Source organism: Rissa tridactyla, chromosome 7, assembly GCF_028500815.1.
Source record: "Rissa tridactyla isolate bRisTri1 chromosome 7, bRisTri1.patW.cur.20221130, whole genome shotgun sequence".
NCBI classification, from domain to species: Eukaryota; Metazoa; Chordata; class Aves; order Charadriiformes; family Laridae; genus Rissa; species Rissa tridactyla.
Window position 1 is genome coordinate 1,424,955 of NC_071472.1, and position 288,358 is coordinate 1,713,312.

Genomic DNA, 288,358 nt, shown 5'->3' on the forward strand with positions numbered 1-288,358 from the left:
TTTTGCCCACCCTGAGCGGTGACACCCAGCCACTAACGGGGCAATTCACAGTAAAAACCAAGGAGGAAGGTCTGCTCTAACGGGGAGGGATCCGATAGCCTGGATCGATTCCTTTCATTCCTGGGGCTGGATGGGGGAGACAATGACAAAAATTCCTCCTTCTCTGTGCGGAGAGAAAGAGAGCTCCCCCGGCTCGCGGCCGCACACCAAACGGCACTTCATGAATGAAGTTCAAAAATTCAGCAGGACGTGGGCACATCGGGGCCGCACACACTCAGTGGGAGATCAGAAGCCCTTAAACAGCTTGAATACGTAGCCATTTATTCAAGTAATAAAAAGCAGACTGGATAAAAGACAAACACATTTAAACCGAACAATTTTTGAAAGTTTAATATAGCTTTAGATAAAACTGAGCTTGCAGTATTAATGAATACAAGAGTTTGTTATTTTTGTATAATTCAAATAAACTTGTACATTTATACAGTTATAGACTGCATGCCAGAAAATGCATTTAGTTTAATCTAATTTGAATATGTACAATTTACAATAGAATTCAAGCATAAATTCAGCAGTAGAGAACACAGACCGGCTGTGCAATCAAACACTTACTTTTTCTTAGCATAAGCGTTAGGGCTGGGCTAAAATGTTAATTAGGAAAAAAAAAAAAAAAAAGTGGCCACAGCAATAAAAATGAAAAAGTAACCAGAAATAACTTCCTAAAATCAATAACTAAAGAAAGTTACCATCCGTGTTTGCACCTTCGCTCAGACTAATGAAGGACGCGCACATTGTCACCTCAGCACACGTAACGCGTTGCAATACAAGCCACAAGCCTCAGAAACCTGGCGTCCGGCAAGGACAGCTGCATATTCTGATTTAAAAAAAAAAAAAAATCAAACTTTTCAGTTAATCATAACTTAATATTTCCTATGGCATAAATTTAAAAAAAGTGAGGGCACTCTCCCAGCGTTTCACATGCTTGCGGCTGTTTTTATGCAGGGTAGGCTGCAGCCACTCACATTGCCAGTGTGTTTCACAGCTACGGCACTTCTCCCTGTCACCTATTTTAAGTTCAATTTGCAGAAGACATCCGCACTGCTCCTTAACTCAATCTCGTACACGGATTCCACCCAAAGTTTCCCAAAGGAAACCGCCCCTTGGCTCTCCCAGAGGCAGGACCCGCAGCATTGTCCCCGCGGATGGGAGGATGCTGGCGGCCCCGGCACACGGCTGGTGAAACACCATTGCTCCTACTCTGGGGACACGCCACATCTCCTTTTCCACAAAGAAACACCAACCGGACCATGAGCCACCCCCCAGGCTGAGCGCTCCAGCTGGTGGGAGACCTGGGGGAAGGCGGGCACCCACCAGGTGGGACCCCCACGTCCCAGGGAGGGGACCCCACCTTGGCGGCTGCGCTTTGGTACCCAAGCCACAGCACTGGGGGCACCAGCACCACAGCAGTGCCACCGAGCGGGACATTGGGTCACGCTCCGGCAGCGTCTCAGCGGTCCTCCACCCCCCTGAATAAGCCAAAGGGGGTTTTGAGGAGAGGTCACGCCGCTGGAGACCCTGCTTTCTAAACCAGCCGGACCTGCTGGGTGCTCACCATGACAATGAATGCTCTTGGTTGGGCTCGGTGGTGGTTTTACTCTCGACACCTGGCAACTGCACGTGGCTATTTTTGCTGTCAGTCAAGGACTGGTAAGAAGAGTTAGGTGTGGTACAAAAATCAGCGGTATTTTACAAGGCAACCTGAGGAAGTGTTAGCAAACGGGGGGAAAAGAAGTCCGGGTTTTACCTTGCCGCACCATCAATGCGCTCACCGCGCGCGCAGAGGACAGCATCGGCACACGGGGAGCCACGCACGCCCTGCCCCACAACAGCAACGAGCAGAGACTTCAAGTACAGCCACCGGTGTAAAAGGCATGCAGTGCCACTCAAAGTCACGATAAACGACGAAGAGAAACCTCGGAAGTCAGTATAAAAGTCCTCGGGTGTACCACCGGCGGGTGTACGCTGCAATTCCAGGGAAAGCCCTGAGCCACAGCGGTGTCCGAGCCAACCCTCCAGCCCTGCGGAGTTCCTGAGCTCTTATTCCATGCCAACATTTGGAACAAAACCAGGTTTTTTTTCCCTCAAAGACCATGAGCTCTGTTGTTATTAGTCATTTAGCAAGCATCGGCATCGGTGCAGGGTGGTCCAGAGCCCGTGAGTCAGAAGCGCCCATCCACCCCTGGAGCTATGGGGCAGGTCCTGCCCCACGCCTGGCCGTGCCTGGGACCCCCCGGCTGTGGCCTCGAGGGTCGGACCTACAGACAGTAGGTTTTCGTGGTGGTTTTCGTAGCTGACAGCGCTACCCATCGCTCCACCTTGCCCAGACCTCCTCCTGCTCCAAGAAGGAGCCCACGGAGGCCATTGCGACCTGCATCCCCCCAACCCAGACCTCGCACCACAGGTGTCCCTGCCGAGCTCCTGCATTTTGGGGTGCTCCAGCACCGCGAGCCACGGTGACACCCAACACCCCAACCCTCCCGGCTCGACCCCGCCGGAGCGAAACAAGGTGGAAAAGGAAACCCAAACACAAGGAGGGAAGGGTATCCAACCAAACATTTATACAAAGTATTACTCATTTTGAAACCCACAGGGTCAACTTCGGTTCAGAACGTGTTTAAACATCATTTTCACCATAGAGAAAGCAGTAAGGCGGGACGCCGCTGCCAGACCCACCATCCCCGGCATCGCCGCCGGCCCCCAAAGCCAAGGGAGCCAAATCCGGGCACTGCGGAATTGGGGGGAATTGGCTCTGCCTTTGGGGCGCAGTTCATCCGGAGTAAACGCCTGCTTGGCTTCATGGAGACAGTCAGCTCTTTTCACGTTTAGCTATTCTATCAACAGGAGAAATCGAGCACGTCCTGCTTATTTAAAATGGGTTTCTTGCACGTATATTATAAATCACAAAGATTTTTAAAAAAATCTTTACTAACTGTATCTAAAGTGTGAATTTGACTCGTGTATTTATTGTTTTGCCTAGGCTTATTAATACAAGTTCCTTCTCTAAACAATACCTTATGAAATACATTTTTAACTTTTTTTCCGGTAGCCTAGATGCAGGAAAAGAAACCCCAAGAAAACGTTAAAGCAAAATAGAAACCAGCAGTTAATTTAAGGCTAGCAGATTTGGTGTGAGGAATTAACTAATATACCTTCTTTTAAGAAAAACCACATGCACCATAGCTACTTTGTTGAACAAAACATCACGATCCACATCAGGAAAAAAAAAACAAAAACAAAAAACCAAACCCAGAACATTTTCAAATCAAACTATAACTTACCCTGAAAAGTTACCCACTCGCATGTTTTACCGACCACTTACTCTTAAGAAATACAAGGGGAAAGGAACGCCCCCTTCCGTATTTTTTTCAGGATATACAGTATAAATATAGTAGGAGTCATGCCATAAAACTATATGCAAAAATTGCACACTATTATTGCATGCGTGTTGTGATACTACATGCCAACGAAGGTCCGCTCACCCCCGTCGTCCCCTGGGTCCTACTTACAGCGCGGCCGCCGCTGCCCGGGGATGCTCCTGCCTCCCGGCGCCCCCGGGGACCACAGAGCCCGGCACGCCAAGGGCTGGGGGGGACGCGCTCTCCGGCCCCCCCTGCCAGCAGCAGTTCCAGCTCTGCTCGGCAGCTCCAAGTCCCGCCGGGTTATGTAAACCGATCCGAATTCATTTTTCGCAGTTTGGGCGGCAGGTTGCCCTCCATCCTGCCGCCGCCGCCCGACAGCTTCTGCAGCTTGGGCGGGAGGTCGGCCACTGACTGGCTCATGGGATCCGACATCATCTTGGTGGTTTTAGACACCAGTTTCTCCTCCGAGTTCCCGGGGACCGAGCTGATCCGCTGGAGTTTCATGGGTAAATCCCCCATGCTGTAGGCCTTCTCAGAGGTGGTGGAACTCATCCTGAGGAGTTTTTTGGGGAAGTCTTCCCTCCCGGTTATTTTCTGCAGTTTTGAAGGCAGTTTTGTGCCAACTTCGTCGAGACCATCCAGGCACTCCACCGAGTTGTTCCTTTCCTTGCTGTTGCTGACAGCGGGCGCTATCAAGGGAGAGGACATGAGCAGCATCTCCTCCTGCTCCTTCACGCTGTAGGGTGGGGTGGGCACCTCAAACGTCGCGTGGAACTGGGAGTAATCGACTTTAAAGAACCCCTCTTCCAGGGAGATAACGGGGAAGAAGCGATGACCCCAGAGCACCTCGTCCTCGGTATAGGATGTCCTGGCTTGGCACGTCATCCCTGCAACGAGCAAGGCAGAAAAACTCCCACCAGTTATGGACAATTGTGGATGCACATAAATCTTGGGGGGGGTTGAACATTTCAGGGAGACATATTTTTTGGTTTTAAATGCATAAAAGAAAAGGCATTGGCATGCCTGCCATTGACACACAGTAGCTCTTAAACTGTCCTCCTGAAGGGGAAAGGCGCCAGCAATAGAGGAAGGAGGGCAAGAATAATTCACACCTACCACCGTGGCCGCTTCTGCAGGTGCTGCTGACAAAGGGAACTGATAACCCCGGTATTACATTAGTGAAGTAAAGTTGGACTTGTCAGGATCTTAAAGTATGACTAAGTTATTCCATGTTTCCATCACACTGAGGAATGCACGCGGAACCAGACCCCACGCTTTCTGCATCCCATGCGCAAACCAAGCCCGTGTCGGCGCATTGCGACCCACCAGCGAGCGGCAGGGATGTCCTACGAAATACACGAATTCCTCTTTAAGGGCTTCACCAGCAACCTGCTCACAGAGCCCTCGCTGCCAGGCTGAGATCCAAGCTTCAAATAATTAGAAGGGGAGAAAAAAATATGACAAAGCAGCACAACGCTGCCCTTGCCCTTCCTCCGCCGCCTCCCTCCTCCCGAGCGCCCAGAATTGCGCATCCCGGTGACCCATCCAGACGCAGGAATCAGAGGGAAATGATGACGGTGGATCGCTGGAGGCTTCTAGAAGAAATCCTGCTGCTCCTTGTTTTTTTATTATTTTTTTTTAAATGGCATCTGTAGCAATCTGCAAATAGAATTACCCTGCCATTTTATCCTAGTATAGCAAACTGGAAATGTGATGTTTGGTTTTCAGGAAGCTGAAGCTACCTCTGCAAACACCCCCCTCTGCTTAGCTGGCAAGAATGCCTCTAAGTCAGGAGAAAATGGAAGGAAACTTGGGAAGGCACGAGAAAAACGACAGCGGGGCTTGTAGCGAGGGGGAGCGGGGGATGGATATGTGCCTGGTGACATACAGCCAGAAAAATGACATTTTATTACACTTTATGTTACCGCTAATGGAACCAAAGTTTTAGTTTCGCGCAGTGATTTCCACTCCTAATACGTCTGAGTATATCACAACACATAAAACTCTGTCTTCTGTTTTATCTCTTCGGAGCAAAACATGAACCCAGGGGTTTTTTTGCACTGACCGTCGCCCCCATGGCCCGGGCAGGCGCCGTGCCTGCGCTCCCACACCCGCAGGAGCACCCCCCGGCGCCCAGCCCCGCACGGGACAGCATTTCATACTTACGGGGTACCTTCACCCAGTCACCATGTGTTTCAGTTCTGTTTACTAAGTGAAGTGGAAGCAATCACGCACCTAATGGGTGTAGGAAAAAAAAACCAAAACCCTGCAATTTTTAGAAAAATGGTAATTAGAGTGAGCACTTCTTCCATCTGTGTCCTTCACTCTGCAGCCGCTCGTTAGCCGCGCCTTCCCCGCCACAGCCCAGACCTTTCCCCCTCTGCTCCTCCAGACCTGACTTCGGAGGGAGACCTCATGAGCCAGCGCCCGCGTCTCCTCCCGCACGCGAATGGCGGGAGCCAGGGATGGAAGCGGCTCTGCCGCGCCTGGGACGCAGGTGGCTGGTTAACTCCGCTGACCTACGCTTCAGATAACAAATCGCTTGAAATGCAAGTCTCCCTGTACAGGGAAGTTGATAATCATGGCCATCACTGTGTCTCAAGCTCTGCTGAGGGCGGGGGGGCTGCCCCTCCGGCATGATCCCGTGGGGACGCCGCCGGGGCCACGCAGCGGCCACAGCAACGCGGCTCTGCAGAGCTGCCTGCTGGGCGGAAACCCCCTGCACGGCTGTTTCTTTGAGTTGGCAACACACACAAAAATAATTAAGCTTTATTGTAAAAGGTGTGCTATCAAAATGCCATGGGGGGGGTGTAAAACGGGGAGTGGGGAGAACCCACGGATCAGAAACACTGCCAGGGCTCAGGGAAAGGGACCAGCGCACAGGACAGGCCAGCACCTGCATCCCCATTGCATCCACATCTCCATCCCCATCCCCATCTTCATCCACATCTCCATCCCCATCTGCATCCCCATCTCCATCCCCATCTGCATCCCCATCCCCATCTGCATCTTCATCCCATCCCATCCACATCTCCATCCCCATCCCCATCCCTATCCCATCCCCATCTCTCCATCCCATCCCCATCTGCATCCCCATCCCTATCCCATCCCCATCTCTCCATCCCATCCCCATCTGCGTCTCCCATCCCACCCCACCCCCAAGAGATGCCCCAGCCGATGCTGCTGGCCCCAGGCAATGCTGTGCTGGGCTCTCCCATCCCTGCCAGCCACTGTGCTGCAGGGCTATTTCTGCCTCCTGATCCATCATCCTGCCTCTCCCAAACCTGCTGCTGCCAGCAGGCTTTCAAAGGACGAATTTTATCCCTGCTTCCTATGGAAAAAATGTATTAGCTGAAGGAATTAGGAAGATCAGCTTCACATTTTGTTGCATTGATGTAACCCCTTGGAATCTCCCTGGAGAGATAAATATTTGCAGGTATATAATTTTTCTTCAAAATCAATTTATCTTATTCACTAACAAACGCGAGGGTGCAAATTATTTAATAGCCTCTCAAGATAACAGCAGCAACTAATAAGCTCGTCGTTACAGGGAATACCTGTCATGCTAAGCAGCCGATGCAAAGAGGTGCTAGCGTGCTCTGAGCAGCCCTGGGACAAGAAATCAATTCTCCCATTTTCCTCCAGCTCCGCCGTGTTTCCCGGCCCTTCCTTCCCCTTCCGTTTCCTCAGCAAAGCCTCAGACTCCAGCTATCGGCTCTGCAGGCCCTCGCTGCTGTGAGACACTGGGGCAGGCAGCTCGCAGCAGCCCGGCTGTAACCATCGCCTTTGTCTTCTTACAGCGCTAACAACGGAGCTGCAGAAGGCACTCGGTGACCGGGGCCACGATCCACATCCTTGCGCAGAACACGCAGCAGGTGTCTGCATCCCGCACCGTGTCCGCATCTGCATCCCGCATGGTGTCCCTGCCTGCATCCCGCACCGTGTCCCTGCCTGCATCCCGCACAGTGCCCGTGTCTGCATCCCGCACCGTGCCCGTGTCTGCATCCCGCACTGTGTCCACGTCTGCATCCCGCATGGTGTCCCTGCCTGCATCCCGCACCGTGTCCCTGCCTGCATCCCGCATGGTGTCCCTGTCTGCATCCCACACCGTGTCCATGTTTGCATCCCGCACCACGTCCCTGTCTGCATCCCGCACCGGGAGCACCTCATCCCACTTGGAGCGCCCGAAGCCATTCCGTGCTTCCCCCAGGAAGGGCAGGATGAAGCCCAGCCCCAGCAGGTCCACACACCGCCTGCAGCATCACCGCGGTGGGGACAGACACGGCTCTGCCCCGACCCGCACCCACAGCCGCCGGGGCAGCAAAGCACCCACCGACAATCAGCCGGCATCACCTCCTTTTCCTATAGAAAAAGCAGGAGCAGCTGGGCACAACCCGCCACCGACAGCCCTTCTCGGTAACTACTTCGGGATTATTTTCCGGTACTTAATGCTCGGATAAATACGGGCCCTTTATTTTAAGGCAGAAGTAGTTTCTTTCTGGCCTTTCAAACCTCAGAGGCGTAAAGCGGGAGGTGGCGGGCAGCGGGGCGGGCGGCTGATGGACACCCAGCAGGGGACCGGGGGCTGCGGTGGCCATGGGCTCGCGCTCAACAGCCTCTAACAGCCCAGGCTAATAAGTTTTCCTCTCCTTCTGCTGGTATCAAAGGCTTTTTTGGTTGGTTTTTTTTTTGTGCTGTTTCTCTTTTCCCGAAGAAGTCATTCATCAGCAGGGTAGGCAGCCAGCAGATCCTTCGATGCCTCCATCATGTTAATGGGCCTGTTAAAATTTTACCAAGTTGTCTATATTATTAATATTCATTTGCCGTATAAATTTTAAACTCCCATTTGGAGGCAAACACGCTGTATGCAGTGCATATAATTAAAAAGCCATCCATTTGTCAAAGGAAAAGGTTTCGATAGGTTTTGTTCATCGCTCCTTCCAGCGGGAAGTGCTCTCCGGAGCCGTGGACGGCCGGCGATTGTAAGGCACGTTAGCAAAGCTCTGCCCGCGTGAAAACCACAACCACCCACCTGAAAAGGAGGTGAGCTTAGGCATATATCCCAGCATAAAACCCAAACCAAGTGTCCGATTACAACACCTCTCGATTATTTCAAAACTAGAGGCTGTAAAAGCATTGTTCGTTATGTCCGAGGCAGAGATCCTCACCCGGCAGCAGGGCTCCCCAGGGGACAAGCAATGCCATTTTGCCTGAATTCCCCGTATTTTTGCCAACCTCACTGCTGGGTATTTGGGGCCACCCCTACCCAGCTCACCTCCCGCTGCTTCCAGGAATTGTATTCCTGCTGCACAAACCAGGAGCTGACTCCGTGCTCAAAGCATTACGAATAATGAGCTTAAAGGAAGGCAAGGGCAAAGTTTTGGGACTCATCTCCCCTCGGGCAGAGGCTGGAACGGCATTAAAGAAAGCTTTAGTATGAGATATTATTAGAAATGTTGCTACTGATTAAATTCAGCCATTTACACCCACCCGTAGTGCCCTGGCATCCCCCTGCAGACTCCGGCACGTAACGCCACAGGCCGTAACACAGGAAAATCCCAGCCATGCCCATTTAGGAAAAATTTCCAATTTTTCCTTAGATAATGCACAGCAGAGCAGCTCTGGAGGACGAGCACGGGTTAAACCGATGGATTTCTCTCCCCGTGTTTGATATGAAAGTATCTTTTTTTTTTTTTTTCTTAATAACCATGCCTTCTCCTTTCAGCATTCACTCCGTCAGAAGCAAGTGCTATCACTGCAGAAAAATGCATCTATCTGTCGTATCATAAGTTATTAATTACAAATTGTTATTTCTAATGAGGTGGAACTCTTGGTTTTAGAGCCCTAGCCGAGCTGAAAAAGTGGATGCAATTATCCCACCCCCAGCCAAGCCGCAAACTAAGTTTTTATTTTTCCCTGTCTCTGGCTACGGCAGGTTTAGGCTGAATATTCCACTCCCAGGGAACACCAGCCAGAAACGGGTTGCGCAAATGCTCGGACACAGCTGACAGCTCAATAAACACGCAACGCAGAGGAGGTCTGCTGGCACTGGAGTGACGCTGGGGTCAGAATTCCCCGGCATCTGAAATCCTAATAATTCAGTTAATGAGCCTGATACCTGCTAGATTCCCCACAGGGTAAGGCCAGCTCCCCGGAAAGGCGAAGGCATCCCAAAGGACAACGGCTATGGCCCCCAAACCCACCACCAAAAATCCAGCGTCACCTTGCACCGCCCAAAGTCCCGTCCCGTGAACGTTGGCCACGACGTCCCCATCGCTGGCTTTGGGTGGCGATGGGCACCACGTTCCCGCTGAAGCTGGATGTGGGCAACCCGTCCTTCATCCCCACGCCAGGCTCAATTACAGCCATTACCGTGATTAGCGCTGGCTGTAGACACTCAGCATGGCCTGAGGTGCCCACGCACACGGTCCCTCCTCAGGCGGCCAGAGAATGGCCAAAATCCAAAGCATCCCATGGCTGCCACTCGCTGCCAGCACCGCTGGGAGCTGCCTCCCCCCGTTCATAAAGGGGGCAGATGGAGGACAAAAAAAAAATCTGTAAATAAGCGTTTTGACTAATTCCATCCTTTAATAACCCTCGAATTATGTCTAAATTTCTAAAGCACCCAGATGGAGCTGGCTGTATTCAGGCAATTTCTAGAACTAGGAATATACTGCCTTGAAAAAAAAAAATCACAGGCGTGCAGTTGTTGATACGGGCCTCTTGCATTTCACTGAGAAGTGGGCTGAGGGTTGACAAATCACAGATCACTAATAAGCTTTTAACAGCCCCCCCCAAAAGTTTTCAGAAGCCATTTAGGGATACAAAGGTTATACGGCCCTCTTCTCTCTCTCCAAGGTAATGCCAGGAATTTCCCCTTAAATCTTTTTGCATTTCTGGGCTGCAATTTTCTGGCCAGGGCCTGGGCGCGGGGACAGCAGGAGGTGTCCTTCTTAACGTGGAAACACGGGAAAGTGAATCTTAACCAGCCGGGGAAAAAAAGAGAAGCATTTTGGTATTACGACGAGTCAACAGTGCATTGTCCCAATGGCCACCAAAAAGGGGGATCTTGGCATCCCACCCGCCAGGACGGCAGCAGAGAGAAGCCCGCCAGCAAAAGCCACCCGCAAAAACGCACAAACATAAGAAACGTGTGCTGATATTTTGTCAGATGTTTTTCTTTTTTCTTATTACGAGCCAGAGCCCTGCATGCTAAACCACCTGCATCCATGCCGGCTCCGGGGCCCTGCCCGCGCCGCCGGGCGGCTCTTCCCTTCACACGCTTTGCTGGGCATTTCGGGGGGGGGTTTGCCTCCCTTAAACCTGCAGTTTACCTCTAAAGCCTCAAAAATAACGTGTTAAAAATGAATCAGCCAGCAATGTTAAATTAATTACTAAGAATTAAGGTAATTCACAACTGCAATCTGAGGCCCATGAAGGCAAGAGCCCAACTTGATGTGAGACCTGATATAAAAACCCACCGGACCCACCCTGCCCTCTTGCAGAACTAGGGGAAGATTTACAGCTGTAGGGAAAAAAGGAGCTGTGTGATTTCCCCAGCAATCTCTCCTCTTCCAGGACTGTAGAGGAAATAGGGGAAAGAAGAGCTGGTTTTATCGCATTTAGCTAAGCAAGAGCGTGACGCCCAGATGTTAACACCTGGCCCCCGCGCCACCCCGGACCTGAAACGCTGACAGCTGTCCCGGTTCTGCGACCACCAGAAAATGGGAGCCCGAAAATGGGAGGTCAGAAGCAGAGCTGGGAGCGAAGGATGCTCTCAAGCTTTTCCTCTCCGTGTTCGTTGCCGCATTATTTTTTAATGTGAGTTAAAACGACGAGCTGCACTCTGCACGGCTGGGAACGCACAGCCTGACGGAAGGGGTTGTGAGCAGACAGCAAGCGCCGTCTCTAAACTCCACCACTTCCCAGCTATTTGGAAAGAACAGCTATTTTTAGCTTCAACATTTTCCCATCGTAATTTCAGGGGGTATTTTTTTATTAAACTTGATGATAGTTTGAAGCTCCATAAAACTTCCTGTCCATTTGTGGTTGCCAGCCTCTGCCGCTGGCTGCCGTCAGCCTCTGCCTTAGTGCCCCGGTACTTTCACAGCCTGGTTTTCTTTACGAGAAGGGAGATGGGCAGCCCCCCTGCCATCTCTGCATTTAATGCTTCTGATTACTTTTGAGGTAATATTTCAATAAAAAAAAATGCCTTTTTGTTAAAGAGAAAAAAACCATGGCATTTCCTGAAATGCAAGAGACAAAGAGCCCTAAAGGGAACAACTGCAAAAAGGTGCTCCATGAACGCATGAAAATGCACGGAGCCAGAGGGGAGAAAGAGGGGGATGAGGGCACTGCTAAGAAGAAGAAAATAGGGCAGATTTTGATAATCGTGGGTAACCTGAGGTTTTTCTTTCTGTAACAAATGAACAGATACACTGCCCTGTTTGTTCTTGCGCCCAAGGAGGCCAGTGGTGTCCCGGGGGGCATTAACAGGAGCCTGGCCAGCAGGTGGAGGGAGGCCATCCTCCCCCTCTGCTCTGCCCTGCCCCGGGGAGGCCACAGCTGCAGCACTGGGCCCCGTGCTGGGCTCCCCGCTTCCAGAAGGACGGGGAACTGCTGGAGAGAGTCCGGCGGAGGCTGCGGAGATGCTGAGGGAGCGGAGCATCTCTGTGCTGAGGACAGGCGGAGAGCCCTGGGGCTGTTCCGCTGGAGAGGAGCAGCCTGAGAGGGATCTCAGCAATGCCCAGCCACAGCTACAGGGCGGGGGGCAAGAGCGTGGGGCCAGACTCTTCTCAGTGGTGCCCGCGCACAGGACAAGGGGCAACGGGCACAAACCGGGACACGGGAACTTCCAGCCCCACAGGAGGGAAAACTCCTTTCCTGGGAGGGTGCCCGAGCCCTGGCCCAGGCTGCCCAGAGAGGTGTGGAGTCTCCTGCTCTGCAGAGATCCCAAACCCGCCTGGACGCGTTCCTGCCCGACGGCTCTGGGGGACCCTGCTCTGGCAGGGGCTGGGACCGGGTGACCTCCAGGGGTCCCTGCCGACCCCGGACGCTCTGGGATTCTGTAAGCTTACCTCTGGTTTTGTAGGTCGTTACACCAGTAGGTCCTGGGATGAGACAGAAAGCAAAGCAGCACCCCTATGGATCAGCTCCACAAGAGCCGCATCCCTTTTCCATAGCAGAAAGAAAAAGGGGGAAAAAAAACACGGAGAGCCTGCCGTTGCCCAGAGCCTGCGGTACCAGCAGAGAAGACGCCAGAGCAGAGGTCCGGGCACATCCTCATGCACCCACTCAATACACAAACCGCTGGGACAGACGGATGGACGGCGGGTGACGGGTCCTTCGGGTGTCTGACACACAACGGGGCAGGGAGAGCATCCAGCTCCTCAGGCGAGAGCATCGTTTCTCTTGAGATTTAAGTCTGCAGCAGGCCCTTCTAGAACACTTAATGCTTAATCACCACTTACCACTGAAATATAGAAACTGCCCCAAGAAAAGGAGGTCAGAGATTAAACAAATTCAGCCTGTTGGCAGGAAGGGAACCAAGGGAGCAGAGCAAGGCGAGGAACGCAACGCGCACGGTCGTGCAAGAGTCAGACATCAGTCTTATGCTAAACACTTTAATTTCTCATCGCAGAGAATAGCAAACCCAGGGTTCTGCTCTGCTACTCAATTTAGACACGTTGTTTATGCTCCGGCGCTATAAATACCTCCCTGGTTTACTCAAACTGTGCTGTTCTCCCAGGCGCTATCTTGACACTTAAAAAATAGCAGTGACAGCCAAGGTATTTTTCTTATCATCCGGTCCTCTTCTCAGGGTAATTTTTAATCACTCACACACACATAGTTTTCTGACGTCTTGCAGACAGCTCATCTTGATGCTTACCAGGACCGCGGCTGCCCGTCATTAGCACAAATTACAGCAGGTTTCGACAATGTCATCAAACCTGCGCCCCCAGAGCAAGGCAGCACCGCGCACGCTACTGCTGCTCCCGGGTAAAGGAACGCAACAGGCTGCTGCCAGGCGAGCTCGCCTCCCTCCCTTCTATTAGCCACTTAGCCCAAAAAAGGGGGAAAAATAAAAGCACGGCAGCCTTCAGCGCTCAGCCCGCAGACGGCTGCAGCAGAACCTGCCATTCTTTCGGAAAAACAGAGCCAGAAGCGCCGTTACCGGAACAAAACTGTCTAACGCACGTTTAATGCAGCGACAGAAATTTATGCTATCTGAGAATCTGGCCGGGTATTTTTACTATCTCTTTTTCTTTTTTTTGAACAAAAACCCCCATATTATTCCGAGAGACTCCGATCCGTTCCCTTCTCCCTGCGTGCAGGCGTGCGTCAGGGCTGATTTCAGCCCCTTGGAGCAGAAGGGGTTTTTTTGCAGAGCCATCTGCCACATTCCCGTTTTTGCATCATTTCCCTCCTACCGGGATGTTATTGAACGAGCAGCCGCAGCACCAAAATGGACGTATTTAATTCCCTGCTCCATGCAGCTCTCTGCTGGGATGCACCGGGAATGGCGTCGGGCACAGGCAGGAGGAAAGGGACAGAGGGAGGAACAGGGGACGGTCCCAGGGAGATGCAACGCACCCATTCTCCCGGGATGGGGATATTTACAGGATGCTCACACTCGGAGCTGGCGACACTTATGAAGTGGTACTCTGACATACAGTAGAGCTGCCCACCCACGCCCTAACAAAGCACAGCGGATGCTCTCCAGACCCCCCTGCAGCCTCCAGTATTCTCTCAGTTTTATTGATAAGACAGTCCTGTGATAACTGTCCTCACGATAAAGTTTTCAAAACAGAGCTTGGAGCAGACACAGAAGGCACACTGCCGGCAGCAAAGGGCACCGGAGCCCTCCCGCCTCGGTGGCCCTGCCGGGAAGGTGGGGGTGGCCCCGGCCACGTCCCCAGCCCCAGCCCGCGCACCGCAGCCCACGTACGCCCTGGACTTCTGCAGAAATTCCCATGGCTGCGGGCACACTGCAGCTGGCAAGGGGACATCTTGGATAACCCAGTAACTCTTTGCAGCTCCCCAAGTTATTGTGAAATAAAAGTGCTTTGTTTAACATTAGTCTGGTGAGGAGCGGCTGAGGGAGCTGGGGGTGCTCAGCCTGGAGAAGAGGAGGCTGAGGGGAGACCTTCTCGCTCTCTACAGCCCCCTGAAAGGAGGGGGCAGCCAGGGGGGGTCGGGCTCTGCTCCCAAGGAACAGGCCATGGGACAAGGGGAAACGGCCTCAAGTTGCTCCAGGGGAGGGTTAGGATGGATATTAGGAAAAAAATTTTACACTGAAAGGGTTGTGAAGCATTGGAAGAGGCTGCCCAGGGAAGAGCTGCCTGAATCACCTCCTCGCCCTGACTGCTCACAGAAAAGCCCGGGGTAGCTGCCTCTGGGCTGGATTTCTCTTCAAATCGCAAGTAAGCAATTCAAATCTTGCAGTAAGCATAAAAAAGCTGGGTTCTGCAATTACCAGAGTTCTGGCTCCAAAGCGCAGCCAAAAATGCAGTGTTTTGATTTGCAGCACAACATCACTGCGCATCGGGGATGCTGGGGACGAGGCACGGGAAGAAGGGATTGTTTTGTTAAACACAGTTTGTGGTCAGAGGAAGCCTCAGGAAAGTACAGCCAGAGGGAAAGGTGAGGGAATTCTGCCAATCGGACAGGTAGAAAAGGAAAAAAAAAGGCATTTAAAATAAATAATTATCTTCAAATGAGAACATTTTAACTATGAGGCAAGAAACACAAACGCAAGCCCCAGCCCTTCCCTTTGAATACGCGGTTTCTTCAGCGGCCCCGTGCTCCTCCAAACACCCACCCAGCCATATGCCGCCGAGCACCAAAATAGAGCTCTTCAATCTTCAGGGGTTTGGCAGACCTTAAAAAAAAAAAAAAATAATCTGAAGAAGCATTTCCCGTTAGAGACTGCCTTCCTGGGATGGAAAAACTATTTCTCTTCATATCGAAAAGCAGCATTTGCTGGTGCTGTACCATACGGCTGTATCCTACGTGGATTTTCGGGCTCCGGGTTACACGAGCATCTCTGCCTGCAGCGAGGAGGGAGCAGGGCAGTGGCGTTGGGGGGGACCTGCTGCAGCACAGGCGCCTCCTTCCCAGCATCCCAGCATCCCTGCCTGCATCTGCCCTGCAGGAAAAGGCTCTCAGGGGATGCCTGGGAGAGTTATATTTAAATATACCATAAACCTGGCAGCCAGCTTCTAAGTTGAAAATAATGTGCCGTTTGGTATGAACTGTATCAATAGAAGGATGAAATGCAACTGGGAAATAAACATCCCTTATTTAGCGTTGTTGGTCTAACACACCTATTAATTTCCTGAGTATCTTCGCAACACTGAACGCTTAAAGGCAACCAATTCATCCCCAGACCTGCTTCAAACCAACCTGCCCCCTTACAGGTGTGAGTCCTGCCCCTGACCTGCAGCCCCGGCTGGCCCGTGGCCGCTTCAGACAGAAAGCCCAACGTGGGACGCCCCCGTTCAGACCCCGAGCCTCCCGCGAGAGAGGGAAAACCTCATTCCCTGTCCTCTCCCGGTGTACTAGTATTTAAAAACTGCGGTGAGGACGGACTGCCCTAGTGCTCCTGTGTGCCCCAGAGGTACCTCGGGGCTAGAGCCGGGGGTGACAGCGGTACTCAGCTGCTGGAAACCAGGGGACAGTCCCCAAAGAGAGGGGAGATGGGCACAAATGACCTTTGGGACAGGGGCTGCCCACAGCAAACCCACAGCAACCGCCTGGGGAAGGGGGCTGCCTAACGCTGGCAACCCGAACAACCCCAAACCACCCCCTTCTGTGCTGAGGGACTCTTCGGCTCCTTTCTGCTGCGCAGATAAATCCCCACGTTATCTTTAAACCCGCTTTCCTCGCTACAGCTCTTTCACCCGCATCTATCTGGGCGCGCCTGTCTTGCACTTGAAGCATTCAGAGCTCCCAGCTCCATCGCCAGCATCTCCCAGCCTGGTACAGCTTCTGTCATGTATTTAAAATTAATGCACAGCGCTTAACACAAGATCCCTTGAACTAAACATAGCATTTGCCGCACCGTCTCCGGTTTTAGCTGACAAACATTCTTGCAAACATGTCAGGCACGCAGAATTTCCCAGGGAAGGGATGCATCAATTCTGTCAGCGCCAGGAAAATGAGCATCGGGCTGGACTTGACAATCTCTGGGCTGCAAAAGTCTCTTCAGCAAACCAGACACGCCTTGTTGCACCATGCATATATATATGTATACACACACCATATATATATATTTAGGAAACAAGTTGTGCCCTTCAACATAGCACTGCGTGCCCCTTGGCAGGAGAGTGGCCTCAGAGGTTGCTACAGGGACCCGAGCGCCAGCATCAATTATCTCTACTGGGTTTTAATGCTACGAGTTACACTTAAATTACAGCAAAGCCACAAAAGCAGCAGTATTTGTACAGCTCTTTCAGAAGCAATCCGCAAGAAGAGCATCCGTGCAAAGGCCGGGAGAAACGGGATGCTTCTCCAGGAGAAGCCAAGGCCCAGCCAGGTGCCCACCCAAAATACGCAGTTTTAAATAGTGCTCTGAGTCCCGGCAGCTCCCACGGAAAATAAACACAGCTGCAGGAAGACGAGTGGAAAACCAGGCGGTATATCCTTGCAAATACAGTCATTCATTAGGCTTCATTTCCTGAGAACAGTTTCAGGTTTTCATGAAAATTGTACATGTATATATGTCCAGAAGTGCCTCTGAGGTTTCAAACTAATCACGAACTTTAGCAAGAAGAATACCTTAAACCCCCGGATTTTCTCACCTCTGTGCAGTAATTTGCTAACGGTGTCGCAGGTAGCTCCTGGAATACGTACGAGCGTATCCGTCTAAGCCAAGAGCTATTTCCATTTTGGGAGGTAATGACCATTCCCTCCAGGTTTCTCCCCTTCCCTGGCACGTTGTACGCCCTTCACCGCCGGCTGGGGACCAGCTTCAGCGAGTCTGCTCTGCGCCCCTTGGTGAGGACACCGCGCTGCTTGGCTGGAGTCAGATGCTGCATCTCTCAGCCCTGAGCGAGGAGGCAAAACCATGCCGTACCCAGGTGTGATCCCACACGCCAGCGCACACCACGGCTTGCCTTTGATACCAGCTGGGCAGACTCCGCTCCGCCCGACCGGCTGGGAATGCTCTAAAGGCTAAGGTTGAAATGGCAGTATTTTTTAAGGATGTTTTTTAGCATTATTTAAGAGGAATGCAATTGCTGTAATTTTCCTAAGGGCCATGACTGAGCCCCGGGCAGCCGGTGGGGCATAACTGGGTTTTATTCCTCCCATCTGAGCAGTCGTGGCTACTAAGAGCGGTGAAGTACGTTGCCCATTACCTTGGGCTGTCAGCCTTCAAAGACGGGGCTCGCTCAGCAGAACCTCACCACGCCGGTCCCCGGCCAAGGCCAGTCTCTAACCCTGGCCTGGTGACGGACCGTTATCTTTAAGGCAGAGACGATGGAAGACAAAAGATGCTTTTCTTGGAAAAGCCACAGGACCTTCACTTCCTCCTTATTCCTTAGAAGAGAGCGTGCGTGGCTACTATCGCATGGCTGCTGGCTACATGAAGCCACGCACCATGCTTTCTTAGTAACAAAGACAATCGTAAAATGGGCCAAGCACAGAAGGAGTCACGCTCTCTTGTCCCCGATGCCTACGGCACAGCTTCGGCAGCCTCAGGTGAAAGCTCGGGAGAAGAGCTCGGGTGGCCAACGGTGGGCTGAGCCCTCCGGACGGTGAGTGGGGGCACCACTCACCCTTCTCCCACACAGAGGTGCTCTGCAACCTCAGCCCTCAACCAACAAGGGACCCCGTGGCCCCTTCTACCTCAGGATGGAGCGGTGGGAGTGGTAACGCAACGAGTGAGCAGGAGGCCACCGCAGGGTACGGTCCTGGCCCAGGTCCCCGCAGGAGCCAGTGAAGAGCATCCCTTTTCCATGTGCAACTGGTCCTAGGGGTGAGCGTTATTTCTTGTTAGAAGGATTTTATCCGGGTGGTTTGGAGGCAGGCTTAGACCGGAGCTCTCAACACGTGAGCAGCTTTAAGACAAAAAAGAAGCTAAATGAGACAGCTCACCCTCAGCGTTCCTGCCCAGAGGTGCCCTGATCCATCCTTCACCGTCCCCTCCTGTACCGGCCGTCACACCCCCTGCATGGAGGTCCCTGGAGGACCCACCCATAACCCCTTCTCGTGGGATCATGGGAGTCTGCAGACCTTGTGCCACCCTCTGGAAAGGTCACCTTTCCCTTGGCAGAGAGGTGTCAACTTCTCCGTCCTCCTGGAGAAGCCATGGTGGAAGGTGGCTGGTTTCGGGGTGAAGGACCTGAAGAGGTACAGGGACCACCCGGCAGCTGCCGCCTTCTCTTTGAGTTAACGTACTGGGTCAAGGTCTCAATGGTAAATGTAAGGAAGATTTAAAGAAGCCTTACCACTTGTAACCAACGAAAACCAGGTTTTTCCACAGATTTGAGATGTGCCAATCAGCCTCCCGAAATCTAAGGTCTCCCCTTCCTCCAGTGTGCGGAGCATCTTCCCGTTACCTCCCCAACCAACTGAGCTCTCATCCCTCTAATCTCAGGCCTCCAGGCAAGCTTTCACAAAAGCCTCTTCATGCATTCAGTAATTTTGCGTTGGTTTTTTGCCCTTGGCAATCTATTTGACTGATCTCTACAGATGATACAGGTGCACTCGTATCACCTGGTGCACAACATTTCAGAGCTGTGCCTTCATTTGCAGCATCATCAAACCTCTCCCGTATTAAAATAAAAAATCCCAAAATAAAACAGGACCAACATTTCCTGATGCAAAGGCAGGAACGGCAGATAAGGCTCAGAGTTATTGAATGCTGTTTTCTTCATATGGCCCCATCTTCCATTACGGTTTATATACAAAGCATCAAGAAGATAATATAGCAGAAAATAATTTCCTGCGGCGTGCACAGGAGTGAGACTGTTACAGCAGTCAGCGAAGGTTAATTAGTGACTATATATATATTGCAATGTGATGTACTTGTTATTTCCATGTGCACCCCAGGAGAATAAATAAGCCACAACTCAAAGCTGTACTGTACAAATAACCATATGCCTACGAGGAGTTTCTAATTTTATCTACAACCCCTTTTCCTTACATTCGAATTGTACCCATATTAACTCTCACCGGGCTAGTTTCAAATCCTGTAAGTCTGGGCCCTTTTTGACCTTTTGGGGAAAATCGTGCCTTTTCTTTCAGAAAATTCCAAAAGCCAGTCAGCATTTTTGACATTTCCTTGTGAATTTTGTATGTTATTCTTTGTGACTTCCAACCCTAAATTGCAGTCTCCTGCTTTTCTTCTAGGAAAAGCCCCGTCGGGCTGCAGAGCCGCCTCCGCACCTTCCTACAGGATGAGGCCGAAGGAGTTAACACGAAGTGCTCAGCTGTTCAGATGGCAACTGCCATGAAAGAATTGTTCAAGTTCACCAGCTCCCATCGCTTGTTCAGCTTTAGGAAATGTGAACAATAAATCCAAGAAGGTACTGAGAAAGCCTTTGATGAACACAGAAAACCTAGCAAGTTTTTCTGGGCTAAGTAGTTTTCCTAATTCAAAGATTTGCTAATTAATTCCCAAAACATGCTGGTGGAACTGGTCAAACCCTCAGGGCTGGGGACCTGCCATGTTGCCAAGGGAGGCCGGAGCGTTGGCTTTGCCCATGGCTGCTGGAGAGACCTGTATGAGCATGGGAGAGATGGAGAGGTGGACGAGGAGGGCAAGAGCTGGAGATGGATGGGCAAGAGAGGAGGAGGAGGAGGGCAAGTGAGGAGGAGGAGGAGGGCGAGAGCTGGAGATGGATGGGCAAGAGAGGAGGAGGAGGAGGGCAAGAGCTGGAGATGGATGGGCAAGAGCTGGAGATGGGATGGGCAAGAGAGGACAAGGAGGAGAGCAAGAGAGGAAGAGGAGGAGGGCAAGAGCTGGAGATGGACAGGCAAGAGAGGAGGAGGAAGGCAAGAGAGGAGGAGGGCAAGAGTTGGAGATGGACAGGCAAGAGAGATGGAGGAGCAGGGCAAGAGATGGATGGGCAAGAGAGGTGGGGGAGAAGGAAGAGGAGGAGGAGGAGGAGGAGAAGGAAGATGAGAGGCTGCCAGAAAGTACTCACTTCACCAACAAGTACTCTGAAAAAACACCAGCACCTTGAAGCACTCTATGGAAAAACACTCCCCCTTCGCCCCCCACCCCAATTCCTGTCTCTCTTGTGATACCGTTATACTCAGGAATTCTACACGGCAGGCACAACCGCTGCCAGGACTGTGTGAATTCTCATTCTTTGCTACGGAAGAGTCATTTAAAGGCGTTGCAGGTTTTTCTTTTGAGAAATACAGCTTTTTAACCAACTGATGGACGCAACTCTTTGTGCCACATGACAGATGTGCTACGTCCCTGCCCAAGCAGGGCCCGACACCTCGCGCCCGCACTGTGGCTCCTGCTCACCTTTTCCCCCTTCCCACAGCACTGCTGTGTATTTGGAGCCGCCGCAATCTCTCACCAGAGCCCGTCTGCTACCGGCAGTTTTGCAGGGCATTGATTACCCCCCCAGCCATCGCTTTTCAATACAGCAGCGGAAACGCGGCGCTGAAATGAATTAGATTTCCAATAGAGACGTTATGGTAAAGGATGACGTAAATGTTCTGAATTCTAGGGGGAAACAAGGGTGGGCTACAACAGAACCGAAGCCTCTCTTCTCCGACTTTAAACCCCACATGCTGGAGCCAGTGAAGATGGGCACCTCGATGATGACGATGATGATGATGATTATTTTAAAAGCAAGGGCAATTTCATCACCTGAAAGCCAGGCAATGCCAGGAGAGGCCGGAGGCACAAGCACAGCCCACACCGCTCCTGTCTGCCGCTCGGGGAGGGAAAACCCCGCTGTGCAAGCGCGGCATCAGAGAAAATGAGGAGCAGAGCCCAGGCAAAGCAGTGCTCTGGAGGCAAAGCAGAGGCCGAGGCTGCTGGGCTGAGGAGTCGGGGTCGTTTCCCAGCCAAGCAAGAGTAGGCTGGGGGGCCAGGGCAGCCCCCGGGGAAAAAACCTCCCTTTTTCCACTCAAAGTCAGCAAAGGTGACTCCTTGGAAGGGAGTCAAGGATGCCCTTTCCCGGCTGCCAGCGCCCATCACTGCAGCTCTTTGTCTCTCTCTCCCTCTGAAGCACTTTCATCTACAATGTCACGCTTCCTATGTACATTAAAAAAAAAAAAAAAATCAGTGAAATTTGCACAAATGCGAAGCAAAGTTGTGAACTTCAGTCCCTTTCTAAGAGACGCCCAGCTACATCTCAAAAATCCTGGCTCTGGCAGCAGCCGTGCACCAGATGCTCTCCAGAGCATATTTCTCCTCTTCTCCATTTGCAAAAAAATTAGTATTCCTTTCTTTTTCTTTTGTCTATTTCTTTTTTTTTTTTTTTTGGTCTATTACTCACTTGTCTGTGCAGCGAGGTATGAAAAATCATTTTGTGCATTTCAAGCTATTATCCTTCTCTCTCTGAAAGATGCAACGCTCCCGAGCCCAAATAGCGAGACGGGCTCCTCTGCTGCCGGGCTGCTGCTGCTTTGCTGTTGCAGCCCCTCATATGAAACGTGCTGCATACCTGCTTCACGGGCAGCAAACAGCGCGAAGCACGAGCCTGAGCATCATTTCACCGAGACCTGGAAAAGCCCAAAGCGCTGCCTCATCCCACTGTGCTGGGTTCCCCAGCTCCCTCTCCTACCCCTCCTTTCTTTACCACCAGCAAAATATCCCACATTTATATTTTTTTATAACTTTCTGCATAGCAGCCACTGCTGCTCATTTTATTATTTTTTTTAATTTTAAAATTTTAAATTTTAAAAAATTCTAATTTTTTTTTTTTCCCTAAAAACCACATATCTATTGTTTTCGTTTACCTGGTCTAGGAGACAGCCTAGGAGCCCAAATGCCCATTATCAAAAGCAAATCCTGGTCCATTGCACTTAAATTACTCTTGACAGTGCGGGCTGGTTTGTTAACGTTATCCTATGTGAATTCATAAACAAGTAAATTACATGCAAGCAAAATCCGTATTTATGAGAAGGAATAAATTGCCTAGACTTCCTAACAGTCCTATAGCACACTTACCCACTCCCTTTCCACCTCCATCAGGACAGCAATGATTCAGAGCAAGGCAGAATCACAACACATTTCACAAAAGTGTCTTATTTATATTAACTTTTCTAAGAGCAGCCCATCTAAGCACCTACTACAGAGCAGGAGATAAATCCCACAGGAACCAGTCATCAGGGTTAATTATCGTCAAAAGTAAGTTAAATTAAGAAAAGTGAGAGCAGTTACTCTACTTTTGTAGAGTAAGTGAAAATAAAGTCCAAAAGTAACATACAGCAAGACTCAGATTACCTCAAAGTCTCCATTTAAATGTGGGAAGCGCTCCTTAAAATCATATATTTTTGTCAAAAAACTTTATTTCCCTGCAAGTCTACCTAATAGTCATCACTCTTCCTCAAGAGGAAAAAAAAAATCAGTTTACTTCTATGCCTAGGCTCCAATCTGTTTCCCAAGACAGCAAGCCAACACCGCATTTTCCAACATGGAAAACTGGGAAGGGGGCTGCCGGGGAGGACGCTGCCCATGCGGCCCTGCAGGCGCCTCAGCGCAAGGCGACGGCCACCGCACCCCCCGCTGCAGCCCCAGTGTCCAACAGCACCTTCCACAGACCCCAGGCAAACGGGGGGGTTGGTAGCACACCGAAAATCCCCCAAATCCGGCTGTTCCAACCCACGCCCTGGGCCAGACCCACCCGGGTGTTCACCAGGAGCGGCCGGAATAGCGTAGCTACCGCGCGACCTGAAAGCCATTAATCGCTGTGTTTGTGTTTACTGATGTTCCCAGGTTGATCTGTTCAACGCTAATGAGCCGTTTACTCTCAATTAGAAGCCTCTCGCAGAACAGGGCTCTAATTCCAGCGAGTTTCGCTGATGAATTAATTACCACGCGAGCTCAGCCTGCTGCAGGAGCCTCTCCTCCCCTCGGAGCCAGGTCCCCCCGAGCCACTGCACCCAGAGAATATTATTTACCTTAACGCTACTGTCAGCGACACATTCCATGGGTAACGTATACCCCCAAACACGCTACAGAGTGGAAAGACGGGATGTTTTCAGGGGCATCGTGGATCAAGCAACACCTTGAGGCATGTTTGCTGGGCAGGTTTTAAAGCCTTAAGCTCTTCCAGGTTCAAAGAAACCCCCAAATCTTTTTTTTTATTATGTATTATATATGCATTACATGAATTTCCCACAGCTCTAAAATCCCGCCCAGGTCTGGCTGCCGCGCGGTACTGCGAGAAACAGCCACAAGCAGAGAAGATCTTGCTCTGCGGCGCCTGCTTGAAAAGAAATATTAAATATAAATCTGTGCTATTTCATCACGCAACATTAAGTCAGCAATGTTCCACTGTGGGAAATTTCATCCCCATTACTGCGTACCGCCTGAATTTAAAGCATCTGCAGCATAATGAGGAAGACGAGAGGAGCTCCAGTGGAACGCTGCGAATACGCTTAGCACCACGGTTTGCGTCCCGTTAGATGATTGCAGCTAATATATGTGGAGTGTCACGCTACAAAATAAAAAGGCAAAAAAGAATGAATAATTAATAGGGCTCCGCGGGGTAGTTTGGAAGAGAGCTACATTTAGAGAGAGGCTCTGGGGTCTGCTTTCTCCGGTGCTCGGACCCTGGACCCTCTGGACGGAGCGAGCAAACAAGGATGCTGCACCGCACTGCCCCACCACTGCCACCAGCACCCGAGGTTCTGTAAGTTAAGTGCAACCAACTTTTCATGAGATAATGCCAAAGATATTCTCCAGGAACTGAGGCATGAAGCGATACCCCCTTTCTCTGTGCCAAAGCATTGGCATTCTGGGATTCCATGATTCAGAGAATGATTTAAATTCCTCCCCGGAGGTAGAATCCTAAAATCACAGAATGGTTTGGGTTGGAAGGGACCTTCAAGACCATCTAGTTCCAACCTCCCACTAGACCAGGTTGCTCAAAGAGTAGACGTGGTGCTGAGGGACATGGTTTAGTGGTAACCTGGCAGTGCTGGGTTAACGGTTGGACTTGATCATCTTAAAGGTCTCTTCCAACCAAAACAACTCTACGATTGCCCCTCAACACAAAGCGCCAGGTCTCTTCCCTTTCCAGTGAGGTTTCCATACTGTAGACATCAGCATGTCCAAGAGCTGAAATTGCCATTCTGAGATGCAAAACACTTGGGAGCAAATTCTGTGTTACACGGAAGGTGACAAACTGGAGAAAAGGAACCGAGAAGAAAAAAAGCCTAATTATTGCGCTGCAGAAGCCGGCTGAGAAGCAAAAAACTGAGAGATACTGGTCATGTCATGACAGCAGGCAAAGTAGGTGTACATGGAAAACACTGGGAAGGATTTAAGAATTTAAACAAGACAGAAGGTTCAGCTACTTTGAGACTAAGGGAAAGGCAGATGAGACCTGTTACAGAAAACTGCCGGGCCAGCCGAGGGGTCCCCAGCAGCACAGCACCCGCTCCCACCCCTTGGGTGTCCCACGGACATGGGGCAGCATCACCCCATGGCCCCCTGCCGCGCCACAGCTGCTGTACCACTGCCAGCAGGGAAGCTGAGGGCAGGAGAACCAAAACCTCCATGGATGCCCACACTGGCCGTTCTGGTTTTGTGCTGTCGTAGCTCAGTGTGCCCAAACTGCCTCCAGAAACTCTTAGCGGACTCTTGAGAAGACACGTCCCTGCCTCAGGCCCTGGCTGGCTCTTTGCCCGTTACATAAAATAAGGGAGGCAAACCATTCTGCCCGGCTTTCCACAAGGGTTTTTTCACGACTGGAACCCATGTAAATACAAACAGTTCTTTAAAGGCAGAAAAGCATAAACATTTCAAAGAGCAACTTGTTGGTGAACACGGACTGCCCAAGAATAATTCCTATGCAACGCGTTACACAATTTGTTGGCAAAGATACGGCAATAACGCATGCCGTGGGATGGAGGTGCAAGCTTCCAGCTGCAGTTAGATATTAAAGGCTTATTTGAAGTATCTACCCCCCTGGGCAACAGCTATTTAAATAGGAAATCCTGGGGGCAATGACTGCAACTTGCACACCACCGCAAAGCAAAATCCACCAGGGACTCTCCTTCCTACCCCTGCCCCACGTCTTTTGGGACATCCTAATAAATCGCACATGCCCACACTTGTCAGCTTCCAAAATATTAAAAAATCCTCCTGGAATATTTCGGCTCTAAATTTTAAGACACAGATAATCATTCCTAGAAAGCGTCACTGCCTCAGGTGCCAAAAGGCCGTTTCTGTATCGCCCCGAGAAGGTGCTCGGAGGAAGCAGCAGAGCGGCTCCAGCTTTGCTTGAGCAAAGTCTTTCCACGTTGTTCTCCTGAAAAGACAGGAGGTGAGGGGAGAAGTTGTTTTCGCAGATGAACTAGAGAGAACAGAAAATGCACGTCCAAATGCCCACATCAACGGCAGCACTCTGAGACATAACTTCCCATTAGCAGTAATGGCAATAATACCATTTGACCAATAAATCTTAACGCCAGAGCAAGCCACCTCAGAAACGCGGCAATCTGCGTGCTCTTCACGCACCAAAACTGGGCTCATTCATCTTGAGAAAAATATTTTTGCAATTCAGTTTGTTGTGTAAAACCACTCCAGTTGGTTTTAAATATTCTCCTAACTCTTTTCTCTCTTTTTCTTATGCCATTTCCTTCCTTCACCAACAAAATACTTATTGGCACCTTCAAGCTCCAATCTGGCAGCAAAACTCTGAGAGAGGGATTCAGAGGATGACACCAGCTATCAGTTAACTCACCATTAACTATTGCACGGCCCCAGGGCACCCTCAAACCCACCGCTTCTGTGGATATTCTTTGCCTAAAGCCACAGCAGGAACCGGAGCATTCAGTGGGACGCCCGCCCCGCTGCTTCTGGTCACTCACGGCTAAAAAATGTGAGTATTTGAAATTAAAGCCTCCTCTGTCATATCCTTAGCCATAGGGATAACAAAACACAGCACAAAAAGTAGTTTACTTTTCACAACCCTTACCGAATCTCGTTATTTTTCAGTAATTACTGAAATTTCTATCGAATTTTGTCCGCTTTCATATTTCATAAATTCACGGAATGTGTTGGGTTGGAAGGGAGCTTTAAAGGTCATCTAGTCCAACCCCCCATTTCTTTGGTAACTCACCAATACTTATTTTCAAGTCATTTTTTATAAGTAATTTACAAACTCACCACTACTTACTTGCAAGTCATTTTTTTATAAGGAATTTACTAATTTGCAAGTGATTTGCCCATGAGCGTGACGAGGGGGTACAGAGCCAGGGCCCCTCGGGCTGGCTGCGGCTCATGCCCTCGACAGCTGGATCACCTCGGCACCAATTCTGGCCTCTTCTCCAGGGAAATATTCCGACATTAGAGATCTCGCGCTCCCAACGCTGTTACAGCACTTATCACCGCAGCCGTGCACTTGGTGGAAATGTCGTTTTTAATGTGGGAATTAAAATTAGAGCTCCGGGTGGGATGGTGACAGGGGGGTGACCTGCAGAGAGCACCCCAGTGGGCGATGGGCTGGCAGCACTGGTCTCCCCATGGAAAGGAGACCAAATTCAGCGCCCAAAGCAGCACATTATTGATTCACCGCTTCGTCCAGGCTCTGTCTTTATTACCCCAGCACCCACCTATGCTCTGAGGTCACAATTTTAACTTTAAAGTTGTTCCAACTCCTCGTTCCTCCGGTCCCAAAAGCAAAAAGGCAAAACCCGGCAGAAGGCCACCTCCACCCCAGGTTAAAACCCGGCCGGAGGGAGGGAGAGCACCGAGGCTTTGCTGGAGAAGGCACTTGGCAGCGCGACCGTGGAACGGCTCACAGCGATCGACAGAGGGAAGATTGAAAGACCTTAACACAACACCGCCTCGTTGGACATGGCGGCGTACACATGTCCTTAATCACAAACAATTAGTCACGCCATGTCCTCGGTTATTTATGCAGGAGATGGGCGCGCTCAGCTTTGTCCCGAATTATCCGGCTGCAGACACAGATCAATATCTTAACGAGGAGCAGAGGAAATCTCATTAGAAAAAGGGTTGCGCCAAGAGGCCGCCTCATCTTTACGACATTTATCTCTGCATTTCTGGGTTATCTTTCCTTCCCCCTGCTCAAACCAAACACCTGCCGATGCCCGATGGGACCGGGGTGCCCGACTCGCACCGGAGCAGCTGTGGGACCCTACAGCATCTCAAAGCCACCACTCCCACAAATATTCCGTAAAAACCCATTCTCCGCCTGCAGAAGGGACGCTGACACCACCTCCCCCAGCCAGGAGGACCATTGCGGCCGCAGCATCCCTCCCCCCGAGGTTCACCCCAAAAGCGAGTCCCCGGCAAGGCAGGGCAGGGCAGGGCAGCACTCACCCTCCCGGCACATTCTCACCCTTTTCCAGGTCTCCCTGCTCCCAGCATCGCCTCCTCGCCAAAACCAGCTGCTTCAGTGCCCGGGCTGGGAACCCGTTAGGGTGAAATGACTTAAGGAGGCGATTACTTTTTTAAACCTTTGCCTTTTCAATAGGTAAGTAGGCTTTTTACGTCGTTTGCTTAGCTCAAGCACAGGTCATTAATTTTTTAAATTTTTTTTTTTTTTTTTAAAGCCAGCAGGGGCATAGCCGACTGCAGACGCTATACATTAATAAAAAAAAGAAAAGCGTTGCTAACCAGCATCCCCTCTTACCCCCAGTACAGCCAGGTGTATTGCCCGTCCCTTACTGAGCAGGACCGATGTCACCGTGTCCCCAGGAGTGGGCAGGGACCCCGGGGGTGCTGCCAGAGGGGCAGCGGTGGCCGGCAGATCCGCACCCCTGGGGACACTCCCCGTGCTCACAGTGGGCTGCACAAACCCCAGTACACACATCGCACCCCCGGATTAACGTCCTGTCACCACCACAGGCCTTCTTGTAATTGCTAGTGCTGTTCAATGCATATCATGATCGATTCTCTCTTTTTTTGTGTCTCGGCTCTGCCAGGGAGTTGACTTTCCGTCAATACACAAATTTTGCAAGCACATTGGTGCTGGCAGAACAAAAAAAAACAACAGAAACAAGTGATTCACACAGTAAAATGGTCCATGAAGCCTATTCACCCAGAGACGTATCGACTGCGGGATTAGTGCTGGTTCAGCGCGTTACCCGCGCGAGACTGGGGCAGGCACGACGCAGTCCCAGGCTGGAAATCACCCGCTGCTTATTCACCTTCTGGATCTGCTTTAGGCGTCTCCCCTACCTGTTGTGCTAGAACTCTTTCTGCGGTTAGAGATTTATTTCAGGTTTGTTTTTTTTTCCCTAGAAGTGTTCTTCATGCTCAGGTTTTGTCGCAAATGATGAAGATCCAAGGAATCGCTGTATGGGGAAGATGGTAAGACCTCGGCAATGAGCTGCGTGTGCCTTGGTGCCTCCCCGACCCGGCAGACGCCAGCACCGTGTCGGGTCACCCTGCCTCCAGGCACAGCCCGCCGTCATTTCAGCGTTAAGCCCAGCCACTCCTGGCCAAGGGAAGCTCAGCAGCGTCAGTCCCAAGGCTTCACAGTCCAGGCCTGCCCAGGAGGTCTGGGCAACGACTTTTGTGAGGGCTGATAAAAAGAAATAAAGGCAAATAGTATGTACTCGAAAGGACTGGTTGGGGGATACCCAGTCACAGCCTGCCCAGGGAGGGGGTTGAGTCACCATCCCTAGAGGTGTTTCAGAAATGTGTAGATGTGGCACTTCAGGGCATGCTCTAGTGGCAGAGATTGTAGGGGTTTTTTTTGTGTCTGTATGGTTGGACTCGATGATCTCAAAGGTCCCTTCCAACCATGAAGATTCTATGATTCTATGATACAACGTGACGACTTTTTCTCTGGTTTGCAGTGTTTTAGTGCCAAATCACCATGTCTGTTCCAGCGGGGAGATGGGGTGGGTAACAGAACTGCTTCCCTGCTGCTATGGGGTAGAAAACAACACCCATGGCCCTTCCCACCATTGACTTTTTGGGGCTCAAGGAAGACCATGGCCTCAAGGGGACCATGCCACTGGCTCCCATGGCACAAAGGGAGCATCGCTGGAGAAGTGTGCAGGAGCCACCGATTAAATAAGTCATAGGTGCAAGGAAGTATTTTAGCCGTTATGTCCATAGAATCATAGAATTATCTAGGTTGGAAGGGACCCTTAAGCTCCTCAAGTCCAACCACCAACCCAGCACTGCCCAAACCCCCACTACCCCACGTCCCTCAGCACCACGTCTGCCCGGCTTTTAAACGCCTCCAGGGATGGCGACTCCACCACTGCCCTGGGCAGCCTCTTCCAATGCTTGACAACCCTTTCCGTGAAGACGTTTCCTGATATCCATCCTAAACCTGCACTGGTGCAACTTGAGGCTGTTTCCTCTTGTCCCATGGCCTGTTCCTTGGGAGCAGAGCCTGACCCCCCCTGGCTACCCCCTCCTTTCAGGGGGCTGTAGAGAGCGAGAAGGTCTCCCCTCAGCCCCCTCTTCTCCGGGCTGAGCACCCCCAGCTCCCTCAGCCGCTCCTCATTAGACTTTTTCCAAATTCCCAAAGTCCCTGACGCAGCATGAATGTTGACTTTTGCTAATAAACTACAAGAGCAATTTAATACCTTTGTGATAAAGCGTCCCTGCGTTGCGTCGTGGGCAGAAGGGATGCTCCCTCCTGCGACACCACAGCACGGTGGCACAGCCATGCCACCAGGGACCACAAACCTCGCTCCTCCCAGGAACTGCCCTGGGATCTCCCCCGGGGAACAGAAAATGGGGTTGAGCTCTGTATATTTGTCACGAAGTATATCCCCACCGCAGCTCCGGGGACCCGTGCCATGGCCACCGACGCCTCGCTGGGTGCTGAGGGAGCTGAGGTCCAGCTGGGCGTGGGGGAGGCCAGGACGGGGACATTTGGGTGTGCAGAAGGTGGCTCTCTACACTCAGGGGACATCTCTGATACTTCACTTCCACACCCTAAGCAGATAGAAAATAGTAAAGGGTTGTCATAACCCTTTCAAAGCCTGCATTTAGCTGGAAAAATCAGACCAGGCACCTAACAGCCCATCAGTTACCCAACTGCTGCGTTTATCGATGGTTTTGAACGCAGCGGCAGTTACGGAATGACGATCAAAGACCCCTCTGAAGCCCCTACAATCACACATCACCTTGGCAATGGCTTGGCACATTGCATATGTCTCTCTCAAAAATCAATATATTGAATAAAACCCCTTAATAACTAACTGGCCAGCAGCAACGGGCGCCGTCACCGGAGCAGAGCACACAAAGGTGCCACATTGTATTTTCTTTACATAAATAATCCAAAACAACGATTTCTACCAAAAGGCATCTACACTGTGGACACTGAATATCAACCAACAAGCAAGGCTCTTCCAAACTTTCACTAAGAAATGAATTCTTAGATATCAAACAATTTTTTTTTAAGAAATTGAAACTTTCCGGAACTTCTTCCGTGAGCTCCTAACCGTCTTTCCACAGGAATACATCAGAAATTGTGCTTCATGCTGTGAAACGCCACTCAGTATTTAGGGATCCTCAGGCAATTAAGAAACTCTTTAGCAAGTGATATGTGACAGGAGATTGAAATCAGGTCAGATTAAGAAAAAAAATTCTTTCAGCACCATTAATTCTACCTCTTTTGCTGCATTTCTGCTCCCTGCCTACCGAGAGAGCTGGCTGTAACGGCCGGGGAGGCGCACCCGCGTACCATGAATGCATAACCCACAAAATGCAAGTATTTTTTTTTTTGCCTACCAACTTGCCAAAATATATTTTCCTCCAAGCATGAAAAATTCCAGCCTTAGAAGTTAATTGGCTGGAAAGTTATAAATAACTGGAAGCAAAGAATCACACTTAAAGCACAGTTTTGACCCCGCCAGGGAGGAAGGCCGTCAAGCCAGCACCCAGATCTCCCAGCAACAATAAACGTTCCTAACCCCGAAAAGGAGAATTTAGTGAAAAAATGGGGGGGAAATGGACTTTTTGGTGTCGGACTTGATGGTCCTCTGGAAGCCCGGGCTGGCAGCCCGGTGTGCAGCATATCCCTCACCCGGACACCCGTGGGTCCCTGGTGGGTGGGTGGGATGGTCCAACACTTCCTCCTGGGGTGCCTGCAGTCCCACCACCGCCCCCCCCGGACACCCTGACCCTGCCTTGCTACTGGTGACCCCAATATAATATGTTGAAGACCTACAGAGAGTTTATAAGTAAGAACAAAACGACAATGAACCTACACTGAATGATGGAATTGGAGGAGGAAGCTGCTCCCAGGATGCCCAGCATCTTCTACCAATGCTGCGATGACACACACAGATAAAACAACTCTCTGCACCTCCATGAACCCATCCCCCCGAGCTCTTTTCCCCCCTGGAAGTGATATGCCAGAGCAGGTCAGAGCAGACGTGCTGGGTTCTGCAGCCAGCGCAGATCACCATACAGGCAAGTTTCCCCAGTTCCTCCTTTATTTCTGCTGCAGCTGGATGTTGTGTACAAGCAGAACAGAGAAGGATGGAGAATCACGGATGCAATATCACATGCCTGTTTTTCACCTTCCTTTCTCTTCAACTTTTTTTTTTTAATAAACTTTTTCTGCAGACATAGTGTTGCCATTTATCAGTAACACATTAATGTTTGAACCCCGTCACATTTGCTAATGGGTTTATTTTTGACTTCAAGAATAATTCAGTATAACACGCCAAGATAATAACCTTGTTTACTGGATGCCTCCAATACCAGAACAGCATTAAGTAACTCAGCCAAACTGTGTCTCTGCAAGGCAGGATGGCGCCTGCGTGTGAATGCAAGGATGCGGGGATGTGGCGATGCGAGGACGCAGGGATGCGGAGCTGCAAGGATGGGATGCGGTGATGCAGTGATGAAAGGATGCAGGAATGCAGGGATGCGGGGCTGCAAGGATGCAGGGATGCGGTGATGCGGGGCTGCAAGGATGCAGGGATGCGGGGCTGCAAGGATGCAGGGATGCGCTGATGTGGTGATGAAAGGATGCAGGGATGTGGTGATGCAGGGATGTGGTGATGTGGTGACAAAAGGATGCAGAGATGAGGGGCTGCAAGGATGCAGGGATGCGGTGACGCAGTGATGCAGTGATGAAAGGATGCAGGGATGCGGGGCTGCAGGGATGCAGGGATGCGGTGATGCAGTGATGAAAGGATGCAGGGATGCAGGGATGAAAGGATGCAGGGATGAGGTGATGCAGTGATGAAAGGATGCAGGGATGCGGGGCTGCAAGGATGCAGGGATGTGGTGATGCAGTGATGAAAGGATGCAGGGATGAGGGGATGCAGAGACGCAGCTGCCCCCCAGCCTCCCCCCGCAAGGACAGAGCCTTCAGGCTGCTCCTCTCCCCCCCAAGCCCAGCCCTGCGCAGTAAGAGCCTCCGGGCTCTTCCCAGCCCAAGCACATTTTTCCCCTCCATAAAATTCAGGAGCTCCTAATTACATTTCGGATGACTCTGCCCAGCACTCTCCTGAAACACCACGGCGTTTTACCCACAACAGGCTTTTTCCCCTTCTTCCTGCCAAAGAATTCTACTATAATTCAGTTAGTTAAAAGCAGCACGTAGTGAAGGTTTGATTGTGTTAACGCACACAGCTAAAACAGCTGTCCTCTTTAGCTTAAATCTCACCTTGGCTTGACAAAAAACAGAACAAAACAAAACAAAAACAGACACGTAACAAGGCTTTAAACAAAACCTACAACTATTTTATGTCACCCATAAAACCGCGCGAGCCCTGCAGCCAGTACAGGGCGGCTGCAAATTATCCCTCCGTCCGTGGGTGAAAGAATGAACCTTTGCGGAGGTTCTTCCTTCGCAGACGAGCCCCAAGGCGTTGTAACCCAGTTAGGGATGGCTGGGAAGGGTCGGAGGCTGGCGGGTTTTGCTGGGGCAGGGTTACTTTGTTTTGGGATGTAACCGATGCAATGGCAATGCGTGTTTGGAAATGCAATACTGGAATTTTACCAGTTTTCCACCTCGGGGAAGGGCTGCGGTCCCTGTCTGCAGGCGGCTGCGGCACAAGCCTGCGCAGAGAGGGTTTGGGGGAAGAAGCTGTAAACCAGGGTCACACAAAACAACCACGTTTGGTGGACCAGCGGAGGATGCTAAGGGCACCGCATCCCTCCACGGCCACGCGCTCGCGTTCCCGGCACAACCGTGGCTCCGCTGCTTCTTTAGCGCGACCGTAGGATTTCACTCAACACGCCGTTCGCTCGACGGTTACCAGCCTGCCATAAACTGCCTCTGTAGCCGCGAGCAGAAAAGCCCTCGCACAGCCCTGTGCCAGCCCCGCCGTCCCCGGGCAGCTCGCCCCACAGCCGCACCTCAGCCCATCCAAACAGCCCGGACATCCCGTTACTACTCCAAGCAAACCCCACATAAGCTCTTCACAACAAAAGAAGTGTCCTCCAGCACTCTAAACATATAAACGGTACTAGAAGGAGCCTCTTCTCGGGCTTGCAGAACCCTAATGGCAGAGGTTTCAGCTTTGTTCTTTTTTTCTCGGATCGCAATTCGTGATCCCTTAGGTGAGCAAGCACATTGGGAACCAGCCGGCGGGGAGCTGCCGGGAGCTGGAATATTTAGTAAACCACCCCCCCCCGCATTGTGTAGTGCTCTAAATAAAGAACAGTGAGCATAAAGGTATCCAGGACAAGGAACAGGTATCCATGGAGAAGACAGCTGGGCATTGCTTCCAGGTTCTAAACAGACAGAACATCTGCCGGAGGCAGGTACCCTGATGAATATTCTCTTTAAAAAATTAAATAATACTCTAACAGGTATCAATTGGCTGCTGACAAAAAAACCCCTGACAATATCATTAATAATTTATTGAGGATAGCCATCCAGGGAAAGTCTGCCCTGCCGGTTGATCTGCTATGTTAACTAAGGAGAGGAAATAAGTTGCTACATAAAAATAACGCCTAAGACTTCAATACAGTACATGAAATACTCCCTCTAAAGCAGAGCATCCCTGCCCTTCCCGCGGCTCCACAGCACCCTGGGGACCAGAGACCCTCTCAGCCCAGGAGACACCGCTCCCTGCCACGAAGGCGTTTTCCCAGCAGAGCTCCCTGCTCCTCACAGAAGTGCGACGGATTCCAGAAAAAAAACATTTCTGCCCCCCACCCAGCCATTCCGATATCACGAACAACACATATTAAACTGTAAAAGGAAAGGCCGTGTCCGTATTTATAAATGTAAAAAACATTTGTAAGCTTTCAGTGCGCCCCAGGGGCTGTACTTTCAGCCGAGCCCCATTCTCCGCCTCGGGAGGACGGCAAATGCATTCACCATGGCTTGCATCGCCTCCTCCCATCCATCACTGCTTCCCAGTCCGGCGGTGAAAATATATTTAATGATACTTCGAGCTCTGACCCCAACCCTGAGCATCCCTGAGTCCGAGACAAGCCCTGGCTGCCACGAGCCGCCCCACAGCTCGAGGATTTCCCTTTCAAAATACCCAGGCAGCTGCACGCCCCAAAACCAGAGAGATTTACTTTTTTTCCCCACCAAGGCTTGGCGAGAAACAGAGAAAAACGTGCATCACTTGCTGCGATGAGGACACTGACAGCTCCTGTCCGGCTGCCAAAGCCGATGGATTTAAAAAAAAAAAAAGAAAGCGGATACGGCATCTTCTGCATGCTCAGACTGCCAAAGCCAGGAGGACAGGGAATATTCAGGCTCATTTCCACAAGACTTTGCTTTAGGAAAGAAATCTTTTAGGAAAGAAATCTTGGTGCAGAGCCACGGGCTGGACACGGTGACCAGCACCCAACACCCTCTGCCCACCACCAGCAGCTCCACGGCATCCAGTAGCCCCATCCCCACCTGCTCCAGCCACCCCACACCATGGATACCCACGGGCACGGCAGACCGAGCCCCATCCTCGTGCTGCAGCAGTATTGCCAACGGCCGCAACCGAGCCGGCCTCACAGGAGAGGTGGGAAAAACCTTGAAAAACCTCCAAAACCGGGCTTGGGCTTTCAGAGAGTTGTCCTCCAAACAGAAAACACACCAGGAGATCTAGTTCTGGAGTCGTCTTTCACACCAAGCAAGCAAACAAATAAAAAATGTCACAACAGACCATAGCTCGAGGTGAAGTGCATCACCCCAGGCAGGGCAGCGGGATTCGGGGTGACCCAAACTCCCCCATCCCAGGGAAAGGCCAGGCTGCACAGGCTGAGCTCTCCGGGGCGATGGAGACAAGCAAGTCTGTGATTAATAAAACGCAGCCCAACAAGAAACAGAGTCAGCAGGCAATTCTTTCTCTTAACCAAGTTTATCGGGCTTAATTTCATTGTTTCTGCCTTCTCAAACGGTCCTGCCTGCCCTTCCTCCCCTCCGCCCTCATCCCAGAGCACTCCTCCCTCCATCCTTCCCACTGGGAAGGCCGCAGCCTTATTTATACACTTATACATCATTTCATATTTGAAAAGATGAAAAACACTCATTATGCGGGGAAAAAAAAAAAAGGAACACAGCAAAGTACAAACTGCCCCAACCCCTTGTTTTGCATCAATGCGCTACCAATTACCCCTGGAATACAAACCGACGTCGAGCTAGAAGGGCTTCACGGAGACGGCTACCAGGTGCCAGCCTTTCCCAGGACACGTCAGTATTTCCAGCTTTGTTTTCCACCCCTGGATATCACAAAATCTTTCTTGCTGCTTTGCTGCCCCATTGCTGCTCCGCTGCCTCAGACGCCCCGTCCCAGCCCCATCCCGCGAACGTGAAATCACGGAAAGCCACCGCCGCACAAAGTCACCAAACAATTTTCGTCAGCTGGAAGAGAGCAAGGTTGCAAGGAAGGGCAAAAATGGATTTGTCAGAGCAAATCAGGTCAAATCGACTTAAATTTCCCTCCAAAGCAGAGGAACGGGGCTGCTGAGTAGGAGAGAACGCGACTGCCTGCAAGAATACAGTTTTTAAAATTTACTTTGCAACAATATTAACGAACTAGAGGAAAAAAATGAGAAAGATGCACTATATGAGGAAACGGATAAAAAGTGCAGCTCTTGGAAGCAGGAATATATTCCTGCGCCAATACAAAAATGGAAGGTTTCCCATTTAATTCCCATTTTATTACCATTAAATTCCATGGGATTTAATGGGAATTTAAGGTGACAGCCTTGCTGGAAGCCCAGCCTAGTCTGCGGGGTGGTCGCTGCTGGAGCACCGGGGAATGAACGTCTCCGTCCTTTATATTGACCCTGCCTGGGATTTTTTTTGGGGGCGGGAGATGTTGGGGACCAAAGCAGCCAGGTGTCCCCAGCACCACGGAGCCCCGGGCACTGGGCCTTCCCGCTGCCCAGCTGTGCTTGTTCTGCACAAATACAGCACCAGGAGCAGGCACCGCGGCCCCAGTGATTGACATAAAATGTCCCTCAGATCCATGGTGGCCCAAACTCCGGTCCCAGCCCCAACCCTAACGCGCCCCGGAGCTGAACAGGTCTTTATGCTGCTCTTCCCGCAGGTCCCCAGCAGCATCCTTGTGACTCCAGTACCGGGGCTATTGTAGCCAAAGCTTTTTTCTGTCCAGAAATACAAAAAAAAAAAAAATACCCCAAACCCACTAAATCATTTATACAACTCGGGCAGTGACGGTAAGAGGACGGGAATAAAATTAACGTCTCCATTTTATGAGGGAAAAAAAAAAAAAGTGAGAAACAGCACAATTTGAGCACTGTAGAGTTTTCTTATTTCTCCGTGAATTTCCCAGAGAGGAGCAATTCAGGTGTACGTTTAGCACAAGCAGCATCTCCGCGTCCCTGCCCGCCGGGGGCTTCACGGGAGCGAAGAATTCCCCGCCCGGCCCCGTTGTATTCCGTCAGGGAGAAACACAAGCCCTTCGCCTTCCACACCTTTCCAACCACCCGCCAGGGCTTTGAGGGTCCTGTCACCGTCCCCCAGCCCCAACGGGGACACCCTGCGCCCCCCGGCACCCCCAGACCCGAACGCCTCCATCCGCAGAAGGGACGCGGCTCGCACGCTGGCGGGGAGGCACGCATTCCTATGTCTCGTGTTAGAGACCTTCGATTTCCTGGAGGCACGGCGCGGATTTATATCAGAGATCAAGTTTTAGCGCTCCCGAGTTTTCTGGCAGATTGCACGTGTCGCTCCCCCAGAGGTTACCAGCTCGCGCTGAGCCCGCCCGTACTTATCCATGGCAGAAATTGCACTCGATGTGGATGTGCCGACGGTACGAGGTCGGCCCGCGCCAGCACACGCAGCAGCGGATCAGCACGAAAGCTCGCTCAAGGAGAATGTAAGCTGTTTGATTAAGCGTGAACAAGTATTTTTCGCAAAGACATGACTTCTGATGAATCACCAGTTGTTCAGATTATATATGGTGAAAGGAAAGCTCCTGCAGAGCTCCGGATTAAAACCACCAGCGTTTCTCTCTCCTGTATCTCCAAAGAGATCTGAGGGGGAAAAAAAAAAATAAAGAGCCACAGAGCCACGAAGGCTTTCCGCAGTGAATGTCTGTGCTCTGGGGAATCGCCGCCTTACGCAGGAGGAGGCATGTGTGATCCAAAATACGACGTGATCCAAAATACAACTTTATCCAAAATACAAGGGATTCTGCAAGTTACATAAGGGATGCAGTTACCAAAACCATTCTCTCCCAGCTGTGCCTCCTCAGCACTCGCAGGCAAACCCATACGCTTCTGCTACATTTTCCCAGCACCTTACATTTTTTCATTAGCATTAAAAAAAGAAAAAAAAAATTACCTTTTTTTCCACTTTTTTTTTTTTTTTTTGAGCAGCTGAGCCCTTTGGCTGTGCTGCACCGGAGCGGCGGCGGCGGGGGCAGGGGGAGGCTGGGCGGCGAAAGCCCCCAGTTCAGCACGTCCTGGCTTTGGCAGTGACAAACCTCGTCTGCCGGCGCGACCAACGCATACTGCTCTTAAAAAGCTAACGGGTTTTATATAAGGGTAGCACTGGAAAAAGATCTGCTGAGCTGCTATGACCACAACATTTTAAACAGCTGTTTTATCATGTTTAGGCTATGCTTGGGGGGTGGGGGGGGGAAGAAAGAAAAAAAGCCCCTTCCATTTTGCAGAACGGCTGAATTGTTCTTTCCCTGGCACCTTCCCACCTAACACACCTTACCGCTGGCTCAGGACCAAACCAGTGGTGGAGTCTCCCTCCTTGGAGATACTGAAAAGCCATCTGGACACGGTCCTGGGCAAACGGGTCTGGGTGGCCCTGCTTGCGCAGTGGGGTTGGACCAGATGACCTCCAGAGGTCCCTTCCATCCGCAACCACTTGTGATTCTGTGATATTTTGCAGAGAGGTAGCTCAGAGAGATGATTTCTAAGCGAATTTAGCCATCCAGTTATCCCTGGTGAAAGCTGGCTTGGGCTCCCCAAGACCCTGGTCCCCTCCCACCAACGCAGAAGGTGAGGCCTCCCTTCATCCCTTGACAAAGACCATGACAAATAGGTCCATGACACACGTGCCAGGTCCATAATCCACCAAACGCGAGCTACCAACAGCTTGATGGGCAACCCCAGAGCAAGCAGGGAGCCATCGATGGTGGAGCAAGGCCGGCAGGCGCGGTGCCTGCTCTGGACCTTGAGCTCCTCACTCTACCGCTCAATCCCAGTTTCTGTCGTGCCAATACCACGAGGTCGACAATACCTCATGAACACCAAGATCTGGTCACAAAAACTGCTGTAAGATGGTGGAGAAGGAGAGCGAGAGGATGAACGAGGTACCATTTATGAAGCCTATCAACTACCAAGAGCCGCAACGTTATGACTCTGCTTAGCTCCTCCGTTACCTCCAGGGTATTTTCCCCTCTCTTCTGCCCTCTGCCCACAACACTTTGCCCACGTCTGCACAAAACCCCCAAAATCCAAATGGTAAGATAAAAACAGAATACATTTTATGTTCACCTCTAAGGCTGCTAAATTTGCATTGGGGATTCTTTGAAGCTAAGCAACCTTCAAAATAATGCACAGGAAAACCATTTTTAAATAGCCCTAGAAATTATCTACATCACATTAGCTTTCAGATCTGTACTACAGTTCTTTGTTCACTCACGTTGTTTCAGTTTTGAAATCATTCCCACGTATCTGTTTCTGAGAGAAACCTGCCTACGGAGACCCAACAGTTTCATAATTCAAGCTATTCATGTTTTTAAAAGTAAAACCAGTGGAATATGCCTTTGATTCCATCTCTATTTATTTAATTAAAAAGCCTGGCAGGCTGTTTGATTTCTTTAATCAGAAAATGATGTGAAAAGGTTTCCAAAATAAGATTTAATGAGTTTTGAAGATGGATGTACATACCATTTCTGCCAGCTTCCTGTACATTTCAGGTTCTTATTAACTCTTCATATTTTTTTTTAGCAATTTCAGCAGCTTATCAGTAAGTCGCAGGATAACACAGCAATTATAAAAAGGCTGCGTACTCCCAAATGCACGCGGAGGCAAAGCCCCAGAAGGGGAATCCAGCGTAAGAGTCAAAACTTGTTCTCCCCATGAACACCACCGGGAAGGTTTGCTGACAACAGAGCTTCAAATTCTTCATCACAATAATGTGAAATCGGGACAATAGGTTTTGAAAATAAACGCTTTGAGTGTTCTTCAAAATTATATGTTATCATAATAATGGAGGGGTTGAATATATATCAAAAATAATCCTAAATGATTAGCAATTACCCTTATGAATCATAACCATCTTCGGATTCTGCAAAGCCATTCGAACATCTCAGCTGTGAAACTCTCCCATCTCTGACTGACACTCCAAAAAATGGCAACAACCCAAGCCCCCGAGCCAGCACTGAGCATCCCTCCCGGGGCAAGGTGCTGGGCGCTTGGGGGTGACCTCAGAGCACCCCTCGCCCAGGAGTTTGTCTGCGGGTGATGGAGGAGGTAGAAGAGAGGCAGAAGCCACTCATGGTTGCCTAAAGCATCCATGGCCATGACCCCTCCTGTGACCTCCTAAAAAATATCTGTCTGCTGAGATATTTTTTCATAGAATCATTGAATCATGGAATGGTTTGGGTTGGAAGGGACCTTAAAGCCCACCCAGGGCCACCCCTTCCCCCTCGTCCCATGGCTCCCCTCCCTGCTCCAGAGTCCCTCCCCAGCTTTCCTGGAGCCCCTTGAGGGCCTGGAAGGGGCTGGAAGGTCTCCGCAGAGCCTCCTCTTCTCCAGGCTGAACCCCCCCAGCTCTCTCAGCCTGTCCCACAGCAGAGGGGCTCCAGCCCTCCCAGCATCTCCGGGGCCTCCTCTGGCCCCGCTCCAACAGCTCCGTGTCCTTCTGCTGTTGGTGCCCCAGAGCTGGAGGCAGCGCTGCAGGGGGGTCTCACAGAGCGGGGCAGAGGGGCAGAATCCCCCCCTGGCCCTGCTGCCCACGCTGCTGGGGACGAGCCCAGGCTGCGGGGGGTTCTGGGCTGCCAGCGCGCGTTGCCAGTGAATGTTGAGCTTCTCATTCCTTCTGTTCCCCAAAAGAAAGGGCTGGCTGGAAAGGGGAAGGGCAGGGGAGACGGGCTCTGTGGAGCTCAGCCCCGCTGCTCCCCTGGGAGGTCCAGGAGGGGTCGAAAGACCCCGGGCTCCTTCCCCCCGGGGATGTGCTGCGTCTGCTTCCCACTTCCCACCTCTTATCATCCATACAGCCCAAAAGCTGTAATTAAGGAGGGTACGCAAAGCATAAAGAAACGTTGGTATTACCCGAAATTAAAATTTCAGTGACGAGGCAGTAAATTAACTTAATCAAGTTGGGAGGCATCTATGAGAAATCATTTTTATATGATTTAATGAGAGAAGGCATCGGAAATGGTGATTTTAATCAGCCAAGTGGGATTTATAAGCAAGAAGATCCTGCTTAAACAACTCATTAGACTTCTCCAAAAAATCTTTACTGCCTCTGCAGACAGTCAAAACAAAATTTATTGTATATATTTACTAATTCTCTAAACCCCTTGGCAACATCGCATATCAAAAGTCAACTGATTAAAGCAGAAAACAAAGTTAAAGAAAAAAAAAATATTTTCATAAGCACCTGCTAGAGAAAACCAAGAGGCTCTAAGTCCCTATCAAAAGGCAGAGCTGACTCAAACCAAATGCTATTAGGACTCCTAAATCCCGATTTATTATAAATACAAAGGCTATACTAGAATGAGAAATACTCGATACCTTCTAATGCTTTTTGGAATTTGTGAGGCGCTTGCACCTGGCCCGCAGCACAGGGCGACGGCGGGGGGCTGGGACGGGGGCGACACGGGCAATGGCAAAAAACCAGGATCCTTCAAAGGTCTCACCCCCAGGTTGCGCCATCCCGGCGCGATGTGCCTCCCAAACGCCATGTAGAAACGCGACGGTATTGCTAACTATATTTCGAAATCAGGATTTATAGCATAGCGAAAGGTTGGAGCATTTCAATGCACGCCAAGAGCCCTGCATCCACCCCACGGATCCTTCCCGCGACTTTAATTCTCTCTTCATTTTTCTTTATTGAACCAGAAGCCTGCAATGATTTTTTTACAGGTATTTCTGCCTCCCTCAGAGCCACAGTAACGGCCGCTTCCGTCACACCAGTACAGGAAGAAGAAAAGAAGTGCCAAGAGTATACTGTGAAATAAATATTTTTGTTATTTATTATTATTATTCGCTTGCTGTGTAATTCTTGACGTTGGGGCCAGCAGATGTCTACAGGACACGGGAGACGCGCGTGAGCGACGCGGTTCTTTGCAGGGGACGTTGTGGATCGGTGCGCAACGTCACAGCGCTTTTCAGGCAGACGCAGGAAATCAGTTACTTGAAAAAACCAAACCAGGAGTTGCGGGCTGGAAGCACTCGGCGACCCCTTGAGACTCGGCAAGTTGAAGACCTTTGATGAATACCAAAGCCTTTTCCGTTAAATATGCTACAAATGAGGGCGGGCGGAGGCGCGGGGCGGGAGCCCCCTGCCCCGCTGCGAGGACGCGGCGGTGGGGAGCAAACAGTGGCTCCTCCGCGCTGCCTTTCTGGGGCGGGTGAGAAAACAGTTTATCTCCATGGTATCGATGCTCTGCGGGTCAATTTTCACAACAAAAGAAAATAAGACGGCAGCTTTAGAAAATTGGCTGTGCCATAAGGCTGCTTAATGACTACGCGCAGAAGCCGTGTCATTTTATCGCACCCTCTGTCAAGCCCGAAGCCCGGCAGCACGTCTAGCGCCGGGGGAAAGAGCTCCTAAAACCGCTGCTCTGCTCGCCACACAGTTCCCCACTTGGGAATGGAGCCATCCCAGCCAAATTAACTGTTTTCAGAGGGAAACATAAGAGCTGGAGTTAAAATTAACTCCACAAAGCGCTCTTGGGCAGGGCTTCCCAGCAGATGCTGCCCTGGCCCGCGGCAGCGCAGGGACAAACGCCATCAGTGCGGGAAAGGGCTCGCGTCGACACCCGGCTTCAGGTCGGCTTCTGGACCTCTCGCCTTTGGCAAGAAACCAGGCGCCGGGGCTGCATCACTGTACAAATTCTCCCGTTTTCATAGCGTTCAAGCATTGAATTACAGTCTTCGGCGTTTCAAAATGCAAATCGATTTCAATTCAATTTAATGATGCAAAATGATGACTTTTTTTTTTTTCCACGCAGTAATTGGTAGGAGGGTAATGGACAACCACTACAAAGGCAGCTTTATAGGCGGAAAGGTAGAAAGTTCTTCACCTGCAGTAAACATCTATTTCACTCCTGGGATGCAAGAGAAACCCGTCGTAAGAACAGGGCTGCAGAAGAGACATGCTCTCTGGAGGCTGCTGTCCTGTCTGCACAGGTTTCACTCATAATTAAATTAATTACCACTCCCAGTAGGATTAACAGAACATTGTGATTGTACTTCCAAACTCAAAACAGGAGGCACCACAGCCGAGGTCTAAGAGAGGAGCCACCAGCAAGGTCCCACGTACCACCGGGAGGCGGAGCGGCCGGCGGAGTATCGCGGGGCTGGTGCTGGCAGCACAAGTCACCCATCCATAACTCAACCTCCCGCCCCGCTCAGCCTCGGCTCTGGCCTGCCTGGTCCTGCTGGGCTCCACCGGACCGGGCACAAAAAGAAACCCTGAACTCCTCTCCTCCTCCATTCAGATGGGTCCCCGCTCCACAGAATCCCAGAGTTGTAGGGGCCAGAAGGTACCTTCAGAAATCATCTGGTCCCAGCCCCTGCCAGAGCAGGGTCCCCCAGAGCCGTCGGGCAGGAACGCGTCCAGGCGGGTTTGGGATCTCTGCAGAGCAGGAGACTCCACAACTTTCAAACACTCGCGGCTCTCATTTCGGCTCATTTGCAAATCAACCAGAGTTCATTTAATCTTCCTCCAACCTACTTCCCACAGGCTCTGTGTTCACCATCCGCAGGACTCTCCCCAACTCCACGTGGGTCAGTCCAGCTCGCTCAGCCCCTCTGAGACCCCCCGGTACCGCCACCCCCCCCCTCCAGCCACACGCAATCGAAATTAATTGGAAAAGCCTTTCCAAATGTGTGACCGACTCACTGACTTTCCGAGACAAAAAAAAAACCCAAAACCAACCAACCAAACAAAAAAAAGCCTCATTTTTACACGTAACCAAAAATAGCACCCTGGTTTCCAAACAACTGCGAGTTATTTCTGTTCTTTCCACGCCAGCAGACACCCAAGGCCTGTCTGACACCGCGTCCGCGCTGCGGCGAGGGCGGGGAGCGGTCTCACGCCGGGGAGGAAGAGCGCACAGACCCAGTCTCCTGCCGGCTTTCACCACAAAACACCCGACACAGCAAACTGAAAATTATTTTCTAATATTTCTAATAATCCCCTTCAAATTATCACCTCTGTTACGGGGTGGCCGCAGGCTGTTAGATGCAAAATATACGTTAAGGTAGCTTAGATGGCAAATTTTTCCAACATACCATTTCCACAAAGAGAAGAAGGTGCATATCCCGTATGAAACCTTTCCCATTTTTTTTGATGTACAATCTACACTGGTCAACACAAAGGCCCGGCATTTTTGCGCACAGATTGCTGTACATCCCCGGAGCAAGGCCTCCCTCTTGCCAAACGTGTTTTGGCTTTAAGGTGAACGACAGGAGAGGTGGAAACCGCAATAAAGAATCTGCTGGAAGAGCACCAAGATAGAGAGATGGGTCCTGACTTTCTGCAAGTTTTAAACCTACTAAGTGCCCGCTTCTCCGCTCTTTAAATAAAAGGGCATCCTTCAGATGGGGTCGCCCCTTCCCTCGCGTCTGTTCTCGTCTTCCTCACCTGAGCCAGGCTCAGCAGAAGGCACCTGCTGGAAACCACCTGCGGCACCTCCTTCTTCGTATTTACGTGCTCTTGCCATCGCCGACAATAGTTCTCCTCCAATCCAGCTGCCCTCCAGCTCTGTACTCCCCTCCTTTCTCATTTATTCACATTTTTAAAGATTTTTTTTAACTTTAAAACCCTTTCATCATTCCATGCGTTATCAAGATAGAGCACATTTTGTTCTATTTTACCCAATATTCGTCTCATCTTATAAAACTAGGTCACAAAATTTGCAAGCTTGGGAGTTAGGCTTTGCAGACCCAGAAAATACCACCTTTTCTTTTTTTTTTTTTTTGTTCTGTGTATAATGCCTAACTCCGAAATATTTACAAAAAACAAGCTCAAAAGTATACAAACACACCGCTTCATTTTAAAATTCCAGTGAGTTATTTACAAAATTCCTTTTCTTCAACCATTTGTGTTTTAAAACAGTTCTGCCTGAAAAAAAAACAAACAACCCAACCTGGAGTGCTCTGGTCAACATGCCAGCCCTGAAATCCTTACAGGAGCCGGCTATGCTAACGGCAGGGGGGGTGTCTTGAAATATTAGGGAGTTTTTCTTGAAATATTAGGGAGTATTTATTGAACGGCATGGACGATTCACCTCTGCTGCCCCCAGCCCCCCCAGGCACTACAATACTGCAGCCTCGGAGCTTGTAACGCTGGCACTCCAGCATATGGACGGAAAAATGATCAAAGATATTCTGAACTTCCCCCGGGAAGTGACACGAAGCACTGGCCGGCTGCGGGAGCATCGTCCCAGGGCCGCAGCGTCGCTGCCGGGCGATGGATGCTGTGGGGAACACAGCCCACCCCGCACCGCATCCCCGCATCCCTGCCTCCCCGCATCCCCAGCCACCGTGGCAACCGCGACCGAGGTTTCTCAGCCTCGCCGGGAGCACCGAAGCGCATCGCCTTGGTAACAGACACATTGCCAAACATCCCTCCAACACGTTCACTTTGTAGGAAAATACGACTTTGGCCACCTCGAAGCATTTGCAAAATTTGACCGTGTCATTGGGTGAAAGGGCAACCCGAGGCACCCAATTCTTCGACCGCAGATGGTAAGACCTGTGGGGCGACACCTGTTCCGCGCAGCATTTGCTGTCTCCACTCACCCGTGGTTTCCACGATGCCCTCCAGGATGACGACGATCTCAAACTGCTCCGTTTGCATGCTGCGCTGGGAGAGGTCGTAGAAGGGGCTCTTGGCATCTATCACGTGGCAGATGGTGAGCGGGGACACCAGGAAGAGCTGGTCGGCCCCCGTGCTGAAGCCCACGTCCAGCTCCAGCTGGTCCAGCGGCAGGAACTCACCCTCCGGCGTCTGGCGGGACTGGATGGGCAGCGAGGGGAGAGACAGAGAGAGAAATCACGGCTGGAGCAGCCATCCCCAAGGCATCCCGACGGCATCCCGCGTCCCTGCCAGCGTGCCGTGCCACCCCTCACACGAGGCAAACCCCAGTCCAGCCACATGGCCATGAAATGGGTGGAAACCCAGCGCTGGCCACGCAGAGCAGGGATGAATTATTTCTAAGACACATCTTACTGAGGTTGCAGCTCACCAACACAGCAGCCCTGGCAGGACACCCGCCACCGACACAAATCACAGAATGGTTTGGGCTGGAAGGGACCTTAAAGCCCAGCCAGTGGCACCCCCTGCCCTGGGCAGGGACACCTCCCACCAGCCCAGGTTGCTCCAAGCCCCGTCCAACCTGGCCTTGAACCCCTCCAGGGATGGGGCAGCCACAGCTTCTCTGGGCAACCTGGGCCAGGGGCTCACCCCCCTCACAGCCAAGAATTTCTTACCCATATCTCATCTAAATCACTCTGCCACCAACGTGCCTCACCCAGCAGGAGGAGGAGGTGAAGCCAGCGTAGACCCAGCCTGCCCTTCACCCAGCTTTTCACGTCATCCCTTCCACAGCCAGAGTGCCCGGAGTAGGGCACCCAGACAGTGTCCCTGCCCGGGGGGCTCAGACAAGGGGACATCTCCCCTCAAGACACCCAAACCCTCACAAAATCCATGCTGCGACCACAGGTGAAGGCTCGCAGCCACCTCCAGGGTCCTTCCCACGAGGGATTGTCCATCAACGCCTTGCAGAAAGTGGCAGCAGTTGATTAATCGCCAGCTTTTCCCATAAGAGAGAGTTCCCCAGCGCCGACTAACCAGCCGAGCACACGCTTCTCCAGTGACGCTTTGAGATCACGGCCCTTTTGGCAAGAGGAGCCCGGAGAAGGGGACGCTGCTACGGCTTTAGTTGGAGCTGCCCGCTAAGACGCTACAAACCGCAATTTAACACCCACACGGGCCCACAAAATCACGCCTAGAGCCGAAAGCTCCAGCTCAGCGCTCGGGCTCGCGACACCTCGCATCCCGGTGCTCAGCACAGCCCTGCCCAAACGCTCCCTCCCCGGCCTTCACTCCCGCTCTTTTATTTCTTCTCCCCGTGTTATGAATAGGCAGGAACAGAACATTACAGCCCTTTGCCGTCATTATTTTTATTATAGAACTTTCCATTTTTGTTACGGAACTCTCCGTTATTCGCTGTTTAGATTTTAAAAAGAAGTTTTGCAAACTGTTGTATTCATCACACACGGCCAAATCCCAGCGTTAAATCGCTGCTTGAGATGCGTTTCCATCATTCCCCACATTCCGAACCCACACGAAACTCCCCATATTGAGCAATACCACTGACTTGAAATGTTTGGTTTTTTATTTTTAATGGGAGGACGATTACGCCTGCAGGAAGAAGCGTGATCTTTCCTCCAACTTTTGCTCTAACTCTGCTTCCGTTCTCCTCGTTACTCAGACCTATAATTGGAGGGGGGGGGGGGGGCGATGCACAGGGACCAGCGCAGCCATCACCTCCAGACTATCAGCGCTCCCACGGGTGACACCAGCAGCTCCCAGAGAAACCCAGTCCCGTGCTCCCAGTAAAAGGCACTGGGAGCCTGGGGGCAGCGGGTGGGAGGATGCCGGGTGCGCCCCCCAGCGCGGGGGCTGCGGCCGAGCCCCCCGACACAGGGGTCGGGAGCGGGTGGGAGCCCGACAGCAGACGGCAGCAGACAGAGCGCAACCGGATTACGCACCTCGCTTGGGATTTGGTTTCTATTTTTAAAATCTTCCCCGAATGGTGTCCGGATTTGAAGGGGATCTAATCCCAAAGAAAACAACCGCGCGTCTCGCCGCCCCGAAGTCCCGGCCGAGAAACGCGCTTAAGTTTTGGGGTGTGGAAACGCAGATTTCCCACACCTGCCTCCGCTGCCCCGTCCCAGCACCGCGCCGCGCAGTGTCAGACGGAGACGGCAGAGCCCAGAAACATCTAGAGCACATCTGCATAAATATCCTGCCTGCGGGGTTTCGTTTGTTCTTTCTTTAGAGAGAAGTCTACTTTTCAGTAAAAAGACAGAAACAGGAGCACAGCAGCAAGTAACGCCCGTAAGCAGGGCACGGCGCGGCGCTGGGAGGGAACCGCTGCCGTCACACGTCCCGCACCCCTACAGCATCCCTATAGCCACGGCGGGGGCGAAGGCTGGCCCACTTCTGGGTGACATTGTCACTCTGGGGACACCGAGACCCCCCGGCCCGGCTTGGATCTGGCTTTGGGACAGAGGAAAACGGTGGCCCCGGGTCAGAGACAACGAAATGCGATTAGGAGTTGCATGCACCAGGCTTCGTCATGACGGATAATGGTTTGGGGAAGACCTTTAAAGGGCTGGCTGTAAAATCGTTGCTAATTCTGCCCTCTGCTCCTCTGTCGAGGTCTCCAGCGGCCACCGCTGCTCTCCAAAGTGGTTTGGCTTTACGTGGCACTCCTCCATGGATGCTTTCCAAGGAACACCCAGCGGTCTCTGCCCCAAAACCTTAGCCCCAACCAACCAGCCAAAGCCCCCCACACATGGGGAGAGGACAACGAAGCATCCTCTTACCCTGTTATTTTGAAAAAAAAATAAAATTTTCTTATATAATGGACATCTTGATGGCAAAAAAAGCAGAGTTAAAGACAACGAGGTCCCTGAGGGACACAGCAAAGTCCAGAGAAGCCGGTATGAACCACAGATGGGGGGAAGAAAGGCGAGGCCGGGTGGGATGCTGCCCGGGAGCCATCAGCTGTAACCGCTGCTGCGGCGCCGGGGGACCTTCCTCCTCCTCCTCTTCCTCCCACCGCTCGCCCCAGGGCTCCTGGGATTCCCGGGGAACCCAGCACACCCCCCTCACAAAAACCCCCCATTTCACAGCTGCAGTAAAATCCGGCGTCACGTTGCTCAGCTGCGAGGTCACGTACACCCGGCACGACGCTTCTGCTGGGAGGGAACTGGGATGAAGACTGAGAGCTAAAATGCTACAGACAAACCAAATGTTATTTTACAGCAAGGCCTGAGCTACGGGCAGCGTTCGACCCAAGGCAGGGTGTGAGATCTCCCGCTGTTGAGTGTTCTGCTGTTCCAGCCGGGGGAGAAATGACCTTGAGTGACTCTTTGGACTCAGCGTGACGCAGGGAGGAAAGTGCAGGCCTTCCAAGTTTCATCCAACTTCTCCGCAATCTTGGAGATTAATTAAAAAGAAAAAAAGAATAGTACAACTAATGAGTCTCTGCACTAACTTGCCATTTTTAAGGTTTATGTTTGGTTTTTTCTCCAGTGTAGTCTAAGCTTACCGGGGACAAAAATAAAAATAAAAAAAAGCAAAACCAATGCACTGGGATTTCCAATTTTACATCCATTTTGCAAGTAGAGTAACCTTTTACCAGAAGAGAAGCGTTTCAGCAGAAAAATCTGTGAGCAGCCCCACAAGTAACTCTGCCCTCCGGTTTTGCAACAGAGCAGTGCAGAACCCCTGGAGCAGCCACAGCCCCCGGCCACACATCTGTCCTGCGCAAGCCGAACGCCTGGCCCTGTGTGGCAGCACCCCCTGAAGAGACACCCCTCTCCCTGCTCCAGTCTTTTTTTTTTTTCTTTTTTTCCTCCTTTTTTCCTTTTTTCCCTTCTTTCTATCTTTTTTCTATATTTTCTTATATATCTTTCTAATATTTTCTTTTATATTTTTTCTTATACATCTTCTTTTATATTTTTTCTTATACATCTTTCTTTTATATTTTTTCTTACATATCTTTCTTTTATATATTTTCTTGGGGTTTTTTATATTTTCTTATATATCTTTCTTTATTTTTTTTTTTATATATATATATATAAAATCTTTTTTATATCTTTTTTTTTTGGCCAGGAGGCCTGGCCAAGCACGGCACCCCCCCAGCAGCGAAAGGACGCGCTGCGCAGAGACACGTGGGAGGGGATGCGCAGAGCCAGCTCCAACTGTATCCATTGAAAAACCACATTTTAGCCCTGTCTCACTCTCCCCCCACATCCACAGCCGTCCGTGACCGCGCTCCGGCAGGCTGGGCGGCTTTGGGCCGGGGAAAGCCCCTCAGGCTGGCAGGCAGGGGACACCGCGGGGTGCCCGGGGCACAGCGTGCCACCACGGCCACGATGGACCCACGGGGGTGGCATCCCTCACGAGCGGCCTTTTCCCCTTCCTACCCCAAATGGAGCCCCAGGGACAGCTGGCTGTTGGAGCTGCCGACGGCAGGGCTCCCCCCGCTCCTCTCCGAGTCTCGCTGGATGTTCCACAGCTGCAAAACCCTCGCCCCGCTGACTCCAGCGCCGCCGCCACGAAACCAGAAGAAACGACAGCCACGAAGCCGCTCTTCCACCGGTCTAAAGTTCAGGAAATTTTGTGGCGCCACGCTAAGCTTTACGCTCCAACTTTTGCAGTTCCCCGTGCGGCACCTCTGGTTACAAAAAGGGCTAATTTCAAAATTTGTAATGGATCATTTGGATCCTTTAAAGCTATTAAAGATGATTAAATGTGGCAGTCCGACCTCTCCCTAGTCAGGACAGCCTCGTCGCAGGAGGCAGCTGGAGGGGTCACCGCGGTGCCCTCTAAAGAGCGGATGATCACTTACCAGGCTAATTGCACGTCATTCAATTTACCCGTCTAAACTTTGACACACGCAAACAATCAGGGCTAGCTCATACCAGGGAAAAGTGTAACTGAGATTCCAGCTGATTATTCAAAAAGAAAAGAACAGGAATAGATGCCTCCAGGTCAGCTGCAGCGATGGCATCTTCACCCGCATCGGTCCCCAGCTACAGCCATCATCCGGGCACGGCAGTGAGGAGACACACGAAATTATGGAGATTAAAGAATCTAAAGAATTTAAAGAAATTCCTCTTCCCCTCCGGCTTGTTGAGAGCAGGCACTACCCCTCTTTTCGGCCACAGACTCCCCCCACCGTTCAGGGTCCTGCAGCCCTCACCGAACGCCACAACGATCCTCCCTGCAAACCCCCCATCGGAAAGCACGTCTTTGGGCCAAAACACGACAACTTCAGAAGCCTCCGAGCAAAACGCATCTTGTGCTTCGCCGGATCCGGCCGCAGCAGACGGGGGATGAGCATCCCTCCATGTGGGGGGGGCGGGGGCAGCCAGAGGAGTGGGGAAGAAAGCAGGACACCTCCAAGTGGGGTGTCCCCCCGGCAAGGGGACCCTGCCTGTCCTTGCAGAGCACCCCCCGAGGGAAGGGCACCCACCTACCCTGCAGAGCACCCACCCCGAGGACAGAGAACCCGTATGCCCTGCAGAGCACCCATATCCCCTGCAGAGCACCCACCCCCAGGGCAGAGAACCCACCTCCCCTGCCGGCCTCGGAAACACGCGGGATGCTCTGCATGCGTCAAACGTCAGCCGAGCCTGCCCCTTCCACCCACTCCACATTTATTTCATCTCCCCTATGAATATGCAGCCGTTGTAGCAAGCCTCAAATAAACACTGGGTTTTTCCCTAGACGTGCAGGGCCATTAGCACGATATTTAAATGTCTAACCCTGGCGTTCTGCTTTCCATGAAGTTCACACACCACATAAATAAAGTTCTGCCTGACTGGACTGACCGTTGCCCCAAAGCACAGAAATATGCCAGAAAGGGAAACAGCTTTCTTTTAAAATGCACACCGAGGAAGTCAAGCTGTAAGTATTCACTTGTCAGAGAAATCTAGCATTTTAGAGAAATATGTAAATATGCATGTAAACCCAGTGCTGAACACAGCCGTTACCCTGCAAGGCTGCCAGTAAATCAGACAGTTGCGAATAAATCTGGCGCCGGACGGCTGAGCCCAAAGAGCATCGCAGGGACACGGGGGCAGCCCTGGGCAGGAGCAAGGGATGGCAAAGCTCTCCTGCCCAAAAGGGCACGCAGAGGGGCCGGCACAGAGGTGGAGACGCGGAGGGGGACAGGGGGATGTCCCTGGGGGACCGGCGGTGGCAGTGGGGCAAGCGTGGCAGGCACCGCACTTACTTTGAGCAGCTTGCAGCGGATCTGCGCCGAGACCATGTGGCTGTTGCGGAGGTTGCCCACCCTGAACATGAGGGTGAGCTTGCCGTCCCGCATGGAGATGGCAGCGTGCTCACTGAACATCAGGGTCTCGGCCCTCTTCTTGGGCTGAGACATCTTGATGAACATGCAGCCGATGAGGAAGGCGTCCACGATGGAGCCCAGGATGGACTGGAAGAGGAAGAGGATGATGCCCTCGGGGCATTTGTCCGTGATGTAGCGGTAGCCATAGCCGATGGTGGCCTCGGTCTCTATGAAGAAGAGGAAGGCGGAGGGGAAGTTGTAGACGTTGGCCACGCAGGGGGTGTAGCTGTCGTCGTGCGCCTTGTTCAGGTCCCCCCGCATGTAGGCGATCACCCACCACATGGAGGCCATGAAGAGCCAGGCCACGGTGTAGGTGAGGATGAAGATGAAGAGGTTCCAGCGCCACTTGAGGTCCACCAGGGTGGTGAAGAGGTCGGAGAGGTACCGGCTGGTCTCGCCGCCCAGGTTGCCGTGCTGCACGTTGCACCGCCCGTTCTTGTCCACGAAGCGCTGCCGCTTGCCCCGGGGGGCGGCGCGGGGAGGGGGCAGCCCCCCTCCGCTGGCCGAGGTGCTCACCACCTGGTACTCGTCCCCCAGCTTCCTCCGCAGCGCCGACATGCTCCGCTCCGCGATGCTCCGCGCCTCTCCGCGCAGCGCCGCCGCCGCCGAGCCCGGCCCGGCCCCGCCCGGCCCGGCACAGCCCCGGCCCGCCGCTCTGCGGGCGCGGAGGCTCGGCTCTGCGCGGCCGCGGAGGCTCGGCTCTGCGCGGCCGCCACCCACGCGGAGCCGGCGGCAGCGGCGGCGCGGCCCCGGGTAGGGCACGGCCACGCCCCCCCGCCAGGCCACGCCCCGGCCGCGCCCCCCCCCCGGCCACGCCACGCCCTCCGCATCCCCACTGCGCTCCGCAGCTTCCTCACCGTCGTCATCCTCCTCGCACCGGGCTCCATCCGCGCACCCTCCGCCTCCCCCCGCCGCGCAGCCCCGGAGCCCGCGGAGCGCCGGGGAACCTGCCCGCGGGGGGCTGAGGGGAGGCGGGGCACCCCCGCTCCTCCGCGTTCCGCTTTATTTTTATTTTGTGTCACTGCAGACGGTGAACAGCGCAACAGCACGCGGCGGGGCTGGGCTCTGCCGCCCTTCAGCCCCTGCCCTTCGCTCAGCCACCGGAGGAGAACTGCTAGGAGCAGCAAAAAGGACAAGGAATCGCCGAATCACGGAATGGTTTGGGTGGGAAGGGACCTTAAAGCCCAGCCAGTGGCACCCCCTGCCCTGGGCAGGGACACCTCCCACCAGCCCAGGTTGCTCCAAGCCCCGTCCAACCTGGCCTTGAACCCCTCCAGGGATGGGGCAGCCACAGCTGCTCTGGGCAACCTGGGCCAGGGGCTCACCGCCCTCACAGCCAACAATTTCTGCCTCACATCTCATCTCAATCTCCCCTCTGTCAGTGTAAAGCCCTTCCCCCTCGTCCCATGGCTCCCCTCCCTGCTCCAGAGTCCCTCCCCAGCTTTCCTGGAGCCCCTTGAGGGCCTGGAAGGGGCTGGAAGGTCTCCCCGGAGCCTTCTCTTCTCCAGGCTGAACCCCCCCAGCTCTCTCAGCCTGTCCCCACAGCAGAGGGGCTCCAGCCCTCCCAGCATCCCCCCATCTCTGGGGCTGGGGTGAAGCATAAAAGTCGGTCCAAAAATTCGGGTAAGTACATATCTCCAAACTGAGAGCATAAAAAATAACCCAAACCTGGAAATTGTATCTAGTCTGCGGTGGATGCTTGGCCACTGGGGATTTTTAAATTATAATTAACAAAAAGAAAAAGAAGGGGATGATGCAGTTGGGCTGAAGCAGCTGCGGTCAGCTCAGGGCTGAGGCCAGCAGCGGGGACAGCAGCAGGTGACGGCCACCCCGTGGCACTGTCCGGGCTCCGAGCCCTCACCAGCGCTGTGTGGGATGTTACCTTCATCCAGCAAGGTGTGCCTTGGGTGTTTGGGAAGGCTACGCCGAGGAAGCTCAGAATAATGCAGTTTAAGCATTTGATTTCAAGGGGGTTTTGTAAAATTATCTTGCAGGTACACTGCGCGAGCACTTCCACGGTATAAGCAATAATCAGCGCCTGGGCGCCCATGGAGTGCTTAGTCCCTACTGCGCGTTTTCCATCCCTAATTATAAACCTTATTCCAGCAGCCCAAACAGCTGGGGTTTACCAGGAGGGGAGACTGGGGATGCCCGTCCTTCTCCTTACAGCCAGGCTGTTTGTAATACACTCGTCAGTCCGGCTCTTGCTCACCTTTCCTTTCTGCAATAACTTTGATAAAGTTTCACAACAGCTTATGCAAACCTAACAGTGTTTTCCCACCTGATATTCGTCCTCAGCGGTCCGTGCTGCCCTTGTCTTTCCCTGATGACCCTTCCGTTCCCCTGCCCAGAAGCTTGGTGCGTTTTCTCCTTTCGGCGTGTCCTGGTGATTCTCCGCAGAGACGGCGCGCCACGAGCTACAGAGCAGACTCGCATTACCCGCTGTTAGTCATGGTATAAAGCAACATCACACCTCATTTTCCAACCATTATCGCTTCACCTCCTTCGGCGTCGGTTTCCTTAAATTTTTCCCTGCTGCTGCATTTGTTCATTTTTTTATCGAAAATGAATTTTCTTTTGCCAAAATGAGTCTTTCTTTGCTGTTTCCTGTCAACGTTGAATCTCTCAGGTCCCCTACCTTACTTTTTCTTCCTGCAATGTGCCGTGTCTGTTAGTTTTCCCCCGCAGTTAACACAAATGCTGGGTGAAGTTCATCCCAAGCTATGGCTACGCAGCGTTGTGCTACCAGAACCCTCCCAGCACCGCCAGCTTCCCCTCTCCTCACCCGGAGATTTCTTTTTTCTCCCTACATCCCTCCTTCTTTCCCAGGCTGGCCTCCCTCGCCCCCTCCCTCCCGTCTGCAGGCTGGAAGTAGGCAAGGATTTTATGTTATTAATCACAATGTTATGGTTACGGAACTACAATAGTCTAAGGGGAGCTATTTCCTTCTAATTACTGAAATTAAAATCAAAATTAGTCTTGCTTTTGGGGAGACAAGCGGATTGACAACGTACTTGTTCTGTCAGCCATGGTGGGGTAAGGAAGTAATGCGAGTGGAAAGGAAAATGATAGACGTTAAAAAAATGCCCTCCGTCATAGGGAGGATGTTGGTGACAGGAAGGCTCTGGAGAAAGCCCCGCGAAGAGTCGTCTCCTCCCAGCCAGGAGCCCAGGGTGATGGAAGCCCCCGCTAATTTCATCAGGCTGTAGCTGCGGGATGAAGTGAAAACAGCCAGGAACTAATTGTGCCTTAACCTCTAATTCCTCCTGATGTCCCTGATGCTTCCCACTTCATTCCCGCTTCTGGATTCAACCCAGACCCCAGCAGCTACCGAGTGAGGAAGGACAAGCCCAGATCACTCATTCCCCAGCCAGACCACAGGCTGATGGATTGGTTTTCCTCGGCAATTCGGGGTGCCATGGACTCAAACGGCCCTGCCACGGGCCGGGAGGAGGCAGCGGTGCCCGGCAGTGGGATGCAACACTCGTTTGGATGCAAAGCCACTCAGGAAACCCATGCAGGGATTTCCAATTCAAATTCAAATTGAGATTCTGAATGTTCTCGGGTTGCAGAACAGCAAATTCCACCGTGAATCACCAAATTAGTTCATAAACAAACGCACACCAAAATCCGAAACGCAGCAAGTGAACTGGCAGTTGGCTGAATTTCTGGGTCCCGAGTGGCCACCGGGCCACCTCAGGGTGACCACGGAGGATTGGACCGGGTGCAAGACCAAGTTCAGGGTCCTATGGCACTGGTTACGGCAGAGGTTGACACAAGTCCTGGCAGAGACTTCACGTTTCTGTGAATCCCCGCAACCACAGCGAGCGTCCTCTGCCTCTGGTGCCCTCTCTGCTGCTGAAACAGCCTTTGATTCTGCCCCTCGCCTGAACACACAACTCCCAGACACGAAAGCCTGCTGCCCTCCATGGGATGCCACCCAGATACAAGGGACAGCGTCCCAGACACCCCGCTGTGGGGGCAGGGCTTTGCATGAGTTTGATTTTTGCAGGAAGTCCTGGATAAATCCAAAGAAAAACCCACATGGCAAAAGCAGATGTCAAACACAAGTGTCACGCCGTATTATGGTGGCCTACCTGAGAAGACCCTCCTGGGCTGGGATGTCCCACTCAACCACACAGTCACGATTGTGCCACCCATCATGTTCATCCCTTCGAGGGTTTGGTATATCCGAAGGCTGGGAAGGAAAACTGGGAGCGAAGCTCTGAGCCTTTCCAAGTCCACGGCCGCTGACTGCACCTGGGGAGGTTCACCCGCAGCAGGAAGATGCAGGAGATGTTTATTGCTGGTTCTTCAAGAGCTCTGGGAGGGGGCAGAGTATTCCCCTGCCACTGGCATCTCCAGCTGCCGCCCAGGGCCACGTTTATGAGCCTTCTCCTCAGGACAGGCACTTTATGCCTCGCTTCTTCCCCATGAGGCAGAAGACCACCGTAAGAGCAGCATGACAGCAGCGGAAGGTGTTTTGCTCACATCGTGTGCGACACCAAGAGCACAGTGACTCCCAGGAACGTGTTTGCAGCAGCGCTCACAAACCGGGAACTGCAGTCATGGCACGGCACCTTCGATCAACACCCCCTCCCCTTCTGAAATACAGGCCACAACTAACGTTAATTCCCGTATGGGCAACACGGTTCATCCTGGAGCAGCAGCAGGTTATTGCCGTAGGACTGTGTTGCCTCGATGGCAGAAAGACCACCACCACCCCCAGCCCCTGGGCGGCTCTTGGGAGCTTGGAATTCTGCTGAACTTGGAGGAACTACTTATGATTTATAGAATCACAGAATCACGGGATGGTTTGGGCTGGAAGGGACCTTAAAGCCCACCCGGTGCCACCCCCTGCCCTGGGCAGGGACATCTCCCACCAGCCCAGGTTGCTCCAAGCCCCGTCCAACCTGGCCTTGAACCCCTCCAGGGATGGGGCAGCCACAGCTTCTCTGGGCAACCTGGGCCAGGGGCTCACCGCCCTCACAGCCAACAATTTCTGCCTCACATCTCATCTCAATCTCCCCTCTTGCAGTGTAAAACCCTTCCCCCTCGTCCCATGGCTCCCCTCCCTGCTCCAGAGTCCCTCCCCAGCTTTCCTGGAGCCCCTTGAGGGCCTGGAAGGGGCTGGAAGGTCTCCGCGGAGCCTTCTCTTCTCCAGGCTGACCCCCCCGCAACCAAAAGAGTACTTTTTCCAATGTGGAGGGGTTTTCCCCATCCATGCTGCTCTCATGCTTTTTTTCCGCAGGTTTTACATGAGCTGCCGTCCGTGCCGAGGGTCCCCTCGCTGAGGATGGATGTTCTTGGTTAGGAGGGCAATGTCTTCCGGCTGGAGGAGGCCTGAGGGTGCCCTGCACAGACCGTCAGAGCCATCGATCTGATGGCAGCCCGTGCATTTCCGTTGGCACTTAGGAACATCTGCTCTAACGATCGGTGCCCATTTGCTGCTCGTGAGGTCACTCAAAGGGGGAAAAAAAATAAACATGAAGCATTTCTTCACATGCTGCGTATCCCAACTCTTTCTGCCCCCGGGGACTCCTCACAAGGTATTGGGGAAGCTAAAAATATACCCGGGTTCAATAAGCAACAGGGGAAATTCAATGAGGATCTGTGCCGCAGACGCCATCTCCAATCGTTGCCCCAAGGCACAAGGGCTGGGTGCTCTGTCAGCGTTTGGGAGAATTGTCACCAAATCCGTTTTCTCCTGCTCCTCCCTGTGTAGGAGCGCTTACCCCTGGAGAGCACAGGGTGCCTGGCGGTGGGAACCGCCGTGTCCTGCCCTGACGTACGCCAGTCTCACATAGATGCTTTTTTTTTCACATCTTTTAACTCAAAATAGTTAGAAGTGGTGCCAGAGCAACACTCCCCGGGGAATAAGATGGAATTGCTCTGGGAAGACGCAGCACTGGATGTACATGCGCTAATTACCAGAAAGCATCACCGGATCCGTATTTCTTCCGGTGTCTAACCTCCCTCGTAAACCAAAATTGTGATATCACCAATTGAATTTCTGACAGGCACCGTGGCTTCTGAAATATTTTCTTTCCTGTAAAAAGGGCTGTGTCTTTTGCGCAAGTTCTTGAAAAGCCGGTGTCTCTGCCAGGATCTAGAGGCTCAGGGCTGGACCGGAGAGATTAATATCTGAGTGTCCGCAGCAGCTTCTCTCGGTTCCAGGTCGAGCCACGGTTGAAGAAGGTATAAGGAGGGTTATTGAATTTACAGACAACACCAAATGTAGAGGCAGTGCAAGAAGAGTGAGGACGAAACTAGAATTTAAAATGTTTTGAAAACCTGAGATAATAATTTGGATTTTTTTTAAAAAAAAGTACAATTCAACAAGAAATTCAAAGTACTTGACCTGGGGAGGAATAATCACCTTCAACACGACACAGGGAAAGGGAAGAGTGACTGCAACAGTCCCATAAAAGAAAGACAGCACGGCATGTACTTACAGCTAACTCAAGTTTAGAGCAATAGCTCACCGAAACGCCCAGGTAAAACCAGCAAGTTATAGAAAAATATGGCTGTGTTGGTCAGAAAATGAAATCAGTCTTCATTGCAGCTGAACAGTTAGAGCAGAAATGCAGCAAACGCCTTTTTCTAGAGAGAATAAATGGCTATTAGCTGAAGACAAGCACTCAAGTAGTCTCTAAATTTCCCATCTGTGCTATCAGCAAAGTAGCATTTTCTCCATTTTTCCTATAAAGCAAGTGTAAATCATGACAATAAAAGGCTGTTGCTTTGAGAAGTTGTTCCTGGGGCTGGCCAACAAACTTCCCTCCCGCGGTGGGACGGGCAAGCAGCAGCTCAGCGAAGGGCAGACCCTGCCGTGGGACGGGCACTGCCGGGCCCCTGGAAAAGCACCTGTGGGAACAGTCCCACCGGCAGATAACAGGGAATCCCATTTCTTTTCCTTTTGCTCTTCCTTTTCCATCGTACAGAAGGTCCCAACGATGGGCCCCTGCCCTGCTCCCGGCTGCTCCCACCCCGTCCCTGCCAGCCCCGGCCACCTCTGGCGCCGACGGAGCTCCCCATTCATTGCTTGGCGAGGGCTGGAAACATCCCTGCTTTCTGCCCTTGCTTCTCCCCACGGAGAAAACAAGCCCTGCCAGAGGCGGAAAAAAATAGAAGTAGCAGTAAAGAAAGACCTGGGGTTTCCTTGGGAAAAAAAAGCCCCCACAAGAAAGGAAAAACCCCAGGCACCCACCCACCCAAAAAAACCCAAACCCCCAAAGCCAACAAAAACCCTCTGGAGAGTGTTCCTTCCCTGCTCCAAAGATGTGATGATGAGTTAAAATAAAAAATAAATTAAAAAAGGTATTTTAGTATTTCGACCTGAAGAGGTTCCAGGCAGCTGGAACAGACGGTTGGTGTAGGTCCCTTCCAACTGAACTCTTCCATCCCATCCCATCCCATCCCATCCCATCCTACCCTATCCTATCTTTATGTTTTTTCATGGTTTCGGTTTGAGTGGGAAAACAAGCAAATACAAGGACCAGCGTAAGACGGCGGTGACAGGAGCTGTGCTCCGGGGGGGAGGACGGGAGCCCCAAGCAGTGTGGCAGCAGTCACTGCGCCGCGTATTTTTCTTCCAGTAAATTAGTCTTAATTAAAGAAACCAAAATGCCCTACTGTCTGCTTTGTATTGTACTCATCCCTGGAGTGAATGAGCGAGGTCTGCTCCGTCCCAGCGTGTCAGCCTGCCTTGCCTTCTTCCTCCACCAAATATTACAAAAAAAAAGCATTAATTAAATCAACATACTGCAGCGAAGGCCAGAATGGAAAAAATAACTTGTTCTAGTATTAGAGCTAAAGCTCTAGCAGTGAATCAGATGAAAGGGAGAAGGCTGAGACAAACTGCGCAGCACTAGCACAGATTGGCAACTGCAGCTATTGATTTTATTCGTTTTTTTTAAAGTGTGATCCACTTTTGAACCATTTCAATCAGCAACATCAGCACCAGCCTTCCCCTTGCCCTGCTTCCTTCTTTTCCGAGCCTGTAAGGTTAATTTGTGTCCTGCTATTGAGGAGACCATCCAGGAGACCTGGAAGGACGTGCCCTATTGCCAGGCTTTGGTTGTTAACGCGGGGCCGGGCTGTCTCCAGGCCGGCACTTACAGAAGCGCTCGGGGAGGGCTGAGCATCCCTCCAGAACGGCAAACCAAGGGGCAGAGCACACGGCACCGCCGCGGAGTGAAGGAGAGGGCCCCGAAACACTATCTGCTTTTCTGCAATGTAATGTAAAAATAAAGTTTCTGTCAGGAGCTGCCTGGGATTATCGCCGGGGCTCGACCCGAGCGCAGGAGAGCCCTGCCGGGACTGCTGAGGGAGGCAGATGGCCGCCGGCATCGTAATTCGCTGTTATAACCCAGCCGCTAAATTAGATCGTACAGCGAACAGCCGTCTGCAGGAAAAAAAGAAGGGGTATATAACCTCAATTTGCATGAGATTAAATATTATTGGAATATTTTAAAGCCATACTAAGAAGAGTGTATTACAAGAGCTTGTGTTCCATTAAAGAATGGAGGACCACAAGCGACCTCCACAAATATCACTATTTCTGTTACGATGTGCATAATACCCTTCTGTGATTACGGCCCACCCATGCCTGGGCGTCTTGAGTCCTCTGAGCAAAGAGACTCGCGCCACCCAATTTGTGTTCCACGCTGAACCCCGCTCCCAGCCCGAGGGCGTTCCCCACACCCCTCGTTTCCAAATGCGACTTTTGCATTTGGCCAAATAAAAATGCATTTAGTTCACACAGTGAGTCGGGCCGTGCAGTGTGAGTAACCTCCTCCTTGTCCTTAGCTACTGTCCCACCGCTTGGGGCACCTGTCTGTTTTTCCAGGCATGAGGTTACGCATAAGAACCCATTTGTGACAGCTAAAGACATGTGGAAAGCTGGATTTGTTTCATTCTCCAGCAGGAGTGGGGCCAGAGGAGGCCCCGGAGATGCTGGGAGGGCTGGAGCCCCTCTGCTGTGGGGACAGGCTGAGAGAGCTGGGGGGGTTCAGCCTGGAGAAGAGAAGGCTCCGCGGAGACCTTCCAGCCCCTTCCAGGCCCTCAAGGGGCTCCGGGAAAGCTGGGGAGGGACTCTGGAGCAGGGAGGGGAGCCATGGGACGAGGGGGAAGGGTTTTCCACTGACAGAGGGGAGACTGAGATGAGATGTGAGGCAGAAATTGTTTGCTGTGAGGGCGGTGAGCCCCTGGCCCAGGTTGCCCAGAGAAGCTGTGGCTGCCCCATCCCTGGAGGGGTTCAAGGCCAGGTTGGACGGGGCTTGGAGCAACCTGGGCTGGTGGGAGGTGTCCCTGCCCAGGGCAGGGGGTGGCACTGGCTGGGCTTTAGGGCCCCTTCCCACCCAGCCCATTCTGTGAATCTATACATATGAATCTGTACATATTCATATGATACATATGAAACTTCATATGAAATACGTACCTGAAGAGGGTTTCTTCCAGCTCTCCAGTGTTGATTCCCGAGCCGTGTCCATCAGTGTGATTTGGGGCAGGGGAGGGATGCCCCCCAGGGCAGGGCTTCACAGGGGATGCTGCAGCAGCCGAGCACAAGCCTGCGCGAGCCAGATGGAGCTTTTCATGGATGGGCTGAGGCAGAGGGATGGGAATGGGGATTCGAGGTTGGGATCAGCAAGGAAGGGACTCCTTGTGGAAAAGATACACGTCCTTCTTTCCATTTACCCCCCACCACCCCTCCAACGCCAGGGCCCTAAGGATGCGCCTACGTTCTACCCGCTATTATTCTGAGCCGCCTCGATTCCTGCTCCACCCGCTCTTCAAATTAAAGGCTAAAATTTGTGTCCTCCACAGCAACAGAATCTGTCCAATATATAACAGCATCAGGCTGTGAGCACTGTGGTTTTCCATCTATTTGCCGTATCTCCTGTTCCTGCTGTGGCGGTGGGACGCCCGCGCTCCCTTCCAGCCCTTCCACCCCTCGTACTGAGTCTGCGAGACACGGCGGTGACATTTGGCAGAACAAAAAGACTCACGCAGGCTAAAAGAGAGAAAAAAGTGTGTGTGTTTCCAGCTCTTCGGCTTCCCGTATAAATGCCTTTTCAAAGTTACAGTGCCAGAGAGCCGACCCTAGGTCATTTGTAGGCTGGTATGAGCTTCCTATTTGAAGTCTTGAATCATTAATTCTTCCCCAAATAAACTCACACCTTTTGAAAATGTGCACTTAGGTCTGTTTCTGCTGGAATGTAGGCAGCTAAAAATACACCCAATTATTTCTGCTTGAAATGTCAGCACAGACAGGTCTGGAAATTATTCCCTTCCCATCACATCTTAGATAAACTCGCCCGGGTCTCCCTCCTGGGGGGAAGTTTTGTTTGCTCCTGAAAGCTGGGAGAGAAGGGGATGCGAATCCGGGCAGGGGTCAGGCTTCTCTGAAAAGTCAGGGGGGGAAGCCTGAGCTTTGTGGAGGAATTTCGACTCTGTCCTGAGTCGGATTTCTCAGACTTCGGGACCAAAGGAGCTCGTTGGGCTGCAGCTCTCCCATGGGCACCAGAAGCACAGGGTGAGCTCCTTCCCAGCCAGGGCAGCACCGGGGCACTCGCACCCCATTCCTCACGGCCAGAGCAAAAATCACACGCACAGCCAAAATCCTCCAAAGCGTTAAAAAAATACATACAATTCTTCTTAGGGAGAGCACGGGCCCTCTCTCCTGAGACAAAAACTGCTGTGCAGAGGGAAGAGGCGAGGGAGGAGAGGTCAGCCTTTCTTTTTTTTTTTTTTTTTTTGCAGGAACATCTTTATTCTGCTTCTCTACATCTTTCCCAGCGCTAACGCACCCTGTAACTGCCTGCCCTGCCACCGGCCCGTCCCTCATCTCCCGCCCTGGCCCGTCCCTCATCTCCCGCCCTCCGGTCTTAAGTCAGGATCAGGAGCAGAATCCAAATATCCCGAAAAACCGGTCAGGCTAATCGCGGTTGGAAACCTGGTCTCAGAGCAGCTTGAGCAAGGCAGGGGCCGGCGCCGGTAGCAGATATCTGTACTGATCTCAGCGACTTAACGGGAGACGGAGGAGCTGCCCATTTGCATTTGATCTGATTCAAGGCACGGCTCCCCTCCGGATCCTGCTCAGTTTAACGTGACAGCAGTGCTTCGACTCAACCCTCCCATGTTTAATTTATATCTAATAGGCGTTTTCCAGCGTTTCTCAGCCCGGCAGGCTCCCCGCGTAACACCTTGGGGATGCAATTTCCGAAGCCCGCAGAAGGCAGCGGCTCTGACGCGCGCTGCCTCACCTTACCAGCTGCAAAGCGGTGGGTTTCCTCCGCGGGCAAAGTCCAGTGCCTGGGGAAGAAATTGCGTCGAGACCGCCGCTTCCTTAAGCCATTGCCAAGGGGATTCGTTGTTAACCTTCGCGAGCGCTTCCTTACGACTGTGCAAAACTCTTTTGCAATTGCCTTCTAATTTAAGGAGAAATACCCCAGGAAGCAGCTCCTCCTGCGCCTTCCAGGGAAGGCTGCACCCCAGCCCCACCGAGACCTGCAGACCAGGGTCTGCATCCACAGGTGACCGGGGTGCCCGCGGTCCCGTCCCGGTGCCCGTCCCTGCACCCACCGTCTCCGTGCTCAGCCCATTGCCCCGTTACCCAGCCTGCCGGCGCCTCCCGTCAGCAGGGCTCCGCCGCGCCATCCTGCAGACTATTTCCACCCATACGGTTAAAGATCGGTGGTGCTGCATCCACTGGAGGCGAGCCATTCAAAAAGAAAAATGGGAAAAAAAAAAAAAAAAAGCAAAAGTGGAATATTTTCTGAAAAAAAATAATTAGGAATAGATACAATTTTGTACAACATGTTCCTGGGGAGCTTTTTATTTATTTACTTACTTGCTTAAATCCTTCATGCTGCTCATATCATAGAATCACAGGATGGTTTGGGTTGGAAAGGACCTTGAAGCCCACCCAGCGCCACCCCCTGCGCTGGGCAGGGACACCTCCCACCAGCCCAGCCACCGAATATCTCCTGGAGAACTCCTTCCAGCTCCTTGTCTGCGATGGGACAGGGGCTATGCCAATAAAAGCCAGTAAATCCCATGGGAATTGGCTTGTCCCGAGTCCTGGGGGGACATGGGGGTGCGGGACACATGCCAGCCCTCGCGGGGGGCTGTGGGAACTGGTGCGTAACCCCAGCACCATCACAACATTAAGCACTTAATTAGAAAACACCAGAATTGAACCTGCTTCCGCAGCCTGGGCTTGCTCCCCCTCCTCTCTCCACAGGAGTACAGTGGCATTTTTAATTATAAGATCCCGTCACCTTCCCCCCCCCGCCCCCATTCCTGCCTTTCTGTGCAGCTTTTTGTGCAGAGTTTTCTTCGGTGCCTTTGTCCCTTCCTGTTCAATGTCTCTCCTCCGGCTTTATTTATTGCACATAACTCAAACTTTATTCCAGGCAGAAAACTATAAATTTCCCCCCGTGTTCCTCTGTCACGCCTGTCATTATGTTATCGGAGTACTTCATAAAAGCTAATTGGTTTTTACCAAATCCCTGGGAGGCAAACAGATTTTATCTTCCCCTAATTTTACAGGCTGGAGTTTAAGACGGAGGAATTGAGGTCAAAAGTATTTTGAGAGTCCCGTTTAAAATATCTGTCGATGTGATCTATTGCAAGTCTTTGCGCTGTGTTGCATTTTATGTGTTCGAACAAGGGCTCTATCGCCTCCAGTCGCAGCTCTTCAGCAAACGACACCGTCGTGCATCACCCCAGCCAGCAGAGGCCGGCAGGACAGGCCAGTTCAACTGGGATATTGAAAAGCCTGCAAGAAAGAAACCGCACCTCTAAAGCATCAAAGTGGTGATATTGCTGAAAACACCTCGTTGTGTCCCAAAACTGGCCTGAGGAGCGGGGCAGAGCACCCGGGTGCCCGCAGCCCCCAGCCCTCCCTCGGCACAGCCTGGGGCTGGCCTTGGGAAATTCGGGTAATACTTCCATAAAGAAGGAAAACAAAATGAATGGGTTTGTTTCTGGCATCGAAGAAAATACCCGGTCTGCCCGGAGCTGCCGTATTGCCACCGAATCAAATTTGTCCCACATGCAAAACAGAGAGGACTTTCTGATATTAAAATACATATCCGTCTGTTGGAAGCATTTATCATCGATTTGAAAGCAAATTATACTTCAATCCTATTTGCCTTTATCTCGGTGGATCTGCAGTGGCAGTGCTGTTTCCCCCTCAGAAGCCCGTCCCTGCGCCCCGTGCCGCTGCCGTCCTGCCTGATGCACGGCTCCGTTTTGCGCCGGGAAAAAAAAAAAAAGGCAAGATCTGGGCAAAGCCTTTTTTTGTGGGTTCAGCGGGACCCGCTCCCGCGGGGCTGCACCCCGGGAGGGGGCGGCTGAAGTCCCCCGGGCCAGCAGCACACCGAAGCCAGCCGGCAAGCAAGCATCCCGGGGGATGTGCAGCTCATGGGGACGCCGTGGCGTGCTCCCGGGGCGCCGGAGGAACCGCTGGAGGGGAATACGGCCAGGGGGTAGGAAATGAAGGACGGAGCCCCAAACACCTGGGGGAACCCCAGCGCTGCGATGTGAAGACATAGAGGGAGCTCCAGCCCTCCCTGAAGAAAGCAGCTGGTGTCCACTCAGGTCCTTCAAGACGGCGTCATTAATTACTATTGCGGCCACCTCTGGCAGAAGGGAGACCCATCGCTTTCATTTGTTTGAGCCTTTTTCAAAAGCAGGACGCCTTACCCTGGCCGGGAGGGGCTGGGGAGCCGCTCGGGACAGTAAAGGGGGATGCCGTGTACCACGGGCTGCTCCTCGCCGCTCCCCGATCCCGATTTAGCACCAGACGCCGTGACGCACGCTGCTGCATGCATATTTGATGGCCACCTCCATCAACGCCAAAGCCCGGCCCCATGAAGGCGAGCGGCACCCACACAGCATCCCCAGCTCCCCGGGGGTGGGCTCGGGGGGGTAACCCAGCCTCTGCTCCTCCTCCCCGGGCTCCCCATCCACAAGCTCAGCATCTCTTTGACCAAAGGAGGAACTCTCACCTCGCTTGTTATAACGGCATCACCACATGAAGATTGTTAAGCTCTCCAGGACTGTCTCGACATCACTTGCAAACACAATGGGAGGGGAAAAGAAAGCCTCTTTGCACAGGCTCCACACGGAATGTAATTTAAAACCTACTGAACTGTTGCAAGAACAGTTTCGCAGTGTTACATGCTGAGACAGCACTTTTCATAAGAAGCGTCCAGAAGAGCCCTGCTGCAGCGAACAAGCTGCGGGGCCGAGGGCGATTCCTTACTGAAAGTCTTCCAGCGGCAGCGCCAGCCTTCTCCCAGTCAAGAGCCAATTCCTTTGTAAAATGCTGAATCCTTTGTAAAATGCATCTCAGTCAAACACCGGAAAAACGGGCTGATGCCCCTGCGGCCCACGCTCTGTGAGCTCGCCTGGCCTTTGCCGTGAGGATCCCTCCCTGCCCGAAGAGCTGGGAGTCTCCGCGGGGCGGCAGCACCCCCTTTGGGGGCTGGAGCCCCCCGGCGCCACGGGGCTCAGCCCGACCGGACCCCACACCGGCATCGGTCCACAGAGCCCGGCGCCCACCCGGGCACCGACGCGCATCACTCCAATGCCAAGAGCAATGTTTAACAGGAACTCCAAACCGAATACCTCATTTATTTCCCTTCGTTAATGCTGCACTACAGGATTAATTGGGAAGTGAAGAGCTCAGAGCCGACGGCTGGGTGCTGCCGCCCTTCACACCCCCAGTTACCCAAACTTCCTATGAATATTCACGTACAAACAGCCCTTCCCACGGACGGGACAGGCTGGCGAAGCGTTAAACCATCACCCACTGGCTCTGGCTGGCAAAGCCCCAGCGCGAGCATCTCGTCCCTGGGGAGGGATGCTCTGCCGTCCCCCCTGCGCCCGGGGGCTGCAGGACACCACAGCCGCTGAGCCGGCTTCCTAGGGAGATAATGCCGTTCTTCTGCTAAACTTGGCTGCTTTTCAAAATTGAATCGTTTGAAAGCCATTACTAGAGATGTTTCCATGCAATATTCAGAAGACTACTTATCTCTGAGCTCGCTGAAGGCAGAGCAAGTCACCTGCGACGGTTACACGAGCAGATTCCTGCAGCTGAAGGAGTTCCTTCAATTTAACCTTCAAAATGAATTCCAGTGAACAACGGCAGCGCGTATAAAAAATAAAATAGGAATACAAAGCACAAGGAATGCTCTGACTCCCATCAGGAAGCATTAAAGGACCCCAGGCCAGGAATGGACTTTTCTGTTGGAACCAGGCGTAAGGTGATACAAAAGACAAATTCTGTCCAACCTCAATTTTTTTTCTTTTTTTTTTATGCTATGCTGGGCTAATTTACTTTAATTACTGTGCACAACCCCTTTCTTTTATCAAGATACAAGAAAGCACAACGTGAGTAACAGAGGAAATACCACAAAGTGAGAGAAAGGGGAGAGGAGAGGAGAGGAGAGGAGAGGAGAGGAGAGGAGAGGAGAGGAGAGGAGAGGAGAGGAGAGGAGAGGAGAGGAGAGGAGAGGAGAGGAGAGGAGAGGAGAGGAGAGGAGAGGAGAGGGGAGAGACAAGTTAAAACTACAAACATGAAAAATCCCCCATCACGTATCTCTGCTAATTAAATCCTCTCAGCTGACTGGTGCCAGCACTGTTGCAATATATGGTTATTTAGGGAAAAGCCTGTCCTTTGGTATCGATCTTTTCCAAGCCGTTGCTGCAGAGCCCCATTTCCCCCGTACCAAGCACGCTGGTGCCACTGCTTCCTCACATCAGATTTAGTGTCACGGGGCTGTTCGGAGCACTGTGGGCCACAATCAACCCTGTAATTCCTGCAGAGCTATGATATTTTTAAGTACCCTTTATTTATAGGCCCACTCGATGTTGTACAGTGCGCAGCTTCATATTGGTCCACCGGGAGAGCTGAACTTGGCCCACGGCAGCATCTCATCCCAACGGACAACAGATTTGCTGGCGCTTGGAGGCAGCGAACAAGATCAGGGCAATTTAAAGATGGCCAAGAAGGTGGTAAATAGGGTCTTGTCTTATGTGAAGCCATACGAGCACAAACACAATTCCTGGTTTTCAGCCAAGTCGTTGGAAACTGCTTTCTCACGGAGACGGAGCCGAGGCAGGGGCTGGTGGAGGGAGGGGAACAGGAGGAGGTGACAAAGCCCAGGCAGCCAGGGTGGGAACAATGGCAACCCAAGGGAGCCTTGCTTTCTCAGGAACGCAGGCTGTAAAGAAATTAAGAAATAGTCACGTTAAACTTTGAACAATACGTACCTCCCGGTGTCGACGGCTTACCTGCCAGACAGCAAACTACCTCCATTTCCTGACAGAAAGAAGCCTTTGGTATATCATCACGTCTTCACAGAAATCACCGCATACTCACCCGGACCTATAAACCACTAATCTCACCCATCACAGGTGCAGGGTTGTTATATGGCATCACAAACACAGAGAATTGTCCCCCTACCCCAACTCCTGCACCATTGCTTTCCAAATTGCACCCGTCAAGCCTCCCCCTCCTGCTGCCCTTCCAGCATTCCTCCTGCTCCTTGTGCTGCAGGAGTGCGCGACCTGGCAGTGCTGGCTGAAGCCACCAGCTGCTCTGTCCCCATCGGACGTGGCTGTCACCCCAGAGTGACAGCAGGGTTTGAATTTGGTCAGAGAATCACGGAATGGTTTGGGTTGGAAGGGACCTTAAAGCCCAGCCAGGGCCACCCCCTGCCCTGGGCAGGGACACCTCCCACCAGCCCAGGTTGCTCCAAGCCCCGTCCAACCTGGCCTTGAACCCCTCCAGGGATGGGGCAGCGACAGCTTCTCTGGGCAACCTGGGCCAGGGGCTCACCGCCCTCACAGCCAACAATTTCTGCCTCACATCTCACCTCAATCTCCCCTCTGTCAGTGGAAAACCCTTCCCCCTCGTCCCATGGCTCCCCTCCCTGCTCCAGAGTCCCTCCCCAGCTTTCCTGGAGCCCCTTGAGGGCCTGGCAGGGGCTGGAAGGTCTCCCCGGAGCCTTCTCTTCTCCAGGCTGAACCCCCCCAGCTCTCTCAGCCTGTCCCCACAGCAGAGGGGCTCCAGCCCTCCCAGCATCTCCGGGGCCTCCTCCTCCTCCATTTTCAGCAGATGCACGCTGCCCACCCAGCTTTAGTAACAGATTAAAAGGGCAATTTCATCTCAGCCGCTTCCCAGTGCTGAAACGCAGATCTCATTAAATCCAACGATAAAATGATAACTCTTCCCGTAACTTGGGCGAGACCAGCACTGCACTGACAGTCCTCATGAAACAGAAAGCCAAAACCAACACCCACCTTTTTTTTTTTTTTAACTACAGCTTTACACCCAGAATTATGTGTAAATAGGAAGTAAACATAATAATTTGGTCTTTTTCTTGGGAACTGCACGGGGAAAAGCGTCACTCCTGCCTGACGGGCAGAGGAGCAGTGCCGGGAACGCTGCTCCGCCTTCTGCAAACGGGGAGTTATGCAACGAAGGAAGTTATTCATCAATTTCCACTCACACCGATGCTCAGCCCGGGGATGTGAATTTCCTTTGGCAGGCCTGGAGGGATCAGCATCGCAGTCGGACCCGTGGCAGCGGCAGCTCCAGCAGCAGCGAGGGCGGTTGGTGATGGCAGAGGCTGCGGCAGCCGCAGGCAGGGATGGGGATGCTGGTGCCTCAGGGCAGGAGGAAACCATCTCCTGCGGGAGCATCCCAGGAGAATTTGGGAGTGCGCATGGCTGCATCTGGGGAAACACGTGGTATTTCACAGCATCACAAACTGGTCAGGGTTGGCAGGGACCCCTGGAGGTCACCCGGTCCCAGCCCCTGCCAGAGCAGGGTCCCCCAGAGCTGTCGGGCAGGAACGCGTCCAGGCGGGTTTGGGATCTCTGCAGAGCAGGAGACTCCACACCTCTCTGGGCAGCCTGGGCCAGGGCTCGGGCACCCTCCCAGGAAAGGAGTTTTCCCTCCTGTGGGGCTGGAAGTTCCCGTGTCCCGGTTTGTGCCCGTTGCCCCTTGTCCTGTGCGCGGGCACCACTGAGAAGAGTCTGGCCCCACGCTCTTGCCCCCCGCCCTGTAGCTGTGGCTGGGCATTGCTGAGATCCCTCTCAGGCTGCTCCTCTCCAGCGGAACAGCCCCGGGGCTCTCCGCCTGTCCTCAGCACAGAGATGCTCCGCTCCCTCAGCATCTCCGCAGCCTCCGCCGGACTCTCTCCAGCAGTTCCCCGTCCTTCTGGAAGCGGGGAGCCCAGCACGGGGCCCAGAGCTGCAGCTGTGGCCTCCCCGGGGCAGGGCAGAGCAGAGGGGGAGGATGGCCTCCCTCCACCTGCTGGCCAGGCTCCTGTTAATGCCCCCCGGGACACCACTGGCCTCCTTGGCCACAAGGGCACATTGCTGGCTCATTGCAGGGCTCATGTAAATCTCGCTGCTGAAGACAGCTGGTCGGTATTTATTAAAAGAGCCTCTGAGTAATTCAGAAGAGATCCTGGGTTATTTACTGAAGATGTGCAGAAATATCGATGTGAAATAATTACAGGGACTGAGGCAGATGGGCCAGACAGGAACCCAACCACGGCGTGAAACGTGCACCCGTCTCCTCGGAGGGAGCTCCGGTGCCCAGGGACGGGAGGGCAACGGGCAGAGACGGCACAGGTGAAGGGAAGGCAAATCAGCGACAAAGACAGAAAGAGGATTTGACTTCCCCAGCAAAGCCAAATTTCTGCAAAACATGCCTGAATCTCTGCTGCATGCGCTTATTATCCCCATTCTAATTCAAAAAGTTCCCTCTGAGGCAGCACCAAGGGATTAGGATCCACTTCTATTTTTAGGAGAGACAATAATAATGACATCATTAATACACATATAAGGTCTTAATTTACCTATGGCATGCCTCTTTTGTTTCCTTGCCTTATCGCAATCGTGTTAGACTCACGGTCTGCAGTGAAGCGTTATCAGGGACCTACCCAGTACATCATTAGAAAAAAATAGAGCGGTTACAAAAAATAATTACTTTTAGGGCTAGAAAGTTGGGGGGGAGGGAAGAAAAAAAAAACAAAACAAAACCCAAAATCAAGCCCTGTCAACATTACAAACCCACCACCAGAACTCTGAGGGCTGTTATTCCATGCGGATGACGCAGAACTGGACATGCCCCCCGTGACAGCGCCAGGGAGGCAAGCGCAGGCGCGGGGGCAGGCACGTGTATGGGAATAAACACGGGGCAGGAGAAGGCAAACGAACGCAATACCCACCAGCGCGCTGGCAGCTCGGAGCGAGAGCTGGCTTTGGAGACAGCTTCCCTCGCGGTTCACATACAGAGGATCAGAAGGGGAAAATCCCCCCCCAGCTTCTGCTACCGATTTCCTCCCAGTCCCCGGGGGCCGGTCGCCGTCCCTCGCTCTCAGACGTTCTGCGCTTCTTTTCTGAAACCAATCCTGCCTGGTACCGGGGCAGCCTCTGGCAACGCGCCTCCTTATAAATACTTCAGTTGCTTCTGCGTCACTCACTCCTCAGTTTACCAGATTTCACTGTATTTTCTGGCCGCCCGCGCAAGCCGGGGCAGCCTGCGGTTTGCTGGGTGCCCAACCAGGACACATGGAGCCCCTCACCTTGGCCTCGGGCAGCCCGCAGCGCAGCCAGCCAGAAGTAATGGCTACGGGGGTAAAAAATCCGGATGGTACAGGAGTCTCCCGAGGCACCGATGGGCTGGGAGGAAAGCCTGCGAGGCGCTGGTCTTGCCCGTGGGCTAGTGCGCGACTGCCCCAGACCCCCCTCACCCCTGAAACGCTGTCTAAAGCCCGTGTCTCCTAAGAGAGGGGGTTTGGCTTCCACAGCCCTTGCTGCCAGCCTGGTACAACTGGGGCGGAGCACCCGGCTTGTCCAAGGCGTGCAGGGGACACGACCAGCAAACGCCAGGAGCAAGAGACCACAAAATGCATGAGGATGGAAAGACCTGAGCCAGACCCACAGCCTCCGGGCAGCTGGCACGTGCGACAGAGAGGATGACTACCACCGTCCGCAGGGGTAAATGCGGGGGCGTAACGATACCAGCAAACACTACTATCACTTGCCACTATATCTATTACTATCTATATCTATATATCTATACCTATTTCTATATCTGTATATCTATACATCTATATCTATTTTTATATCTATTTCTATATCTATATCTGTATATCTATACATCTATATCTATTTTTATATCTATTTCTATATCTATATCTGTATCTATATCTATATCTCTATTTCTAGATCTATATCTGTATCTATATCTATATCTCTATTTCTATATCTATATCTCTATTTTGATTTTATATATATATCTATCTTTATCATGTCCATTTTCTTTAATAATAAACACTATTCCCTATCCCCTGACTCAGGACAGAATGAAGAGCACGACCAGTGGAAGAGAATTCATTGAAAAATGACTTCATTGAAATTCACTGAAAATTCGTTGAAAAAACAAAAATCTTGATTCACAAGGAAGGTCAGTAGTTACACGGACATGAAGAATATATCGCATTAAAGACGCTGTAAGAGCGGTGTCGGTTAGAAGAAATACAGTTTGTGCGCTGGGATGCACGCTAGTGGACGGTTGCTTTTCTCACCTGTATCTAACGCAGGATTCCTGAGACACTGATGGAGTAATTTCTTACACCCACGGTAAGAAGGAAGAGCCCAAGTAGCACAGGATTTTCTCTGCTTCCTTTTAGTTTAAAATTAAGAGTGAGCACCGAAGTGCAAAAGCACCAGGAAGGAAATATGTGCTTTGTTGGCTCCTTTTGGTACTTGTATCTTCAGAGCTTTCAAAAACATTTCCTACGTTGTTTTAAACACATAGGGTATAAATCCTTCCTTCCAGTCTGCGTCTGCACCTATGAAATGCCAAAAACCTTTACTATAACTCAAATGAAAATGATTTAAAATACATTTTTCTCACATCTCAAAGGTGTTCTAGAAATGCGCCGTTCACATTACAGCTCCTGGGGATTTTCATTCCTGCATGTCCAAGTTTGATTAGAAGCCAGGACCTGGAGACCCTCTACTTCCCTCGCTGGGGAGGCCGGGACCCAGCTGACGGCGAGAACAGAAAACCTTGCAGGAGAAGCAGCAAACAGCTTTCAAGGCCGGCTCTTTGCAACTTCAAGAATGAAAAGGAACAAACCCAAGGTCACAGACAATATTCTTTCTAGCTGCTCCTCCTAACGGTCCCTGCGAAGGGCTGACACTGAAGAAGGGGAACAGTTCACGAGGCTTTTCTTGGTGTGGTTGTTTTTCAAAGCAGCCTCCAGGGACGGGGCTGGGAGGACATGCTGGAGGAGTTTTTGCATCTCCCTTTGGAACCTGAGACCATCTGAAGTGGGAACGACTTTGCCGCCCTTGCAAGCAGGACCAGCCTCTGCGTCCCACCACCGCGTCTCGCCCATCCCTCCCTCCCAAAGGCGCGCTGACACAAAGGGGGCAGCAAAAGTGGATGCCCCTTCCCTGGAAGTGTGGCTGCCCCATCCCTGGAGGGGTTCAAGGCCAGGTTGGACGGGGCTTGGAGCAACCTGGGCTGGTGGGAGGTGTCCCTGCCCAGGGCAGGGGGTGCCACTGGCTGGGCTTTAAGGTCCCTTCCAACCCAAACCATTCTGTGATTCTATGAAACAGACCTGCTCCTTCCCATGCCAAGTGGGTACTGGTCCCCACCACCAGGCCACGAGGTCCTCTCCAGAGCCTTTCCAGCCAGGCTGTGCTCAGCCGGCAGTGCTGGTCCTGCGCCCTGGGTCTTCCCTCTGGAAACCTGGGGTCAAGTGGGGTGGACAGCAGCAGCACCAAGGTCCATCGTTGGGTACCTGCTCACGTCTGGGGAGCTCACCACCGTCCCAGAGGAACCTGTGGAACCACTTGCTCTTCTGCTGCGATTCCCAGGCTGGGCTCTGGCTCCTTTGACCCGTTTGTGCTACATTGCCAGAAGAAACTACAGCAAATTTTGGAGGTAAAAGAATTAGTGTTGGGTGTTGGTTGTTTTCCCCATGGGGAACGCCACCATCGCGTGGAAAGCACATACCAGCCGGGTGTCCCCTGTCCCCTGCTCCCCAGGGACCCCACAGAGCCACCACCCGCCTCTTCACCCAAACCCCCGGGTTGGGGCACAAGGCTCTGCCAGGGGAAGGACTGTTTAACGGCTTAACAAAACCATGCATTTAAAGCCAGGTGAACAGAAAAGAGGACATTTGTGCACAAATAGTCTCAGACATTCAAGAACTCCTTCACTTTCTCACCTGGGAGACTTTCACGCTCGCCGGTCCAGGCTTTTGTGCGTCCCTCCCCGGGAGCCGGCTCTACTGCGGCCGAGGACGCGCTTTAAGGTTAAAGGCACTTTATTACGCAGTCGTACGCTCTGACTGCTGATGTTCTGGGAGCAACGCTGGGCTAGTGAGAAACAACCGGCTGACAAAAACGTATTGCTTTATCAAGATATACAGCTTACCTGCGCAGGGCAGGCTGCACTTGATCTGTTAGGGCAGAAAGAGATAGAAGAAGGAGGAAGGAAAAGAAGTGTAGATCCATAAGGGATGGGATGTGAAACACACGTCACAGGATGACGATAGGACTGGATGAACAACGAAGGAGGGAACGTGGGAAATAATGAGTTGGGGGCCCACGTTTTTGGTTGGCGGCAACTTACCCTTTATTCTCTTCCCTGCAGCCTCCTGACCAAACTCCGCAGGACAATATCCCGATTTCAGTACAACTCCTCAAAAGCCTGGAAGCACCACTGGAGAACCAGATCATTTTATGCACTCACACGGGAACTGGCTGAAATAAAACGTACAGCAGAGAGAGGTGTTTCGCATTCATACGGATTTCGCGTCCTGTGAGACTCCTTTTCCGTGCAGGGAAGAGCCTCCAGCGGAGAGGAGCTCCCTCCAGCCTGGGGGTTGAGGCTACACCCCACACCGCTGCTTTGAAAAACCACTATTTTGCAGCCAAATCCTGCCCAAGTCCCCCTTTGTACACCAAAGGGCTGTATCAGCTCCTGCGCGGGGAGCGGAGCACCTCCCGAAGCGCCATGTGCCGTCACCTGCAGAGGAGCGGCGAGGGTCCGGCGCGAGGCACCCGCCTCTCACACCCCGGGTGGGTTCAAAATACGCTTCTGATAAACGCTGCTATTTGCCTGGCTGAATTCCACCTGCTCTTACACGAAGAAATGCAAAAAAAACCCCCAGATTTTGTAAGATTAAGTAGACGATCCCTCTGAGAACAGGATTTCCCATTGAATAATTCTTTCCAATACATTTCACCTCCTAAGGAACTGCAATTTACTGGGATATAAATCTGATGATAGTCTTCATTAAGCAATATTGTAAGGATTAAAAGAGGTTAATGAACATGCTACTAATCCTCCTAAGTAGCTAGCCATCCTAATCTCTTCTTTATACATGACAGGTATAAAGAAAAGATATTTCAAAAAAAGCTCAAAACAAACTCACTAATCTTAACAAGGCAGCAATACCTTGCACTTTCTCCCTTTTGCTAACAAAAATATAAAAGGCTGTAACTCTGTGGGGAGCAGCCCCTTCTTTCCTGGGCTGGTAATACCTTAAATCAAGCTTTGGCCTGGAGCAACCTGCAACGAGTCCATTAGAATCGTCAGTAATAGCCCTGAAAAAAGCCTGTGGCCGACTACGTGTCTGCGTTACCTGGATGGATGGATGGATGGAAGGAAGGATGGACAGAAGGATGGCAGGATGGACTGATGGAAGGATGGAACGAAGGATGGAAGGATGGACTGATGGAAGGATGGATCGATGGACAGATAGGTGGAAGGATGGACAGAAGGATGGATGAACAGATGGAAGGAAGAACGGACAGAAGGATGGAAGGATGGACTGATGGAAGGATGGATCGATGGACAGATAGGTGGAAGGATGGACAGAAGGATGGATGAACAGATGGAAGGAAGGATGGATGGAAGGATGGACTGATGGAAGGAAGGATGGACAGAAGGATGGAAGGATGGACTGATGGAAGGATGGAATAAAGGATGGAAGGATGGACTGATGGAAGGATGGATCGATGGACAGATAGGTGGAAGGATGGACAGAAGGATGGATGAACAGATGGAAGGAAGGAAGGACAGAAGGATGGATGGATGGAAGGATGGATGAAAGGAAGGACAGAAGGATGGATGGACAGATGGAAGGATAGATGGACAGATGGAAAGATGGATGGACGGATGGATGGAAGGAAGGATGGATGGAAGGAAGGAAGGATGGAAGGATGGATGGAAGGATGGACAGATGGAAGGAAGGAAGAATGGATGGACAGATGGAAGGAAGGAAGGATGGACGGATGGATGCCAATCCCTCAGTTCCAGGAAGAGCAACCAGACCTGGCTGCCACCAGCCGGGCTGCAGCTCCGCAGGGTTGGTGACGGGCAGAGGTTCGGGTTCGGTTCGATTTAAACTCACCTGGGCAATAGTTACCTCTGGAGCTATTTTACCTATTTCCATTTATTACCCGCAATTGCTCAGTTTCAGCCCGCGGCAGCGTTTTCAGGGTTTGCTGATGCAGAGCACCGCGCGTGGCCCGTCCGCTGCGGGTGCAGAGGGGAGCGCTGCGCTTGGGGAGCAGGTGAGCCGATGCCAAATAAAATGATTAAACTATTTATTTATGACCCGAATTTACAGAAAAAGCCCCCAGACTTGTGTCATCCAGTCCCACTGGCTTGCAGGCTGCCTGAATATGGATTTTAGGGCAGATCCCACCATCTCTACCCGGCAAAAGTACCCTCCAGTTCAGGTTTGAAAGGTGGTGCCTGGGGATGGGATTTGTCCTCAGCCCCAGTGATACTTGTGGGGCTTCATCCATGCGGAGGGGGCTCCACAAAACCCTGGGACGGATCTCCGAAGGAGATAAAACCAGGTAGAGTTTTTAAGGGAAATGAGATGTAGGTCGTTTCCCTCGCTGTAATTTTAGCTCTACAATCAGTCCCAATTATTAACGTTTCTGAGAAATGCAAAAAAAAGAAAGTACCTCTATGTCTGCATTCATTACTCACAAATAGATTATTTTATGATTCATTTAAGCGATTCACACGCTGTAATTAACACCAGCTCTACAGTTAATTGCATCTTTGCAAAATAGTTTAATAATGACAGTAGAAACTTGACAGTCATTTTTTTTAATCGCACACACGCGATGAATGTTTTCTATAAACTGCAGCTCATCAGAAACAAACACACAAATACCTGTTTCTCTGGAGACAACCTGGAAGCAGGTAAAGCTTGATAAAAAGGCTTTAATTTTTTTCCTCTGTAGTTGCACGAGCAAGGAGGCTGCTCTGGAAGGGCATACTCTCGCTACGTGAGACATCCCACTTTTGGAAGTTAGTTGATCAAAGTGCACTGTAACAGTGTAGAAGGATGAATTAGGAAAACTAACATTGCTATTATAAAAAACTTTTTTTTTTTAATCACATTCAATGTTAACATTTCTTTGTCAGTAACTCTAAAGCAATGCAGATGAAGGCTACATAATCTTCTATCATTTATAACACTCTCTGCTTAGCTGTTTTGTAAGGCTAGTAACAAAAAGTTTTGATTTTGTCCAGCAATTTAAACTAATGGTAAAATTTGAAATAATTCAATATTGGCATGTTATTATTTGTGAGAAAATTTCACAGGAATCCGTTCCGCTACAGTGATGACGCAAACTGATCTCTCCCTCTCAGTCTCCTGAGGATTAATCTTCATTTATGTCTATAAATCCCTCCTTTTTAAAATATTCTCCCTCCCCCCTTCTCACCAGAACTTACCCAGCCGCTCCAGGATTCAAGATGTGACTTCAAAACTGAAAATCCTCCGCTCACCAAAACAAGACCAACGCTCCGTTACTGGCATCGTGTATTATCACTAATATAGAACTAATATATATATATTTTCCTTACACACCAGGGAGCGTGTGACAGCGGGCCGCCCGGCCCGGCCCTTCTGTGCCCGCTGCAGGCAGAGCTGCCGCAGGATTTATACGGAAACTGCTTTTTTCCCACTGAATTATTGGTGTTTTTTTCCCCAAACACGGAGGGTTAATGCAGCATTTGGGCAATATCTGGCAGAGCAGGGCAAGGCCCAGGGGTTCAAGAGTGGGACGCGGACCCTGCCGTGTTTTCCCACGCTCTGATGCACGGCCGGGGCTACTTTTCTCGTGTGATGATGTTTTCTGGGGGATGTCTGGAAAAATTGAGCTTTAAACGCTGTCTGAGGGGCAGCAAACGCGCCGGTGCCCAGCCGCGCTGGCCCACGGGCACCTCTCCATCGCTCACAGCCCAGCAGGAAAAGCCCCTCTGCCGACTGCTGAAGTCGTGCGCGTAAATAAAGGGTCTAAAAATGCAGGGGTCGCAGGGGAACGTCTGGTGGTTTTTTTACCGCATGAAAAATAAGCACATACAGAAAAAGACAAAGGCACCAGAAGAAAACTAAACCAGTATATTTTAATTCTACAAAAATGTATAAATATTTCAATGTACAGCAAAGAGTACCAGTATACCATTTCATACCTGTTACAACATTTAAAATGTGTAATTCTTTACCCACAATCTGCTTTTATAAATTTAATTTCCATTTGTGTTCCCAGCACTTATTCAGGAGCCTTTGTAAGCGCATCCTCCAAACCACCGCACCGCCTTTTTTTTTTTTTTTTTTTTTTTCCTTTTTCCCCCTGCTTGGGAAAATCCCGAGCAGAATTCCAACCTTTTGGAAATAAACTTTGCCTTATTCTCAGAGCACCATGGCCTTTTTCGCGAGGCACCGCTTACCGAGCTGTCCCGAATACGTGCTCGCAGGGAAGAAATTCAATAGGAGGGGGGCGGCCACCTACCGGAGCAATGGTTGTGGCCGGACCTTCTGGCCGGCTGGGGAGGACGGATGGACACGGGAAGCCACAGAAGCATCCCGACACGCTGCTGGTGGTCATTCGACACCACTGGTCGCAGCTGGTGGTTAGCAGCAGGTTCGCCGTGGTGTGGTCCCACCAGCCGTGGGGACGCGGCAGGGCTGCGGCATTCACCGGCACCGCCAATTCCTCTCTGTCTCCCCAAAATGTCCCAGTCTGCTCAATAGCCCCGACCTCCCGAGAAGCGCCCGGTGTCAGGCTCTGCCCAGCACCCCCCGAGAGCAGACCAAGGGCGCGGGATCAGACAGCACCTCTACTTTCAAATTAAAACAAAAAATCAGAATACGGAGTTTTGCAGCTTTTCTTCAAAACTAATTTTCTCTATTTGCTATAATATTATCCACGTTAGAGTGCAATAACTAAATAAATCCTCCCGGTGACTGGGAAACAGGCATCTGTCTGCAGAGACCCATCTCGCTCAACTGACCCAAACGCCTATTTCGGTTCTGGCCTCCCCTGCCCCGGGGATCACCAGGAGGTGCCGGGAGATGAAGAGGGACACAGCTTTTTACGGCGTTTATGGTTCAGCTTACTCTTCAAAACGCCGGCTTTGCTGCTGCCGGCCAGCGCGACAACTCGGTCGCGCGTCATCCAGGCGAGTCTGAACAAATCGCGGAAGCAGCAGCACTTTTCCAGTGAAAAGAATAAATATTCAGCATTTTTAGAGTTATTTGTGTTTCAAACGCACCGTGAAAATAGAAGTCAACCCTCCCCACACCCTTCTGAGAGATTTTATAAATGGGGAGACAAAGACCAACCACTGGTTTTCGGCTGCGGTCTGTTTGTGGGCACTGAACTTCTCACCAACAGAGGCAACCAAACAAGCCATTTTCCATTATTTTAGCCCGAACCACTTGCTAAGGCAACACCCGCTTTCAGTGGCGGGAGGAAGGGCTGGGACCCACGCGCAGTAACTCACATCCATTCCCTGAACCCCACCAACTACCACCTCTGATGCCGCACCAGCGTTCGAGGTGCCCTCGCCGTCACCACCTCGCTCTCCTCCAGCGAGGCTTTGGGTGAGCCTCCTCTGCAATGAGGTCCTGGGGCTCCTCCAGCCTTCCCCAGGAGGCAAATCCAGCATCCGGCCCCTCAAAGCCCATGGAAACACTCGCCGTCGCCGAAGTTAAAGAGGTATTTCAGCGCTTTGTTCTAGGTCTGAGCACAGTTCCTAGAGGGCAGGCCATCCTGCCCGCGAGCAGACGACCTCCAGCAACACTTCTCCTCCGGCCGTGGGGGATGCGCGTACTTGCTCCTAAATAAGTACAATCCAACACAGAGGCATTTCAATTATTTTTCCCCCCAGCAGGGACACGGCAGTGCAGGTACCGACCATACCTAAACACAGCGAGCTTGCTGTTGTAGTCAAGGGATTATACACTTTATAAGGATGTTAACCTTTATACTAATTCTAAGGAGAAAAATATTCTTTTCTTCATCTGTTTTTGAGACTGTACCTCCCGCCTGGACCGCTGCATGACGACTGAGCCCTGCCATCACCCTCCAGCACCAAGAAAACCTCAGGATCTGAGGAGGGCAGTGCAGGAGCGCGGCAGCCTTCCCCCCCTCCGCAGCCAGGTCACGGGTAACACCGGGGGCACCCAGAAGAGGTGGCACCACCAACCACCCTCTCCTGATGCTCCTGGATGCCGCGGGACCTTCCACAACACCTGCCTCTGCATTGGCGTGCAGAAGCCCGGTGCCTGGACGCGCAGCCTGCCAGCACGAGCGGCCCTGCACGTGGCAAAAGCTCTCGGAAAGGAAACGAATAAACAATTTATTCACTCTTTTCCTGCGCGGAGACCGGCGTTCCAATTTGTTCGTGAAGTCTGCACGCTCTTTCTCTGAAGCAGAATTACAGTCTTCTATTTTGCCAGCTTTTGGAGCCATGTTGTGTACTTTTCTGGCCATCTGAAGCTGGGAACTGGAAGTGTTTGACCCTACTTTGAGCAGGGAGGCTGCACCAGATGAGCTTCCAAGTTAATCCGTGACACTCCAGCTCCCACGCATGCACAGCAATCGCTTTTCCAGTTTAATATCCTATTTTTCATTTAATGATGTGTATCAAGAAAATACAGATGATCTATAAATTTATAATACGTACATAATATATGACACTATTAATCCATAACGACCAGAGCATTATACAGAAAATATTGTCATTTTTAATGACCTAGTGCATAAACAGTCCTTTTTATGGAATTCTGCGTGGAATAAAGGGAAACCATTTCACCACTTACCCGTGCCGTATCACGCTGTGGCTGCTGCCCTGTGATGTAGGTCTCCGGAAGCCTGTAGGCAATGGGAAAACCCATCCCGGCCCATCGCACAGCGGATGCCTTTTGGGGAGGGCGTGCTGCTGGGGTGACCAGAGGAAATGTCACCAGGACATATAGGAAATGTCACCTGTATGTACAGGGCCCATCCCCACCCCCTGCCGGGGGCCGGCACGGCATCATCTCCTGCGACGCCCCCCACGCGACTGCGCGCCATCGGCATGTGTTTAATCACCACGCTAACAAAAGGATTAAGCCACAAAATTATTAAAAATATAAATAAGCATCTGTCGCCGCTATCGAAGCGAGAACATCCGGAGGCAGAACTCAGAGTCGATCCAGTCCCATCCCCTGTGCGCGGGGGATCCATGGGTGAAGCTCTTGCCCGTCTCTTACATGGGATGCAGGTATATATGAACACTTAAGGGTGGCAGCTGGGGATCGAGTCCAGACCAGCTCTCAGTCTCCAGTGGTCTCGGGTTTTGGTACCTCCATCCGCAACCCCCTTGCGGGTCCCCAGGGGCCACCCCCAGCCATTTCTCTGCCCACTGCAGAGGACGTTTCAACCTGGTCGGAGTTCCCCACGTGCGTCACTCCTCCTTCTTACCATTGTTCCTGTGTCTTTTGCTGTTACCTCATTTAATTTCAATTCCTGAGTGCAGTCTTTGCTCAGTTTTGCTGCTTTTCCAAACACCGGATCCCATTTTTTTTCCCCAGCACAAACCACGAGGCTTTTGTTCTGTCTGGTGACTGTGCTCTCAGCGTGGCCCTTCACCGAGTCGCACACAATGTGAGAGAACAGCAAATATCCCCACCGTGCTGCCAAGAAAGACCAGCACCCACACATCCAGCTCAGCAGACGCCTGCCAGGATGGTTCCCAGTGCCAGTTTGTGTCATAAGGCATTTCATGCCGGGTCACTTCTCCGTAGTGGCGTGTGACACACAGAAAACACCCTCCATCCCAACCTCTTTGATGCAGGGTTCATAAAGGTTTCTCTGGAACCATTTTGGAGCACATTTCTGTTGATAACAGCATGTGTTTTGACATTTATAGGCTCAGACGAGCTTCCTCTGAACACCCACAGGTTCCAAAGGGGCACGTGGAGACCCGTCGCCTGGAGGAAACTCTCCCGAGACTTTGCTCTGTCAGCTGGGATTTGGAGAGGGCTTCAGCACCGCTGGCCTCAGCAAGGAGGAGGAGAGGGGGAGGAGGAGGAGGAGGAAGAGGAGGGGGAGGAAGAGGAGGACATCCCAGCCGAGGCAGCGGGTCTGCGCCGGCTTCAGGCACCCAGGGTCATGTTGCGCAGCAGCCACTGCTGGGAACGGCTGTCACCGCACTCCCTCATGGTGGGAACCATTTTGTCCTCCTCCGATGGCTCATCCAGGCACTGGTTGCTGTTGACGTGCCTCAGGGTGAGCTTCTGCAATAGAGAAGGGTAAGAGCGGTGGCAGCATAATTACTGCTGAAAATCATTAACAGCATTTTTGGTCTTGTTTCAGTCTTATTCTAGTCCCCACACAAGCCACGAGACAGGTGCTCATTCCTGGCCACCACTCGTAGGGCTCTACGAGACCTCCACCACCCCACGGCCACCCCATGGGTGCCCAGCTCACCCTCACGCGTGGACACACAACCTGGGGAGCGAGCACCGCTGCTGAACCCAGCAACAAATAAACATGACACAAAAGTACAAAATAAATGAAAGGAAAGATTATTTCAAACCCCAGTATTTTGGATCAGGAAGCTTAGTCTCCAACCACCTGAACACACGTGCATTTCAGACCAGTGCACTCATGGTTCAGAAATAATCAGTAATGGAAACACATTTGCTAAGTATTATATGAACAACGGCAACACGCAGATGGAAACTCTTCTGTTTCCAACACATTTTTTCTTCTTTGGGACACTCGTCCCTCTCTGCTCCTACCACAAGACACTGTATTGCTGAGGAATGGGAGAGGATGCAATGGTGCAGAGGATGCTGAGGATGCAATGCTGCAGGTCAGCTGTGGTCCCCACACGGCCCAGGATGAAGCTGAAACCAGGCTGGTTGGAATGGGGACCACCTCGCCAGGGCCCAGCTCTCAGAGGAGTCTACTCTGGACAAGCCCTGCACAGCTCTGGCAGAGCGCAATGGCCACGCACTGCACCCGCACCCAGCCATGGCCCTGAGAGCTCGGTATCAGCTTAACACTTATCGTATGGGTTGGAAGGGACCTTAAAGCCCAGCCAGTGGCACCCCCTGCCCTGGGCAGGGACACCTCCCACCAGCCCAGGTTGCTCCAAGCCCCGTCCAACCTGGCCTTGAACCCCTCCAGGGATGGGGCAGCCACAGCTTCTCTGGGCAACCTGGGCCAGGGGCTCACCGCCCTCACAGCCAACAATTTCTGCCTCACATCTCATCTCAATCTCCCCTCTGTCAGTGGAAAACCCTTCCCCCTCGTCCCATGGCTCCCCTCCCTGCTCCAGAGTCCCTCCCCAGCTTTCCTGGAGCCCCTTGAGGGCCTGGAAGGGGCTGGAAGGTCTCCCCGGAGCATTCTCTTCTCCAGGCTGCCCCAGCAAGAACAACCAAGGGAACAGGGGACTTCAGGACTGAAATCTTGTTTGCAGATCCTCCACTGGAGCAGAGACCAACTTTATGTTGAACACTGTGCAGAGGAACAAACCGGGGCACAAGGATGGGTGGCAAAATTCTGCGGCCCTCCTGGAGGAGGGAGAAAGGACGAATCAAGCCAAGGACAGATGAGCCCGACCCGCGTGGCAGAGTCTCCTTCAAAAGCGGTGGGGGCTGCTCGCTCCCTCCCACGCACCCGCCAGTAGAAATACTGCTATAATAAAATACAGAAAGTACTACTGTAACTGGAGTTATGCAAATACGGAGTCACTTCAGCAACTACTGTCTCCGGTGCAGTCTCACGGCTAATAAACCCCAAGTGCGTACCTCCATACGAACAAAAAACCCCAAACTATCGTCTGGTGTTTCAATTAAACTGCTGGGAAATGCTAACAGTGCCGCCAGCCATGCGGTTTCATCCTCCGAACACATACCTGCGCTACTGCACCGTACAGTTTTACACTGCAGTTCGTCCCGGATTGCCGCGTCCCATATTAACACTCCGAAATTTGTATTATGAATATTCTTTCAATAAGCGCGTCCCTGGAGATTCGCTCCTCAGTTTAAAACAAACGATTGCGCAGTTCTCAAAGAAAAGGCTGCAGATATTATAACAAATCACCGAGGGGCCATCTGATATGCATTCAATGATGAATATCAGGCATTTTTTTCCTCTAATTACAAGAGGAAAGAATTAGTAGTGCTAACAGAAATAGCTTGTTTACTAAATAGCACTGCTCAAAGCATCACTGATTCTTCACTTATATTGTTTTAAGTGCAATTAAGCCGCTATCATTTTCTACTATAACCAGAAATGCAAACAAGTCTAAAAATGCTGCTGCTGCTGCCTTCATCAGCTGTTCCCTTTTATTCAGTGTATAATTTCATGCTAGACTACCACATCGCTGCGATTTTCAACCGTCTCATAATTTTTTTTTTCTTTCTGTGTCCTATCATTATTTATGCTATTACAAAAAAAGGTCTCGTTTGCTTGGAAAACAATTAATTACCAGGCAGTAGGATAGTCACGCAGACCAGCCTAAAATTTATATTTTCCCGAGATGTGAGAACGGGCGCAGAGCACAGGAGCGAGCTCGGTAGCTTCCCGCTTCCCAAATGTATGCAAATCACGGCTCTGACGAGCGAAGGCTCTGAATACATCAAGGAAAACCGATGGAGCACGGATCCTAGGCTCCAGCGGTCATTACTGATATCCGCAACAGACAGAGAATCGTTTTGGTTGGAAAAGACCTTTGAGATCATCGAGCCCAACCCTTAACCCAGCACTGCCAGGTTCCCACTAGCCCATGTCCCTCAGCACCACGTCTACTACCTGTTGATGATTCGAAATTATCTGTGACTAATACCTCCAGGATTGAACTACTTCAAACTGGGGGTTTTCAAAATGAACATTTCTGAAAAATATCACGCAATTGGCATGATTTATGTGTCTTGGAATAGGGACCAAATCTTCAGGTACTGCAGATAGTAAGGACCACATGGACATCAATAGCTCGAGGTAGTTGAATTAATCTAAAATTAGTCATAATTAATCATAACTAACATTAAGCATATATACTATCATACATCTACATAATCATCTGAGAAAACAAGAGAGGAATTCAGCTGAGTTTAACAGGCAGAGAACGGAGAAGCATTTTTTGGGGAACAGCTTACACCATTACACGTTCTATTTGCTTTTTAATACCAACCTCCAACCGTTTGTTAAAGGAAATAGTCAGTGGGGCTGTAAAAAATGTTTCTAAAGACTTCCAGCCTTGTGTAGTTTCTGAGCATCCACGTTTGCAAGGGGCTGCCATTGCAGGCCTCCACCGTGGGACCGTGGGTGCCATCCTCTATCCTGCTTAGGGTCAGGCACGACTGCGTGATTATGTGAAGAAACGTATGGGTCTGCACGACAGAAAAACGGTAAAAGTAAACAAAACCGGCAAAGATGAAGACAAACAAATGAAAAAGCAACAGACGGTTTGATTAGACATCCACAGCAGTGAAGCAGCTAAAGCTAAGAGTGCTCTTATGGGAATTACTAATGAATAATTGGGCCTGGGAATACTCTGGTGTCAAATTGTAGGCAAACTGTGCGAGCTTACACACACATAGCACATACACAAATCGGCACATTCATCAACTAAGCTTCAGTTTCACCAAAAATGTTCTCACCGCTCTGCTTTGAGGGAATGGTCCACTCGAGACCCCTTAATTTGGCAATTCAGACCCGAGTGTGGCTCTGAATTATAGAATCACAGAATGGTTTGGGTGGGAAGGGACACTAAAGCCCAGCCAGTGCCACCCCCTGCCCTGGGCAGGGACACCTCCCACCAGCCCAGGTTGCTCCAAGCCCCGGCCAACCTGGCCTTGAACCCCTCCAGGGATGGGGCAGCCACAGCTTCTCTGGGCAACCTGGGCCAGGGGCTCACCGCCCTCACAGCCAACAATTTCTGCCTCACATCTCATCTCAATCTCCCCTCTGTCAGTGTAAAACCCTTCCCCCTCGTCCCATGGCTCCCCTCCCTGCTCCAGAGTCCCTCCCCAGCTTTCCTGGAGCCCCTTGAGGGCCTGGAAGGGGGAAGTACTGGAATGGTCCCCCCCAGACACGGTGCCTGGCTGCACTCCTCGATTCCCACGGCACAGCCAGATCCGGGCAGAGATGATGTTTCTCCCGCAGTAATATCCTGTACTAAGCACCCTGAAGCTTACTCGAGCATCACTAAATTAAAAATACAATGAATAAGGAGATAAGAATTTTTTTGCCAACTATGATCAGCTCTTCCTTCACCATGCTGACCCCAGGTGAACTGAGATGGGAGGGGGCTTTTATTTCCCTAAATTGCCCCTGGAGCCGCGGCAGCCAGCAGTTGGTGTCCCATCCCCACGGCGCCCAGGGGATGCTCCTCCTGGGCAACCTGGGGATGCTCCTCCTGCATCCCAGCCCCGCTGCGGCCCCCTCGCCCGCTCCGGCGCTCCGGCTTCGGTTTGTGAAGGGAAAAAGTAACATACAGATAAAGAGGCCACCAAAAATATCAAGAACAAATGTCCTTATAATGTCACTTTGAGTAACCAGTGCGAACATCAATGCCTGTTTGTGTTTCATTATGCATTATTGCTTCGTGTTCACTTCTGTCGACTGCTCTTTTAAGGGAAAACAGAGGCACATAAATAAATTACTTCAAAATTTAACAATCTCTCTGTATTGCTTGTTTATATTATGTTAATTAAATTTAGTAGATTCTTCACATGGGTATAAATAGTCCTAAGCATTATTTTGACAATCTGACCATTTTTCTCTGGTACATGAGACAAGAAGTTTAACTCATGTACATCAGCAAGGCTGCGCTGACTTTAGAAAATCTACAGTAATGGAAGCAAGGGATCATTTGTCCCATTCACTCATTTTATTAAACATTGCTCTCTAAGAAGGCAACAAAAAAATCCCTGCAATGTTCTCACTACTCTTTTTTGAAGAACTAAGTCCTTTTAAATACATAGTAAGAAGACTGCAAAAACAGTCAAGTTATTGGCCATAACCTCTTGTGGTAGAATCATAGAATGGTCCAGGTTGGAAGGGACCTTTTAGATCATCGAGTCCAACCATCGACCCAAAACTGCCAAAACCACCACTAAACCATGTCCCTCAGCACCACGTCTGCCCAGCTTTTAAACGCCTCCAGGGATGGCGACTCCACCACTGCCCTGGGCAGCCTCTTCCAATGCTTCACAACCCTTTTGGTGAAGACATGTTTCCTGATATCCATCCTAAACATCCCCTGGTGCAACTTGAGGCCGTTTCCTCTTGTCCCATGGCCTGTTCCTTGGGAGCAGAGCCCGACCCGCCCTGGCTACCCCCTCCTTCAGGGAGCTGTAGAGAGCGAGAAGGTCTCCCCTCAGCCTCCTCTTCTCCAGGTTGAGCACCCCCAGCTCCCTCAGCTGCTCCTCATCACACTTATTCTCCAGAAGTTAGTAATAAGACTGCAGTCTATAGTAATATTCAAATTATTGGCCATAACCCCTTACGTAGTAGAAGTTAGTTGGACCACACCAAGTCCAGCAGGTCCCATAACTTTGAGACGTGGTCCCAGGTTGGGTAGCGTGGGTGGCCTGTGACCACCCGGAGGAGCACCGCGGGAGCAGCAGCGATGGAGAGGCACCAGCTCAGGCCGCTTTGCCACGGCACTGCTAGAGGAGGCAGCGGGATGCGCTATTCTAGGGGGTGAGGTCGCTACCAAACTTACCTCAAAGCTATACTCCCATTTCCCAGCATACTGATGGAAGGGAAAAAAAGGAAGAAAGAAAAAAAAAAAAAAAAGGAAATTGGAGTCAAACAGTGACTCAAGAAACATTTTTATGAAGACCCTCATCTCTCCATGAATGCAAATCCAACAGCTTTGAAAAGACACCGGGTTTAGTGACAAATAACAGTAATTATGCAAGATCAAATCCTGACATCATTATTCATGCATGACGAAACGAAACTCTTTTCTATCAGATGTGACATATTTACGGCAATATTTTTTCCTGAGATCATTCACATAGGTTACATGTCATAGGACTTCACCACACTGGGGATGCAGGAATTTGCCTGGATGTCACAGGGCGACACAACGGGAGCCACCAGGTAGGTGAGGACAAACCTGGACACGCTCCACACAGCTTCCAACCCCAACTGATGGGTCTATTTGGCACCGAACAGAAGCCGTATGTAACTCCTGCAAAAATAGCTCCACCGAGACCAGTGCTCCAGCGCAGGGGCAAAAAACGCCAAGGAACTACTTAGCAAAATGGGAAAAATGAGTTTCCTTAGACAAGCAAGATCACACGGCAACAGAGCAACTCCGGCTCCAGCCCATCAGAATTCCCAGATCTTTTTCTGCTGATCCGTCGCCTTGTTTCCAACCCTCGTCCCAAAGCAAATAGCACTTATGTGTTATAAATATGTTATAAAACACATGCTGATAGGAAGCCTTTGAAAGCTGGGAAATTCGAACTTGGCATGTCCCATTGGTAGGGCTGGTTTATAGACCTGCCCTTGCCGTGTAATGGGCGGCCTGAGAAAGGGCCGGGAATCTTAATGTGCTGCTCAAGAAGTAGGAAAGCATTAAAATTTAATAATGGCAGGCAATGGATTAAAAAAAAAAAAAAAAAAAAAAAAACACAAAATAAAACAGAGAAGGAAAAAAAAAATATTTCCTGACAAGTTGTAAAAACGTTTAGGAAAAAGATGTTGAAAAACGCTGTAAAATGCTATTGCCTGGAGTGTTCAAAGCCCTTCTGCATTAGACAGGGCACGGAGGTGCCCTCCCCGGCACAGCCTGCGGCTCCTGGGCACAGCAGGGCTCTTTATTTAGTCTGCCCTTAAACCCAGACCATGCCATTAACACTTTGTGCTACAAGCGCTTCTTTTTAGACTATATGCATACCACTATCAACATCGGGCTCCCTTTTTTTCTTCTACAGGCAATACCTACAGTAACTTATCCTAGCCGGTTCAGAGAAAGATGCAGCTCAATGAAAACTGCCTTTTTTTGGAGTGGGGTGGGGGATTTCTACTTTTCTTTGAGAATAATCAAAACGACGACTGCAGAACTACTCCCCGCGAATGCAAACCAGGCTTCTCCCCACCTGACGAGCCTTCTCCCAGGACACCGGTCCCCACAGCGCCGGGCTGGCAGCACCCGCCTGCGCTACAGCAACCGCTTCCGCAAACTCCCAGTATTTTAATTTTTATTTCATTTTTTTATTTAAAACGTCTGAGTGTTTTAATCCTACTTTATTCCCCCTAGGATCTCTCTCTCACCCTCTTTCATTCAGGAGGCCTGTTGCGGTAAAACCCCTTGGGGTGCATCCAGCCCCCGTGAAGGCGGACGCGCTGAAGCCTCATCTTTTGAAAGCCTCTCCTTTCTCCCAGCTCTGCCAACGCACCGCGATTTTGACCCAAAACAGGAATGCCAATTTCGTCCTCTCCGTCAGCGAGGGATTTTCTCTTCTGACAAACCGACTCGTACCTTTTGATCGCTGTTTTCTTCCAGTGTTTCCAGTTCACTTGCGTCTCAAGCGCAAATTCATATGCATAAATAAGTTGAAGCGTTAAAAGCATTTAGCACAAATTCAGACACTTTTGGTATGAGAAAAGGAGAAAAGGGGCTTTTCGAATAGCCTGCTTCAACCAACTAAATTTGATACTTTCACAAATAGATATGAAAACATTTGATGTTTACCTTTTTTACCACCACAAACTCTTCTCAGCTCCTCGTTTATTTTTGAAAAAATACAAATGCTAGGAATATCGAAGAGAACTGTAATATTATTAAGGTATGTATAAATTCTTGGAAAAGGCCTTCTGTGATTTTTTTTTTTAATATACTATATATTTAAATACCATAATTTAGACCAAACTAGAATATCTTAGAAAATTTAATAAGAGTATGCAAACAGCAGAAAGTTACCTGAAGATCTCTATTGAGAAATCCCTTTTCATGATTATTTGCATTTCTCGTTGTACCTCCAGATGTGGCCAGGGCACGGTTGGCCCTTAGCGAGTCTTAACTCCTAAATACCTTTAAGGGGAGGAGGGACGTGGGCTGCAACCACGGCACAGCGCCCAGAAATCACCTCCAGTCCATTTCTGCGTGAGTCAAGAAATGTAAAACCGAGTGCAATTAAGCCGGAAAAACAAATGAATGGATTCAAGTGGTTCAGGCAACGTGTTGCGAATGTTTTTTTCTGGGAAAATAAATAAAATGTCACAAGCCAGTTATTTTCTCGGGAAAAAGTACTGCCTATTAGGGATGTATTTCCCTAGTGCCCAGAGGGATGTGTTTGGGGGTTCCCTGCAACACTGAGAGGTCCCCAGCAGCAGAAGCACACGAGGGTGGGTGAGGGAAGTGCCCCCCCCGGCAGCACCCACACCGAGGGGCCGTCTGTGCACTAACGAACGTACCATCAACACCAGTCCCGTCACGAAGGGGAGCCTGCAAGCTGACGTCTGGATGTTGACAGAGCAGAATTGTTAACAAAAATATTCTTGTCAATACATGGAAGGGCACATAATGCAGCGACTGTGATTTATCTGTGGGACAGACAGCAAACCCCTCCTCTCTCAGACCCCTTATATAAAACCAAATGGTCTATTTCTTTTTTATGAGCTCCATCTAATGGTTGATTTTGTTTTTACACAGCTACTTAGACACTTTCCGTGGCGGATCTCTTATGCTAAACTTAAGAGAAAAAAACCCAGCCTGTTTCCAACGTTAAAAGTAAAGGAGAGCAAACTGGCCGAAAGAAGTTTAGCCTTCCATGCAGAAAGGCGAAAGCAGCACGCTCTGGGAAATGTTGGAAATACTTTTAAAAAGACTACATGTCTTTTAAATACATCACTATTTTTCCAGCTTTGCAGCGATGGGAATACACCAATACCGGTTTGTTTTTTCCGGGGGGAGACCAGCAGAGCCGGGCAAGCGCAGGTCATCGGGCGGCCAGTGTCAGAACTGCGCTCCCGGAGGAAATCCATTTTCAGCAGCTTGGGCCCAAAACAGCCAAAGGAAAGTCACTGGCAGTACCTTTTTTTTATTATTTTTTTTACCAGGAAGGATTGCTCTCTACGCTTTGGGTAGAGAAGGAGCATTTTGGGAGGCCCCTGGCCTGGGACCATGTGTGTGGCTACCGAAGGGCAACCGGCACTAGGGGTGAGCGCTGGGCTGGGGGCGAGAGCGTCCCCCCGCGCACGGATTCCAGCGGAGAGCTGAAATACAGCCTCGCCTCTGCGCCCAGCCAGGGCCGGGCTGTCGAAGCACATAAAAATAATATTGAAAATATTTTTTAAATTACTATTTATTCAATATTCATTTTTTTTTCTTTGAAGTACTGCTGAGACAAATTTGAAATATTCCAATTTATGAGTTTCCCCTCGGCCAGCAGTCAGCACTACGCTCCTTAGCTTCTATTTACATCAATCTAAAACTGAATAAAAATCAATTATCATCTGTTTGCAGGAATTAAACAAAGGAGGATATAAGATCTTCAATCTCATGTGTTAACTGCAGGCAAGAACATCTTCAAAAATGCCTAAAAATTCTCAAAATACACATCCATTTTGTGTAAGAACATAAAGAAACGTCTTTATTTAAGAGAACGTTGGTTTAAATTAAAATGTTAATCTCAAGAACGTATCAGAAGTTACCAAATAAATTGCACCCGAGTGGTAAGTACCGTTGTCATTTTTCTACTGCGTAGTTCAGTATTATGCAATGGCAGGTTTGTAGGGTTTTTTCTTACCATAATAAGTTAGAAAGATCCTATCTTGAAGCAAATGCTTTGTGTGAATTTCACCGTGCAAAACTGCACATTTTCATTTCAAAGCAAAAGCTTAAAATGGATGTTTTAATTTTCATCTGCAGTTTCCTGTCTCATCTAAAAAGAAGAATTATTCTGCCAAAAAAATACTGAGCTGTTTATACATATTTTAAACTCATTTTACAGGCTCTCCATAAGCCACTGAATTTCTTCAAACCGCACCCTCTCAAACCCCAGAAAAAGCCACCTCCCATTCCAAGGCAGCGTCAGACTCATCAGTGACTGGGATACGGAAAAGGAGTAAACACAATTTAAACCCAGATGAAATGATCTTTAAGAGCCAGCAGAAAAAAAACTGGAAAAACTGTAACTGAAAAATAAATGAATCTTGTTTTCTACTTCATTTCCATAAAAATGCAGAATACTTCTTTACGTTTGTAAGAGTGCAAGACAACACCAGTTACTAGAAACGAGCTTTTTTGAAAAATAATTGACTTTTTCACTCTTACAAAAAGAAGGTTTGTGCAAACACAATTTCAAACCTGGCGGTTGGCTGAATTATTTGGCAGTCCTGAGTCCGTGCTGTGGGAGGAGATGCCATGGGCACACAGAATCGCCTGGGTTGGAAGGGACCTTTCAGATCATGGAGTCCAACCATCGACCCAACACTGACAAACCCCCACTACCCCATGTCCCTCAGCACCACGTCTGCCCGGCTTTTGAACACCTCCAGGGATGGCGACTCCACCACTGCCCTGGGCAGCCTCTTCCATCGTGTCCCCAGGCTCCGGCTCTCACAGCCTCCCCCGCCACACGGCCTTACTCCGCCAAGAATAAACCCTGGGGCCGTCCCCAGCGCGGCTCCTACCTCCGCATCGTACTCCCAGAGCTGGTTGCCCCTCATGTGGTGGCACTTCAGCATGGTGACGGGGCCGTTCAGCCTTGAGACGTCCAGGCACAAGTCGTCCGTGCGGATCTCTTTGTCAGCAGTGTAAGAAAACACCTGGAAACAGGAAATTATTGCAGTGACAAAAAGTTAGCAAAAGTCCTAACCGAGTATTTTCACTCCAGTGGAGCAGAACTACTTCCTCCTCCAAACACCGTGGTGCTGGCGCCTTGGGTTTCATGACAGTTGCATGCAAGTTTCTCCACTAGTGATTGCCTGTTGTGCACAACGGAAGGAATATCATGTGTAGGAAAAGAAATTTGCTAGGACCACGGCCGGGAATCACGCAGGCATACGCTCTACGGGAGCTCTACAGAAGCACGTAATCGTGATCAGCGTTTTCAGGGGAAATTTCACAGATCTTTTAATACAACGGATAAACCCAGCCCATCACTGGAAAAATCCAAACTTTCCTAAATTAAGTCTTCCTCCTAGCATCTACCTTAACTTTGGGTAGCAAGGGTTATCTGTGTTAAAGACCAATGTGTGTGAATATTTCAGAAATATCAGATCACTTAATAAAATTAGGAAATAAAGAGAAAGGAAGGAAGCTGGTAGAGGACTGCGAGCGTGTACACCACATTACATGGCCTGGACACGTGGGAAGCATCCCTCTGCTCACAACCTCCAGAAAGTTGGTGGTCCCAGCACAAAAGCTCCCAAAATGGCTTTAGGATGCAGCCCTGGGTCCGTATGGCTTCCTGCTTTCCTTGCGGCAAATCCCTTTTCCTAGCAAAAAGGGAATTATTTCTGTCCTGTCCCCTCTCCTCAGCAGAAGGTGACCAGCGAGTGGAGCCTCAGCCTGTCCACCAGGACCTACCACCCATCCCAAACCGGCCTCTGCTCTGGGCTCACACGGCTGCAGCACCACCGCGGTGGAACAGAAACAGAAGAAAGTTTGCCGTTAATAAAACGATGTCCAGATCAGGACAAAAGATAGGATGATGCTGTCCCATTCTGGTTTTGATGAGAACAGATTTCCATCTACACCTGGAGCTGAGAAATAGTGCTGTAAAAATACTAAAAATATTCACTTATGTGGCAATGCTGAAATTAACGGAGAAATATAATTAAAGTACGGACAAATACAGCATGTGGACATACACCTCAAGTACTTGGTGGTTTCCTGCACAACCTATTCTTCTTGTCCAAGGACTACAGTATCATTAAAAGAGCCGCGACGGAGATGTGAACTGCAAATAAGGCGGTGCCCCAGGGGACGTCTGTCCATTGAGACTCCCAGCGAAACACTAAACTGCACTCAAGGAAGACGACTCAATCAAGCAGCAAAATGAAAACTTTTTCAGTGAATTAAGCAGAGGGAAGGAGACACCACGTCCCCTGGGAACACGGCGCCGGGCAGCGGTGGGGTGAGGGCTGACCGCAGAGAAGACGTGGGTGTCATTTTCAAAAGCAGCTCTAACTGTGTCCGTCTCTGGCAAATCTCAGCCAGAACTAAAGCATTCACAAGTAAATAAACGCATGGCGGTAGAAACAGGTTTTTTTAAATTTTCAAATTCATACAAGCTGTCACACACATGTTTCCCCAGTTTCAGTTTGTGTCCTGAACCTGTGCTTTTTCCAACTATTTTTGTTACAGTAAGACAGAAAAGAAAGAGAATTGGAATAGGAATATAATTGGAATAGGAATATAATTGGAATAGGAATAGAACTGGAACAGAATAGGAATAGGGATGGGATAGGATGGGATGGGATGGGATGGGATGGAACAGTTCAGTTCACTTGGAAGAGACCTCCAATGATCACCTAGTCCAAGTGTCTGCCTACATCTTGTCCCTGTTAAGTCAAAACTAAACAGTGATGAAAAAGGGTAATTTAGGTCTAGACTTGCTCAGAGTGATCACTGGTTTGTTTTGCAGAGGTCCAACAGATGTACATCTTTCCATCAGATGAGCTGGCACTAGCACATCAGGCTAAGTTCATGGAAATGCATCAGGTCACCAAAAAAAACTCAACCACGATCATTTGAGAGGTTTCTTCAAAAATTGTACAAGAGCAGTCCACAGCCTGGACTAAACTGAAGCCTGAAGGTTTTAGAAAAAAAATTATTCGACTGTTTACGACCTTCTCATTTATATCAACATCTGAAAATTCTTCTCAAAATAAAACAGCGTAATAACAAAACCAGCCTTCTTCAATCATTCATCCAGACCTCCGAAAATCCCCTTCTGGGACATTGCTTTGAAATTATTTTGGAATAATAAGCACCGAAGTCAAGAAGAAAGACAATTTGGGAGAAATTAATAAACAACCTAAAGTAGGTCCAAAAGACTATTGGTGCTATGACATTAAGCCGTGATACCTGTAAATACCTATGTGAACATACACCTATTTGTTGGGAGGGAAATACATCTCTCCCACGGACAGGCTGATTTCATTTGTACGTGAAACATGCCCCGCTCGTCCCTGGTGCCACGCGCGCCGAGTGCACTGCCCAGCACGCAGACTCCCGAGGGTCCTTAAAGCCATCCTCGGCCAAAACCAGCCTAGGGCTGGAACGGGGAGAGAAAGGTGTCGCGGCTGAGGCAGCGAAGGTGTGGGCTGGAAGAGCCATTACTCAAACCAGACGCTCAGCTACCAAGCTGCCACAATTAATATCCAACAACAAAACCTTTGCGGGGGGGGGCGGGCTTTGGTTTTCCTTTAAACACCTTTAACCAAAAATCTTACTTTCTGGTAGAATATTGGACTTCTCCGCCTGCCAGCGTGCTCTGTCTGGAACAAGAAACGTGGCCAAATAATCTAATAACCTGAAAATCACTGATAGCGTTTATGGCAGAAAGTACCTCTCGCTACTTTTGGGCTCAGTTTGGGCTCAAGAATCACTCACACGAATACACTGCACACGTATTCCCGCTGTTCCTACGCTCATTATTAAGAGATTTATCCATTACCATTTATCCTGAAGCAGCTTCTAACTATAATTTGCAACTTATTTGTGTTGTTTTTTTCCAGTAAACATATTTGCATCAGGCATTGTCTTCTCGCCTCAGAGAGCCGTTTGCTTCTGCGTTTTATAGAAAGCAAATACTTATATTTTAAAATGTATTTCCATTTGCATATTTCTTTTTCCTCTCATCTTTGATAATTGCAAAACACTGCTCCATTATATCTTTTGAAAGAATAAGTGATGTCTGAATTAACAATTACAGAAGACGGGTTTGAAAAACACGCCGTCTTAAGAAAGAAAAATGAATGCTAATTAAGACGATGTAAAATTATCAGGCTAGCATTTTGCTACCATCCATATTAATTATAGATATAATTATATTAATGTCATATAAAAGTAGAGGGAGAGGAACATGTTGCATTTTGTAGCTAATTAAAGAGTATATTTCACGCCCCACACACGCCAGCGCGAGGCGCAAGATGGGGCTCCCCAGCCGGGGTCCAGGCGGCGGCCGCTGACGCGCCCAGGCTTTGGGGAGGTGGACGTGGCCCAATCTTGGCTGTGAGGGTGGTGAGCCCCTGGCCCAGGTTGCCCAGAGAAGCTGTGGCTGCCCCATCCCTGGAAGGGTTCAAGGCCAGGTTGGACGGGGCTTGGAGCAACCTGGGCTGGTGGGAGGTGTCCCTGCCCAGGGCAGGGGGCTTGGAAGGAGAAAATCTTTAAGATCCCTTCCAACCCAAACCCGTTTTGTGATTCTACGAATGTAATAAAGTCTCCAGAATGACAAAATACAAAACATTCTCGCAACTGATGCAGCGCTTTTCTATACAGACACAGAAATACCTTCACTCTCTTCTGCTTTTTGTGGAGCTGATCAAAACAGAAAGGAACCGTGTGTTTTCCACCACCACCTTGTCTTTCATAATGCCTGCAGTCCTGATGGAGGCAGATGTATTGCCTTTGCACAGTAGCAGGTTTTTATAGGAGTTAATGTACTTTCTATTTATTTTTTGTTAATATCCCTTATTAATACATTTCCATACAGCAAGTTTAGAGGCGGAATTAAGCCCTAGAAAGCCAAAGGTCCATTAAAGCCGACGCTTGGGTCTGAGACATCGGCCAGACTGAACTGAGACAGGCCTTACTCATAATCGCGTTACTTCTTTCGCGTTAAAAGGAACTAACAAAGCATTCCTGCTGATAAAAGTCTGAGTAACTAATCAGTTTGTTCAACACCAACAAAATGCCACGCAGCGTCATTAACCGGCAACGAGTCTAGTGGTCAAGACAAATCTGTAGCTATTTTTGGATCTATGTGCATGATATATAGGCTCTAACAGCCCATGGCCAGAATTCTCATTTCCCATTATTTCATTGTCCTGTGGAAAGCAGTTCACCAGGGTATTTTGTCAACTCATAAGAAAGCTAATACTGAGAATATTGTTCATAAACCCTTATTTCATACTTCATTACAGGGAACCAAACCTTGAGGATGCACCTGTATAATGAAGGAAGAAGTCCGCCACGCAATACAGACAGTTATAAACTGGATATAACTAAGTACAGAAAAATCTAATTTATTCTGACAACCACTTTAATTTTCTACGGAACTCCCAAAGGTAAATTTCGAATTGACCTTTCGTAATTGATTTAAAATATTCTAATAAAAGCTGCAAGGAAAGCAGTCTTCCTCTCCTCCTGAAACTGTTTACACGTTAAACGTTCAAAGTCACCTTGGGCAAAAGAGGTGAACACAAACCGATTCCGCTCCCACCCACAAAGGAGGCAGGACTCTCCCCGTTAAATTGCCAGTGAAGTCACTTTTGGGGGCAGGGACTTTTGCCTCTTCACTGAAATCTCATCTCTATCCAGGCCAGCCCGTTACCGGAGCGTTTTAGCACCTGAACAAATCCCCAACAGCCATGTCGAAATGGCTCCTCACACCGCGGGCAGGCGGTCTCAGTGCTTCCGTCAAAGAGGACTTTTTGGAAGGTCGGTGTTCAACAGGCAAGTCCGACCTCTGTCAGGTATCGGAGAACAACGGCATTAAGGCTTTGGAGGAAAAAATACCCAGTTCCAACACTCCGCTATACAAAGAACAGCTCTTTAGGAAAAGAAAACAATAGAATAATCCGATTTTCAGTCTAATAATGCGAAAAGGAGTGCATGGGTGCTTCCTTCACCTCCCCAGGAGCTGCTGTAGGATCCAGCCGCTGCTGGGGACTGGATGCTCATTATGCTGACTTCGTTAGAGAACAGCAGCTCCTGTGGCACCAGCCCTTCAGAGACCCAGCCCTTCACCCGGGGCCTCTGCGATCAGGCAGATCCAGCCCTGGTTTAATTCCAGATGATTTATAGAACAGGTTTTACTCTTTGCTACTCTAACAGTTTCTTTTCACCCTGAAGGAAGGTATTTAAACTAAACCCAAACCAACCCACCAGGACAGTGCGTCCCCCCAGGAGGACATTAACTCTAACCAAGGGTCAATCTTCAGTTTATTGGATGCCCCGAAGACGTGCCCAGCTCGGAGCCCCTGAATAGCTCACGGGTTTCCCTGCAGCCACTCTGGAAGTAGGGATCAGATTTATTCCTAAAAAAGAGGTTACGCCAAGATCTTTAATGCCAGGAAAGCAACTCATCCCACCCCACAGTCCCCAGTACAGACACTGCCAAGGCAGAGCTGGCTTTCGCATTTCGGAAAGTTCGTATAAAACTTGTTCTGCCTTTGCCTCAACCTCTAACCACCAGTGGCAAGAATTCATTTCTCCCGGCACTCAGCCCCAAGGAGAGAAACACTGTAATTCTGAGTGATTCACGGTAATCCAGGGAAACACTGTAATTACCACCAGCTATGGCCGATGGAAGTCAACTGTTGGAACCATACTAAATGGTCGACGCAATACAAATAAAATAAAACAGAAAAGAACTGGTTGGCAGCCTCTGCTGGGCACAGGTAGAGTGACAGCAGAGGGGATCTGCAGGAAATGCTTCAGTTTAGCCAGGTTTCCAAGGGTCACTAAGGAACTCGGGTTCATCGCACTCAGAAGACGGCTGGGAGCCATGTTGGCGTCACCGCGCTGTGCCGAGGGCGAACACACCTCCCCGAGTCCAAACCTCTGTCCTCCACCACAGAACCCGTTCTCCTTTTCTAAACCACCGCCATTCTACAGGGCTTTCCGGTGCATTCAGCATTTTGCACCAAAACTGGAAAAAAAAAAAACAAAATTAATTTTTGGCTCCACAGGGGTGGGGGGACCGTGGGGTTTTTCTGGCTTGTGTTTGTTCTGGTTTAGGTTGGTGGTTTGTTTGGTTGGGTTTTTTCCCCCGATAGCTGTCGCTTCATGCAGGATAGAATCATAGAATTGCTGAGGTTGGAAGGGACCTTTAAGATCATCAAGTCCAACCTTTAACCTACCCTGACAAAAGCCACTTCTAAACCATGTCCCTAAGTGCCCCATCTACCCTTTTTTTAAACACCTCCAGGGATGGTGAATCCACCACCTCCCTGGGCAGCCTATTCCAATGTTTAATAACCCTTTCAGTGAAAAAATGTTTCCTAATATCCAATCTAAACCTCCCCTGACGTAACTTGAACCCGTTTCCTCTCGTCCTATCACTTGTCACCAGGGAGAAGAGGTCAGCCCCCATCTCTCTACACCCTCCTTTCAGGTAGTTGTAGAGGGTGATAAGGTCTCCCCTCAGCCTCCTCTTCTCCAGGCTAAACAACCCCAGCTCCCTCAGTCGTTCTTCATAAGGTTTGTCCTCCAGACCCCTCACCAGCTTTGTAGCCCTTCTCTGGACACGCTCCAACACCTCAATGTCCCTCTTGTAGTGAGGGGCCCAAAACTGAACGCAGTACTCAAGGTGGGGCCTCACCAGTGCCGAGTACAGGGGGATGATCGCTTCCCTAGTCCGGCTCACCACACTATTCCTGATACAGGCTAGGATGGCTACCTACACACCTGCAACAAAAAGCCGTCACTGCTGCCAGCATCTGCCAGCGTTCATTATGCCGTGCCAAATTCCCACTTCTTAGCGGGTACAGCGAACACTCGGATTCCGCATTCTATCTCCCAGTGACATCCCTGCAACGTTACACGTCTGATGCTCATCTTCCCCCCGCCACTGGTGACCATTTCTGCCAATTTAAAGAAGCAACAATTCTGTTTCTCCACAGACTCTCAGGCAGCAGCATTACTCCCATTCAGATTGTGCTAAATAAAAGAAACCGTTATTTAAGATGCAGGCATGGCTCCTTCGTTCCCTATTAATCACAGTTACTACCATGGCGCTGAAGATCACGGAGGGCTCGCTGTGCTGCATCCCGAGCAAATCCGGAGTATTACACAGCTCCTGCCCCAAAGGCTTATCACCTCAATCCATAAGAATGACGTAAAGTCTGCAAGGGAAATCATATATCAGCAAAATGGACTAACAAAATATAAGCAACGACTAGTTCCATCATAATGGGTCTGTTTGGAAGAGGAAAGCGACACAGAAAGCCAAAGTGAGGGAAAACAGGAGATTGTAGAAGGTGAGAAAGGCAGAAGGAGCAAAGAGGGGCTAAGTTACTTTCTGGTAATTATTTATGAAATAAGATACACCAATTAATAAAATCAAAGCACTAAAAGTCTGCAATGGGTGCTGTGTTTCCTCACCCAGTGAGCTCTCTGAGGAGAGACTGGGGATTACTGGGTTTGAGATCAGCAGCACGGGCACTGCCCAGTTCCTCTTTTTCTGCATAACTCCCACCAGTCGCATGACTAAATGTCTGTCACCAAACTAAAGGGTTTATTCTGTTCAATCTTGTGCCTGAAATGCTTTTAGATGACTCCCTGAATAGCTGTAGTTGCTAAATCAGCTAACGTGAAAATGGGAAATATGAGTCCTGTGGCTCTGCCAGCGCCCACCGCGAGTTCCCCCTGCCCGAGGGCATCCATGGCACGCATCCCTCTCTGCTGGCCCGGCAGCGGCATCAACACAGGGAAAAGTGCTCTTCATAACCTACTGAAATTAGAGGTTTTCCACGGCAGAAACCTCTCACGAGTCAGCCGGCTCACACGTTTCTATCTGTTCCCAGTGGGAAGCAAATTATCATAGCATACCGATAAATTCTTACGGAGAGAGAGATTATAAATTATTTTTCTACATGACACTTCACAGAAAGTGCTCACGTCTTTGCCTTTGAAAGGCATTTTGAAAATATACACATTTCATGGGAATGGGAAAAAAATGGAAACTCTCTGAAACAGAACCACGTCTGAAAGGCCCATTATTTAGAGCTAACTGGGGAAAAAACAGCTCTCTAACAACCCTTATTGGGTGTGTTGGGGTTTTTTTTTGAACTGTCAGTGCGCACTGGGTCTGAGCTTTCTGCACAAAACATTGCCAGAAGGGAGCCATGTTCCCATCCACGTCTACTTAAAGATATAAAACATTATGTTCGTTCTGATCTCGCCCTGCAACAGCGGCCCCAGGTAAGTTCACTCCGAGCAAACTCCTGGCTGATGCAATTCCACATTCATTCCAAACGAGTTTCCTGGAAAAACACTTCCCATCCTGTGGGAACCACAACGTCCTTTCCAAAAACCTTCTCCCACGCAGAGAACACCACCAAGCCGTCAGCCTGGGCAGCAAGGACGGGAGCCCCGAGCCACCTGGACACAGGCTTTGCACGAAGCAAGTTTCTTCCACTTGCCAGCTCAGCCCCCCGTGCTCAGGGAATCGGTCCAGGCTGTAAAATTGTGAAAAGTCTCCCAGGCCATCGCCTCTGCCAGGGCTCTGAGCCCCCGCTGGGACCCCGAGCAGGAGCTGCGGGGCTGCTGGCATGGGATGCTGGGCACAGCCACACTATTGCTTCCACCGTGCTCTGAGATTCATAGAACCATGGAATGGGTTGTGTTGGAAGGGACCTTAAAGCCCCCCCAGTGCCACTCCCTGCCCTGGGCAGGGACACCTCCCACCAGCCCAGGTTGCTCCAAGCCCCGTCCAACCCAGCCTTGAACCCCTCCAGGGATTATTCTCATCGGTATGGAAAAACCACCACGATATTCATCTAGAGGAAACATCTCAGAAGCAAAAAGCAGCCGCTTTCCTTAGTCTCAAGCTTCACATTACCCAGCTCCTTGCTCAGGGAAAGCGGGGAGCGCGCTTTGACAACGGAGCTGCCACCAACATGCTCGGACCACTCCAGACGTGGTGCTTAGCGATATGGGTTAGTGGTGGTTTTTGTCAGTGTTGGGTTGATGGCTGGACTCGATGATGTGAAAGGTCCCTTCCAACCTGGGCAATTTCATGATTCTGTGACTTCCCAGGGCACTGTGAGACCAACCTGAGAAGCTGATGGCAGCACGTGATGGCACAGATCACCTGCACAGGAGGGACCCGGGGAGCACCACAGGACCCTCCTTGGGGCTCTGCGACCGCCCGGCCACAGGGATGCTGCGCTTGCCACTTGCCAGGTGATTTTCCTTCTGCCAAAAAGCAGGCTCACCGCTGCACCCAGCACAACCGAAGCTCCAGACAGGAGAAAAGGTGTTAAAACAGCGGGGAAAAAAAAAAAAAAAAAAAAGAAATGGCAATGTGTCTGTTGTTTCGTTTGCTCTTCAGCAGGGGAGGAGAGCGGCTGCCGACCCCCCCAGCCCTGCCGCCCTCCTGCCACACTCCCGCACCGCGGACCCGCACAACTCCCCAGCCCCGCTTTTTAATAACACCCCCCTCCTGCCTGGGCAGGATCCTGCGATTTGATTATTGTCACAGACAGGGGCCCGATGCGCCCAATAACCGCAGACAGAGATGACATCCCCATGGTAACGGGCCGGCTGTAGGCAGGAACAACAGACGACTGCCTCCCCTCTACCAGGCCATCCAAAGGAAGACATTTCTTCCAAAATACCCCAACGCCAGAAGTCAGGTGTGGGGAAGAAAAGGCGTGAGGCTGATAGGTCACCCCCTGAGCCTGGAAAGCAGGATAATGTTTTTTTTCCCTGGGTCACGGGTGGTTGGTGCTCTGCCCGGGTACCTCCCTCCCGCCAAACATCACCACTGCAGTACGGGAACGCAGCGTCCCCACCCCGGGAGATACACGCACAAACCTCACATTCCAGCCACTAAAGCCATATCCCCACCATAGCTGACGGGGGGACAGGCTTTGCCTTTTTTTTTTTTTTTCCCCCATACCATATAAAGCAAAGCAAACAGTTCTAAGATCGCATTTAACTGCGTTAGGAGATTTGTAGTATTTCCTTCAAGGAGCATTAATAGCCACCAGGTCCGAACTGAGCTAGGATAATCCGAAATACCCATACCAACACAACAACACATCCTCCGCAGTCCTACACTCTGAAAACAATTCTCAAATAAAAGGCCTTAGTTAACGTGTTTAATTTTTCTTAATTTTTAAAAGAAACTCCTATTTTTAGAATTTTGTTATCCTTAGGTCCTTTGAAACACCTCAACAGCCGTGAGATACCTGCCTCTGCCTCCAGCTGGATCGCGCCCATGCATCTTGCTCGGCTCTAATGAGCCAGGTATTATTCCTGCTTCATTTTCATTCCGCAGTCGTTTGCTCCTCAGCTATTTCTGTAACCACACCACCCCCCGCCCCCAGCATTTACACGTCTTAGCTCGGTTCCGATTCCTCGTTAGAACAGAAATTAATGAAGATAACTTTTAATGGGAGCTATGTATCAGCACTAAAGGATGAGTAACGCTCTGCGCGTAGGTCAGGTATTCCCAGCAAAACCTCCACCAGGCGACAGACATTGCTCTTTGCGGAGCCTCCTCGTCCTGCTGGTGCTCGCGATTCATCTGTGGTTTCTGGTTGATGTGAGAGGTATAAAGCAGTTTTATTAATTAGTTATTAGGTCTTCTTTAGGCTATATGGCCCATATACACCTTCACAGAATCCCAGAGTGGCCAAGGGTTGGTAGGGACCCCGGGAGATCACCTGGTCCCAGCCCCCCCAGTCCCCCAGAGCCGTTGGGCGGGAACGCATCCAGGCAGGTTTGGGATCTCTGCAGAGCAGGAGACTCCACACCTCTCTGGGCAGCCTGGGCCAGGGCTCGGGCACCCTCAAAGCTCCTCCTCATGTTTAGGTGGAACTTCCTATATTCAAGTTTGTGCCCATTGCCTCTTGTCCTGACCTTGACCTCCACAACCTTATCTTCATCTTAGAGCCTTACAGTCCTCCCAAGCTCACACCTGGTTCTTCAGAGGAACCGACGGTCTGGAGACGTGACAGCCGCCTAGGATTCTCCTCTTTCAACAAAGTGAAGGGTCTTCCCACCACATACAGAAAGAAGGGGAAACACGCCAAACATCCACGGTGCAAAGAGAATCTTCAACCTTGATCATATGCAGTCTTATCAAAATGCTAACCCTTCCATCTTCTAAGTCAAATTTAGAAAGATAGTGAAGTCTGGGATAAATACGATGGACAACCTCACCTCTGAACGAAACACGGGAGTTTGCTCTAAAATCCTGCATCTTCCCACTTCCTTTAGCAGATGTGGCACTAGAAAAAGCTGCCCTCATCAAGCATTACCCAGTAGGTATATGGTCAAAAGACCTCCCTGGGGCGAGGTGCCAGCACTAACTTAAGGTCCTCCCGAAGGATCTTCAGGGATTTTAACTGGAATGGGCGAAGGCAAGAGCAGCCCTCCGCTCTGGGGCGCGACAGAAGCTGAACGAAGGGACCTGGAGCCTCCCATTTCAGAAAGCTGACAGAATTAAGGGGAAGAAGAGGAGAAAGGTTTTTCCAAATGTAAAGCCAACCAAAAAGTAGAGAAACGAGGCTAAACCACGTTCAGAAAGGTGCAAATAACAGGAAGAGACGGCAGCAAGTTCTGACGAATTTCCAGGTCACTGATGGGGAAACCAGAGACTCTGCAGGAGCATCTGCCCATTCCCACTCACTATCTGAGTTTCCACGAATGAAAAAACTTCAACCTGCATGAATATTCTGCATGTTTATTTTTCATATACATGTTTTAGATTAATTCAGACACAAGTCACGTAGACTCTTACCCCTTTCACTTCAAAAAAAGTTCTTCCCCCCAACGTCAAAAAAACCAAATTAAAATTCATGATCAAATTTTATCAAACTGTTATCATCTGAAACTTTAAATGCGTTTCTCTGCACTCTCATCAGCAGGAATATACGCGATAGATTCATTCGGATACTTCACTGGACCTACAGATATGTAATAATGCATTCTTAAAATTTGCAGCTGTTACTGGAGAAAATGGCTTTTGGAGCACTCCTAAAGCTCCTACGCGGAACACCTTCTGGAACCTTCATTAATATGTTTGCTAATCACTGCTGTTTTGTTTTTTACAGTGAACCGACAGGTCTACACGTGAGCCGCACGAGCTGAGGACGGCTGAGGGACTCGATTCCCATCAGGACACAGTCGGAGGGCCCCAGGACACAGCCCCCCGCGACAGAGCCCCGGCCACCAAACCAGCCCCGCGCTCTGCCGCCGGGAAGAGATGCCGAGAGGTGATGCCGCAGCTCCCGCTGCTCTGGGGGAATTCTAATCAGCTTTCCCTGATAGCTGCTGTGCCTGTGGTTACACAAGTAAAATTTTTTTTTCTTTTTTTTTTTTTTTTTTAATTTTACCTGATTTCCTCCCATGCCGTGGCAGTTGAAAATGCCCACTTTTTCATTTTCCTTGCGGCCCATGTTGTCTAAACACTGGTTGGTTTCGACATTCCTGATCTGAAGAGAGAGAGAGATTAAATATTCCTTAAAAAAACAACGCCTGTAAGTGTCATACCTCTGCAGGAAAAATGACATCACTGTGTGAGAAAGTACATTATCTGTGCATTCAACTATATGAATATATTTTAACTTGCAATTTGTAAATATGTCAACACTCCCAAAAGAATCCAAAAATAATTACGAAGAGAATAATGAGATTTTAAATTACATATAAAGCATAAGTATGAGCAGCATTCGAGGAAAACCTCATTCAGTGCCCTGCATTGTTTTGTTTAACAAATATAATGCCCTTGTACTTCTAAACAATGCAAAATGAATGGCTTGCCAAAGACATGCACTTTTATTTCCTTCCAGCAGGGCTGACTCTACTCCAGGAGAGAAAAATGGAGCCTGAGCAGTGTCCGACGCCTGACACCCTCAGAGCAGAGGCTGCCGGACAGCTTTGTGACTAATTACGTGCTTTTTAAAAGTTTTTAAATAAAACTTGCCCCTTAGAACCTATCTGTCCTCAGAGAAGAACACACTCGGTGAACATCTCTGCTTAAACAAACCATTTCTACATAATTCCTGCGCAATGCAACCAGGAAAAAGGCAGATTTAGGAGCACGACGTCTGCGATAGGATACACGACGGGATGAGATCCTTCCAGCGATGCTCGGCTCGTGCAATTGCAACAACAGACTACCAAGCAATAAGGTGCAGCGGGGTAAGTACCACAGCATCCCTCCCCAAAACATAGTTTTAGAATGCATATTTATCCAGCAAAACGGCTGAGTCAAAAAGCAATCAACCAACTTCAGCTTCCTATGAAGCACCACAGGCATGTAATACCTTTTTTCTTAATCCTCCTCGTACATCCGCTAGCAGAGTGGCACAAACACAGCTCCCCCTGCTCCCCCCCAGCAGCACACACAGAATCACGGAATGGTTTGGGTTGGAAGGGACCTTAAAGCCCACCCAGTGGCACCCCCTGCCCTGGGCAGGGACACCTCCCACCAGCCCAGGTTGCTCCAAGCCCCGTCCAACCTGGCCTTGAACCCCTCCAGGGATGGGGCAGCCACAGCTTCTCTGGGCAACCTGGGCCAGGGGCTCACCGCCCTCACAGCAAACAATTTCTGCCTCACATCTCATCTCAATCTCCCCTCTGTCAGTGTAAAACCCTTCCCCCTCGTCCCATGGCTCCCCTCCCTGCTCCAGAGTCCCTCCCCAGCTTTCCTGGAGCCCCTTGAGGGCCTGGCAGGGGCTGGAAGGTCTCCGCGGAGCCTTCTCTTCTCCAGGCTGAACCCCCCCAGCTCTCTCAGCCTGTCCCCACAGCAGAGGGGCTCCAGCCCTCCCAGCATCTCCGGGGCCTCCTCTGGCCCCGCTCCAACAGCTCCGTGTCCTTCTGCTGTTGGTGCCCCAGAGCTGGAGGCAGCGCTGCAGGGGGGTCTCACAGAGCGGGGCAGAGGGGCAGAATCCCCCCCTGGCCCTGCTGCCCACGCTGCTGGGGATGCAGCCCAGGGTGCAGTGATTTTCTTACTAAAGTGAGCAAAGGAAAAACGCGCCTCCAGGTCCCTCATCGCTTTGGTAGAACTGTCGGGAACCCTGTGTTCTGAAATACTGCAGTGGCACTTCCTACAGCTCCCAGCTGCTGGAAGTTCCCTGGCCACCTCGACAGGCTCGGCAGCCAAGAGCAAACCAACGCCACCAGACCCAGCTCAACGCAGCTACGCAATTAACACAAGCTCGTGCAAGCTGATTAACGACGCTGGGGAAGAGTGGCTCAGCATCACTCACATGCTCACTTCTTAATCTGCTCTCATGCTGCTGATCACCCAGAAAGAAGTCGCACCCCCTTTGCTGGTGAGTCATCTCGCGGATGTTCGTCCTCTTAATCGCTTAATCCTCCAAGAGCAGCCGACGTCAGCACAAGGGCTGCGGGCGCTCCCCAGCCTGGCCTCTAGCGGGGGGTTCAGGCCTCCAGCTGATCACAGACCGCTGGCCTCCACCACTTCCCAGTGCTTTTAAAACAAACGGCCCTTCCTTAGACCCCAGTGAAAGTCAACAGCTTTACACGGCTACAGCAGGACGTGGCTTTCTGGCCAACCAGAGCATCACATGCAGCTGCAGGGGACGAGCCAGCTCATGGACAACCCCTCCTTCTCCTCCTCTGCACCACGTGCCACTCTGCAGACCACCAAAGGTGGTAACAGTTTTAAACTAAAAGAAGGAATATTTAGGCTACATATAAGGAAGAATTTTCTTTTACACTGAGGGCGGTGAACCCCTGGCCCAGGTTGCCCAGAGAAGCTGTGGCTGCCCCATCCCTGGAGGGGTTCAAGGCCAGGTTGGACGGGGCTTGGAGCAACCTGGGCCGGTGGGAGGTGTCCCTGCCCAGGGCAGGGGGTTGCACCGGGTGGGCTTTAAGGTCCCTTCCAGCCCAAACTGCTCTACGATTCTAGGAAAAATTAGTTGTGCAACAGACAAATAAAATCGAAATTAAGAGGCAATACAATACTGATTATTACTTCTAACATGTTGGGCAGTGCTAGTGAACCATGCCTGAACATTGCCTGATTTCGAGTCACGCCTGCACCATTTTGCAGAAGGTCACAAGTAAATTAAGGATGGCTATCCCAAAATCTGTCAAAATTATTCACTCTTTTTATCACTGTTTATACTTCAAAGAATAAAATATGCACTCACACAGTGCAATTTGAGGCCCAATGCTGAACACTCATTACACTTGGATTGCACTGTACCAGAGAATAATTTTCTCAGATTTATTACCAAGAGTGGTTCCCAGCAGGCAGCAAACCCCCGGCTCCCACCGGCGGGCTGCGGAGCATCCTTTTCCCTGGGAGAAGCAGGGTCACCTCCTGAGCAGGCCACCCCACCACCCGGCATATCTCACGGAGCAGCTGGGAGCATCACGGACCATCCGGGGACTAACGATCCCAGCGGCACCCACAAGTCGGGTGGTTCGTCCTACCTGAGACTAAACGCCCACTGAAAGAGGGGAAAATGACAGAGAAATACACTTCTGGGGTTTTAAAAATTGTCCAATTACTGCTGCTGATGGTACCTGAGCTTTAGGTCTAAAAATCCACTTTACTGCTCAACCGGCAGTCAGCACCTGTAATAGCCAAGTATGAGTTTTAATTCAAAGGTCCTGCCTGAATTGCTGTTTCCATAGGAACAAGGCCATTTTGGTAAAAATAAGGTGTTTTAACAACTATTTTATTACTTTCTCACACTTTTATTTTCCAGCCTGACAATATTGTACAAAACCTTATTATTTGACACTTGTTAGATGAGTTCTTTCGTTGCCGTAAAACCATGTTTCACTTTATTTTGTCACAGTTAAACTGGAAACCCTACTGCAGCTTTTATTTTTCACTACAATTGCAAGTTTCAATAGTAGATTACTTTCCTGGATGTAAAAAAAGCCATTTGCTCGTTTGATTGCTATTCTATCTGTAGCTATCTTTAAACCAACCCATTCAAGAGCTTTTAGAAGTCAGCCGAGGTACAACTCAATAGAATATTTTTAACAGTGAATTATCTGAATTTTAAAGAGACTTGAGTTCTTGGTGGTACTGGAATCATCAGAGTATTAGGGATGTCTGCGAGACCCAGCTCCAGGCAGCTTTGCTGGAAAACACAGCACCGAGGAACAAACACGTTTCTTGGACAGAAATAAGGAAAAAAAAAAAAAAAAAAGCTTTTTCTACTCTATGTGCAAGTGATAAATGATGATGGGAAGTTTACTTCAACTACTGCATACTAATTAATTACTCCAAAATATTAGTCACAAACCTCACTTTCCCCATATGCTACTCAATTTAAAAGATAAATTTGTAATGGTGAAGATACACATTCAGAATAGCAATGCCCCCTTGGGAAAGACTTAGAGAAAACAGAACCTGCTCCAAATAAGGGCTAAATAAGACACAGAGAAGGCACACAACCACTTTGTTCCTCTCTCCAAAACCACGTCATCTCCTTAGCGCCGCCCCCCTCCGCACAGCGCACTGACTGTTTTAATTGATGGGTTATTTAATAACCGGTTCCTACCTCGCCAAGTGAGTAATAGCGCCGGGGAATCTGGGAGTCGGGATAGATGTTCTCCAAGTACCAGGAGAAGGGTTTGCACTTCAGATTTTCTCTCAGTGCTTTTCTGACGGATACATCGCCATAATCCACCTTAACAACACCTGGAATTGTTAAGAGAATAGATGATCAAAGCACAGTTTCTGTAAAGCTGCGCAGCATAAATCACAGCTCCTTCTCTCCTTGTCACCATTTCCTTTTTGTCAATACCCATTTGCTGGAATTATGCGAACTCATGTGCAGCTGCTACACCATACATCTTTACAAGCCTTAAATAATTAATTTAGCAAATTGAAATGCTTGCAAAATTACGTTTTTTTCCTCTTCAGAGATAATTTATCGATCCGGAAAGGCAGGACCACTGAACTCCATGATTTCTTCATATTCCAAAATATTCAAGAAACCCATTCACTTTCTTACAAAGTGTTTTTTCCAAAGCGTACTGCTGGTGTTTCCCAGCACTCCGAGAAATAACTCGGATGAGGCACAGCTCTTTTACTGATGAAATCCAGACCATTCCTTGGGAGATCTCACCAGAAAGGACACATCCTCCATCCTGAGGAACCACATTTCTCCCTCCCTCAGGAGTTTAAAACACTACTTCAGAGTTTAAAACACTATTGAACCCGTCAACCTGCAACATCCTTGTCAATCCCAAGACACTCCGGCGAGGGACAGCTCGGGAAGGGACCGTGTGTCACACACAGAAACACAAAGGCCAGTATTAAGGTGCTTGGCCAACTTGAGTTATTAAGGAGAACCAAAAAAAACAAAAAGCATGTCGAATATTCTCCGTAGCCGAATTTAATCTAATTTTAGATGTGAGCTATCATCCAAAGAAACAGCGGCAGGCAAAGCATTAGTAACTGCCAGCACTCAGCCGGAACAGTCTGAAAGTCGCTCCCAGATTTCTATCGGAAACGCACGGTGCGCTTCCATCATCTTCTGCTTTCCATTATTTATGGGATCTTATTTTGAAATCATCGTAGAGGTGAAGCTCCAAGGATATCAGCGTATTCTGCCAGGAAATCACGCCCCCAAGCACAAGACGATACCAATCTTTAAAGAAATTCAGTAGACAACAACAGTGAAACCATCCCTCACTTTTAACAAAAACTTAACTTGTTTTGGATAACCACTCTTACCCATATTTCCAAAAACGTACTGGTTAGATCTTTGACCAATTAGGCTTGCGTATCATGATGTTATTCTAGGATATGATGTAATTCTAGCTAATTAACTAAAATACAGGATACTACAAATGAGTGCTACAGGCTAAGATGGAGGCGGGTGCTCCTGGGACGCACTTCAGCCTGATGAGAACGGCCGGGGGCGACTGGTGCCTCACCAGCTCCGGAGCAGCAAAAACTCCTCGGAAACCAAATGTTCTTGGTTGGAGCCAAGAAATTAAGCGGCGCTTACTCAGGCATTAGGAAAGCATGAAATTTTAACCTTCGGTAAACAGAATTATTCACATAAAACCTTCAACCGTAACCCAGACGAAGAACCTAAATCATAATAACTTAGCGGATGGCGGAACAGCGAAGACAACTCAAATCCAGGTTAAATCCAGGAACAAGCCGGGCTCGGGGCACACGGGGGCTGGAAAGGACAGAGACGGACAGGAGCCTTCCTCTGCTCTGCAACTCTCAGAACATCTTCTGGGCTATGGTACGTTCAGGAAGGTATTTGGGGAGGTTTTATAAAATTCTTAAAAGACTAAAACATTTATTATTTTTTCCCCAGGAAACAGAGGTAATTTATCAGCTGTTCTGCAATCAAGGAGATTGATCACAGAGTCTCATTTAACTCTGTTTCAGGGACATAAAGCACCAAAAGCTCAGTATTACTGTTGTTATTTAATGTTTTACTTTTTCAAATGGCAATTTTTCTCTAAGTACAGCTCATGCAGCCACTAATTTAACTCATACCACCTACAACACCAAGGCGCTTAACCCCCGCGCTTCCATCGACTAGCATCTTCCGGCTGTTCCGTTGCGGTGTGTCTGTATTCGCCACGGACGGCCCAAAGGGGAGCCGCAGGGAGAGCACAGACAGACGGTGACACCGGTTTTGCTGCGTTCTGTCATTTGTACGTGCCAATGGTGGGACACCAAGGTCTTCCTGCGCGATGTGTGCTACACAGGACGGAGCTGAAAACATCTCTGCTTTCAGAAAAGAGACTTTATTTTAAAAAAAAAAAAAAAAAAAAAAAAAAGATGTTTTCCAGGCAAGCTTTTATGGGCGAGTGGGGGTCTGTGATTGCTGCCTCTTCCAGAGGAGGAGACGCGCACTACTACTATTATTTGTGCTACTCAACCCTTATCTGTAATTAAGCTAATCTTCCTCACGGGGAGGCACTGGAAGTGTTAGGAGAAAAGCAGTATCTGTGTTTCGGAGTGCTTTGTACTGTGAGGATCTGCTGAAGCTGAGCGTGAGGAAAAAGGATATTAACGCCGTTACAGTCTGGGATGGCACAACACCGCCCTCCCCCACCGCACGCACACGTCGGTACTCACATTACAAACCAAATCAGAAACACTCTCTCTCTATGAAAACACCCTGTGGATTCACCAAACACCTTGTTTCTATTTTGCTTTACAATTCTTACAGGGATTTCCATTTCCACGTTTGGCTCAGCCCTGCAGTTGCTGGAATAGAAAAAAGCAATAAACCTTTTTCCACTCAATCTGACTCAACTTCATACTTGAGTTTTCTCTAATTAAACAAACTCCAGCAAAATAAAATTCTGGTTTTACATTTTAATTCAACTTAGCCCCGGAGGTGGGGAGTCCTCAGTGGGTTTGCCATGCTCACCTCACTGGGGAAGGTTTCTCTTAAGGCTCTTCAGATGCCACCAGAGATGTGGAGACCGCGGCCATGTGCCCCCCAGCACAGTGATAATACTCCCCGCTACAACCCTGGCAGCTTCTCCCTTCCCAAAGCTCCTTTATTATAGATATTCTGCATCTCGCAGGAACTGGGCCGGCTCATTTCAGCAGCATTCCCTCCCGCGGCGCGTAGCCCTGCCAGCACGTACACCCCGCTTTGCCTGCAAGCAAGGACCTCATCCCTATGGATCTCCAGTCGACCTCTGCAGTCCCTTCTGCTTAATTTAAAACCAAGCTATTATGAATCAATACCTATTTACTGTCACTACTTGCTAAATAATCGATGGGACTCAGAGGAAATATAAAAATAATTAATGACTAATATGTCTGCTTACACTTAACACAAGTAAAATGTCCTTGGGGGCAAAAAAAAAAAAAAAAAAAGGAAACATCACAAGAAGCTACAGAAAGCATAGCCTGCAAAAGAATGGATTTGGATTAAAAATATCTCAAGAAAGCAGCAGATTGTTTTAACAGAGCAGCAGATGCGCTCCAAGTAGAACAAAGTAAATGGCTGCAGCACCGCAGTACACCTGCGTTTTTTCTCTAATGGGCACGTCCCGAAAGCTGGCACACAAGGACGCAGTCTCAAAACTGGCTAAAGGCATCATTTCTGCTGGATGAGACGTGAAAAACCCACCAGAGAGGCCAGTCAATGCGCACCCCTCTGCAGCTCGGCTCTGGGGACCTGCATGGCCTTGCTCATTATCCGAGGGACCCAGCTCGGATTATGCCGGGACCCAGCTCATTATCCGAGGAAACCCCTTTACATGAGGAAGCCAAGAACCAACTGAGAGGCCACTGGGAACCTCCAGAGATGGAGATGGTTTCGTCTGATTTTTGCTTTTTCTCCTGCCAAAGCAGCGTTCAAAATTACATTGTGCCTGCCAGGATGAAAGACGGCAAAGAGCTAAATTAAAACTGAGTCTGCAGCACCGGGATGGCTGCGCGGGACACGTCACGGAGAAGCAACCACAACACTTGCTAATAATTTGGGAAAAATCCTAGTTGCTGGATTTATGTGATTCAAGCGGTGCCTGGAAGGATGCTTTTCTCCAGCACATTCTGCTGCCTTTTCCCGCACGGAGACAGAGGGAAGCTCCTGCAATGGGAAGCAGGGGCTTGCAGCATCCCATCGCCCCGGGAGCGGCGGGCAGGCTTCCCACCGCTTCAGGAGCCAGGGAAAACAACACACGTCCAGCAAAATCACACACGGAACGCTCTACGCTTCGAAAATCCAGTATCCGTATCAAAAGCAGACATGTTAATTGGTAACACAGGCATTTTCTAATTAGCTGAAACATTAATTCCTTGGCATGTTTTATTTATATTGCCAAACCCCACAAATAACTCATTAAAAAATAAAACAAACAAAAAATGTGCTAAGTCAAAAAAAACCAAACCAACCCACCACCCACCCTCCTCCCCCTTCCTATATCAATTAATGAGTGATTTAAGATAAATATAGATAGTGGCTTCCTAATATAAAATACGGTACGGAATGAAGATTCTGAGCTTTTCGTGGGAAAACATCAGTTATACATACTCAGAGAAAATACGCTTTAGAATTTCCAACACAAAAAAATTCTTATCACTCCAGAAAATGAGTCAATACTGTCAATATCTCTGCAAATACAGCATCGCTTGACAGCGTGTTGAAATTTTAAAGCTTATTCTATGGCAAAAGATAAAGACTTTAGATGTTGTTTTACCCTATCAACGCACCTGTAATGTACGTCACTAACACACGCTTATTTTAGAGACAGACAGAGGCTTAGTGAGGCCAACGAGCTCCTGTGTTGTCAACTCTGCCCAGACCCTAAAGAAAAAAATATCCATTTTACTGAAATAGAAATCAATGGGAACATTATTATGGATAAAATTAATCCTGCATTAAGATGTTTCGCAGTCCGCATCTCAGGAAGGCTTTTAAGAGAAGGCAGAGTTTAAAAGAAACCTCTGACTTTTGCTTTAAACACCCAGCACCGAAGAGTAAAAATTAAGTAGTAAAACTATTGAGGTACCAGAAGAATTTTGACAGTGAAAACATTTTTTCCTGTGGAAACCATAAACCCTGCTACATTACAGCTCTTCTTTGAATAAAAAAATATATGGAAAATTAAGTGTTCCTGGGAAATTCTCTGTCTTTTACTGACGTGCAAGAGTGACACGAGTGAAAACTGCACTACTGGCACTAGAGCACGGCCAGAACTAATTTTTTTCAAGAATATTTGTTAAAAAAGTTATTTTTATACCTGGAAAAAGTACCAATACGTTCATGCTGTTTTCTAATTTAAACATTCATTTTCCATTGACATTCAATATTACGACTAGACAAGTGGGTCACCACCGATCTCTATTTTGCAGGTATCTGAGATGAGTCTCACTTTTAACGTCCAGGCAGCCCTATAAAACAGGATTGTTTCCCAACTCAGGAATTTTAGGGATAAAATACGAATTCAGCCTCTCTCCCCAGTGTGTTCAAAGATATGTTTTATATCACCTGGTATTTCAATACTGGGCACGAGGGTATGTTTCCTATTCCGTTTGTATTACATGTAAAGTAATAAAGGTTTTATTTCTACTCTTCCCTATCAGCTGAAAAGCTCCGTTAAGTCATCAGAGATTTGTCACGTGCCCCACAAGGGACACCTTTAAGAAAAAATAAGCCAAAGCAGCCGGGCTGGCTGGCAATGAGCCGGCAACGATCTGCCAACCCCTGCTTTACGCTCCACTTTATTACAAATTTAATAAAATGCTCTTTGCAAGTATCAGCGCTACAAACGACACAAAAGATAAAACGCGAACTGGATCTGTCCTCATTCCTGTACGTTAATTACAGGGGAGCACTTCTCTGTTTGTTGGTCTACAAATGTCACCTTTCCGCCTTCAAAACCCGAGGATGTACCCAAAGGAGGGCTCCCGCCTCGGGAGGGAGGGTTTAAGCTCCCCTTTAAGTGCAGCTTTAGGCTGGGGCAGCATTAACATTACAGTCAAGACCTTTGGCACAACCGCAAGGCAGGAAAACCCAAAATCTCACACACACACCCCCCCATAGGTACCTTTGAATTAATTAGTTTTTGGGCTCATCTGTCTCTAAGTCAAACATTAATTCTCAAGGCAGTAGCCTTGAGACACACATAATTTTCACTTGAAAAGTTAAGAAACAGTAAATAACACTATAAAGGATAAGTATCTTGCAGCACAAATGCTTTTATTCAGTATTTTTGGGGGGGTTGGGGTGGTTTTCAATCCGAGAAGCTCAATGCGCAAGGACTAGCCATGTAATTCAGGTTTTCCCACGCGCATTTCACTGTGGGATGGTAACATCAAAGGTTAAATGAACTAATTTCGGAATTAGTGCACGTGCAGCTCTGGCAGTCCTCTAGCCCTAAAATGCTAAAAAGGTAAGGGGAGAGTGAAAATGTTTATCAGGAGCTCTTACTTCCTAAATTGACACAGTCATTATCAACCTCGTTATATAATTACACTGGAAAGGGGGATCGTACATCATCTGCTGAGCAAACCGCAGTAAAACACAAGCACTTACCTAGTAATCCCAAATTACAAGTATAAAGGACTACGCTTAAATTCTCAATAATGCTTTAAATAAAGTGCTTGAAAAATAACGTAACTTTGCATTTTAGCCTTACTTTAATAGACTAGGCAGGACACGGGAATCGCACATTAACTGATTATTAAGAAGATAAAGTGGTTTAAGCATACAGAGAAACTGAACTGTTCCGCGCATTATCTTCTTCAGCTGACTCTGCAAACGCCGGCCTATTCTGAGCATGTAATTATTGCCATTCCCTGATTAGATACAGTATTTTAATGCATAAATTGACATAACTGCCTGCATTTAGGAATATACGGGCTGCGTGGAAGGAGAGGCTGGAACGAGTTGAGAAAGAAGGGAATAAGGCTGGATGGAACAGCGCGCTGGGTGACTGGACCAGGCTGGGGTGGCACAACGTACACGTGAATCCGCCTGGGGATACCTCCAGGTGCTTATTTGTGCTGGAAACAATCAAATAAACCCTGTGGTTTTGCACAGGGAGAGAGAATGATGTTGGTAAAATAGCGAAGAGTTACCTGGTGCGTGATCCTGCACTGCTGATTTGTATCCATTACGCTGAGAGTTTAATGGGTAACAGTGAAAATCACAGAAAGCCGACTGCTGAATGTACTAACAGAGATTAGTTATTATTAAGCCATTAGGGGTTTTTTTGTGAGAGGTGCGAATAAAAGGCCGCTGTGGAGGGGAGGAGGAAGAATCACCGAAAGTGGGTGAACACGCCGCCCTTGGCGTTGCATTGGGCACCTTTTGGCTCGCCGGGATGAGGGTGGCCATCCCCCGGTTGGGCACTTTGCATTCCCCAGGAGCCAGGGAAGGACACTTTTTGCAGTCAGAAAATTGCGAGGATTTGTACCGCTTTAGGAGGAAAGTCTCTTCTACCAGCTCAGTTACCCAGCACCGCTCTAACCTCGTCAAAAACGAGACAGGCTTTGGAGCGCCGCTGACGCCAACTGTAACGTGGGCAACACGCGGCAGCTCCTCTGTTTTTAGAGCAAATTCAGGTATTTCTCCTCTTTTCTAAGATATTTCCTTTAATCCCATTTGAAGTGTATCCAGCACTTCTGAGATTGTTTTTTTTAAACTCTCCTGAATTATTTGGCTCTTCGAGCTCCAGGCTGTAATCACGCTGCAGACTCTTCCTTAGGCTCCTGCCAAGGAAAAGTCAGAGCTCCTTGTCAAGTAAAATACTTATACTAAAACAAAAAGGTGTTAAGTGTTCCTCGCTACAATTACATTTTGCTATTTTTTTTAAGATTGTATTCTTATCCATATGCAGTTTCTACAAAGACTAGGGAAGGCGGCAATTTTAAATATGTCTAAGACCACAAAAGTGTCAGATGGGCTCTTCTTCGGTGGAGTTATATTTTTACGAGCCGAGGGCCTCAAGAAAACAATTCCTAGCTCAGCTGATCAAGACTTTTACCTTGCAATACAATTACTAGGTGTGCACCCTAATTATGCCGAGATACATTTAACACGACGCCACTGTGAACAACCATTGGTTCCTCCTTCTCTTAGGACATCATCTAAGAAATCAAATTAATCAGGTCCCAGAGGGGCCGCGGGTAAATGAGTGTGCGCTGGTAGATAATAGCTTCAGAGACCTAATTACTGAAATGCAACTTGTTCTCCAACAGAATTATCTAGAGATCTCCATTTTTCAGATTAATAAACTAAGAGAAATGCATGCCAGACAAAAGGATATAAAACCAGTTTAATAATATTGGGACAAATTTCTGACATTTAGAAATGACCTGTTTTTTTAAAAAAAAAAAAATATCTACTATTTCCTATGCATTTTTATTGAGATGATTTTTGAAGTTAAAATGTTACTAATTTTATTTTCTAAAACCCCTAACACATTTCTCCTCCATTTGCTTCTTAATCCTGTGGAACATCATCATCACATTTTGATCATCAATTGATCCAGCACATTCAGAAATAACTTCAAAAAAGATCAGAAAGTGTAAAGGAGACCGATACTGAAATCCTTTCCAGTGACTGAAACAGCAACAGCCATTAAGTTTAGAATTAAACATCTTGTCCTGCCCACATCACCATTGCTGATCTAATTTCCCCCTTCTATTTCAATAAAATTTTGCCCACAGGTTTTCTATTTGAATTTTGTATCAAAATCTTGTGCAAATATGCAAATGCGTAACTGCGTAAAGAAGAGAGGGTACATTCAGAAGCGCTAAATTTCTGCTGATTTGTGCTCATTTCAGAAGCAAATAGCAGTTTTGTTCACAGAAAGACAAGTAATAACTTAACATTAAATACAAAAAGTGCACTGGCATTTCACCCTAACTTCTCTAATAAAAAGAAAATGGTTTCTTTAAATTTGTCGTAACAGAAAATGAATCATTTTATCCTGCATTGGCTCCACAGTTGTCCCTATAACTAACAATTGCAAGCAAATGACCGAGAAATTACTGACTTGGGCCCCTGCCCACAGAGGGGGGGGTGAAGAAGAGCTGAAGCGGAGCCACCACGACACCCCCACCTCTTGGGTGCCAAAAGCTCCCTGGGGCCGTTTGCCATCGCTGGGTGAAGGTATCTCAAGGTGGGCCACCCGTCCCACGGGGATGGCCGCCAGCAAGGAGCACAGCAGTGGGGGTGACAGAGGGATGTCCACCAGGTGGGCCAGGGGAGGAAGGGGTGGGCCAGGAGAGCGCTGGCCGCGGGGAGGGAGAGCTCGCCCATGTGCAGCACAGTTCAGCAGACGCGATGATCATAGAATCATGGAACCTTCATGGCTGGAAAGGACCTTTGAGATCATCGAGTGCAACCAAACAACGTACAATCTCTGCCACTAGAGCATGCCCTGAAGTGCCACATCTAGACGTTTCTTAAACACCTCTAGGGATGGGGACTCAACCCCCTCCCTGGGCAGGCTGTTCCAGTGCCTGACCACTCTTCCAGTAAAGTAATTCTTCCTAATATCTAACCTAAACCTCCCCTGGCGCAGCTTCAGACCATTTCCTCTGGTCCTGTCATTATTCACCTGGGAGAAGAGGCCAACAGCGACCTCTCTACACCCTCCTTTCAGGTGGTTGTAGAGGGCAATGAGGTCTCCCCTCAGCCTCCTCTTCTCCAAGCTAAACATGCCCAGCTCCCTCAGCCTCTCCTCACATGCCCTGGTCTCCAGACCCCTCCCCAGCCTGGTCGCTCTCCTCTGGACACGCTCCAGCACCTCAATGTCCCTCTTGTACAGCGGGGCCCAGAGCTGGACACAGCACTCGAGGTGAGGCCTCACCAGTGCCGAGTACAGAGGCACGGTCACTTCCCTGCTCCTGCTGGCCACGCTATTCCTGGTACAAGCCAGGATGCTGTTGGCCTTCTTGGCCACCTGGGCACACTGCTGGCTCGTGTTAAGCTGGCTCCACCAGCACCCCCAGGTCCTTTTCTGCCGGGCAGCTTTCCAGCCACTCTGCCCCAAGCCTGTAGCGTTGCTTGGGGTTGTTGTGACCGAAATGCAGGACCTGGCACTTGGCCTTATTAAACCTCCTACAGTTGGCCTTGGCCCACGGATCCAGCCTGTCCAGGGCCCTCTGTAGAGCCTTCCTACCCTCCAGCAGATCAACACTCCCACCCAGTTTGGTGTCGCCTGCGAACTTACTGAGGGTGCACTCAATCCCCTCATCCAGATCATTGATAAAGATATTAAACAAAACCAGCCCCAAAACTGAGCCCTGAGGGACACCACTGGTGACCGGCCGCCAAGAGGATTTCACCCCATTGATCACAACTCTCTGGGCACGGCCATCCAGCCAGTTTTTAACCCAGCAAAGAGTACACTTGTCTCTGCCATGATTCGCCAGCTTCTCCAGGAGAATGCCGTGGGGGACGGTGTCAAAGGCCTTACCAATGATCTCCCCGCCTGGCCCAGGGGGGCTAATGAGAAGGGGAGACCTGGTAACTTACGGCTTTAAGAGGGTCTCCTCAACGATTGCACGAGGGCCGGCATAACCCCAGCACTGCGCTATAATCCACCAGGAATGCACAGAGCAACTCAAATGGGTCGAAAACACAGCTTCCTCCTCCCCTCCCCAGGTAGCAGAATTCACACGTATTCAATGCTGGCCCATAAGCCCCTTTTGCTTCTTCTAACCAAGTTCTTATTTTTATCACCAGTAGCTAAATGCATGCTTAAGCCCGGACACACCGGGGGTGCAGAGGGAACGTCCCCCCATACAGTCCTGCACCTACAGCCGAAATACTGCAGGGTGGGTTTCATTCCTGTCTTACGATCTTCCCATCTCTTCCAACGGAGGCTGCGTTTTGAGAGCCGCCTTAGCATCATGCTGGTATAAAAGGAAGGCCAAAAAGGACCCCAGCCCTGGGGAAATTCTGATAGGGGAACTGATAGAGAAATCTCCTCCCTGGGCTGAAGGAGGAAAACTCTGCCTCCACCAGCGGCTTTTCCTGCAGAAAGCGGTATTTGCAATGCATGGTGTCCCACTGGATGTCAGCCTGCTGAAAAAAATGGTTCGTTAAAGATAGCCTTGCATTTATATCTGTGCTTAGGAGCCTAAATTTAAATGGCCTAGGGCAAGAATTGGTCTTTTCAATGGGAGAAGGGCTGTCTCTCACCTCGGAAGCCAGCTGATGAAATGCAGGTTAGAAAGACTAACATTGGACATCCAAGTTAAAAAACGCTGCTGACAAAATCCTCCCCCGCTGCTTGCTGAAACCTAGGAAATATAAAGGCAGCCGCAGAGCTGACTGTTCAAAGCGATTTCAGAAGCTCCTGAATAATCTGTAATTCCCGTCCAAGATACAAGTGCTAATGAGGAACCTTCAAAATGCACATTCATTTGACCTCTTCCATGGCAGGTGCTCCTCTAGACAGAGCTTCACAACGACTTCTGCCATCAAAAGCAACTGCGTGTTTCTAAATGCCAATATTGGGCGTTTTCTACCCAGCTGAAGCCAGCGGGATACTGGCCAGGTCAGAAGATGACATGTCAGTATTCACCACTCCTCCAAACCCGGAGAGCATCCATCCATCCCTCTGTCCATCCCTCCCCTTGATGGAAGATGGCCAACACCAAGTAACGCCCTGTGACAGCAGCATCCCACAGACAGCTCCAGGCTGGGACCAGCAGCAGAAAGCATTCAGGTCCCAGTTTACATCATCCAACACGCTCCTCATTATCCAGTTGCAAAACTAAATCTCCGATTTAAAATACTTTGATCTGCAGAGGTACGATGGCATCGCTCAATTTACACGGCATCCTGCAACGCGTGCGCTCCGATAGATGGAAACTTCTTACTGCCACTTCTGAGTTTCATTTTCTTTTAACTGGGTGGTTCCAAATCAATCCACTGCATCGGAGGTGTGACATGTCAAATTGGTTCAGCAGCAGAGCAGCGACAGTCCGTAGGGAGGGGGATTGCTCCAGGTTTTCCAGATGCACTGGAGAAACAGTCACTCTGGTCAAAGGTAAGTTTAAATTGGATATATTTTCCCATAGCCTTTTTATTTTAATTTCCACATACGAACTTAACCTTCTGCTCAGCGCTGAATTCCTCACTCCAACAACTCAGAAGAAATTTTGTGGAAAAAAGGATTAAAAAAAAATAATAATAGGGAGTCTTGCTGTAACCAAAGGGCCCCTTGCTTAGAAGATCCCAAAACAAAAAGAAAAGTAACAGCAGAGGTGTGGGGTGGGGGGGGAAGAAAAACTTCTGATCCAGGATGTGGAGTGTTGCATTCAGGAATTTGAAAATTAAAACACGCACAATTTGGAAGCATTTTTTAACTGAAACATTAACACATTTTAGAAAAGTACACAGCAGCAATTTTATGTGGCACTCTGTTTAAAATGGGAATTTTTAAATTATTCTACCATGTACATCGCTATTCTAGTCACCTTCAAATGCATTTTGCTAATATCTCATTTAAAATGTATTGTATTTTAAATAGCCCTTAGTATGATATTTTTAGAGCTTGAGCTCACCTAAATGCTCTAACTCCTAATCAGCCCAGAAGAACTTGCTGTCAAGGCAGAAAATAAAAGCACAGAGAGAGCAAAGTACCCACCACACGCGCCCTGTGGTGCACGTCCACTGGCAGGGCTTCCCTCGCCCTCTCAAGAAAACGTACGCTTTCCAAGTGAATTATTAGAAATGCATTTCGTTCAACAAAAATGCAATGGGAACCCAGCATTATGAGACTGCACAAAAAAAAGAAGTTAATAAGGGCGAGCTGAATCGAAGACTGGCTGATCCCATGTGATGTATTTAGGGTTTGAACTTGACTGCCTCTTACCTGGGTTTTGAATTCACTTTTACATCAGAGTAGACATTCAGTTATCAGCATTATAGTTATTTTTTCCAATTTTTCCCCTTCCTCTTGCAGGAGAACAGAAACTAATCATGTCAGAAACAGTCAGCCAAATGTCCTGTCACACGCCCTACTCCTTCTGCTGTAATTGGGTAGATAAAATTACCAGTGACAAAGGGACACAACCCTGCCTCCCTCACACAACGCTCCACTCCCACACCGGAGAGGACCAGGTCGACGTGGTTGTTTTTCACTCAGGGTATGTTTATCCTCTGCGTTTTGTTAAATCCAGTGCAGGTGAAATCCACGGAGCACTCGCAGGCGCTGTGGCAGGGGATGTCCGTATGGGCAGCACCGTGAGCGATGACAAACACCAGCAGCTTTAATGGCGGACCTGTTCCTCCAGACGAAGGCAGCAGCTCATCCTCGCCATGACTCAGAACAAATGCCGCCAGCAGAGGACAAACAGGATCTGAAGATACCGATGGCTCCTGGAGACTCTGCTCTGCCCTCCAGGAATCCAGGCGCTCTGCCCCCCTATGAAAGGCAGTCTGGAGAGCAATGGTGGTTCCCTTGGTGGCTATTTTGGCTCTTGTTACAAGTCACAAAGTCAGAACATTTAGTCTTCTTCCATGGTTTCATCCCTCCTACCGGACCAAGAAACCTCTCCTCGTGGCTGTTCCCTGGAGAGAAGTTTTTCTTGAGGAGACCAGATCTTTCTCCTTAGAGGTCCTCCTCTGTCCCTGCTGCCAGAGCACCGCGAGAAGCTGCCCCCGAGAAGGTGTTTCAAAAGGACAGAGGAAACCTGCCTGCGCCTCCCTCCCTTACCACGCAATGGCCCAACGCTTCCCGAAAACACTCAATGCCAACCCAAACCTCTCATTGGTGGGGACCATCAGTCTGCTGACATTTTTTTAAAGATTTGTTTCATGCTTGCATCTTTTGGTTACATACATATTTATATACACCTATATTTAGTGTATGTATATGGTATAGATATATAAATATCTTTTCTACACCATTAACGGGGCACTTCAGACTTTTTTTAATGGTGCTTCAAATTTTTGGGCTTGATAAGGGTTTTCCAGGACAGACTCAGACTATTTTATGAGCACGTACTGTACAGTCACAGGACACGTGCGATAGCCCATGCAGAAACCAAGAGTGTTCCGACTTCACGGACTGCGATTACACATTGGCACCTGGCGACTGACTGAGACGTCCCGATCCCCTGGAAGAGTCAAAGCACCAGAGGAGCTCCTGGAAACAAGCGGGTCTGCAGCCGGGATCAGCTGAGGCACAATAACAGTAAACTGTGCCGGAGATGAAACGCCAAACTCATACGGGTAATAATATGGTCCGGGGTTTACTTCTTGGTGATAGCGAAAATTTAAACCTATTCTGTTGCTACAGAATTTAAATTGGAAGAAAGTTTCAAGATGGAAGAATGGGCAGATTACCCCAGAGCACACACCAGAACAGTGACAACAGCTTACACAGCCTATGGCTACTCTCTACCACAGACATTTAAAGCAGTAATTTATAAATACTATGAAAAATAGCTGCTTTCATACTTGACACGTTGTGTATCCTGGCTTTTGAACTCAAGCCATTTACTTTTTATTAGCTGTGTAATTTTGAGGTATCAGTAAAACTGTTTGCAGTAAAAAACCCACCCAGAATAGTTTTCCATTGCATATACAAGTCTTTGAAAGAAAAACAACATTATAAAGTATATTAACCTGATTTTTTTCATCTATCGCAGCCAAATCAAATTAGATAAAAAAATGGGGTGGCACATGGGGGTTTCGTGCTCCATTAAGCGCACTCATAGGGAGGCCATAATTATCTTTAGATAACAACATCCCCAGCTTTAATATAACAACATCAGGTTATTTCATCAAAACACGTACCCACAGTGTAACCCTTAACAACTGCTCTACGACCAAATAGGAATCTGGTTCTTATCTCACCTACTTGTGTGTGATATATGTGATCATGCTGTACGTAACTGTATGGGCCGTGTGCGCTATACTGAAATATAAGTGAAAATCGCCAATGAAAAGGAAGAGAAATCTGTATGATTAAAAGAGAATGTTTCTCTTAAGGACTGATACTTGGCCGTGGTGGGACAGCAGGACATGGTGAGGACACTTCATGGCACTGAGTCCTGTGCTCCGAAGGGCTCCAAATGTCCCCGCAGTGACCCCGAGCACCTCTGCTGCCCCCCCACTGACGCTCCTGAAGGGACCTTCAGGGCTCGTAAGGAAAATCTGGCCAAATTCAGCATTTCTTACCCAAAACGGGTCAATGAGCTTTCCTACTTGGTTGCAAACTAACATGAGGAGAATCACATTCTGAAAAAAACCCTTATGATCTTCCGGAAAGGAGGAGCCTTAACTAATATTTTTTCCCTTAGGAACAGAATATAGAAAGTTGTGACACACGGGAAGGACATTCCCTTGAATTTTGAAAGCTTTGTGCTGTTATGTCTCAACTTTTAGTACACATACAAGCACACGTATCTACTCTTACCTACATGTACCTTACATTTAGACTTCCCTTTTTTCGGACAGCTTTACACATCATAATACGATCAGCAAAAGTTTCTTACCTGGGGATATTATGTAGAAGAAGTCCTTAAACTCATCCATCCAGACCTCTGCCAGCCTCCTGTTGTTCTTGTTGATGACGTGTCCCGTGCCCCCAGGGAAGGTGTAAGGTGTTGCCTTTCGGAAAACGTGGCCAACGTGCGAGCAGGTGACAATCTCAAGGGAGCCACCGCACTGCCAGATCTGGAATTAAAATACGCAGAAAACGTCGGCTACGACAAATACAAACCATGCTGAGTTCACAGCAGGAGGGTCTCTGACAGACAGGGTAGCAGCTATCCCCCGATTTATTTCCCCGGGCCACAATTCAACAGGGAATTTCAAGCAAAAATTTAAGGGAAACAGCCAGGACACAAATCTTGATAGTATTGAAAGTGCACGGACTTGAACTGCAGCCTGAAAGCTTGTGTGAACGGCTCAGCTGGGGCCGTGTCCTCGCAGCACGGACACACGTGAACCACCCGCCGAGAAAGGGGTGACGCTCTGGCGGGTTAAGTGCAGGGTACGCGTGTCAGCTCTCTATTTGGGTCAAATCCTATTTTCCAGGATTTGAAAATGTTTAAAGAAATAGGATGAAACTTTTACTTTTATATATATATAAAAATATATATACATATTTATTTTTCAAAGCAGAATAATGTTCATGACCCTCCTGAGCAAAGGCACAGCAGACCTTGGTTAATCTCACAGGCAGCAGCAGAAAGCAGCAAGCACAGGTGCTCTGGACATCGCACAAGTGAAACACAATGCAAAACTTATGTTCCCAGGTTCATGTGCTGGTGAGTACCATGATCAACTCAAACAAAAAAAAAAAATTACAGACAAAGAAAAGAATTTGATGATCTCCTAGATGCAAACTGTCCCTTTCCACCACTGGAGCCAAAATCTACGCTCTGAGTAAGCTCGGTGCCTTCAACACGACTGCTCAAGAATAAAAAAAAATAAAAATCATATAATCCTGGACTTTAATACTTTGTTGTTAAACGAAGTAAGATATTTTTCTGTCGGATCACTAGACTCTTAGTGTGATCTACATCAGCTTGTGTATTAACCGCTCTTCTGCAATCCCCCGTCTCTCTAGGCTCTGAGAAGAGCTAGAGGAGAAACCACAGGAGGCCGAAGGTCCAGGTCTGCAGAACCGGAGGCAGAACGCAGGCAGGTGAGCAAAGGAGCAAGTACCGGGTCCCATGGGACGCTTACAGCGCCACAGAGCCTCGCTGTTCTGCCAGACGCCACCCATTCCTTGGGACTCCCCCTCCACTGAGGCTCACGGACATTTCTGGCATCAGCAAAGGCATCGCCCGCTGCCCACATCCTTTCCTGGGCTCGTCCCACCCTTTGCTTTACCCTCCTCCAAAGCAGCCTGGAATTTACAATACCTCCTGGTAATAAAACACAGAGTTTAAGAACCGCTGGGTGTTTTAAATAGGAATGCTCGTACAGGCTTGCGGTAAGAGCTCCTCCACACAGACATAAGTTACCATAGCAACTTAATGTAGATTTTATTTAATTAGGGCTAAACCCTTTTATGTAATTTCATTAGTAAGCTAAGGGATGTGTACCCTGTTGGGACAGGCAACGACAACATCAAAATATTCTTGCGTTTAACATTTGGAGTTTCGCAGCTCGGTGACAACGAGTCAGCTGAGGTGAAACTTCCAGCTGCTGGATGCCGGGGAAGGGAGCGGGAGCAGGACCGCAGTACACACCACCCACGTGTCCACGCGGGGCCTGGACGGGACAGTAACGTGCACACGCAATTTCAGGTGCGCTTTAACCCACGGTCTCTACCGAAGGGGACCAGCATCACACACACCCCCCAAAGGCTGGTCCTGCGTCTCCTCCTCCGACAGCTCTCCTGGCAGGAAATTCCTCCCACACTACCAATTTTTTAAAATATGTGTTCCTGTACGTTTCTTAAAGCACGTTTTTGGCTGCTCGCGGTACAATCTGCTATGTACTACGGTTGTCACAGGCACGCAGATGAACCTGCGCTCTGGTCCGAAGAGAAGGACTTTTATCTTTTCGGTACTACTAAAAAAAGCAACCCAACCTTCCTGGGTGTTCCCTGGCAAAATGACCGTTCTCCAGAAGTTCACGTGATGGTTCAGGATTGTGGGATTCTGGAGATCTGTTCACCGTATAGACAAGACACACTATGGTAATACATTTGATCACTCTTCATTGCACCTACGGTGAACACCAGAATTGTCCCTGAGGATCCTTTGCTGTTGAGGAGCTGCGTGTGGACACACACCACCTCAATTCAGGTATTCGGTACCTGCCAGCCCCTTATACCGACACTGGTGGCTGCGCCATGTCCTACTCCAAAAATTTTGGACAGAAAATTATTGCAGTCCTTTTCATCTTAACATTCGTTACATTTTTTAATCCAGAAAAACCTCCAGGGAAACAACTTATTTGATCCCATAGCTTGGGAATCAGATATTTCCAATGAATTGCATCTTTCCTCCAACATGCTTAAGTTTTTCTAACCATGGCAATGATTTTATGAATTATTGCTTTACTACAGTCCTTCTGGTCATCTCGGTTCTCTCTTCCCAGAAAAAGAACCACAAACGGAGTGTATTCTGGTACAAGACTGATGTATCTCCTTTTAAAAAAACCCCAAATTAACTCTAAAGTTCACACTGAAATATTCATAAGCCAGTTATTGGCACATCACAATTTTTAAGGCTCAAGGTGTCTTCCTCCCCTTCTCCTCTGAAGTTTAACCCTTCTCCCTCCACCTGAATGAACTCCCCAAACCCAGATATTCTTCCAGCCGTGGTACTTCAACCACACATCGACTCCCCCCCTGCATCTGCCAACCCAGCACGTTCCGCCAGTTTATTCCCTGCTTTTTGTGAAAAGCCACGTAGCAATAATGAACCATTCCAGCTGCACCTCTGCCGTTAAGAAACTCTATCGGTGACCTGTGCCCGACACCTCGTCCTTCATCTGCCCACCCACCAGTTCTTATTTATCTCCACCCTCTCCCGACTCAGCTCATGCCCAGAGTGCCGCTTACCGAGGTCTTTCGGGAAGAACAGACCCCGCAGACCCGCCACATTCCCTTGGTCTGGAAAATGAGCTGTCAGTGCCAGCAGGTGGTAATTTGGCTTCTAATAAGCCCATGCGAGACTAACCCACTTCCTATTTATCTTTTTGCTTACAAATATTAATTCCTTCAAAATTTGCGGTAGGGACACTGCACGCCATGGAATTAAAACTAAGGCTTGTAGTATTTGCACAAAAAAGCATATCCCTTTTTAAATATAGGCATTAATTATTTAGAACTACCTTTGATTTCACAGACGTTTTAAAACCATTCCTATTATTGCATAGAACGAGTGCATTAAACTCCAGCTGATCTCTGCGCACCCCACTGTCAGCATTTCTTCTCTTCTGTCATTTTTGAACACCGAGTTGATGTCACTTTTTAAAGTTCAGAGCAAAATAAAACTAAAATCTCAGGTTACAGAGAAAAAAAACACCAAAAAGCAAATGCTTTACATGTTAATAATTCTACTTACTTCATTTTAAAAAATATTTCTTTACCTAAAGGGGTTCTTTCGGTACATGTGCGTTTATTGACGATGGTGTTAGATTAAACATCTCTCACGTGTACGCACAGATCAAAGCTATGGTAAAAAAAAAATCCCCAACGATTATTGCAGTCAGAAAGTAAGTTAAAACGTAAGCACGGTTATGTTAAATGCATTAAAGGCTGCTATGCAGTGATAAGTAAGGGGAAAAAATCCTGGAAACTCTAATACCAAAAAAATCTCTACAATGAAATCAATGGAACCAGCGTTTCTTGAATATTCTCCCTACAGAAACATAAGAATCCTGACTTACAGAAAAATTAATGCAGTCCAAAGAAAGGCAAAAATGTTGTATGCTTTAAATGTAAGCACACAAACATATTTTGAGTACAATTCATGAGCAACCTGTGCTCCTAAAATTAGTCAATATAGCCAAACAGATAAGGAATATTGAAAAGCAGAAAGACAGATTTTCAATCTGTTTGCCAGGTGATTAGGGATTTCTATACCCCGAATTCCACTCGCCAGCACGCAAAGTTAATTTCAGCATCACGGTGCACTTCTGAGAATAATCTGTCAGGCACACACCCGTCCCAGCCTCGCCAGGAGGTGCACACTGCGATGCCCGCGATGGCACCGCGCTGCCCTTCCAGCCACCCAGGTCAAGGCTCCTGCTAAAAACTCTCTGCTTAAACGCTCTCTGCTTACACCTAGAATTTTGCTGCTGAAAGTTGAGACCTCACATAGAGTCAGGCTGAAAAACTGCTATGAACAACCCGTTGCGCAGATCTGGGAAAGCACCACCCATAGCACCCAGCCTCCTCAGCCCGTACATCAGGAGCACAGCCAGCGTTGGGATGCTCCTCCTGGTCCAGCAGCCGTTGCCAGGGACGGGACACGGCAGGGGACGGGGTTTGGGACAGCCCCTTCTGCCCCCCCGTGTGGGTCTGCGCCATGGGGATCCATTTGCACCTGCTATAATATGAGTATTTCTATTGATGGGACACTACGCCAAGTTACAAGTGAATTAAACGTCCTTGCTGTATCACTTTTATATCCTTACTATAACACTTCCTACAACAGTAAAACCAGAAATTTCAGAGATGGAGAACAACGTATCAATATATCACACTGCTTAGGAAATACACATAGAATCGTTGGTTGGAAGGGACCTTTCAGATCATCGAGTCCAACCATCGACCCAGCACTGCCCAAACCCCCACCACCCCACGTCCCTCAGCACCACGTCTGCCCGGCTTTTAAACGCCTCCAGGGATGGCGACTCCCCCACTGCCCTGGGCAGCCTCTTCCAATGCTTGACAGCCCTTTCGGTGATGAAATCTTTCCCGATAACCATCCCAAACCTCCCCTGGAGCAACTTGAGGCCGTTTGCTCTTGTCCCATGGCCTGTTCCTTGGGAGCAGAGCCCATGGGAACACCTGCATACCCTCCTCTGCACTTCCAACAGCTGCCAGAAAACCAAAAGTAAACAGCATCTTACTCCTGTTCGAACAGGCATTTGCTTTCTCTAGCCTTGCTTTGGCCTATTTGGATTATTCTAAACAATAATCTTTTTTTTTTTTTTTCCCCTGATGGACAGATTATTTTTAATACCCTTTCTGAAGCCGTATGAGCTCCTTTCTGACTATCAGGCTTTCAGGGCATTCTCTGATTGGGGAAAAAACACTTAAGAGAATTTAACTGAAAATTTAAAATGTTTAAGGAATTCTATACATAAAAATATGGTGAATATTTAAGATTAGATGAGATTTTCATTTACTAAAGTAGACTCTTACAGCTGTAAGAGATTCCTGCCAGGATTTGGGTTTTTTTTTTTCCCCAACTGCCGTTATTAAAAGAGATCCTCCAAAAGGCATCATTAAAGACCGCTCGGCAACGAGCAGCGGCACAGCTGAAAGATGAAGAAGTATCGATTTACCCAGAAATAAGGGAATTGCACAAAGCCACAGCCCTCACCACGCTACCGTGGGCTGTTTGATGGGAAGGACAGACGGATGGTCACCGCCTGCGGTCGGACCCTGCTGCCCGGGGCCATGCGGGACGCGGCGATGCTGGGGGACACCGGCACCGCGTCCAGCCCAGACATGGCCACCTGCCCCCCGAGACCAAGCCCACTGCGAACCCTTGTCATGGTCGCCGTAGGGACAACGCCACCGCCGTCGCTGGCTGCAGACGGGACGGTCGCAGACATCAGCCAGAAAAGGCACTTTAGAAAATTTTTTGCGGATGCAGGGATTAGCAAAACAGGGATTTTGGGGTTTGTTTTCTGAATAGCAGACCAACACCAAAACTAACCCCCTCCCATTTGATGACAAAATTCTAACAAGAGCTCTAGAAAGCTCCCTCTGGCTCCTATTATAGTAATTTTCCAAAACAAGATTTAGTCTCAGCGCTTGCCTGACTGCGATGAGATATTCCAGAAAGCTGCCGGATAACTGCAGGTTTGCAGCGCGGCTGCTGCAGGAACCCCCCCAGCCCCTTGGCACTCTTTGCTACCAATTTTCTGCAGATGCTTTACATCAGATGGGTTTTTAAATGCAGACACCTTGGCATTTTATCGATCCGGCCGTACTTGATGTACTTGATTATTTGGTTGGTTTTCTTTACAGACGAAGGCTCTAAATACCGAGAAACAGCCTGGCGCGGCTGCCTGGCATTTCCACACTGACCTCCCGGCGCTGGGAGCACATCTTTTTATTTCTGTTCTTGACACCATGGCCCCGTGTTAGGCTGGTGCAGCTTTCCAGGCTGGTAATGTTTCTTGAAGTTTAAGTGGGAAAATCTTCCAAAGACATAAAATAATGTTCTGTAAAATGATGCCCAAAGAGTTCATCAGAAAACTCGTGCGCATCCTCTCCTTGCTCCCCCCATCTCAGCCTTAAGGAGTAAAATAAGAATAATGAGTAAAATAAGAATAAGCCCGTGCCTTTATCACCAGGGCTTTCTGCAGAGAGCACGGCTACTGTTGGTCTTCGTTTTGCCATATATTTTGGAATGAGATTTTCAATTTAAAGCTGAAATGAAGATCTCAAGATGGTATTCTCACAAAATTTATACAAGTCAAGCCCATCGCTGGCTTACTCGCATGAGCACTGAATAGAAATTCAAGTCCAATTTGAAACGGGACTGAAGGAATGATTATTTAGGGAAGAAAAAAAGAAGAAAAACAAACCCTCCTCTATATATATATTTTTTTTTTTTTTTTTTATATATATATATAAAAAATATAAATTCTAGAAGTGGCCAGGAAGCAGAACCAGAGAAACTGCCCAAAGGCAGAGGTACCAGCTCATCCTGCACTACACGGGACCACAAACCCCACATCCTCCCCAGATGAGCCCCGAGGAGTTTCCCCGGCAGCTGCTGAGAGACAGAGCAGAACGGCACATGATGAAGACAAAAAATCACCAGCAAATCGCTAAACTTCTCAGGAAAGGCTTTCGAAATATATTAGCATTACTCGAGCAAGAGTCTGCATGAATATCCTAGTTAGGGGTTTCCTTAGCGTATGCTGGAAGCTGGACGCACGCTCACGTGCTGCTCTCAGCGGATCAAATGCTTTCTGCCAAAATGAATCTGTTGTGCCGGGGAGCTGAAAAAGGCCACGGCGTCATAAATTATTTTATTCTGTTGCACTTACAAGGCCTGACAGAAAAACGATCAATATTTGTATCTTTGTTAAGAAAAATAGCCACTGCCAAAAGGAGCCCAGGGAGAATCAACTTCCATGTATTCTCCGATACGGACTCTTGACAAAAGTTGCCGTTATTAGAGTTGGGTTTTCAGGGATTACCATTTTTATGATGCAAACCAGTGTTCTTCCAAAAGGAGAGTTAAATATTTTAGACTCTTCCCGAATGGGACCTTTCCATAGAAATGACCCAAAATTGGTCCTGGGAAAGGTTTTCTGTAAGTGACAACAAAGGCCAGCAATCCCAAGCGGCTTCCAGGCTCCCTCCGGCAGGGTTTAATGCACATCAGCAATTCTGGCCTTCAAATTTCAGTGCAGGAGGTGAACTTTGCTCCCCAGAAATCACACGCTCTGATCCGCGGTGAAACACGAGCAGCAGTAATAGGCAGGTTTGCTCTACGAGGGGCCCACGTTCAATGCTTTCAAGCAGTGCTGGCCACTCTCTGCTCCAGGGATCGCTTCCAAAGACGTGAAAAACAAGCCTACTAACAGACTTCAGTTAAAAATAAGCTCTTATACAGGGGCCTATATACATCCAAGGAATATTTTTAGGGTTCTATACACCAGAAAATGTTAAAACCCACTGATTTAAAACATCAACGCTCAGAAGAAGTAACTCTACCCTTCTGCTTTACTGGAAAGCGAACAATTATAGTTTATAGAAAATGGCCTGAAAATGCTTTCAAATTCTCAGTTGATCTTCTCTAGAGATACCTGCTTCACAAAAAATCTTCAAAGTAGTTTCTGTCGATAGAAAACAGTCTACCAGCCCTGGCTGAAGGCAAAAGACAAATTAAAATAGGAAAGGCGGCAACCCCCATGCCGTGCTACGGGTACTAGGTAGGTACACCAGCGTTTACTTTGCATGCTTACTTAAAATGCATAAATCGTGATACATCAGAGATGTTCAAAGTAATTTTCAACACCCTTTCTAACAATTACTTATCAAAGACTCAATTTTTCAATTTTCCTTTATGTCTAAAAGACAATTACTAAACGCGTTTCACTCAAAGAGATTTTATTCTCGTTGTGGGCAACGTACCTATCCCCGGCAGAAATACAGTCACTTTTCTGCAGGACGCGACATTTCTCTCTCGGCTCTCACACAGAATAAAAATCCCAGCCAGAACTTGCAAGTTCATGACGACATACACTTTCAAAAATTTCTGTTAAAACATATATTTGAATATTTTCTTTTTTACACTGTACAAATTTATATCTTATTTATGTCAGTTAGCATTTGCACTAGCTGGCGGAAAGCCTCGTTTCTTTTATAAAGAAATGCATTACTAAAATATATACATATATTATTTTGAAAGTGTAAAAATTTCCAAACAGTAATAAAACGTTTCATGCAGTAAAAAGGAACAAAATACTATAAAGAGGCATCCCCAAACATCTTGAGAATTTAAATAAGCCATGACTTGCATGACAGCTAAAGCAGAAGCGCCCCGTCCGCAGCACAGGGGCCGTTACAGCACAACTGTGGTTGTCGACAGAAAATGAAGGAAAACGGCAATTACCCTAAAAGACATTTCAAGATTCTCGCCACCCCAGATATCCATTCCTGCATCGTAAGTTCCTATCTCTTCAAAGTAGTTTCTGTCAATAGAAAATAGGCCACCAGCCATAGTAGGGGTCCTAGTTGAAAACAAACAGAAGAAAAAAAAAAAAAAAAAAAGAGGAAAAAGAAAAGAAAAGAAAAAATACCTTTTGAAAGACACTGTGGAAGTTATTAAGTGACACTACAGTACATTTCACTACCTCAGACATTTTGACTATAAATATATTCTATGTACAGCAACTTAAATACAAGGTAGGAGCAGTAACAAGAGGGCTGGGCTGGCCGCTCGGGCAGAGCTCCCCCGGCCACGAGAGCGCTGCCCGAGGGGGAGCCGCAGCACCGCGGCCGGCCCGCAAAATTTCCATAGATTATTTCGGGAGCATTGTAATGGTAAAGTGGATGGAATTTTGGCCTTCTGCATCCAGAACAGCAGTGCAAATCCAATCTGAAATGCTTAGCAAAGAGAGTTTAATGCCTCAGCTTTGCCTTAGAGGGAGACTAAATGTGCATAAAATTACCAGGCATAATCTCTCTTAACAGGATTATAAATCCTTACAACAGGCAAATCCAGTCAGAGTGCAACTTCTCTTTGTGTAAAGATGTCCTATTTCCCTGGAAATACCTGCTCTGTGGTTTTTTTTCAGCATTTAAAGTCTACGTGCGATGAAGAATGCTCACCCCAGTCAATAGGACCATGGCTCGGAGTTACCAGCCCGATGCGTTCCCACCAAACCCCGGCTCTCTTACAAGGTGAGCGGTGAGCACACACAAACTCCAGTGCCCAGATCACAGAACGGTTTGGGTGGGAAGGGACCTTCAAGCCCCCCCAGTGGCACCCCCTGCCCTGGGCAGGGACACCTCCCACCAGCCCAGGTTGCTCCAAGCCCCGGCCAACCTGGCCTTGAACCCCTCCAGGGATGGGGCAGCCACAGCTTCTCTGGGCAACCTGGGCCAGGGGCTCACCACCCTCACAGCAAACAATTTCTGCCTCACATCTCATCTCAGTCTCCCCTCTGTCAGTGGAAAACCCTTCCCCCTCGTCCCATGGCTCCCCTCCCTGCTCCAGAGTCCCTCCCCAGCTTTCCTGGAGCCCCTTGAGGGCCTGGCAGGGGCTGGAAGGTCTCCCCGGAGCCTTCTCTTCTCCAGGCTGAACCCCCCCAGCTCTCTCAGCCTGTCCTCCCAGCAGAGGGGCTCCAGATAAAGGGGGTTTCACCCCAAACTGGTCCCTGGAGATGCATCCTCCCACCAGCAGACTTTGGCGCGATCACAGAATCACAGAATGGTAGGGTTGGAAGGGACCTCTGGAGATCATCTCCTCCAACCCCCTGCCAAAGCAGGGTCACCCAGAGCAGGTGGCACAGGAACGCGTCCAGGCGGGTTTGAATGTCTCCAGAGACGGAGACTCCCCCACCTCTCTGGGCAGCCTGTGCCAGGGCTCTGCCACCCTCAGGGTAAAGAAGTTCCTCCTCAGGTTGAGATGGAACTTCCCATGGTCAAGTTTGTGCCCGTTACCCCTTGTCCTGTCACTGGCACCACCGAAAAGAGCCTGGCCCCATCCTCCTGACACCCCCCCTTTAAGTATTTGTAAGTATTGATAAGATCCCCCCTCAGTCATCCTTTTTTCCAGACTAAAAAGACCCACGTCCCTCAGCCTTTCTTCATAAGAGAGACGAGACCGACCCCCACCTTGCTAATCGCTTGAGCATTTCTCAAACCTTCCCCGAGTCACTTTTGTATGGCCTATGTGCAACACTAATTAGCTAATGCACGCAGAGCCTACGTTAAGCGCGGGTCAGTGCGGGTGTTGCACAGCCGGGGCGCGGAGGCTCAGACCCGCAGGACGGGGCATGCTGCACAGGATTGTCCCCGTGCCGGCACCGGACACAGCCCTGGCTGTAAGGAGTCCTCCCTTGCTCTGCAACTCCACAAATCCAGGTAATTTCCCCGCTGTGCAATTATTTCCTCTCCTGCCAGAGCTGACTATCATCACTCCCAGAAGCAAACCCACCGTTCAGCAATAACGTAACACCGGCCCCTGTGTCTACCAACGCTTCATTTCTATTTTTCTCCCTGTGCCCTCAGCACTGGAAGCTGAGTTAATGACCTGCCTGTCACTTGGACAGGGCCAAACCTCCCCCGGTTTCCAAGCCGTTTACTGCCCTCAGCCTTGCTGGGCTCCTGCCCCGCGCACCAGCGCTGGCCCGCCATGGACCAAGGGCAGCAGATGGGGACGGCGGGGGGTGCGACCCTCCGTCTGACCGGCACCACGAAAGCTAAATACCATCTAGAGCCGGGGGCACAACACAAGGCTGGCCCTGGAACCTTCCTTAATTGAACTGCTTTTGTGCCAGATGATTGCCAATGCAAAAATACTATATTTAAAGGAGATTTCTATTATTGATTACCTAGAAACTCTATAAGTGTACGCAAAACTACTTACACCGGTACCAAGAGCTGTGTCAGTGCTCGGCTTCCTCCCCTCCTGACAACCGGCCAGGTTCCCACAGGACTCTCGGCAACTCACAGACATTTGGATGGGCCCGTGCCCAGCACCGCATGAAGAAAGCTCAGCTCCCACCTCACTCGGCTCCCACCCTCACGAACCCGCCTGAGGGCAGGAGCGCCGCTGCTTTCAGACCACTAAAACCATCCCCACTCCACTGTCTGCAACAGACACCCTCACCCCCCGCCTCCCCCCCTTCTTCCCCTTTCATCTCTTTCCCTGGAGGAAAACACTCTTTGCCTGAACGGTACAAAATTTCCCAATTTTGCCCAGATTCAGTCTTCAGCAATTGCTGAATGATGCAACTGAACTGCATGCACAGATCCGCACTCTTCGGAAATGTCATCAGCAACTGTTTATGAAAAACAAACAGTGTTTCCCTAATAGCTCACTAACTGGAATTGGAAGCGCTGGGTTTCATGCTGTAAAATGTAATTAACGGATTCTCAAATAACTGAAATGCAGCAGGCAGGACTATTCTCTGTTATGTAAATTTAATGTTAGACAAACAGATCTGCAGAGCTCTCACCGTAAAAACCGCTGAAAACAGTAATATTAGAAAGAGTAAGGGTTCCTACAGGGTTTTTCTGAGCTTTGTGCCTATTAGCTACATTTTGCCTACGTGGAGCCACACTAACAATTACAGTAATGTGTTATGATTAACCCCAATCATCATCCAAACCCACTTTTAATTTTATTTTGGAGATAACGCCTGCTTCTTATTTCTGCAGTTATTAGCAGCAAGCAGGATTCCCATTCCTGCACCTGCACCGTGGACTTCCCAGGAGAGCAGCTGCAGGACCCGAAGGTACCTTAGCACCCCCGGGTGTGCTGCACCCCACCCAGCCCCCAGCCCCATGCCATGACGGGGACGGGGTGGCTCCCGAGGGTCCCCAGCCCCGCGGTGGCCGGGGATGCTCAGGCCAGGTCCCCCCAGGCTGTGAGCTCCCCAAAGCCACGTAACGTCACCTCGCCCCGTGCCCTCCAACCGCCCCGTCCTGCTCAAAGGGGTCCAACACTCACAAGGGCAACATCGCTAACGAACAAGACCGCTATTTATACAGCCTGGAGTAAGGTTTTTACACCAGTTTCCAATACTGCTGTACAGCGCCTAGGCAGTAATCATTGTAGCCAACTCTAAGTTTAATCAGCCACAGAATCATGGAATGGTTTGGGTGGGAAGGGACACTAAAGCCCACCCGGTGCCACCCCTGCCCTGGGCAGGGACACCTCCCACCAGCCCAGGTTGCTCCAAGCCCCGTCCAACCTGGCCTTGAACCCCTCCAGGGATGGGCAATAATAAGAAGATAATACAATAATACTTAATAAGAAGATAAATACAATGCGCTCCTGATATTTGATCTTGCATTTTTCCTCTCAATAACTACTCTATACCTGAGACAAGATTTTCTGGAACAAATTATATTTTTTTAGTATTTATAATACTAGCTTGGAGTGTCTTCAGCTTAAAAAAAAAAAGGGCAAGTATGGGAATATCCACAGGAACGTGCTCTGCAGAGACTGTAAATGCCCAGCTCAGAAACGCTTTATGTTTTTAATACTGTAGATGTAAGAAGACAAGATGTTTGTAAACTGATCTGAGTGCAGACAAGTCTTCTATTGCCACCGGCAAAATCACAGGAGGAGAAATGAGTTCGCTTAAAGACAAAGGATGTTCTGCAAAGTACAAATGTTGCGCAAGGCTTTTTCAGTGGAAAAAGAAGATCGGAAGGGTTTGGAAGACCGCTGGCTCTAGCTGGCACTACCCGTGACCGTTCACCTCACCGGGGACGGAGTGCAGTGCCCGGAGCTCACTCTCTTCCTGCTTCCCAGACCTACCCACCTCCCCCGGATCACTGCAGGAGCTTTGGCTTTAAGCTCCACCTCTGCATGGAGCAACCATCCGGGTTTGGCTCCCAGAGAGCCCTCTCAGAACAGAAACGGGCTTCGCACTGAAAATAACACATTTTGGCAAGGTCTCCGCATTTACAAAGTTTACAAAGCCGGAGGTTACTCCGGTGGAAGTTACAGCATTTGCTCTATGTAGAAACAAGAAAAAATCCCGAGGTGCATCAGAACAGCACTGAATAGCCTTTGCTACTCAAACGAAAGAAAATATGAATATAGCCATCGACAGGAGTCCTTGGGGGCTGCTGTACCTTCAGGAACACCCCCTAAAGCACCACCTGGAAGCCCCTGCAAGCTCCACGGCTCAGGTAGCATTTGCAGCCACAGTTCACATTTGATTTCTGCAAATACACCTGAAAAAATGTGTTTCAACTGATCTAAGGAACCTCCCAGAATGAAGTATCTGTCCTGAACAGCTCTGTCTCCAGGAACAATCTTGTCTTTAGGGATTTCTTCTCAATGTCCCCCTCTAGTTCTCACTTTACCGTTTTGGTCCAAGCAAAGGCACCCTGTGAACCGAAAGCTCCCCGATGTGACTTTTGCTTCTGATCACGGTATGTGTAAAAAAGTTGTAACTACATTTAAAATAAACACCAAGAAATGCCAGTATCTGATGACCACCAACTCCTGTCCTCTCTTCCCGCAGGACAAGGAGAAGCGGCTGGTGCCCAGGAGAACTCCGTCCCCAGCACTGCCCACCTTCAACTACCGCCTTTAAACTGGTAACGCTGGCAAGCTGGAAAGGCTTTTGCTACCTTCGCAAAACCTGCGATTCTTTGGGGAAGAGTTACCATTTCAGGCTATTCTGGGAAACGTGACGCTATCACGGTGTTCGCTGACCCAAGAGAAAACTAGATAACGGGAAGAAGAAAAGGAGAACAAGAGGGGACGTCAGACTGGGGTTTAAGAACCAGCAGAAGAAAATAATGGGCAAAGTGGCGGGGACTGGGGTGCGAAGAGCAGGAATAGCACCCACGTACGGATCTGGGATCAGAACCCCATCCGTCCATGGCGAGGCATCGCCAATTAGCACGAGAGGCACCTACGAATCCCCAGCGGGCTGTTTGCTAAAAATATGACAAACAATCTAACTTTTCTCATAGCTGTCAGTAAGAAAACCCTTTCACAGCTCTACTGCATGACAATTAGCTGTGGGCTTTTAATACCAGAGTCACTGAATTAATTAACCTTTTCCCACTAAATCGAGAGATTCCGACAAAGGCGGATATTTGACTCAAATACCTAACTTAGGAATTTAAGGGTTGCTTTAACTCCCCAGGCGAGCAAACACGCAGCGTTTCAGCTCTACGAACTAGAGATTCGGGTACCCCCTGCTGAGAGCGCAGCACCTCCTGCCTTTTCCTCCCCTGGGGCGAACCGGCCCCGCTCAGAGCGCCAGCGAGCTCTTACCAGTAAGCTATCCTGGTCTTTTCCATGCAAACATTTACACGGTAATAAAAATTATACATAAAGAATAAACTGTATATAAAATATTTAAAAAACCCATATGCGTTATGATTTTACATCTAAAAAGCAAAGGCAGGAATTTACCAACGTTATTACGGAAGGTAAATATTTTGGGTAAAACTTCTATCAATGACATGGATTTTTAATGTAGCAAAAAGCAAAATGTGAGTGCAGCGGTTGTGCTGGGCATACACGCACACAAACATGCGATGTCTGTATTCTACGCCTGTTCTGTTGATTACAAAGAAAGAATATGAATAAAGACATATTCAATCTACATGAGACTGCAATAACGTTCCAGAATGAGGAAAGCGACATGCAATAAAAAAAGAAAAATGAACTCACCAATTTATTTCTAGATTTTTTGGTATGGGTTAGGCTTTTGTTTATTTCCCCCCCCCCCTCGTATTTTGAATATTCAGGTGGCAGCAGCTGCCAAAACCATTCTTAACTTAGCCAAAATATTACGCTTTTCCTCCTTGGCTGCCGAATTTGTGATTGTGTTTCCGACACCGGAGGACTGATGTGCTGCCCCACGTTGGGTAAGCGTTTGGGAACTCCAGCTGGCACCGAGAGCAGCTGATCACTCCTTAAATGTTGTTTCCTACGGGGAGGCTGCTCTACCCGGGTATACCACGTTATAGCACGGCTCGCTCGCTTCGCTGGTTCCCCTCCCATCGGGTAAAAGGGAGAATGGAACCGGGAGCACCATATTCCAACACCCAAGAGACCGAAATGCCTCCATTACGTGGTTGGAAAAGGCATCTAGATGTCTAAAAGCTGACACTTTGTCTTTGAGCCAGCACAATTCCACACCCTCGGAGCCACCTCTTTGCTCTAAAGCGCTTGCCTAAGTGATAATTACGGGGCACGTGGCACTCGGCATGGCTCGCTGACTCCTCCGCCTACACTCTGCTCGCTAACGCCCCTCGCACCAGCAGAACCCCCAAAAAGCCCAGGCAACCACCAGTTAAAAACTGGGGGGGGGGAGGGAAGATTGGGGAAAAATAAAAGCGCTTTTTTTTGTTTTAACAATTTTGAGAGTCAATTACATGTCTGAATCGGGATTAAGTACTACTGTTTCAAGATAAGGAAATAGGAGCTGGGCTTTGCGTGTCTTTGTGAACTGAGCGGGCACGGGCGAGAGGGGATAAACGGAGCACCGCGAGCGACACGGTGTGAGGCTCGGCAGCTCGTTAGCGTAATTAACTCTGCCAATCTTAACGCACACCTCAGCTTTAATGAAATAGCTGCCGTCAGACTTCGCAGCTGAGGGATAATACTTTAGATGATGAGACAGTTCTCTTGACTCAAGACCAGCTTCGCCCTCCCTCTGCTAGTGCCAGGGTCTGCTCCGGCTCCTGGGGACCCTGCTCTTCCTGAGAACAAAATCTAAAAAATCCAGCCCTTCCCTGACTCCAGCCTTTGAAGGACAAACAATGAGAGATTTTTGGCCATTTTGCGGCATAAGCGATTTTGAAAGGCTTTTCTTGGCCCATCCACTGCCTTACCTGGAAGGGTTTCGCAAAGCGGGGCCGTGAGTTGGCTCTCCCTTTATCTGCCTGTTGCGCACAATCGGGGCTATGCAGGACTGGAATTCTCTCCACTTCATCATGTCCCTCAGACAGGTTTGAAACCATTACATCCACTTGTGAAAGCTTTTCTTTTTCTTTTTTTTTTTTTTTAAACTTTTCGTGAAGACCACAGAAGCTATTAGAGCTGAGCAAATAACCCATTGCAAGTAATTTATTCAATTTGTTCTGTTTCAGCTTCATGTAAAGTTTTTCTAGAGGTTTTTGTTACAGTCCGTGGTTTGAGCAATTAAATGAAAGGCCAGGAACGATCACAGGAATTCAGGACAGACTCTTCGATCATTTTTGACTCAGTGTGCAGAGTCATCAATTTTATTTTCTCGGGCAATAAAAGCGTGCATTTTAAGCGCAAATCGTGATAAGCAAATACTCGGGTTCAATGTTCAAAAAATGTGTATTTCAGAAATATGCTCTAATATTTGCCTTAAATTATGAAAAACAGTAACATCTGTAAACACAAGGTCAAGAGGCTATTTGCAGAAAACAAACGGAGGGGGAACTTAAAGAGCGGATGGTATTTTGAATTATTGAATGTTGAAAAGAAGACACAAATGAGTTTTCTCAGCTCTGATAACTACCTTGCAGCATTAAGGATAGGTCAGATTTTGGTCTTCTCTACCCTGAACAGTGTGCCACAACTATCTGACGTGTTCTCTGACACCGCAGCAAAATCCTAGCTATGAAGCATTATTATCTACATAAACGAGTACACAGTAGAGTCAAAAAGCACAGTGCTCTCCATTTACTCTCCTTACCTTACGGGCAAGGTCCTGTCTCCTTTCCTCCTGTCCATCTCTCTCTGGGGAACCGGATACCAGCGAAAGTTAAGTTTCCAGTTAAACCCTCCGTAAGTCATATCTGACCCAGCCATGTATTCAAACGTGTCATCGCTGATCACATCAATGATTGGGCAGACAACGGTTTTCCTGTAAGAAAAAAAAAAAAAAAAAAAAAGAGCTTTTTTAAAACAAAATATGTTTCATAGGATCACAGAATGGTTTGGGCTGGAAGGGACCTTGGAGATCCATCCAGTGCCACCCCCTGCCCTGGGCAGGGACACCTCCCACTAGACCAGGTTGCTCAAAGCCTGTCCAACCTGGCCTTCATGTCAGTATGCTGAATATTGCACTTATTTCGAGGCTTCTCTGCATAAAACCCCATTTATCACCACACCGTGAAGGTCTTCTCTACCAGAGACCATGCAAAACTCCCTGTTTCTACTGTCCCCGGTTTTTTGGATGCACTGACTCCTTGCGGCTCTCCCAGGAGCCGAAAGCTGCCACCACCCAGCCCTGCCCGGGGGTCGTCCGGCTCCTCGGCCAAGTCCTCTCCCAAGGGCAGGGGCGATGCCGCACGCTCCCCCCGCGGCAGCAGCCATGGCGCCTTGATCAGTTCCTGGCGTGACACACACTTTTCCTCCACGCCTTTCCCAGACTGGCAGGCTCAGGACAGGCACAGCAGAGGGTGGTTTTGCTCCTGGCTGCGGGGCTCGAGCAGTGCGGGTTTTATCACGCGTGCAGGTCTCCTGGAGCACCTGCTGGGCACTTCAGAAGCGAGATGAAACCCCAGCTCCCAGGTGCGCACTTCGGCAGGCTGGGGCTGCTCCTCCAGCGAGCACAGCAAGGACCTCGGCTCCTCCAACACTGCTGGGGGGACAGGGCACTTCTCGGGTCTCGCTTGCAGGGACTATGTGCACTCATGCACAAAAAAGGGGAAAATTGTATTGTTTACTGAAAAAAGAAAAAAAAAAAAAAAAGAGAGTGACCGAGAGAGAGACCAAGAGAAAAAAAAGAGAGGGAAAGAAGGACGGGGGGAAAAGGAGGAAGGAAAGGGGGGAAAAGGAGGAAGGAAAGGGGGGAAAAGGAGGAAGGAAAGGGGGGAAAAGGAGGAAGGAAAGGGGGGAAAGTTCAAATTTCACAGAATCCTAGAACGGTTTGGGTTGGAAGGGGCCATCAAGACCATTGGAGGTCACGGACAAAAGGCGCAGCTGGTAAAAAGAAGGGAGAAAGGTGGCCATCAGGGTGGGAGCCACCTAAACCTTGTGATGGTAAATGGCGCAAGCTGCTGTCGTTACTATTCTTACAGGCAGCAACGGAAATCCTGATGTAGGAATCAAAAGCCTATTTAGAAAAAAGCTTATTTAGAATTTTGACACAAATATTAGAGAAACTGTCTCTTCCTGATAAATTTTAAAAACATTAAATCTTCGTTTTGAGACCAATGACTTGTCGTCACGTCTATTTTTCAGCAGCACAGCGAAACCGGGGAGCGGCCCCCGGCAGGAGGGGGGTGCGCAGCCCGGGGAGGCCGGAGAGCCCCCCTTACCTGTCCTCCTTTATCCTGGCCAGCAGCGGCTCCAGCCAGCCCAGGGTGCACTCGCAGTGCGCGTCCAGGAAGGTGATCACCTGCCCTTTGGAGGCTGCTGCCCCCCGCAGCCGTGCGCGGATCAGCCCCGACCGCTGCTCCATCCGGATGATCTTTATGGACACTTCCAGATTTTTCACATAATTCTCTAATGAGGCCTTCAAAAACTCTGCCAAAAATAATTGAAAACACACAAAAAAAATTAAAATAAATTAAAAAAAAAAAAAAACACACCCAAAAAAAACCCAAACCAAGAAGAAAAACACTATTTTTAGTGAGGCTCAGTAACTTCCGAGGACTCCAGATATAACCATGAAGTCGATGCCTCACGCTCAGCCCGCCAAGAACTGCCACGCAGGAACGCTGCCCCGGCACGGGAAATGCATTTTGCCATATTTAGGGGTTTTCTGAGCCATGGAGGTTGGCACCGGCGCTCTCTGCAGTGCAGCCGTGCAGAACGCGGCCCGCACACACACGCACACGTCTGCCAGCGCATCTCGTCAAAATATCACTGGAATTGTAAATGAGTCGGGATCAGTTGCCTTGAAATAAACAAGCAACCAGCGGCAAGAGCAAAATGAGCACTCTTTTGCTCATTTGTGGTTAAATACAAATACCGCTGCTTGCCGAACCTCACCATTTGAGCTCTTTAGGAATCCAAAACTTTGCTTTTATAAAAAATTGTAGCTACTCAGGGTAAAGTCTTCCTCCACCTTCCGGCACATAGAAATATTAAGCTGACTTGTTTTCTGAAGCAGAGAAATCCAGGAGAGTAATTAGAGTTACGTTGATGCTACATGGGGCAGAAATCAAGGCCGGCGTAGCTCGCACCCTCTGCCCCTTGCACGCTGGCAGCGGTGTGTTGTATTTGCCGTTACATACATTTGGCTGCTCCAGGAAAATCTATCATTTCCGTTGACTCCATCTATAGAATGTAATGTGATTTCTTTTCCAGGTAGTATCAGTTTCCCACAGAACGGGATTCCTTTTCCAGGGAATATCAGTTTCACATGCAGACAGTTTTCTGTCTGTTTTTTTTAACCCTAAGTTAAAAAAAAAATTAAAAAAAAAAAAAAGGAGAAGAAAACAGCCAAGACCAAAAGAAACGAACCACAAACACAAGAAGTACAAGGAAATTGGCTCAGTCTGGACCTTCAGGAAAATCTAAGACACAGAACAGGCGGGTTCTGAGACACAGCGAGAGAGACAGAGATGTGAAAAAGGACTGGCTTTTACAGAAATAGCAAATTTGAGTGCAAAAAAAGGCAAAAAATCCCTCATGAAATTCTGGATAGGAGCATTGCACATATGACATACAGCCTGATAACCAGCCTTTGCCTCTTCGTCCATCCCCTCTGCCCATCCATGCTCCATCCCACAGGGACGCTGGGGGAGAGGCGTGGGTCGGTTCGGCACCAAGGGAAGGGAGCTGCACCGGGATCCTCCAAATCCAGCATTAAACCAGCCCGCGGAAGGGGACCACTGTGTCCCCACACCCACCTCTCTCGCTGGCATCGTCCACCAGGATGATTTCGGAGAGCAGGCGGTGCGGCGAGCGGTTTATCACGCTGTAGACGGTCCGAAGCAGCGTGCTCCAGGCTTCGTTGTGAAACACAATGACTACGCTTGTGTTGGGCAGTTCATCGGGGTAGACTTTTGTCTTGCACCTGCCAAAGAATAAGGGGAAAAAAAACAGAAGGAAGGGAGGGTTAATCCTCAAGAAAATCCTAAAGAGCTCTACCAACAGGACAGCCGGGAAAAGGGGCTTCAAGGCTGTTGAGGCTTGATACATTTCAAACCAGTTATGGATCTCTCCAAGCTCCTAAACCAGAAGCCCAAAGGCAGAGGGAATGTCAAATTCTGTTTTTCTTCCTAAGAAGACACGGCAGAGCATCCAGAGGAACGTGCACCGCCGCATTCACAGCTCCCTCTGACTCCATCTCTCCTCACTCCCACTCGGTACATCCAGGAATCGGCACCCAGCGGCCTCAGCCTCAACACCTCCCCTCACCGCCCCCAGAAAACCCAATTAATATAGTGTATCGAGCAGGTACAGTTAGGTCAAATTAAGTCCTTCCCTGTGACAAATCACAATTTCTATGGTTTGAAGTACACATCCCTCTAAGACCTTCCCATCTTTGGTGGTCTCTCAAAAAGAAGAAGAAAAAAAAAAAAATCACTATTTTGCAGGACGCTCTATATACCCATTCAATGGAAGAACGAGAGGTCAATAATTTCACCGGGTTTTGGAAAACATAGGAAATTAAGGCAAAGCGAGCACCAGATCGCAAACATTGCTGATGATGTGGAAGCGAATCAAAGCTGTTTGCTTATTACAAAAGACAACCCAAAATTCTGTGTATTTGTTTCAAATCTTGGACACCCTTCAAAAATACAAGCACGCCTACATCAACCTGCCAACGCAGGTCAAGTCACATCACCTACACACACCTCCTACGGATTCTTAACCACTGTGTGACTTAAAATAATTTGCACCTTTTTTTGATATTTTGCTATTATGTGATTTTCTGCGACCCTGGCCCAGGAGAGCCCTTCCAGAAGGGATGAGTGAGCGCTTACTTTCCTCAGCAATGGCACACACGCACGTGAATTAAACTGTACGTGAAGTGAGAAGAAATTACATATAGCTTTTTAGCTCATCTTCTTCGTAACACCACAAACTTTAATCTTCACTGAAAAAAAATAATCTTAAATTAGTGAGTTATTCATTAGCATTTACATACCCTGTATTCTCCAACTGGGCCACAGGCTCAGCATATCATTTTTGCCTGCGTTATTTGAAAAATCAACCAGTCCTTGTTCAGGAGTAGCCTCCTCCTTACGGAAAACTTTTCTATCAAGGGCCAGGACAACGAAGAATAAGGTCCCTGAGGAAAAGTCAGCATGTCCATACAGTTTATCTCTTAAACATCATCTACCATAAAAAGGAACTCTATTTAACCTTTTCTTCTGCCTCGCTGACATTTAAAGAAAAATAGATAAAACAACGTCGTCACCACAGCTCTTAAAGTACAAGGTGAGGAGACAATAGAGAGTATCACTGATTCCTATGGCACGGGTAAAAGGTTCATGGTGTACATATATATATATACACAACAACCTACATATATGTACACACATCTGTATGTAACGTTGATATATACACACACAGAGACAAATTATATATATAAAACTCATTGGTAACTAGATCTGACAGCAGAAAGTCTGATGCTAATAGTGAATGTGTGTATATATATATATATTAAAATATATACACGCATACACCAGTCTTGACATCAAACTGATGAGGACCACTGAATTTTGCTGGTAGCCATCCCAACTTGACAACTTCTCTAATTAATGACACAACTGTTCATCCATTATGATTTAAATTCAGAGTTCAGGCAAACAAATAAAAGCCCTTTACTGACCGTCACCTACGACGACACCCTGTGTTTACCCAGCGGTGTCTAAAGGAGGGTGAGCCCAGCAGGACATTATGTCCAAAAAGGGACGTTTTGAATTTGTTTGTTTCCAAGGCGCATTAGAAGTTTTCCCCACACACGTAATTGCCCTTGGAAGGCATCTCGTGCCAACCCTGGCACCTGAAAGTCAGACACCAAAGAGTGAAAACCAGACGGGCTGTAGCGCAAAGCTCGGTGCTCTTTACGTTCGGAGTCGTCTCCCAGAGCTTAACATCATACTTCAAAGTCTATCCAAAGCTAGACTAAATTCTGCTTGTCCCATATTTCACAACAGCCATTTTAATTACATTTCAAACAGATGTAATTTCGGAAATTAAAAAAGAAGTACTACACAAGATTACATTTCAAAACAGTCAGAAATGCATACCAGTAGTGAAACGAGACAAGACGAAAAGGGTATTTCCTTGTTTGCAGTGTAACACCGATTTTGTAGTGCAAATGGGACATTAAGGAACAGAATGTTTATCATCACAGAGTATGTGCCAGGATCTTCAGTATTTTAACTATGGTTCTTATTATTCTCCAAGGTGTTTTAAGGTCCCCAGAGGAGCTAAGGGCCAGGAGAGCTGAGGACACCCACAAAGAGGTGCCTGCCCTATGTACTGCAGCAGGCCAGTCGAAATGCCCAGAAACCTGATTGGAAAAATCTACAAGCACCATCCTTACCATATATCCTTCTCCAAAACTTTGACAATGACCCTGCATCAGATACAATTCCATAAAGCGAGGAATCCTTGTCTTCTTATTACATTTGCCTCAAACCACACCAAAAGGCTCTGCTGCGCCTCCCTCCCTAGTCTCACAGCCAGTTACACGCTGGGATTATCCTCTCTGGAGGAGGATTATCAATTTCCAAATCAGTTCATTCTGAGGTCTGCTACCTATAGTTCCCCAGGTACCGCTGCCCAGAACCATCGCTCCCACGGTGAAAACATTCATCGCTTCAATTAAACAAAAAACGTCCTTAACTTGTTGATGTTACACACCCAAGACCAGAGAGCTGCCGCTTTATTTCCCCGATGAGGCACAGGGCTCCATTTACACCCCCCCCGACACGCTATTTCAGCATTTCCCAGCAAACGGCAACGGCTCCTCTCCACGGGGAACCAGCCACGTCCAGCTCGGCAGCTGAAGACGATGGAGATGAAGTAAGGAGGCAGGCAGGAGGTACAGAGCGCAAGGCTGAGACCGCTCTGAAGGGGAAGGTTATGCTTTTACCAACATGCCTTTGTTCTCCGGCGGAAGCGAGACATTGATTAGTTTTCACTAAACTCACTCAAAGCAATTTTCATGAGTATTTGATTCACTTCAAAGGTTAAACAACAAAGATCGGTAATAATACAACCATACAGTGGGTGTATAATCACCATTCTTGCTCTCAAAGTAATTCCCATTGCCATTTACAAGATGGGTGATGGAAAACAATCACAATCCGTACAAACGTGACTAATTTGTACCCTGCCCCCCCACCTGCGTATGGCCACGCTCCAAACCCGAGGCTCATTACACATCTTCACAGACTGATTCACCTAAGATGCCCCCAGGCCCTCCTCTTGGCCAGTTTTTCTGCGTTCAGTGACCAAACGCAGCACACAGATGGCCGGGGAGGTGGTAGAGATGGTGCAAGACCAGCAGGAGAAGGGGACGGCTGGGAGAGACCTGGCGTACCGAAACCTCCCCTTGCCAGCCACGGGGAGCTGTCGTGTGCCAACGGCAGTGAGCTCACCCTCCTCTGCCTTCCCTCCACGGCAGCAACAAATTCATGGCTTTCTGCTGTAGGTGAGCCCTTGCACCCCCTTAGAGAATCACAGAATGGTTAGAGATGGAAGGAAACCTTGAAGACCATGGTCTAGATCTTCATGATCTAGAACTAGATGATCTTTAAGGTTCCTTCCAACCTAAACCATTCTATGATTCTATCATCCAGTGCCACCCCCTGCCCTGGGCAGGGACACCTCCCACCAGCCCAGGTTGCTCCAAGCCCCGTCCAACCTGGCCTTGAACCCCTCCAGGGATGGGGCAGCCACAGCTTCTCTGGGCAACCTGGGCCAGGGGCTCACCGCCCTCACAGCAAACAATTTCTGCCTCACATCTCATCTCAATCTCCCCTCTTTTGGTTTAAACCTGTTCCCCCTCATCCCATGGCTCCCCTCCCTGCTCCAGAGTCCCTCCCCAGCTTTCCTGGAGCCCCTTTAGGGACTGGAAGGGTATGTCCAAGGGTACCTACCCAGGGACCATCTTCTGGGCTGAGCATCCTGGTGGCGTGCATCCTGCAAGAGGGGTAACGCCTCAGGGGTTTGGGCTCTGTAGCGTCCCGTGTCCCTCCTCAGGAAAGGCTCAGTCGCTGCCGATCGCCATCCTGCCCTTGCAGCACAGCTCTGATGGTGTTTCAGCCCCAAAGAGATGCCCCCCCCAACACGCCGCTCACTTGAAAGAGTTTGTGAGTGCAGGAGAGACAAGAACCTGTCACGTCCCTCTACGGAAATGATGACGGTGACACACGCTGCATTTTTTCTAATTCAAAAACACACCACGTGCTGAAGTGATAAATAAGTCATCTGCTACTCACACGCTATCAAAGACAAGGACTCCCTCACCGCCACACCTGCGCTGTTTACAATGCACGCTGATTGTTCGACATACACCGGCACTGGAAACACTTCCCCCAGAAACACTGGTTTTTCTCATGCAGTCATCAGATGTTACTTTATGAATACACATGAAGTAAAATACAGCTGTTTAAATGTGAGAAAAACACATTTTCTAAGATCAATAACATGGAAACAGAGTGAGACTCTACCTATTTACCATCCTTCCCGTTGGCTGTGCCCAAATTACACGAGCGTGAAGGGCTGCACCGCCATTTTATCCCTTCCAGAACTGCTGAAGCGCTCAGGGAGGCAACTCAAGGCAAAATATCATGCGTGAAAGCGAAGTATTTGGAGGGAAAAAACGAGACTATAACTGTTATATACAATTTATAACGTAGTATTTTATATATGGTGCATTTGGGAACATATAGAACTGCATTAAATATTTGTAGTTATATGACTTGAGGGATTTTCATGCTTATTTAGCCATGACCTTTTACTGCTTTGCTTTAGCGAAAATACAGAAGATTAACGCCCATAAAGAAAAGGCTCTGTGTGACCAGACTTACTGCGCACCCCGGCGCAGACAGGGCACTGGAATCCAGTCAGCGGCAGGACTGGTGGCACCTTTGCCAAGGAGCAGTCACTAATGCGCCTGCAAAGGCTGAAGGACGTGCCTTCGGGCTTCACTCCCACAGGCGGCAGGCAGAATCCCCAAAATCTTAGCTAAATCTTAGCAAAACCTTTGCTGAAGTGGTTTGGAAACCCCCAGTGCCTCACGGGAAGGCAAATGCAGCCCTGGCGTAACTCCAGCCCCCGGACCTGCCAGAGCACCCCACAGACCTCCCCAAAGCCAGGCCTTTGGCCAGCACGTTTACAGAAAACTACATTCAGGGAATGCTTCAATGCCGTAAACTTTCCCTTCAGAACTGTTAATTGTGCCCCGTGCAGATCACCACTGCTCGTTTTGGCATTTCGTTTTGCTTTCTAAAAATCACACATTGGAGTATAAGTTAACTACCCCCAGCAAGCAATAATCTATTTCTAGAGTAAGGGATAACTCTCATACTACAAGAATCCTATTGCCCGAAATAAGCTCCTCCTATCTAGTTTAAATAAAAGTAGTAAATTACTTGGGGAAATTGAAAGCACAAAAATGACATACACAGTATAGTATTATGAAGAGAAGAAAAGACAGTTTGAGTGTTTGAATTCCTTGCCAGAATGGCATTAATTTAAGCTGGAGCCATCATGCCTCCCCTTTGCCCAAGCCATGTGCAGGGCTCGGCTCCACGTCTCCATGTCCAGCAGCTCCATGGAGAACGACCACCCTCAGCCCAGAGACATAATGCCTCGTCCTACTGCAGCATTTCAACGCACGCAGCTTTAAACGCCAATAAACTCACTTAAATTGCACCAGTTCATATTTAGACTGAAATTTATGCAAATGAAAGGTGAAGAGAAAATAATTGACCAGGAATTTATTTCACTTAGAGGAAAGCAGAACTGTGCCGGAACTGCATCTACATTGTCCTACTGCATTTTACCCTATCAAAATACTCCAGAGCTAACCAATTTTTATAGCTGGCAGATGACAGATGTGAAAACACCTTACGAAAATCGTTCTTTGGTGTTTCGTTACAGAGTATAAATAGCTTGGCAGTTTGTAGGAGCAAAGACCCTTCACACACGCCTTCAGCTATCGCTGTTCATAAAGCTTTGGGTATGGCCTTGAATAACAACTCCTCCTTGGGCATTTTCAACCCCAAACTGCATTTTCATATTTTAGAGGTTACTTCAGCAGACTTTTACTAAATACTCAAAGTTCTTTTTATGTTTGATGAAGAACAGAACAACACAGCACCATATTATTAAAAGCAAACAACATAACGTAGAGGGGACCTTTTCTTTTTCAGAGGACTATATTAGAGGCCCCTTTGTACTTTCTCCACTTTTTCCAATAAAAATCAAAGATCTGTAATGGAAATTACAGATCAGATAAGGCTTTCTTGGATGTTTTTTTTATCATTAATGTTGTTCCATTTCCAGTGCCACTTTTTATTAGATCATTGCTGAATCTCCCTTGGAATTTGCCAAGATAACCTCAAACTTCCTCTACTTGGTTTAATCATTAAGGACATTTTAGTAAAAACAAGAAAGGGTTATTAAGCATTGGAACAGGCTGCCCAGGGAAGTGGTTGAGTCGTCATCCCTGGAGGTATTGAAAGCCGGGCAGACGCGGTGCTTACAGATACGGTTTAGTGATGGGTTTTGTCAGTTCGGTTGATGGTTGGACTCGATGATCTGCAAGGTCCCTTCCAACCCAGGCGATTCTCTGATTCTCAAGAAACTACGATTAGTTTGCTTCTTGCTGCTGAATATAATTTTGCAGGCTCTTCTCCCTTCTCAGCTGAATGGAGACGAGTTCCCACGTTTCCCTTTCAGGCGCGTACAAAAGCTGAACTTTGTTGCTCTCTACAACTGGTTGGGCCAAGAGCAGCGATCGCAGTAACCACCCGCTTCTGAGCCTTGACTCGCCAGGCAAAGGGGACGGCTCTACACAAAGGAAGCAATTTCATGCTTGAACAGCTTTGCACTATTAAATCAGAAAATTGAGTTACAGCCACTTCCCGGGGTGGACGCTGCTGCCAGCGAGGGTCGGGCTCAGCCAGGTACCCGGGGGAACCGTCCTGGGATGAGCTGCTGAAGGAAAAGCAGAACTGATACAAAATCCAGCTACCTGGAATATGCATCCTTTCTGTTTAAATACTACATATTTTCTCAAAGTGCATACCACGTGAGGACCTAATGGTTTAACCTATCAGTTACATTATTTAGGGTATTTATGGGAAAACTAGGAATGTGCTTATCCTTGCAACGCAGATAACCTTGACGTAGTTCAAAAATGTGAAACAGCCAAGTGTTTTTAAAAAACAAGTAACCCATGCAAATCAAAATCTTCACCATCCTCATTTTCAAAGGGCTGGGGGAAAAGCCGCCTCCCAGCCATCCTTGCAGACTCCCTGGGAGAAGATACAACGGGAAGGAGGTGAGGTGCCATCAGGGCTGGCTTCCAAGGCAGCCTGCAGAGTCATTACTAGAAAAAAAATACGCAAACAATACCTGCCGAATAACACCGAGGTTATCCTTTCTGCTATAGGAACTGTTTAAGCATTTACCAGTACTCAAAGTCACTTGAAGCCGTAAAGAAAGAAAATAAAAATATCTTCTCTAGATCAATTTTTCTATAAATAAAATCATTCTTTATACTTCGCAGAGTGATATTTTGGGGGCCTCTCTAGTAAGGAGAGGAACTGCTGTGCTGCCAGGAACTGAAATTTGTTTTCAATTATTTTAACACTAATTTAGGAGCTGACTTTTTCTGTTTTACAATCATACCTCCTCATATTAACTGCCTTGCTCCAAAACTGACTGCAGTCCACATGAAACAGCACGTCAAGAAGAAGCAGGTTTATCTTCCTGGAAATCAAACTCTTTGGAAGTTCTCTGAACAAAGGACATCTTCAAAGACCTGCGTGTATCCATGTCTACAAATAAATGCCAGTACTAAGCATAAAGAACTAACTAGGTCAACAGCCAAAACCACTTACACAACCTCCAGACCGCAATCCCCTCTCCCTGGCAGCGTTCCTGCTCCTTTGGTACACCTCCAGATGTAGAGAAGCTTAATCCATTTTCAGATTAGCAGGAGTAAGCCACTTCCCTTTAAGTGAGTTGTACAAATATAAACCTCTGCTGAGCGATCACGTCTTCTCCCCTCCCAGGCGGGCGCTCTGCTGAAGGTGTCTGAATCGCAAATCATCCCTCTGCATCCATGGCTGTCCTGTCACACACAGCCGGCTTCACTTGGCACGCACGCGTAGGTGGATAATATCCTTACCTCTGCACTGCTCACTCCTAGTAAAGACCACACATAGCTAACCGCCAAGCTGATAAATTCATTTGAAGGAGAGCATTTTTCGCTGAAGAGTAACAGTGTAAAGCAGAGCAAACTGCTGGTCTGTCTTGAACGTGGCTCCTGGGAGCGATCCAACGTCCACCTGCGAAGACACGCTCCAACAGCTCTCCAGCGCTGGGCAGAGACCACGGCTCTCCTTGCATTGATTGCCCTCTATCAAAGCTGTGACAGCAGCAAATTTCTAATTCTAGTAGCAACCCTGCGTGTAAGAATCTCCTGGCAGTTGCTACTGCTTTGGCACTATGGGGAAACTGAGAGTTCAACAATTAGGAAGAAGTTAATCAGACAGCAAGCTAGTCGAGAAAGGGCTTTAAGCACGTCTTGAGTTACAGCGGCACCTCGTTAGGCTTCCAACAATGGTCACAGTGCAAGTAATGAATAAAGAACCTGGTAAATTACTTTATTGTGGTTTATTATAGTTGCCTTTAGAAACACCAGCTACCAAATGGTTAGAAAAGATATTCTAAGTGGATTTCTCCAAATATACCAAGACGGTCCTCAGCGAGGACACATTTTGCCAATTCCAACTTCGGTCTATCTGGAAATGTGACCAATAAAAGATCTCCTCTCCTCTCCTGAGCTTCGCTAAGCTCATTTGAACACTGGAGACGGGCCCTGCCTCTGCTCCAGCTCCCTGGGAGCAGGGATGGGCACTGCACAGCTACAACGGCACCGAAAGCACTAACGGAACCACAGCCCAACTTTCATGGGAGAAACAGCAGCAACGGGGAAATAGCGACAATTTTTAATTGTTCCTTTTGTTACATGAAAGTACAGAAGAAAGACTCACAAAACCAGTTGAGAAGCCATCTGTCGACTCATGAAAGTATTTTTCTCATTGCTGAAGAATTACTTTTCTTTTTTAAATCTTAACAGTCTTTAGCTAATTTATACATTGGGAATCGGCTTTGATCTTACACAGACTACCTGTATATACCTTCTCTCCCTACTGGCAGTCACCCTGGGAGATTTCTTCCCCCCAGACAAGGTGAAATAATTTCTTAACTATCATTTCAAAGTAATTTCTAACCAAAACTAATTACTGATTTCTCCCTGGGCTTACTTGTTCACAAGTGGTTTATAGATTCTCTATGCATAACTGTATATACACAGTAAAATCTTAAAAAATAAATTAGCTTTTAATTATACGAAGCTGTAAGCAGATAAACCTGGCAACAAAGGAACTCTTACGTACTTTATCCACCACGACTTAGAGCTGGAAAAAGCCCTAATACAACACTTCCTGGTGCAATACAAATGGATTAGATGTGAACATCACAAAATAAAACAACTTACCCTCCCTTATCAGGGCTAAACTGCACGAAGAATGAATAGCGGTCCCACCAAAAACATCTAATCAAAGCTTCCTGCCCTGTTACACGGAGTTCAAGGCACTAAAGGATTTTCACAGGTGTTCCACAAAGGAAATTTTCACAGGCAGCGATTGCCACTTCTACACAACTTCTCCCAGAGGCTATTCCCCACCCTGGGAGCACCTGCCGAGGTTTTCGCTTTGAAGAAGCCAAGACAAGACTACGGCACGAGGTTAAGCCGCGATTACTGTTTAGAAAATCCTGAGTTTGTTTCTCATCAGAAATGCATGCTCACAAGCACATACACACACAGACCCAACAGCTAACTTCAACCTGTATTTCAATAAGAAAATCCAATTATAATGGTTTAGCAATTTTGTAGAATAGCACTTGCAACCCTACTCATCCAGAAAAGATTAAAGATGGATTTCTTAGAATCACAGAATCGCTGAGGTTGGAAGGGACCTTTAAGATCATCAAGTCCAACCATTAACCTACCCTGACAAAAACCACTTCTAAACCATGTCCCTAAGTACCACATCTACCCTTTTTTTAAACACCTCCAGGGATGGTGAATCCACCACCTCCCTGGGCAGCCTATTCTTCCCTGGCCGGAGAAAATACTTCAGAATAAAAGTAAACATTTCTATGTTGAATTAAATTGGGTTTAGGGTTTAATCAATAGCTACTCCAAATTAGACCTGACACTGATTAAAATCTTCAAGTTGGCCAACAGGACTCAGGCAATCGAGGGACATTCTTTGGCAGACAACACTACACGTAACGGGAAGCATGAGCTGGAATTCCAGTACCAGCACAGGAGCCGCGACGGGACGGGGCGCAGCCACACTCTTTGGTTACAGCACACGGGAGGTGGATTTTGCCGTCTCCTGAGAAGAGGACTCCTCCCTGCAGGAGTCAGAGCAAACTCTCGTTGGCCTCGTGGAGGTTGGGACGTCGCATCAGGTGTACTCACAAACAGCCCTCTTCAGGAGGAGGACGAGATGAGGGATACCTCACAAAACTGTAAAGGGAATTTCTCATGAGCCAGCAACAACCCAGCCTTCCCCATCTTCCTGCAACCCATAAAAGGAAACTTTTTTTTTTATTATTTTTTAGAAATCTAACATCTTTCTTTATGGAAAAAGTCTCCCTTGTCTTACAAGCACAAGTACTGTGGTTGCAGTGTAAACCCAGAATTAGCTCACAGTCATCAAACACTTAATCAGAAACACAGAGTCATAAAAGCTTTCAGGAGCTCTTTCATGTGCTAATGTAAAAAAAATTAGGATTCCCTCAGATATTTCTTTTTCCCTCTAAAATATGTGTTTCTTATTTAGACTCTCATGACGCTCACCCCCCCCACCCCTCCTCCGTTCACCACAGCACTGCCTTCATCGTTTGGAGGCACAACAGCAGCAGCGATCCCAAACTGGGAGAGCCCCGGTGCTCTCTGCCAACGCGGGACATGAGTACCGAGCTGTGAAGGAGAGAGAAAAGGACCGACGAGCATCTTTGATCCCTACTCCAAGTTGTAGACTGTAGATCGACTCCCAGAAGGACACACAGAGCGCTACGTAGACAGCAGCAGCCTTGGCAAAGGACGAGAAGCCTGCACGCCCACAGGGAGAGGACAGGGTGAAATTGCCCACAGGCAGAAGAAGTGCATCAGGGATTGAAGAGGGAAAAGGAACGAGGAAGCCCAGAATAAGAACAGAATGGGAATGGATTAACTGTGTGTATATTTATATTATTTATATAAAAATATATATATATTATATGCATATACCCCACAAGAATGAAAAAGCTCCCGTGTCAGTGTGTACTCCTTCCCTTTCACGGCCCTCTTCCCAACGACTTCACCAATAAAGGTACCGTAGCGTAACCGAAGAACGAATTTCTAGAACGAGAAATGGCCACAAGATTCTGCTTTTTCTTGGGACGTTTGTTTCTTATCAGAAACCTTACGTCTCTTTGTAGACATACACTTGCGGCATGGACATAATATTACAATGCAAAAATCTAAGTAACTCCCGTAGGGATATAAAGGCAGAGGGAAATCCCACCAGGAGATGAGACTCTGCCTTCAGGGTTAAACCACAGTTGGAAATCACACAACCTTCTAAACACAGGAGTAACGGCTAAGCTGAGGCTTTATTTTCATTGAAAACAGGGTGTGGGAAGCCAGCGACATTGCCTTCCGCTTTAAGCCTACAGCTGCCACCAGCGGGAGCAGGAAGAGGACATCACTGAGAAAAAGGCGTTCAGCCGCTTTTCCAACATCCCCATCTCCAACCAGCCCAGGAGGGAAAGTCGCTGCACCTGCCAGGGACACGCCAGGCCCGGCAGAGCGGAGGAGCCCTGCTCAGGACCGCCGCCAGCGGCTGTGACCCCCGAGGGCACAGCAATCCTTAACGGCTTGAGCGGGCAGCCAGATCGGAGACTTAATGGCACGGCATACGCTCCGAGAAACGCGACCACCCCACTTACACGCAGCGAAACGTCGACGTGTGATAGACAACCACAAAAAGGTCGAGTCACGCCAAGAGTTGATGAGTCCTGTATAAATGTCCCTCCGTCCCAGTAATCCCCCAGTCTCATTACAGAAACGGAGAAGGGCTCGGCCGTTTCCCAGCGCCGGATCTGCAAGTAACTGGGTGGAACGGGAGCTCCAGCGGGGTGATGCCATCCCCGAGCGCTGCCGGCGGCAGAGGCAGCCCGTCTTCCTCCCCCTCCCTCCCACAATTAGTCAACCCTACCCCAGCGATCTTCCAGCAAAGTTTTGTCCCTCTGGCCTCAAGTTTTCCCTGCATTTAGTGCAGCTGCTTCACAGCCAATACACTGATTTAATACATTTACACCTTGATAACATTGATCTTTTCATCAGCTCACAACTACTCGTAACACAGCACCATCCACAGAGACACGAGTTATTACAAATTTCCCACTAGACAGCATGCCCAGCAAGAACATTGTTTTATTTTCTGCTATTTTATTCATCTAACTTTGCCACAGAAAACGTCCTGGCCTCTGAAAGAAAAGCTTGCATTTATAATGTGAAAGGCAGAGAGTTAGACAGCCAGTGCAAATCGGATGCCTCTGTCCCTCCTGTCAATAAAAATATGTCTTCCTGTCATACATTAAATATATTAACCATAAAATCATATTCTTCCTTAAGAGCAAAGCATTATAAATTGGCCTTCAGGAAAATTTAATACTCCCTGAAGAATATGTACAGAAAGCATCTGTCTGAAGAGGAAAATGAGAAGAGAAAATTATTTTTTTCTAAATCCTGTAATGCTTTCTGTCTTTTCAACAAAGAATAGCAAACTTCTTTCCATCAAGGAAATGCAGCTGGACAGATTTCTCTCAGTATTAATAGCTCATCTCCCTCAGACTGAGCAGAGCTATTCCTTAAGTTGAACATTTCACCTGTATTTCCAATATACACTTTCTTTTCATGGCTTGTTCCCAGGGCAAGGAGAGAGCGCTCCAGAACAGAGCAAGAAGCTTCGCAAGTGTCCCCCTCGTTCTGCTGCGTGGGGCACTCGGGGCTTCGTCTCCGGGGGCTGCAAAGGCTCCACGGGCGAGAAATGCATGGAACACCGAACTGACCATCGCCCGGGCAGCTTAACATGTCCGGGGGGCTGGAGCCCCTCTGCTGTGGGGACAGGCTGAGAGAGCTGGGGGGGTTCAGCCTGGAGAAGAGAAGGCTCCAGGGAGACCTTCCAGCCCCTTCCAGGCCCTCAAGGGGCTCCAGGAAAGCTGGGGAGGGACTCTGGAGCAGGGAGGGGAGCCGTGGGACGAGGGGGAAGGGTTTTACACTGACAGAGGGGAGATTGAGATGAGATGTGAGGCAGAAATTGTTGGCTGTGAGGGCGGTGAGCCCCTGGCCCAGGTTGCCCAGAGAAGCTGTGGCTGCCCCATCCCTGGAGGGGTTCAAGGCCAGGTTGGCCGGGGCTTGGAGCAACCTGGGCTGGTGGGAGGTGTCCCTGCCCAGGGCAGGGGGTGCCACTGGCTGGGCTTTAAGGTCCCTTCCAACTCTAACCATTCTGTGATTCCACGCTGATTCTATGAGCATCAGCAGGGCCACCACCGAGGGCATCACGGGGTGAGAGAGCCACTAAGTACCATCACGGGAAACCCCGGCCGGGCAGCGCATTCCATCCTCCTCACTTCCCAGAAAGCCTGCCCACTGGAATCATTTCACCACTGAAGCCAGCTCCACCATCTCATCGTGACTACCCTCGGCACTCTTGCAAAGGGCAAACAGTAACGAAGGAACAAGCAATAAGGAATAAAGCTTTTCTGAGGCTCCCATTTCGTGAGCCACATCTTCTCTGGCAGCGATCCCAGGCGCTGTTTGATGGAAACTTGGCATCACCCAGTTACAAATGAGCACGGAGTGAGGAGCATCACCTACTCCGTTTGTGAACAAGGCCACTGTTAAAGTAACGCTTCTACTTCTATTATTTGCAGGCATGTACAAATAAAGTCCAGGAAACAAAGTATTTCTTTTATTTTAAATTTCATGGGAACACAAGGAATTTAATTTCAAACAAAGCATAATATGCAAGGTTTCGGGTAAGTGACGATTCAGTTTAAAAAGGAATAGCAATGGGAGATTTTAGAAGACCTGACCACTTGTACATATTTACCTCTGCTTATATTTCTCTATTTTTTTTTGTTATAAGCTGCAGTACCTATAAATCAGGCCGTTTATGTAGCTGAAGGAGAACAGGGGGAAAAAAAATGAACTGGAAAAAGATAAAATTCAATCGACAGTAGGTTTCTATAAAAATTAAGTGGGGAAACAAATTTCTCATCTCTAAAAATTTACTTCCAAAACTATGTAAATTTGGATAATCCAGCACACGCGCAGTTTCAATTAGAGTCTTACGAGAATGTGCCTTTACGCAAAAGTTTCAAGTTAAATAAAATGGATTTGATAGCCTGGGCTAACATTAACACTGCTGCCGGGGGACAGGAGGAAATTCTCCCATGGCTGAAAAACTGAAATGGAGATAAACAGGCACATTTGGACTTTCACAACAAGCACAAACCCACTCTTGTGAGTGGAAACAATAATCTTTAAATTCTTCTAAAAATAATTCAATGGGCTCAGTGAAACATTCCCCCAAGCTCTTCCTGTCCCAACGTCACCACACAGGCTTCAGGCTTCACTCAAAAATAACGCTTATAATTTATTAGACTTAAAAATAAAGCAAAACCTCTAAAAACCCCAATCGCAAAACTCCCTTCAGTTTTGATATTGTTGCAAATTATTTTGAAAGATGTTTTAGAGAATTCTGGTTATTTCAGAAACGTCTACGGATAAAACTAAAAGAAAACTACATCCTACAGGTCGCTTTTGGTATTGGTAGCATCTTCTGTTTATAAGCATTAAAATGACAATTTTAAAATGCTGAGAGCATAATTATGAACATTTATAAAGTTGACAGTGATACTGTTATCACTTTAAAAGATTAAAAATAAAGCTTTCTGTGAAAAAATAGAATTAATTACTCCAAGTGATAAGACGCTCCAGAGGGCGTTTTTTTATCTCTGCAACATAAAGTGATTGCTGGAAGTTGGCGATTTTCGGCTTCTCACACAATAAACTGCAGAGGATAATCCCACCTGCGATGCAGTGGCTCTGCTCCTGAGAAAGTCTGCATCAGAAGCCACATCTAGAACCAGCAAACCCTGGTGTTCCCAAACAGCTTCCTTAGCAAACCACCGCTAATAAGGACCTCTAATTAACCTTGAGGCAACGCTCTACGCTGCGGCTGCGCAGAGGGCACCGGGACCGCAGGGACTCACCCGTCCAACCTCACATCGGGCAGACTGCGGTTCAGGGCAATCAAGTCACTGGCCATGAGGTTGAACTGGTTGATCTTGAACAGCTCTTTCATCTTCTCCTGGTCGTCCTTCGGAATGAGCACGGCCTTCCCCATCTCTCCAGGCCCTTCTTGGTTTCGAGAAATAACGGCTGTAACGCAAGAGAGCAAAAGCCAACTTTTAGTGCGTGGGCGGCAGTTTTGCTCCTCACCGACAGGGCTCCGCGACCGTTGGCATTCAGCAAGGAATGGTAAAAAAAAAAAAAAAAAAAAGCAATAACACATCACAATTTGCTCTGTGCTCCACTGTGAGGTTTTATCTCTATCTGTATGGGAATTTATATCTAGAGCCTTTCTAAGGTGATTGAAAAACCCAGATTTGTCAACGTGCAGCTTTTGGTTGTAATCACAATGACAGCAAATGACTATTCTCAAGAGATTTCCACCAGGATTACAAAGCATTGCACCGGATTCTCCGTGAGATTCTGCAGACGGAGAAGGGTTGGAAAACAATTTTATAGCTATTGGAAGTATTTGAAGAATATGTATATTGAACCAATTCTAACCAACTTCTTTTATTTTTTATTTAGTTTTAACTATCAGGCGTGTGATGGCATAATCCCATGTAAATAAATCAATCAATCCTTGGTGTTAAAAAAAAAAAAAAATCCACCCTAAAAATATAGTATTCCAACCCTGACAGAGTATCTTTTACATGTTATTAGAGACCAGTTTTGAGAAATTTTTGTACAGTCAATTTTGAATTTTAGGGAAAGTGATAGTATCATCTCCTACAAGCACATGGAGGTAAACAAGATTTTTTAGGAAACAGTGTATGAAAAAAAAAGGAAACATGCCATGTATACAACTAATTATAATAATTATTCTACAGCAAAAGCCCACCAAAAGGCGACAGCAGCAGCACCGGTTCCCTCCGCCAAGCTCAGGGTGCGGCTCAGCAGCAGCCAGTTCCCCTCCCAGCGACTCCAGACCCAGAGCTCGCACCAGCCAACACAAGGAGCACCTGCATTTTTAACTACTTTTGCATTCACGCTTCCAGTCAGCCTCTTGACTGAGGCTGGTCGATTAATACCCATCAGTTTGTCTTTCGCAAAGGGTGGAACCAGGTGATCTTTAAGGTCCCTTCCAACCCAACCCATTCTATGATTCTACGATCTCGCCGTCAAAACCATTTAGAAATCCCACTGGAAAGAAAGGAAGAACCCCCCCGTGCTGTGCTCGTAGCTGCCTCCGAGGGCAATGCTGCTCCTCTCCGCAGCTACGCCTCGCCCGCAGGATTGCTTGGAAGCCTGCAGTGCACACGTACACACAGTTATATGTTATATACGCTATTAAATTCCTCTCGGAGCATTTCATAAGGTATATTTATGTAATGCGTAATACGAACATAAAATATTTGGGATTAATGGCTGGTAATTAAACTCTGCTATATCATCACCTTCTGGAGAAACGATGAGGCTCCTCAGAGGCTGCGATGTGAAGAGCTAGTCCCTTGAGCTGCAAATCGTGTTTATGGAAATAAATTCTGCCTCCTTTTTGCTGGAAGAGGCAGAGGGCACAAATTTATCGAAATAGCAGCAGGGAGCAGGCAAAAAGAGTCAGTGTGACTGCTGAAACCATGTTAAAACAGGGAAGGAGCACAGAAAGGAGCTTGGGCAATGTCCTTCTCCCCGCGAAACAACATAAATGGAAGGGAAGGAATTCCTCAAAAAAGGGGATATGAATGTCTCTGAGGAGGAAAAGGAGTGATGAGAAGGTGACGGAAGTTCGTCCTTGTGGCATCCTTCAGTCTGAAGGGGAATTCTTTGTTTTTCAGCCTCCAAAGCTGTCTCTAGGGGTCCGCACTAGCTCCAAGTGCTCTGCAGACCCAATCCAGGAGGCCAGGACCACCCCTCCCTACTGCAGCAGCAGCAGACACAGCACCTGCCTGCCCGGGCAGGGAGACACCCCCTTCACATTCGGATTGACCCACTCCAGCCCCGGCACGGGCAGGGAGAGGGGACACCGGGCATCTCATGCCATTACCTGCCACATGGCACGAAAGCTGGAGGAGCACCAAGAGGCACAATGAGTCACCCAAACTAAAGGTGTCTTAAATAGTAAGGCGGCACATCAAAACGGTTTTATTTTCTGCTGAAATACTTTGGGATTGGCTAAAAACATCTTAGTGAACACTTTCTCCTGCAGAAATCAGGAAATTTTTAATCAAAACAAATTATTTAGAGGAGAAAAAAAAGAACAACAACAAAAAGAACTTAGCAACCCAGTATTAGCAGAGTCATCATTACGACAATAAGTTTGCTGCCTCTCCTTGTCGTAAGCCAAATATCAAAATTGTATCTCCCTAAAACGTCTGGAATACCAACAGTGAAGGGTTTCGTATTCTACGCCCAAAGAGCAGGAAAACAGCCGGAGAGGATGTTCTGCGCCACTGTGAACTCATTCGAAATCCCAGCTCTTTTGCAGTGTCCCATCACAGCGACACAGATAAAACTCAGCTAGAAAACTTTTGTTTATCCTGCTTAAGGCACGAGTTATATATTCCTTCATCTGCAAAACTAATTTTCGTTACAAGATTCCGTGTTCTATTGTTTACCAAGGTCCATCAAGATAGAAACTCAAAGAGATTTTCCCATCCTGAAGTTTATTATAAAACTAATCAGAAATTTCCTAAACAGCCTTTCCACTCTCATGCTTTGATTCAAAGCAAAGCATTATCAGATTACATTTCATTTCCAGCATCGCTTACACATATCTGTGACGGAGAAACATATTTAATTCTGCCACGGTTAAAATGCAGCACCCTCAACTTATTAAATCTTTAGAGAAGATGCACACGGTTTATGAATTAACAACCACAGGGACACTAATATTTTCAGAGGCATAACTGGAATCCATCCCCAGGACCACTTCTTCTTGCATTTTATCTCCCATATTGGAATAACCAAGTTTTGAGCCCCGAGGCTCTGTAAGAAACAGTTCTCACCTGTCTCAAAGCCAGCAGACGCGTTTCAAGTTAGGAAAAAACTCCCACTCTCTGTTTTCCAAGCAATATGTAAAATATTAAAGTAAGAACCAAGTAAACCTCACAATACCAGAGATGGCAGGGAACATTTAGCAAGTTAAGATCTTTTGCAAATTTGACAAAATTTCTCAGAGAAAATTGAATTTTTACTAGCATTGAATAGTTTTGAGAATCTAAAGATGGTCTCAAAAGTTTTCTAACACCAGGTATGTCACCAATGTTGGCTTTCTAATGCACAAAGCCACTATAAATATTTCTACTGAATGATCTGTTATTTATCCAAAGAAAACAAAATGATTTTATTGTTTTTCCAAATACAGATATTGTCATTTCACTACATTTTTATGTTCTGCTTTACCTTCTTTCGAGGAGGCACAGCACACTTCTCATCAAAGCCTTCAGAATATTTTATGAAATACCAAATTTGTATTCAAGTTTCCATACCAAAATCTTTATGTGAAACACATATACACACGCACTCTTCAATCAGAGAACAGAAACACAACGCAGAATCCCTTCATCTAGAGGATTAAAATAAAAATAAAATCTGTTTCTTAAGGATGCAGAATGTATGAATGGTAAAAGAGGCACCAATCAGCGAATGCACGCTGCTGATTAGAATGACTTCCCCTGCACTGGCGTTTCTAAGCTAAAATGAGCCTAGCAAGCCATTTCCTTACAGAGTACATCTTCAAAAATATCACTTAGCATTTACTGTCAAACCCACCTTTTCTACACGGCTTTTATACTCCTTTTCAATCGCGTTGTGAAGATCATTGTCTTTAAATGAGTCAGCAATGAGCACCAACTCCATCCTCCGCAGTGGTAACGGAAAGGTGGGTCTGCACAAGCAGGGGCTGCCCAAGTGTTGCAAAAATTACGCAAATCCTCCAACTAGAAGAGGTCTGAGATTTTCCAACCTCAGATCTTCCAACAGAGAGCTGCACGTCCCCATCAGGAGCAGCCCTTCCCAGCCCAAGCCCACAGGTAAAAGACAGCGCTGTCATGTTTCAAAGTACTTCAACTCACCTCCAGGCTCATATTTTAAATAATCTGCAATTTTAATGGGCAGCTGAGGGGGGACTCGGGGATAGCCATGATCCTCGAAGCCAGAGTGGAAGATGCTGAGAGATATATTTGATTTTTCTTTATAAAAATTATGTGGCTGTCGATCAATAAGCTTATTAGAGTGTCTGATCCACAGATCCTTTGGAAGTGCTTCTGCTGCTGGCAAGTGGAAAGTTCTAATGAATACTAAAACCAACAAGGAAACAAACAAAAAAAAAAACCACCTTTGACTCATCTGTTATTTGCTCTTCCTTTGTGTTGAAAAACCCATCTGGCTCCTTACCAGGCTTTTCTCTTGCTGGTACACTTGTACAATACTTCAATGTCACGCTTCACTGTCCTGTGCTATTTCTGCCTCATTCTGTCACCTGCCCTTGCTGACGGGTCTCCGTGGGCTTGTGTTGGTCTTTCACCCCGCTCCTCGGTAATTTGATCGAGGTTTTATTTACTGTACAATATGCTCCTGAGCTGCAGGGACGTGGGTGCTGGTGATTTTGTCTCCTGCTGTACTTCACGTTTTTCCTAAGCGCTGACACAGGCTGAGTTTTTGACCGTACGTACAGCAAAAAAAAACCCTGAACTCATTTGCGTTTTGACTTGCTTTGCATGAAATCTTCCCCAACGAGCGCTAATTCAAGGCTTTCATCCATCAGCATATCTTATAAGCCATCCCTCCGGCAGCACGGGAGGACCTGCAAACTGAGCGCCCCATAATCTGCCTGGCAAAGGGCATCAGGAGCCTCTCCTGCCAGGGAAGTTCGCTGATATATTTCGGCAATAACAGTCTGTATAATGTTAATAAGATTCACTCCTATAGGCTGAAGTAACTGGAAAAATGACTTTTGTACACCAGATTGAGTCTCTTTCATGAGACTTAACTGGAATATCATATTTTGAGTCATACTCAAGATTTCTAACTTACCTTGACCATATTGCCCTTCACGGAGTGAAATGAGTCTCACGAACAGCTTGTTGCCAGCTCTATAAACAGGAATGTTTCGTAAGGTCTCTGATACAGCCCTAAATATATTTTAGTGAATTTACAAATAATGTCTTAATCCTCAGCAACGATCAAAGCTCATTAAGCATCTTTCCTGTATACTAGTTACGTGAGATGATGCTAAGTCAAAACGATTATTTTTTAGATATCTGAAATACTTAAGGGAATACTCCCCTACCAGGGAACGCTGAAGAAACTGCGACATTTCAAAACCACATAGGTTATGTTTTTCGCGGCTCTGTCCTTACCCAGAGATGCCTCAGGTGAGGAGGACTGAGCAGAACCCATACCTGGAGGAGCCGCTGAGACCTGATGCTATCTACACGGCGTTGCCTTGGTGTACCCTTGAAAAAGTACGAGATGGCTTCTGCTTTAGAAAGCTGAGATCCTCTGTCACTGCTGCCTTGAAGCCACAAACTTTCAGTAATTTTGTAATTTTTTTTAAATAAACTCCATATAGCTCAAATAATTTGTGTATTAATACCAGAAAGCCTTTCTGCTTTCAGTAGGGATGAGTTCTGAGCAACACGTACTGCAGGTCTGAAAGACGGCTGTCTGTCCTGACCCGAGGACAAGCTTGAGATCCACACAACGCTCCAGTAAAAAGGCAGGAGAAAAATACTTTCACACATATGTAATTACATATACACGTATACATATATTTATACATCTTAAATGGTAAATACGATAAAGAGAAGGATGGCGTATCACATTAATCCCATTACTGCTGGCAGGTGCACATGACAAATACACACCTCATTTCTTCCTTCCACAAAGATTGTATTAGCTTCATCTTCTAATATTAAGAATTCACACTGTGAAAAACCTTAGCGAACTAGAGACCTAGATTCCTCTTCTCCTCTGTAAATCACACTGATTAATGAACTCGAAATTGCAGTCTACTTGTCGTTGTTTAAGACGAAAGAAAGAAAATGAGAGAAGAACAGGGATGGAAGTGGATCTCAGAAGGTCACCTAAGCCCCACCCCACGGGACACAATTAACTGGACTGAAAACACAGCATATGTGCGTTGTTGGTTTTTAGGTTTTTTAAATATTTGCTTTGAAAGCTCTGAAGAGAGAGTTTTTCCAGCTTTTCAAGGAAACCTAGACGTGTACGAGAGCTGAGGGGAGAGCATCTGTCGCGAGCCATTGGCCAGTTTGGCCAAAACCACAACACTATCTCACATTTTCCTTGGTTTTCACCTTGGGAGACAGTGAATCCCTAATCAACATTCTCTGCTTATTTATGCCTTTCCAAATCCTCTGTTTATCCTTCTTTGCTCACTTTTCCAAGCAGTAGAATTATTTAATTTAGTCTCTCCCCACAGAGGCCAGACAGCACCTGAAATCACCCTCGCCTGCCTTTTCGGAGACGCTGCTTTCACTCAATGAAATCCAGCTTGGGTTGAACCAAGCACCCAAAAGAAAAAAAAAAAAAAAAAAAAAGAAAAAGCTTTTGTCCTGCAAGGGCACAAATTCATTATGCTTCTAGCAAAGCAAACGAGGCCGCTTTAATTTGCAGCAGAACTCTTCTGCTGTGATTATCTTTCAAGATCTTGAAACCAAAGCAATCTACAATTCTCTGCAGACTTCTACACCTTGTCACACTCGTGTGATTTCAGAAGGAGCTGTATACGCTCAACGCTCCTGGAAGGAGGCATCTGTATGCACCTCACGGGGCTCCCGTTAACTCTATTTAATAGCTGCAACTAAGACGGAGCAGTGATTCAGCAGTTTTGCTTGTTAACTTACTGAAGCAGATCTCAAATATTTTTGAAGCGTGCTTTTTTAAAGAAAAGAAAAAAAAAATATGTCTATCAAAAATAGCTTTACCTCCAAGCACAAGAACTAACAGCTCATCTCTTCAATGACCATCTCGGTGCACGCGGGGATAATGGAACTGACACAAAGCATGCCCACAAAGAATAAAAATGCTATTTTTTCCAGCATTCTGCCTGCAGACATTTTTCATCATCTGCCAGCAGAGATAGGCCTCCTTTGGAAATGAAAACACCCCCCTCACTAGGGCTCATTAGAAGTGCTGAGGTCTTTGGTGGAGTGGAGAATAGAAAGCACAAAATTCAAGATAAAGAAAGGAGGAGAGAAAAGCAAAGCCCAATAGATTCGAAAGCATTCAATTTACTTAACCATTCTCTAAAGGCACTGCACAGGGACTAATACACAAATAAGCATGGCAACACTCAGAAGACAGGACTCGGCGCCCATGATTTTTTTTTCGTTGTTTTTTTCACCTCAAGTGTTCATCTTCCTTCCTTATACTTGGGTTTTGAGCAACAAATCCCACCGCAGAGATAAGGACGCTGTTCTGTAGACAAAGCTGGGGCAGCTCCTCCCCGGGGGACAGCGGGGTCCTTCCCCCCAGGGCTGGGCCACCCCCTGCACACCCGCCTGCGTCCCACCTTCCCGGGCTGAGCTGGCATGGGAACACCCCAAAACCCTCACGGTCTCTCCGGTGGCCCCAGCCATCAGCTCATCCCACCCCGACACGGCGAGGAGAGGGACTGCCATCCACAGCAATGCCCCAGCGGTACCTCCCGCCCCGCGGTGACATGCAGGCAGCAGCGATGCTGATGAGCAGAAGCCACAGCTTTTTGGTTTAAGCACCAAACACGCTGCGAACACCTTGAAAGGTGAGGGCGATCTGAGGGTACCCTGTCCAAACGTGATCAACTGGCACTGCAAAAAATGAGAAACACCCACGGCATCAAAAAGCATTTCCCTGTTTCAGAAAGTGTCTAGTCGGCAAGTTATTCCAACCTACTTCATATATTATTAATCGGTTGAAATTTCTAAAAGAGGAAGTTGGAAACACCACTTCATACTTTTCCACTACAGATAAAACCCTCTTTTTTGCCCCCAACAGCAACAATGAGACAGGAGAGCTGATAAACTACCAGCTGGCTGCACGGGCTGCGAGCCGCCCTCTGAAATCTGGCATCTTCCTCCACAGGGATGTGCTAGAGCCCCGACCGTGGGGTTACGTACCACCTCTGCACCCCAAAAGAGCTGCGTATCCATGAAAACACCTTCTTGAATGCGGAAAACTCCTTTTTTAAGGGTCTGACTTCAGCACAAACCTCGCTCGTTCTGCAGCTACCAGGATCATAAGCAATTGGAAAGAAAAAATTCCCAACTCTGTAAGTAGCTGAGGAAGTAATTACGTTACTGCTGTTTGGAAAGATAAAAACAACTAGATGAGGATAAAACTGAACTTAGTATAGAGACAGGGAAGACTGCAGCTTAAGGGGAGTGAGCCACGAGCAATTCCCATCTGCCTGATACACGAAGTCTCCTTGGACATCCCCATACACAGAGTAGGTAGAAGATAAAGTGGGGATGGCTTACTGGTAAGTATATCTTAATACACGATAATGTGTCTCTACGCACGATGAGAATTTGCAGAATGCATTTCATAAATGAACGTTTGATTGAGAGGGGAATACGGAAGCAGGCAGAAGCACAGGTGGGACAGGAGGGCGGGCAGAGCGGGCTCTGCCTCTCCCGCTCCCACCTCTCGCCTCCAGCCATTCAGGCGCCCGCTTCTTCCAGACACGGGCGATGCATTATGCAGTTCCTAATTATCACTGATTTATATTTTACTACAATACTAACACGAGGCATAAAAATCAATCATTCTTGTCTCGTTCTCAGAGGAATCTTATAGAGACCCGCGCTGGGGCCTCTCTGATGCTGCAGGCTCGCTTTGGCTGGCTGAATCGAGAGCCACACGTGTAGGAAGATGCTCCGAAATTTGACATAGCCCGAGCTCAGCCTCGCTGCGCTGCCCCAGGCACCCATCGGGGGATGGAATGGGGCCACAGGCATCTCCTCCTTCCAGCGAGGAGGTGCCGTAGCTGGGTTACGTGCAGTTTAACACCGTTTTGCAAATTCTAGGAGCTTTCTCCTCCCGCAGCCTGCCGGCCCCGGCCACCGGCACTGGGTTTTTTGGGCAAAGCAGGAGGCTGGGGACAGCCCTCACTCGTGCTGTGTTTTTACGTGGTCAGGGTCTGCCCTCTTCACCTGGAGACTCCCCCAGGGGCTCTAGGATGACTGCCAACAAACCACAGTTTCAAGCGGGATGAAACCAGCTGCAGATGACAGAGTCCAGCCCGCAGACCCGGCGTGAAGGTCTCCCCACACCGCTCCCCAGCATGGGGAACGGCCCCACTGTTTAAAAGACAACAGCAGTTTGCACCTCCCCATCACATTTAGCTATACACAGCACCCAATCTTATCTCCTAAATAACCATCATTTGGTATTACTAAAAATACTTTTGGCATCGTTTCACACAGAACTGCTGGTTTTCAACTGCAACCAGTAACTCATCGTGAAACGTGACAGAGAATTAGTTTTGGGTTTTTTTAACAACAAGTTGTTGTACACTATTGAATAACTAATAATAAGTAATACTAAGAGCTGGGGGGGGGTTCAGCCTGGAGAAGAGAAGGCTCCGCGGAGACCTTCCAGCCCCTTCCAGGCCCTCAAGGGGCTCCAGGAAAGCTGGGGAGGGACTCTGGAGCAGGGAGGGGAGCCATGGGATGAGGGGGAAGGGTTTTACACTGCAAGAGGGGAGACTGAGGTGAGATGTGAGGCAGAAATTGTTGGCTGTGAGGGCGGTGAGCCCCTGGCCCAGGTTGCCCAGAGAAGCTGTGGCTGCCCCATCCCTGGAGGGGTTCAAGGCCAGGTTGGACGGGGCTTGGAGCAACCTGGGCTGGTGGGAGGTGTCCCTGCCCAGGGCAGGGGGTGCCACTGGCTGGGCTTTAGTGTCCCTTCCAACCCAAACCATTCTGTGATTCTACAAATTTAACTTCCTTGTTTTGTTTTTTTTCCCCCTTCTGCTAAACAACACTCAGGGGAAAAAAGGTCACGTAAGCAATTGTTGTAGGCCATGGAACGTTGCTCTCTGGTTACAAGCAGAAGATGGTGAATCCTGAATCCCTGCTAGCAGGAGCTGCACTGGAGATAGTCCATGTGGCTGCTGTTTCCCATCTGGAAAACCTCCACTCTCCTGTATGAAATCCAGCGCTGGGATTTTATTCTAGTTTGTCATTAAATTACTTGTGTAACATTTCAGTTCAAAGCATTACTTTTATTGCTTCCTTTATCCTCTTCCATCTTTCCTTTAAAGAAGGCAGCAGAAGGTAATAACTCCGTCTTTCCAATGGTTTTGCTTGGGCATCGCCCAGCGCTATTCCCGGAGCTGCCAGCAGCGGGATACACAGCAGCACTGCCCCAGAACCCGGGAAAAGCCAACGCAACCTTCACTCCGACTCCAGAAAGTCAAACATGCTGAGGCTAAGAGACATTCCTGCTCCATCACCCAACACACATCTCCAATCTCACAGTCACCGGGAGCAGCCCTGCCGTGGGGGGGAACCCCACAACCTCCATCACTGCTATTTTATATTTCTGTCTGCATCACCACCTGAATCACAGCAACCTTTACTGGCCCGCGACACAGAAGGCTGGGGGTTTGTTTGGTTGGTTTGGTTTTTTTTAAACTCGAATTCTGAAAAATAATTCTCTCTCAGTTGCATCTCCACAGCGGATACAAGAATCTCAATATAATCCTGGTATTTTATCCCAAACAATTTGTTGCCGCAAGCTGCATACAGAATCCAATAAACTAAGGGATCAATTCGCAGTCCTTTGCCATTTACATGATGTATCTCTGCTGCTCACAACCGTACACAGACTTATCTTAATCCAGAACATAAAGAATTCTAGTTTTAATTATACGGTAGCAATAAATCCTGTAAAGTTGTCATAAACATCATTAAATAGATCATTTACTTCACAGTATTTCTCAACATAAGAGTTCCATGATTCTGAAAAAAATGAATGCTGCTTTCCAAGACTAAAAGCATCAGAACTCATTGTAACTTCTGTCATAAATATACTTTTTTTAGCATTTCTGCTCCATGCATATAGAGGCACACCAGCCTACACCGACTCTGCTACCCACAGCCTGAAGGCAGAATGCCTAAAGAGGTACAAGGAGCCCTGGAGTGAGAGAATAAACTGAACATCACAATTTTTTTTAAGAGAATACCATTTAGGAGGGACGTGAAGTCTACTTACGGGTACTGTCTGCCTCTTCTAAGAGAAGATCTGAAAGGAGCCATCTCCTCATCAGAAAAATTCATCAGCTCTCATGAACATTCTTCATGAACATCTATGAAACCCACACACAGTTAAATGATACAATCTAAAGTTAAAAGCTCTCCACTATTACTAGCCTTGTTTCTTACACTGCAGTAATAGCTACTGCTAGATTTTGATAAAAATTCAAAGTTTAATTAAATATCACAGTAGCTCAACGCGGTTCAGAACCATAACTGCTCTTTTTAGCAAATCACCTGTAATACAAAGTAAAGAAGCCACAGATACTGGGCTGAACAGCCAAACTGTTTTCAAGAGGATAGAAACAGTTATCCATTCTAGCCCGTCACCTTCCAGCCTTACTGTACAGTATCTAATCAGTTAATAAGCAATATCTTTATAAATGTGCAACAATGAAAGGCTCATGTATTTTTCAAAAAAGGAGAGCATCTCCAGGTATTTCTTCCTTTGATTTTCCACAATAACGGACTTCAAGACAAAGTAGAGAATGAAGCAATGTGAAAGCCCTGATATTAGGTAATCACCAAATCTCGGAAAGAGTCTTTCAGTAGGCTGAGGGAAGGCGTTGTGAAACCTTAGCATCTGTACAAATCTCGATACTTACATTATCAGCCCTGAAAGAAGAAACTGTAAATACATTCCTCCCAACTACGTCATCAAATGGTTTCGTTGTAATGGTATTTCATGAGCAATCATCCTTTTCTCCCCCAGGGGTGCTGCCATCGGCGTTTAGGGGACGTGGGGCAGCACAGACGGCACCAGCAGCACCCGTTCACCCACCTTTCTGGCTCTAGAGACAGGCAGAGGATAACTCCCAGCTAGTTTTTCCTCCTAGGCAGTTTTATACACAAAGATAAAAGCAAAGCTGCATAAAGCAAGACAGAGAAACTGGCAATTTCTAATTTGAGTACATCTCACAGAAACTTAAAACAAAACTTCAAGATCAGCAAAGAGTACTTTGTGTGCTCCTGCTGCCCACCACGGGCACCGCACGATGGACGCTCCGTTTAAAAATAATCATACACGGGAACGGCGTTACCCACCCACCACGTAACCACCGCTTGTGCTTCTACCGGCCTCTCCGCATCTCTGTCGAACAACTTCGTGTAGTAAGTCTGTGCCCTTTTTTCCTGTGGCAGGAGTAGCTCTTCATTTTGAAAAAATCACCACTACAAACGAAGCCAAAAAACATTAAAGTAGAGTAACAAATCTAAGGTTAACAGTGACAGTCAAACCAGCCTTCTGCAAACCAAAATTAAGCAGATGGTAATTGAATGGAATGAAGGTGGGAGGCATTTCATTTATTTTTATTTTTTAAACCTTCCCTGACCCACCTTGGCTGTCACTGCAGTATTTCAGAGTGCCTTATAAAGTCAAACCACCACTGACATACAGTTTTTCTATCTCAGCATTTTATCTGCTTTCATTAACAGGCGTGCTTTTTCCACATTTATGAAAAAAGAAATAGCTGCCTGAATTTATTTACACATATCTTCAGTAAATCTTTATTAAAAAGTTTCTTCTTTGCTGTTGCTCTGTGGTATTTTCCTGTAGGGCTGAACAGTTCAGTGTTTTTAGTCTACCACGCTATATTTTAAACAAGGCAAAACTTTAGAGAGAAAAATGTTTCTTCAATTTTCTCTCCAGTTTTGCGAAAACTTTTGCAAATAAGTCTTGGGCTGGGGGGGCCGCCAGTGCCTTGCTTGGCTCCAGACAGGAAACAGGAGGGATGCTGAAAACAGCATCCTTCCCCCTCCCCATCTCCCATCAACGGCAAATTTCGCCACTCCAAATTCAGCCATAAATAGGAAGGTGCTGAGGATTCCCAAAATCCTCATTTTTCACTGTGAGGGTGGTGAGCCATGGCCCAGGTTGCCCAGAGAAGCTGTGGCTGCCCCATCCCTGGAGGGGTTCAAGGCCAGGTTGGACGGGGCTTGGAGCAACCTGGGCTGGTGGGAGGTGTCCCTGCCCAGGGCAGGGGGTGCCACTGGCTGGGCTTTAGGGTCCCTTCCAGCCCAAACCACCCTGTGATTCTATGAAAAGCAACGCATCCCAGACCTCAGAGGGCTTGGGAAAAGGGCAATAGGCAGGAGAGCCTGTGATGCCCGTGGGACACCTCCCAGTGCCAGGGGGACCAAGGTGGGGCCGAGGGCAGCAGGTTTCCTCCTCTGTGTCCCCAAATCACCCTCCTTCAGAGCCTTACCCACACACCCCTCTGCAGCGATCCACCACATCTTCCTCAGCGCGTCTGAGGAAGAGCAATTCCATGTGTACAAGTCCACTTACCGATGAAGACCGGGATTAAATTGCTTTCAGGACAAGCGCCACTCGAATTGACACACTGCGAGCCCGCAGCCGGGACGCACGCAGAGCGTCGGACATCACCCTAATCGGTATCTGAGACAAGGCGTGATGGGTAATTATGTCACATTTCAGCAGCACCCATCAATCACCTGCGCACAGAGGTTACCTACTTTGGTCTAGCCCAGAAAATGTTATTCCAGTGAACGAAAATGGAAGGAACTTATTTTTGAAGAGCCACTGCCATGTTGATCTTAAAACATTGCATTTTCAAACGACTTATTCCTATGTTCCACTTATGGCATGGTTTTCTACATGAAGAACAGTTTTAATGAAATATTTCATTATTGCAAAAAAATGAGCTATATTTAACATGATCCTAAAAACTGATATGCCTTTTTAATGAATATTTTGCTTTATCAAGTTTAATGAAAATTAAATGCAAAAAAAATTTTCTTCACACAAAAGAATCATAGTTCAGCTTCCCTTATAAGAAAAGCTACTGAAAAGTCTTACATTATCAAGAAAAACACTGCCCTGTCTAGGCCTGTTGACCTAAATCACGGTGTCTGCTTGGTAATAAATCATCTTTTTATGACTAGTTTAAACTTACTAACTTGTGGAGGCTGTAACAAGTCTGGTACCATCATGTCACAAATTACTGCAACTCATGATTTGCAATAAAGAAAAAGGGAAGATTGCCAGCTCCCACAGGCAGTAAATCACACTGCTCCCTTAAGCGATACCTTTGAATTTTAGACTTAAGTTGGTCATTTCTAGACTTGCAACCCATAACTGAGAATATGACTATAAAACAATAAACCAAATAGGGGCCTGTGATTTTTCAAGTTACGGTCAGTGAACGGCGTTCACATAACACGGAGTAAGTGACAGGTGGGTTTGCTCACCTGCAAAGCCGGTCAGCGGAGGACACTCCTCAAGCAAACCTCACCGTTACCGAGAGAGTCAATGAAGCGAGAGAGAAACGCGCCCAGCGGAGGCGCCGGGGAAAGCACTGCCTGGGCAGGCGTATGCAGTCGTGTTTCAGTGGGGACCAGCAAGATGAAGTGAGGCTGAATTCCAACAAAAGCCATAAGCTAAGAGGAAAGTATGGACATCCACAGGGTCTATAGGCTCTAAGGGCAGGCAAGTTCTCCCCTACAGCCAGGTTGTGCCTTGTGCAAAATTAGACATAGTCTAATTAGTCGCTTCCTAGCAAGAGGTAATGTGATCATGCACCAAGATTTGATAAGTAGCAAGGAAAATACAAAAGATCCAGATACTGAAAACAACTCAAAACAAAATATCTCGTTTCTAACTGAGCACAAGAGAAAGGAAAATAGATTCATAGCCATGTGTTACAATTTTAGCATGGCTTATTATTCAGAAATATGGAAAAAAAAAAATAAAGACTGCAATATAACCATAGAACAGTTAGAGTTGGAAGAGACCTTAAAGCCCCCCCGGTGCCAGCCCCTGCCCTGGGCAGGGACACCTCCCACCAGCCCAGGTTGCTCCAAGCCCCGTCCAACCTGGCCTTGAACCCCTCCAGGGATGGGGCAGCCACAGCTTCTCTGGGCAACCTGGGCCAGGGGCTCACCGCCCTCACAGCCAACAATTTCTGCCTCACATCTCATCTCAATCTCCTCTCTTACAGTGGAAAACCCTTCCCCCTCGTCCCATGGCTCCCCTCCCTGCTCCAGAGTCCCTCCCCAGCTTTCCTGGAGCCCCTTGAGGGCCTGGAAGGGGCTGGAAGGTCTCCCCGGAGCCTTCTCTTCTCCAGGCTGAACCCCCCCAGCTCTCCCAGCCTGTACAAAGCCTTTGACCACCAGGGCTACCAGCGCTCGGGGATCACACCATGGCGTGATCTCACCGTTCCCACAAGCCGGCTGCTGGGCCACCTCCCAGGAAGGGTGCAGCAAAGCTTGCAGTGAAAGGGTATGTACAAATTTCAAAACACACCAACAAATCAGAGGTGAAATAAAAAAGTAATAGCCTTCTAATGAGAAGCATTAGGATGGCGAAGTATTAATAATTCCACAGAATACTAGCCTAGTGTAGAAAAAAAGTGAATTTATACATATCAAGAATAACCAAAGAAGATCAGAGTGGCAAAAATTAATCTAGAAAGACAGAAGAGGAACAGGAAATGTGCTGTCAACAAAAATGAATTTGTAAAATGCAAAAATAGAAAGCCAGTAGTCAAAGATGATCATATCTCAGATGAAATGAACCCGAAAGCAGAGAGGGTTTCACAGTCAAGGAATTAGCATGAGCATGCACGTGTGCGGGCAGGCAAAGAATAAGGAATTTCTGTGCAAACTCAGTTTAATTCTGTTTTAAACGTGTACTTCTAAAGCTCAGTAAAATCTATTTTCAGCACAGCATGAGGCCTGCAGGAAAACAGACAGACTGCATTTAGAGGATACATAAATATGTTTATTCTTCTGAAGAGGTTTTGTGGGGGTGTGACATCTTGTGTGTGTTTCGGCAGTTATGTATGGCTGCAACAGATGAGAAAATTGTCAATTTTGTGAAGCATTAGCTAAATTAATGGATGTGTTAGCATCATCAGTATGCTAGCATGTAGTAGAGGGTCTAAAGCTCTAAACCCACCAGCTCCACAAACTACTGTGACAACTAACTAACACACAACAAAGAGTAATTACTTTGGTCTGTGAAAAAAATAACATTTAAGGACATTCTGAACATAAGGAAAGAAATATTGACTAAAGCTGTGATATCCAGGGGACGTTCACACAGACACCATGAAACCAACCACGAGGAGGCTTGAATTCTTCCCGCAGCGCGAAGGAGCTATATAGACTCATTTCAAAAGGTTTCAGAATAGCAATACGGAAAAGTAACCCACAAAGGTTGAAAACTAAATTGAAATTAATTTAGATCCTATTTGTTTAATCGGAAGGTTAATATTTTTCTCCTCACAAGAGCCGGTAACATTTCCAAGCGTTAATAAGCCTCAAACTGCTCCTCTCTATCTGTAAAATATTATTCTCGGTGTTTAAGAGCTGGCACAAGCAAGGCACGCCTGACTTTAGGCTCTGCCTGCAGTGCGGGCAGCAGCAGTGCCCGAGAGCCGCCCAAGCGATGCTGCACGTGCTGCTTCCAGAACCAGAGAACAGGACTTGTCCCTCAGGATGTCTACTGGGACCAGCACTCTCCAATATCTTCATCAATGGCATGGATAGGGGATTGAGGGCACCTGCAGCAAGTTTGCTGATGACTCCAAGCTGCGTGGTGCGGTCGACATGCCTGAGGGACGGGATGCCATCCAGAGGGACCTGGACAAGCTCAAGAAGTGGGCCCGTGTGAACCCCATGAGGTTCAACAAGGCCAAGTGCAAGGTCCTGCCCCTGGGTCGGGGAAACCCCCAGTATCCCTACAGGCCGGGTGGAGAACGGATGGAGAGCAGCCCTGCCAAGAAGGGCTCGGGGGTGTTGGTGGATGAGAAGCTCAACACGAGCCGGCAACGTGCGCTGGCAGCCCAGAAAGCCCCGCACAGCCTGGGCTGCATCCCCAGCAGTGTGGCCAGCAGGGCCCTGGCCTCTCCATCTTCTGACACACTTCCCTAGAGGACAGGACGGACAGAGGGATACAAGCGCTGACTCCAGAGCAGCCAGGGCTCAGAGGGACTCGATGACTTGCAGTTCTTTCCTCCTCCCTTCTAAAATGCAGTACAGCTCTACGCATCCACTGGCTTGCTTTTATACCAGGACACAAATAACAGCTGATACTCACAGGCTTCATTTTGTGCCAGAAAGAAAATTTTTCCTAACAGATTGCCTTTTTTTCCCCCAACCATCTCCCCACATAACCTGGTGACTACATTAGGTTATAATAATTAATCCCGTAACCACTTAGCAAATACAAGAAGCCCCTGTACGATCAACAGAAGGTCCGTGTGCTGAAGAATGAAATTATAAGTAGATCAGAGGAGAGTGTCTCCCCTGACCGGCGTGTCCCCATCCATCTGTCCCCTCCTGCTCACCACCCCGGCGCCCAGCAGACCGGACCACGCTGCCTGGGCTCCCGCTCTCCTCCACCCGCGCCTCTCACAGATGGCCCCAGCAACAATTAAAGGCTGACGGCAGCCCTCTACAATGTGGAATTAATCACAAGATTATCGCCAGGGAATTCCCAGAAGTACTTCGGTAAAAGTCTCATGACCAGCCTCTTCGTTTGCAGGATAAAACGCAAGTTTGAGGTTTACAACACAGGGTTTTCTAGAGAGGGAACCACACTTCATGTGGCATTCCCTCCCTCCCTCCCTATCTCAGGAGGTGAAATGGGCAGCACATCCCCCAGCGTGTCCCACCAGCGAGCCTCAGAGAAGTGCAGACAGAGCAAATAAGCCAAGAGAGCACATTTACACGCCTCCTGTCTGCTGGTTTAACAACAAGCAAATAAAAGTGTCCCCTGCACTATCGACCCGCATCAAACTTTCACAGAAGACATCCTTAGAAGCACCTAAAGTCACCCACTGAGAGGGCTCTTTATCCCCCACTTCAGCTTTGTATTTTTGCCTGGAAGAGCAGCACAATGGCACAGAAGCCGAATTTTGTAAACAAATGAGAAGGTTTACACCACGGCACGGATTCTCATGCACACCGGTGAGCTACGCTTGTCTCCAGTCTTCAGCCCAACAGGTACAAGCCAAGTTTTAACCAGCAAAGACAAATCCCAGTGTGAACTGACCGAAATCCTGCCCCCGAGCTCTAAAAGGAGCTGGTCCTGCTGCCAGATCTCACAGCTAGTTCTGCTGCTCGATAGCTGGACTCAACTTGTTATTTATAATATTTTCTTCATATATTTATATCAGTCCAACATAAGGAAGACCGAGCACTCTATGGACTAAGTGTATATTCTAGAACGTGAGCACAGAACCGCCCAATAAACGCATATACTGACAAATCTGCAGATGACCTCTGTAACCTTGCCTACGAGCAACTCGAGTCACCTCCTCAGCAGATTCTGCCATCGCTGGAAGTTTCTTTCATCCCCAGGTCCAATGCTTCTGAAAGCTTATTAGACAGGGTCTCCTCCTTCAAGAGTCTCTTCTGCTTCTCCGTGACAGAGGGCTTTGAAGTGTGTGCATCGGTGTGAAGAATGATTTCTGACCGATGTTAAACAGCAGGGATTACAGCCAGAGAAATCCTACAGTCGTACCCGGGAAGCCAGGTGACAAGTGCCACAACCCAGTGGGCCTGGGAACAGCATCAAAGGGCAGAAGCGTGTCAGCTCACCTCACCTGCACACCCGCAGCTTTGCCGAGCCCTGGCACTTTTAGACAGTTTGGAATAGTGAAGCTGCTTCACGAGCGCCGATCAGCATGCTGCAGCTGTACTGGCAACCCCCGTTGAGAGATTTCCTTTCCAGGTTCACCATTCCACGCACATCTGTAACTTTGATCACAAGAGTTTAAACTTTTCCTGTAGGCCAACCAAAAGAAATCTTACGTTTTATCCTCAAATGCAAACCAAAGCACTGAGCTTGCTGGCGGCAGACTGGAGAGAACAGCACCAGAACTCCACGCGTTGTATTGTTCTAACTTAAGATTTCTGCTCTAATGGCAAGGATTTCACATAATCCAGCCTGTGCATCAATGCCACCCTTAATTATGGAAGGCTCAAAGCAAATGGCTTTTTTAATAAAAAGTACGCGCACAGGTATTTGCTAGCTAAAATTAAGACTTACAAACAAAACTGATGGTAGCTTTTATCTGCTTACACTGTCTCAAGAAGTTGCTTTAACTGTACCCCGTGTGATAATTTAGGAAGGTTTTTTCCTTCTTTTTGCACATCTATGGTATAACAATTCTGCCCATAAAGGCAGTAGGAAACTGAAAATACAGACTTGGGAGCTCCAAACTGTCACCAAATGCCTGATACTTTCCCTTGTTGTAGGTCTCCTTGGTATAATAATTCACATTAGCAATTACACTTTCATTTTGGCAACAGGTTTTAATTATACCCTACAATATTAGAAAAAGAAATAGACTATTAACTCCTACTCCTAAAATTGCTGGGTTTTTTTTTTTTTATTATATTTTACAAATGGCCATATCTCCATTGTTTAGAAAAAAGCACCTGGAAGTCTTCAGGAAGAGAAGTCCTAACGTCTCTGAAGCTTATTATTTTCTCACCGTACCATTTTCGCGTTTAGTTGACCTTTAAACTGTTCTTTTATCATGGTTTTCCTCTTCCTTTACCATCGTTCCTCTGATGTCAAAAGAACCCGGGAGCTGCAGAGAATTACAAAGGGAGGATAAGTCACGCTGCCGCCGAGGGAAAGCGAGAGCATGGACAGGGCTGAGCCCGCACCGCGCGGGATGGAGCCTCCCCTTCCGATGCAGCGCTCGGCGTTAGGCACCGCACTGCAAACACCCAGCACGTGGGAGGATGCGGCAGGACAGCAAGGAGAACTGCTAGAGGTTTAAAACAACCATGCAAGAACACAGGAACGTGGTTGTCTAGCCTAAAGACAACAAGACTTACAGTCTTCAGAGCTACGAGAGCGTTGCAGGTGGCAAAGGCATGCGGGTTATCCAGGCTCAACAAGAGAGCAATCGCACATCATCTTTTTGCAGGAAAGACTCAAGCTAAACACCAAAAAAAACCCTTTGTAAAGGAAGATAACAAGTTGCTGGCACTGGTAGCCTGAGGAGACAGCTGGCACTGCTCGTCCTGAGCTGCGGGAGGAATATGGAGAGGAGAGCTCGTCCCACCCGTGGCTGCAGGACGGGCTCGGGCAGCGCCAGCAGCAGACGGAGCAGCTGAGCTGCCCCTCTCCAACCTCCCCCAGGAGCCCCCCTGGCCACCCCCAGCACCTGCAGGCCCAAAAGGCTTATTTTTGATAGATTACAGTAGTGACTCAAACTAATCTCTGAAAACGCAGAGCAGGTTACCCTCCGTCTGTGGTTGCAGATGTCTGCCCAGAAACACAGAAAACAGACCCTCAAACTACAGCCGTAGAGAAATGAACAACGAAGTCTTAAGTGAATCTACACCCAGAGTTCATTTTACAAAATTCCTGATGCGTAAAGTTTTATAAGATTCTGTAACAACTGATTCGATTCTATGATCTAGTGGAAGGTGTCCCTGCCCAGGGCAGGTGGGTCAGACTACGTGCTCTTTAGAAGTTCCTTCCAACCCATTTTATGGTTCTATTCGATGATAAGACTAGTTTTCTGCACCACTAACTGAAAGAATATACATTCAACACATTTCCTGAATGAGTGATTTTAGTACATTTTAATTATTTAATTTTTTTTTTTACTCCTTCCGCCACGGACTAGCACTAACAAACAATACACCAAGGCCAAGTTAGTTTAGAAGCTAAATTTGAGATGCGCAAGATAAACAGCATTTACTAGTCTAGCACTTGCACTGGCTTCTTTTTTTTCCCCCCTCTTTTTCTTTTCCTTTTTTTATTTTTTAGTACACCTTCAGAACGTCAGAGCAACTTCTGTATCTACAGAACATCACAAACATTCCCAAAAAGAAAATTATTTCAAGCATGACCATTTAATTAAAGGTGGCATAACCAGCAGTTAAAAGACAGCTTAAGAAATCCCCGTTGCAGAGATAGCATAATGTTTAACACTAGCATCTTCAAAACTGCAACAAAGCAGCAACTAACATATAAGAAAAAACTATGTGTGTTTTCTATAAGAGAAATTTTATTTACAGGTAGACTCAAGCTTCCTAGCAATTGTCAACATACAGTAAAAAAAAAAAAAAAAAAAGTTACCCCTCTGCTTTCTTTTTGGATGCACAGAACCAGCTCCATCACTCTTCTCCTCCGCCTCGGTGGGGCGTAAGGAAAATGAAGTGTTGCAGCTCAACAGCCCTAACAGAGCAACCGAATTACTCATTCTTAAAAACAAAAGAACTAAGGGATTCTTGAAGTATAGCAAATATAATATATAAACATAAATGGTTTTTACACAGCACATATTTCAATTTCATTGCCTTGTCATGTCATATAATAAGGATCAAAGTACAAAATGCTCAGGACTATAGAGATACCGAAATAATGAATACTACCAGATACCGTATCCTTGAGGAAATTAAATTAAATGCTTGAATGAAACGTTTATCAGTGATACAGATCTTTAACCTTCAAAATAGAAGACAATCTTTGAATAGTCAAAAGAAAAAAAAGAAAAACCAAACAGGAAAAAAGCTAACAAAGGTCTCTTCGTTCCCCATTTTTGCTCAATGCAGTGACTTTTCCCTTTCTCCTCCAAGGAGACAACCCCACCGAGGCTCACACCAGCCCAGAGCGCGACGTGTCCCACCGCACCATCCCGCCTGGAACACGCGGGTCCCAGTGGGGACAAGCCACCCGACTCCACCGTGACGCCGATGACAGAAGAAGCTCCACCAGCTCCACCAAACCACCTGCGCTTTGCCTCAAGCCTCACCAAAAAGCAATTCAGAATTGCCAGCACGCTCCTGCCAGCCACTAAACCTGCCCGCGCCAGAGTCATGGCACATCCGACTCAGAATTATGACTTCCACCAAGTAGCAAAATGAGGCAAATTGACATTTTATGAAGTTTAAAATAGGATAATTTAATACAGTTAAATTTTAAGACTATCACAAGCGGAACCAACTGCTGAACCCGCCAGCACTAAGTCCCAATGCACCGTATTTAAACTTATGATTTCCACTGGAGTAGCAAATAAGGGAAATTGCCGCTATATAAAGCCTAAAACAAGAGAATTTAACACGGTTAAATTATTCCTAAACCATGAGAGACTGACAAGTTTTTATTACAAAGGGCTCTTATCACTTAATGGAGAAAGTCTTTTATGATTAAAGTTTTATTTGGTTTTCAGATATCAACATCCCACAAAGAACATTGATCTTGTAATTCAACACATTCTGGAGAGCAGAATTATCTCGGCACAAGAGCCTGTGGCTCTTACAGCTGAATTCACAGAATAATCACACGGGACGCTGTATCATGGAGGTCTACATGGGTTTGGTTTGGGGGGGGTTGTGGTTTGGGGGTTTTATTTAAATACAGCTTGTCACAGTCCTCATGCGCTTTTATCGAGCTCAGTGGAGCCAAAAACCCGTCCCCAAGCACAGAATCTGACCCCCCGCCTGGCTCCACAACGCTAATTTGGACAAAACACAGGTTCATAAATTTTCCTGAGACAGCACCACCTCCGTGAAGGTCCAGTAACGTTAAGTATAAAGAACCTGAGGGCTTTAGATCAAACACTACATGGTCAGAAAGTGCCATTTACTAAATAAAATTCTAGTCTAAAATTAACACTAAAAATCTAACAAGCTTTAGAAGTCTACAGGATGCTGCTAAATGCACTGAAAAACTGCAGTTCTACAGGACAAGCAGTCATTACTTTTGTCATTGTGTTTTAAACCACAAGTTTTATCATTACTTTTGGTGTATTAAAAAATTATGCAATGCAATATTAATCTGATGCAGCCTTCGTACTGTTACAGTGTTTATACAAACTGCGCACGCTCATGTCTAAATGTTTTAAGTGCTCAGTTAAAAGAATTAATTAAAAAAAAACACTATAGGACAATCCACTTACAAAAGGAAATGAAATTCCAACAAAAATGCATCAGAAATTAGAGATCTACTTTGTTTTGCAACAGGGGGGAAAAAAAACAAAACAAAACCACAACCAAAACCTCCCCAAGACATCACGCTCCTGTTCAAATATATTCCCCAAAAGGAAAATACCCAGACACTATTAAGCTCAAAACACTGAGCTAGCAACAGTTCTCTGAAAGTCTCAGGAGACTCAATAGAGTTTTATATCCACTTTCTTAAAAAAAAATCCAACACAGTTTTTAAACAGAGGGTTCAAAGAGAAGTTCTCTGCACACACCTGTCTCACACTGAGCTCGGCAAATATTTGTAATCAACAACTTTTAATTAGTTATGAAAAAAAAAATGAGAACTCGACACAGGCTTTCACTGCCCAATCTCAAAGCAAGTTAGAAATTCAGTTTGAGTAGAAGAAAACAAATGCTAAGCGTGAATGCATCTTTACACTTCTGAAATCAGAACACTGCTTTACAAAATAAAATATATACCCTTTAATTATACCCGTCTTTCATAATTTAAAACATTCTATAACATACTAGAGCAACGTATTCCTTCAGCATAGTATATCAAAACGTGTTGCTGACCGTTGCAGTTTCACAACATAATTTGCCAAGCTGCTGTTTAAATTATTATAAATTAACATTTTCCAGATTATTTTTTTGGTGTCTTATAGTGCTGTAGTCAAAGCGTAGAAGTAGGCATTCTGCACATAAAAATATTCTCCAGATGATTAGATTTAAAATTATCTAACATTTAAGAGCAAGCTGTGCAAATCACAGAAAAGGAAATCACTGAAGAGCCAAGCCAAGTTTTTCCAGGAATAATTCCACGGGTTTCAGGCAGCACATGGACAGCTTGCTACAAATTCCTGCCTCTCGGGGAGGAGAGGTGTCAAGCACTGCAGCATACTCCCTCTCAGATACAAAAATGCACCAAACACACTAATTCCATTACCACAGTGCTAGATTTATGCGTAAAGAAATTGAACACGCTAGTATTGAGTGACAAAACCTTATCAAAAAGGGGGAAACGTGAAGTACAGATCAGCATCATCCTTATGCCTACAGGCCTATGCGCAGAGCTTGACTTATAATTGAATCATAGAATCACGGAATGGTTTGGGTGGGAAGGGACACTAAAGCCCAGCCAGTGGCACCCCCTGCCCTGGGCAGGGACACCTCCCACCAGCCCAGGTTGCTCCAAGCCCCGGCCAACCTGGCCTTGAACCCCTCCAGGGATGGGGCAGCCACAGCTTCTCTGGGCAACCTGGGCCAGGGGCTCACCCCCCTCACAGCAAACAATTTCTGCCTCACATCTCATCTCAGTCTCCCCTCTTGCAGTTTGAAACTGTTATCCCTTGTCCTATCACTACATTCACCTCAGCGGCCAGTCCAGCCCAAACCACGACAAAGTCCCTCTCTAATCATATTTCTTAATTTGTGTATTTGTACTAGACTTACCTACCAAATGTATATAGTAATTACTCTTAAAAAGTTTCTTTGCTGGTCAAATTTTTGTAAAGTTTAAAGTGGATACCACCTTCTCTTGATGAAGGGAAGACTACGCAGCAATGTTACACCTCTGTGCGCCAAGGATCAGTGGAAGTGATAACAGGGGAACAAGGAGAGAAGACACGTTGCACACGTTAATGTGCGCACACAGAGCATACAGCGCTTTTCCTCGGAAAAGTGACTTCTGCAAGGCTCTAAAGCACACATTCAGTTTTCACTTACTCTGTGAAAATGCTTCCACCTCCACAGCGCAACTACTGATTTTTTCTGCACGTAGATCAGCTATGGAGTGTGTAATTAACGGTGACTCGAGGGAGGACAGGCCTATTTCTGTCACAGCTAATCCCAGGATCCCATCCTGCCACCGAGGTTCAAACCGCCCCAATGCGGACACGAACTTCCAGCACCTGAAGCACGGACGGAGAGGTGGAACTGCACAGGGTCAGGCCAGAACAGACCAAGTCTGCAGCAAACAAAAATTTCATTTAATGTAAAAATAAATTTTAAAAGGGAAGAGAAAGAAAGAAAATGTTGGGCAGATACACTCAGCATTAAAAGGGCAGAAAACTGAGCAATTTAGGAGTTAAATGCTTCCAATTTATTTCCAGCTTTAAGCAAAGCTGAACAATAAAGCCATAAAATGCAATGGAAAAAGATGAATTTCCACATTGAAAAATTATAGGATTATATCATGCTTTAATTAAACCCAGCCAATATTTAGAGTGGAAGAAGTTTCCAATAAGTCAAGAAAGACAGCTGGAGGAGAGAGCAATGTGCAAGAGGTAGTTAATGACAGCAGCTCTGAGCACGCGTAGGACGAGCGCGTCTTCAGCCTGCGCTCACTGAGCCCCTCACCCCCGCGGGGGCAGAATATACATCTTCACAGCTGTAGGAAAATACCGAAAGCAGAGTGCAACACACTGCTAATGCACTTTTTTAAAAAAAAAAAAAAAAAAAGGAAAAAAGAATCCACAAATTTAATAAAAAGTGTGGAAAAAGGCTTTAAGGTATGAACTAGGGTTTTCTGAGTATTTGCTTTAACAGCTCTAGGTGTTAATCTATTATGAATCGTATTATTAATCTCACTTAATATGAACACATTTTTCTGCACGGCAACTCGATGGGAAGAACCTGGTTCGGATTTTGTTTTAATAGAGAGCAGAATCCCAAGGACAAGAAGGATGACATTGGAATGAATTTCGCTCTGATTCTTCAGTCTTTATTATGCAAATGAATGCTCACTTTCGCTTGTCATGTTTGGCAATCAAGGCCCTGGAGAATGTCTGTAGTTAAAAACTTTCATTAGAGCATACACAAATACTCTGCGTGACATCTACTAAAAAAAGGCTCAAAGGATGGTGTTCAGATACATAAACAATCATGGCTTTACAATAGATATTATGATTTCTTATTACTATTCCAATTCCATACTGCAGTAATACTGACAAACACCATTTAAAAGGATCTCTTAGTGATAAAACCAATTATTATTTATTTCAAAAGTTTCTGCAAAATTCCCTATCATCCTGCTTCAGAAAAAAAAAGCAGCAGTCATAAAAATGGTAGCTTAAAGTGAGCATAAAATCCACTTCTCTTCCTTTGCAGAACAGAAAATTTGGAGCATACGACCACCTCACTTGGTGCACGACTTATGCTGCGTGCCTTCTCACCAATTCTGAATTCTCCAGTGCTTTGCTGTATTTCTTAAAACCTATCCAGAACTCCAGAATTCAGGATGAAAAACTGTTCTGCTGCACTGAAGTTTCAAACAGGCAGGAAGAGATTCAAATAGACTGTGTAATTTGTAGAACAATTCAAAGATTCTTTAGAATTGGATGAAGAAGGGCTGATGGCAGTTGGACCTTCGCATTTTTCAGGCTCAATTCTTGCAACCAGGCTGTGTACGCTGACAGTACTGCAGAGCTCTCCTGAAATCAGTGAATCTTCATTCAAGATCTGTAGGTGTGGCATCAATAAGAAGAAAGTCGTCATAATTTTTAGACAATAGCCACTATAAAAGCTTTTGATGATGGAAGTACATGAGGTTTTCATGAATCTTTCTGAAGTTTTGATAAAATTATTTTCTCCTGAGGTATTGTCTGTCAATAAATTTTGCAAGCAAATAGGTCTAAACGGTAACAGGTACTTTGCGAAAAGAAAAGATGGTGCCTGAGAAGAATTTCCAGTGATCTTACGATTCATCTGTTGAACATAAAAAGTAAACCAGAAAACCTAGAAGCCGTCAAAGCAGCTGGAAGGCGCCTTCTGCCATTGCCAAAGGAAAGGAGATCTAAAATTCTGCGTTTCTGTTAATCCTTGTCAGAATGACTTGACGTTTCTCAACACAGCTAGACGACTGACTTTGTTCTTCTGCCTTGCAATACAATTTACACATCTTGCTATCAGAATAACTGTGAGAGAAGTATTAGTTATAATGCAAAATCAAACCAGTCCTACACTGCACGCATACAGTGATCACAAGCATCCTCAGCCACTCATCATTGTAAACTGACTGTATCTTAAATAAAATTTAAGTGCAAAGTATATATTTCTAGAAGTCACATGTTTTCCTGCCTATCTTGCATATTCAACTAACAATAACATCATTTTCCTTTAAGTATTTTCAACTTTTTACAGGTTTCTGGGTCTCTATTTAAGATTTTATGTTGTACCTACCTCATTAAAACCATTAATACTATCAATCTATGAGGGAAAGCAAATTGTCACCATTTACATGAAAACTATTTTTCTCTTGTACTATTAGACATAAAAAGTGAAGCTGTTACTGGGAAGATGCATACGCTTATTAAATACACGCAGCCCCAATCAGCAAGACGTGCCTCTGCCCACACTCCGTGGGCTCCGCCTTGACAAACACGCCTGGTGCCAAGACGAAGCAATGAAACAAAAATAGGAAAAGCTCAACTGAAAACCCGGCAGAACAGGGAAACGAATTGAAAGGAATAACAAAGGGTACAAGGTGAGAAGCTATACCTGCTAACAAAGTTCAGATGAGCTGGGGCAGTTCTACACCAGGGCACCTCCCACCTGGAAAATTCTAAATAGGCTTTATGAGGACAGCTGGAAAGTACTTGGATACCAGGGATAATACTGTCCACGTGACACGGTTTTTACACTTCAAAACAGTGTGGAATACTCAAGAGAAAAAGCAAAAATAACCAAGCCAAAAAAACCCAACACTTTATACTCTTCTCACTTAAAATCTGAAAAGTTATATAAAATTAACAGTATTTTATTCATACCTTTAGCATATAGGATAGACCCACGCAAGCTTTTCACACCAACAATCCACTTCCGAGAAATTGACCAAAAAAACTAGAAAGAATCATTATAAAACTCTTAATGCACCAGGAAAAAAAAATATATTTAAAAAAAAAAAAATCACATTTCAGTAAGTAATCCAAGGACTGACAGCTGCAAGTTTCTAGATAGCTTTAAAACGCAGTCCTACCATATACCACACTAGAGACACCCAACTTCTGGCAGCAAGGGAGAACATAATCTCAATTATGTCACTACTGTGTCATTTTTCTGTCAGCTGCTACAGATGGAAAGCACTTCTGACATCTTCCAGTATTTCTGTATTTACTGTCAACAAGCTAAAAGTGCAGTTTTCAATATCCACTAAACAATTCCCCCAGATATTTGCGCACTGAAACTCAAATCACAATTCAGCTCAGAATACCGGACACAGTTAAGACACTACAGCAGGACTGTGTGATATAAAAAAATGCAGAAATACCTTTTCGTATGGCAATTTTTAAATTGGATCTACTTGTTAGAACAAGCCCAGTATGCCTCATGCTTATAACTAAGTCAAAAAGTTTTCCTCAATGGTATCTCCAAGATTTTCACATTGGTTTCTAGGACAACACTTGTTTAGATGGCTAAATACCGAGGATAAGGAAGGTCTAATAAAGGTAATATTGTTCATTTCTACCAATCTTTGACTGACAGATTTTCCTCTTATTTGGGAGGTACCATAAATTTTACTTCATTTTAACCACAGACTACTACTAACAACATCTCAAAACACCATGTACATACGCAGTGACATTTTTTTGCCCTTGCCAAATTTTGAGTAAAGTTATGACATTAAATCCTTAAGCAGTATAAAAGCAATGGGAAAAATAAAATTATAAACCTTTTTAGTTGTACGGAACCTCTCATTGGGCAGGAGAGAGGGAAGGATGAGTGAGAGGGCAGGACCTTCATGAGACTTTTGGCTCGAGCAACTTCTATAGCTTAAGGATGTGTATACTTGAAGTATAGACGTGTGGTACTGCGTGTATGACACACACATACACACAGTACATATACACTGTGCAGGTTCACTCTTACATCATTATCCAGAGTTTTTTCATTAAATTTTTCTTAGGTTAAATACTTTCAACAATCAACCTTGAGATAATGCCCATCTGTACAAAATAATTAGGAAAGCAACTCCAAAATATGAAAATTATACTTTGTGCAATCAGACTTTCATGGGAGAGCACAGACTTGGGAGAATATCATTCCCTTCCTCCTCTACTTTTATGGCAAAGTGCTGTGCATAATAATCAACAACATGATAATGTACAAGGATTTATCAAATAACCCCATGCTTTGGTTGGCAGGGTGGTGGTGGCATTTGTTTTCTGTGGCTTTGTTTTTTAAACTGGATCCCTTGAGGATGAGTCCATGCATTTCTCAGTGCCAGAAGCTGGAGCTGTTTCCTACTTATGGCACTGAGAAATACATGTTCCTCTTTCTTCTAATACTGCTGGCCTTTCCTAAAAGCAGTATGGATGGGGAGCATAACCGGCATAAGCAGCCTCCAACATTGCAACCGTAACCATCTCCATGGCACGCAGCAAGCTGGGGAGTCACCTACCTCATGCCATAGCCAAGGGACCTGCAGAGCTGGGGGAGCAGGCAGGAGCTCCTGGTGGCGGAACTGTGGAAAAATGAGGAATGCCAGACCATGTGGCTGCTCATTTGCTTTTCAGGAGATCAGAAATTACTGGGAGATACTTGCTGGGTTTGGGGGTTTTTTTTGCCCCTTCTTCTTCAAAGGAGGGAAAAGGTTATTTATTATCTGTCAACATTTTCACCCGCTTCACACCACAGCCACAGACAGACTGTACATACCACTCGGCACACAAAGAGCAGGACAGAACAGAAACACCATTTCCAGGAGACGCAAATCATAGTTGCAAAGATACTTATTTACCATGACCCATTCCACAACAAACAAGTCCTTCATTCTGCCAAAACAGCTTGGCAGTCACTCATCTAATGTCTAGTATTTAAAATATCTAACAATAAAAGTTAATGGGAAGTTATGGAGCGACATCGCTACAGTAAGAAATATCTGTCAGTTCGTCCTCAGATGGGAGTCCGCAGTGTGCCAGAAAACATGACATTTTCTGGCTGGAGCTTGTATGTTCAAACCCCTGAGCACCACATCTCTCAGAAAGACAGCTGCCATTTATTTATTTTTTTTAAGTTTGCAATCAGAAAAAGACGCCTGCTATGCTAGCTTTCCCTCAAGCTTCAGAAATGCTTTTTCCTTGATCTGTGTGATGAAGATCTATAAATAAACTTAATCTGTTGTCACAATATCCAAATCAGCACTTTAAATTTTATTTGTCAACAAATTTGCGACAAGATTTCAGGGCAATGTACATACTCATCCATCCATCCATTAAATCTTTATGGTATGCTATTAAAAATATTTGCTGCCATTGTTATTGCCGACAGTCCAATGCATACAGCAATCTGACAGATAAACATGTTACTATGGAAACTACCAAAATGAATGCCTTATTTCCTAAACTTGGCCATAACCCCAAACTTTTATTACAGCATCGAAATGTTTCATTCACTTGCTTTATATGATCGTAACACAGACCTTTTCTCTTTAAAAAAAAATACATAAATACAAGATTTGAATAAACGAACCTTCCTCTTATACTGTTTTCTTCAAAAGAGTGTTTTAATAATCTCTACTGATTTTATGACAAATGCCTTTTTTAGCACTTGAGAACATAGTTAACACCATAGAAACAAAAATCTGCATAAAAGCATTAGACACCAAAATAATATTAAAGATTTGTCACCACTTCATAGAAGTCTAAAACATACACTGACATTACAAACCTGCGGTGAAAGCATTATTCATGTTGCAAGACAAGCGCTCAAAATTACAATTTCATATCATTACTCATATACACTCATTTTAATTAATCACACTTTCTTTAAGATTACTGTTTCGCTCATGGCAGATGCTCCCCATTTTATTATTTAGAGAGCAATATTTTACTTCCTCCAAGCTCACTACATATTTTACTCTTAATCTGGACAGAAAGCTGCCAACAACAACTGTCTTCAAAGACAGCTTTCCAAACAGTGACTACTAAACTTAACTAACATATTTAAATTTGAAATTAAAGATTAGAGGGTTTTCTGCAGTAGAGTTCTTTTCAATTTCAAATTCCTTAACCATGAATGAAGAACAAACACCAAAAAAAGTGCACAAGAAATCCCCTCTTTGACTCCAGGATGTGTTTTTCCCAACAAGATGCTGAGAGAGGAATTGAGATCCTCCCTCTCCCAACTGCTGCACCAGGCACAAGAAACCAAACACCCTCTTGGCACGGCAGAAACCTGGGGGACGATATGATTCTCCAAGAGTATTTGAGATTACAGATGGAAGGCCATGCATATGGCCCAACAGATCAAAAGAGATGAGGTTCTTCCATTTTTCAGACTCATGTTCCTCCTCCTCTCAACAGCAGCCCAACGAAAGAAGCTGCACCTTTGACCACAACCGCTTTGCTGGCACCCACCGCCTGGTCCCTGCCCCCCAGGCACCAACCAGGCTGGGGAACTTCTGGTCATCTCACAGCACTGAGCCCAAAGGGAGGATGGTCTTCATTTGGTTCATACTAAGGAGCTGCACTGAGGAGGAGGCTACAGAAACCATGAATCCGGGGTCTTGTGACCATTCTGTCTCTTCTCCCAAGGAACAGGCCATGGGACAAGAGGAAACGGCCTCAAGTTGTGCCAGAGGAGGTTTGGGATGGATATTAGCAAAAATTTCTTCCCCCAAAGGGCTGTCAAGCATTGGAAAAGGCAGCCCAGGGCAGTGGTGGAGTCTCCATCCCTGGAGGCATTTAAAAGCCGGGCAGACGTGGTGCTGAGGGACAAGGGGAAGCGTTGGGTTGGTGGTTGGACTCGATGAGCCTAAAGGTCCCTTCCAACCATAACAACTGTATGATATTTTCACAAATTTCTGCATATGCCACCAATAAACAGAGACTGTGGAAACGCTGCCCAATATTAATTTTCTTCCAACGTAGGAAGTAAGTTTAAGAAATAAGCGTTGTTTCTTTCAACAGCGGCACAAAAATAGATGCAAGTAAAGACAACTTGACTGAAAGCCAGCTTGGCGTTGATTGGGGTAACAGTCGCAAGTTGTTCAGCAATACCAGTAACCCAGCGCAGCAACAGCTCATTTTTATACCACTCAGGTTTTACACTTGGCACTTGTACACTTAGAGATGTACAGCCAGGCATCAGAGGGCACTTCTGACAGCTATGGACTGTCACCGCTTACGATTCAACATCTACGGTGAAGCTGTCTTTATGAATCACTCGGGATGCAATAATTACGACTGAAAAAGGCATGGAAAGTTTACCAATTTCGCCCCTAAACACACCATTCTACACAAGCAGAATCTTCCTCATTAATGATGAAGGTGATGGATTAAGTGACTTCAAATACCGGATTACCATTTCCCATTTAAATTTCTATTAGGATATTGATTCTTGTGTCTTTTTTAATATCCTTGTGGAAATACTGTAATTATGTTGCTTTTTATGTTTACAGATGATCTGCATTCTCAATTAGAGGTATTCAGAGACTGACGAACATCCTATTAATAAGAGAAAGGTGATGGTACCCATGAAGGCACTTTACAGCAAAAAAGCGGCGCTACACTTCATTTCCATCGTAATAGCTCACGGCACTTACTGTAAGGAGGTTTTAGTAGTCTGCTGGATTGGAAACTACAGAAGTTTGGAAACATTTCTATACTTCACCAGAACACACATAGTTTCAGCCAAAATAAATGAAGACACTTTGCTAAATGTCCATAACAAAGCAAAAAAATTACTCTGGGTTGGTTGGTTTTTTTTATTATTTTCAAATATGCATATTGTCATGGCAACACATATGACTATCTAATATAACAAGAAATAATTAGGAAAAAAAACAAAAGTCAGACAAATTAATTTTTAATTTAGTGGACTGGAATCTAAGTTTCATTCCAGAGCGCACACACTCATTTGGAGCAGTCTGTACAGTATTTCAAATCCATGGATATACTAACACAAACCCCCACAAACTACATACTGAGTTACCAAACCTTCAATTCCAACTGCCAATGAGAAAAAGTCAGTTTGTTGCAATTATTCATGCAAGTCTTTGTTTAGTGAATTAACAGCCTTCATCTACTAAATAACATCTTCCTAAAACCAAAATCTTTCAAATGAGAATATTCAGTGATTCTTGTTTACTGGAATTGTTGTAATTTAAGTCCATCTGTCACCAAGCAGAGAAGAGGTATCAGTGAAGGACATGTTTTTAAATTCTACAGTATTGGCTTTTTTTTTCTCCTCCCTGTTAAACAACCAATAAAAAAACTTAAGGATAAAGTAGATAAACTCTGCTTTTCCTCGTTTTGTTCCTTTGTGGCAGAAGCCTTCTAGAATTTCAGTAATCTCACAAGAGGCGTGCAATCCCTTTCCAATAAAACTGTGCGCGTATCCCCAGACATTACAGGCACTTCCATAATTTTGAAAAAAATATTCTTCCAGGATCACATAGAATATGCATTGTATAGTAACAGACTCAGTATTTCTTTTACCGGGCTTTAAAGTAGAAATAGTGTTATACATTCAATGTAACTTGTTTCTCAAGACTGCGAGCAAGAAGCAGTGTTGCTTTCAGAATTTCTGTGCAGAAACCTCATCTCTTCACAACAGGCAGAGCACTTGGAACTCAGTAAGTTGAACGTAAGAAAAAAGTAACTTCAAGAAGTCAAATGCAACAGAATACTTAAAAATAAAAGTCCAGTACTGCATAGCATTTTGCTGACAAAAAAAAAAAGTGTCAAAAAGATGAATTCACACTTGCAAGTTCCAGACATTTTCATTTAAATGTGAGTGGTGGCAGCAGGGACATGTGTTTATGTATATTTTTTTTTTAGCCTAGATTGACTTAAAAGTTGCCAGTGTTAGATAGAAAATCTATCCTTCTAATATTTAACATTTTCCTTTACAAACTATCCAATTACATAGCAAAAATTGCAACTGATTAAGGACTTTTCACAAAATGTAATCAATTTTGAGAAAATTCCAATGCATGCTTCAACAGCAATCTACCATCGCTTTTCTGCGGCTGACAGTATAAGGAAAATGGGTTGTTTTATTCACAATATGCCAGATTCTTGCCTAATATTTGTTTAAAAATACAGTAATTCAAGTACATAGGAAAAAAAAACACCTATGACAACAAGCAATATTTTTTTCACTTGGAAAAATAACCGATTTTTTTTTATATCATGTAGGTATTTATACGATTGGAAGGTCGAAGCAAAGTCTTCCAAATACATTTTGAGTGAGGACTGCCACGTGAAAAACCCATCACTGGATGGTATTTTCATTTCAAATTATTGCAAAGTTATCGACTCAACTGAACCATAACCCCACAGTGCCTTTAGAAGTACTGGAATGACTTATCCTGCAGACAAAACTGAGGCTCAGTGGTTTAACATACACGTGTATTTGTGATGAGAGGAACAGCCTCAGACAAAATTTTTATATATTGTCAACAGTAAATACGTTACAAAGGCAGCTGCTCTAGTTATAATTAATCTTGTTTCAATCCTATTAGAGATTTAAGGTTCTTCCTCATGCTGAATCTGAGCTCCTTAAGACTAGGATGTTAATTTCCCGGAGTCAACGTTAGCGTTTCGACAGGTTTCTTTCAAGTTCATTGCAAGTACTAAATCACTGCTGCTGTCTCTCGGCCGCACAGAAGCTCACGATCTCTCCTGTGAATGACTGCTCTGCAAATTAGCAATTATGAACTCGAAAACTTGTAGCTTCTGCCAATGTTCAGTTTTCGTGAACTCCCCTTTAGTAAACGACATTGATAAAATATTTGGAGAGAGAGGAGAATCTCTGCCCCATCTGCATTTGAGACTTGATCCTAATGTTTTCGTATGTTAGAGAGAATCTATATTTTAAAACGATTGTTTCATCCAGAGTTAAGAGTTTAAAAGCAAGCTTACAAGTGAGTATCTTTCACAAATGAAAAAAGAATCCTAGAGCATCAATTTTCTCATAGGTCAAACGACTTCTGATAAAGAGGTTCTTAATATGTTTACTTCGGTTTTCTCTTCCACATATTGGAGACATTTTATATTAGTTTTGCTAGAGAAAACATCCAAGACTCAGGCTTCCTTATGGCAAAGGTCAAACGCTAAGATAACTAAAACTAATTCAGAAACCACTAAAGCACTACAGAAATAAAGTAATTCATATCTTGGTATTCTGCCTGTTTGAATTGGAAAAATAATTTAGAAAGTACAGAGAAAACATATCTGAGGACAAGCCCTTCCAAAAAAAAAAAAAAAAAAAAAAAAAAATCTTTGACTTTCACAGATGGCTTAGACTTGGCACTTACCCCTCAGAGCGGGCAGCAGAGACCTCTCTTTCTTGTCATCACATTTATTACATTCACTGAAGTACAGAAGTAAAAAGACGTCCACAAGCACCCACATGAGCGAAGTGGCCAGAACCACCTTGCAGTAAACAAATCTCCTCATCGCTTTGCTTGGCTTCTCGCTCGAACGCTGAGGAAAGGGAGAGGCTGCTGGGAGGTATCAAACCCCCACAGTCAAAATCCAACATGGAAGCAACGACGAGCATCCCACTGCAAGCAAAGAAAAATTGTCTGAATTAGCTACCCAGTACACACAGATTGAACTGAAAAAATTCCAGCAAAGTGCAGCGTGGCAATGTTTAAAGTATCTGTTTCTTTCCATAAATGCAGGTACTTTCTGTTTTCTACGATCCTTCTATGAATACCAACCATTTTGACTCACATACGTCATGGACAGTCCACATAACTTGCCTTCGTTTAGAAACACACATAATATATATATCCCTCTCGTGCAATGTAACGAAATTTCATAAAGATTACACAAAAGACAACAAAGCAGTGCTAACAGACAGCTCCAACTGACAATCATAATTTTATTGAACATTAGACACATACATTAATACAAAGAACAAAACTGAAATTTTAGTTTTCCTCAAATACTGTGTTTATAATGCTATTTTAAATATGGCCTCTGAGCACTAAAAGCAATTAATTTTTTATCTTGCAGAAAAATACTGAATACCACCTTATACCACCAAAAATGCCTTGCAAAAGAACGCTTCAGTCGCCCACCTACATATGTAGGCTCTTGCCTAAAACAGTAAGTTTGTCCAACAAAAGCTAAGTGTGATGGCCTCTGTATCTCCTCTCAAGCACATCTGTAGGTTAGATGAGTGTAATTAAAGCCTTACGCTTACTGTTATATGCTGCACTCCACGTCAAGACCAGGAGCTCTGCTTCGACCCTGCTCCCAAAGCACTGTCTTAGCACTGAACCGCTGGATACTTCCCAAGGGCCTATAAAAGAAAACAAAGAGAAGAAAGTCGTTATCACTTGACTGTCTTTTCTAGTACATAAACAAGTTCCTTAAAATTAAAAAAAGCTCTCGTAAGTTTTGTCCACATTTTAACCTACCTATCTTAATTAAATGTAATTTTATACATAATATTTTTCTATCTTAGTTTTGAAAAAACCCCAGCTTTTCAATCCAGCAGCTGGTAACTCAATCCCAACTGGTAACTCTCCTGCTTTAGCTCACTCCTGGCCCAGCTTTCTCCCCTCATCATCACACTCTTGCCACGCGGCCTCACCCTGCCGCATTGCTTTCTAGTAAAATGGAGTTCTGTCCCTCCCAAAGCGATGTCCCCAAGGAGCACATCGTCACACCAACTCCGGCAGGGAAACAGGAATCACAGGCATTCCAGTTTATCTCCTTGTTTAAACAGCAGCATCCCAGGTGAAAAACCCTGCTGAGCAACCTTTGTAACAGGTCATCTCCATTTTCAATAGTTCCCAAATATAAGAAATTTACATTACATTTAATTACAGGTCATTTGAACCAATGAGAGGGAAGAGATGGACTGATTTAAATACAGTTTTTCCAATTACTCTTGAAGCGCTATTTTACTATGTAATCATTAATAAAGTTTTCCATCTGTCTTAAATATAAACACAACCAATAGCTCTTTTTCTTGCTGAAGTGATTCACCGCCAGTTGATTTAAAATTTCAAGGGCCTGGGAATACTTGTTTTAGGTTAGCACAATTCATTTTCATGCTAGTCAACGGGAACAGTTTAATTATAGGAAGAAAATTAGAAAGAAAAAACAAATTAACAGAGATCGTTACTAGAAAAAAGAGAGGAGAAAAGAGCCAGCGCGTTAACCCTCCCCACGCAGTCTCCGTCACCATGGTGGCTGCAATTGGCTTTTGTAGCATTGAGCAGAATGGTTATTTGTTCAGCACCAGCTGAGATACAAAGGCATTTCCTCCCCAAGCTCTTAATAATACAGAAGAAATTTTTTTCTTCATCAGTTCTTGTTTTAATATAAGCGAGTAAACCTCAGAAGCGTAGCAGTCATAGATGGGCGACTGGAAAAATCTTCAATTCCCAATTCTGTGCAGTTTTTAAACAAAGATCCTGCCCAGGAACCGAAGCGTTTGCCAGCTGCACAGCGTACGGCTCTTCGAATAAAGGCTGAGCAAGAGGCTCTTATAAAGTTAGCAGCAACTATGGAAAACTTCTTTTTTACAATAAATAAAATTCAATTCAGATTCAATATTCCTCCCCCTTCTTAAAAAGATAAAACCCACTTTAATCTTTCAAAGTCCAGCTAATTCAGGGTGCTTTCACCCCCATGTGTGCACAGCACCTCACTCCAGGGAAGATGTCGCAGCCCAATGCGAAACGCCTTTCACCTCAAGCTCTAACCATTTATCTAGTCCTGGGTTGCTTTGCTACAAGTGTGAGGATCACTAGTGGCAAAGAAACAAGCATTCTATTCTTCACATCCTATAAATATATATATATTTATTTTTTTTTAAGGAAGAAATTAAATAAAGTATTTCATTGCCCAGAGAAAGACCACCAGCAGATATTGTAACTTTGCAGCCCATACAGTCCCAGCCAGTTACTCTGCAAACATACATAAAAATGCCTGCAGGGAACATGACCTGTTGGTAAGTATGAAGCACCAAAGGAGAACTCCTTTTTTTTTTCTTGGAACGCAAGTTTCAAATTCACACTACAAGAGCTCTCTCTTTGGGGTGGGAGGGAGCTTTCAAAGGCACACAGTGGAGGCTCAGTCCCACCGACGAGGTGGCTCAGTCCTTGGGGGAACCTGCCGGAACACCACGTTGGTTCACATGGGATGAGGAATTAAGATGAAATGGTTGAAGAGGGACCACTTGTCTTCTGCGTGGTCTTCTGCTGAAAGCCCCCCTCCCTGCCGCAGAGAGGGCTGACCAGCTCAGCCCTTTCTCTGGGCGTACATGAAGCCAGGTGGAAACCAGAACCGGGTACCATCAGGCACCGCCGAGTTTAAACTGGTCCCACGCATACCCGAGAGCTCCCAGGCTCCACCTAACCTCACCACGATCCTCAAATTAGTTTACATTTCAATTAAGGTTTATTTGAACAAATATGCAAAAATCCATGCATACTGAATTCCAAATGGATACGCATACATCAGCCAGATAGGCTAACTGATCTATTTTTCTTCAACCAAGTGCTTGACTTGAATTTGAAAAAATAGTTTCAGACAGAAAGATTTTTTTTTTAATAAAATGTAAGTTTATAATTTGGATTTTATTTTTTTTTTTTAACCTAGCTCAGAGCAAGGTTCTCCTTCTCCAGTTTGAGATTAACTCAAAATACATAGGAAAAAAATTTCAATCATGGTCCAGACCACTTACACCAATCTTGGGACACTTGTGCCAAAGTCTCCATGTTTCTTTCAATACACTTGTGGATTTTGAATGCTTTTTGGTCTCCATAAATGCTTTATATTACAATTCCTTAAGAGATAATTTCATTAGTATGTCTTAAAAAAAAAAAAAAAGCAAATGCAAACCATGGTTTAAACCAAGAACTAGATACAATGGCTGCTAACCCAAAAAAAAAAAAATACCAAAAACCGGCAACAAAGTGAGGGAAATTCCTGCCCCAAAAAACCCTGCAGTTTGGCAGTGTTATAAGCAATAAAAACAGGGTTTATACCAGAAAACAGTATGTAAATGTAGACATCATCTGCATAGCCAGCCTTTCCTAAAACTGTTGCAATAAAACGCTGTGGTAAGAGGATGTTATGGAGGTTGCAAATCCAAGCTCAGAAAACCGGCAGAATTAAGAGATAGCTGCAAAACCTTGACTTGCCTTTCTCACGCACTAAAAAAAAACTCTCTGCAGAGCCCACTGTCCCTGAGTGCACACGGCAGACCAGATTTGGTAAAACGAAGCAATTGTTCAGTATTTCTTCTTATAACTCATCACACGACCCCAAGCCATGCACAGAATGAACAATATTTAATTTTCTCAGGGGCTCGAAGCCATGGCATTCATCACTACTCTATCCAGTTGCCTCAAAAGCTTTTGATTCACAGTATCTCTGCAAGATTAAAAAAAAAAAAAAATATTATCCCCTGTGTAGAAACAATGGGAGCACAGACTGAGGCCAAGACTTTGAAAAGCATACACCCATTTGCTCCCTTGGTGATGCCCCCGGAGTCACCTTCGAAGCTGGACATGGAGCCCACGTTAGGGCACTGATTGAACAAAAGCCCGAAATCTTGAGCCAGTATTTTCCTATCAGTGCTGAAAGGGGACCAGCCCCTCGGTCTCACTTGCCTGGATCCCTCAAAGCCATCCGCCCAAGTGACAGAGTGGTCAGATAAAGTGACAAGCATAATCTTCACGTCTTGTGACTTAATGGACTAAAAGTGTTAAAATTGCAAATATGCTGCATGTAAAAATTTCACCTAAGGTGTTAACTGGAAGCTTCGAGCCAGAGTAATGCCTTTTTGAAGCACTGAACGTGGCTTTTTGTAACACGCCTGGTGATTATCTTGGTTCGAGCTCCTTTAAGGAGCATCCACCTGTTCCACGCACGAATGGTTTCCTCCCACTGCTTTTTGTTTTCACACTTTATTGGTGAGACTTGTGGCAATTTAAGGCTCTGTTGTGGACTTAAGAGACATAAATTGCAGCAACACAGGGGTGGGGGTAAGAGGAAGTCCAACACAACAGCACTTCAAGCACTACACACAAAAAAAACTAGATTCAGAAGAAACTTTATAGAATTTTATCTCCACACATTTTCAGATGGCGAGTTTCACTAAATCAGTATCGGTGTATCCTTGAACGGCCCCTTAATCTGTTGCCACTCTTAAGGCTCAATATGAATTAAGTGTCCTAATCCTTGAGCGAGACAGAAATAAACTGTTTACAAAAGTTCCTCCAAAGAAAATTGCCTGATTTATAACTCAGCGCTTTTACCGATTTAATACAGAAGCACAGTCAGAGTCCCAGAGTCCGTCTACATCCTAGAACCGTGATTACATCTATCACATTAATATCAAAACTACTCTGACATCCACCTGATCTCCCAAACCTGTGAGACTGCAGCTTGTGCAAAGCAACCAGTGTTAGCCATCTATACCCCCCAGGAGCACCAAAACTGACTAACGATATCTAGATGCTTAGATAAGAAAGGATACAAACTGCAAATTATTATTATGAAAGTACTGTTTCAAAACAAAACAGTCAATTTCTTATGGAATGAAATCTAAAATAGAGCTGAACATCATTTTTCAAGCCAACACTGATGTTACTGTTAGCCGTAAAAGCTTAATGAAGTGCCTACAGGAGCCAGGGCCTGATAAAAATGCAGCTTAATCTACCATGTACTATAGGAACAGGCAGAGGACGGGATGAGGAATGCTACAGCTCCTTCCTTTGCCAGATGTGGCCACATCTGCATGCATCTACAGCGAGCTGCGGTGCAGCATCAGGCAGTGGTTGCTTAGCAACAGGGGGGGCTGCTCCCCTGGGTACCAGGCTCTGCCAAAAGCCCCCTGAGCTGCCCGGAGCTTTGGGGCTTGCTCTCGGAGAGAGGAAGGGATGCCTTTTTTCAGCTGCCGGCTGGTTCCTGGCTCCTTCAGCGTCCCCCAGAGGTGTCCAACAGCTATGTGGAACTGGCAGCAGCGGAGGGGATGCACCAGAAGATACCTCTACTGGGATGATGGAACACCCAGGAATCCCACTGGCACCCTGCACCCTGTCTTGCAGGAGGACAAGGAGACCTGCTTCTGCCTCCTGGTCAACAAGCACTTAAACAGGTTTTGCTATGTGCTAGAAGAGCTTTAACCACCAGGATGGTGATAGCGGTAGAGGAAGAGAAACCACAGCAAAATATGCCCCAGCGATACCTGCACTGCCTTTCAGCGGCTTGCCTTCCCAGAGGACAAGAGCTGTATTTCCAAATCACATCACGGTTATTACTGCAGTTAAGTAGCACACGTCGTGTGCAATGCTCCGCAGCCAAAAAGCAGAATCAAGAATGCCTATTCCTGATAATCTGTTATTTGTACGGGTGTTTTATAGTACAGGTTTGACTAAGTATTGCTGTATACAGCTGCGCATTTCCACACAGACTATTTCCTCAATACCTCTGCATAGCACCAAACTACAAACAGAAGTCCTCCTCCCCTCTTCCTTTACATCCCTCTAAACTAACAGTATTGAGGGGAAAAAAACTACACTGTTGGGGGGACGGGGGCAGAAAACTGCCTTGGTTGACCTTTTGGGGTAGATACTTATCTCTCTAATGTGCCTGCCGTCTGAAGGCAGTATACTGTAATGGGTAAGTGGATGGAGTTACATTACTGTTATGACTCCAGTGGTAATTTCCTGCCTTTTCATTATTTAACCAAGGCATGCCGTGTTTTTCTACTGAATCTGTTATTTGTCATGTAGACCATTCGCATTAACACATGCGACTTAACACCTTAGTCAGCGCTGAAATTTATCCCGTCTGACATCTCTATATGTTAGCGAGCACCTCAATTCACAGCCTTTCAAATGTCCCTCTCATACACACTTGAAAGAATTTAGGCTAAAGGCAAAGAAATAGAAACCTTAGGATGGCCATAGATACTGTTATGATACCGACCACAAGAGTACTGTGTATGAGAACACTGGATCATTTTATGAGCCAGTTAATTCAGACATTTTAAATTACTGCTGTTGACAAATCCTTGTTATAATGCAACATTTGATGCTCAAGTGATGTACATATTAATGAACATGGAGCTCGTGATAGCAGCAGAATACTTAATTTTTTTAAAAATTAATGCAACTCTGTAGTAAAAGCACCCATAAAGCCCTCAGGTAAAGTAGAGTTTTAATCTTTCAGAACTGATCTATAGTACGCATCTGCTCTGTCAGAGCCATTTGGATCAGACTCCTGCAAAAGATGGGTAGGTCAGCTGAAGAGTAATCAGAAGTTTGCCGGAAGAAATTCCCAAGCAAAAATAAGAGTGATCACAAACGTCTTTTTCACACCTAAAGAAGGCAGGTCAGGGTTCAGCTCATCTGAAATTTAAAATTTCCAGCCTTCACCTTCAATAAATCAAAGAATGAATGCGACCGTTTCTCGTAGCTTTCCTGTGATTCACTGAAACTGCAGGAGTGAAAAAAACAGACAACAATATTTAAGTACCAGTCACAGAAAGATTTGGCATTATTATTTTTGTCAATCTCTGCTGCAGAATCAGAGTCCAAGGCAGGCAGTACTGCACCGAATGGAAATTAGCCAGCGTGAACTGACAAAACTCCATTAAAACATAACTGCATCCATGGTGTCATGGAATATGATCTAACGAGCTAACGTCCACTGCTTAAGCTTTGCGTAAAACGTGCTACGTTGCATTATAAATTAAATTTATCAGAGTTGCTACAAGAGCAATTATCACTAAAAAACTGAAGAGGCAAGCTTGCTTTAGAAACTACTAAGATTTGCAACCCTTTCTTTCTAAGCCATACCTTAATTTTAAAATAAATACATTTAAAACATTTTGCCTACAAAAAATCTTATTACTAGATTGATCCAACCAAACCTCGATATATACTATCCTCTGCAAAAACCATGAATCATCATTTAATACCATAAGCAGTTTATTAATTCATGTACAGGTATCTGAAGAACTTATAATGCTAGAACCGTCAATCTCTGAGATCAATACAGGAAGCTCTCTCACATTTAGTAAGAAGTTAAAAAAAAAAACCAAAAACAACAGGTATCTCTAGTTAGAGCTACCCAGTGTTTTGTGTTTTAAGAATTCGTTTCTCCCCCTCTCTTCTTTCCTGAAATAGGCTGCTTGACATTTAAAAATAGACCTATTCTTCATTTTAAAATGCATTTCCGTGACTCAGAAATTAAAGTGGAAAAGACTTATTAATTCATCTAACCAAACTTCTTTGTAATAAAAGCCTACCCTTTATTCTGCACTGCTTTGTTCAGACTAGAGTCAGGAGATGACTAGCACCAGTTTCTCCCGGAATCAATACCTCAAAGCACCACATCCTCAATATCCAGATAAGAAAATGTTTTTGTGTTCGCAGCCATCTCATTGTAAGCCACTTAGCTTGCAAATGATGCCTAATTTGTTAAGAGTTTATCTGGGTTTACTCCCTCTTTTACAGTCCATGCCTTCGGGTACTAACTTTGTACTAAGCCAGGCTCTTTCTACCAATGTGTTGGCACAAACCACCAAAAATGTAAAGCCAACTAAAAAAAAAAAAAAAACCACAACAAAAAAAAAAACCCACAGAGATTTTGGCATAGAATGTGGGCATAAACTCAATACCTAAATATCAGAAGACAATCCCAGGTGCTACTGGAAGCTACTGGAAGCTCACAGAAGAAATGCAAAGCCCTCCTCTCACTCCTTTTTCCATGTTCTTCCCCAAAGCACAGCCCATCTACTAACAGGTATGAACAAATCCGAGGACTCTGGTCGCCAGCCTCACAGGTTTCTCCTTGCCTTGACACTCAGACCCAATGTCTCCCCTCTCTCTAACCTACACTGACCACCCCACCGGGCGACAGGCAGGTCTTGAAAGCTGCTGCACAACCTCGTCACAGCTAGTTAGCAGACTAACCTGACTACATTTATTCTGTTTTCAGATGGCGGGTGCTCTCCCACATACCAGTGAAATTAAAAAGTAACAAGTACTTGAGTAGTACTGACAACTTGACAGATACTACCCAGGACCAGCCTTCTGGCTCTCCAAACAAGAACCAAATGCTGGAGCAAGTCAGGCAATGACACAAGGACCAGGGGAAAAGCAATGAGACAATCATCCCAAACAGCCCAAGGAGCTGTAGACATATACCAGGAGACTTCCCCACAAACCTTCGACAATCATGTGGCTTGCCAGCACAGACACCACACATTCATAGAATCATAGAATTGCCTCGGTTGGAAGGGACCCTTCAGATCATCAAGTCCAACCATCAGCCCAACACTGACAAAAACCCCCACTACCCCATGTCCCTCAGCACCACATCTACCCATCCTTTAAATACCTCCAGGGATGGTGACTCCACCACTGCCCTGGGCAGCCTCTTCCAATGCTTGACAGCCCTTTTGGTGAAGAAATTTTTCCTAATATCCAATCTAAACCTGCCCTGGCACAACTTAAGACCGTTTCCTCTTGTCCCATAGCCTGTTCCTTGGGAGAAGAGCCCGACCCCCGCTGGCTACACCCACCTTTCAGGGAGCTGTAGAGACCGAGAAGGTCTCCCCTCAGCCTCCTCTTCTCCAGGCTGAGCACCCCCAGCTCCCTCAGCCGCTCCTCACAAGACTCCTGCTCCAGACCCCTCACCAGCTCCGTTGCCCTTCTCTGGACACGCTCCACCAAGACACTGGACCAGCCACCCCAGCCACACTGCCACACTCAACGTCAACACTACACTAAGACCAAAAAATAACTCCACACTCATATTGCACCAGTCCCACTGACCAAATGGACAAAGATATTTGTGCGTGAAGATACTACCACAAACCCCAAACTGCAAACAGCTGGAACCAGAGCGTCACCAAAGAAATAACCACTGTAAGACAGTTTCCTACACAAGTCTCATTTGTAAGAGGGACTCCTTACTACTCCACATAGCCAAAAAGGCAGTGACCTGCTGGATGTGCACCTTTCTGCAGGGAGGTCCAGCCATGGCTTGACCCCGTGCCCAGCACCATGCAGTCCTGGTGCAGAAGAGCCGGAGCACAGCCCTCACCAGCAGTCACCAACCTGAACCCGAAGATCAGCCAAGTAAGGCACTCCTGCTCACATGAGCTGGGAGGACATATCCGACACAAAACGCCTGTGTCAACAGAAAACATGTATTTCACCTATGCTGTGAAGAGAAGGACCTCTTGATTCTTTTTTCTACATACCAAGGCCAAAGGAACTCATTTACAACGCTGGCAAATCAGAGCTCCCTCGCTTCTTCCAATCCAATGGAACAACAGTCTTCAAAACAGGAAAGTTTGTGAATACTAAAAAGACCATTTCTGATAACCAATAACAACCCTTTCTGACTTATTGGTTGTCATCCTACTCTAACTTAAAACTGATCATCACAATAGTAATAGAGTCTGTGCCGTCCAATCCTTTTTTTTTAACTCACCTCAAAGTTTTTGAAGAAAGGTTTGTTAAAAGTGCACAGCTCTTAGTATTTTGGATTTAAAAAAAAAAAAAAAAACAGAAAAAAAACAAAAAAACAAACCATCTTCTCCTATGTTCAAAAAATGATGTACAGCCAAATGGAACTCAATTCTCCCATATTTTCAGGAAAAGTATTCTCTTAAATTCACCTGCTAATGTACAAAACCCACTAGAATTGTGTTTTACATAGAAAAATATTACCGGGTTTCCTATTTTCTTATTTCCAACCGATTCTGCTTTTCTTTTTTTTTTTTTCTTTAGCCTTAATTTCTCTGTTATCTGACAGCAGGGTTAGGTAGTTCTATACTGTATTTTGCCTCAACCCAAAACAACTGCACTTAACATTACAAGGAAAGTAACGCAACCTGATTGTGCACATTCCCAAATATAAACTGGTCATAAGCTTGTGCTTATATAAGTTTTTACAGCTTATTCTCCTCTAGGAGTAGGGTTCTTGGGGGTAAGGACGGTGGGAACAGATATGTCACCTCTCTTCTTCATGAATGTTCAGCAAGAATCATAGTTTTTTCCAGGGGAGGCAGGAGGCAGGCGTTAACAGACATTAAACCCCAAAACCACGTAGGCTCATCTCCTCCCCTTCAGTCCGCATGTGTGCCTGAAAGCCACAGTTGTTTACGCTCAGATTTTCTTAAAGCTCATCCGCAGCCGAATGGGAGACTGCGAGTCTGGCTTTCCAGCCTGTTCTTCCAGCATCAGCATCTCCTGACAGCGCACACTCATCTTTGGGAACTCGCAAACACTGATCGCTCATGTACCAGCACAAAGATAGGAAGACACTGCACACACTTTGTTTCTTAGACTACTGCTTCGGTGAAGAAGTCACTTCTAAACCTCAAAGAACTAACCCAAGGGAATCCAAATCTATGCCATATTACACACTCTCTGTTTAATGCCATCCAAAACCACTTTTTGTAAACAAGGAAAAGAAAATCCTAAAGCATTTGTGGTAAGAGGCCAGGTAAAAAAATATCAGAAGATAAAGTACCACTTTTCAAGTTATACCAATTTTTTTAAATGTCTTCCTTAGCCTTAGCACCTTTGCATGGTTTTACCGATTAGCGCAGAACATCAAGATCAATGATAATCACACGTGCCATCAATCAAGGGCACAACAGAGGAAAATTAAAAAGGACTACTTGAAAAACAATACAAGCTTTAAGGCCTCACTTCCTCCCTCAGAGTCCAGTAGCCATCAACCAGTTAAAATAATCTTTGCCTCCTGCTTTCCTTTGCATAATTCTGAGCATGTCTTAATCTCTCATTAATCTTTCCTCTTGCTATTTCCATTCACCCAGGAGCACCCAAATATTCATCCCATTCTCATTTTGCAACAAAGAAGAAATAACGGCAGCCCTAGCAGCTATTTTTTTCTTTACTATTTCAGAATGATAAAATTTCTTATTAAAAAATGTAAAATAAACTTTATTTTCTGTTAGCTCTGATGAAGTTTTAACCCAATTCTTGGGAAAACCGTTGGCATCCTAACTTCACAGTGTTTTGAAGAAAAACGCTAGCTTCAAAACAGCGGTGCCAAATCTCATTTACCCTGGGTTTTGACTATTTACATTCACACAAAAACACAAGCGGCTAGCAAAATCCTAACGGCGTTTGGTGCTGCCAGCTCGGTGCTGGGAACGGAGACACGGCATCGGAATATTGGGAATAAACCAGGCTGATGGATTTCCCAGAGAGCCGGGAAACCTACGGCTGAAATTTACAGCCCAGAACGGTGTTCCCTCTCTGCTGCGAATATACTCTAGCCATGGTTCGCCAGGGGCATTTACATCTTTTCTCGCAACCTCAAAAAGCGAGACGCTCTCAGTTCCTCAGGGAGAAAACGGCAAGGTCTGGGGTTGAATCACACTTTCCCATGCATCGCCGTCTGGAGCCGCTGCCCCAGGTCAGGCTCATCCCTGCTGAAAAACCTCTCCGCCGCCTGAAAACCACCGGCAGGAAAAGAAGCGGGACCGGGATAAGGGCGGCTTCATCCGTGAAGCGGTTTGCCCAGCGCACCGTTAACCCAGGACCGACGGCAGCCCCCGACCCCGGCCAGCCCTCACCGGCCCCCCCGCGTCATTCGAAGTTGACAGACGAGCCAGGGCTGAGGCGAAGGGGACGAGCCCCCCTCCCCTTACCCCTGCCCGGGGACCCTCCGGCTGCCCCCCCGCTTACCTGCCAGCCCCTCAGCGGCGTTCCCCGGCCCCGCGCTCAGCAGCGCCGCCGCCCGCCCGGGGCAGAGCGCGGCGCCGCCGCCCTCCTCCTCCTCATGGCCGCCCGGGCGCGGCCGGACAGCGGCCCCCGGGCGCGGCCGGGGCTGCGCTGGGCTCGACTGGGCTCCGCGCCGCTGCCTCGCCGCCTCGCCGGCCGCCTCTCCTCCGCCGCGCCGCCCAATGGCTGCGGCGGCGCGGGCAGCCCACCCGGCTCCCGCGATACTTGGGGCTCGGCCCGGCGGAGCGGGGAGGCGGCGAGGTGGGTGCCCCCGCGGAGGAGGCGCGGAGCCTGCCTCGGCCGGGCGGGTGGGGAGAGAGGGAAGGAGAGGCGGGCAGGTGCGGGGAGGCGGCTCCTCGTCTTACCAACTGCGGCTGCCGGGAGGGCGGCGGCAAGGGGAGATGGTGGAAGGCGGGCAGGGGCGCTGAGGGGAGATGGTGGAAGGCGGGGCAGGGGCGCTGAGGGGAGCGGGCGGTGTTGCTGGGTCCCCGCCGTGAGGCGATGCGGGCGTCCCTCCGCCCTCATAAACCCCTAATCTGGGGTGGGATCCTGGACGCCCTCCCGCCAGGGGCTCTGGGCAGCTGCTGTACCCGGGCGGCTGCTCTCCCCCGGCCCGGCCCGGCCTCCCCCTCGCTGGTGCGTTCCCCGTTAGGTTTTTGGTCGCCAATGGATGGAATGGTAGAGAAAACAGTGTGAAAACCCCGAGAATAGAAACCAATTATATTAGAGTCATGAAAAGTGTTTGCACACCAGGTCAGTCACCGGGTGGTGTGGGGTGCAGGAGGCCTGATGTGCTCCCAGAGCCAGCACTGCCCCATAACCCTGGCGGGGTTTCAGTGGGTTATGGGTCAGCAACCATGAAGGGTGGCTAAGGTAGCCCAGTCACCCTTTGGACAGGTTATTAAGTGCCTCCTGTTAATGCTTTCTCTAGTTTCCCAGTACCGGAGGGAAGCACATGGACTCCTGTTAGGAGCAGCTGGGCATCGAGCCATTCTTACCCTCTGGTCCCAGCCCCGGTTACCAGATCCTGCAGGAGAACCTGTAGTAAGTTAGGGTTACATCTCAAAACGTTGTATTTCTCCATTTAAAAATAAATAGATTGAGTAATCATCATTGAAACATGTGTCCCAAAGCAGGTATATTTCACCATCCTTCAGGTAAAATTCAGAGGAATTTTTGCCACCTCACCCAAAGAGCCTTTACATCCGAGCAGCGGAGTGCTCTCGTGCATGTACAGTTAGGATGTTTTTTCAAATCGTCACGCCCAGATCTTAGAGGCTGTAGTTCTCGCATCAAAAGCGACAGAAAGTTTTCAGCATTGTCTGAAATGTTACTACATTTGTGAGGGAAGCCTTGCTCATTAGAAAAGGAAAGCAAAACAAACCAGTTAGCCATCCTGTTTACGTGACCAGCCAGGCAAGGACTGTGCAGACCTTAAATTTTTTCTCAATGGGTAGTGAATAAAAGGTCTGGGAAGTTCTGTATTTTGATTAAGCAGGCCAATTTAGTGTGCTCCTTTCACCTCTTCCTGCCTGTGTGTGACCAGACTTGCCAGCACTAAGCAAAGTGAAAAAGTCCTGACTTACAACATTTTGTTGTCAGTTGAATAGTATCCTTTTTTGACACTGAAAACCGACTGCATAAAGTAGCTGCTTTGATAGAAGAATGAGAAACATCTTGGTACTTCGTATTTCTCGTTCAACTAACAAAATAATAAAAGCATTTTTCAGTATGTTCTAAAATAACACGCGTAAGTGATTTTATGGCCTTTGTTTTTATTCTCAAAACATACCGAAAGATTGCTCGGAATTTTTTAACATCTCTTTGGGCTACAAAGTCTGTTCAATGTACATGATATACAGCCTTTAAAGAATTAAATGATTCCTAAGGTGGCCTCTATATAAGCAAAGCAGAGACCTCAGTCTAGTGCTAGAGGGCGAGACTGGAAATCCACAGTTCTGTGCGTCTCGCAGGATGAGCGAGTCAATTTCTCTGCATTGCAGCTTTCTTATCTCTAACCTCGCCCGGGCCTTGTAAGCACTAATTGCTTCCTGAAAAGTACGTTAAGAAGAAGTGGAAGTTGCCTGTATAAGTGCAAAGTATTCTTTCTCTCTTAATTTTTAATACTAATAGTAGGATGTTTGCTCCCAAGTAGGAAAACGTGAGCAATCGTGGTAGAAGAAAATAGAAATTCATAGAGTTTGGCACCCTTAAAACAATACTCTCCCATAAAACTAATACAGAAGAAAAAGCAAAATTCAGCGACTGCATTATTCATTCAGTCCTAATGCCGTGTTAGATTCCGGGTAATGCCACCCGTTTGAAAGAGCAGTGTAAAAATAGTGCAGAGCAGGTTTGTCTCATGGAAGGACTTTTTTCGCCACCTGACGAGTAACCATGCACTGTCACAGTGCAGAACCATTCACTGCTCAGGATAGTTCTCCTTTTAGTTCATATAATAGACAACCGCTGTCTTTATTCATGAGAATAACCAATCTCCAAATGTTACTAAGATACTTACTTTCAACATGCACCTGACAGCGCAACCGCACAGATCTGTAAACTAGTGTGTAAAAGATATTTGCTGCGTCAAAAAAATTTTATACTTCATTTTTCCCTGGTTGTTCAGAACTCGATTCCTCTGTAATAGCGGTTATTTCCTGTGTGTGGACCAAGACTTCTGCCTTTGTCCCGGTGTTAGAGATGTTGGTCCTTCACAGTGCTGGATGGTTTCAGTACAAGCGGTGCGTATTGAGCAGTGCCGCTGCAGCCAGCCCAGTGGTTCCGCAGTAACCTGTCTAGTTTGTCAGCTATTATTTTCTGGATTTCTTATCCTTTACTATATTGTGGCCAAATAAGGAAAGACTTCTCTCTCCAAAGTTACGTTACACGGCATTATATAGTATTAGTGTCCTTTTTAGAATAATGTATTCCTGACAATTTAAGAACACAGAATAAAGCCACAGAGGTACAGGAGTGAATAAAACATGCAAGGGTAGGTATACAAACTTGAAGGGTATGGCTTGTGTAACAGTGTGGTGTTTGCACCAAAGCATCTGTTTTATAACTTACTGTGGGTGGGCCACTTGCCGGTAACCATGACAAACGAAATCCCATTTTTTCAGGAAAAAATTCCATAATACCTAATGTATGATGGTAAAGGGCACATTAGAGAAGAATAGGCATACCTGACTGAATCAAAGGCAATGATCTGGACTGGGTGCTTGGAAAACAGTATAAGAAATAGCAAAAATATAAAATAATTCTTCCCTCAGCAGTCTGCATTTCCAGCAATTAGCAGTGTGGAGTTTCCAGTGTGGGGGCTGCATTCAGACCATCGCATTTAATATCTATTTGTAGATCTTCTATGAATTTTTCTTAACATCTATTTTAATCTGTTTTGACTTTTGGTTTCAACAACAGCTTGAGCCATAGAGTTCTAAGATTAATTACACATTTTGTATAAAAGTACCTCAATTTCACCACATTAGCTGTATGCTTGCTGCTTGATATTCTTACTGGGTGGTCTTCCATTCTGAGAATACTCTGGTATTCTGAGAAACAGTGGGCAATCATTTTTAATATATGGTTTTATGACATGTGATTTCACGGGCTTCGGTCTCTTCTTCCTTAGCCTTACAGGCAGAAGGAAAGTCCAGGTCACTTCATTTTCCCCTTACACGAAACCCACTCTACATCTCCACTCATCCTCATCTTTCCCTATGCTTTTTTTGTAGAGTTTGTGGGTTTTTTTCCTACTAGAACTTTTCTTTTTCCCTCCCAGAGAAAATAGGAATCTAGAACATCCCTTTGCTTTCCAGATACATCAGCGGTATCGCAGTCAGACTGGTTATCTCTGGGTTGACTGTGTGACCTGCATAAGTTCACGCCTGCTCAGCTTTTACAGGCGGGAATTAAATAGAGCCTAAATAAAACCAATGCTTTTTCTTGGCAAGTACTTTTAAATATGGCGTTGCATTATTTAAAATGTGTATAGTGTTGTGCCAAAAAAATGTATTCCTAGCTCTACTAGAATATCTACCGTGACCTTCTAACCAATCTGTCATGACAGAAGGGAACCTTTTTTTTTTCTGGCAGGTGAGGCTGGAGAAAAAAATTATATATATTTATTTCCTAGAACAGATCCTTTGACTTGTGTATGATCTTACGCAGAAAGGAAAACAAAGCTGGAGGAAGAAGCCAGTTTGTTTTCATCTGAGTTTTACATCAATAATTACACAAAATATAGAACTCTTTCCCACCACCTAATAGAAATAAAATGGGCTGATAGATAACAGACTGACAGTTATTGCATGTATACTGCCTTTCAGTGTAATTCATTTATTATTTTTTAGGTAATAGCCGCCTATACTGTTCTACTTACTCAATTTTATTGCTTTTGCTATATTACCTTTTCAAATGCAGAACCGCAGGTAAACCAAATGTAACTATTCATCAAACCCATGAAGTATCATTTATAACATTAAAGCAATCACAGCTAATGCATCAGTTAATCCCATACCTCCTCTGACGGGGACTTCCTGTATGAATGCACAGCCTGGTTTTACCATTTGAAAAGAAATTGGATAACCTTTGAGATAAATTTTCCTGCCCTACATGAGAAGGTTGAAATACCCTTGCATTTAAATACTTTATGCCCTGTACTCCCTTTATGTCTTGAACACAAATCTTAGAGCTTTTTTAAAGCGGGGTATGACACTTAGTCCTCTCATCTGATATAGTAGGTGTGTGTAATGATAAATTGCATACATTTGGCAGTAGTTCACTTACTTCAGACTTTAGTTTCTTCAGGACTCTTAGACAAATGTCATCTGGGCTTTGTGATTTCATTTCCTTTTTTCTTGCACATCTTAGTAACTGCCCGTGTCTTGCCTTCCTTATTTACAAAGGGTAAACCTCGAGCTGCTTCTTGCTAGTCCTGTCTATGTAGAGTCATTTACCTCTGCTTCTGTTTTCTTAATTAAAGAACAGAATATATTTCTCCGGTAGTGGAAGTGAAGTAAGGGCATTAGCATAAATACTGCTCCATGTTTTGCTTCTTATTTAGATGCATCAATCTGCTACAAATTTAAAAAGATGAATAAGCTCAGTAAAGCTGGAAAACATACATAGAGCTGAGCCTAAACCTTTATGCTGAATTTGAGTCTCTTTTTGCAGTTATGGACCCAGAAAGAATCTCAAACCTCAGTGAGCTCTGTTTCAGGTCCTGTGAGAAGCTGGTTTTGAGCACCCTGCGGTCTGTATGTACTCAGTGAACCGACCTGTGTTGGAGTTGGTAAAGAGCATTTTCTTCTCATGGTTCCTCTGGATGCAACAGCCTGCTGTTTGACGATGTGCATACTGGAATTGGCACTCAAAGCTCTGCTCAGTACCAGTTAGTGGTGGTAAAAATAATATTCCAGAATTGTTTTCAGTTTGAGGGTGAGGATGATCAAAAGGACACAGGCACTTTTGGACGCAAAGCACTCATAATGCAAAAAAATATTTGAGAAAATCCTTTTTGCTCTGAATTCAAAACACTGATATCCAGATGCGTATTTGGCATTATGAGAGAATTAATTTTGTCATCAACCTATTTCTTTATGTTTGATAAAATTTCATTTCAGAAATAAAGGATTTATAGCTTACTTTCCCTCAATGCACATTATCATTTATATAACTGACAGCTTCAGTTGTTAAAAGCAGTACATGAAGTTTTTTCCAATAAAGGGCTCACATCTTTCTGACATTTATTACAAGTTTATTACTTCTATACCCTTCTCAGCGAAGCCGTTTCATTCATTGTGGGAGTGTCTGGAGTACAGATTTTTCATTACCTGTGACTTCCCATTAATTTTAGGCCAGAAGTGGTTTCCTTTCGACTGGTTGTTAAAAACAGGAAGGGCGTAAAAACACACAAAGTCAATTAAGCTAAGAAAACTCATTTGGGATGGAAGGGGAAGGTTAAAGTACGCTTGTGTTTTTCTCCCCTCTGCCTTCTCAGAGTAGAAAGAAGGTGGGTTAGTCACTCTTTTGATTTACTTTAGAATAAAAAAAATCACTGCCTAAAAGACTGACTGAACTGGTTATGTGATACACAATATTTTCACTTCTGCATCAGCATCACAGTGATTATATTAAGACAACAGATTTCTTAACTGAGTGCCTGACTGAGCAGCATCCTTTGTCCCAGAGTAGATAGCAAATCAAATTCTAAGGGACATTTCTGTATCTGCACACAGATGCTAAAATCGGATTGCATGTTCACCTGTGGAGGAAGAGGGCATCCCGTGCCAGTTGGACTCGGTGCCAGAGAACAGTCCCAGGCAAGTTTAATGTACTAATACAGATGAAGCCTTCAGGAGCCTTCCTCCAAGTCCTAAAATCGGTACACATAACTGCGTCTATTGGGGGCCCACAGTTGCAATCCTAGCCCCTTAGATCACCGAGCTGAGCTAGTTTAATAGTTTTTCCCTTGTGCAGGACAGGATCTGGTCTTGTGTCTAGAAATGCATCAAATTTCCATATTTACAATATTTGCTTTCAGTTCCTGGTAATGTTCTAGGTGTCAGATAAAGATCTGACACCTTACCAAACCTCAGTAACAATTTTGATCACGTCTACGCTAATCTTTTCTCTAGCTTGTTCATAGTAAAGCTTACATGATAAATGAAGACATCATCTTAGTAAAACTCAATTTTCTTTGTCATACAATTTATCTTTCCCCTTCAAATGATCTCCTTTTTTAAAATTAAAAGTTCTGTTACTAGCGTTATCCTATGAATTGTTTTGGGTTTTTTTCCCCTTAATCTGTGCTTCCAATCTCCATCTGCATGAAGGGCAAATTGTACTCCAAAATCTTATATAGCAACAATGCTTTATGAATATTGGAAGTCATATAGCTTTCTTATTAAAAATAAAAAGTGTCTTGAATTCACACCATAAAACTGCCTTTGGGATTTCAGCACGTGTTCTGGAAACCTCAGAGGCGTTGATCAGAGAGATTACTGTCTTTTTGGTCTCAACTCAGAGAAAAAATAATGTTTTACAAACTCAATTAGAGATCTTGAAAACAAAGTAAAACCGTTAGAAATGGCAGTCTCGAATAGCAAACATGAAATGATTGGTCTAGCTACGTGCAGGTCATGCTTGAAACAACTCATAAGCCACAAGAGAAATAATTCACACAGGTAAAAGGGAGGTTGGCAAACCCAGGCACATCTAAGTTACTCCCTCGACAGTGAATGAGGAAGTTTATCTTCCTTTGAGATGGCAATGGCTAAATGGAGTTATCTATATTATTTTTCCCGGTTTTGTTTCACATATGTAATTGTATCTGTAACTTGGAAGTAAAATGGGGCACTCTTTCTAAAATCGAGATTACCCTTCCTTTGTGAACCAAATGATATTTTAAATGCACTTGCTGCTTACAAAAAAAAAAAAAACGGTAGCCATAAATACCACATTATAATTGGGTGGAGTTTTGGGCTGGTGCTGCCTGGGAGGTATCATTTTGTCTGGTCTAGTAGACTTTTTCTGAGCATCTCTTTTCAGTCGGACTTCACACAAAACTCAGAGGGCATGGTTGCCTGCTGCCTCCTTTCAACCCAGCAGGGCAGTGCATAAATCATTCATCAAGGGGGTGGTAGACCTGTAAATAATTATCAACTCTGTTCGAGGAGGCCTGAATAGATATGTTTGGTCTCCCAGGTGTGAGCTGTATGCAGACAGCCTGCTGGTGAGCAAGGTCTAGGGCACTTCAGAGCTGAGCTTTTTAAAATATCCCTGCTTATAGAGCTCTGCATTGTCAGAAGGGGCATATTCCCATCCTCAGGAGGTGGCACGTTAGCTGTCTGCTGCAGGCGGGGGGACACAAAGGTCTAGAAGCCCTGCTTTGACATGCTGTTGCTGCATGCAGACGGTGGTGTGCTGCTTTAGGAATTTGGTTGGTGTAAGGGTGGCAGTCTCCGTGTCCCTGTGCATCCCCCTGTGTCCCTGGACGTGCCAGCAATGGACGGTAATTTTGTACCACTTCAAGTGAGCAGGCTTGGGTCCAAGTCCCTGCTCTGAAGGCTATCTAACAGGAGAAAATTAAACATTGATTGGAGGCAGGCTTAGTACCCAACTATCCACAACATCACCCTGCCTCCTTTCTGGCCCAATTAATACTTAATGATTCTGTACAAAGTGATACGGCTTTAATAGGATGGACTGAGAGAAATTTCCTTCCTGCCTCATTAGCCAGCAGTCTCCCAAGCTCTCATGGGAAATGGGGGCTGCAGGTTGAAGTTCTCTTAGGCAGAGGAGGAAATTCAATCCAAGTCCTCGCATCCTGTGTGGGCTCTGCAGCCACTGAACTGGGACCATGCCAGAGGCACCAGTGGTATCTCCTCTCCCAGCCAAAGGCACACCACCAAATAATGAAACTCACAGCAAATTCTCCACTGTATGGTGTATAAGCATGTTAGTATGTGCTAAACATTGTATTCTTAATTTCCAGACTAATATTCATGGAGTGTGATTTGAGAAAACTACAGCAGTATTTTAATCAGAGTTATTCACCTGAAGTAGCTGTTAGCTATTTATGGCATTAATTCAGGCTTAATGGCTTTCTGCCTAGGGAAATCTTTCATTTTAATAACACATAGATCACATCCAAGGGTGACCTCATTCATATTTGGAAAACAGATACTCTATATACAGTGTTTTCTGGGGGTTAGTTTTGCTTCTGTCAGTAACTGCTGCCACATTTTAAATGAGATATCACATTTTCATATGTATAATAGCAGCCAACGATCTTTTTGGCTCAAAAATAAACTGCAAATGTTCTTACTTACAAATAAATGAACAGTCATTACCCATTGTGGTGTAAACTCGGTGTCTCTCAACACATTTGCATTTACTCTGTTGAGATGCAGAGGGGTTTGGCCTTGGTACCTACAACAATAACAGAAATATTACTTGTAAAGAAATAAAATGTGCTATAAAAGGAGAAACTAAATTTCCCTTTGTAAGTACTCTTTCCAAATGTTTTCCCGAGGCATTACCCAAATGTCATTTATATTGCTTGCAGAATTTCCCTTGTTAAAAAAGGCATTAATTTGGTTTGCTTTTGCAAGGCATTATACGAATCCATCTGAAACCATGCAGCTCATTGAAATCCTTCTTGTGGTGGGATGATGCCACCCACACCTTGGGAGAGCAGCTGCTGTGTTGTGTCAGCCTCCAAGGAACGTTCAAACCTGGAAGTGCCTTAATTGCCTCCTTCAGTGCTGCTGTCAAAATTTCGCGCATGACAGAACGTACGAGGTTGCTATCAACTATTAACTTTTTCCTGCCTCAGTTAAGGTTTGTAACTCCACCAAAAGAAATATTATGGCTTTCTCCTGCTTCTCTGCGTACCCTGAAAAGAACAGCGTGTTCATGCATGGCTTCATCATACTGAAGCAGCACGTAGCTAAGAATGAGTTAAATTTCAAGTACAATAGTGTACCGTGGGTTAAAAAAAAATTTGAGTCTGCATAATAAAAGGATTAAAAAAAGTTGAGTTCTGTGACAGCGCTAATTTGTGAACAGCTGCCCAATTCTAAGCTTATTTATTTCAAACTTTCTCATAGAATTATGAGTGCTCTACCGCTGGAAAGGGAAAACCTTTCTAATTAAGTTTGCGTAAAACAGGGTGCATTATTTACAACTCCGAATTGATTAGTTTCAGACTTTTTCTTCCTATTCATCAATTAATTAGTCAGAGAGCAGTTTCAACACATTGACATCATCGGAAATTGTTCTATTTTATGTGAGCATAAAGCAGCATATAAATTGTTTACAAACTTCTCCTTATTAGGGATACTTCAGAGAATTTGAAAGCACAGATTTAATACTTACACAGATGTATACCTCGGGCTTTCCTAAGTACTCCCGCTTCCCAATTTAGGTAGTTAAAATGATACAGAAGCCTGTGGAGCAGGCGCCAGGCTATATTCAGCTGGCACCTCTGAGCACCAGCAAAGCTCCTGTAATTCTAGAGAGTGCACTGGGACAGAAGATGGATGTATCAGTGTGGAGTCAAGCCAAACTTTGTGGGTTTATTGGGTTTTGTGGCAAAAAGAGGGCTTTGTAGAACTGCCACTCATCTGCTCGCTCACATCCGCCAGTTGGGTTTTCTGCTGCTGGTATCTTGCTCTAAGAAACTGAGCCCTTCTTGTGTTTTTGTTCCAGTTGTTTCTTCTTTTTGAGATGAATCTTTTTATTTTTCACTGACACTGCAGAATCTCAAGGTGTTTTTTTTCTTTCCTCTGGTATCAGCCCCATCAATATTTTCCTTCCTGCAGCCACTAGACTTCCACTGCAGCCAATTAGTCCTGGCCATGTTCGTTCTGTTGATCAGTTCTGATTTGAAAGAATGCTGTTTGCATCTGAACTCAGAATATGATTTCCTACCGCAAAGCTGTAACATCATTCATTCATTTTTAATGCTTTTTGTCCATTTGTCTTTTTTTGGGGAGATGGCACAGGCATTCGCATATGCAGAAGCAAAATAACCCAATCTGATCTTATTACTCTGTGCTTACCAAAATGAAAATCCTAGTGGAGGAAATGCTCTCAAATGTCTCTGAATACGTAAAAGATAATTTAATATTTCATTTCACATAATTTTCACAAGCCTTTTACATCATATACATCCTATTGTCACATTCTTTCTTCTCCCTCCAGCTGTTCTGTCAATTACAAGAACACTGCACATTATGACAGAAATTTATGAAGACTTCATCCACAAGTATCATGCCTTATTTGATTTTTGAAATTAGCATTTCACACCATGTCCTTAAAAACTTACTCCCTCTTTTCCCAGTCTTTGAAGACTATTGACATTTTCTCTCTTTCTCAATAATCACTTTTTTTTTCACTTTGTAAAGGGAAAATATTAATATGATTTGTGGTACCTCTGATTTCTCCATTTCGTATCTCTGAAAAATAATTATTCACTTGGAAAATGCATTGATTTGAAAGAAAATTATTCCAGTCCTCTTTGAATTTCACTGACCGACTTCTAAAGAATTTGTTTTAGCTTGCACACTGAAGTAGATAATTCATTAAAATAGCACACCTTAGTAGTACCAAACATCCAAGTTTCTCTCTTCATTTTCCAGGTGTATTCTCCCTTATGTCTGCATAGTTTGACAGCAGCATCTAAATTTTATTTCTGCTATCCTTTTTTTATTCCATGACTGCATGATTTCAACCCAAATAAATCCTAATTTGACCTCTGGTTAAACTCATCTTCTAATTGACAGAAGGTCTCAGGTAGTGCAGTTACCAGAGGAAGCTTTTCACCCACTGGCGGCGTTAGGGTTCTTAACCTCTACGCTCAGAAGTTTGTGACGCTAGTCCTTCTTCCTTGTTGCAGGTTTTAGGCACGTCACAGGAACCAGGTCAAGAAATTAAGAAGATTGAATTCGTGGGACTGTGGCACTAACCTTCCACTTGTGTCAAGACTTTAAAGATTTTCTTGAAATTTTAGGTGTCAGCAGGTACGGAGTTAACATTATCGATTTTCTCTTGAGTTAGAAGCACAGAATAAGGTAGCATTATACTCTGTTCTTGCAGCAGAGTGACGCTTAGTGTGGTACCATTGCTCTAGATTATTTATATTGCTAAATTCACACATTTTGTAAAAGCTGCTTGACACTTCATGTTGTTCTAGAATAGTATACGTAGGCTATTGATCTGATACCAATGAAACTGGCATCGGGAGTTCATTGTATTTGGTGGCTCCAAACCCACTTTGAGCTAACACAACAGTGCAAGAGTATGTCTGTTACAACATGGTTTTAATTCTTATTTCCAATCACCTACACAAGAGGACGGCAAACCTGCTCACCTCTGCATAAAGAACGGAGATCACAAAGCAGACTGATGCCCTTATTTTTCAAGGAAGAGTAGAGTTCCTGTTACTGAATAAAGAAGCTCTAGGCACTAAGTCTAGCAGAATCTACTTTCCTGAAATTCTCTTCAGCGTGGTATCCCTGTGCAAAAACAATCAGAGCTGATGGATGTCTACAGTGATAGTTTGGTGCAAGTTATTAATGAAATAAAAGCCTAACACAAAAAGGACAAACCAATAGATGGCTGGTAGAAATATACATAATTTACATAATAATACAGAATTTAAAATGTCTTTAAATGCTAAAGCAGTAATAGTGACCGGTGCATTCTGTTTCACATTTTAGAGGTGTTTTCACAAAAAACGTAACATTATTAAATGAAATAATGCAAACTAACTACAGTGTATGTCTATCAAGTGGCTCAGTTTCTCCCTCGTTTACTGCTTTAACCACAGCAGTGCAGTTAAATGATAGTGTTGTGGACAAAGCTGAAGAAACCAGTCATTAAGACACCACCTGTGGATTCCTGATGTTATAGCTTATCCTGCCCAAGTAATAGCTTTGTAAGGTCTCTGTTATACAAGAATAATTCAACCTGCACTAACCATATCCTTATTTCAGTATTCAAAGAAAAAGAAGAAATCAGCACATCACTTGCAACCCAAGTACCATATTAATAGCCCACGTGACATCTATTTTTCTTGTAAAATTGCTAAAAGCACTTACTTGTTCTGTGGTACGTCTGTAGTGCACAGCAGAGTGCCCCTCCACGGTGCATCTCCGTGCACAAGTCCTGACAAACGTGACCATTTTAGCTTGTGGCAGAGAGCTACTCGGAGCTATTGGTGCCAACTCAGGAATTTCTGCATCACACTATTGCAAAGCGCGCAGCCTTGCAGGAGCCTACGTTGTCCTGAAATCAATGCTGTAGGCTTCTAAGTCACTTACTGGTTTTCTTCTTAAGTGACCCCAGTCCTACCTGCTGGCCGTACGGGCCAGTTCGTAAGTGTTCTGGGGATATCACAAAGGAGAAAATAAGACATTTTCTTGCCAAGATGGAAAAACAAGACAAACAAAGTAGAAACGAGTTCTTGGACCTACAGCTGCTATTCACCGTGCTACAGGTAACGCGTGCTCACTGTCAGCACAGGGTGGATGGCTGCATCACCGTAAGTTTCACAGATGCAGAATAGGTAAGTGATTAAACAGCCAAGTGCTTCAAAAAGCCTGCTGTAGCACGCTGTGTAGAAAACGCTAATGTAGTGGTACGTACAGGTTCACAAAAAATATTAATCAAATTAATAGCATTTGGCTTGCTCCATGGCCAGCAGGGAGGGGTGGGTACTTCCAGCAGGTGCATCGGGGCAGCCGAGGTTCCTGCTCCGGGGCCGCTCTCAGTTGGCTTTCCAGGGAGCTCTGGCAGATGTTTTGTGAGGTTGAGGCTAACTTTAACCTTTAGAATATCCTCCCGGGGGCACTGGGAGCGCTCTGAAGATTGTTGCAATCAAATTGTCAGCCTGCAGAACTCTGCAGTGTGCTGCGGAAAGAAAAATCAGCGCAACAGGCCCAAGTAATATACATGCAGCCAAACAGTGGCACTTTGAGGATAGAATTAAGTAGCTACATAACCACTATTGTCAATGTACTTTATATTGACTACATTTAAAGTGCTCTCGCTCTCTCTCTCTCTCTCTCTCTATATATATATATATATGCATTTTCCAAGCACAGAGGTCAAATGAAGTCAAATGATGCAGATGAACTAAATGTTATGGTTTTAAGAAAAAAATGCTGTATTCATCTTTAGTATATCAACCAAAACAACCACCACCGACCCCCCTACGTTTTTGAGTCGTTATTATATTTTATGGTTTATGAATAAAGAAGGAGCTGTAATAGGAAACGTATTACTGTGGCATAAGCATGACTATCATAATAATGGGAGAAATGTTGATGGTGATTTTGTATCATGCAGTAAATGTTAACTTTTCATACAGTTTACATGGGTTAACTTGAAAAATAATTGATGCTAGAAAGCCAAGGTTACTGCTGTTTGCAGAGGTTTTCTTTCTGAGAAACACATTTTACATTGGCAGTTACAGAGATGTGCCAGTCATAGACAGTATTTTCGTTAAAGACTAATAAAAGACTTAATATACCAGTTTTAGCTATTTAATACATAACTATTTTTCCAATATTATACAAAGTTTGTAATGGATTTTCACATCTTAAGAACTATTTAGCAGGAGACAAAAAAGCAAATGATTTATTTGTGGAAAGAAGCTACGATGTCTTTATTCAGTCTAATGTAATGTTTTAGTAGTTCAGCAGTTAACTTGCCGGTTTTGTTTCTGAAACTTCCAAATGTTTAATGTTTACACAATAGACCTCAGTAAAAACTGTACCATTTAAAAAAAAAAAAAAACCCAAACATACATTTTATTAAAAAAAGACAAATCATTAAGAAATACATGAAGTAGCAGGAGTGTGAAAAATTTCTTTTGTTCTTTATGCTTTAAACTAGAGAATGGAACGACAGAGGTTAGAGGTTATCATGCCAACAGCACAAGAGATGTGGCACAGATATGATTTTCTTTCAAAGCTGTGTAAGTAATAAGCTCTGGTAGTTAAAAAGTAGGGTGTAACAGATGAGCTAAGAGAGAATGCAAAGATCAGACAGTCAAAGATACAAAAAACTTTAATTATCTCAGAAGCAGGCAAGTTGCAAGGGAGCTAGGGGATAGGCTTAGCCACAGGGGTATAAAGAAAGTAATTTCGTAGAATAAAGACTCTCTTGAAAAGCTAAAGTATTTATCTGTACGATTTTTATTATAGAAGAAACTGAAGAAATATCTTTTCTTTAAATGTAACAAAGGTAGACTATCACAGTCAGAGAACCGTCTGAAGTAAAAAAGCAGAGGTCAGATCAAACCAGCCAAATTAAAGTGCTGCGTAACTTCATGGCCAAATAATACTTTTCTAAGAGGTCTGCGAGAACCTAGGGAATTACAGATAAAAAGCTGGTAATATAACCTGAAAATTAAAAATAGTGTTGTAAAACAGCTAATCTTTATACTTGAAAGCTGCTGGCCAAATCATCTTGTTTACATCAAATACTTCTTTTTAAGTGAAAACTTTTCTAGCACATCAGCAAAACAGACGATGGTAGAGAAGATCCAGATTAGCTCGAGTTTTTCAATAGATGACAAAATTCTTCCAAAGTATCCAAGAGACTAATCACAGAGGTAAAGACTGCCTCAGAGAGAGGGAGTCAGAAGTCTTTAGATATTGAAGCAAGCAAAGCAATTTAGGAGAATGGCAGACCAAATTCACTTGATAAATACGACATGTTCTGAAAAGCGTAGCCTGAATACTGATGAAACCTTAAGTGTTTTTCTCAGAAAAAAGACCTGAATGCCATTGTGCACAGATCTCTGAAATACTCCATAATACTCAGTATTACTGTGACACACAATATTAAATCTTTAAAAATACAAGAGATGTAGCAGAGTGGCGAGGGACAAGACAGCACAAGTGGAAAGAAAAATGGCACGTGCGGACACAATGAACTTTTTAGGCTGGAGCTCGTGTCAGCTCTAAGGAGGCATGTTCAAAACGTATACGTAATGATGTAGAGATGGGCAGGCGTCATCCCTTGCTACTTCTGCTGTTTTCATCCCTTAAACAAAGAGCAACGACATTTTGAAAGAAGGAACAGCACGTGAAAGCTGTCCTGCAAAACTGCCCAAGATGAACGTGAATGAATGAACATGTCTTTGGCCACTTTTCACCCATACTCATTTAAAATACAACATTTCTCAGTGTTCGGATAACACAAATCAAGAGTAAGTGTTGTCCAAATCTTGGGTCACGCTTCAAAAACTGGTGTTACTAAGGACTCATTAGTAATTAGCTAGGCTTAGTCTCCAGCTATAAACAAACTCTTCAGGTTTGTGGCTATCCTTGATGCAAATATCAATTCAGCGGAAACTCTGGCATACCCAAAACTCTGTTAAGATCATCATCCGCAATCCAAGCAAGAGAATTTGTTTCCTTCATCTGCATACCGAGAGTAATAGTCATCTTGTGAAACCTCCCATTTAGCAATTAAAATAAAGCTTACAAGAGCTTCATCAGAGATTGTCTGAAGTTGTAGAGAACATGCACAAAGCCTAGGAAGAAAACTTACCGAAAGGATATGGCTGAACACTGAGTTTACCTACTTGGTTTACCCTTTGTCTCGCAGAAAGGTTGATAGCTCCCAGATTGGTTGCCATTCAAGTGATGGACTTAATGGCCATCTGTTCAGGGACTCACTATTTACTTACCTCAGCTATACGGAGGGATGCCAGAAACACAAGGGGTTGAGATTAGCTTATAAGAGAAGCAGCGTTTTTTTTAGCTTAGTTTAGTTTTAAACTTTAAGATCTTTCCAATAACCTTTTCAGAGACAAGCACGGGGTGAAGTAGAGCGACCAGACCCATGATTACAGACACCGATATTCAGAAGCATGTAAAAATGATTGCATCGAAGAAATTTAACAACCGTGACACTCAAACAAAAATAATTCACTGATGACTGGGAAAATCAACTGAAGAGAATAAAATAAAGCAAGTCAATCCCTTCAACAGTGATGGGGCATAAATGTTTTAGGTTAAAATGTATCTTTGGATATTTATGATGCATATTACAGCCCCTGATTGTAATATGCCTTAAAATCACCATTAATACTAATCCTCGAGTTGTATAGTACAACACCACGCCAAATGTTTATACAGAGAATCACCAATGTAAATTTGCAATTAAATGAAACGTAGAAGCTAAGTAATCAGATTTTCAGAACGCCTCAAATGATACCACAGTACATGCAGCTTCTTGGAGTTTCTTTCAGTCCTTATTCTGTAATTTGCCTCCAGGGCTGGGGGAAGGTGCACAGACTGCAATTACTTTTCTTACGAAACAAAGCCAGAACACAGAACTAATGATTTGAACACAAGTAACGACTCTGCTTTTCCTCCATGTCCACGGATACGCTCTAGGTAGTCAGGCTCTGACTCTTGGCCGAGAACTCAGTTGAAAGTACAGTTCCAAAGGGGCATCTAGACCCTGTGCTGCTCTTTGACCACAGCCTCATGTCTTCCCTCAGACCAGCACTTCCCTGGACCTCTTTAACTCTCCTCGTAGTTCACCTTGGCTACAGCTCTTCAAACTGAAGTTGACATTCAAACGCAGCTCAGACTAATCGGGAAGCGCGATCCTCATGCCCTGGTCCTCACGGCCCTGTAGACCACGCAAGTTAAAGACAAGGTACAAAGTAGAAGAGGACAACGTAAGCTTTTGTGTTTTCTGACCACTGGTGTTAGAGTTATCAAACTTTCTTTTAGATAAAATTAAGTTTTCTCTGAACAGAATTCAACCAAAAGTAAGGTTTATATTTTCAAAAACTTTATTTAGAAAGTGAAATATGGAAAAGAAGAGCTAAAAAAAAAATACTACCAGCAATGACAAAGTGACAACTAAAATGATAGTCAGGGACACACTACTCTATTTAAATTCAGTGAAATGGTTATTGCTGATGATTTTGACTGGTGCCTGCTTTCTGTGCCTTGCTGGAGAACGCGAATGCTTACAAATTGCTTCCTTTATGCATATGGAGTGTTTTTTGCTTGTTTGTTCAGCCTGTAATGTTTGTCTAAGGTACTTGTGCTCCAGCATATTCTAGCATCATGACTGCAGTGCCATGGTTATGGTTGAGAAGGTATTTAATTCTAACTCTGTGTTTTCAGGAGCTTAGCATCATCTAAACAAATTACATCTTGGACACAAATTTCTGTGCCTGTTCTGAACCCAGAGATGAGCTACCTGTTATGTCCAAACTCTGCTACAGCTGGGGTGGCTGAGAAATTTTTATCCCCCACATTTTGAAAGAATTTAGGGAAATATTTTTGCCTGTTGGAATGCATCCTTTTTAAGCATTTGAACTTTGAGCATGACACACACCTTTAATTTTCAGTTGCTGCCTGTGTACATGAAAACATCGTTGACTGCAAATCATAGAGGATTTTGCAGAAGGCAAAAAAAGAGGGTGGCATTCGTGCTGGGCGACACGTGCCACTCTGCAGTTCCAGACACCAGAACGAGCACGCACAGGTCTATGTGCCCATAGCAGCGTTGTCACAAATTGCTGGTGGCAGGATTCAACTCAACTCTTTTCTCCTGCCCGTAGCAAAACAAGTGCACTGAGGAAAGACAGAGCAAGAGTCAGGGGGCTGTGCAGGGGCCTCACTGCGATTCCTCCCATTGCCATGGATTTCACGCGTGGCTCTGGCAGGCCCTTTGGCAGCAGGTAGAAGGCTGGCCCACAAAGCCGGCGTTAGGAAACAGAGGGAGAAGAGCTCGAGCTAAACATATTTCAGAGTACTTTCCGTTGTCTACAGAAAAAGCCTAGAAACATTAGTCCCTGCGGGCCGCAGCTGACCTTTGGGAATACTCTCAAGTACTTTTTCCTTATCTGTAAAATGGAGACAATAGCACTTTCTTACCCCAGGGATGCAAGAGTAAATACAAAAAAAAAAAAAATATTTTAAGTGGTCATTATGCAGCCTTATATATATATATATATTTATGCTTTTCAGACATTGCTGGGACCTACTGCCCACCAACTTATCTACAAGTCCACAGTCAGATAACATGTCAAAGGCGTAAGAATGTGATTTAGTCTCCATGCCATGCCCATTCAGACATTGGATTCATTTCCGACTCTGCCTACAGCTGAGATTTGATTTCACGTAGGGTAGGATTAAAAAAAATATCATCTGCTGTATTACAAAAGAAAAAGGGCCATAGATATACAAAGGGTCTGTTCAATTAAAATAGTTCTGTACATGGAAGTTTCTTAGATGGCTAGTGATGAAGTTAAGCTATAGAGCAATGTATGCAGAGAATCTGAGCAACAGGCAGATTAATGTGTGGACTGTGCGTTGTAGAGAACATTCGTGGGCTAGTGGTATAAAGAGGGAGAATGCAAAGTGTCCTCTACTGCAGCGTATTTTGATAACGTGACAATGGAGAGTAGGACAGCTTAGCAAAACTGTTATCGACTCTGATAGTGCCTTGCTGAATCATTCATCACTTCCAAAGAACGTAGAATTTTCTTGCAAAATGAATATATTACATCCCCCTCATGTTTAACTAGATGGAAATGAAGCTGAACGGAGAACAAAACGTAAACACTTCTTGATCTATTCAGTGGCTGCTGTGTCTGACCAAAGAAAAGCTGAAAATCTTTTAACATGCTGCAAGAACATGTTTAGAGTCTGATATTTCACTACTATCCTAGAAACAGAGAGCCAGTTGTTAGCCATTTTAAGCTACATATTTATGAGAAAGCTAAATACTGATAATTGTGTGTTAGTTCTTTGTTTTCTTCTGTGCAAACGTACTCAAGGAGACACCTGAAAGATATTTTACTGGATGTAAAATAAGAACTAAACTGAGCCCCCAAATTATATGTCTGAAATCCCTACGGGAAACAGAATGGAATAATAATATCACTGAGATATAGACAAAAGAGGAATGAAAGGTTGGATGGATGCAGGCTGAAGGGAAAAAGAAGGAAAGTGGGAGTAAGCATTTTCATAAAGATATGAAGCAACCTGAACTGTAGATAACAGTGGTAGCAAGGAAAAGAAAATAGAAGGGAAAGACAAGACAGACGTGCTCTCCGGAGAGGAAGAGATAACTGGGCAGTGGAGAGAAACGACACTGGGGAAGAAGAAGGTAGAGACAAGTGAGGGGGGAAAAAACCCACCTGATCTTCCAAAACCACGCCTTATCAGCCAGAGACAGAAAGGCTGTCTTTAGAAAAGAAACTCAGACATGAAGAAATCACAGTAGGAGATAGAGAACTCCCCAAACAGCTAACCTAGATAGGAAAACTGCAGTGGAACATGGAGGAGTCAGAACAGGAGACAACAAAAAATAAAGATGAGGAAGAACTGTGCTGATCATTTCTTCTGACGGTTTCAATTAATGACTGTTATAGTTGGGCTAGCAGATGGTTTCGGGTGTATTTTATAAATCCTGTGTCGGAGTGTCTGGGAGGTGGCAGATGACAGCACATCTTGGAAACTCCTTCTTAGTCCAGAGTGTTACATAAAGTTAAGCTCTCCAAACAAGTTCAGCTGCACAGCATCCTTGTTGCTGGTAAATAGTAATTAACTTGCAGCATTTTTTAACAACTTGTCCAAAAAGCCTGTGCTATAGCTAAAGTTTGATTGGTCTGTATAAGCTTGGCCGTGCCAAAGCAAAACAGAGCTAGGCAGATTCGTACGTATAGACAGAATCCAAAGATCATAGAATCATTTAGGTTGGAAAAAACCCTTAAGATCATCAAGTCCAACCTTAATAAACAAACAAGTTTATAAGCATCCTCTTGATGAAGCAGGTAGTTTCATCACGTGAAGCACATCATACCGCGTGATCCCAAGGCAGATGTTCTTCATCGTGGTATGAATAGTGCCAGGCACAGCTTAAATTTTGTGGCACAGCTAAAGCACACGGTCAGCACGTGACGGAGAGAAGCATGTGACAGGCAAACAGCCTCACCCCAAAACAGGACATGCTGGCGTGGGAACAAGCACTTGAATTTCAGACAGGAGAGTTCGGTGCCACCCCTTACGCTACTGAGCAACACGAAGCGTTATAAACACAATCCCAAAGAGGATGACCAAAGCAAAGGCCAGCATAAATACTTCTCACCTTCTTTCCCAAATATAATACAGACGGAGTAGCACTGAGCGTGACCAAAAAGGGTGAGTTAATAAGCAGGAGTGAAACATCTGAAGGAGAAAACGTTTCATCAGAGAAGACACAGAGCCAGGCTGCACAAAGGGTGAGGCAATTACCGAAATGCCAGGGCCACGCAGCAAGCGAAAGCCGTAAGGATTTCTAAACTTGCTGGCTGGTTAAAAGGAGTGCTGCAGTTTTCTTGGAAACCATGCCCTATGGGACAGCTATCCGGGGGTTAGAGAGCAGCATTCAGGGAGGAGACTTTCCGGCAACTGAGAAATTAAAAATAATTGTCTTTGCCTGGATTTCAAACTGCAGTCTGGTTGGCGTACGGTATTTCAAGCAGGGGTTTGGGAACTGCAGCCACCTTACAGCGTCTCCCCAGGGTGGAGATGGATGTGGAGAAGGGAACGGTGCAAATTAGCCACCATCATCTTTAATAAACACATGTGTGTTAAAATAGATTTGCTGTGGGATTATAGCAAGTAGGCGGTGCGGGTTTCAGCTGGGGGAATGTGGAGCATGTGAATCTACGGTAAATACTCGTGGGGGCTGAGGGTCCTCCCCCCCGGCCGTTAGTGAGTAGCTCAGCTCAACCTAACTATGTGTTGGGACAAGACAAGCAGGTTTTGGCCATGCTGCCTGGTTGCCTTTGTCCTCATCTGGACCATAGAAGAATGTCTGCAAGGAAGTAACAGAGGACACTTGGTCCAAACCCAGTAGGTAGCATGGAAGGTGTACTCCTACTATATATCCAAATATACATTTGAAAAATAACCCACCTTTCTTTCACATTCCCTGCCCTCCCTAAGCTCTAGCAGATGGACTTCATTAAAATAACGTTGCTTTGCTTGGGAGATGGATACAACTATGAAAATGAATGGTTTGGAGAAGTTATAATGCAAATAAATTTTTTGCAGTGGCTTAGAAAAATCCATTAGCTAAATATTTCTACCGCTTCTATTTTATAACCCATAAGCCATGTTCTTACTATAGAAACTATAAATTACTACATGAAATGCAATTACAGAACATAGTGTTTTTGATACTGATTTGTGATCAGTAAAACAGGGCAATGCATCCTTCTACAAGACAACCCAAACAATAATGGTAAAAATCTAACAGCTTTCAACAATCGCATATTTCTCAGAAGAGTGAATAATGTTGGAGAGACTCTTCTGCAAGATCAGAGCCACTTAAATCACACTCAATCTCTCGTCTAGGAAAGCAGAAGTTCCCTCAAATCCCATCACTTTTTACTGGAGTCAAAGGAGGTCTCTGAATATTGAACACTAAAGCTATAAAACTTTAAAGATATACCTTCCCATGAACCTACGTCTAGGTTAAAATTTGAAACGATTCAGATCTCACTTTCATATAGAAGAGGGATTTGGAAATGTGTGTTATAAAGTCACTACCAATGAGATAATCTAATAAAGAAAAGGTTCGGTTAATGCCATTTACCTAACTCTTGTGGGGAGGCTCCAGGGAATATTTTGCAGCTTTTGAACCGTGCCCACATGCATCAGCGCAGAGAGCTTTTTAAAAAATATATTTAGAATGCACTTGAAATACCTTATTTTTATGAATGTTAGCACAAAGCACATTTAGGATCTGTAACTTCAACTCGCTTGTTCCCAAAGCTGTATTGTAAAACTGAGAAAATAGTTTCAAGAGAAATGCAAATTCTTGCAGGAACTGATTATCTAAAAAGAAGCAGATTATGCAGATTTTTTTCATTAAACCAGAGCAAACCTGGTCAAGATTTCAAGATTTAACTTCAGAACTGTGTGACAGTTTTGCTATTAATTTTTCTTGGAGAAAGATACGTAAGAAAAACCTTTTCAGGCAAGGCTGTACTATGGCTTGCTTGAATAGTTTCTCTATACAGCAAGTAATTTGGAACAAATGAGCGCATCCATGCCCTAGGAGGAGATCTGCATCTGCCAGGCGGGTTTTTTCCCCATGCATTGTTTGACCCAGTTCAGCGGTACACGGGACCTGCTCCACTGCCACTTCCACGGCGGTAAAGATTTTCTAAATGCAGAACTCAATTCACTGAATGCTAAAAAAATAAAGAGACTTCCTTCATGAAGTAGGTCGCTCATGAGATGTTCTTCTGCTGGAGGCATCCTCCTCCCCAGGAGCCTGAGCAAGGTGCTGATGTCCGTCGCTGCAGCTCAAGGCGCTGTGTTGTCTCTCTTGACCTCGTTGGTACATGAAAGCTTCTCTGATTCTGTGCTATTTTTGGAGTCAAGCATCTCACTCGCTCCCCTGATGAAAGACCACTTATACTGAACTTGCCTTGTCAGAAATCCTTGGAAACCATCTACTTGGAGACTGCTTCAGTCCAAATCCTGGGGGCAGGTTGGGTAGGGGGGGTTAATCCATCTGCCCTACCCATTCTTCCCAGGTCCCTCAGGACCACCACAGTTCTTGTCCTAAAGCTCCCTTGACCCCGTTGGCTGCTATGGCTCTAGTCAGCGGTGGAAATGCTGGTTGTCGAGCCCCTGCGGCCACGTGCTCCAGGTGTCCCCAGTGCTGGATCAGGCACATCTGGCTGAGCAGTGGAAACCTCCCCAGCAGCCATCTAGAACAACTAATTTTCATGCTTTATTAGCAAGAGCAAAACGTTGGATTTAACTGAGCCAGTAAAAGAACTGTTGCATTGATATTAAGTTTCATTAATCTAGAAATAAAACTAGCTATAACAATGTCTAAACTTCTTTCTCTATCTTGGCAGGTTAGTTTTTACAGATCTTTTTTTTTTAATGGAACATTTTAAAAAATGGTGGAGAAAGAGGCACTTAAAGTTGTATTTGGTAGCACAATTCATAAACAAAAGCATATATTATATGTCATAGAAATGACTTTTTTCATTTACTGATCTACATAAAGCTAAATGTTTGTTTTGATAATTGGCCTTTGCACAAAAAAGGCATTAAGTCAGCAGTGGTGAATTATTAATGAGACCTACTTTAATGTGATTACTCTCTGAGGGCCTTAAAAAAAAAAAGTCCTGGGCACAGTGCTGTTTCTCATAAGTTGCTCAAACAGTTCAGAAGTCAAAGATCTGTGAGGCCACTTTTCCTTCTTATTTGTGCCCACAGGCATCAGGCTCTGACCACACCAGTTTGGGGCATGGGTCACACTGGTGGTACTGGGAAGCGGCTCCCCTCTGGTGGGGAGTGCGTTTCGTGCTGCCTGTGAAAGCCTAATGCAGAGCCTTGCGTTAAACCATGGCTCACTGGTTCTCCAGGAGAAAGATGAAGGCTTTTAAGATGATGGGATTCCTCAGTGGTAGCCGTAGCACTGCAACTTCTGCTAGAAGACGCTGGGCTGGCGCCGGCGCGCAGCCTCACTCCTGCTGCTTCCCGGCGTCTTAATATTTAAAATTACATATTACTCTGCAATGAGCTTTTTCTCCAAGCCATAACCAACTTATAATTATTGTTGCCAAGCATAAACACATCTGTAGAGCTGCGCACAAGTCTTCTGCATCCAGATATCATATGCAAAACAAACAAACAAAAAAAAGAGTGAAAGGCAAAGAGATCCAGTGTAACTAGCACCTACGAATTGAGAGACCAAAAGATCCTTCAGTTCTGTCTCTTCCAAGAGAAGAAACTGGGTTTTAAGACAGAAAAGTGATGAGCGGGGACAGAAGAACAAGAACAAGAGGAAACGGCCTCAAGTTGCACCAGGGGAGGTTTAGGATGGATATTAGGAAAACTTTCTTCCCCCAAAGGGCTGTCAAGCATTGGAAGAGGCTGCCCAGGGCAGTGGTGGAGTCGCCATCCCTGGAGGTGTTTAAAAGCCGGGCAGACGTGGTGCTGAGGGACATGGGGTGGTGGGGGTTTGGGCAGCGTTGGGTCGGTGGTTGGACTCGAGGATCTGAAAGGTCCCCTCCAACCATAACAATTCTATGATTCTAAGTGTCAAACCAGGACACTAAGAAGTGGTGTGGGAAGGAAGGGAAAGCAGAATGTCTGAAGTCTGTGAAATCAGACATTTTTTAGTTAGCTTATCTCAGTCCAAGCAGCATTTTGGCAGGCAACAATGCCATTTTTGGTGAAAGATACACTGAGGTCGCGGAGTTTGGGCCCCAAGTACAATTTGACTTTTCCTCTTTGTTCTTGAAGGCGCAGTGCTGCGGGGACACGCAGCGCCGTTCCCACTCTTCCTAATGGCTGCAAGGCTTGGGGAAACTCAGAACAATCCCAGTATTTGCACATTAGAAAGGCGGGAGGTAAGAAGTGGTGGTTTCACAGGCTCTGTTTGCTCATTGCCGGGTGCCAGGCTCTGCTCTCCAATCTTTTTTTTTTTAAGTTTGTATTGACTTACTGTATTTTTGTGATGTTAGTAGTTTGGCTTTTGGCTTGGCAGTACTGTTTTCTCCTTGCTTTTATCCTTGGTTCTGTGCATGTAGCCAACACTGCGCAAACGTTCGGATAAAGTAGTGGAAAAGCCAGGAAACTCACTGTGCGCTCGGGACAGCATGTGTTCCGAACAAGAGTGTATCATCCTTTAGAAGTACAAATGCACAATTAATTCTATTTATTATACTAGTTCTGTACAGATAGAACTGGAAACTACTCTCAGCTTTGGGTACAAATAACCCTAAGACGATTTTGAAGAATACAAAACAAAGATCAATGTTTTGCTGGAATTAGGAACTGCCAGGAAACAGCAAAAAGCTTCAATGTGCCAAATAACCTTCCTTTTTAACTTTTTGCAAGAAAATGCAATCTAACCTTAGGAGCTGCCATGCAAAGAACAACTGCTCGTAGCTTCAAAATGCTTATTAAGAATAACAATTGGATTAAGACATAGCATGAATTAAGACACGCAAGCTGAAAGGGCTTGAGCTGCTGCAATTCTACCGTATTGGTTTGAAAAATGATAGCAAATGGCAGAACCTATTTTAAAGTCAACCTTTTAAGTGACTCTTAGTAAAAATACATTTTTAATGTTAATTAAGAAGATGAAATAACTCACACTATTCATCCTCTGGCTCCAAATGCTTCTTCAGAGGACCGCAGTTACTCACATAATTAAAATTTAGGTTATGTTCTCTCATGTGTGTCCTTCATATACGAATTTGAAATTAAAAACACCCCTTCATTGTCTGAGTATCCAAATAAATCACTGGTCCCTCATTTATTCTCAGGTAAGCGGGTGAAGTATCGAGTAGCCCGAGGGAGAAGGTGAGAAGCAGCAGCCAGGGCATCCCCGGTGGGTTCGGGGAGCCCGTTGAGGTGCCCACGGGCAGCGCATCCGCACCCAGCTGCACAAAATGCCCTGTGTTCACTCTCGATACGTGATCTAACCCTTTACAGAGATCACAGCCAAGCATACCAAAGCACCTTCCTATTTTCAGAATATTTTCGTTCCATTTTCAGAAATACTTCATTCATTAGTATGAATGTCAGGCTTCTTTTCTCCATTTTACCGAAGACGCCGTATTCCCCTTGCACTATACCATAGAGCATGGAGAGTGCTGTTGGGGTGGCTTAAATAATAACTCTTCTGCGCAGCAGGTTTCAGGGCCTCTGACATTTAACACCTCATTTTCTGCACCTCCCAGGCTAAAAATTTGGGAAAAGGCTTCAGGAAGTTCAGTATCTGAAAGGATCTGATCCAGCCTCACCGGGGCTGGGAAATTTTAATTACTTGTAAACTTTACTGCAAAGGCATTTATTTTGCTCATTTATGGTACACTAAAGATACCGGCCTTGGATCTTTACCGAGTTGTGTATGTTCCGCGGCAATATTTTTTTCCTCTAAAAGAAGCAATCAGAAAACCTCACTTTGAGTCAGGTCTCAGCTCTGCCTTAGGTGTGGAATCGCAGAATCCCAGAACTGGGACCCAGCTGGGAGCGGGGCTGGACGAGACTCCACAGCCCCTTACGCAGATGCGCAAAACGAGTGTCAGCTTGCCCCCAGCTGTAAAATTTTCTCTCTCTATGGAAATCAGTGTGCATATGGTTGAACGTTATTAATACCCAGTTGTTCCAAGCTATAAATTTTATTCCGGGGTTTTTGCATTTCCAGGTCTGTGCTCCAATTCCAGAGCCCTGTTTTAAATCCTCCTCAGCGAGGTGGGTTGTGAAGGGCTTGCACAGCTCCGTGTTCATCTCCTCAGAGTGTAAGCATAGTGTTTCTTTTCTTGAGGAAATGATCTATTTATGATTTATCGTACATAGATGAAAAGAGCAGCTCAGCGCGACGCATCGGCACAAACCCCGGAGCTGAAGGAGGCGATGCTGTCTGACCAAACGGCTCTGTGCAAGAAAGCCCGAGAAGAGCCCGGTGCTGCAGGAAGCAGCATCAAAGGGAATAACGGGGAGGAACACGCCGCCAGCCAGGTATTAAAGCAGATTTCTCCTACACTGTAAATATTAGAAGCAGCGACGCAGCTTGCAAAAGGGGACACGAGGCTGGAGAAGGGGCGTGCTGCGCTACAGAAAAGGGGATGGGGACGTTTCCCCATGGTCAGAGGAGCCCTCTCCTGCCACCCTGAGGGATGGGTGCCCCAAGCAGTGTCCCCAAAACCTGCCCTGACACAGAGACCAGCACAGCCCTCAGAGGAGCAGGGCCCTTCAGGATGAGCAATACCGTGTGAGGAATTTGGGTATTTTGGTGCCTAAAGCAACAGCTCAGTGTCCCAGATTCCTCCCTTGTTCCCTGCTCAAGATCCCAGGTGAAAACCAGTGAGATCCTCGGTGTTCAGGGTCACAAAACCTGCCCCTGCTGAATGGCAAAGCAGCTCCAGGAATGGGCCCAGGAGACACTCAGCCTCAAAATACAACCATTTAGGAATCAAAGTTGGTATGCAAATAAATGCATCCATTAATAAATACTTAAACACAATCTTAAAGGGGTTTTCCTGGTTAGGTCCTCTTGTGCTCTCGCCTGTTTCTTTGGGAAGTTATTAAGAAGGTGTGAAAAGTATATTTAATTTACGATGTTTTAACAGAAAGTACTGAAAACGTCCCATGGTAATTTTGGGGGAAGGTCTCTTGCGCAGTTTTAGAATCCTAGAATGGTTAGAATTCCTCTTAGAATAGAGTACGTGTATTAAAACTTTAAGGCAAGCGTATTTTTATCCCAGAGCTGGCTGCTGCATTAAAGGTTACTACATTAAAGGTTAAGGAAACACGCACCGTGCCGGTGCGGCTTTCCATTTGTTAAGTCCTCCTAAGAGCCGTCTGCGGGCGCTTTCCCCGCGGCAGCTGAGCCCTGGCCCCCGCTGCTGCAGGGACACGTGTTGTCCGGGGGCGGCTTTTCTGCAGGAAGGCTCCGAGCCTGATCCCAGCCGGGCGTAAGCCCCCCTGGCTTACCCGTAATGCCTGCTCACCCGCTTGGGTGGATAAACCCTGCCGGCTGACCTCTCGCCACGCTTCTCCGTGCCTGCCGCCAGCCCAGCCCGTCACAGCAGCATCCTTGGGTCCCGGCTGCGCATCTTTGCATTCCCAGAGAGCCCAGGAGGATGGAACCACCTCCCCCCGAGCCCCCCCAGTGCAGTCTGCCACGGGTTAGGCTGGTTTTGGTTGCATTCAGGGGAAATAACGGCGTCTGGTTGCACGCAGGGGAGCGCTCCCGCCTGGGCGTTAAGCAAGCCTGCTGCCGTGCGGCACAGACGACTGGAAGAAACGCACAGGTTAAATTTTAAACACACTCTTTAAACATCAAGGCTTCCTTGGTTTAATTTTTAAAGTTCCACCAGCACATGAGCGTTTGCATATCCTGTGCGGAGGTCCTAGAGTTTTTATATTCATACTGAATGTTTATTTCACCATGTCTGATGTTTTGCGTATTTGAGCATCATCTTAATTTTTGTACCTCTGAGACATGAGGTTTTTTTTCCTTTATGGAGCTGGTTACTCCCGAGTTTAAAACATTTCTACGTATATTCTAAATTTATGAAGAAAAATTAATGTTGTGGAAACCGGCTCCTTTAGAGACTGTTTCTTAGGAAGATGCTTTAGTCTTTATACACATCTTGCACAGAGCGTGGTACAGATGCTGCTGCTCTTGGTGAGGGAGTATATAAGGGAATATTGGGTATTTTGCTGTTCAGGGAGGAGAAGAGCCACCTCCGCAGCCCTGATGCAGCAGCCCTTTCCCTGTCTGCCGGCACACTTTGGGATCCGGCTGCAAAGCAGCAGCGCCAGCTCCCGAAGCAGAGGTCTGGGTCGCTACACCACCACCAGAAGGCAGCAAGATCTCTTGCCCTAAGGCACTGAATTTTTAACTCCAGGCACTAATCTGTATTTTCCTGGGGAATTCGGAGTTTTGGGGAGGGCACACGGGACGCGTACTGCCCTGGGACGGCAGCACCCGCAGCAGCACGACCCGTGGCTTTGGTTTTACAGCCTGGTCTGCGGAGCGCACAGCGCCATGACACACCATTAAAATTGGGGGTTTGCAAGATGTTCCATCTGGAATCAAGAAGTGCTGCGCTCTGTGGCTGTTCCCGTGTCCCCCTTGCTCCTCCCTGCTCTCCATCGTGCTGGGAGAGCCCACCGCAGCGTCTCCAACGCCGCCACCTCCTCCTCCAAAGGCTCTTTTTCCCTAACGCTCCGAGAAGCTCACCCTGCTGAACCTAAACATACAAGACTACAAATTAATATATTGCCTGACCACCGTAACATCAGCTTCTGCCCCGGTGAGTGGTACTGCATATTAAAAACAAAATACCCTTTTTTTACATTTATTCTGGAGGGAACCAGCACAGGTAGCGGGACTTTAGGGCTTATTTTTAAGCCCATCAGCCCTGAGAGCTGCCGTTCATCTGATTCCGGGTTCTCACGTGCCAGTCCCCAAAGTAACCCATCCCCAGAATATAAAATTTTCCAAATTACAGCCTCTGCTTCGGGTGAAACCACTACCAACCTGCAGCTAAGCCAACCAGCATGAAATCGGGAGGAGAAGGAAGATGTCTGGCCCCCAGGGAGGAAGGGTTTCTCCCCTTTCCCTTCTCTCGTTTTTGCCCCCCAAAAGGCAGCTTTCCATCACAAGATGATGCACGCCTTCAGCTACCGAGCCTGCAAATGCAGCCTGTGTGTGCCAAACCCGTCTGTGCAGCCCCCCGCCCCCCCGGGCTTCGCTGGTGTCGGCTGCCGAGCTCTTGTGAACATGCCCAAAGCGTCACTGCCGGAGCTGCGGGTACCCGGAGCGGAGTAAACAGGGCCAGAAACCCGGAGAACAGCTACATCACAGGGGCTACAATGATTAGCACTACTGAATTAAATGCTGCGGATTAACCTGGGTAATTAGCAGAGGCACAGCATCACACTGGCACAGCCCAACTCCAGCAGGGACCTGAATTAATGTCTTTATACCAGGGTAAGTCGTTCCTCGCACTCAGTGCTCCCGCTCTCCTCGTTCCTCTGTGCCCGGCCAAGATCCTCATACAGCCACCTCACCCCGTTTGGGTTTTTTTTTTTATTCTTTTCCAAATACCAATTATTGCAAGACTCAAAAAGAAAACTTCTAGAAAGATTCAAGAGCTTCAAGTGCAAACCAAGACCAAAGTCAACACCAGGCTCGAGTGAGAGCCCAGCGGGCAGATTGCTCTGCTTGAGCTCCACATTCCCGTTACCCACCTCCCCGTGATTCCCACAAAAGCCCAAGAAACTCAGTTTTACACTGGTGTAACAGCCAGGCAAAGTACATTTCAGATGCGCACAGGGCATATAGCCAACTGACAGCAAGTGCCAACCAGAGAGATGCTCTAACCTGCGTGGTAACATCTAGTCGACAGAATTTGGTCTAATCAGACCCAAAAGATTGGCGCTCCGGGTGCTGCTGCGCCTGTCTGGCGAGGGCAAAGCGGCAACAACACGAGACTGATCACACCAAACAGCACAGCTTGTGCGTCAAACATTCGCAATCACTGCTAAGTGTAAATAAATATTATTTAAGCAGATGGAGATCCCATGAGTTGTTGGCAGAAGGTGAGCTCGCAGCAGGATTTGCTGAGTCCGCGATGGATAAACAGGTCAAACGCGCACCAGGCCTCAGCATCCCCACCCCGACGGGGCTCCGCGGGAGCAAGGTCTCCGGCAAGACCGGATTTGAGGATTTGGTGGGAATTATTTCTAATCGTACACTGGGCACCCGAGGTCTCCCCCGCCGCCCGGCTCCAAAGGCTGGCAGGTTAAAAACAAAGATTAAGAAAAAAGCCATTTCATGGGGTTGTACGATGTCCTGCAGCCCAGGGAGGAAACGTGGGTTTACGGTAACAAAAAAATCGCTGTCAGATCCACGGCAAACAAAGGGGTATTTGCAAGATCACTGCTGGAAATGGCAGATCAGCAACTGATTGACTTTCTGCCTTTCCCTCCCACCCCCCCTCAAATAGAGACAAGCAATAACCCACCACATTTCCCAGTTTATGGGTTCTGTAAAACACTATACTCAGAAGTGTAATATTTTTATGGGATTAGTATTTCCTATCTTTGTGGAAAATGAATATTTTTAGTGTAAAATGCCCAACAAATGTCTGACTCTTCTCATTGTAGAGGAAAAATCCGATTTTTTGAACGAGGCAGTATTTTATGGAGTTTTATTTTCTCCACTTGGGTCTGTTTCAACCAAATAAAAGTCTTTTCCAGAATATGATATTTTCTGCTACTGGGTATCCTTCTTGGGGTATTGCAAATGTAAAATCATAAATTTAAAGTATTTTTTTTTACTGCTTTCAAGAACACAGCTGACAAAACGCTCTGAGAAGTGCTGCAATATCCACAGGGTCACAGCTGCTGATCCTGATTTCAGGTCCCGATTTCCCAGCAGAGCCAACAGAAATCCTGAGGGATTATCCAGAGGGGGACTCGGAGCAGAAACTGAGCTGAACTCGGCCATAATAGCCTTTTTATTTTTATTTTAGGGGTTTTTTTAAACAGCGGCAAGTACTGGGACTCCTTTGGCAGAGTTTGGGCTTTCTGCTGGGCAGCACAAATCGTTTAATTGTTCATTGGCTGCCTAATCAATCCTGATTGAATTAACGGATAGCTGCAGCTTGAAGGAATGAGGGTAAGCAGTGGAGACACCGTACAGATTGTTATGAGCCTTGCGAAGATGAGAAAAAAGAAGAGCTGTGTAGCCTAGCTAGAAAAATTAAAACGTTTCAGGGAAACACCTCAAAAACATGTGGGAATAACTTCCCCATTTTCTGGTTACCCCAAGATTCGGTACCGTTTGGTAGCGCACGCTGGAATATGGTTTATATCCTCATCCGCAATCCCTGCGGAAGCGCCCACTTTTGCAGGACTCATTTCAGCCTGCAGCAAGCGGCACTTCTGTACCAATCTGCCACACGCAATTTAGTCCAATTAAGCTTGACTGACAATTTCTTTTCGGGAAAGACTGCGAGCAAGGCAGGATGGGACAATAACTAACTTTTCTCACCTAGCAAAGCCGGCTTCCCCGGGGCAGAGCAGCTCGTTAGCGGGGCTGCGTGTGGATGGTGAGGCGGAAGCCAGCTGCCGACAGACGTCCCCAGCCCGTCCTCATCAGGAATGCAAATGTTCCCACGTACCAGGCAGGGCAGGCAGAGAAAAATCAGAGTTTTTCCATACATTTTAATTAAAGGAGAGTCACCTCTAACTGCAGCCCTGTGCTCAGCCCATCGATCAGCGGGTGATGGCGAGATCGATCCCAGTTCCACCTGGTGCATGGTCAAACCACGGCAAGATTTTCACATTGACCTGCCAAAACGGGATCCGCACAGCCAGGAAGCTTGACAAAAAGCTGATAAATGCAACCAAATTCTCTGATTCGCTGTGGGATGGGTACATCTGGAATAACTTGAAAGGGTCTTTGTCTTCTAATGCTTTAATTACAGTTATCCTTCATTTTCATTTGCTGCACTATTGTGCCACCACTCCGATGCTTTCCAATACAGCTATTTTATAGCCAACAAAACAGTAGCTCCAAAATTAGTAACCCGTTAGGAGAGAAGAGCTATAGCAAAAGTCTGTTTCCTATAATCATCCTTTCTAACACATCTCAGAAATCCCGTGATATTCAGAATGCATTTTGAACCTCAGTGACAGTCAGTGACAGTATTAGGAGTAATTCTTGCTTGAATTTACCAAATTTGCATCTGATTCAGTCCTCTTACATCCCCTCCCTCTCAGCTGTCGTGGCGTGAGCCACCAGGAGCCAACAGACTTTCAAAAAGCCCGGATTTTCCCGCCTGGGGAGAAGATGCGGAGGCAGGAGGTGACCCTCTACGCGGGCACTTGCCCATGCCACCCTTTCCCCCTCATCCTCTCAACCCACCAGCCGTGCAGCGCCACAGGCTGCCATCATCCAAACCACCGCCAAAAACGAGCGCAACACTGAGAAAGGAGATAATTATATATACACATATATTTACACACACTGGGCTGATTCATGTTCCCACCCATTTTGTACTAAAACACCAGTTACCCCCATTAGTATTTTCCACCTGACCACAGGCGGCAACGCTCCGAGCCCTTTTAACTAACGCATAACAGGAGAACAGCAGCTAAAAAAACCCAAAAACTCGGACAAACCACTTCAATTTCCTTCTTTCATGCTTTCAGAATAGCTTGATGGGAAGCAAGGAAGATCACAAAATCCTCAACTGATTTCTTTTTAGGGCTAGAGCAGTGTCAGCGTGACTAAATCCTCCTGGCCACAGCCTGGGACGAAATCCCGAACAGCCTGGAAGGTGTGAAAAATGGGTTATTAACCGCTGGTCCCAACGTAACGTCTGTTCCTGCTCTGAACCTGTTCATGCTTCCAGCGCGTGCCACCGAAGGTAAATTGGGATGCACGTGGTGGAGTGCTCAGGGAATTGGGCATGAGAACTACTGTTCTTTTTAATAGGCATTTTCTGCCTGATTTCCTTCCCAGCATGTAGAAAGGTAATTGTCAGAGGTAGCACACAACTGTTACCAGGTGTATTTCCCCCCCAGCTCTGTTTAGAAGGAAAAAAAAAATAACATAAGCAGCGCGTCTTTTTCCAGTCTGAGATGCGTCCCCAGCACTGAGCTCCGGAGCCTGGGATGTGCTCCTGCAGTGGGAGGGTCAAATAAAATCCTATCCCTTATGGACCACCTGCATTAACAGACTCTACGCAAAAAGTTTCTAAGTCTGGCAGATTTTATATATCTGATATTTTACATAAATTCTCCTTCAACACAGAAGACTGCTTGGGGTTCTGTGCGACGCTTGCATGGAATAATGGAGTATAGAGTGAAAACATCATTAAAACCTGCTCAGGACTCAGGCAGAGGGATAAAAATAGCAAGGCATCCTGTAAAAGAAGTGGAAAACGGTGGAAGATAAAGGTGGTAAGTACAGAGTCCATCATTTGAAGATGCATCATGGGCAAATATCTGAAGAGGTAGAATCATTTTGAGAAAACATTAATATTCCCAGCTGACCCTGAGAGGAAAAAAAAAACCCATTTTTTCTGCCCTCGCTTGGCAGCGGTAGCATCCACAAACAGCCGTCCCAAGAAAAGTGCATGAAGCCTTGTGTCTTAGCCCAGAATGTTGGTGTTGAATACTGCCAGAACACGGAAAACCCCAGCACCATCGCTGCCATGCCCTACAGTAAGCAGTGTGGAGAACTGAGGACACCACCTATGTTGGATGCTAAAGATGTTACACAACGGCATGGCAAAGGCGACTATATTCTAAATTTAAGACTTTAAAGCACCTCTCTGCAACACCTAGGTGTGTTTTTATGGGGCTTGTGTGAACACCCCCTCTGTTGTATGTGCGCTGTCACCTGCTTACCGAAGTCGGCCCTGCCAGGGACGTCACCCACCTTTCCCAGATTGTCCCGATGCCCATTTGAAGCTGCCTTTGCCGGGAGGACCGAGAGGCAGACGGCTCCGTCCGCGCCAGCCATCGCAGCGCGAGGGCCCCAAATATCCAGCAATGGGCGACAGAACATCTCCCCGTGGTTCCCCACACCACCAAACTGCCGACAGAAATATGGAGGCAGGGGGGGAAAACAAAACAAAACCAAACCACACTATAGATGGAATTATATAGCTTTTAAAGTCTGTGACTTCTCTACAGAGTGATTAGTGACTAGCAGAGGCGCTGGTTCAGAGGAGCGGGAGGTGACGGGGAGGCTGGCGCCCGGGGCACCGGCATTTCCAGTTTCTCGTGTCCATCCCTTTCCAGCATTAACTCCGTCAGAAGGAGTTGGGGAACAGCAGGGGGCTTGGACTCATGTGAAAACTCATTTTCCCCACTTTGTCCAATCACTTGGACCACCGCCAGCAGCCGTGCCCCGGGGGGGACGGACCCCTGGGGCCGCAGCGCCACCGACATGGCTGTGGTCAAGCAGCAGTGGCCATGGTGCTCCCGCTCCGACTCGTACCTGTGCCCCCCGCCGCCTCGGGCACTGCCAGCACCGGCACCGTGCTCCACAGGCACTTTTTTTTTTTTAAGGGAAAAAAAAATGCATCAGAATACTGCAGTGAAAAAAAACCCCTCTCTTAGCAAAAATCTTCCCCCCCTGCCGCTAGCTTTATACCACTCAGTCCAAATGTTTGTTTCCCTAATAATGTCTCCAGTCCCCGTCATACACACTTAGGAAAGCTTTTTCTTCTAACGACCGGGTCACTTAAACATCATGATTTTAAATCAATAGTATTCATGCAACTGATAATTAGGTACTAAATCTAATATAGTCCAAAAGACTTAGAGGTCAGGCATCAAATGCTGTGTGATTAAGTAAATATAAGAGAAATTGATTGCTCTTTTCTCTTACTCTATTGATTACAGGGCGGTTTTACGGCATTTTTGCGGGCTGGCAATGTGTCTTTGGAGGAATGGCGCAGACGGTTTGCTAAGCAGTGCTGCTATTAAAATACTTCAGAAAGGGGTTCATGCTGCCACCGCGGACTAGTGAAAAAAAGTCGTAGTATATGAATTCAGACAAATTAGAAGATAAAGCCGCACATGCGGGAAGACAGGAATACCGTGGGTAACGGCACCGGGCAGGACGCGCGGTGGGAAGGGGCCGCAGTGCCGGGGGGACGCTGAGCGCCCAGGAGGGCGGCAGGAGGCAGGGACCGCGCGGGGCCGAGCGCCAGCTCCCTCGGCTGAGCGGCACGGGGGGGTCCTATGGCCCGCGGGGTAACGCATGCTCCGGCAGTGGCTGCACCCGGCGCATCAACCTACCGGCGCCGTCTTTGACCCTGCCCTGAGCGATGCTGAAGACACGCTCCGTGGTTTCCTTCCGAAGGCTTCGACGAGGCCGCTTCAAAGGCTGGAAGCGTCAGGACAGAAAGCCGAGCGGCAGAGGAGCGGGTGGTGTGACAAACAAGGACTTCAGAAGCGAGCGATAGCCCGCTTATGCCTTTCGGCTGGTTGTGACAAGAATAATAAATATTATTCGGGGACAAATCCAATAGCAAAGTAATCCCCGAGAGACACACGGAGAAAGTAAGAGAGATGCAAAGAACTCCACTAGAGGTACGTTCAGACGCAGCTCTGCTCCCCGTCTCAGTGCAATTCCTTTTTACGGCTATTTCTTATTTTACCTTGACAAATTTATCGTGGGAGCCTGAAAAGAAACATTGTTATGGCTTTATATTTCTTGCACATACACACAAATCAAAAATCCCTGCAGAAAGACTTTTCTATTGCCTAGATGTTATTTTTTTTTGAGGTTCTTCATCAGGAAGAGCGGTTCAAGGACAGCCGAAGGCAGGAGTTTTACTCACAGGCAAGCCCAGAGCTGTACAGCTCATTCCCGAACCCTACCAGGCTCAGAGCAGCTGGGAAGCGACATTTTGAGGTAGTTTGCAGCCAGGCGGGGACTGACTGCATTTACAGGTGTGATTCCTTAAAAACCTTGGCGTTTTGAAGCAAATAAACCCATATCTCACGTAAATCCTACACGCAATGTTTTTAAGTTACTGTTTGATTTTTAATTTCATGCTTTAATAGTTTAGCCATTTCACATGGATGTAATGTTCACAGTTCAAAAGCTACACAAAAATAGTTCTTTTCTTGCTGAGATGCACAGAAAGCTTCCTTCCTTTGCTGGAGTGTTGACTTAGTGCTAATATGACGGCAATTCAAATGAGGTTAAAGCCAAGTACTTTTCATCTCAGGACCTCAAGCACATGTAAAATATTATTTGCACATGATAACACTTCTTTACAGAGCACAGGAGTTATACGCACGTGGGGAACGCGGTGGGAAAGAAAGGCAAAGCAAGGGATCCAGGTCTGCATCAGTGATGCAATGAAGTGAAGAGGCTCCTGCAAGCCCTAATTTCCATACTTCAGTCACCATAAAACACTTTTCCCATACTTCAGTCACCATAAAACACTTTTCCATGTCGCCTAGAAGTGGCATTTAGACACAGAGGGTACAAGACAGGACCGTGGGCACTGGGAACGCCTCCCTCCCCCTCCTGCAAATCCTGCGCTCACAGTTTGAAAACGCACCCAGGAGCAAAGAGCTGAGCCCTTCAGTGTTTACTTTCTTTTGCTCTTTTACCCTTAAAACTGTGAAGCTCTTCCCGACTCCGGCGCCAGCGGAGGGGCAGCTCCGGCAGGCAGCAGGCCAGCCCTCGGCACCCACACGAGCCCGGCTGCGGAGAGAAGGCGGGTTCTGCAGCCCCCACCACCCCGCTTGCCCAGGGGCCACCAGCACAAGCCTCAGCAGCGGCAACCACAGGGACTCCGGCAGGATTTACGCTTTTTGCTGCCTATTCACCTTCTGCAGTGACCACCTCCCGGCAGTTGCTCTCCTGCAGCATCTCCCCTGCCATCCGACGTTACTGCCACAGGCTCCAACGCTTCCCAGCTGCGCTGCCCGCTCCAGCAAACCCCTCCGTGCTCCCAGAGCAGCAGATGAAACCGTTACACCATCAGGAGACCTCACTGGAGCCGGGCAGCACCAGCAGATCCTCGGGCACAGCCCAGGGCTCCTCACCCAGCCGGCTCCCACCCCAGCTCCCTCCCGCACAGCCCCAGCACTGCAAAGCCCACCTGAAGCAAGAGGAGACACCTGACAGCACAACGACCCACCTCAACAAACCGATTCATTAAAAGAAAAATAATCCTACCTCTCATTTGACATCATACTTTCAGGAGCACGACCTCTTCTCCGTTACCTCCTGGGCCAAGCAGCAGCCCCAGCTCGGGGCTCCATTATATACAAACCCCGGCAGCCCGGGGCACCCCGTCCTGACGGGCTGATCCCTGGCACCTGGTGCCGTTGGGTTCATTCACACCTCCCGGAGCAAGTCATCACTTCATCCCATTAAAATAAAAGCTTTATCTCAGGGCTCATACATCAAAAAGTGACTGACCACCACTCTGTGCTACCCATGCTACAGCCTGCGCCGCTGCTGCCGCGACTGCAGGAAAGGCAGAGTGATGGCAGATAGGCAGAATGATGGGTTTTTTAATTGGCTCTTTGTAAAAAACACTACCGCACCCCATGAAACTAGACCAGAGCTTTGCTACATCGTCCTGTGATCGAAGGCGTTGGGGTGGGGGCTTCAAATATCCAGTGAAATATTGATGGCAACTTATCGGCTTCTGTCAGACGGTACGGTCTGATGTGTTGTACTGTAAGTTTGTATATACATGATTAGCAATCATATCACTAAGAATAATTAACTCTTTTGACCCAAGGAAATACAATTTTCTCCTCCTTAATTCTTATATTTGCATTCCTACGTTTCAGCTTGTTCAACTCCGAAATTAGCCAAAGGTTTTCCTGTTTGCGTTTGAGGAAATTGGTTTAATTTCAAATAATTTTGTAGCACCTATTTTAAGCTCCCTTTCAGAAATAATTTTATTTAAAGCGTGGTGGAAGTCCTCCCATTTAAATGCTCATAACGGTTTCATTAAAATATCGTTTGTAAATTGCTCCTTGCACCTGAAGGAGCCGCACTGCTGAGCGCGTTGGGGAGTCTTCAAAAGCCGTGTTTTAAGGAAGAAACACTTTAAATGCCTTTGCTGACCAAGAGCCAGTATCCCGGGTGAGAAGACCGCTGCTGAATTGCACTTCATCTTAAAGCAACGTTTAATGAACAGGTAAGCGCTGCGCAGGCTCTGCCCTAAGGCCTGTTGAGGTCCCTCAGTGGGATGGTGGATCTCCAACCCCTCGTGCTCATCCACCCGGGACAACGGCAGCTCCACAGCCCCGTACGCCCTACTGAGGCTTTGCAAACACATGGCTGCGCTCAGGCTCTTGAGTTTTAGCCTTCCCCGCGCTCGCCCTGAGCCTTTGGAAAAAGAAGGGGTGTCTCATGGGCTTGTGCCACAAGGCTGGGCTGTCTCCATTCAAGGTCACCAAGTGCCAGCGCTGGCGCACGCTGCCATGTAGAGGAGGTGTCTCCTCCAGCCCAGCTCCCTCCTGCGTTGTTTGTTTGTGGGTTTCTTTAAATATTTATCCAGGTGCCTAATGCATTTATTCCGGAGCAAGCTGTGGTGGCAATCAGTCTGTCGGGGACGTGCGAGAGCAAGAGCTGCGCCTGTGCAAGGCGTTTTGTACGAACCCAACAACGCGGCGGGCTCCCATCGCACGTGGTGGCTCCCCCGAACGGATTTTCGAGTCCACAGAGGGCAGAGAAAGCCAGCAGCAGACCGGGGAAGGCATTGCACGCGCTTCCCACAGGGGTCACACAGAAAGCACTTCCGTAACGTGAAGGTGCGTTTCTTTGTGTCATGTCCGTATCCAATTTTTACAGCTGTCTCCCTCTTTCTCACTGACTGCCTCCATCCCAGAGGGCAGCCACATCACACGCCGAGCTAGTTCAGAGTGAGCGCGGAGCCGGTTGGCTTTATTCAGTGAAAAATAAGTCCATGTCCTCATTTACATGACGGCAATCTTTTGGGAACCAATCATCCTTTGCGGCGCGCCTGGCCAGGTGCTGTGACAGCCCCGTCGAGCAGCGCCAGCAGAAGTGAAGGAGCTGATAATCCTTGCAGGAAAGCCACCACGAGCACCTGGAGGGCACAAACCGCTGCCTCTCGGCGGCTGGGATGTCTCCGTCAGGAGGAGGAGCGGCCCAAGGGGAGCCGGGGGGCTGGGGGAGCCGGGGGAAGGCAGAAGTCACTTTTCCACCGCCATTGCTGGAGTCCAGCCCAAAGCCGGAGCCGGCTGCGGTGCTGCGGGCATCCCTGCGCCCACATCCCAGGCTCTGGCCGTTTCGGGGAGTGCTCCTAAGGAGGATGCATCCCTCGGGGGGTGCACCCCAGCAAACCACCTCGGGAGCCCACAGCAGCTGCTCTTCCACCTCTGCGCACTCCGGGTTTTGGGCTCTATAACATCGACCCACCATCCTGTATCCCAGCGGCCACCAGGTTCGTCTGGGAATGGCTCAGAGCTGCTCCATGGGAGGTTCAGAGTGGACACGGGGAAGCACCTCTTTACCGAGAGGGTGGTCACACACTGGAACGGGCTTCCTGGAGAGGTGGTCGATGCCCCACGTCTGTCAGGGTTTAAGAGGCGTTTGGACAATGCCCTTAACAACACGCTTGAACTTTTGGTGCGCCCCGAAGTGGCCGGGCGGTTGGATGAGATGATCCTTGTAGGTCCCTTCCAACAGGAAAAGCTCTCCTCCACATCGCTGCGGCATCAGCGTACCTCCGGTTTCTCTTAGCGGTCGTACCCCTGTTTGCACCATCCTCACTGCGAGCCCAAACAAACCCTGCAAGTCTATGGGATTGTTTTCCGAGCTTTCATTATCAGTTATTGCACTTTTTCTACCAAAAATGGAGGAGAACGAAGCTGCGAATATTTACACTCCGAAGCCCGGAGGATCCTGCGGTGAGATATTAGCTCTGCTGGCGGCGTGGCTTCTCAGCTGGAGACCGGGATGAAAGAGGTACTGTCATAAGCCTGTCTTAAAATTAAAAAAAAAAAAGCTCATAAAAAGCACCTGTCTGTTCTCTTCATTAAATTCGCCTGATGAAGGCCTCGGGGGAGCTGATCAACATGAATATTTTTCCCCATCTAAGTAGAATAAATATACTTAAAATCAGTCATCAAATGAGAGTGTATTTATAGCTAATTACCAGTGGAACAGACCCGGAATGGAACAGAGCATGTTTCATACAGCCGTTGACTGGCATGTTTTATAAATACACAATTTTTCACTTCCTTGGGTAAAGCAGTTTAAAAGACTGAAACTTGTTTTCATTGCCTTGATCAAAATAGAGCAAATTAAGATAATAACCAAAGTGAAAAAGTAGGGACAAAAAAATAAAACTAAACCTGCAGTTTTCTAAAATTTCCCTGGGGAGATCCCCGAGCATTTCTTTGGCACCGTCATTCCCAGGGCGAAGCAGACACCCAGCCCCCTTCCCACCTCCCCCATCCCTGCCGCCGCTCCCTGCCGGGGCAAAGGCAAGTTGCTCTTAAGTACCGAATTACGCCCGGCTTATCACAATCCTAAAAGCATTACATTTTCATTTTTGGGCTACTTTTTAAAGCGGATTTTTCCAAATGGTGATCATTGGGGTTATGAGGCCCAGGACCAGCGGAAAGGGAGCGAGGAGGGCCGGCTGCTGGGGGGCCGGCTCTGGGGGACAGGGCAGCCCTCCCGCACCCCTCGGTACTGCAGGTCTCTTCAGAGGTCACAGTAACAAAGCTGTTTGCTCTCTTCCCCTATCATAAAGCTTTATGCTAATAAATGAGGTAAATGCTGCCTCCAGCATCCATCTGCACCTGGTTTAGTTAAGTCAAGCCCCAGCTGTAGAGAGTTACACCCAGATGAACGCGACCTGGTAGTTTGGGTAATGACTGATCTCCAAAGTGTCTTGTTGGATGCAAGAGAAGCCACAGTGGCTTTTCATAGAATCACAGAATGGCTTGGGCTGGGAGGGACCTTAAAGCCCAGCCAGTGGCACCCCCTGCCCTGGGCAGGGACACCTCCCACCAGCCCAGGTTGCTCCAAGCCCCGGCCAACCTGGCCTTGAACCCCTCCAGGGATGGGGCAGCCACAGCTTCTCTGGGCAACCTGGGCCAGGGGCTCACCGCCCTCACAGCAAACAATTTCTGCCTCACATCTCATCTCAGTCTCCCTTCTTTCAGCCTAAAACCATTCCCCCTTCCCCTATCCCAAGAGCGGAGCTTTGCGGTAACCAAGCAAGTCTTTGGTAGGGGCTGGCATGATTTTGTAAATGAGATTTCTGCCCTCGTTAAGGAGAAGCGGTCGGAGAGGGGGCTGCAGGGAGCGGTCCTGCCTGTGCCCCTCTCCCTGTCTGTCCCGGTGTCCCCGTGTCCCGGTGTCCCGGTGATGTGCCGGTACCCGGTCGCTCCCCCGGCTCACACTAGGTGTCACTGCGCGACCTGCGATGGCGGCTCCGCGTTCCCCGCCGGGACGCGCGGGGTTAAACGGCCGCTGGGCGCCGACCCCCGGCCCGCTCCCACCCCCGGGGCCGGGCCGGGCTCGGGCCGGGGGGGAAGCAGCTCCCAGCTCTTCATCCCTATCCCATCCCCATCCCATCCCCACCCCATCCCCATCGCATCACATCACATCCCTACCCCATCCCCATCCCATCACATCCCCATCCCATCCCAACCCATCCCATCCCCATCCCCATCCCATCACATCCCCACCCCATCCCATCCACATCCCATCCCATTTCATCCCATCCCCATCCCAACCCATCCCATGCCATCCCCACCCCAGTCCCCATCTCCGTCCCAATCCCATCCCCATCCCCAACCCAAATCACTCGCAAAGCCGGGGGCTGCCCCACAGGTGAGCTCGGGTGCCCCCAGCTCACACACAGCCCTGCTCCCCTCAGACCTGCTGTACACCGGGGTGGCCGGAGGGGCTCTGGCTCCCTGTCTCGGGGTGAGGGGCACGGGGTGGAGGTGCCCTCCCCCGGCAATGCCACCCTGCCGGGGCAGGGAAGAGGAGGGCTGGTTTCTCCTGGGCTGCCACAGGTACCACACAAACCCCAGCCAGGGCGCTGGACTCCATGGCCTCCTCCAGCCCCAAGCACCACGAGGCAGAACCGTGTCGCTTCTTACAGGTGGTCTTTGCCCAAATCTGGCTGTTCGTACACTGCCAAAATGATTTGTGCTTTTTTTCCTCCCCCTTCTTTTCCTAGGTGTTTTTTTCCACATCAAAACATTGTAAACAAGAACATTCTTTTCCATCCTGTATCTCCACAAAATTATCTTTAAAGCACCTCCTGTTTCTTGGTGCCTTCCTGCCTCCAATTATCTACAAATCTGGAGGCGGGGAGAAGAGCAATGGCTTTACATGCAAGTTCTCTGCATCCTCCTGACGCTGCACGGGCTGAAATCTGTATCCCCAAAGCTTTTAGCAACTTTTTTCACCGGGCAAGATGAAACACACATCGCTCTTCAAAGCTAATCCAGTTCTGGTTTGCAAATCATAAAGATAAAAAGAAGGAGAAAAACAATGGCAGGAACTCTGAGAGGTTAATATTGCACATCTTGCCTTTATTCTGCTGTTAAATTACAGTGGGGAGGCATGAAAAACAGAGAGTTTTGTCTGCTCAGACCAAGGCTCACTCTTTATATTCTTTCCTTATCACAGAAAACTAAGAAAGATGAAGTCTCAGTGTTAAAAGGCACCGCGTACGGGAACAGAGATCATGTTCTCCACAATTTCTCCCTGTTGCACCTTTTGACACAACCGCACTTCATATGCTGGGGTCTAACACGGGTCTAACGCTGCTGCTGCCGCAGGGCACTACGAGACTCACTTGTCGGAAAACATTTCCAAAGAAATTTAAGTTTAGGATTTGCAAATGATTAATCCACAGAAAACTTGCCAGCGGACTGCAGAGCATGGGAGGGCACGTGGATCCAGCTCTCCTGACTCTTAGCCGCCAGCTTTTCAGAGCTGAAAGCGTCCGCGGGACTTTCCTGACAACACTTAGGGATGGGATCTGTTTTCCCGACATCACTTAGGGATGGGAACCACTTTCCTGACTGCTGGGGGGTGCCAAGAGCTGGTAAATGGGAGGAGGGCGAGGGCAGCCCCCGGCCCACCAGCTGCTTTGCCCAGCCGCGCCGGGAGGCAGAGGAGCCGCGCGCTGCGGAAAGGAGCCACGCGGCGCTTGAACATCTCTTCCAGCATCTTCCTCTGGCTAAAACAACTGCCAGCACTCCCATTGCTAATTAGAATTAATACTATCTTCTTCCTCCAACAGTAAAAACAAAATGTTCCTGCCGTGTCCCATCTGATAAGGCAGCAGAGCTCGTCCAGCACGGCCTCGTAGGTGGGCTGCTCTCGGCAGAGCGCGCCAACACCCTGGGCGCTGCAGGGAGGGGACCCCGCACGGGGACCGCCACCCCCAAAGCCCTGTGACAAAGGAACGGGGTGCATCGAGACCAGGACACAAATAACAGGCTACATTTGGGCTCTGGATGATCGTGTCAGTTAACGAAATAGCCTCCGCGCTAAGACGAATTAGCCGAAAAGGGTTCAGAAAACATTGTTTTCCGTGCCTGGCCTCGACCCCCCCGGCTGGTTGATTCCCGTGGGGACCAGCCCTGGATAGTGCAAGGTGCCGCGTGGCCGTCGCACACACCCTGCCACGGGCAGCGTTTGCTCGCAGCCGCTGGCAGCTCCCGGCACACAGATTCCTCCGGTTGTTTGCGATAATTAAATCTCTATTCAAGCAAAGAGAGGGCAGCGCTAACGATGGCGGCAGCCGCCTGCTGCTCGCAGCATCCACATCCTCCGCTGGGAAATATCCCAAGTCATCGCTGGGCCGGAGGTGCGGGAGTCACCGTCCTGCCCATCACAGGCAGACGCACCCCCAAACCGCAGCCCCGGCTGGCGGGAGATGCTGCCACCCTCCATTTATACCCAAAAACCTCCAAACAGCCACCCCCAGCCCCAGGGAAGTATCTTTGCTCCCCAGGGTGCTCGGGTGCACCCCCAGGGCTGCAGTGGGGGGCGGAGGCTCACAGCCCCCATGTCTCCATGTGCCTGTGGCAGTGTGCAGCCCCACAGTCACATCGGGTTGTCACCGCTCCTGTTGTCACCTCTCCTGAGCACCATGACCTCCACGCGGGGAGGCAGGGCCCCAAAAAACTCATGGGGCCGTGCAGTGGCTGAACCTGCTACGAAAACAGACTTGGGGGGGGGGGGTTTGGGGAGGGTGAGGTTCGACCAGCTGAGCACACAGATCCCCATAGGGATGGTCTGGTTCCTTCTACAGCACCGGGGGGACCGTCACTGCACCCCCTCACCACAGGAACCCAAAACCTGCCTCCAGACACCTCCTCCTCCAAAATCCATTCCCCAGAAATCCACTCCCAAAAAACACACTGCCCAGAAATGCACCCCCAACAACATGCTCCCTTAAAAAGAAACACAAAATCCCGCTCCCCCAAATCTGATCTCTGAACGTCCATTCCCCCCAAAAAAACTCTCCAAATCTGGCTTGGGAGCCCGGCTCCCTAGAAGACCACCCTCACAGCTTGCTCCCTTAAAGAAGTCCATCCCTGAAACCCATTTGCCAAAATCCACTGCTCAAAACCCACTGTCAAAACCCCAGCTCCCCCAAAACTCCCTCCCCAGAACCCTCCAAATTGCTCCCCAAACCCTACTTACAAACCCCTTCTTGCCCAAACCTCCTCCCCAAACCCCTGATCCTCCAACCCCCTCAATCCCCAATCCCCCAACTCCCCGATCCCCCAAACCCCCCCGATCCTACAAACACCCCAACCCCCTGATCCCCAACCCCCTGATCCCAACCCCCTGATCCCCCAGATCGCTAATCCCCAATGCCCCGATCCCCTAACTTGCTGATCCCCCAACTCTCCGATCCCAAACCCCCTGATCCTGAAACCCCCCAATCCCCAATGCCCCGATCCCCCAACTCCCCGATCCCCCAACTCCCCGATCCCCCAAACCCCTGATCCTCCAAACCCCTGATCTTCCGAACTCGCGATCCCCCAAAGCCCTGAACCCCAACGCCCCGATCCCCCCAACCCCTTCTCCACAGAACACCCCCCCGACGCCCTTTCTCCCTCGCCCCCCTCCCCAAACCCCCTTCCCGCCCCCACTCCCCCCCGCCTCCCGATGCCCCCCCGCTCCCCAAACCCTCTCCCCTCCCTCCTCCTCCTCCCCCCGCCCTCCCCCTACCCCCGTTCCCCGCCCGGCGGCGTCGGGGCGGAGCGGCGCGGCGGGCGGAGCGGGCAGCGCGGATCCTCCGCCGGCGCGGAGCGGCTTTTTTTTTTGGTGTGGGCAGCAGGGGCTCGGAGCTGGGTAGGGCCCGTCCCGCCTGCATGCGGCGGCGGCGGCGGCGGGGCGGCCGGGCGGCGGCATGAACGGCTCGGCGGCGGCGGGCGGCGGCGGGACGGCGGCGGCGGGGCTGCTGGCGGGCACCGGGAGCGCGGCGCTGGAGCTGGAGCGGGCGCTGCGCTGCTGCACCGCCGCCTCCGTGGTGACCGACGGCGGCGGCGGGGCGGCGGCGGCGGCGGCGGAGGAGCGGAGCCTGTACATCATGCGGGTGGTGCAGATCGCCGTCATGTGCGTCCTGGCCCTCACCGTCGTCTTCGGCATCTTCTTCCTCGGCTGCAACCTCCTCATCAAGTCCGAGGGGATGATCAACTTTCTGGTGAAGGACCGGCGGCCGTCCAAGGAGGTGGAGGCGGTGGTGGTGGGGCCCTACTGACCGCCCCGCCGCCCGCACCGCGCCGCGCCGCACCGCACCGCACCGCTCCGCCGCCCGCCCCGACGGCCCGGCGCCGGGGGGAACCGAGCTGGGCCGGCCGCTCCCGGCCTGACTGCACAACGGCCAGCCCTCCTTCAGACTGACTGACTGGTTTTTTGGGCTCGGTTTTTTCTTGGTTTTTCTCCTTAAAAACAACAGCAAACCATCCCGGAGGCCGGGGAGACGCGCGGGGGCGGCCGCCGGAGCCGCCCGACCCGACCCACCCGCGGGGTGCCGAAGTAAAACGTGCTCTGATGGCAACAGGTCTGGGGTTCCTTATTGCCTTCGCGGGAATAAATGCCTCCCCCCTTCCAGTCCCGGGGTCCCGCCGCTGGTTCCGCGGGGAGGGGGCGCGGGGGGGGGGGCGGCCGGGCTTCCCCGCAGCGAACCCGCCGAGCTCGGGCTGAAGCGACCGCCCGGCGGCCCGTCCTCGCTGCTTTTTGCTTTGCAGCTGGGCTAAAAGTCGCATTTTAGGCTGCTTTTCGACCCCTCCCCGCCTCCCGCGGGACCCTCTTTCCTGAGCGTCCCGGGGCAGGGAGGGATGTGCCCGGCGGTCCCAGCTCCTGCCCCGGGGATTCCGGCTTTGGCCAGGGAGATAACCCGGTACAGCCCCCTCGGTCCGGGTTTGACTCTGGAAAAACCACTGTAGATAGTTTTTATGCACCCAACGGAAAGCCTCACCAACAGGTGACTTCTTACAGTGACATTTAAGGGAGGGAGAAATTTATGCTTGCACAGGATTTTTTTTTTTTTTGTTGTTGTTGTTATTCATCTGTTTCCTTTATAGGGATAACAGAGCATCTTTCTGTGAGAGGATTGCATAGCTGTTTATCATATCCCCGGGGGCTTGTGCTGGTTGCTAGTGATAAATCAATCCATCCACATTTGCTGTAGGAGGAGTGGAACCGACATAAACACTTGCCGGGGACCACAGCAGCGGGATGGGGGCAAAAAGGCTTAAGCAACCTGCCTGTGAGAAAATACCTCTCATGACAGCCGAAGTCCTGCACTAAGACTGTTAATTGTCAATGTTTTTAATTCTGGTAAGAATCAGGAGGTTTTCCAAGCAGACTTCAGGCTGGTTGGTTTCCCCTCAGTTCATCCTGAGCTGGTGTGAGGGTGGCCAAGCTACTGAATCGTTATAGGCATCTTTAGGAGATGTTACCGCAAGTTTCCGTTTTGATAGACAAGGTGAAACTCTTAATTTACAAAACGCACCTGAGCTAGAAGGGGACGAAATAAAGCTGGAGTCTGAGACAACCACTTGACTGCGGATAAACTTTTTGTAGAAAATGAGACAAACCAGGGTGTCTCAATGCCGTCCGGTTCCCCCAGAGGAGCAGAAACCTCAGCCGTGTGCTCACTCATTTACAGCTACATTCAAGGGAAAGACAAAGAACAGATCTGCCTGTTCTCTGGGAAACAAATATGCTATGGACTTTGTCATTACGTCAAAATAAGTGTTAGCAAGCCATCTATCAGCCGAAACATTGGGGAGAAATCGAACCCAAGCTCACCTCCTTTCTTTACCCCTTAGTGCTGTAGAAACATTAGATAAAGCAGAAATTTTAGTATAATACAGTAAGAGGGAAAACTCCTAATATAGATGTTTCAGTCGTTACAAAGCATTTCGAACTTTTTAATTTGCATCGCTTCATGGTATTGCAGATAACACAATCATTCCCAAAATCTGACTTGTGAGGAGTGCACTGCATGTTTGAACATCTTTTGAGAGCTAGATTCATTAAGCATTCTTTATTAATTGTAGCGAACACTTGAAGTATAATACATTTTGATTAACCTTTGCCAGAAGCCATGGCTTTTCCCAACACCGTAAATCTGAGGCATGGCAAACTCCTGGTTCCGTAATAAAATTGCAGAATTTCCGAGCTCAGCCCAAGAGCCTGCTGCCTCCCACCTAAGGACCCCTTGCAAGGTGAGAGCCCCGACACTAATAAAGTGCCTGTGACTCTAATCCCTACAAAGACCCCTCATTTTAGGCAGGGAGCAGTTGGGGAAAGGGTTTTTCCTACTCTGCGATGCAGAGATGCTCAAACACGTCCTGTCCATCAGCTTGTCTCAGGCCTCTCTCCCTCTCGGCACCGTGGGGACTTTGGGAGTTGGCATGGAGAGCAGAAGGATTCCTGGGATGTTTATAATCCATCAGTGGCGGGAGGATGGTGGCGCAGGGAACCAGCACATCTCAGACACCAACAAAGGCTCCGGTGTCCACCTCATCCCTGCGTGGTACGTGGGGACGGAGGAGCTCGCTTCCATCGGGCTGCAGCAGTGTTTGGGCAGGTATCTCCTGCCCGGCCCTGGGCGCCATGGACACCTCCCTGCTTTATAACGCCAGGTCTTCCCGCCCGGACCATAGCTTTGTCCCTTCCAGACGTGTGTATAAAGCCATGACCTGTGTGTTCGAGGGGCAGGAACCTCACGGTGAGCATACACCACTGCACGCATCATTTGAGGGACATTTCACCCGCTAGGAGAGCAGCCAGGAGAGTCTGTGCTGTCAGCAGGTAAAGCCTCAGCAGCTCCTAGAACACACTGGGGACAAAATGCGCCTTGCTGCAGTGCTGAGGTGTGGGGAAATGGGTCTATTTGGGATAAAACCAGTGCGGGCACCCAAAGGAGGGGTCCACCACCTTGTAGTCGGCTTGAAGATAGCATGAACCGCTGACCTGCTTCTTTGTACTTGTCCCTTATTTAATCATCTTAAATGGTAGAGTATGTTCAATTTTACCACCAAAACTTGGGGGGCCTTTCATTGATGTGCATTCCCGTTTCTCCATGTCATTCCCAGAGGAGCAGAAGACGGTGAGAGTGCCCTGGTAGACCTGACCAGCTCTCAGTTGTTGCTGTCAGACGTGGGCTCTTAGAGGGGAAATTTCCAGTTTCTGAGGAAACCCTTGTGATGCTGGTGGGGGCAGGACGTTGCAGCAGGACCTCTCCCAGCAGGATTCCCACCAGGACCTCTCCCTGCAGCCGCTCAATGGCTGTTTCAGAGAGGACGATGCCCCAAAAGTCCACAGAGCCACAACCAGAGCAAGTCCCTAACGCGGCACTATTTGCAATTCTTCTCGAGTACTAAAATAAAAAAAGCTCAGATCTCACTTAATTCTTAAGTCAAGGTTGAAGTAGTCTCACCTCAGGCTGGCTGCATAGCTAATTACCGGCTACAAAGTAATCACGTAGTAGTTCTTGCCTTGAATTAAAAGAGCGGTGCCCATGCAGCAGACCTTCAGGCCGCCGCGCCGCAGCCAGACCTCGGCCCCCCTGCTCAGCCTTGGCATTCCGTGCAAAACGCTGGAATAAATATCTATATAATAATAATAAATATATATAATAAATATCCACCGAAGCTTGTCCCCGGCCCGGCTCGGCAGCCTGCCAAAAGGCGCCTGGTTTCTCTGCTGCCTCTCAGCCCGTCTTGTCTTTTCTCCCAGTTATCCGGGAACACGGGCGTGGGAACAGGAGATAACAGATTTCACCCTTTCGTCTCAAAACACGCGCTGATCCTCCAGGACAAAAACCAAGAGGCATCTTAGTCACTTCCCAGACATGCGCTGAAGCGGGTTTTTTTTTTCAATATTTTAAATGGAATACACTTATTAAAAACACTCCGGCAAGTGCAATTGCTTTTAGATGACCCTGGGAATGTACTCAGGCTAAATCTGTCTAGATGGCTGTACAACTTTAATTGTATGCTTTCCACATCTTTTTGGTAATAATAATCAAACGGTGTCTGAAGCAGGAGGGAGAGGTGCACTTCAGCGGTGCAGATATATGCAGGTGCCGGGCTTTATTCCAACTGCACATTCAGGCAAAATTCACGTCGATTTTTAAGGCAGTTTAGCTTTAATAAGGAAAATAGGATCCCGCTGTTCATTTGCGGTTAAAAAAAATGAAATTTCGCCCAAAGTGACAGGCACAGCACACATTACGGCTTTGTGATTTGCCTTCGTATTTATCACTTAAAGCCGCCATGGAACGCTCCTGGCTCGTGCAGCGCCCAGCACAGGGAGCTCACCTTGCACCGGGGCTGGGAACCCTCAGTATGGGGGGGTCCTAAAAAAATCCTCATATTCAGCTAGGCACCCCGTTTTAACATGCAGCCCTGGCTGCCTTGGAGCCCGTACTAATTATTATTAAAGAATGAGTCATTAAGGGTGCTCCTCCTCTCCCGGCAGCTCCGCTTGTGTGCATGAATGGGCTGTGCCGCTGCCATTGATTGCAGCGAGCCGTGACTGGGGCTGTCTAACCCGTAGAGCTGAAGGAGCCCCGAGGGACATCAAGTCTTTCAATTCCCTTATATTATAAAACAGCAGCGTCCTCTCCGTAATTAAGGTTTAAACTTGCTGTCCAAAAATCTAATTTTTCTGTTAGCTCACCATTAGTGAGCGGTGACTGGTGCCCATCGTGCTGGCCGGCGGGCAGCCAGCTTTTCTGCTTTTCTCCCCAGTTCGGTCCCTTGCGCTGCTCCCCATCTCTGCTGCACCGCTCCCGGCACGGCCATGCAGGCGTCTCCCTTGAAAGAGAGAGGAAAACACAGAGGCAGAAGCCAGAAAGCAGCGGGAAGTGTAGGAAATCCGGGGAAGGCACCAGGGATGGCACCGAGGGGCAGGCAGCAGCCGGGATGCTGGTGGTCCAGCCCCGTGGCTCCAGCCCAAGTGAGATCGGTGACCCCACAGTTTATCCTCTCTGTAGTATATTTGTAGGGGGCTGCTTTCTTTTATGGGACACCTTTATTTTTTAATGCCAAAAATTTGGTATTTTTTTTCTTTTAATCGCTGGGGACCAGACACATTTGCTGAAGAAAGAAACCAAAGGAAGCCCGAGCTCTTCAGGACTAAGCGTATCCATCAATTTGGCCACCAGCAGCTTGGGACCTATTCTGCAGTGATAGAACGTATTTTTAGCACATGGAAAAACAGTGTCATGAGCACATGATATGAAAAATACACAAAGCAATATATCACTTTTATGTCCTTTATTCTATCATGATCAGGTTAGGAATTTTGCCCCCCCCCCCGACTTGCTTCTATTTTGGAAGTGTCTCCGGGGAGGCAGGCTGTAGGAACGTAATGGCCCATCATACCCACCACGGCTGTGTGCGGCAGCCGCAGCAAAGCCGTCCACCGCATCGAAGGGGATGGAGCGGCATGGCACTGGGATGACGGAGATGGAGCAGCATGGCACTGGGATGACGGAGATGGAGCATCACCACGCCGGGATGAAGGTGCCGGCAGGACCTCGCGAGGGCAGAGGCGTTGCTGCCCTGGGTCCAGCCTCGGCGATGGCACGCAGCACCCACTCTCCTCTCGTTACGGCCACCTCCTCAGTGCAAATTCTTCTTTATTATTTCTTTCATTTTAGCGACTTTAATTTCCTGTCTGTCACAGCAAATGCGGACAGAAACAAAGACGCCCGATTGAGCTGACACCTCAGGCGGGCTTAAAAGACAGGAGCAGCCTACTCACATCGAGGGATAATACGGTGGGGACAGAGGAGCAGAAGGGATGTCTTTGCTCTCACTGTCCTGCTGGGAAAGCCAGGTCCAGGCTCTTCCCCAGCTCTGGGAGCTGAAGTGACGAGCACAAGGGTTCACCCCCAGGCATTGGGCCTAAAAGAAAATTAGGGATGATTTTACAGTGTGAAAAATGCAAATGTACACACACAGAGAAAATCTCAGTTTTGTTTTGTGCTTTATTCGTGAACATACCATGAAATAAACAATGAATTCATAGTCCCTGCTCTGGTTTGTTCCTGGATAACCAAAGCTGACATTATAAAGATGACGAAATCCCACTCAGACACCACTGATAAATTGGGAAATGAGAGGAAGAGAAGCAAAACACATCAGGCACCTAGAGAAAAAAAAGAAATACACATTATAAGAAAAATATGCCGTCTTGGACAAAGCAATGGAAACAAGAATGTAGAATGCACAACACACATCTACAGGATAACCTGATGGGGCAGAAAATACTTTGTAGATGAGATCTCTCCAGAAAAGCTGGGCTGCAAGAGGCCAGAATAGAATAGAGCAGTTTTGCTGGAAGAAAATGTTGAAAATGAGAGTCTTTAGGCTGAGGAATAGTCTCTATAGGGAAAATATAATTATTTTTTTTATGACTTCTATTCCAAACTTGAGAGTATATTCCCTGTAGGATATTGCTGCCTTCACAAGATGCTGGACCTGGTCTGCACCCCCTCCGTCGCTGTCTGACAAGATTCCCTGGTTCAGCTAATGGCTGTCTATCACTGGAGACACGGGAATGAGAAGTGCCAATCATGCTGTAAATATTAATTAGACATAACAACTACTCAAAGGTTATCAAGCAAAGAAAACAAGCTAAATTACACTCAGCAATTTCAGGAAGTGGAGAAAAAAAATAAAAAAAAAAACAAGCCATTTTCTTTAATTCACTTCCCCGCAGAACACCGCTGGCTGTTCGACAGCAAGGGAGACGCTCCAAATCCTGGTACCCATCAGGGCACTTGTGTCTGCGTGATGGAACTGCCACTCACAGCTTTCAAAAATATATATTCAGTCTTTCACAAATCCATTCAAACTTTCATTAAAATCCCTACGTGGTTAATGAAAGCTACGTCTCCCCTTTGCCAAATGTAAGCTTTGAGCCGCTGAAGAGCAGGCGTTTGACTTGGAGATCGCTGAGACCATTCGGAGCTCGTCCGTCCCGGACACGTTGCGATCACACCCAAACCATCCCTTCATCTCGCATCGCTGTAAGGAGCAGAAAGACTGGGCTGACGCTCGTTCATTTGCGGAAAGATGCCCCACCGTCTAACGAACCTCGCTCCCCATCCACTTGTACCAGCATTACTCCCACCAGTCAATACTCCCTCATTCCAGCTCTCTGATTTTCACTGGGAGCAAACCTCCTTGGCATTCCTCTGCCACGGCAGAAAAGAGGAAAACAGACATTATCTTAAGTAATTTTGTTCTTTGCACGCTCCATGTACTTGCTATCACTTTTCCTCCTTTTCAAATGGTACACCATGACCATTTTTATACATAAATAACACCTTGAACTCGAACAAAGCGTAGCCACAGGATATTCTTTAAGCGGGAAATGAATTACCTTAGGAAAAAAATACAGCATTATTGGAAAATGGAGCACAGCAGGTATTAGCTAATGATACCTAACATTTGTCGTATCTTGGACAGAAAATGAAAATACATACATTAATTAAAAGCAGGTGTTAGGGGAAAATATTATTAACTTGTGCTGTAATGAAACCTAAAGGCTTCCAGAGAGATCCATTGTACTGCGGCGGGGTTCAGTTAATTTCATTAAATGCACGGGGCTCGGAGCTTGGCAAGGTGTGGAGCGGCAGCTCATTGCCCTGGAATAGGGATGAGAAGTACGAGACCTCGTGGGGGACGTGGGAATCTCGACGTTTCTGGGAGATGGGCAAGGCTTCAGCTCCTGACTGAACGCCACCATTTAAATAGAGCCTATTTATCCACCCTCAATGGATAAATCGCAGCCCCACACTCAGTCCCGTGGCTTTCCTAGATCGAAGAAAGGTGGATCAAGGAAGAAAACCACAATTCCATGTATTCTACCTAAGCTCTCTCCAAGCTGGCGAGCGCTGCCCGTGGCACAGACTGTACCTGTGGGAACTCAGCCATACCCATGGAAAGTGTGAAGTTAGACTCTAAAAACACTTTTAATAAAAGATTGCTGCCAAATATTGACATTCTGTCATTTGCGAACTAAGATCCAGGAGCATTTAAAGCCCTGTACTATTTTTAGTTTTCGTTAACAGCCCATACACTGCAGCGATGTTGACATCCCATTACCACCACGGCTCAGCACCACCAACTGTGTCTCCAGGACTTGTGGCTGGGTTCTAGCTTTGCTGTCCGGGGGGGCGAGGAGATAACAGCTTGTTTCGTTTCTCAGCAGCGGCGCAAAGATTCGTTCCTCTGATTGATTGAAAAGAGGGCTTTCAGCAAGACACCAGCCTCTTGGAAGACGTGAGCTGCCATTGATTCAACCTAATGCTTTGAGATGAAAGCCCTAAAATTTGTCCTGCTCTTAACCAATGTAAGCAGGATCAATAGCCCCTGCTTTAGCAAGGGAGTGGGGGTGCGAGAGGCAATCAGCTGGTGGTGGACCCTGCCAAATTCCCAGCCAGGAGCATGCTTCTTCATTTGTTCTTGAGATGTTTACGTCGAGCTGCCAAATGAGTTCTGTCAACCCCCACATGCCCAGAATGTGCATCACCGTGGAAGAGTTCAAGCTGTTGTCTGCCATTGCCGCGATGTCCCTCAGAGCCAGAGCACGCTCGTCCTCGTCTTTGCTGCTTGGACCACTCCATGGACCACCAGGAAGGAGGTTTCACCATGGCATGCATGGGAAACAGCGCTCAATCAGAGAAACGATGATCAATTCAATGGTAAAGTGGGAGTTTTGTTGTTTCCAGAAGATTTGAAACACCTTGAAACACCTTTTTTTTTAAAAAAAAAAAAAAAAAAACCAGCAAAGCAGAGCAAAAAGAGGTTATAACTTGCAGCAAGTAGGGCCAGGATACCTAATCCACCCTGGGCAGATATTGCTAATGCTCAAAAGCTTTGGGAAGGGAAGATTCCATCATTTCCCTGGATAATCTGTCCCAGATTTCCCCATCACAAAACAGTTTTCCTAAGATCTAACCACAGACATCCTGGCTGCAAACTGCCAGTTTTCCACGATCCATCCGCAGCAGCCTGGGAAAATAACGGGTCGTGCCCTTCCCTGCATCACATGCCAGCTGTTGGATGGAAAAGCAGAACTGATTCTCATCTAATTTCAACTTTTCTTTGGACCAGAGGTTTGTCAAAATTTCTTATCTGGTAGAAAGGTTCAAAGGGAACATTTACCACGCAGTAATTTACTCCGAAGTGGGGGTGGGCACAGGGGAGGAGATTAACGGCAGGACACAGCACTGACGATGACTCCCAGCATGGGGGAGCATTCCTGTCCTTCCTCCGCCCCTGCGATGGTGCCTCCTCCTCGCTCACCACTCATTGCAGGTGCTCAAAGCCTTCAGCCGCCCCATCCTGTTCTCCAGCTGCATAAATATGCACTTTTCATATTTTAAAATCCTGAGCACTAGCAGGTATGGAGGTGACTGGATGTTCCTACTTGCTTCTCACCACCTCGCTGAAAAAGGAAGCCCCAAAGCAAAGCACTCGGTGGTTCACTCCCTTCAGAGTTTGTTTGTGTTGGAACATCCCCCAGAGCCATCACTCTCCTGAAGAGCTGCCTCCGTTACCAACACCTCGCAGAAGTCACCCAGGCAAGGATTGCCTTGGGAGCGGAAAGAAGAAGTCACAAATTTTACCTATTGAGAAAAAAAAAAAAATAGGGTTCTTTGTCTTCTCTGGAAGATTCCAATCCAAAACGAGTGCACCTGGAGGTAAGTAGCTCTGCTTCATACTTTAAGAAGCCTATGAGTCTTGGGAAGAGCTTGCCAAGGAGCAGTAAGCTCCTCGTTGGAGGTGATGACATCTCTGTAGGCGTGTACTGGAACAGAAGTATTAAACGTAACAACCTGTGTATCCAGGTACCATAGAGAGACCAGTTTCACTGCTCTGTCTTCCCGTAATTCATCCATTTTTTATTTAGATTGTGTCTTGAAAAATATCAAATATGGAGTATAATTTGTTTCCAATCTATGGAGATTCAGCACAACTGCTCCAATGGCTAGCTATCCTCAAGATTCAGAAATTACACATGATTTTTGTCTGAATATACCTCATGTCACTCATGGATTTCTTTCTTTCTTTTTTTTTCCTGCAGTGGGAGGCTCTACATTACCAATTTCCATTTCATGTATGAGACTTAAAAACTCTAAGCCCTGGACTTTCTTTCAACTAACAAAAATACTGGGTTTTGAGCGTGTAATTGTGCTTATAGCACTTACCTGAACCTTTGCCAACTAAGGTTTGTGTCTTTTTTTACATTTGGGATGTTAGAACTGGACACAACGTTCCAGTCGCTGCCTCCCCAGCACAGACACAGAGGCAGCGCCACCTCCCTGCCCCACCAATCTATCTTCTGTTTAGGAAAGTGGATGGATGCCAGTTGGTCTTTTGGTCCCTGGGTCAAACTTCACATCTACCTTCAGCTGATCCGGTTGCAGTGACAGAGAAAACCCCTTCCAAATCCCAGTTCTGGGTCCCTCTGGGTGGACGGATGGCGTGCGCGTGGTTAGCAGGATGCTCCCACAGACTCTCAGAGCATCGGCGTAGTGTTAGAGGTGAAATTTCACGTTATTCTTGGGGCTCTCCAAGCGGGCTAGAGCTCCTTCAAGCAACATTAAGAGCCCTTAGCTTGTTCTTTACAAATTTTCAGAACAAATTTGTTTAACATTTCTGCCTTTGCTCCCCATGACTAAGAGCTGTGTTGTTCCTATCTAGTAATCCAGCAACAATACCATTAGCTAGTATTCTTTCTTTTACTAAAACACTTCTTCTAAAAGCCTTGCTGCCCTTTTTTCTGCTTGCCATTTTTCTCCCCTTTACTCCTTTGTTTTACCAGAATGCCTCTTTTCCAATTTTTTACAGTAAATATACAGGGTTTTTTGAGATAGGTTTGCATGCAGGCAGTCTCACCCGCCCTATAGGCTGTTCCCAAGCACCATGGCATTTCAAGCCCCGTAAACAAAATGCTTCCCGTGACAATATTTGAGCACCGAGATTAATCCACACCTGATACGTCCCTGATTCTCCAGCTGCAATTTAGTGCTGCAGCTGCAAAACAGGGATGACATACTGCTATATTTCCTATCTTAGAAATGTGCAGTGTTTAATAACATCTCCATGGTGTGATTATTGTGATTTGGAAAAAAAAAAAGTATTTTGTTCCTTCCAAATCTAAAAGAAAAAATAAATTACTGAGTAGAAACTAAGAATATCATGTATTGCTTACGAGAAAACCTAAAACACAACACAAAATTTGGACCATAATTATAGACTTGTGTTAGGATTACCTTCTAATTCATATTTTGTTCTCTTCTGATACATTTTCAGAGAAATTATTGATGACAGAGACTTCAATCCATCACAGCGATGACTTAATGAGACCGTAAAGCAGACATCCTGCATTGCTATAGCCACTCGAGAGGAGCGCGGCACAAAGTAACTATAACGATATGCTGGAGGCAGACTTAATTGAAGAGTCATCACATATTTGGCCACCTGAGTACAGCTGCCCTCATTTACACGGTGAGAGCCCTGGCTCTGTGGCACGATGGTTTTGTTTGGAAAAGAAACCCACAATGGGAAGAGGGGAAAATATGACAGTCCGTAATAAAACAGCTCACACAAGCAGGATAATTGCCATTGAAAGAGGAACGATAGACCGATCTAAAGGTGGTGGATAGTCACGCTTCCGTACTGGGCACTCTTCCAAGGAGTGACAATCCTGGAAAGATTCCTCCGGGGGAGAAGGACGTCTATGGCGTAGCCCTGGGTCCTTGCAATGAGTCATCACGCAGGGCAAGAGGAGACGTGAAGGGGACTGAAGGAGTCTCCGTTAGTGCTCTGGGAGCTGAAAGTGGCAGTCCTTAAATGGAGAAGGAAATGGTGGTGGATACACAACCTCAGGAGGGCCGGGGAACTTTGCCTTTTATAGCTGATGGTGCCTCTGGCCTCTCTAAGAGGCTCCTGCTTTTAGCCCCTAATTTCCTTTGCATCCACAAATAGATCTCACCTGAGAGAGGTCCTGCTAAATGGAAGCTGGAGCTCAGGATGGTGGGCATCAGAGACAAGATGCCACCTCTCATCTCTGAGCTGGGGGCTCGGGGTCATGGCAGCATCTCCTGCTTTTTCCTACAAATGCTCCAAGGATGCACATTCCCCCCGAGCTGTGCTGTCCGACCCCCTGCCCTGGAAAGCCACCCCTACACCTGATCCCACCAAAGCAGTATGGGCTGTTGTACCCTGTGGATTCACTGTGTTAAAGTCTTGGATGAAACCACTCGTCTTAATAGCAAGCATAAATCCACAAGTTACAGCAGGTGTGGTAAAGTCTTGATATAACCTGTCTAAAATTAAGATTTCTCTCCTGCACCCCGTCCCTGGAGGAACATGTGCATGGAGGCTGTGCCACCCCCATTGCCACCCAGCCAAAATGCACCTCCGTGCTCAAATAGTCCTGTTTGCTTTCCCCCATGATTTTGTACAGTCATTAAAAGGATCACAATTTTCAGCAGGAGCAACTTAATCCCAAAACCATTGTGTAGTTCAGTCACCCAGGGCGCGAGTTGGCTGATGCTCGTGGCAGTCCTGGGCGATGCTCTCAAGGGCACGAAGCTACCAAAAATTACTGCCATTTCTGCTCTCCCTTTGCCATCTTTAGTACTAATTAAGATCTCACGAAATACAGTATTTGCAAATTTTTGCACTGTCTTTGCTGGTAACATGACATGGAGCACCCATAGCTAGCAGCCCATAAAAAGCTTTATTTTGGCCCGCCGTTATTAGCTTTATATCGCATATCCTAACCAAGCTTCTGGGATTACCAGAGAAGCACCTGGCACTTCCCTCTGCCTAAGCCGGGTAGATCCACACTGACCAACACACCGAAATTTAAATCAGCTGAAATGCCCAGACCTGCTCGGTTGAAAAATACGTTCATTGGTACTTTTGCTATTTGACAGCTATAAAAAAATAAAAAATAAAGCAAGTACATACACATTTAAAGACCCAAAAGCTACACTGCCGCAGGGCAGAGGTGCTCTGGTGCAAGCCAGGTGGGTATGGAAAGGAGTAACGGGGAAACCTGTCCTGTGCTCTGTTGTTTGGAAAAGATCCTCTGCCAAGAGCAGCGAACAAAAGCTAAGCAAAGCTTGTGTGCCCTTGTCGCCAAGAAGGCCAATGGCATCCTGGGCTGCATAGGGAAGACTGTGGCCAGTAGGTCGAGGGAGGTCATTCTCCCCCTCTACTCTGCACTGGTGAGGCCACAACTGGAGTACTGTGTCCAGTTCTGGGCTCCCCAGTTCAAGAGGGACAGGGAACTACTGGAGCGAGTCCAGCGAAGGGCAACCAAGATGATTATGGGACTGGAGCACCTCCCTTATGAGGAAAGGCTGAAAGAGCTGGGACTCTTTAGCCTGGAGAAGAGAAGGTTGAGGGGGGCCCTGATTAATGTTTACAAGTATCTAAAGGGCAGGGTTAAGGAGGACGGAGCCAGGCTCTTTTCAATGGTTCCCAGTGACAGGACAAGGGGCAATGGGCACAAGCTAGAACATAGGAAGTTCCGTTCAAATACACGGAAAAACTTCTTTACGGTGAGGGTGACAGAGCACTGGAACAGGCTGCCCAGGGAGGTGGTGGAGTCCCCTTCTCTGGAGATTTTCAAGACCCGCCTGGATGCAGCCCTGAGGGATGTGCTTTAGGCAATCCTGCTCTAGCAGGGGAGTTGGACTAGATGATCTCTAGAGGTCCCTTCCAACTCTGAAGATTCCTTTATTCCGTGATTCTGTGAAAAATAAAAGCAGCTTAAGCACCAGCGCTGGCCCAGCATCCCTCTGCTGCTGCCCACTGCCTCCCACTCAGCTGCTTCTTCAGCCCCCCCGGGGCGAGGACCCACAGAGCCACAGAATCATTGAGGTTGGAAAAGACCCTTAAGATCACTGCGTCCAACCACCGAGATCACCGAGTCCCCCAGGAGCTTCCCCCCCGCTTCACCCATCGCAGTCAGCGTCAGCAGAAAGTCCTCTGACAACCGGTCTGGGGGGATGAAGGACTGTTTTCTTTCAGGGTGAAGATCAGGGAAGGCGCAAATAGCGAGGTGTAACCAGGGAATGGGGGCGAGGGAAAAGAAAGATGTGAAATGCCCTTTTAGCTCTCCCTTGAAGTCCTGAGCAACTCCAAGGACTCAGCGACGAGCAACCTCGGCTCCCGCTGGCCCTCGGCAAGGCTGAGCGAGGGGTTTTATGGGAGGAAGAAATATCGGGCGTCACCTCCCTCAGTCAAGCTCCGAAGCCCCTTCCCCCGCAGCTGGATCGCAAGGAGAGCAAAACACCTTAAATCAGCTCCTGACCATCTCCTGTGCATGACCAAATGTGCCGGGCGAGCGCACCGCAAGGTTGTAATATATTGCTGTTTAAAGACGGGTACGGCGCTATGAAAACTCTTCAACCACTGTTTATGTTTCCAGGGCGAGTTTTGCCATTCTCCCTCCAAATCCCAAGGCAGATTAATAGGCAAAATTAATTTTCTTCGGGCCTTTGTGCTTTTCACCATCACATGATGAGTCTCTGCGTTTGTTTTTTCTCGGCTGGCGTTTCCTCCCAATTCAGGAACCCACAATAGGCGGTGAGAGAAGCGGGGAGCGAACAAAGCTCCCGCTCGGAGCCAGGGGCCGGTCCTTTCTGCACGGGTTGTTACTGGGAGAGGAGGACAAGATGCAATTCAGAAAGTTAAAGGTATAATTAAATGAAATCGAGCTTTGCAGCTTTGTGAGTTAGAATAAGAAGAAAACCCCACATTCATTTAGAGAACAAGAGCCGGCTTAAATACGTAGAAGAGGCAGACAATCGGCGTACGCAACGCTTACTTTCACAGGTAAAACTGCCGCAACTAATTCATACCGTTACAGATGAACCTGTCACCGGAGCTGACACCGCAAATTAAATTCTGTATTCCCTCCGCAGCCACACCAACATCAGCTGTATTAAATCTGTATTTAAAATGGGCCGTTGCACGTAGGGCTGAGCTAAATGGCTCGGCGTGCTCGTAACAGCCTCCCACCTACAGATCCTCTCCTCCAGCCCCGCCAGCGCCGCGGCCATCACACCCAGTCCATGGTGGCCCATGGGCCAGCTGGCAAGTGGCCGGGGAGGCACCGCTGGCCGCTCTGGATGGAGAGGGAGGAGGCTGGCAAGCGGTCCTGCCACGCTGCCGCCAGCCACTGCCTGAAATGGGGTGAAATTAAGCAATATAACAATAAAAGCCTACAATGCGTCCACATCTCTGACACTGTAGATGTAAGCTTTCCAAATGGGGAAGGCACCCTGTAAGAAACATATTTGGGAAAGGGATTATGATAAAAAAATTAGGGTTTTTTTCCTCAAATGGAGGAAAACCTTGACCTGCAGAACTTGTTACAAAAAACCAAAACCCGTGCAGACTGAGTGCCTGCATCTTCATAACCTGGCTGGGGGGCAAAGAGAAGGATACGGGGTTTGAATTTCGCTTAATTATTCGTGTGTTTCGCTAATGCTTTGGCCCTCAATCGCTGTAAATCGACAAAGCTCCATTTCAATGTGCGCAGAAAAAGATGCTGGTTTGGCAGATGCCTGCACCACGGAGGTGGCCACGCTGCAGTTGTACGTGCATCCCATTGCCTGGAGCACCCTTCTTTTCTAGCCCGAAATGTTTAAGAATTCTGAGAAGTTCTACCGAGTTCTATGTAATGACGCATTTTAAGTTAAACACTAGTTGCCAGTAAATAATTATTTAGCCTCAGAAACTGCACTTTACTAGTACCCCTGCAGCGTTTCTTCCTTTCACTTGACCCAAGGAGCAATTTTGGGCCTAACAAGACAACATATGGAGATCTTCCATGGAAAATAGCTACATCATTTATTATAATTTCTGTGCCTCAAAGAGCTAATAAGTGATAAATAAAATTCCCTATATTCCTATAACAATTTGCCATGAATATTTATCCTAGATAATTAAAAAATGCCATGTGCACGCTGAGAAAGAAAAACGGAGCCTGACGGTACTCGGCTGACTGTGGTGATGAGCGATTTTGGTGCCACACATCAGCCATAAGTAACAATTCCAGGGGAGCTGGCTGCAGGCAGCAGCAGAATGGGGTCGCTCGGTTACGGTCCCGAGGAACAGCTAATGCCCCTATAAACTATTTGTCACCCGTAAGAACGAGCAGTTTGGAAGGGATTAGGTTTTACTGCCTGACCCACGATCAGCAGTCCCTGGACTCTACACCTTCAGTTGCTTAAAAAAACCCAGAAAATGAAAGCAGAAAGTATCTCCTGACCACTAGTAGCTGATTAAAAAAAAGTGCAGTTAGATGCATCACCGCGCAACGTCTTTTAGATTTTATCTAAAAGGAGATGGGATAATTGAGTGAATTAAAAAAAAAAAAAAATAAAGAAGGAAAAAGCTGGAAAGTGAAGAAGAAAGCGAAAGGCACTGGTTGCAGCGAGTCACCCACGCACCACCCCGTCCCCTCCCCGGGCAGCAGCCGTGTCGGATACCTGGCGAGAAGCATCCTCACCCCCCTTCCCCGAGTCCCACGCCATCATCACTTTTCCCCCCGCATCCCCGTGCCTGGCCCTACCCGGAGCCGCCGGCGGTGCTCCCCAGCGGCCCCCGGAGATCCACCGGCATCCGCAACCCAGAGGTGCTGGTGGAGCAAGACCAAGAAGCCACGGCTGGTTAGAAACTCCCGTATTTATAGAAGGGGGATGTTTATGGGAGCCCTTCCAAGGCTCCAACCGCGTATGTAAATTGTGACAACTACTGTTATTAATAATAGCAAATGGACTCAGAGCCTTTCTGCTGCAGGCGACTGTGCCCTAGGCATTGTCCCTCAGCACTTCTTTCAGTTGTTTTAAACAGGATAAATAACACGAAAAGAGCAGATTTCAGCGGAACGGACAAATGTAGTCGCAATAGCTTCTTCCAGCCACAAAGTCCCCCAGCCTGCAGCGGAAAAGCTCCAGCAGAATGGAAGCAGATACCTTCTCAGTGCTCATTTCACTCCGTTCACACGTTGACTCTTTCTGCTTGCAGAACGGCTCGATTGAGAATATCAGGAGCCAATTGACCATCGATGTAATTTCCTTTCTTAATTTACTCTCATGCTTTGTTCTTCATGATGCACTTCGACTCACAACCTTGTTTTGCAAAGGCAACTCAGAGGCCTATCACAAAATGAGCGAGTTCACTTTGCTGCATCTCTAGTGTATCGTACCCCGACTATTTGGCAGCAGAGAGGCATCTTCTTTTGCAACCGCCTGAGGTTTTCATGAGGCTCATGAAAATATAGCTTCCCACACTTCATTTTGCATTTTTAGAATCAACGCTGAATTTGCATGAAGGGGAAAAAACGTATTTTGCCTAATTAGAAATCATTAATTTGAGGGAACAGATGGAAACTGCTTGTTTGTGAGACGGAGATCTTTAGTTTGGTCTGTAAAGGATAGATTGCATCTGGGTAGTACACAGAGTTTCCAGCTCTTTCCTACTGCGGACTCTGCAGTATTTAAAGGCCGTTTGCATTTGGGCAAACACTTAGAGAAGGAGCTTAAGGCACTTAGACGCTGGAGTGCCAGGGAAATTTGTCATTAACCTCCGTGATGCTTTTGAAAACACCATCATACCATCTCAGGCAGTGCTTTCATGCTTCGTGAATGTGGCACTTACTAATGCAGCTGCCACTACTACCAGTGAATCCTAGAGAGCAAGAAGATATATTCCGCCCCCGCCCGCGATAGGTCGTTATTTAGTTGGTTTCTATCAGTTTTGGCAGGACAAATAAACTGGCTATTTTTGACAACTACACGACCTTCTCCTTCAGCTGCAAAGGGTCGCACAGTTCCCTACAGCCATATCAGTAGGACGGCCCTTGTCTTGCTGAAGGACTGGGGCTCCTTCGGTGTCGTTGCTCTTGGGTTTCTGCCCCTTCGTGCTTGGAGAGGTTGGAGTCTCCATGGACCACATCCGTAGCAAAGCTTAAGAGCTGAACTGTTCGTCCAAGCACATTGCGTCGTGTTGGCTTTTAATCGTATATGAGAAAGTCAAGATCTAGAAGCAAGCGCGTCGCATCCATGACACCAAGTGTTTGCATCAGCACGTCTTTGTAAGGGGTTATAGTCATCTCTGGATCCCACCTCTGCTTCCTAACAGGACAGCGAAGGCGTGGGGCTTTCAAAGCTTAGTGCAGGACAATAATAATAATAACTACTCACGATAGAAAATATTCTCCTATTTCAGCAAATTCCCTGCCACGTTTGAGTGCCAATATTTCCATTTTGGAAATAACTTGCTCACTAGGTGAACACTCTGTAAGAACTGGGGGACAAATACAGCTCAGAAACCACACTTCTCTCCCTGGTGCCAAGGGTGGTCGCTGGGAATGTAATTTCCGCTTGCTGTCATCCGCACGTTTCAGCCTCGCACCAGGGAAAAGTGCGCTCCTCCTTGATGGGCAGCTTCTTTCACTCTCTTTTGAAATAATTTTCACATTCACTTTTTTTTCCCCCCCCCAGTTTTGGGATAAGAGAGGTACCGTTCTTGGGAAATGGAGCCTGGATGCAATAGGAGCCACTGCCAGGCAAGGACCTGCCAGGTATTTTTCCGCAGTTTCTGAACACAAAAATTAGATTTCTGTGGCTACCATGTGAATTGAGTTAAAATAGAAAATAAAGGAAAACAGGAAGGTTTGGGGCAGACTGGAGGCTTTAGTCATATCTCATTTTAAACTGAAAAATAACCTACTATTGTACGGTCTTCTGAAAAGGATTAGAAAATGTCCAGGGTTTAGAAGAGAAAAATAAAAGATGGAAGATCTTATGACAGAAGAAAAATGAACAACGACAAAAATCCGCTATTGTCCAGTTCTCTGAGGGAGCGAGGTGCCCAATCTGTGCTTTCTGAGGCTTTTTGCTGAATGTAATGCAATTTCTCAGGCATGTTGCTGTCTGATAACCATGGATGAAGTGTTTGTTTCAGAAAAATTTAGTATGGTCAGAAAGCTGTGCATATGAAAGGCTCATATAAACTGATTAGCAGTGAAAGAAGAATGGAGATGCTATCTTGGCTGCTAGCACAGCTTTCTGAAAACTTCCCTGTAATAATTATACTGAATTATATTCTCAAATACAAAGCCCCACAGATAGCCTATTATAAGCTGAATTAAAAATCACAAATCAGAAGCTGATTCAAACCACAACTCATTAGCACATGTCCCGACACAGGAATGAAAAAGGAGCTATTTCTGAAAAGCGCTGAGATCAAAGTTGTATCTGCCAGTTTGCTCCCTGGGCTCAGGCTCAGCTCCCTCTGAGAAGGACTAGCTGGTCCCTAAACGAGCTCAGGGAACGAAGCTGCCTCTTGCATTAGGGCTTAATTTGGCAGTCTCTTAAGTGAAACACACCTGAAATTCCCAGGAGACTTCTCAGTTACAAAAGCCAAACCCGGTTATTCGGGGCAGAGAGGGGTTGCCGGCACCAGGGGTTAACTTTAAGTTCAGGTGAGCTCTGGTGTAACTTCAGGTCGATCAGTCTCCTCACCACACGTGCTCACCAGTTATCACTGACTACAAAAGATGAAGTTTCCCCTCTTCCTCCTGGAGCCCCCGATGTGGTTCACCTCCCCAGGCTGCCAGATGGTGTGGTGGCCAGACTTGCCTCAACGGTGACCTAGTTTAAAATAAACATTAAAACTAGTCTTTTTGTTAAAAGTTTATTTTAGAAAAGACATGAGATGACTGGAAAACATTCTAAATACGGACAATTCTTTAATTCATGGTTTTCCATCAAGTGTCATATTTTTAAATTTAGCTGCATGCAGTTTTAGAAATGAAAACCAGCAACTCCAACAAACTTCAGAAGGACGGCAGAAGCTCCTGGATAAACTGATAGAAAATTATGAAGACATTGACCAGCAACACATTAAGACTGGAAGCGTTTCCTTTTCATAATCAGATAGTTCTCCAACAGCCACACAAAGGGAGAAATGAGATGGCAACCACGGATACCAGCAGCGTGGTTTCCTTGGCAATTGTAACTATGCAAAAGACTTTCATGTCCTCCTGTCTGCCTAATATAGGCCAATATTTAAGCCTATCAACTGATCTATAAAGATGAGTTCAACTGAAATCAGACCTTCTTATTAATTTGAAATCACAGGGCCGTATCCGCAGAAGCAACGCAAGTTATACATACCTGTGAGCGTTTCAGCAACCCAGTGGAACTCCTCGATGGCTCGTTCCCTTTCTCACAGCTCTGTGTCTATTTTCATGCTTTCATGGATTCAGGAGACCAAAAGCCAACGTGGTCAAGGGCAGAACCGGGAAGAATTGCGTAGACCCAAGCTGGGAGAGACTAATGAGGTTTCTGTTTGAAAGCTGAACATCCCTGACACTGGCAACCCCCCCAGATGAGATGAACATTCCCAGAGAGAGAAGAACATACAAAGCTCATTTAGGACACACAAACCGCTTTTCTTGGCTGTTGCTAAAAGGGGAGGGGCTTTGGTTTGCTTGCATTATTTTTTTTCAAAACGAAAATCCCAGCCTGGTCTCCCAGGCTCTAATGTATTGCTTCCGTTGCTCAGAGTCAGAGTTGCTCATGCCAACGAAGAACAGGTCGATCATTTTATCTGAAGGTGATGAAACCTGCTTTGGCCCCAGCACCAGGGAATTCCGTATTCCTGGAGAGAATCACAGAACCACAGAATCTGCAGAGTTGGAAGGGACCTCTAGAGATCATCTAGTCCAACTCCCCTGCTAAAGCAGGGTTGCCTAGAGCACGTTACTCAGGGCTGCATCCAGGCGGGTCTTGAAAATCTCCAGAGAAGGGGACTCCACACCCTCCCTGGGCAGCCTGTTCCAGTGCTCTGTCACCCTCACCGTAAAGAAGTTTTTCCGTGTATTTGAACGGAACTTCCTATGTTCCAACTTGTGCCCGTTGCCCCTCGTCCTGTCACCAGGAACCAATGAAAAGAGTCTGGCACCATTCTCCTTCAACCCACCCTTTAGATATTTGTATGCCATAATAAGGTCTCCCCTCAACCTTCTCTTCTCCAGACTAAAGAGTCCCAGCTCTCTCAGCCTTTCCTCATAAGGGAGATGCTCCAGTCCCTCAGTCATCTTAGTTGCCCTTCGCTGGACTCGCTCCAGCAGTTCCCTGTCCCTCTTGAACTGGGGAGCCCAAAACTGGATGCAGTATTCCAGGTGTGGCCTCACCAGTGCAGAGTAGAGGGGGAGAACGACCTCCTCCGACCTACTGGCCACAGTCTTCCCTATGCAGCCCAGGATTCCATTGGCCTTTTTGGCAACAAGGGCACATTGTTGGCTCATGGATAATTTACTGTCTACCAGGACCCCCAGATCCTTCTCCTCGAACTACTTCCCAGCAGGTCCACCCCTAACCTATACTGGTGCTTAGCATTCTTCCTCCCCAGGTGCAGGACCTTGCACTTGCTTTTGTTGAACCTCATTATGTTCTTCTCTGCCCAGCTCTCCAGCCTGTCCAGGTCACGCTGGATGGCAGCACGGCCCTCCGGAGTGTCAGCCACCCCTCCCAGCTTGGTATCATCAGCGAACTTGCTGAGGATACACTCTGTCCCATCATCCAGGTCATTAATGAATATACTGAACAAAACTGGACCGAGTATTGACCCCTGGGGGACACCACTGGATCCAGAGCAGATCATTGCCCAAGTCCAAACGCACATTGGCATGTACAAACACTCCACTGGGGTTTATTAAAGATAATTATTTCTTATAAATAAGTTGTATGGCCCATGTTTTGTCCTTTAAAGAACACCAGCTACCTGGAAATAATTACCCTTATGAACTGCTTTTACATTCCTTTGTTATGAATCAACGGGGAAAAGCAGATGACATATAAAGATTAATTCACAGAATTAAACAGGGACCTCACGTTTTATTCTTACATCAAAGGGCGGGGGGATAATTCCCAAAGGAGGAGGCAGAGTGGATGAACACCGTGCATAGGGCCCTCGGAGGGGGCACGGGCAGGGTTGGGGTCCCGCTGCCGGGGCCCTGGTGTCCTCCTCCATTTGGGAGAGAGTTGGTCCCATACAACGTTGCCAAACCCGGCCCTCCCCTGGTCCCACAGGGGACCGTATGGAAGGGGAACCCCCCAGCACCGCTGTGCGCAGGGAGCCCCCACTGCGGTTCCTCAGCCCCGGGGAGGAGGGGGCTCAGGGGGGAGCAGCGACAGCTCATCGACGTGAAAAACGCTTGCGTTGTGCTGCTAATGCAGGGAAGATGGATGATGTTTAGTTGACTTAGAGCCTCTATCACTTTAAAAGTAAAAACAAAGCCTATTACTACTACTGCTATTTTTCTGAAGGGCGTATTAAATTTCAGCCATCCTACATGAAGATTTAAAATGAGCTCTCTAGCTAACTTTAATTAAAGAAAAAAACCAAACAACCCATAGTCTAGATTTGATTGACAACTATGTCATTGGATATAATTAATATCCCTTTCACAGTCTGAAAATGACTGATGCGGGATTAATCCAAGCCCGCGTGCCCTGCACACGCCATTCCCCAGCCAGGCAGGGAACCAGGGCTGCTCCCGGTACTCCGAGGGAGGCGCGGGGAGGGCGGCCGTACCTGGAGAGACGTACCTGCCACCGCCGCTTGCTCTTGCCACATTCCAACCGCAAATATCTCCCAGGGATCGGATGCTTTTGCCACGTCTAGCACTCCCGGGGACCCCTGGCACGTGTCAGGCACCAGGGCGATGTCTGCATGGTGGCCATCAGCTCGTTGGAGACTCGGCTAGGGCTTATGTCTGATCTCCTGGTACAGAAGTGTAGATACTTATTGGGCAGGTACCCTCTTAGCATATGAAGACTTAAAAAGTCATACAAATCCAATTATATATTTACCCAGTAATCCCCGTCAGGGGCAGGTAGGGTGCGAGTAGCCAAGTTCACCAAGTACTGTAGGAGTTAGTAGGAGTCAGCCTATATTAACATGCTCTATTTCCTTTCCTTTTTTCCTTGATCTGTGCCTTTCATCAGTATTTCTCCTTGTATCATCCACATTGGATGCTGTATATAAACGGTGCTTTGTCTGCCAGCAGCAGCAACCCATCACGCTCCCTGGAATTTCCTACAACAGCAGGGAGCACGCCGGAATGACAGGCACTCCCTGAAAGCTTATCAGGATCCATAAAAAGAAATAAATAGAATATTTTTATATAAATTAGCACAGAATCATAACGGGCTTTATATTGTTAAGTCATCCCATTGACCTTCTCATCAATCTGAGAGCGGGATTTTAACTGAAAATCCATCCTTCATATTCAGACCTTCATTTCCTTCTTCCCACCTGGTTTCATTACTTGTATTTTTTTGTCTTATGAGTCTCTGGCTCGGGCAGACAGCTCCTGGCCCAGCCATGCCCCCATGACACCTCAGCATTGCCTTGGGCACCCGAGAATTGAGCTGTTGGGCATTGAGGAACCATCTAGAGCAGGAGCTCAGGGCAGCAAGGGGCCCGTCATGCAGCACTGCTCCCGTATCGCGTCCTGGGCGCACCACGGAAGGCCCAACGGCAAGGCAGAACAGGGCAGAAAACGGTTTTACGGCTGCCAGATTGAATTAAGGAATAAAATAATTCGTGCCTGCAGCAAACAGAGTCATTAGCGGCAGCACACCCAGAAAACTCCTCTTAATTTCTGGGCGATTAGGATGCTTTGCTAAGACTTTTAGCAGCCTCCAAGCTCCTATTTAACCTGCCGGGAAAAGGACTGGAGTAAGCCCGAGTAGGTTGGGTTCATTGCGGGGGTGGCAGGGCTCCTCTTGGAGGTATCCTGAAACCGTGCCTCAGGGCAACCAGCTCATGGCTTTCAACCCAAAGACAAAAGCTACTAAAGTGAATTTACAAAGTTATGAGCGCCTGAAAGCTGTTTTTATGGAAAAAATTATCTCTTCAGGCACAAAGAAACAGACCCACGACAAGCAGCTCTGCCTTTCCAGCACAACCCTATGCCCCACGCTGCTTTTATTTATCCTACAGAAAGATTATTGCCAAGTCCCCAAGAAAGATATAAGCTACCAGTCTGATTTTCAGCCCTTATCGTGACCATTAGTTACAAAATAATATCAAGTAACTCATTTTAAGTGTTTGGCACAGTGGCTGCGGTCTGTAGGCAGGCTGGATGAAGCACAGAGCCCGGGGTGGCTTCTCCTGGAGATCACTATGGCTGATTAGTTCCCTAATTCCTGCAATTATTAACCTTAATGAAATTTTGCTCTCTAATAGCTGCATAGCTATTGATTTTTAATTGTTTTGTTTTTTGCCTTGAATTGATTAATATCAATTCTGAAAGGCATGCACAGCAGGAAGAGTCATTTGTCATTTGCAAATTAGCATGGAAAGAAAATGAAGCCAGTAAGCAGCCGTGCGTGAGAGAGATAGCGGGAGCATCCGTGGACCGCTCGTGGCGAGCATCCGAGGACCGACCACGGCGAGCATCCCGGCCCCAGGAAGCTGCGGGCCATTAGAGGCTCTGCCTGGAGGGGAGAGGATGCGAGATGAAGGGCAGGTAAAGATCGAGCATCTTGCTCACTTGCTCCGGCAGCGTTTATACCTCCTTCGGCTGGTGCACTGGGTACCGCTCCCAGCAGAGCAGATGCCGAGGAGGAGGCAAGAAGTGCCCTAACGCCCAAGACTGGCCAGTTTCTTGGGGTATCGTTGTCTCTATTTTGTAATTATATTTTATAGAAGACCTTTAGCATAATTTTCTCTGGAAGTTGTATGTAGAGACAACTAGATAAGCTAGGATTTTTAAGCCAGTTGTTCCGTTTTGCTGTGACTTGCATTCGTTTCAGCCATGGGCAGTGGAGGGATGGCCCTGAGGTGCTGAGGGGTCTGCACGGCCGCGGGGTCACTGCGCATGGACACGGTCATGGAAAGCTGCCTTCAACATTAGCCCAGGAAATCCAAAGAAGTTAATTTATTATCACAAAATTTGCATGTACTCACTCAGCCTCTGAGCTACATCTAATGTAAAAAAAGATGAATTCTTCCTTGTTACATATCCAAGATGTTTCTTTAATTTAGATTAAGTGGTATCCCTAGAGGCAGCACGAGGAGGCCTACCTAGTTCATAAACAACAACCCAAGCTTTAAAAAAGTTCACACATTGGTATATTCTCTTCAGATGAAATAATTGTCAAGCTAAATAGGGGAGATATGCTAAACAGCATCATTAGAAAACAGGAGGAGGTTAATATCCAATAGCAACAAGGAGCAAGGGAGGACCGGGAGCAAGAGGCGGCCCTTCTCCTGGGTAGTCACCAGGGTCCTCACCTGGGGAGTGGTGGGGACAGTCCTGGGCATCGAGCCGGTGCCACCTTTGATACCACTGTTACTGCCACAACCCTCACCCGCAACGAGCCACGGTTTGGCCTGAAGACTCCCACGGGAGAGGAAATTTTGACCCAAATCCGCACCATTTTCCTGAAGCTGGTAAGCGTCATGCTTAAAAGGGTGCTGTTTCACCTCCTCCGTCCCACCCCGGGATGGGTCAGTTATGTTACCTCTACCGCTGTGCACAAAGCAGGGATGCCGTCTTGCCGGCAAACCAACCCCCGCAGCTTTTGACCTTCAGGTTGGGACCAGCAGAACTCCCAAGGAGGAGAAGGAGGTCTCTCTCCTGCCGGGGGCGAGCAGCCTCCAGCCTCAGCGTTCCGTTTTTCCCCCGAGCATCCCGCGGCAGGGATGCAGGGATGCAGCTCAGCGCACCACTCCCGGACACCCACCACCAGCACCCGGGTGCGCGGGTGGGTGTCTGTGGATGGTGAGCATCAGCTGTACCCCCCCACTGAGCCCCCACCCGCTGTCCCACCGGCACCGGCACCGGCTGCCATTTGCTCTGGATTAACGTCTTGCCAGGGCACATCCCTCCTTCCTCCCCATCAGCGGCTCGGGGAGTCACAGCCCACAGCACCTGGCATTTCCACAGGCTTTAGCATTTACCTTATTTTCCTTTTTTATTTCAACGTGCATGGAAATCCTGAGTCTTAAGGAAGAAGACGCCTATCCAGGATATTTATCCTCCAGCAGCCTCTGGTTCAGAGGAGGGGTGCTGCTTGCTCAGCTCACGCTGGAAATGTAAATCTCTTAGTAGAAAAGTGTGCAAACCAAAACGCAGCAGACATCTCTGCTTGGCTTTTCGATATATAGAGAAAATAACTCTGCACGCAGGACATACCTGTGAGGTGTTCAAACCCAGCCGGGGCATCGCCACACACGCACAAAAACCTGAAATTCCTCGTAAATGAGAGGGGCAGGGTAGGCGCCACAGCCCCTTAGTCTTTATAATTTCAAAGTTGCCTATGCTTTCTCAGTTTTAAGAAACCCACACGACTACTCACCTTCCAGCTGACCAAAATAATGCAGGTGTTGAGAAGCAGGAGCCAGTTTAGTCTGCTTTTCCAAGCGGGATCCTTCTAGCATGGAGTCCCCTGTAACCTCTTTGGAGGAATACATGGTCTGGTCAGGAGATATTAAGTTCCTTGTCTCTGCACACAATTTTGCCAAACCTTCAAACTTTATAAAGTCTGAAATTTAAGAAACCTTCTGCAGTAATAGCTGGCAAATATATATACATAAAGCAAAACTTTTTAATCTCTGGAATTCAGGCATTAATTTAATTTTCTTTCTCATGTTTATAAGATTAAATAAAATGCATTTTATGTTCCCCATAGGTATGAATTACTGTGCATTTCATTTTGACATTTTATGCGAGAAAGCATTAATACAGAGAAGTTTGGGTCAGATATGATTTCCCTGCTGCCTCTATAGGTGAAATGGGTTGCTTGCTCCATACAAGAGAATTCCAGGATTCAGTAAACGGGGTGTAGTTTTCCTCCTTCGCAGTTTCAGAGCTGGTGGGGTGCAGGGGCAGCAGCAGCCCCCTTGGGCAGAGGCAGGGGGTCCTGCCCGTCTCTCCGCCTAAGGGCTGTCTCCTCTGCCCTAATGGAAAATTCCCCTGGGGCCAGGCAAGATGCGGCTTTTTGTACTTTTCTGAGGCCGTATGACACTGCTCCGCATTAATTAGCTTCTCAGAATCGAGGTACTTCAATGCGTAATTATGAGCAAGCATTTTCAGAGAAATTACGCCGGGACGAAGGCTCAGCAGTACAACACAGCAAAGCCCGCATTTTCTTCCCGGAATGTCTCTATTTGCTCCATGTTATAGTGAGGGCCACCCCCTGCAGCGCCCGCTGAGCCATGCGGGGAGGCGCGGCTGGACCACGGCTGCGATGCTGGGGACGGGTTCAACCCTGGGGGACTCCAAATGGACCCCCCCTGCCCGGGGAGAGGTCAGTCCCCCAGCCCTGCCGGGGCTGGACCCCCCCCAGGCACAAGCTCAAATCCAGGCGCCAGCCAGCTCACAAGGGAGCTGACACGTCCTTCCAGAAGATGCTCTTCTCGTGTCGCTGCCGTCACTCACTCGTGGGTTTGCTGTAGGTGGCCAGCGCAGCACTGAGCAGCTTCACCCTGCCAGGGAGCAGTGGGAAGAGGAAAACCACCATCGTGCGTGGTCACTCGTAACTCCATGAAAGGAGGGGGTAGCCAGGGCGGTCAGGCTCTTCTCCCAAGGAACAGGCCATGGGACAAGAGGAAACGGCCTCAAGTTGTGCCAGGGCAGGTTTAGGATGGATATTAGGAAACATTTCTTCACAGAAAGGGCTGTCAAGCATTGGAAGAGGCTGCCCAGGGCAGTGGTGGAGTCGCCATCCCTGGAGGTGTTTAAAAGCCGGGCAGACGTGGTGCTGAGGGACGTGGGGTGGTGGGGGCTTTTTATCGAATTGAGTTGGTGGTTGGACTTGATGATCTGAAAGGTCCCTTCCAAGCTAGGCGATTCTACGATTCTGTAACTCACATACCTCCAGCTGCCGTGGGTGTCTGCATTTCATTGGTATTGCCCCAAGACGCAGCCCTTCTGGCAGAGGGAAGGCAAACCGTAGCTCCGTTTTCTCCCCCAGGGGCAATATTTGCTATAACACCCCAATGCCTCCAGGTCCGGGGACTGAGTTTGCTGGGGCCATTTCCCACAAAGCCGGGGCACCCAGTGAAGCCCGAGTCTGGGTGCCGAACGCTGCGCCCAACGTTAAATGCGCACCATATTTCACCTTCTTATATTCCCCAAAATCGACATGAGCGAAAAGAGTGAGGATGGGAGACTCGCACGTTGAGAAGAAAAAAACCAAGGGAACCCTAGAAAGGGCAGGGGAAATAGTGACGTTGCCCTGTGAAAGGATGCGAACTGCTCCCAGAGGAGGGGGGAACTGCAAGAGCCATCCTGCGCCCTGCAGCGAGGACCGGCCCGGGCCGCGGGGGTGACACAGGGCTCTGCCTGTCACCCCCGTGTCCCCGCTCCGAGCTGCCTCTCCTGCCCCTCGGGACGAGACAACCAGCGTGTGCCCACCCCATGGCTTGCACTTTCGAAGCAGCAGTGAGATTTTCCAAAAATACTATTTCCCAGCGGAAAATAAACTCACGGTGAGCTGGAACAGAGAGTGAACCAGCAGCGGAAGGAAAGGAAATGCTTAGGTGCAGTAGGCAGAAAAGCAGGTTTGATTTCGTCTTCGCAATGAATGGAGAAGATTGACTCTTCGTCTTTTTAAAGGATAAAAAGATTGCTATGGTGGCCAAAATAGTTTAAATTTATTAGCTTCTCTAGAAAGCATTTTGGAGTGGATTCCCAGTATTACCGTGCTTTACTTTTTGAAACTTCTGTTTAATAGAATTTCTTTTTAAAAAAAAAACAAGTTGGTTTTTTTTCCTATTAGCTATGGGTTTGGTTAGTGGGGATATTGGGCTCTTGCTGCTTTTTGAATGTGTGTTGTTAATGGCTCTAAGGGCAGTGGATACGAGCAGTTACTGCCCTGCCTGCTCCCCTTGCTCATTTCCCTTTCATTTGAAAACTTAGGACAGGCTTCAGAGCAACTTCTCTTTAGATTTAGAAACAAATTAAGAAAAAACCTCCCATTTACTTGCAAGCCTTAGTTATAAATGACTCCAAGTTTCAGGATTTGATCTATAAAAAATATAGATATTAAACCACAGAGAGCTACAATGATCAGGTAGCTAAAAAATGAGGTCCAGCTTTTCACGTCAGCGTTTGTTGTTTTTTCTGGGTATAAAGGGAAAGAGAAGAGGGAGCGAGGAGCCTGGTTCTGAGTCCCACTCTGCTACAAGCCAATATCTCTCTTTTCTATCAGGAAAACGACGAACCGAAATGAAATGCATTATATGGAGAAAAAAAGCGTTTCCCGGGCAGACTTTCTGGGCCATTACACTATCAGGGCTTGAGTTCTCCCGAGGCATTAATTACTGGCAACCATCACCCGAGGAGTCAGCCCCTTCCCCTTGGCGAGTGGTTTTGTGTTGCGGTGAAGCTGCTGATGGGAGACCCGAGATGCCTGCGACGGCCAACACCCCTGGGACGGTGACAGGACAAATCGCTCCCCACACGTTTTCTCCCACCTGGGTCACGCTGAGCTTGAGGGAAATAATGTATTATTTAATTTATGCTTCTGGAGAGGGTGACACAGTGAGAGCTGGCAACGCAGCCGTGCCATGTTGGAGAGGATCCCAAGGTAGAGCCTTGATGGGGCACCTGCCTGGTTGGCCAGGCAGAGCCAGGATACCAGCAGACCGCACTGGATCCGTCCCACCATCCACGTACAGAAGGTCTGACCTTGCCTCCGGTGAGAGCCAGATAAGGGCGCTTGGTTTATCCCTGCTGTGTAACTCTTTCGATGCTGCAGCGTGGTGGAAGAGGCAGCTCTGGCACCGACGCTCACGGTTACGGCCCAACAGTACCATTATAAAAAGCCTCTTTTTACTCTTTTTTAGATTTTTAAAGAATTTTTTACTCTTTCCGTCTTTTTGAGATTTTTAAGGAACTTTGCTCTCCTGGCTTAAACATTACAGTTTGTCAGACACTCTCGGGAGCCCGAGAGTGATTTCCAGGGTGGACAGCAAAGCTGCTGAGCATCACGAGATGAAGAAGGTGAATCCTTTCTTCCCACGAGATGGGGTTAACGCCGGGGGAGCGTTCGGGGACCTGAGGGCTGTCCTGCTGAGAATTGGAGCTGCAGCCATTTAAAGGGCATTTCTACATGATGCTGAGTGAGAAAAATAGCGTCTCTGCAGCATTTCTAGCCCCGGTCATAGGGCAAGTGTGGTCGGCCTGGGCCAACTCCTGCAAAAGCCGTACATCCCTAAACCTCTTGGCTCAGCTCCTCAGAGGCACTCAAGAGCCCAGCTCCGGCGGCTGCACCGGCTCCATTTCAAAGCTGGCATTGCTCCTCTTGGGAAGACGCTGCTCCGGCTAAGGCAGCCGCACTGGTGGCTCTCGGGGACGAGAGCCGCTCTGCCCCGGCTCCCGGGGGGTCTCACCTAATGGAAGGCTGGGCTCAGGCCAAGCTCCACTTTTCTAGCAATTTTACTGCATGAACCAGAAATACAAAGCGACAGGGATGGAAGAAGACCAGACGTTGATGAGAGGATGGGAGCAGCTATTCCAGACCAGTTCATCCCCATGTTCAAACTGGAGCCTTTCTCTTCGTGCCACATTTAGCTAGGATCACATCAATTACTCATCTTGAACCTGCCTACTACAATGAAAATTATGTTTCGAACAACCCCTTGCTGTGACCTGCTGCTTTTGACACAAATCGTTAAAAAAAAAACCATCTCATGGTGTGGGCAGGACAATTACAGCCACCACAGTCCTGCTCGCGCTGGCTTTGTGCTCCCACTAGCCAGGAGACCTCGCATGCCGCAAAGAAAAGTCCAAAAATTAAAACGGGATCTCAAAACCTTTTGTAAAACTATCTGTTACCCAAAATGCATGTTTTTCAGCCATCATACTGAATAGGTGGAGGTTGACTTTAACCATGGAGGCTGGCATGTGTCACCTGCCAGGCTTAATTTTAAATAATGTGTTTATTAAAGTCAACTGTGTCCTCAAACGATGGTTTACTCAACCCCAATGGCAAAGTCTGGGCTCTGCTGAAAGGTGCTAGAAGGGAACAGGGGTTTGGGGAACCGCTGTTCGAATTTATGGGCACGCAGAAGAGTTCCAGCTGTGCAGAAGTTACACACTGCTGCATATTCTGGTTTTGTAATTGGAATTCTTTCGTAAAACTAAGTATGTTAAAATAGTAAATGAGTATTCATTTTGCAATGAGTTGTAAATACAGCATTGTAAATATTAATCATCACGCAAACATACCAGCAAGCCTTGATTTTAATATATGCATTCCAAACATGACAAATTTCACTTCAGATCACATATTTTGCCAGCTGGGCATTAATTTGAGAAGCTCTACTTCAGCGCTTTATTAAGCTTTATCTGTTTATGTCACGATCAAAACAAATAGCGCGAAGTGAGAAATGGAAAAATATTGTTTCAAACCATTTACCTCTAACTGCTGCCAGCTGCTCCCTTCCCCAGCCCAGCTCCAACCAGCACCAGCCCCACCGGGGATTTCGTCTCCCCCAAACACACGAGTCCTTGCAGCAAGGATATTTATTACTTATTTCTCAGGTCCTAAACTCTGCCATGCCCATGCCCCACTCTGGAGAGAACTAATTAATTCTGGCAGAAAGCGGGTTAAAAAGCTGAAGTGGTATTCTTATTTTTATGTGTTTACATACACGGCAATATTTTTGTTCCTAGAAGCCCAAGGAGGTAGCTCAAACCAATGGCGCAGCAAAATTGTGTTCGACATAAACAAGGATTTTAGTAGTCGACTGGATTGCAGAGACGTGGGGGGGTGCAAAACGAAGGGGCGCGTGGCCAGATGGGGGCTGGATGCTCGGGCAGACCCAACCCAGGGCACGGCTGAAAAAGGAGATTTCTCTGGCTTTTATAGAACAATAACTTAACTGTACTCGCTCCCGTGCTAATCCCAGATGAATTATTTCACTAGAAGTATCTTGCAAAAAGAAAAAAAAAAAAACTGAAAAAATTTTAAAATCTTACAGGCACAAAAATCTAAATTTCCACTGAAACCTCAGCAGGGTATTAATGCCTTTCGCTAGAGAACAGCCTGGAGACGGGTCCAGCGGGCTGAGCCTCGCAGCTGGGCGACGCGGATGCTGCTGACCCGAGCCCAGAGCCCGTTTCGGCAGGGGGAGAGGAGGGGTTGGTGTTGGAGAGCTAACGCAGCCCCGCCGGGGCAAACCGCTGCCAGCCCGCCTGCCTTTCCTCAGCCCTTCCTTGACAGTGAGCAACGAAACTCCAGCCACCTCGGGTTTAAATATTTATACTTTGATCTGAAACGTAACAGCTTTCCTGTGATGTTTCGTTGCTTTATATTCCCCCTGTATGTTTAGAGGCAGAAGTCTAAATACCTGTCACCGGGAACAGTAACAGGCTATATATCACGGCCGTTAATGTTTTTTGTCCTTTTCCACGGCACATTCAAGTCTGATGTGTGCCGCGCTCTCTGGGCTCTGCAGTTAAATGCCATTTATAAATGTGCGGATGATACCATAATTTACCAGCGTTTCAGAAAAAACCAACCCTGGGATATTGCCGTACCATCCCGCTTTTTAAAAATCCTGTCCGCAGCGGGGACAGGGAAGAGGTGAGCGCCGGCGAGCCCCGCCGTGCCGACCTGGCCATGGCGAGAGAACTGCTGCCCCTCGCCTCGGCCCTGCCATTCCAAACTAGGCAACGAAATCAAAAGCATCTTCCACCTCCAGTGGCAACTTTCAGGTTTCCCCTGCCAGCTACCGGGATTACGTGGAGAAAAACACGATGGGGCAGCAGAAGCCAGCTCCAAGCACGGGGTGCAGAGATTTCCCAGGGCCAGGGGCTCCCCATCGCGGGGAACCAGAAGTAGAAAGGGCAAAACAGCGAAAAAAATACTTGCCGCAATCCTTATGGGCACCCAGTCCCACCCAGTATCCCAGACAGGGTACTGAGGATGTATAAACAGCCTTTTTCTCTTACCCAAGGTAATA

At 47.5% G+C, this 288,358-nt stretch overlaps 3 protein-coding genes across 4 annotated transcripts; 1 reads left to right on the top strand and 2 right to left on the bottom strand.

Annotated features, from left to right (window-relative positions):
- Window positions 1–422: 422 nt before the first annotated feature.
- KCNJ3 (potassium inwardly rectifying channel subfamily J member 3) lies at window positions 423–52,883 on the bottom strand. The gene is made up of 3 exons (XM_054210198.1): window positions 52,179–52,883; window positions 45,943–46,159; window positions 423–4,303 (listed from the first exon to the last, which is right to left on the bottom strand). The coding sequence occupies exons 1-3, from the start codon at window positions 52,854–52,856 to the stop codon at window positions 3,717–3,719; spliced, it is 1,482 nt and encodes a 493-aa protein (XP_054066173.1). The 5' UTR covers window positions 52,857–52,883; the 3' UTR covers window positions 423–3,716.
- Window positions 52,884–78,775: 25,892 nt separating this feature from the next.
- GALNT13 (polypeptide N-acetylgalactosaminyltransferase 13) lies at window positions 78,776–209,307 on the bottom strand. 2 transcript variants are annotated; one of them, XM_054210140.1, is made up of 13 exons: window positions 209,196–209,307; window positions 197,696–197,794; window positions 196,800–197,048; window positions 161,342–161,510; window positions 145,651–145,817; window positions 144,112–144,319; window positions 142,542–142,712; window positions 134,276–134,393; window positions 125,495–125,675; window positions 110,085–110,224; window positions 105,927–106,025; window positions 93,318–93,452; window positions 78,776–82,948 (listed from the first exon to the last, which is right to left on the bottom strand). In XM_054210140.1, the coding sequence occupies exons 3-13, from the start codon at window positions 196,939–196,941 to the stop codon at window positions 82,808–82,810; spliced, it is 1,671 nt and encodes a 556-aa protein (XP_054066115.1). In that variant the 5' UTR covers window positions 196,942–197,048; window positions 197,696–197,794; window positions 209,196–209,307; the 3' UTR covers window positions 78,776–82,807. The 2 variants fall into 2 exon arrangements, with proteins under 2 accessions (XP_054066115.1, XP_054066116.1); XM_054210141.1 differs by having other exon boundaries at window positions 197,690–197,794.
- A 45,897-nt stretch (window positions 209,308–255,204) lies between these two features.
- RPRM (reprimo, TP53 dependent G2 arrest mediator homolog) lies at window positions 255,205–255,815 on the top strand. The gene has a single exon (XM_054209639.1). The coding sequence runs from the start codon at window positions 255,205–255,207 to the stop codon at window positions 255,553–255,555; it is 351 nt and encodes a 116-aa protein (XP_054065614.1). The 3' UTR covers window positions 255,556–255,815.
- Window positions 255,816–288,358: the final 32,543 nt, after the last annotated feature.

What these genes read in the sequence shown, in the direction of transcription:
- KCNJ3 (XM_054210198.1), bottom strand. Translation starts at nt 52,856, where the DNA reads ATGTCGGCGCTGCGGAGGAAGCTGGGGGACGAGTACCAGGTGGTGAGC. An exon ending in TCCGCTGCAAGCTGCTCAAA is followed by an intron (nt 46,160 to 52,178) that starts GTAAGTGCGGTG and finishes CTGCCCATCCAG; the next exon opens with TCCCGCCAGACGCCGGAGGG. An exon ending in GGGCATCGTGGAAACCACGG is followed by an intron (nt 4,304 to 45,942) that starts GTGAGTGGAGAC and finishes TGCTCGTTGCAG; the next exon opens with GGATGACGTGCCAAGCCAGG.
- GALNT13 (XM_054210140.1), bottom strand. Translation starts at nt 196,941, where the DNA reads ATGAGGAGATTTGTTTACTGCAAGGTGGTTCTGGCCACTTCGCTCATG. An exon ending in TCTGCTGCCCGCTCTGAGGG is followed by an intron (nt 161,511 to 196,799) that starts GTAAGTGCCAAG and finishes CTTGCGTTACAG; the next exon opens with CCGTTATTTCTCGAAACCAA. An exon ending in ACGGCATGGGAGGAAATCAG is followed by an intron (nt 93,453 to 105,926) that starts GTAAAATTAAAA and finishes TCCTGTTTCCAG; the next exon opens with GTGTTTTCTTACACTGCTGA.
- RPRM (XM_054209639.1), top strand. Translation starts at nt 255,205, where the DNA reads ATGAACGGCTCGGCGGCGGCGGGCGGCGGCGGGACGGCGGCGGCGGGG.